Genomic DNA, 250,663 nt, shown 5'->3' with positions numbered 1-250,663 from the left:
CTGAACACACATTCCGTCTTACTTCAACAAAACTGGTCTGATAATCACATAAATCAAAAGTATGTTCTATATAAAACCAATGCACAATAAATTCACATCCACCATACATACTCTTGACACCCGTTTGATGAGTTTGTTGATTTACTCCAGAAATCTAAAAAATGAAAATAGATGCCTGGTGTCCGGGACAAAAAACAACTTATTTTGTGAACGACCAGCCGTTTCATACCGTAGTTGGTTGTTTAGGGATTGCAAATGGTTTTAGGATTTCCTATGAAATACAATTCTTCAATACAATATATAGTTCAGTCCGATTTTGTTACTTCTAAATATTTTTGGCCATCAAATAATCCGGATCTGCTTCTATTGGAAGATAATCGGGAATAGGAGTCTCATAAGGCTCCTCGTTATGATTAATTGGATTCGTGTACCCACTCGAATCTTTGCGAGCAGTTTGTCGAGGCGGCATGCTTTGCCACCTCGAAGATTCTTTATTGGTGTTATTACTATATGGCGGACATCCTATCTGATAAGGCGCCACTCCCAAAGTTTCATATTTGTCATATTCCGGAACTTGTTCCACTGGGTTTTCGTATTGAGGATAATTGGGTTCAGAGGATATTTTTGGATCACAAGACTTGGAATACATCACTGTAGTTGGAATTTGTGGCTTTACATAATCAGAAGAGGCACCGGTAACCACCGCTGCTGATCCGTATTCAAACTTCAGGGGCTCTGGTTCTGCATAAATCTAATAATTAAAATAATTTATTATTAATATTAAGGACCACTTTTAAGGCATAAAATGATTATTACTGCAAAACTATATCAAATAAGAAGAAAATAAAATTTTAAATGCATCCACTCAAAGCCAATACAGTTGTCTGGAATTCTTAATCTCTATAGTATTATCAAATACTTTCCACACCGCGCTCATTATGTTCGTCTAGATTATTATACCTTACACGATGTATGATGAGGTGTGTCAGTCCATCCAGTTTGAACGTGTATCTGCTTGCGTCAATGACGGAAGAATATCTAAAACCAGATTGTTTTGGTTCTGAATTACACCATCAGACCTTATTTGTGTAAAATTTCAACAATGATTATAAAGTAACAATGTACAAATTAGTAGGCAGAAATATATTCACAGGTAAACTAACTTATATAGACGGCCCGCCCACTTAAATTCCTTTAAAACCAGTTCATGTGTGGTAAACATTAATCATCCCATTGTCACGAGATAGCAACCGGATTGGTTGAAACGTTTCGACTTTGTCCATTATGATTGTCTTCCCCTTCTTCCTCTATTTTATAGTCTCTCCTTTCCTTGTGGAACAAGGTCATCTTCATAAAAGATCCCCCCCCCCTTTATGCCTCACCATGGTTCTTCCCTAAGTTGTCATTAGATGTGACCCTTTCCCCTTCCTTATTGTATGTAACTATATAAATCGGTAGATTTAAATTAATAAAAAAAATACAAATACATTTAGGCCTACCGGTTCATCATCTATGGAATATACATTATCACTCAAAGTTTCTTGTACAACAGAATGGTGTCTTTGGAGAGTCTCGCGACGACTATGCCTGAAATAAATAGAATAATTTTCTTTTTGTTTGCTAACAATATGCCTGTATCAATTTGCGTTTCAAAAACCTACCAACTCGTTTTACCATGTCATAGCAATTGTGTCGTTCGAAATGTTTAACTATTTTCCTGGCCTTTTGATGGTTTTGTGAGGGTTATCAGCAAGAAGTGATTCAAAAGATACAGTGAAATATATACTTTTGCTCGTATCATTTGTGGTTGTCACGACAATGTGACCCGTTTTCGCCCACGGACTCAAAAGCACGTGCCTACAGTGCCCCTGTCGCTGGACATTTCAGACCTGTAATCACAAATTCTGTCTTGTATCTGGTTTCCGACTGGTGTTGTAAAACTTCAACTTCTTTGTGATTAACCAATAAAAAATTACAGCCATGAACACTGTGCTGGATGTTTTGACATCCTTATAAATTCACAATTTATGGACTGCGTAAACTCATTGCCGCATTTAGATGAAGAGAGACCCTAGGCTATTCCACCTATGAGGCCTTTATACCTTGCCATCTCTCACCCTCACCCACAGGAAGTGGGGTTGGATGGCCGAATGGTTAGCGCGCGTTATATCATAATGTCTGTCATTGAGTCAGTTGGTGTGGTTTCGATTCCCCGGTTGTACATGACAAGGAGTATGGTCGCCTGTCCAACCTCGTGGGTTTTCCTCCCACCGCTAAAGACCCCTACGCGCAAGCGAAGTATTAAAATAAAAATTGAACCGTATGTTAGTCCCGAAATGACCTAGTTTGTGTAGAGTGGACTCTCTCTCTCTCTCTCTCTCTCTCTCTCTCTCTCTTACATCCACAGGAAACGTGTTTTAAACACAATAAAACTAAGCCAATGAGAGATATTTAAGAAAGGGTTATGATAATGTCCAAAGTAGTATACACTTTGGCCGGGGGCCCCTGGATCTTGGGATCCTAGGGTTCAGTCTGCGAAGCCTATTGGTAAATGCGATACTGCTTCTGCTTAAACTGATTATATATCTACTAACTTGTATTTTCTTTGTCGTTGTATATAGAATATGGCGGCTATAAGGAGAACTATTACAACAAGAATACCGCCCGTAATTCCACCAACCATACCACTTATATTTGGGACATCTTGTGACCTTGACACTTCATCGTTATTGCCCTGTTCTGGAAAAGTATCCATTTTTATTGCGATATTAATACAGTTATCACTATCAATCTTTAAAAATATCCAAAGCCAATCGTTATCACTTGATTAATTCTAGTAAAATTCCAAAGTGCTTGATCCATATGTGTATGCTGAATTGAGCTAACATATAAGACAGTTGCATACCGTTTGATATCGTTTGTAATATTTGCAAAGGGCAACTGAAACGCAGCAATTAACCACTTTTGGGGAAAAACCGAAAGTATAAGGAGAAATCGTCACTGTTCCCTAACCGGCAACACGACCAAAGCCCATCCCATCTACACTTGACAACTACACGATCGTATTTCTTTGAACACATTTGATAGAACTAGAATAAAGGATTTCCACACAGAATTAACCAGGGGTTTTATTCACTGAAAGATATCTGGGATTTTCACTTATTATATAAAATGAACCATGCCCCCTTTAATTAATCTGAACAAAATAAAAGAAATAGAACAATATGCTCATTACCATTAACTATTTGTGTTGGTGAAGTTGTAGGCAGATTTATGGTTTCTTCTGGATAATCGTCAAATGGATAAAAGAAAGGCTCCTTAATATCTCGATCTGAACTAAAATTCATACCTTCAAAAAATTATAATAAAAATATCGTGTACAGACTACAATTTATTTAAACAATATATTGTTTCACAAATCTGCCTTATTCAATTTACTCCCATACATGAGGTGTTCACATTCTAAGGACATCGTCATCCACAAATAAACACAAATAAGTAGACTGACATTGAATTTTAAAAAATAATGAATGGACTGTGAATATTTCATCTGCGTAGACATCAGTGACGTTCGACTGGACATATAAATGTAAAATTTCATCTGTTCACGACGCTATAATAGGGTGCACTCGATATTTTGATAGTCTAGCTTTGGCAATAATTGTAAAAGAATGGAAAAGAGAAGAAACAACAAACAAAAGGCAAACAAAATAACTGGTTGCTGGTCATGTTCTTCATTTTCACTAGCTCAAATATCTCAGTGTGTTTTTAAATAAAGCTAAAAAAACAGGGATATTCCATATAGGATTCAGAATTTGACTTGGCGAACAATCTCCAATACAAAGATGAATTACAAATAGCGGGTCGATTAAGACAAATCAGTAACAATTTAGCATGGATGGAAATTATATTTTAAAAAAAATGAAGCAAACATAAATTATTAGGCATATATACTTACACTTGTTATAGGCACCCTTGTAGGTAGTAAAAGGATAACTAAGTTGTAAATTGGCCGAATAAGCACAACGAAAACCTTTACAGATATCCCTTTAAAATAATAAAAAAACCAAACTGAAATAGTTGTGGTACCCGATATATTATCTGTGAACTGGTATTTCACAGGACGGAAATATCACACCGAACACAACATGCACCATATTTAACAATCAAATTACAGCATGCTAGTCAAATGTCTGCAGATGACATTGATGTTCAAATTTATGGGGAAGACTGATGGTTTATTTGCAGTTATTTTGCAAACTAGAATAACATGTATTTCAAATGACATACCAATCAAATTAATTTGCTAAAATATGCAAAGATAGGATTAATAACTGTACTTGATATCTTTGCATAAGAGGTAAAGTCATTGCATTTCAGAACACTGAACAAAGAAGTTACAGTATGTACACATTGGCGTTCAGGTCACTGTAAAAATTAATGTATATTTCAAGTTTTATCATTATCCATCCACTAGACGTAAAAATTATCTTCCAAACAATCCACCAATCAAAGTGCAGTAGGCTTAAATACTATTGTATGACCGAGCAATTGTATAATGAAGGATCATTCATTCCCATGGTGTTGTTCAAATTTAGGCGAGAGGCTGCAATCACGAACATATATTTCAATTAAACTCTTAACAAAATCTTATTCATAAAGTGACTTACTTGCATCCCTCTCGGGTAGATTCAGGGAAATCATATATCTCTTCTACATCATTTTGAACTGTCGTCGATATATGAATTGTTTGTCCAAATTTACATTCAACTGTAGTATTTTCTTCAAAACGACAGAAAAATACTGTGGAAAAAAATTTAAATGTTACTAATAGAAGAAAAAAAACCCAGAGGATGTCCGACAACTCAACCAAAATGTACAACCATCAGCAGCAAAACGACAGAAAAATACTGTGAATTTTTTTTTAGATGTTACTAATAGAAAAAAACAACCCCCAGAGGATGTTCGACAACTCAACCAAAATGTACAACCGTCAGTAGCAAGATAATATGACTTAGAACTAAGCTGTGTTATATTATGTTCAATGGTTAAATATACTAACATACTAGTATCCGAAAATAAGCCAAAAACATAACTCTGTAGAATGAATAAGACGAACGAACAGGGTCAATGTTCGAAGTGGGTTATATTTGACTTGGAGATAAATCAAACTTCCACGTGTTTCTTTTTTTGTAAGCGATCAATCACAACTTATACCGGATTCGTTATCGACTTTTATGTCATACTCATGCAAAGATATACCAATAATGCAGAATATAAAATTTCATTAGGTAACAAACCTTTTACTTGTTCATGCCAATAGAACACCAGTTTATAGTTTCTTACAGATTCATCATCATCGTCTTCATCATCAACATCATAATCATTATCTTTATTTTTATCGTGTTCGTTATTGTCCTCATCATCTTTATCAGTATCAGTGTCATTATTTTTATTATCATTAATTACACTATCCACCTTGTCTATATTGGTACTATTATGATTTTTGACACTATCATGATTGTTATTATTTACACTATAATTGGTATCATCATTATTATTATCATCCACACTATCGGCACTGTGATCATTACTATCATTATCATCTTTATCATCTTGATCATCATGGACTGTTTCAGATTTAAAGGTAAAACGGCAGAAGTGAGGTTTATTTCTGGCAGCACACAGACATTCTTCAAACCTTAAATAGAACAATATTAAATTAATACGGTGCTAGATGTTTAATTATAAACTGATTAGCTAATCTGCTTAAAATACAGATATATATTTCGTTTCGTTTTTTATACTCTCGGTGGCCTCCATTACGTGAAGGGTGCAGTGCAGACCACTTGGCAAACCTCAGCAGATTCCAGTACCATACATCTAGCCTCGGCTGTATGACAAAGTCCGCCATTGGAACTACTTTCAAGTTCCCTGATTACCAACGGCGTTGCCCATGACGACGCCTTTGAAGAATGTTTTATTATGAAACTGTTCTTCTTTCAAGTTTATCCGATTTTCTTCAATCAAGGACACCTTTGCACTAAATATTCTACACACGCTTCGAACGACGCAATTTTGACAACTCCTTTTTAAAAGCGGCAAGTTTTCCTAATAAGTAAACCGATGCCGCATCGCAATTGTATAGGCGTAGGTACATAACACTTACCGCCATACAGCCGAGGCTAGATGTAGAGTAACGGAATCTGCCTAGGTTTGCCGAGTGCAGTGCAGACAAGTAAAACGAAATCTTTTAACTATAAAACACGAAACGAAATAGGACCTGTGCTTTAATCGTACCGCTGATTTACTGACAACTTTGGCGGCTCAAAATATTCAATAGAATGCTCACGAATATTTGATTTACACGATATACACCACAGTGGCTGTTCGATGTCAAAATTTGTATCCTATGTTTTCTATATTTAAACTTTACCTACCTCTCAAATTTCGTTTCATAATCGTCTTCATCTATCCCATAAACGTCGCCAAAATATAAATCCAATGGAATTGTATTACAAACAGTCGGTTGAAAAGTACAACAAGAATTCTTAAATAAATTTCTCATTTCAGTCACTGAAACACGGAAGTACAACACAAGTTCTTAGCTATGTGAATATATAAAGATAACCTCCTTTACCATTTGGCATAGGTGGTTTTTTTGTAATGTTCAGTAAGAATATACCTAAAATACAGTCATTAGATTTATTTTTAAATAAATATGTAAGATTACCTTGAAATGTAGCATTGCCATTATCAAATTGCCCTTTAACTGGTACAGCAACTGCAGTAAATAAAGTGTTCAATTATATTTCAAATTAAAGTACATATATCAAAGGACACCCCAGCTGTTTCATTTAACCAAAACACGAAATTTTTTCTTTGAATAACTTGGTTGGTTTTCGAGATGGATAGCTTACTGCTTGTACATTAAAATTTTGGTATTCGTCGATTAGGTTACGTAGAGATACATTTATAAAATGACAAACAGCTATGGCTAACGGGTTTTATTAATTTAAATGAAATCAATGTCCATTTTCAAGAAGTAAATTAAGAATCAGTAAAACGAAAACTCCAACTTTATTTTGTGGCAAAATCACATTTAAACCAATTATATCGTTGCCACGGGAAAGATATATAAATATGTTTGTTGCTATGGTGATGCAAATTGAATTTAAATGTGCTTTTTTTTTAAATAAATGAGCTAGAATAACTTTCAAAAAGTAACTTTAAAAAATACTAGAATTATTCAAGATAATTACCTGTAATAAACAGGAACAAGAAAAATATCCACTCCATTTTCATTTTAAATAATCTGTCATTCTTTTAATTCATGTCCTTAAATTCTATTTTCTTTTTCGTTTCCCCTAGAAACTACAATACATAAGATTTATAGTACTGGAGTTAGTAATTAAAGACCATCGATATTTACAAATCCACAAAGAGGTATCACACATGATAACAATATTCACAAGTACGTTAAAAGTGTCTGACATGGTCTTCGGAAATGAAACAAAACTGTTACAATTACCATCCAATGGGTGTTTATGATCAAGGTTTGCCCTACGGCAATGTCTAAAAATATCACGTTGTCTCTTTTTATTAGCTTTTATGTAATAAAATAGGAAGGTACCCTATCCATAACCATTGTAACATATTTATTGCTATTAGAATCGGGTTTGCTAAATTTAAGATAACTCACACAATTTTTTCTTACTTTTGCTGAGAGGTGAATCTTTCTTTAAATTTAAATTTCGGTTGTGCTTTAATCATATTCTTATGATTAGAACAGCCACTTGGTCGTTATTGCACCTTATCTTTCCGTTGTAATAAGACCATGGGCGGTTTTCCTATATTGTGCATTTCTAAAAAAAAAAACCCACTTTCCCCTTGTGACAATACGTGATATTAAGGTCTCGTTGTTCTAGTATCACTGGTGGAAAGTTGATATTATACTACTTATCTCCTGGAGCAAACAGTTCTTTAAATTAATATGTAACAGTTCGTACAACTCCACGGTAGTAGCTAAGATTTAGAACAGCAGGGACAAAGTAACTGGATTTTCAGACAAAATTCTTTTAGTCCTTTGTAACTTAATGAATATAGTAATGGTGGATGTTGTGAACATAGCAGATTATCGAAATTATAATTTTTCAAGAAATGTTCCCAAACATCCCGAGAATCATTAAATGCTGCTCAGAATCTTTAATACAGAATTTCTCACTCCAATAGTAAATTGATATCGCATCCCGCTTATCAACATAATAATATGTTTAATAATTAATTGATATCGCCATCCCGCTTATCGACATAATAATATGTTTAATAATTTTAGAAGTATAACTAGTAATTTCATCCGGGCCAAATACCTGCATATAAAATGTACAGACAATCTTACTTCTGCATTGCTAAGATAAATGAGTTGTCATTCGATATTTCAACTAAACTAAGTTATTAAAATAATTAAAGTAATCGATCATTAAACACATAATAAAGATAATTCATTACTAATTGTAGCGCAAGAGACAATCCTGCGATCATAATGATATTTTTTTTATGCAATATACCTTTTAATGGGTCATAATTGTTGTATTTGTCAAGTTGATAACAATTTCAAATTTTGTTATACAAATGACCGTATATTATATAAAGGAAAGCAGTTTATCACGTTAATGTAGACCTCCTAATCGTATGTTAAGTGAATGAAATATGGAGTGACATCCTGACGTCCCCTCATTAGGTGAAATGCATAAAAACGAATAAAAAAGATACATATTCACAATCATATATTTAAATGGTTATAGCAAAAATAATCTCACCTTTAACTTGGAAAATTCTGATATGAAGTGCGTTTATTGCAGACTCAAACACGAAACCCTTAAGAATATAAAATCAGTGACCCGTAACATAGACAATACCTATACTGTCATACCTCACCGCCTTCCAAATATGACTAAACTCTCCACTACGCATGCGATCTATTCGAAGCTTGAACCATATTTGGATTAGACAATTTGTTTTTTTTTACATAATATTTGCGGAAAATAATTAATTATCACGTTTCGTTTCTACGACTTAAAACAAACACTTATACAGAAGGGTTATGTTATGATTTTAAAATAAACACCATTTTTAACCCTACATTTATTCATTCAAGTAAGGTTTAATACAAGGCGTATCTTTTAAGCCATGCCTTTATTAGAAATGTGCAAATAAATTTCAAACAACAATAAAAGAAATACGTTAACGTTCCACCTAATAAAACAAAGTCTGTTCGATTTTAATCGAGGATGTATTATATAGTGCATGCATGTCTGAAGATGGACATATGCTGAACAATACTCCTATAATTAGTTTTTGCGAAGTCAAAAGTTTATACTTTATAGGTGATCAAGACATGAATTGTAAACCATTTTCACAGCACGGCCATTCAACGATTTAATTTAAGAGATTAAAACATTTGTTTTCTTATCTAACGGATAATCTTTATGATATTTTATAATTCTGCTTTCAGAATATCCGACATAAATAACTATATCATCTCATAAATACTAAATATTCACCTGAGAATGGAGGTTGTAATGTATATGCACTATCGTGGCCCATTTAGTCGTGACCATTCACAACACAAGTACATGTGTATAGCTTGTCTTTACTATATTATACATAGGTCCTGAATCGTGACCTGTCAAAACAATTATATGGTCATAAAAGACTATTTGTATCCCTGGGGCTATCCAATTTTATTCTTAGTGTATATAAAACACCTTTTATTAGTTGAGACACAGTTGCTATATATTGGAATGCGGAAACAAGCCGGATTTGCTGGTTCGTTCCTTCTTGTGGTTCTTTCATTGGTTTAACAGAATTTATTATTTTTATCTGAAACTGTTCATTGTGGCGATAAAACGAATACCCCTGCGTAGATGTAGAAAATTTTGACGCGTCCAGATTCACGCGTACGGTTTCAATTTTAGCTAAGGTAGAGAGGAAGCGCTAAATTTTAGCTGGGAGATATTTATTTATTTAGCAACGCAGTTATACCATGAGCCATTGTCTGTTAATTGATATATTTTCGATTTTTAGAACCGATCACATTTTAATTATAAAGCACCAAGCATCACAAATGACAAAGAAGGGGACCCAGTCTACCTTCTATACTCTTAAAAAAAGTAGGGAATATTCAGAAACTATACAAAACTGCTGAAATGCACTGCTGTTTTTATTAGAGGTAACCAGTGTATGTTAATAACAGGTCAATTGCCTACACATGATCATAAACGGTTCATATGGGCGGCTTATCTGACGGTCCCATTTCACTCGCAAAGAGATACACCGTCAAAAGTGAAAATGGACGTTTTTGATTTTTGTCTTAGTAATGAGTAATTGCTCCACCATTCCTCAGACATTCTGCAATTCGTCGTGGCATGCTCCTGATCAACCGTCCAATCACGATTTGGGGCAATCTGACCCACTCCTCTTGCAGTGCCACGGCCAATTCTTGCAGTGTTGTCGGCTGACGTTGACGTCGACGAACACGTCTCCCGACCAAATTAAACGTAACACACTAAAGCAAAGATACGCTAAACAGTAAATCTTATGCAAGAACCGATAGGAAAGCAAACATGGATAGATAAACCAGCACGCGGCAGTTTTCATCAACCCTTCCTTGAAGTGTCAAATTTGACAATGAACCCCTTCCACCTGTATGGCGCTATTGTATGTCGCATGTGCAGCTCAGTGGTTCTGTTGGGGCGATAAGTTCTTCATCTGTGAACATACTCTCAAAGCATGTCAAATGTCCATGACTATTTATCATATCACAATCTGCATAGGTATTTGCATTTCAATATCCCCTTCGTTTTTTGAAGAGTATATTTGCTACAGGATTACCCTAGATTACCATTCCACCGCCCATAAAACCGTATAGTCCATGCCCGAACCACTTTCTGTGCATGCACATCCACAGCTTTCTCGGGATTTCCTTGTATGTTTGTTTGTGATTTCTGCGTATTGTGTCTTGTCCGTAAATTTGTATTGTGTAATTGTTTGTGGGTGGTGCAGTCCGCCTGCACTTACTATGAAAGATAACAACCAACAATTAGTATACACACCGCCTCCAGCTAAAAAACCCTGTAAAACATCTTTAGACCATCAAGGTCAATGATTATGCCCACGACTGTGCTCATCGTACGATTAACAATGGATAAAGGGGGTTGCACCGTTGATCATAGTTGGGTTGTGTATTCAGTCGTGCGTAGGTATATATCCACATGATGAGAGGTCTCTGCCTAGGCATAGGGCAACATGTTGACCTGACGGAAATTCCCCGCTTTTCTCAATTGCTTATGAACTATGTAAGCAGGCATTTTAATGAAGAAGACTAAAATGACCTAGTGCCGAAATTTTCTCCTCCTTGTGGAATTATTATAAATGATTCCTTTTGGCGAACCAAGAAGAATCACGGTGAAAAATAGACGGTAAGGATTCCAAAATAGCCGTAGAACAGAAGTGCGGGTAAAACGGTATTTTCATATTGTAGCTTAATAGGGACGGTTAGGGGACATCGTCCGATCAGACATCGTTCTTAAAAGAACTATCTGAATATAAGCACATACTACCTACGGCATTCGGGGAAGAATTTATTATGTTCTATCATGGACCTTGTATTATAAGGTCCATGGTTCTATAAGTGTATTGACATTGATTTACAAATTCACATACTACACAGAGGTTTGCATCCATGTCTGTTGACTTTTTGGTCTGGAATCTAAGCATATAGTTTGCATCTACATTTTCTGTCATCAGAAACACCAAGTCCAGGTCAATATTTTTTATCACAACAATAATTGTGATAGGTTAGGACTTTGTGTTTTAAAGATTAGTGTTACAGGAAGAGACATCCTATTGTCTGGGAAACATCCACAGAGTTAACTCCCATTTACTACTTCGAAAAAAATTATTAGAAAATTACCGGTATATCTGAACGCAAACTGAATAAAACATTATCCGCATTGTTCGGATTTCTAGCTGAATTATTGGGTTCCTTACAGTGGCGTATGTAGGCATCTCAGAAGATGCGTGTGTGTGTGTGTGTGAGGGGGGGGGGGAACATGGGTTCTGGGGAGTACCCGAGAATGTGATAAAATCCGAGAAAATTTGAAACAATATCTCTGCCCATTTAGAAGCATACATATGGGTATAGGGGAGTGAGACCAAGGCTTCGCACATTTGTTTATTGGATGTTATTTCGATGAAAGTACGAGTAAAAATGTGCCACGGACAACCCCACCCCACCTCTCCTTTGGACACGCGCCTGCATTGGGATTATTGATAATCCCCGGTGTTTCTATTCCCATTTTTTTAAAAACAAGTACGAACATCCTATAGGCCAGGAACCGAGTAGTCAATCGATGTGCAATTCTCCATTGAACAAACGTGCGAAGTTTCATACATTTGCGGAGTCTTGGGCTTTTTCGAAGAACGTCATCCCAATGAGGAAGAAGGGAAACAACTATACAACATGACGTGCAGCGTTTGTGGCCCTGTTTCTGATCCAAAATGTCCATACCTCTAATCGCTTTTAAGGCCACTAGCAGTTCATTTTACAAAAACAAACTTACTAAACATTCTTATTTTTTTTATATGAATATACTTTTATTTACAAAATAAAAATAAAAATCAGTTTTTCCAAAGTTCTGTCTGGCGCAATATAGCCCGGTTGGTGGTGAAGTGCCATAAAAACACGTTATGTCATTACAATTAGAAAAGGGCAGATAATTAAATAAGCGCCCATAATAATCTGTTTTATTCAGCGTCACAAATTGGATTTTGCAATAATTGAAGCAGATGCATACAGAGGTTTGATGTCAAAAGAGATAAAATAAATTAATTAAGTATAGCTCAGTTTGTAGAACAAAGTTAACACCAGCGATAATTTCAAATTATATAAAAGTTAATATAATTTCATGCACTTTCTGATCAGATGCGCCTTGGAATGGATGCAGAGACCGTCGCCTCATCTGCTCCACCCCTTCTATCTCTCTGCGCGCCAGTGAGTTGACCAAAACCACAACTTGCAGTTATGGGTACTTAAAATTATGTGAAAAAAGAAGTGAAGTTAAATATAAGCTGTTCCAGAAACCATGCCATTATGTCCTAGAATATGACGTTTTGATAATCTGCGAATTTGACAGATATTGACAGACATTAACACGCATTAGTTATTTACAGAGATTCCTAAAAATACAGTTAAACAGGCGAATTTATAGAGATATACACACAGATAGCTTAACATAAACGAATCAAGAAGAGCGCTACTGGAATTAAAAGGCTTGTCGTCACGATGGCAATGCCAGTACCAGTTAAGCCTTTGTCTGTCAACTTCTCTCCATGCTTTGCATCACCAGGAACGGCTTCTGATCCCTTTGGTTTTCTTGCACCATCGCCTTTTGACTCCATTATTTTTGTTCCATCTCTAGCTTCTGACCCTTTTCCAATTTCTACATAAAATCAAACAAAAACAGGACTAAATAAAAAAACTATTTTGTATTTGATCGCTCAATTATAGATTGTGGGATCTGCATTACAGATAACTATATTATGTTTTGTGGTGATGCTTAATATCAGAAAAATAACATTCTATTTTAATTAAAACTAGTAGTCAGTTTCTGGACGTTTATGGTACCAATTAATTTTGGCTGCTCAAAGAGGAAAATGTAATTATAGGGATTGCAGTGTTGGAGGTAGCATGGCAAGTATGCCATTGACTAGACAGGCTTAATATAACTTTAAATATGTATCACAAATTTAAAAATGTGATTTGTTTTTAAAAAATCAATTCGGCAACTCCGCACGTATATAAACCCTAATTAATAGATCCATATCTTCTTAACTCTTGATAAACACAAAACAAATCCTATAACTTCAAATCTATTCTTTCGTATATAATTATTTAACACATAATCTTCACGTGATTATAATAAGATAGCAATTACGGCATGGTGGTGACGTAGACACCACCATAGTTAAGTTTATCAATATGTGTTATCACTAATAATATGATCATGCTTTGGTGAATCTTTTCAGAAAATAAATCAGATAAAATAAATACAACTCTACGTATGTGTATTATCTACCAGTAAGTTTGTAATTATGCATATACCTAATATTTATTCCGGCAATAATTATAGGTAAACTATACACGTATAGGTATATACAGTAATTGCATACTATCTACTGTAATATGTACACGGTCCGAGAGTCGTGTATGAAAAACAATAACTCCCAAAACCAGCTTTGAATACCCCTTTCTTTAAAACATACCAAAGGAGAGAACGGCCTTTGGTGTATGCTTTTATATAATTGTTTTATATTTAATCTGTCCAGTGAACAGTTTAACCCCAAATATCCATGAACCAAAGCAAAATATCATTAATTAAATATATAATCTATATAGTAGAAAATATACGCACGTGCTTTGTTTGCCTTGTGCTCTTTAACACCTGAAAGAGTAAACAAGAAATATACTGATTAACACCAAATTGAGTCCACAATTCTAGAATGTGTTAGTTTTGTGTAATTGTCAAAACTCAAATGCCTAGGATTTGTATGATCAGTTCTGGAAAGATAATGTATAGGAGGCATATTATCACAAACTGTACTAAAATAAAAAAACCTTTCTGAATCATTAGTCAATGAAACAATCTTATGCTCATAGCCATAAGCATAGTCATAACCTGGGAAATGTGGTTTGTCGTAGCTACGAAAGGATGCCGTGAATTATGATGTTGTCCGGAGATGTATCCCGGTACTTACATTGATCAATGAGAGTAAGTTGTTTTATCAACTTGTCGGTGGTATACCCTTCACCAGTGATGTTAAGTTTCTCCATAATTGCCGCTGTGTGATTAGAAAGAACGCTTTCAATGGCGGCTTTAAGATCCCGTGTCAAAGGGTGAGTCGGATCGAACGATTTCAAATGATCAGACAAAGGAATGGGGTATTTTATGTCGCCTACTTCAGGTTGTTCCCTCTTCTTCAATTGGTTGTAACTATCGTCATCAAGGCTGGAACCTACAAAATCATACAGATTTTAATATTACATGCTACAACTTTTCAACCCATTACTGGTGAGTCGCGGTGGCTCGGGTTCGCTGCTAGCGTTGATTCTGTTTCAAAGTTAGATCATAGGTATTTTTTTATAATTGTATCTAAGTACACTGGCTTAATCCACAGATGTCAAAACTTTAAAACAGCCATAGTGGCTCATTGAGTACGACGTTGGCACACATTGGAGGTTCCGTGTTCCTGTGCGCTTCACCTTGGTGCAAGATGGAGGTACAGACAGACAAGGGCAGTGTCTAGTCTTTGTGATGGAACGAAAAAACGAGCGCCCGTGTACACATTGGCGTTCACGTAAAAGACCCCTTGACAGTTGGAATTCAAAATAAGAGTAGATCGTCGAGCCGATGTCCGAGCAAAATGTTCCTCATAGCACCCTCTATGGCGTATGTCCGTCTGCATTAGCTCATTTGGTTAAAGAAAATGCGACGTTTCATTTCATTTCATTTTAACCCTTTACTGAATTGTTTTCAACTGAACAGTGATATACTATAACACATACTTACATAATGCAACATACAGTATAAATTACTCTAAATAATATTGAAATATTATGATTATATGATATAAACAACATATAAATGTAATCAATTCTTTAGGTGGACAATAGCGGGAGACGAGGTATCTCTTCTAATACACAATTAACGTATTAACCGGGGAAATGAATGCAAGGGTTTTTACGGGAACATTTTACAGTACATATTTTCTGCGAGAACATTTATTTTCTTAAAGTGTAAATATGCAAGCCAAATCTTTCCCATATCCCATAAGTAAAAACAATGTACTATATATTTTAATGTAAATAATGTTATTACCCTATCCATGTATCAATGAGCTCATCAGTGTATGTGTCTATGACGAATACAGTGGACGTTGTCGGATTAGAAACTAATTTAATCTTTAAACTGCTGTAATTTAAGTTTTTACTGCACACCGTCATCTTTATTCTTGAAAGTAGGGCTTTTAAATAGATTAGAGAAAATTCAGCTGACTCTTGAATTCAGAGCCGTTTCAAGTAGTATTAAATGCTCAGTAATGGACAATATCAATATCACCTGATCACATACCAAAAATAAACCAAGAGAAAGGTCTCTTACCCAATAGTGGTTTGTTTAAGGTTGTGGACTCATCTTTATTCTGTTGATTTCTCGGCCCAACACCTAAACCTTTACCACGCACAGGTGCTAAATGAGCACATACCATCACATTGTCAACATAGGCTGTCCAGACCTTGCGAGTTCTCGGCTTATCGTAGTCTGTTATAGAATTCATGACATCATTAAACATTTTAACCATGCTATCAGCGTAATCGTAAGAGCCAAACAAATTCCTGTAAGCGAATCTGGAACACATCGCCAATGCCGGGCATCTAAAATTGGAAAGAAATATTGTGTGTTAGATCGTGTAGAACTAGCAGAAGTATAGCAGAGATGTTAAAGAGTAAGAAAGTTATAATCTGTATATCTTTGAGACTTATTAAACATTTACTGCGTTTCCTTATACGGTAACTATTTCGATATAGCGTATTTTGTGAGGTTACTTACTTGGCATCGACTGTAGTTTGGGCGGGTTTGGGCATAGAATATGCAACACCACATACGAGTAACACCAGCCATAAACTGGATCCTGTAATAGCATATATTATGAGATCATACTAAATACCACGAACCCTATGTCCTATTTTTGGTCTTCAGGTCGTAATATATGTTTAAACCCAAGAAAATAGTATGTTAAACCGAAATGTAAAATAATTAATATAGCTCAAGTGTGTGACGTGAAAGACGTTTTGGAACATTAAAGGAGAACTTTCTACATCTCGGATAGTCAATACATATACTTACCACATTTATCTGTGTTCTTGAAGTGGTTTAAAGCCAGTTGGCTTAAATGCCCTTAAAAGGCAAGAAATGGGATATTATAGCATGGAGGATTCACGCAGTTTCCACCCACTTCCTTCCATTTCGGTGATTTAACCATTTAAATTCTCAATGAAAACAAATTCGTATATAAACTCTAAGGCGGATCAAGCTCTGATGGACCACAGGCAGTTTGACCAGCTGGGCCGCTTTCGAAACTGTGTCGTTCAGAATTACCATAATGGGTGGCAGTTTTCTAGTTTTGTCGCTCAAAAAGATGTCTTTCGATTTGCTTCGTAAAACCATCATACTGAGATAAACCTTGAGATCTACCTCTATACTAAAATATGCGACAGTCCACATGTTCTGTGAATCAGTGTTTCGTGAACACTTCCTGCACATATAACCCTTGTAGAAAATATAATTAGTGGCCTTAACGTAAAGAAAAAAAGACACTTTTCGACGAAAAAATCGGCCAAACTTTGATAGGGTAATCGGTTTCTGGGGTAACTTAACAAATACTTCATGTTGGGGGATACACTAAGCAACATTCTGGATAGGTACAAATAAATAATAATTACCTTGCTGTAGATTCATTTTACTTAGTTTGTTCAGAATGTTTCTGTAAAATAATTAACAGACTCAATTTTCAATTTATTAAAGTGATACAGCCGTCTAACTAAACCACTATAATTTCTGAAAAGATTTCTTACCATGCGTCGACAAATCAGGACAAATTATGCGCACTGATAGCTGTTAGGGTAGTTATTGTACTACAAGACAGTCATGTGATAAATAAAACCATGTGACATAATAACCATATTAATTTACACCAGCCTTTACCAGAAACCTCTACAGCAATCGCTCAAAATACAGGTTACTCTTCTAAACATATCTGATGATTGTCGGTTATCACATTGCTTCAACACATGCATACAATTCATGTACACCCCCCCATCCCAAGATATTTTTTTATTTAGCAAAATGTACATAATATTAAGTAAGAATAATCATATGGTGTCACACATATCTATTTAGCACCTAATTATCAGCCTGAAGATGTTGTTACAGTGCAGACAATTTGCTGTTTGATTTTAAGAGCTCGAAAGCCCAAATGAAGAAAATGCATGTTGTAAGTTTATTGTGTCACATTTTAATGACAGTCTCATATATATATAATGAAAATATATTTGCCCGTTGGATTACGTTATTATTTTCTCCAGCATTCAAGTTGTAAACTGAAATTAATGATCCGGAAAAAGTTAGCATTATTACGTCGATTTATTGGAAGAAACTGGCATCAGATTAACTGTAGATTTATCAAAATATAAAAACATAAACATAGTATCTGATATTCCTAAAACCATAATTATAACATGGCATTAATTGTTTTACGGTTGTTGTTGTTAGAAAATCTGTGTCAAGTCCTGTAACTCTAACTTGTGGTGTACCCCAGGGATCAGTTCTTGGACCAATCCTATTTCGTCTTTACAGCAAACCACTGGCACTTGTTAAATCGACTTGATCACACATCACTGCTATGCTGATGATACTCAACTGTTTAACAGACTCCTTCCATCACATACAAGTCAAGTTGCTGCCTGTCAACAATTCGAAAAATGTATAAATGATGTCCAGAAATGGATGGGCGATAATATGTTAAAACTTAATTCTGATAAAACTGAAGCAATTCTTATTGTTCCTCAACCTCGACTTAAAAAAATGTAAAGTACAATCCCTAAACATAAATGAATTTATCATTCCGTTCGCTTCATCTGTTAAGAATCTTGGAATTCACTTAGATACCTCATTAACAATGGAAATACTTGTGCAAAATATTTCATTATCACCTGCCTAATATTGGATCCTTTAGACATCTTACCACAAGGGATGTAGCTGTCACGCTTGTTCGGTGTATGTTGATTTCTAGACTGGACTGCGGCAACAGTCTTTTTATCGGAACCTCCAGGCAACAAATTCAAAGACTTCAACAAATCCAGAATAAATGCGCCAGAATCGTAACGAGAACTAAACAAAGATGATTCCCTCCACTGGCTTAGGATTTCAGAAAGAATCGTATTCAAAATCTTGAGTCTAACCTACCAATCAGTGTCCAAAATGGCTCCAACATATCTACAAGAACTTGTGCGCCCATATGTTTCCCCGCGATGTTTGCGCTCTTCAAAAATGATCACGAATTCTTAATCATAAAATGTTTTGGAGATGTCGAAAAAAGTATGAATCTTTTTAAAATTTGGGGACAAGAGTGCTATGGATCATTTGCGTGCATCTATATATAAGACGGAGTGTAATGGGTGCGGTACCTTCAAAGACATCGCCATAATTACATGTCTTAGATATTAATAACCATCGAGGTCACTGCACGCGAGGCGAAGCCGCTGTGTAGAATTTGGTTCTTTCTGTTACCGAAATAAAACAGAATATGTTTTCTTCAAGTCTATAAGTTCTATTTTATTCCATTCTTTTATGTTGACACGATAAAGGGTTTTGAAAAACTTGATGTGTTACAGAAATATTCGTTAATTTTAATGCCACATCGAAGATTACTTAAATCAGAAAGGTAAGTAGGTGGTCATGTTATTTATAATTTTGTACATTAAAATATGTTAAAATATGTTAATACGTGGAATAAGACCAGTTTCTTCATATAATAGTTTATGGCTTGTCCCCTTTACTGCTTCACATATAGTTGTAAGATTTCTAACTTAGACTTTAGTTCTTCAGTGCATACACCCAAGGCATACATATTTTTCAAAGAATTCCGAGACGAATTCCACTACTTGCAATTGCCAACTATTAGATCAATTGCACTTCTTTTGTCAACCCATAGACCTCGACTATTGTACTAGGGTAGGGTTGCTGTACTCTGTCGGAAGCTTGGGGCGGCTGATACCAGGGGTGACTTACTCGAATGGTTTGAAAATTACTTACTTAATCGAAAGAAAAGTGTTACCCTAGGCATTCTCTCTTCTGGTGCCAAAACCATTCAAGCTGGTGTTTCACAGGGCTCTGTCCCCGCACCAGTTTTCTTTTTAATATACATTAATAACATTGTTAAGAATATAAATTCTAAAGCACATGAACTTTCTAATAAAGGAGATCCTCCATTATATACACTACACAAAAATAAAGGACTGCCATTTCAGATTTTAACAGGGATCGTTTAAAGGGTATTTTATTTAAGTCTGAATTTTCAAAGGAGAAATTGAAGACATGTTTGTAGATACATTTTCAATATTTTTAGCGATAATGCTGCAATGAGTAGGATATCCTCTGTTCAAAACTGCTTTGACGTTTGTCGTATAGAATTGATGCGTTAAGTAAAGAGTGATAGGCTAAATGACTTACATAAGGGACTTGATATTCATTTAGACATACATATTAGTAGTTTACCATTAATTTGATAAGGACCGGAAAAGAAGCTTTTAGATCTTCTTGGGACCGGCTGCTTTTGATGGATCTAGTGTCTTTATGTTACCTGCAACTTCTTTCGGAGTTAGTATAATGTGGTTAGATCCTTTTGAGCTTTGTTCGAGATGAGTAAGATGTGCGTTTGCTTTGTCTAGTTGTGATTGGTTGATGAAAAATTCATTTAAGCAATTGGGGTGAAATCTAGCATTTAATGAAAATCACAACATATGGTCGAAACCATATTATAGATGATATTTATTGCTAAAATGGCCTTTCATTTATAATTTAAACTTTTGGAAGAGCTATTTTCCCGGTTAAATCTACACCAATATTTCTTGGCTTTCAAAAAGAAGAAAATCAACAGAAATAAAACCACTTGAAGGCACAAATTGATTGGAAACGGAAAACTTTACAGTAAGTCTAATTTGTTTAAAATAACACAATTATATTATAGGACAAAAATCACTGTTGATAATGATAAGAGGTTACTCATCGAAACGGCTTGCCTGTGTATAATAAACCAGATGTTGTCCCATATAACATTGTTAGTTTTGTTACGTTCCCAATCGCTAAATGCCACTAAGGGATTATCTAATTTGGTTGTTATCTCCCTGTAACAGTGGTTCACAATAGTGTATAGAGTTATTTTGTTACTGAACCTTGTTTACAAACTTCGGACTGGAATTTAAAGATGATTGTCTACCTGTTTTTGTTTATATAACTCTTAAAGATAAATAATGGTACCATTTCTATGTTCCGCCGCTTTTGATTGTGTTTAACAAAGATTGGACTGGAATGAAATTTTAGAAAGAAACCATCAAATTCACACATCTTTTGCTTGAAGATAACAATTAATTGTTTATTAGTATTTTCAGTGGACAGTTACTAGTTATGTTGATACTAAATTGGTCCAGAAAGCATTACTTCAATGGTTAAGCATGGACAGATACATTTTGCAAGTTCGAGTTACTTTCACCATTAGCTATCTAACCATCTTTTTAATTTGTTAAAACGAAGGAGAAGTTTTATCTGAATGCATTTTATTATTTATTTCTTTTTTTAAAAAAATATTTGATTTTAGTGAACTGTGATAAAAGTATCTCGTAAGTCAACTATTTCTGATTTCGATTGTCCTTTTATATTGCAAATTATAGTATATGAAATTCAATAATCTAATCAAATTTAAAACGATTTTTACTCGAGTGGTTTTACTATTCAAGGCTTAGTACTTTGATTAGTCTATCTTGATATTTATATATGTATGTCATATCTTGACGTGTTGAGAAGAATAAAAAGGATATTAATCAAAGGTGATTTAATATTTGATGTACGGGGATTATATTTTTGCTTGAATAAAATTACATACTATGTGTAATGCTTGTTCATGCGACATATATAAATGTATTGTGATTAAATATCTGGAGAAAAAATTAAAACCACTAACAGATTTCACTGTATCATCAACGCCAACTCGTCGATGGCACCCTCTATACAACTACAACCAACACGTCGAGCATGGCATTCATTCCAGGATCACAATGAAATTATCATTGGCATTCAATGCAGCAGCAACCGACATATCGGTAGCATCCTGTCAAATGTAACCATTAGCAGAAGCCAGTACTACAATATGGTAAACATTTATTCAATAATAAACCGGGAAATACGGAGACAACCCAGTAAGCTAATCCGGCGGCCCTGCTTCTTGGCACGTATAAATATCGGATTAAAAGCACAGCAGTTGACCCATTGATAGACCTATGATCTAATGCACACGTAAGACCACACTAATCACCAAAATTTTCAATTTTATGTTTTTGACCTTACAATAAACCCTTAAAAGTTTGGCCAAATTCAGCCAAAAGACTTGCAGTTTGTTTGCCGGCAGAAAACTTGGAATTTTTTTTTTATGAGGCAAGGGGCAGGGGTAATAATTCCATTAACAATCTTCGAAATGGGACATACCTCATGTCATAATAATAAGTGTCATCCAACAATAATTTTGAACCGAAGGCTAATTACGACAAGTTTCATCCAAATAGGCCAATAACATTATGCAGCTTGCTTGTGACTTGATGGGCCGGGGATCATAATTTCAGGTGGGGGATGCCATTGCGCAAGGAGGAGTCTCGGTTTATTATCATTTTATACTACCTAGGATCCACTGTTCGTTTATAGCAACAAGAAATAACAACTGTAAATATAAATTAATTAAAACACCAAGCAATTAAAACTCGATAGTCATTTTTTTATGTTGGCTTTACACCTTATTCTTTTTGAAAGGGTTTTATAGAATGTCCTTTCATTTCTATTCGCATAAAGTTAAGGCTTGTCTCCAATTCGGTAATGAGCCATTAATAATCCACGTGAAATTATACGGATTAAATAGAAATATAAAAGGATCGACACCATGCATAAAAGATTTGAAAGACAATTTATGCCAAATATAATCCTTTAAATTGTATTTATAACGGTCTAACCCCTGTTCAGATAAACCATAATGAAGGGATTAACGGCACGCCTGACTATAAGCTATGAAATACAAAATCACTAAGGCGCATACGCCATTACATACTTAAGCAAAGATACCACATAATTATACCTTAGATACACAGAGTTTACTTTTTATAGTTGAATAAAAATACAAGCCGAATCACCTGTCTTTGAAATGCTAACAATGTTACTATTATGCATATAATTTTATTTATTACCCGTGTATTCTTTTGAATAGAATTATAGAAATCATTCATATCTAGTGTATAAACTTATGAGCTGATCTGTAAGTATTTTAGTATATCATACAAGGCGTACTTATCGCCCCAATAAAATATATCGTACCGAATTACACGAACCTGGAGAATTTAAAACATCAAACAGACCTTTCAGTGCATTTAGGGTTCGAAAAGGACGGATTAAATATTGTTCATTTACCTAAATTACAAACACTTTATAATGACCATTTATTTTTCTCTCTCTAAAATGAGTGATCAAATTCTAATGCCCCACCACCACCATTCTTAATATAAAGGGACATTAACTCTCTAGTTCAACCACAGAAATGGAAATTAAATGTACTTTTGAAAACCAGGATTAATTTGCTATAAAAATATTCAATAATATCATCTTCGATACATGTACTACATCAATATGGAATAACTGGACGAATAAGTTTTCAGTACAAAAACATACGTTTATTGTCATAACATTTGGCACTATGTATTTTAAATGACTACAATTTAAATATAACATGAGCATTTTCATATATAGTAAATAAATTACAAAAATCATTTTTTAAACCGCCCTTCGACTCGGCCCAACCCCTCATATGTTTAGAGAATACATTTCGTTAATCAGGCCAATATCTACTCGAATCCGTAAAATATTTAAATAAAAATTTATCAACAGAGTCCGGGTCTTAATATCAATATTCTTCGTAGTATTCGCTATCTATCGACTGTTATTTCATCTCATGAATGTAGAATATAGAAAATTATAATAATACATATGTTATTAACAAACAATAAGAATATAAGAACGGCTACAGTACAACACCTTGCTTGACCTTTCCCAGAATAACATTAAAACACATGCGGTGAAAGAAATAACAAATATAGACATTTCCTTTACCGCAGAAAATAATATATCGTGTCGAAAACAACTTCATATCAATATATGTATAGCATTTATGGTCATATTTACATTTTTGTGACCAGATTGATTTCATTGTCCTATAATCCGCGTAAACAAAATACATACAGGTGTAATGACCCCAAATCATGAATTAGCCCTTTCTTATTAGGTATAATACTATGTACAATGTATAAGTAAATTAAGAAATCACATACATATTTCTGACCTGTCTCCGTTTTTGATAGTCAATTTAATGGATATTCCATTTTTAGATTTGCATTTTAAATAAATCATTTTACACAGAATAAATAAAATCTGATTTATCAAAAAACTCAACATATCATCTTCAAATGAGGAGAAAAGGATAGTTTTTATCGCACAGTTTATCCTTAATATTGAAAGTGACTTATTTTCTCTCGAAGTTCTAAAACAATTAATATAGTTATAATATAAATATACTTCCCCAAAACTGAAAATTACGAAGTAAATATCAGTTATATCGCCCATTGTTGGGTTAATCCAAAATTATTATTAGAATACATTATCTTAACATATTGAAATTGACACAAGGGTATGGATTCAGATTTACACATTTACATATGTACACCATCGAACTCCGAATTGTTATTGTCAGGCGATACAATCTGAATTGAACGATTCATATTAAGGTTTGGTCGAAAATCAGTTTTTGCTTCTGTTACTACAGTAAGCATGGGCGTGGCCTTTTTCTTTCCCTTAGCCACACCTGTGCCTTTGCCAAAATTGTGACCTTTGTCTTCCCATAAAGTACTGCCTGTTCTAGTGTTATATGCATAACGCTGATGTTTTTCTGCAAAATCAAACAATTAATAACAATAATACACATAAGAAAATACATATACATAAGAAAATATAAATCATCATTGTAAATAAAATGAACATAAACTTTTGGCTTATATATAACGATGGCATTATATTTAGTCAAGAACCAACGCCATATCGATAATGGTTTCGCAAAACCATAATATTTAAATAATGACACAATAAAAAGAACAGTATAAAAATAAAATAAAAATAGCTTAAGCGCATAAACACTACAAAACTATAAACTTACCAAATCAAGCGAACGGTTAATAATGAAAATATTTTTAATTAATTGAAGCAGTAAAAAAAGGAATGAGCAAATATTGAAAAAAAATGTAACAAGTAATAAATTTAAGGTCTCATTAGTCTAAGGCAATGTTTATTGTTTATCCCAGTATATAATATATATATTTCAATGCTAACCGACACAGGGTTCATTTATTTAAATTCCGAAATATATTAGCAATAATGTGAATCTTGTAAATGAAACACTACATCTCCCGAAATATTCATCAAAAAATTCGATTCAAGGTGACTCTTTATTTCATGAGCGAGAACATAATCTTTTCCATTACTTTCCTCAGGCAATTGGCGGTTAACAATAAATAAAGAAAAATATTTATTTGTATTAGTAAGAAAAAAACATTTTTTAGGAATTATATTTATAATAGAAATTGAGAGAAACCACACGAGACAACCTGTTACGACGTGAAGCGATCACGTAACTCGTTAATTAGTGTGCAGTCCTATTTAATACTGAGGTAGGATATGAGATTTGTGTTTCGATTCAAAGGTGACTCTTTATTTCATGAGCGAGAACATAATCTTTTCCATTACTTTCCCCAGGCGGTTAACAATAAATAAAGAAAAATATTTATTTGTATTAGTAAGAAAAAAAAAAGAAATTTAGGAATTACATTTATAATAGAAATTGAGAGAAACCACACGAGACAACCTGTTACGACGTGAAGCGATCCCGTAACTCGTTAATTAGTGTGCAGTCCTATTTAATACTGAAGTAGGATATGAGATTTGTGTTTTTGTTTTAAATGTGTGTGCATAAAAGTGGAAATGTGACCATCAAATCGATGATAAATATTCATTAATAAATTATATTTTTAATACTTCTTTAATTTTGATCCGACGACTCCGACTTATTTAAACGGTATTGAGCAAGGTGAGGAGGTATCTTTGCTGAGATGTTGGATGAATATTTGGCTATAGAATTTAACTGGTCATTAAGTCGTTTTTCTGCATTGGTTTCACCATCACCATCTTCGACTTCTTGAAATTGCTGCCTGAACTTGCTGAATGGATCTTGTGGCTTTCTGGTAACACTTTTCACCCAATCACTATAAAATGGATCCTTTGAAATGGGATCTCTCCGGTATGGATGGTGGCTAGGAGGATGTTTAGAAGAATCTAAAAGCGCTAATGGTGCACTGGTTTTGGTCTCGACAACACTGATATAAGTAGTTTTATCGATGCCTCCCTTAAGTGAGGATTTATTTTCCTGGGAGTCAAGTGGTAAAGGCCTTCTTCTAGTGAAAAATGGCTTATCTCCACCATAAATCCTTTCTTGGGGAATTTGTAAGAATGACTTATTTGAACCGAAATATCCACTTGATTTGGAATTGTTTTCCGTTCTCACAGAATTTGTTTCACTATTCGAGAGTCCGCTAAATTCATCAAAGTCAAAATTTTGTCGATTTTCACCTTTTGACCCGGAATTTGTTCGCATGTCAGATATGCTTGAGCCAGTTGCATTGTACGTTGAGTACTTAGATACGGGTTCTTCAGTCTCTGAATCAGACCATCCAAATAAATCCGAATCCGCAGAAGATAAATGGGACCTGTCTTTTGTTTTACTGTTTTTTGAAACTGAAATTCGTTAACATTAAAATGAACAAAACGTTTAAATAAATATTACAAATAAAAAAGCGAACTAAATATAACATTTAAAGTAACTGTGCGGATTTCTCAAGGTTTAATCCATGCTAATATGTACTCAGATTGATTATTTAACATTTAATCAAGAACACATATCCAAATAACAATGCTAGATAATCTCTCAGCTTGAATTCAATCGAATTAAAAACAGGCCTATCAATTAGACTACGCGAAACATAAAGATGGCGGTTTATCATTTACAGAGGGACCTGAATAGATCGATGGAATTACAGTTCATCATATCTTTGTAAATACTGAACGGAATTAAAACATTTTTTTTTGACTGATATTCATAGAGATTCAATTTTTACAATATTGCAGTAGTAAGGGATAACTTTAAATCACGCCCAGAGACTTCAAATGGGTTAGTTACTAATAAAATTAATAAATAAATTTAATTAAAATATAAATAAAAATTAAATATCTGAATCTAATTAATTATGATACGTCAAAATTAAAAAAAATAATTACACTAATGGATCGGATAAGGTTGGATCAATTATTCTTAAGGGTTAAACGCGAATCATTATGAACCATTATGAACACACGATTTAATTAAAATATAAATAAAAATTAAATATCTGAATCTAATTAATTATGATACGTCAAAATTAAAAAAAATAATTACACTAATGGATCGGATAAGGTTGGATCAATTATTCTTAAGGGTTAAACGCGAATCATTATGAACCATTATGAACACACGATTTTCTTTTCCAGATGTCGGATCATTAAAAACCCAAAAGCCCGAAAATAACTTCCATACCGTGTATCCTGAAGTAGCCCTGATCCAAATTAATTGTAAGAAAATATTAAAATAAAGCTTTACTAACTATGTTAAAATTAATCAACAACAAAATCGTACCTGCATCAAAACCAACTCCATCATATTCTTTACCACGATGTATAACAGGACCATCTGCTCTTCTACTAATAATATGTGTTTCACCGCCGGGTTGACCATCATCATCAACACCTAGCTTACTTAAATCTATCGTACTAGCTTTCCTTTCATCTACTGGTTGGGGTACAGAAAGTACCCTCTTCTCAATCGGCTTCAGTTTTGGTCGCTTGTGTGATTGTTCAAGAGGTTCTGCGAGGCCGTCTGGTTGTCGTTGTGGATTCTGCACTGGTGTCATCATAGGTGATAACTGAGCAGCCAGAACCGTAGCACTTGTAGATCCTTTAAACGTATTTAACAAAGATAAATTTGATTCATTATAAACAAATATAGCAAGAAACCACAACGGGTGTTAAGTCCATAGATTACAGATTACAGACTATGTATACCCATTGTTCTATTCTTTATTTCTCAATAAACCAAAATGGCAGTAATTCGAAAAGGGGTTATATACACTAACACCACTTTTTCTTGAGAGAATCAAACCAACTTATTTCTATACTTTTATGAAACTATGAGTTACATACATATCATATGGAAGTCGCTATTAAAGCCCTTGAAAAAGGGTTAAATCATCGGAACTGTCATTGCATGGTATCAAAATGTAATATTAAGATGTATGCAAGGTATATATTTATTTCGATCAACTAACCTCTATTGTTTCCACTAATGCTTGGTAAGTAGGTGCTTGATGGAGCTTGAGAAGTTCTCCTCGTGGTTTTGTTTGTTGGGATATCATCTCCGAATTCTGCTGCCGAAAATCCACTAAACTTAGCTTTACCAGATTTTTCCTGAAAAACATTATTACAATTATCTGTATGAAATGTATTTGTCTCATTATGTTATCCTGAGGCGAGAATTTTAACAATTCACGGTATCAGTTATTAAATAAAGAAATGGCCCTGCGCGTGCACTTCTTTTGAATAACATTTTATTATATTCACGAGTAAAAAATGAACAAATATCATTTCAAATGCTTACCGGTTTTTTAACTTCTACATGCTTCTGCCTTGTGTCTAAAAAGAAATAACAATCACTAATATTTAATAATTAAACAGATAAAAAAAATAAATGTTTCTTTGTTAGAATTTAAATTTCTTCGAAAGCACATAAAATAATATGTAGACATTCGTGTATTTTATGAAAACTTTAGAAAACTGTTGTAAATAAGAATTATTTAAAGTATGTTTTACCTTGTGAAACCAAGCTTTCAACAGAATCACCAATCCTAAAAAGAGCACAAACATAAAGAAATTACACAATATAACACGATGTCTTTTATTTACAGAAATAACTTTAGGAATTTTGAAACAAGTTTGTGTTTAAAAAATTTAATTGATTTTACCTTCTCTGTTCTCTTTTCTTCTTTTTATAGCAACAGAACACGAGCAATAGGATGAGAATCACAAGTAGTAGTAAAATTAGAAGAGCGAAGACTATATAACCATCTGTCGAGGATGTAAATGTTTGAGATGACCCAGAGGACTCAGGTGGTGTTGGTATTGAATATACGTTTACAGATTGAATAGGATAATTACTTGTTGGGAGGCCTGGGGTCGGTTCATGTTGATCTGGAACCATTCTTAAAAGCTGTAAACCAAACAAGGATATACTTTAGACACTATTGAACCAATGAAGTCATCAGATTGAACAACAATTATGTAAATCGAGGCTGTTAAGCAAATAAGGAAAAATAAATTAGAGTAACAATAAATAATAAATAAATATTAAACTAAATGAACTCTTTTAATATGTCCTACTGTTTGTGGATTTATGGACATACCAATATTGCAATGTTTGAATTATCTATAGGTGTGTTTTGTCCATATTAGTTATGGAGTACTTACTGTAGCTAGTTCATCGGAATCTACAAAATTCTTTTTGATTTTGAATTGTCCAATATCATTGGGTATTGGTGCTTTAATACCGTACACTAAAGTTTCAGATCTGAAAGAAAAATTAAAATGATAAGGAAGCAAATTATTTTTTACAAGTACTGTGTATCATTAATGTTTTGGTGAAGATTCTCAGCTGCCAACGAGTGATAAATAAACAAGCTCTCCTCAATATCTTTAAGATCGTCTTTTACGCCTGTAAATTATTTTGTTTTCAAGAAGGTTTGCCAGCTAATATATAGCACTAACAATATTGACATACGGCATAACCTTAACTATCAAAGCGGTGATTTGAGTAGTAGGATAACATAGTGAGTACCTTAAGTCTGCTAATAATCGACGCCTAGAAGTTGTTCCATACTCCTGAATTTTCCATGCTTTAGCCACATTCGGCAATGGGTAAATATTTCCTAGGCTATTAGCTAATTCATCTCTGAAAATAATTAAAATAGAAGAATTAGCCACACCAAATACATTTAAAAGATGATATCGACAAAAATGAATCATAACAAAAAACATTGTGAAATCAAACTAATATATTTTTGAAGCAAAGCAAATTGAATATTACTTACTTGAAGGGTTCCAGCTCCTGGACTGTAGATGGTGATTCTAGAGACACAAGGTGACGGTTTGGATTAAATGTATCTATCCTTAATAAACTCAGAACATTAGTTACATTAACGCCATTGTCATAGGAAGCCACAAACCAGAAGAAATATATTTCTTCTGGCTGTAATAGGTCTGGTTTCGTAACTGTAACGCTACCAAATGAATTGATGCTGAAGATTCCCTGACTATTGACGCTTGCAAAAGTTAACGTCCCCGATGTTTGGTCGAGATTTAGATCCGTCGACGTCAGTGTTATGACGGATTCTCCAAGAACTGAACTAGACGATGTTTCTGTTGTAATGTAAACCAAGGGAGCTTCACCTTGTGATTCAATAATGGTATTATCTGACACATCAATCACGGTTACGAATATTTGGATAGAACTGGTCTTCATTGGGTTACCACCGTCTACAGCCTCAATGTCTATGGGCACAAATTTCGTGACTTCATAATCTAGAGGTTCTTTTATTTTCAGAAACATGCCACTGATTTCGAAATATTTCTTAGCAGCGGCATTAGCAGTATCTGCTATCTTCAAATCTACCTCACCATTATTTCCAATATCGTCATCCGTGACAGTGAATCTGGTTACAATTTGGCCAGCAGGAGTATTCTCAACTACAGTAATATCGGTATCTAAAGTTGTTATTTTAGGTGTGTTATCATTTTCATCTAGAACATCTATTGTTACTTGCTTAGTGTACGAGATATTATTATTATCAGATATATCAATCTTCAAGTTATATTTAGGATATTTTTCTCTGTCTAAATCTACAAGAGTGGATATCCTCCCCGTCTTTTTGTCAATTTCGAAACTATTCCCAAAATTACCTCCGTTGATTTTGAACTGCACTGCGTCGGTTGGCGCATGTCCATCACGAGGAGTAACCATATCAACAACACCAGGGGGAAGATTTTCTTGAAATGACATGTTCTGTGCACTAGAACCAGTTATAATGGGTGGATTAATTTGAACGGTTAAAGCCATCGTTGTCGATAGTGGGGGAATGCCCTTGTCTATGGCAGTGATTCTCAATGTGTATTCATTATTTGCTGCCGAAAGACTCGACGAAGTTATAATTTCTCCCGTTGTAACTCCAACTAGGAAAAGGTCGTCAGTATTACCATCTGTGATTTCATATTCGATAGCGGCATTTTCTCCAATATCATCATCAGTTGCTGTAACAGTCAGGACAGTAGTACCTGGAGCATCACCACGATTTACTATCACTTCTGATGTTGGGTTGGGAAATAAGGGGAATTGGTCGTTGACATCGGTAACATTAACAGTCATCGATAATGTCCCTGTCATGGCACTGGTTGTAGCATTATCTACAGCTATTATAACAAGACTGTAACTATCTTTAGTCTCTCTATCTAATTCTGTATTGACGATCAGAGATCCTGTAATTGAATCTAGAATAAATTCAGATGTGGTCGGCTGTAACATGTACATTATTTGTCCATTGATCCCCGTATCTAAGTCAATTGCCTTTACTGTATAAAATGTTTGGCCTTGGGGCATGGTCTCTGCCACACCCACGGTAATAGTACCTGTAAAAGATGGAAACAAGGAGAAATGGTTAGTATTATCGACTGTAGTTATAAATACTCGCTAGAAAAAGAACATTAGAATAAATCCTCCCATTTGATTAAAAAACTAGGTATGAATTTTGATTTTGGATTTCTGTTATTTGATTGATTGCCGAGATTAGAATGTAGCTAACGACAGCTTTGACTTACCTGGGGTAAACTTAGGTGCATTATCATTGACATCTTCAACAAAAATAACAACCAGTGCTTTCCCTTCAAGAACGATGTCTTTAGCAATAACCGGGATATTGTATACACTCTGCCTTCTGTAATCCAATTTCTTGTCCACTATCAACATTCCATCTCTGTTTATTTTGAAATCAGACGAACCAGTTGTAACGCCTAAACTATAGCTCATAATTCCAAATGGCTCTCCATCCAAATCAGTAGCGTTAAATTTAATTAGTTCAAAGGGAGTCACCACACTTTCACTAACACTGAGACTATAAAACGCTTTTGAAAACGTTGGTGCGTGTTCATTGACATTAACTATGTTAACTGTTACTGTTGTGCTAGCGGATAGAGCTGGGTTTTCTTTACTTCGTGCATCAATAATCATAATATATTGGTTAGTGGTTTCAAAGTCCAGATCAGCCCCTATACCAATAGTACCATCGGAGTCCGATATATAGAACTTATTTTCCGTATTGCCACTGCGTATACTGTATTTCAGAGTACCAAAGTTTCCTTCCTTAGCACCAGCTGCTGTAGCACTAACATCGAAGGCAGTGGTACCTGCGACAGTCGTTTCAACAACAGAAACTGTATAGTCAGTTTCATTTGTAGGGAATTGTGGTGGTTTAAATTTGGGACGAACCTCTATAATCACTCGGGTAAAACCAGATCTTGACTGATTTCCACCATCAGTAGCAGCCAGGGTCAGTGAATAAATTCTTCTGACGAAGTAATCAACCTGTTTATTAGTTTCTACTGTATTATTTACAATTTTAAAATAGTTTTCAGGATCTCCATCGGTGATTTGTATCGTGGAAATATCCCCGTTTCTCCCAATATCGGCATCAGTAATCACAAAGGATAACACAGATTTGTTAGCTTCATCGTCGTGGGTTACCTCACTTTTATATGCTTCCTTGTCGAATTTGGGATCATTATCATTTACATCTAAAATATCCACAATCACAACAGCGGAAACACTTTCATTTTGTGCTTCTACGTTTACCGTTAGGTTGTATTGGTCAATATTTTCTCTGTCCAAAAGTTTAGCTAGATATATATCACCACTACTACCATCCATTACAAATGTCTGTTCCTCATTTCCCTGTGTTATGGTATAAGTGAACACTGTGTCAATATCTTTATCTTCTGCTAGAAGTTTGAATACGGGAGCCCCTAAGGCTTTATCCTCTGGAACATTTGATAGAACAAAGCCATCTGTGACGTTCACGATTTCTGGCATAAATTCATTCACATTTCTTACTCCAATAATAACTGTGGTACTTCCTGTTAGCGAAGTTGCCCCCTTGTCCGCAGCTAGTATCTCCAAGGTATACAGAGATGTTGTTTCGGCATCAAGAGCTTTATTGAGAGCAAGGTTTCCGACCTGATCTATAACGAAGTGACTTCCTAAATTCGAACTATCTGTGATGCTGTACACAAGTTCTCCGTTTTCTGCTAAGTCACCATCCACAGCCGGCAGAGATATTATAAAAGTACTATTGGCCAGATTTTCTACAACTTCTATGTAAAGAAAACTTGTTGAAAATGTCGGAACAATATCATTAAAATCTTCTACTAGGATTGTCAGTGACGCATTTGTTACTGAATTTGTATCAGAAGAAGTCGCCCGGATATTATACACAAAGCTTGACTTAGCTTCACGATCAAAACTGTTCACTAAGATTATTTTTCCAGATGACGGATCAAGTAACACATGATTATTATCATTACCGGAGATAAGTTGGTAGTCTATGAAGCCAAACACACAGCAAGCCTTTGCGTTATACAGTTGAACCGCCAAGGCTGTGTTTTCTGATATATTCACTGTTGCTGGAAGATTTGTAAAATTGAATTGAAGTTCAGCAATAATGTTGAACACAATCTTCACTACACGCTTCGGATCTCCTTTATCTTGAATTTCGAGAGTTAGTGTGTATTCAGTTTTAGTAGGTGGACCGATAAGCGTAATGTCCCCTTTGTTCTGATCTACTTTGAAGGTACTTGTAGGGTCACCAGAAAGGGCAATGTATTCAAATTCTGAATTGATGCCTTCATCGGCATCCGTACAATCAATTGTAGCAAGTTTTGCACCAATTTCATGGGGTAATTTTACGACGACGTTTGAAAGAGGTTCACAGATTGGGTTGTTATCATTAACATCCTCTAGAATAACGGTTACAGTTGTCGTCACACTCTTTTGAAATAAAAGGTTTTCTGGGTTATCTCTAGCAATCACAATTATTTCCCATCTTGGTTTATCTTCTCTATCCAAGGAACTTCCGATTCGAAACACCCCTGTTATTGGTTCAATTGTAAACGGTTGAAGTGGATCGACTATGGAGAACGTGACTTCACCATCAAACCCAGCATCTCCATCAGTTGCAGTGAAATTAAAGAGAATGGTACCTGTAAAAGAGAAGGCCGTATTATTAGAATTATTAGACAAAATTACATTCAAATTTATGATTCTGCCCTAATTTATGCATTTGCATTTTCGGTTTAAAATAATGGTCAGACCACAGCAAAGAGCTGACAGTTTAAAAGTCCAGATTTGCATTTTCGGTTCTAATATGATGGTCAGACCACAGCAAAGAGCCGGCAGTTTAAAAGTCCAGATTTGCGATGTCCAAGACTTGCTCAAAATTCCCCCAACGTGTACCAGTTTACGTGCCTGAATTTGAATCCAGTTGCATTAATCGCAATATTAATTCATACCATAACTTATATTATCGGAGTTATTACTATAGCTCTCTCACAAAAATGCTCGATTTTACCTTTTATATACAATTTTATATATTATTCTAAAATACATACTTATGCGAGAACAGTTTCTAATTTATAAGTCGACATAAACACAATTACCATAATGCACAACATACACCTATGTAACACTTGTGCACGGGTATGGCAATGATACATAATTATTCTAGATACATAAAAGTATACATATGTATATCATACTAAAAGCATACCTGGTTCAGTGTCTTCTTTTATGCTTATGCCATCATCAGGCACATTAATAACTGGCGTAAATTCATTTACAGGTATCACATTAATAAGAAGAAAGGCATAACCAGATTGTGTTGGTTCTCCCTTGTCGCTTGCTTTAATGTTTAAAGAAAAAACTGTATTCTGTTCGAAATCCACTTTTTGTTTGACCGAAACTACTCCAGTATCTGCATTGACTTTGAAATATGGGGCTGAAATAATCAAACAATGTTAATCTTATTAGATTGTCTTCTCCTTAAAAAGAAATCACATTGGCTCACTTTAATCATGTTCAATTTCTTTAAATGCCAAATCTCCAAATGTTTCGTTTATACGATACTTCAAGTATTACTTGAAATATTCTGTATACCAATACAGTTTGTAAAATTAGAGTGAGCTAACATCGCCAAAATATAACAGATGCTATTTGGCTTTGTAAATCGGGCATAAAAAAATGATTTACTAACCACCAATTTCTTGCTAAACATTGTGTATATAAAAATGATTTAGAAATTGTCTGAATCGACATCTTGACCATCGACATTTTATTATTTTCTCTTAACCTATATAGATGTATTTACTGACAAGTTTTGAACCCCCCAGCAACGGTGAATAAATTGGCCGAGTAGCAAAGCGTATCCAGATGTTTGGTACTTACAATCTATACTGTATGTAACTTCCCCATTTAATCCGTTTTCGGGATCTGTGGCACTGACCGTTAAAATAACCGTATCAATCTCAGAATCCTCGGAAACATTTCCCTGATAAAACACCTGAAATAAATAAATAGATAAATAAATAAATAAATGAATGAATAAATAAATAAATAAATGAATGAGTAAATAAATAAGTAAATGAATGAGTAAATAAATAAGTAAATGATTGAGTAAATAAATAAATAAATAAATAAATGAATAAGGATACTGCGAGCAACTTTACCTGGTCAAAGGTTGGCGCTACATTATTCTTATCAATAAGTGTAATATTAACTCTTGCAGTATTTGTAGCGGTAATTTTATCAGATGAATATGCATAAACTTCAAATGACACTGAAGGTGCGACTAGCCAGTTCATAATACTCGTCACAAAGATAGCACCTGAAAAACAAAAGTGTGTAACTTTTATCAGAATTTTAATATAGTGTCTCATTCCCCCCCCCCCACAATAGTCTTGTGTACCCATTGTCCCCACTCCGAACCACAAATATTTTCGTTAGACATGTACATGATAGTTTATACTATCTTCTCTTTAAATCATGCAGTATGACAAAATTCCTTTTTTCAACAAATTCATCATTTTGATTACCTGTTTCAGGATCGATATCAAACCAGTCTGGATCAGCTTTTGTCACAAGTCCATACTTTATAGTGGATGCTGGAGTGTTAGGTTCATCGCGATCTGTGGCCGTCAAAGCAAACAATACGTTACCAAGTGGTTCCGTTTCTTGTACAGCTATATAAAAAAAATGGCGATTGCTGTGTATTAAAATGTGTGTTAAGTACCTTCTCAAACAGAAAAAGGTTAGATTCTTTAAGAAGAGATGTTTCATGCAATTCCAAACATGCTGATATAAGGTAAAATGTAACATCGGAATCAAATCCCAGACTTCACACAGAAAACTAACATGCATATATTACGATTAGCTAATCAATTAATAGTAGTTACTAAATTGTTCATGCATAATAATATGAAATAAATTCTGTATGTAGTAACTGTCCATGTATAGAAATAAATTATCAGAACTGTAAGTTACGCTGTAATAATTTCTCATTCAAAAGCCACACAAAACGGTGTATTACAATGCGATGATATGTAGTCTTATAAAATAATACGAAGGCGGCATTTCTCACAATGAAAATAATAATTGTAGTTAAAACCATCTCGAATCCACCACAACCTACACATGTTACTTTATCAAAAAGTTATCCAACACCAAAAATAAAATATTCTACAACCAATACACCAAAGATCATAGATATACATATATAGATAGACATGTGTGACAATTGTATTAAAATAATTTATTATGCGGAATCATAACATGATCATAAATGAATAAATAATGATATTAGTATCTTCCACCAATGTTATGAAATAAGTACCATCCGAAAGACAAAATAAAATGAAATGAAATGAGGTTTAACGTCCTACTGTTCTGCTCCGACTGGGTTAATGAAGACGGACATACCCCATACAGTGTGGGATGATTAAACTTTTGTATGGACAGCGCCGCCATGTCCTTCTCTTGTATCGAATTTCAACTGTCAAGGGTTATTTTACGTGCACGCCAATGTGTACACGGGACCTCGGCGTTTCGTCCCATACGAACGACTATATGTTGTTCCTTGCCAGGTCCTACATCCTGCACTACTGACAAGGGGGAACCACGCCGGAAAAACCCGATGAAATCTCTCGGCCAACGCAGTGATCGAACATGGGGTCCCTAGGATGGCAAGCCAACGGCCTACCAACTGAGCCACCATGGCTCCCCCGAATGACAACCTGCCATTATGAGATTGCAATGATTTAACTGTTTTAAAAGAACGCAGCAATGGAATGATAATATAAATTAAGAAAGGCACCTTCCACCATTGCTATATTCCATGAAATATAAAATGCCATTTATCACAATGGTACATGCCATTTTTTATTGTCCATAATTACTAGATACCCTATATAGTCATTGGTTAGTTTTCAAATCATGTGAAACCTTTAGAATCTGTTATACGTTCATTACTATACTCGTGGGCCGTTATAAGATAATATATATAATATACCCTTAAATAAAATATAATTATATCTTCTGAAAATGAACAGTACATTGATATAAGTAGTTAATGTAAGCAATAAATAAAACTAAAATTAAAAATGTTAAAATTTCTTACCGAAACGATAACCTAAGATTTAAACATTTGTTATGAATATTGATTTTCAAACAAGCAAACGCATAGACTATATCCTTGATATTTGTTGTTTATTTCTTGCAATATTTATGTAGTTTGACTCATCCGCCGGTTTGTCTGTTTTGTTTTGCGCGTAGTGCGGTTTTTACGCAGTTACTATTAATATTTAAATACTGAGATAGAGCAGCATTCGAAATCTCCATAGTTTCAAAGAATTTCAAAGTTAAGCTTAAATTTAACCAAACTACTGATAAACATTGTTGATAAGGACTTCTACAAACTCACTTAACTTTGTCTCATCATATATTTATTACTATTGAATTTTAACAGACAAGAAGCACAAACATCGATGGGGATAAATTAAAAATCCAATGAACGAGATCTAGCAACAGCAAGTTAACTGTGGTATCCGCCTGTGCTTTGTCTTAAACGGTACCTTTTCATGCATATGTATAATATATATATGTATTCGTTTATATTCAAACCAATGTAAAAATGAAAAAAAGACAAAACAAAACAAAAAACAAACAAAACAAAACAACACCCACGGTGTATTGAATTAAACCTGATATAACAGAATACAGATTACGTACTTCCTTGGATTGGGTCAACAGGCCATTCTGGTATATTATCATCAACATCAGTAACAACAACACCAATAATAACAGTAGTAGTAAGAGAGGGTTTTCCGCCATCATAAACATCTATATTTACTTCATAAAATGGTGCCGTTTCGTAATCCACTTGCTTGATTAGTCGAAGTTGTCCAGCATTTATTGTAACCTCGAAAATTTCTTTTATAGCTTGAGTGTTTCCATCTGTAAATTAAGAATTAATTTTATATAAGTTGCATATGATTAAATAGTGCAATTGTTGCACGCCGTTGTTTTTATTAATCAACTGTCTTCGCGGGATCAAGTTATGCTTAATGGGAAAATACGCCAAAATAAAGTCCAATATGGAGCACAAGCCTATACATAATCAAAGGTACTTTTATCGTAAAAAGCCATAAAATAATTCAAATTGATCAACCAAACTTATTATGTCCACTAGTTTGTATTGATTTCATGACATTTTTATGACTTTGTAATTGTTCGAATTAGCTATTTGATTTTTATTCGTTAATATCGAGGTTGAGGCATTATGTAACTTGCATTTTTTTTTTTTATATCTTCTAAATCACTATCCGAATAACACCCCTGATCCTTATTTGAGTTTTTATTCAAAATTTAGCATCTTTAAAGGTCTTAATAAAGGAAGCTAAATAACCGCACAAAAACCAAAATTATACAGTACGTTATTTGATCCTTATTAATGTTTAATTTAGCATCTGGGGGACTTCTTAATAAAAGACCCTGGATAACAGCACATGAATCACAGTAATACAACAGGGCAATCGAAAGCACGGAGAAACGGCACTTACCTGATAATTTAAAGAATATAAGCTTATTTTGACCAGAATCAAGATCAGTGCAAGATAAGGTTGATATATCTTTATTTGTCGGAAGGTCTTCTTGAATCGATTCCAATTTATAATGATTGATACAATCCTGTTGACAAATGAAAGCAATTATAATACCACATACAACTATTTAAAATAAAGAAGCCGCAATACAACTACCAAAATGAGCTGATGACATAGACCTGGTTATTCGTTAATAATTGTAGTTTATATCAATATAAATTATCCAGTCAACTGCAGATACAATTGTTATTTCAGACACTATTCATGGTATATGCTATTATTTAACTTACTGGAAAATTGTCATTGACAATTTATATTATCCAGTCAACTGCAGATAAAATTGTTATTTCAGACATTATTCATGGTATATGCAATTATTATAATAAACTCACTGGAAAATTGTCATTGACATCCAAAACATTAATTGTCATACTTTGTGTTACTGTCCTCGGTGCCTTGGGGTCTAAATCATAGGCTATAATACCAATTGCATACATCTTGTGCTTTTCATAGTCAAGTAATGTGTTGACATAAATATCACAAGTTTCTGAATCAATAACCCATCTTCTGGCACCCGCTGAGTCTGAAAAACAAAATCACGCTATAGCTTATATCTGTCCAGAGAAATCTGAATTTATTCAATTTTATCCAAAGAGTATATATAGAACCATACTTTACCATAGGACCAAAACAGAAATAATAATTTGTCCACTACAGTGAATGAATGATACAATGGTGTGTCGATAAAGCCCAGATACTTTCTCCCTCAAAAAGACAGAGGGGACTCTAACAACCTACACAGACAGGTGATTGGAATGGAGAATACTAGTATGTAACTGAAGACTTGGCAGTACCTCGTCCACCAGTAGTTTACTTATAAGAAAACACACACCATTGATGCCATAGTTGTTCGGGAATAATTGAAATAAGACTACTACGGGGAGTCACGACAGGGCTAAAGCTCCCTGGTAGTATGAAACTGTGTCATTTGACTGTAGGATGATCTTGTCACGATGAGCAGTAACCTGTCCAGACAAAAGAATCCTATTATAGTATGCTTTGGATATGATAAGGTGTAGCGCTCGCAATAATAAAAATAATAATGATATATGTACATACATGGTTTGATAATACCAACACGAGTTTGTCCAGGAAGGGCACCATTTTTGGAGTCTTTATCTTTAACTGAACATTTTGCGATTTTTGTCCCGATGGGTTGATCTTCATATAAATTAATAGAAGTAGGCAGATCCTTGATAACTGGGCTATTGTCATTTACATTAGACACAAAAATTCCAATAAGAACTTTTGTACTAAATGCACTGGCACTATCATCTGTTACAGTGACATGGAGCTAAATTAAACAAAAATTAAATGTTTATATAATTATCATATGAACCAGGTGCCATGGTAGCTCGGTAAGTATGGTTTTCCGTTTTCAGTGGCGCAGGGCGGCTGAGGAGAGACTGGCAAGGAAAAACGTCTAGTCATTTAGGCAGAAAACCGATTACACCATTGACACCACATTAAAGACCCGGCTCTCAAAGCAAAAGTCCCTTCAATGCGCATTGTATGGCATAAACCCAATTAATACTAGATATGCGTACAATCTACGCCCGCTTCCGATTTGGTTCTATTTCAGACCTTGCCATACATCGATACAGCCAAAAAAGGGTTATGAGCTCAGAAACTAATCTTACGGAACAACTGGGCTGCATTCACAAAAGAACAAGCGAAACGAACTCAAGCGTTCTAAAAATATTTAGGATACCCTGCATTGGTCACGATACACAACGTACCAGACCATTTCCACATCTCATTCATTCGATTACTAAAAAGAAAATGTGAAAAGTGGATTTTTTCCCATTGATGGCATTTTGAAAGAAGTCCAATCAATAAAAAGATTAATTATAAAAAAAAACCCATCCCTATCAGTGACTGGTAGTGTTATCGACCTGGCTATTTTGCTGCACTTACGATTAATACTATATAATTATTTTACAAATACAATTGATAATATAAGCCATTATCTAATTAAAAACAAACCAACAAATAACCATGCCACACAAGATACACATTTCTACATTAATAAAAAAGAAGCCAACTCACATTGTATTTAAATGTAAAATCAGCATTGAGAGTCTTAGCCAGCCTAATTTCACCAGTTTGTGTTATTTTAAATTTTTTATAAGTATTTCCCTTGGATTCTAGGAAATACGTTAATTTATCTCCATCGGGGTCAGTGCATCCTAGGTCATACACCATGTGATCCAACGGTTCGGCTTCACTAACATTCAACGTCACACCATTCGATTTACATATTGGAAAATTTTGTGCCGAAACTGAAATTTAAAAAAAAAGATAAATACAAATGTACAAAATGTTCATTTTGTTTATGAATAATTTAAGAATTTGATTGTGTAGACATCTGTAATAGCTAATGTTGATTTTGTTCCCGATTAATTTAAGAATTTGATTACATAAACATCTGTATTTTGATTATATAAACATCTTTATATAATCTCAAGTTTAGATACAATTACCCTTTATGTATGATAGATGTGTAATGTATTCACTTGGTTTACGTTAGTGTTGGATAACAGAAGTTTTACTGCGGTGTTTTCAATTACAAAACATGCTGTTGAGTTCGTGTAAGCGTAAGCGTTCGTGTAAGCGTTGGATATAACACCAAGGGACCACCTTGGACACATTTGCTTGTTATCGTCGAAACTTACGCTTTTGTTATTTAAAATTAAAAATATCAAAATCTACACAAATGGATAATTCCAAAAACGTTTATGTTAAAGCAACACTAAGACTATGCAATCCATAATAATTTGTCTTCATTAATCAGCTTGTAATCAAACGAATTGTTGAATATTCTTGAATAATGTCCATGTGTTGTCACTCTATAACTCACCTACTGTAAAAACAAATGTTATTTTTCCAGCGAACTTAAGAATTTTCAAACGTTGTATCTGAGAAAAGTGGAGGCTTGTAAAATACCAAAAAACGTGACCAGAAGGGCGATTACACGATTTCGAGAATCCACAAAATACAGTCTCGATCTCTTAAAGGAGCATCGGTCTAGCAATAGTTGGGAACGTTGAATTGAAAATTTGTCAACGTTCGACATCCTCGGCAATCGATATAAATAATTTATAGTCAAATCTTAGAGATAGATAGAAATGGTTCTTAACGTCCAACATTTCGATTGCGATTAGGAACTTTAGTGCTCAGTGAGTGTGTGTGTGTGGGGGGGGGGGGACCCCAGAGATAACAATTGAGGTTGGACCCGATGTCAGGTCATTTAATGTATACGTACACGCTAGACCACCGACCTTAAGCCCACTCACTTGGTCGAAACAAGGTAGCGGCACTTATAATCTTCGCTAAAATCTTTTGATGGGCCTCTTTTTAATCTTAGCCAGGATATTATCTTATAGCTTTGATATTTAGATTTCGTTTTCTTGGTTCAATGTTAAATAATAAATCATAGCGTGGAGTAAGCCGTGACAAATTAGATAATGTCAGGAAATGCAAATGGCGATCAGCGACTTTAATATGTGACTCCGAATATTAATGATGTTCATCATTATTACCGGCTTGTACGTGACAAAGAGTTAAGTCGCCGGATCGAACCCCGTGACTATTGAACTCCGGTTCCCCTTAATTCTACGAACTTCTGTGAGTAAGCGAATTATTGAAATAAATATATGATTAATATAGATTAACCCAAAGCCACTTTGTATCATATCTTAATTTGACCACAATATCTAGTCCAAAACCAGCTGGTATATCAACAACAGGTATGATTTGCATATTTAAAATTAAACATTTATATTATATTTCTTTTGTTTGATGATCAATATAATTAGTCAATAATAAATGACATTATTTACCGACTTAGATTTTAAAATGGCTTTCATCTGAATAAAACCAAAAAGGGCAATTCAAAATAATAATAATGAAATACTGAACAATTACTAATTGTCCTTTGCAAAGTATTTTGCATTGAAATTTCTATTTCGAGAGCAATAATTTTTAACGGTTCGAAGCCTCATATACTTGAATATGATGTAATTGTTAATATATATATAGAACTACTTTCAATGACAACAAAGCACCAACACCTGTCATAATGGGAAAATTTCGTTTTACCTTGTTACCAACTAACTAAAGGGTACTGGGTGGTCCAACGCAAAGATCATAAGGTCTGTCATTGAGTCATGTGGCACGGTTTTGATCCTATTCTAGTGTGTGACAAGGAGTATAGTCGCCTGTCTAACACCGTGGGTATTCTCCGGGTCCTCTGGTTTTCTCGCACACTCAAGCGAATTATTGAAATAGAATTGTATCATATCTTAATCTTGAAATGATTGGACATTACTCTCTCTCTCTCTCTCTCTCTCCCTCTGTTATCAACAGTACTCATAATACAATGACGATAGGTCTACTACAACCTAATCATTGATTAAGAAATCAATAATTTTCATTCGGGCTATGATTGATTTTATAATCGTACACGACGCTAATAGAAATTATTTAGATTCTTAATTCACTGGAAATAAAATGAAATCTATATAAATATTTGTAGCGCAAAATAGAAAAAGAACCCGAATGGTGACGATTCATGGTGACGAACCCGAAAAAGTACGCCGTCTTATGTTGTATGAGAAATCCATTGCAATTCTCAAATATAATAATTATTAGATTCACTTATTATTTTGATTTTGTGAATACTCCCCCAATTGGTGGTTTTATGCCTAAAATACTTTTTTTTATAATTTTAGTTGAAAAATCGCATTTTGCGCTTACCATTATAATCATAATAATATTGTTCGGGTTGATAATATATTTCAGATAATCACGGTGAAAATGTGTAATGTTTAAAGAAAACAAATACAAGGGGTCAGATGCATAAAATACACTGGATTCAATACATTACAATTGTATTTAATTACATACACATTATTGTATTTTAATATGTAATAACATATGAAATATAAAAACATAATGTAGTATGTGTACTAACCTTGTGAAACTGTTAATATGACTAGAATAATATCAAAAATAATGTTTTTCTTCATTTTTGTAAATCAGTAATCGAAGCACTTGAATATCATATATCCAATAAACAATAATAATTAGGCACTAAATACGTAAAATATACCGAAACATGGCCGCTAGTACAATGTTAACTCTTACAACTCCTCGTTATATTTAACCATAAACAGATCCAAGCCTGTGATCATTTTTTTCTGCATATATATCAATACAGTGTAAACGACATTCATGGTTACAATATGTTTGAATGCGGCCATTGTGACTTTTGTTGGTAATGAGAAAATAACCTGGATACTATGAAACATCAATACGCAATTCAAACTATATGGGAAGAATACCCGAGAATACACTTATTATTTAAGAACATGACATATGAGATTGTCAAAAAAAGAAAAAAAAAGAAAGCAAAATCACGATAGAAAGCGATATGGATAGAAATATTTCTAAACAAGACAGACAACGTCTATTTGATTTGTTTTTGCTTTAGAAATATTCGTTTGTCTTAAAAAAAAAAGGATATTACATAAATGAATATCAAAAGATTAAAAATATGTGTGGGTGAAGTTTGGTTGGGTTAATGACGACTATATTGACGCCTTTATTAGACCTTCTGTCCGAGGTAGTCAATGAAGAGGAATAAGGGATTAGCCTTGAGTTCATTATTACACATTCCTAGGGATTGAAATCATCATATTTTGTATTTAGTAGTTATAAAAGGTGGAAATCAAAATTATTTCTTGAATTTGAATAAAAAGCAGGTTACCGGTCCTAGTAAACAACCTTCACTTAATAGGGTGGTCCAATGATCTGTCATTGAGTCACCTGTGCCGTCCCATATATCCATCCTCGTGGGATTATCAGTGCCTCGCTGCTTGCTACCACAGCTACGACTATTGTTATCAGTGCCCCGATGCTTCCTACCACAGCGACGACTATTGTTATACAACCATATGTTTTCCCGAAATGAGCTAGTTATTGTCGACTGGACGTTAAATATCTCCCCCCCCCCCGAAGGACCGGAGGAGGCCTTTGAAATCTCCAATCTGTTTCTGCTTTTAAAATTGTGAATATGTAACTTCTATGTGAACTTCAGTTCTTAGTTATAGTTCTAAAGCAGCTTATATATGTATAATTATTTAAATTTATTTGCGAGGACCCACGTTCCTTTAATCCGTTTCTGATTCTATGTTTATAAAATAAAAAAAAAACATATACGAGAGCATACTTGTAAGGTTTCTACACTATTAAATAGTCTTTATCTTTCCTTCGTGTTTTATAATTCACGACTGTGTTGTTTTTTTGGTAAAATCATCCCTGGTTTGATGGAACGCGACAAGTGATTGTGATTCAAGTGTTATTTACGACGATAACAGTGAAGGATTGTATCATAATGCAAAATATCATTAGGAGACTAAATCCAAGATAACTTTTTTCCTCGGGTCAGTTCGTTTGTTACCACAAAAAACAAAACACTACAAAGTGTGGAACCATGTAGCAATCCCCCTTTAAGTTTCCAACTCAGTCAATATAAGTAATCAAACAACAGACATTTAAAACTCTCCGTTACGCTTATACTATTAGTGTGGTTATTAGATTAAATTTGTGAATGATTTAAGAATTTTTGGTGTTCTTACCTGGAGTACCAATTCGCATCAAAACCACCGCCAGAAATATTCTGTTCATTTTCGCTTAAACCACTGATGAAAATCAATTCATATTTGACATCATCGCCGGTAAATAACATGTATCAATCACCAAAAGAAAACAACATTATTGTTATCCATTATTATTTGTTTTCGACAACTGGTGGATTTGGTTTTATATCAGTGAGTTCTACTTCATTGCTTCTGATTGAATTGACCGATAGTCACGGCCATATAGCCTTCACCAAATCTATATATTTATGTTGTATTGTTGCTAGTTTGTAGTGTAAAGTCAATAAAAGGAAAAATATATCTACAAGGGTATTCTTCATAAAGTTCGGGAGGATAAGAAAACTTGAGTAAACCGTTCAGCGGATGAATTACATTCAGATTTTCGTCTCTGCGTTTGATCATTTGAATTGAATCTTTAATATGAGTATTAGTCCATGAATGGTTCCATTCCGTTCAGTATTTATAAAAAATATTCTATTTATCCATGCTGCCACATATGCAAACAAGCCTCCCACCATCTTTTTCTTTCGGGAAATGTAATTAATGGGTCTGTTTATAATCGACTAATCGATTGAATCCAAGTTGATGTTTTCATTTTCTTCTTAATTAAATGATAACCAATCTGACACACTTTAAGTTACTTTGATACGTTCTTTCCGAATAAGAAGAACATCGGAGAGGTAAATTGGCGAGGAGTGCGGGGAGAATTATTACAAGACATAGGCCATAATGTCATTTCGACATAATTATAAGCCAATCAATAATTTCCAAACTAGAGATTAAAATATATGTTTATTGTCATACTTGAAAAATCTTACATTATCAATTTAATAAATATAGTACAAGCGAAATTGTCCCACAACCTATAAACCAATAAATCATTAATAAAAAAGAATATTGCGTGTCTATAACAATGCTACATTTGATGTATGTGTTTTTCTTGTGCATTATTCAGATTATTTGAATCAAAATTCAATAATTGTTTATAAAAAAATGATTACCCACTAACGCAGAGGGTATTATCATATATATCATATATATATATATTGTTTATATTGGATTCCCAACTTATTACTTATATAAACAATGTGTGACCTTTCAATGTTTTAAAGCAATAATCTTGAAACACAATGACCAGAAAAGAAAGAGATAACAATCATTGTTTCTTAATAATGACAGCATACTATATGAACCCGAGAAAACAATGAAATATAGTCATATATACTTCATATACTATAATGTCTGTTATTTATACTAATATTTCATATGAACTGCAAAATAACAGTATAACAATTAGCGAGATATATAAAAGAGTGGTAACACGAACGCATGGACATCTGTAAAATAAATATATACAAAAATGTGTAGCTCAATAAAAATAACAGTAACACATCTTAAGAGATAATCAAAGACAAAGGACTAATACATTATTGAATGAAATAAAAGGCAAATTCAACTTAATAAAGAGTGGACGTTGTAAATGGGAAAGAGAACCCGCCAACTTTAAAATCGTAAAATAAATAGTCCTAGTAAAAAACCAGAAAAGTGTCATTAAAAAAGGTCTGCGATAATAGTAGTCACGGACAAATTATATATATCTCAATAAACTTTCCTGAATGGATATTTAAGTTTAACTGGTATAGAGCCTTGTGTCAGTGCTTTAGGTGTTCACATTTTGTCAAGAAGTTACACAGTCATGTTTAATCGCCAAGAAATATATTCAAACGAAATTACGGAAAGTATCAAAAAAACAAACAAAAAAAACCCCAAAACATTCTTTAATTTTATTTGCTGTTATTCAATTTTGCCTATGAATATTACTGTATGTATCCTGCCTAGGCTGAATAAATTGAATTTGTGGTATTTCTGAAAATCATTGCCCAACTATAAATGTCTAATTGTTAGTTTCAGAAGAAACGATTTTAATTGACCGATTCATATTCAGGTTGGGAAAGAATTCACTTTTCGCTTCACTGACAACCAGTTTGGGTGTGGCCTTTTTCTTCTTCTTTCCACCAAGTACAGATCGGTCAGATTCCGGGTTATTGCTTCTCTCCACCCATAATGTACTGCCTGTTCGTGTATTGTAAGCATAGCGCTGATGTGTATCTGTAAAATAAAAATGTTATTATCAAATTAAAGTTGTATGATGTCGTCAATCTGATTTTATTTATACTGGCCTTCACTACCTGGTGTAGGGAATATACAAGTAAAATGAAATTTTGAAGTATAAAAAAAACAAAACGAAATAGGACTTGTGATTTAATCGGAGTGTTATTGTTATGTCGTATTTATTTGATCAGTTTTGATCTTTTTGACTAAAGAGCAGAACTCAGATCAACGACATGGGATAACAACGTGGGCTACTTATACAAAATCCACGAACGGTATATATAGTTTTCGACCCCACCACTAGGCAATGGATACAATAATTACCACGGTATGATAAAGTAGGAACCAAAAGAAAACGAAGTATTATTAAATATACGTCTGTGGACAGTTTATTACTTACAGTCTGTAGAAGAACAAAGATACGACACAAGCGATCCCAACAACAAACAAAATAGGAAGTTCAATGCAAAAATAAGGAAAACATGATCAGCAGAATCTGAACTCGTTAGGGGATAAAATGTCATCAACAGTGACTTGTGACAAATGGCATGAACGCATAACCGTATCCTTCCTTGAGTGGGACAATAGTCAATGTATAACATAAGGTCAGATCAAATGTATTTACCTGTATCGTAACCAAAAGCATCATATTTATGACCACGTTGTATTTGTGGAACATCTAATCTCCTAGCAATGACAGGTGAGTTGCTACTACTCATACCAGTACCAGTACCATTGTCTATTTCATTATGATCTATGGTGCTTGCTTGCCTCTCCGGTATCGGTTGGGATACCAAAATAGCCCTTTTGTCTATTGGCTTCAGTCTTTGCTGGTTGTGTGATTCCATATTTGATTCTAATGATGGTTCCTGAACTGGAGGCATCATTGGTGAAAACCGAGATTGTAGATTTTTCCCACTTGTAGATGCTAAATATGCCAATAATACATTTCATAACAAACGTATGGAATAAGATAAAACTTTAAGAAAATATGTATAGTTATTGGTCAAATATATATCTGTTAAATCAACAGAAATTGTTCTTAAATTTTGACGATAAAATTTAAAAATATTTCGCAGTTTGCTTCTGCACAGTTTAGTTATAAAAGAAGTGTTCTTAGCCTTGGATTTTTGCATGTAAAATGGTAGGCATCTTTATCACCCAATAACACATTCTACGGAAGATATCGCTTGTGTGATAACTTTCATAATACTGGGCTATATCGCTTTACATGAATTTGATTGGTCAATTAAAAAGGGACTACTTTTTTTTTATTCAAATGGAACTACTTTTTGGATCCAGTAAAATTGTCGAAGAAAAGTTCTCAATTACCATAAACAATTATAATGCTCCCTATAACCTTAAATGAAACACCGGGTCAATACATGTATAGGGGGGGGGGGGTGAGAATGGGTGCGCTTGCGCGCTGTATCACAAGGTCTGTCATTGAGTGAACTGGCGTGGTTTCGATTTCCCGGTTGTACGTGACAAGGAGTAGGGTCGCCTGTTCAACCTCGTGGGTTTTCTCCGGGTCCTCAGGTTTCCCCCCCACTGCTAAGGACCCCTACGCGCAAGCGAATTATTAAAATGAATTTGAACCATATGTTAGTCCAAAACCCCCGCCTCTATAGCAAAGAATTATATTTACTTATTTATGCGCGTAAGAAAGTGTTGGGTGATAAATAAAATCTCCTAGTCGTCTTTTTTGATATCAAAAAAATATCCACACTCGTCGATAAAGTAATAAAAACAAATCGGTAAAGCCTCTTTTTTTATTTTATGGACTTGTTTTGATATCTTTTGATATGAAAAAAGACGAGTAGGAAATTCTCTATGTAACATACAATGCAATATTTAATAGAGCTCATTAGACATAAAAATAAAATGTTTGCGGTCACACACGAACTCCCATCAAGAAGAGAGAACAGAACGCGAGGAGCGACTGGACCCCAGGTGGTGCCAGTACAACGGCGCAAAAACATGTAAACAACAAAGACAAACTACAAATCAACGAGTGCTATCAATAGTGAACAGTCGAACTGTATAAATCTCTTCATTAGCATCCGTATTCCTAAAAAAAGTGAAGCAAAGTGATAAATTAATGACTGTTGTAAAATAGGTTCTATGAAAACGGGAAACCAGATGCATAACTGACGTCTGGGAATTCAACTTACCACCACCCGTGTCTCCATCGAAATCGGGCATCAACAGATTATCTTGAAATTGAGATTGTCGTCTGGTCGTTTTATTAGTTGGTGGTACAGAGGCAAGATCAACATCTGTTGCGCCAGTGAATTTCTTTTTACTAGACCTCTTCTGAAATTCACAGTAAGTCGAATATATTCAAGTTTCATATTACCCAATCTTATCACTAATAATGGAGATTAGATGTCCTGGATAAATGTTTTTGTTTGGAAATCTACAATCTTAATTTCTTTTGAAAACTGTTGCTATGTAAATATATTATACGTTTTCTAATTAGTTATTTGGAAGTTAACATCGTTATGATACGTGTAGATTGTAAAATGATCACAAATCGATAAGAATAAGAGAAACTGCAGAAATATCCAATGTCTTACCGGGAATTTGGTAGCATCTATCTTGCTCGGCCTTTCCGTTTCTTCTGAAATCAAATGAAGGAAACAAGCAAATTATCACCATCTTTATAAAATAAAAATACTCATTAGCTTTTTATTCGGATACACCCAGGACTTAGGGAAATTTGATGTATTATGCAGCCTTCAGAAAATTATGATTTAAGTAACACAATCAAAATGCATATAAACTACAGTATTTTGGGAAAGTTTATCGCCTATGGCCCTTTCCTTCCATCGACAGTGTTAAGAACACAAAATAATTTAATCTTACCTTGAGATACTAAGCTCTGTGTAGATTCGTTTAATCTGTTACGTAAAACAAAAAAGTGATTTCATCTTTATTGATATATCGAGAGTAAAATAACTGAAGAACTAATATGTAGTCATACTAAATTATTATAATTTTCAAAAATATCGATTAAAATGGTTTCTTTACACATATCTCTTATACACTGTTTTTTTTTATATCTGAATAGGTATTGGGGAACAGACATAGCCTATATTAAACCCCTCTCCGATGGATGTTGAGTGGATCAGGTATTAATCAAAACTATGCGAGTGCTCAATTTTCTTGTCCGACACAAACAAATAACAAAAAATATATGGATCATTTACCGATTTACCAACTGAAATCACTTCGCAAACTGTCCAAATATCAAGCCACTATATCGTAGATGTTTAAATACTAGAAAGAAGCATTATCTTATCTTGTAAGCAAATTAAGTTACCTTTTCTGTTGTCGTTTTTTCTTTTTGTAGATACAAAAAATTAGCAAAATAATAAGGAGGATTATTAATAATAGTGCCAGAAGGGCAAAAAACACGTAACCCTCTAAAGATGATGTAAAAGCCTCTGTGGAGTCAGATGATTCCGGTTTTTTGTAGGCATTTACAGACTGAATTAGATAATTAGTGGTGGCTAGTTTTGGATCAGGTATATCTTGGTCAGGATTCTCTCGTAATGTCTGAAAAGATGATAAATGTAGAATTAGATATTGGCGTTACTCATGAACAATTAGAAATAGAGGCGAAAATTGATTACTTACGATTTCTAAATCTCTAGAGGTTTTGAATACTTTCTTTATTTTGAAGTCCGCTATATCATTCGGCACAGGAGCTTCAATTACATAGACCAATGTCTGAGATCTGTAAAACGTGAATGTTTTGAAATGTTTACAGTGTCCATAAGTATTTTTTAATAAATTCTGTAGATTAGTTTTTTTACTTGATTTTATTGTATCTTAAAAAAAATCATACCTTAAAACGTCTAATAATCTGCGCCTTGATGATGTTCCATACTCCTGGATTTTCCATATTTTTACCACATCTGGTAGTGGGTAGAACTTTTGTAAGCTGTTTAGGAATTCTTCCCTAAAATATGTCCAAGTACATAATATCAGCTATGATTTATAGATGTATATACTTACATGCAACGCGGTATTAGATTCAAAGGAAAGCATAACGTAAGGCGCATACTAGAGATGAGATGAAAATATGACTTACTTATATGGTTTTAACTCTGAGTATTCAGATGCAGATTCCAGGGATACTAGATGAAGATCTGGATTGAAAGTGTCAATTCGGAGTAAACCAAGCATATCAGTGGCGTTGTCAGCAGAAGCCAAAAACCAGAAAAAATAGACCTCTTCGGGTTTTAACAGTTCCGCAGTTTTAACTGTAACGGTCCCAGTTGTATCTATGGTGAAAATGTCTTCCTCATTCACACTCAGAAAGGTTAATGGCCCAGAGGTCACGTCCAGCTTCAGATTCTGTGCAGTCAACGTTATGACGAATTCACCGACAGAGGCACTAGATGAAGTCTCGGTTGTCAGATACACAGATGGCGCTTCCCCTTGCGAAGGTATAGTAGACCCACCACTGTCTTGAACATCTATAATAGTAACTGTTACTTGGATAGAACTAGTTTTACTTACATTCCCACGATCTACAGCCTCTATGTTTATAGGTACGAATTTTGTGGCTTCGTAATCTAGAGGTTCCTTTATTTTCAGAAAGACCCCACTGATTTCAAAATGTTTTTTAGCAATGGCATTAGCAGTATCTGCTATCTTCAAATCTACTTCACCATTATTTCCAATATCGTCATCCGTGACAGTGAATCTGGTTACAATTTGGCCAGCAGGAGTATTCTCAACTACAGTAATATCGGTATCTAAAGTTGTTATTTTAGGAGTGTTATCATTTTCATCTAGAACATCTATTGTTACTTGCTTAGTGTACGAGATATTATTATTATCAGATATATCAATCTTCAAGTTATATTTAGGATATTTTTCTCTGTCTAAAATTTCCAGATTGGAAATCATTCCACTCTTTTCATCTACTTGGAAGGTATTACCAATGTTACCCCCACTGATGCTGAACGTTATAAAAGACGTGGGAGAATGACCCGTTTTTAGTTTAACTATACCAACTTCTGAATTAGTGCGGCGATTTTCTAAGATTGTCATGGTCTGTTCACCGGAACCAGTTATAATAGGTGGCTCAATCTGAACACTTAAAGTCATCGTTACCGATAGCGAAGGAATACCTTTGTCTTTGGCAGTTATTACCAATGTGTATTCATTATTTGCTGCAGAAAGACTCGACGAAGTTATAATCTCCCCAGTTGAAACTCCAACTAGGAACAAGTCGTCGGTATTACCATCTGTGATTTCATATTCGATAGCGGCATTTTCTCCAATATCATTATCAGTTGCTGTAACAGTCAGGACAGTAGTACCTGGAGCATCACCACGATTTACTATCACTTCTGATAATTGGTTGGAAAGACTTGGAGTTTGGTCATTAACATCGATGACATTAACGGTCAAAGATAAAGTCCCTGTCAATGCAGAGGTTGTAGCATTATCCACAGCTATGATAACAAGGTCGTAGCTGTCCTCGACCTCACGATCAAGTGCTGTATTGAACGCTAAGGCCCCAGAAACATTTAAATTGAATTTTGCGTCTGATGATAAGAGTCTGTACTCTATTTGCCCGTTAATTCCTGGATCCAAATCTGTTGCCTTTGCCGTATAAAATACAAGTTCTTTAGGCATGCTCTCCAAAACTCTAACAGTGACATTACCTGTAACAACAAACAAATTGTTACATATTGTTAGCATTCATTACTTAATAACAGTCCACCAAAAATCAATAGGAATAATGGCAGATGCCGAGCTTTCTTTTTTAATCAGCTTACCATAATAAAGTTGTAGAAATTTAATGCCCGACCAAAACAAACTCAAACTTTTATATCTTAGTTATGCCGGAATGTCAAGGGAAATGTTATTAGCAATCGCTAATAGCTAAAATTTCTCATTTTGTCATGCTGCTCCGTTATTTGTTTTCATAAGCAGCATAAAAAATGGTTATAAAGAATACAAGAAAGAATAGAATGATATATATTAATTATTATTTTTTTTTAATAGAATACAATATGTGAATTTATGCAGTCGTATACTTACTTGGGTTGAAGGTGGGTGCGTTATTATTTACATCATCAACAGAGATAACAGCAAGTGCTTCACCTTGGAGAATTCCATCATCAGCAATGATGGGTATGTTGTAAACACTTTGCCTCAGATAATCCAATCGTTCACGGACTGTTATTATACCGTCAGTATCAATTGTAAAGTCAGTAGCACCGATTGCATTTCCTAATCTATAGGTGATACTTCCAAATGGTTCTCCATCCAAATCAGTTGCATTCACTCTGCCTACTTCTGAGGAAATCGTCAAATTTTCAGTTGCATGGAAACTATAGAACACCTTACTGAAACTTGGTATATGTTCATTAAAATTTACTATATCAATAGTAAGTGTTGTACTTGCTGAAAGAACTGGGTTTTCTCTACTCTGTGCATCAATTAGAATTATATACTGGTTTTGGCTTTCAAAATCCAGTTCTGCCGCTAAATAGATGGTGCCGTTAAACTCTGAAATGTAAAACTTGTTGCCAGTATTACCATTACGTATACTATATTCCAAATTACCAACATCCCCTTCGATTCCACCATTCGAAGTCGCATCCACGTCAAATATGGCTTTTGCTGGGGACGTGTCCTCTCTTATAGATACTGAGTAGGCAGAATAGTTGAATTTGGGTGGCTTGAATTTAGGAAGAACATTAATAACAACTTGAGTGAAACCAGACCTTGAAGGGTTTCCACCATCGGTTGCTTTCAATTTCAGTGAATACAGCTTAGTGTTGTAGTAGTTGATAAGTGTATTAGTTTGTATCCCAGTAGTACCCACAGTCATAAAATGGTTATTATTATCCCCAGAAATGATTTCTAGTGAGACTATTTCTTTATTTGTACCAATATCGGCATCCGAAATGGAAAAATTTGTAATAAACGTTCCAACGGGATCTTCGTGACTTACTTCCAACGGATACAAATCAAGGTAAAACTTTGGGTCTTGGTCATTTACGTCCAAAACATCAATAACCACCACAGCCGAAACGTTGTCACCCTCCTTTGTTGAAACGCCTATTGTTAAATTGTATTGGTCAACCATTTCCCTATCCAATAATTTTACTAGATATATATCTCCACTGCTACCATCTATCACAAAGCGTTCGTCTTCATTTCCGTCGTAGATTGTGTACTTAAAAATGGTATCAACATCTTCATCTACAGCTCGGATGGTAAATATAGAAGCATTCAATGCTTCATCCTCTGATACATTAGCAAATACAAGACCATCCTTGATATTGAGTATCTGGGGTTTAAATTCATTAACATCTATTACCCGAATAACAATAGTTGTACTCCCACTTCGTGCCGTGGATCCTTTATCCGTTGCAATAATTTCCAATGAATAGTGGGTTGTTTTTTCGGCATTAAGAGATGAATTCAGTGTTAGAGTCCCAGATTCGTCTATTTTAAAGACAGATCCTATGTTCGAACTCGGATTGATACTGTACACAATTTGCCCGTTTTCGTCAAGATCTTCGTCTATAGCGGTGGCGTTTAATATTTCTCCACCGACATTAAACGTTTCCGACAGAGATATATATTGGAAGCCTGTGTTAAATTTGGGGGTAATATCATTCGAATCGATCACATGTATCGTGAGGAAGCCCACTGTTGATGAATTGGTGTCAATCGAAACGGCTTTAATTTCATAAATGAAAATGTCCTCTTTTTCGCGATCATAGCTGTTCATTAAAATTAGCTTTCCAGATGACGAATCTAGGAATACATGGTTCTTCTCGTTGCCTGAAACTAATGTGTATTCTGTGAAGCCAAAAACACAGCAAGCATCAGCATCATACAGTTCATATGCTAAAACAGTATTTTCAGTGATATTTACGGTTGCTGGAAGATTTGTAAAATTGAATTGAAGTTCTGCAATAATGTTATACATAATCATCACGTCACGCGTCCGATTTCCCATATCCTCGATTTTGAGGGTTAATGTGTATTCAGTTTCTGTAGGGTAATCAATAAGCCTGATAATCCCGGACGTTTCGTGGACTTCAAAGGCATTTCGTGGATCCCCTGATTCTTTCAGGTACCTTAGTTGTGCATTTAATCCTTCATCCGCATCTGTACAATTTATGGTAGCAAGCTCTGTACCTAATACGTGAGGTAAAGTTATAACGGTGTGTGAAAGAGGTTCACAGATAGGACTGTTGTCATTGGCATCTTCTATGACAATGGTTACCGGAAATGATGCATCTTTTGGTAAAGATTCGGAGTTGTCTCGCACATTCACGACAATATCCCAGCGGGACATAGTTTCACGATCCAATTTGCTACCTACACGAAGTAATCCAGTCTTTGGTTCAATAGTAAATGGTTCCAATGGATCAACTATAGAAAACGTGACTTCTCCATCAAATCCAGCATCGTCATCAGTTGCGGTAAAATTGAAGAGTACAATACCTGTTAGAAATGATAAGTATACAGAAAATTATAAAAATCAAGAAGCTTGAAAACATACGAAAATTACTAAAAGAAAAGACTTATTTTAAGATATCATAACAATTATAGTTACAGTATGATTGTTCATTGAATAAAAATCAATCAGTGCGGATGGAACATTGGCTACTAACATAATCAGTATACCTGGATGTGTATCTTCTCTAACTATTAAATTACCGGGAGGGCCAGTTATGTTAGGCGTGAATTCATTGACTGGTAACACACTTATAAGTACAAACGCATAACCGGAGAGTGATCCTGGATTTGTACCCATGTCTCTTGCTTCTATACTCAATGAATAAACTGTTTTATTCTCAAAGTCGACCTTTGTCTTAAGAGAAACGATTCCAGATTCTTCGTGAACTTTGAATACTTCAGCTGTAATATATTACATTATTGGATGTTGATATACTTCATTACTAGTCTCATTAAAATTGTTCGTTTATTATTTGTTAATTATGTTAAAATTCACGATATAATACAGTCTACGGTATAGTCTAATTGAACTTCCTGTGATTGTCATGCTACTCATCCAGAACTCAAAGAGAACAGATAAGTTATCAATAAGTGATTAAAAGTGTCGTGTTAACCAAAGAAGTAATAAAATTAGACAGAATTACGGTATATTAAAAACAAAGTCTTTACGACTTTGGTTTATTTTCAAAAAATGAATTTAAAATAATCAAATACCACTTACAGTTTATGAAATATTTTACTCTTCCATTCAGTCCATTTTCGGGGTCAGCTGCATTTACTTCTAATATTGTAGTATCAACTTGTGCATTCTCAGAGACGTTTCCTCTGTAAACGGACTAGATAAAGGAATCGTAAAGAACATAATATAATACGTCTTGAACGATATTTACAGGAATCAAGAGCTGTCAAAATGGGAAATCAACATTAAGTCATTAAATTTACAGGTGCACATTGGTCGGTTTACTCATAGATACAGGTAAAGCTAAGTTGTTTTACACACAGTCATTTAAAAAAAAAAATTAAAAAGTGGAAAAACGCTACTGAGAAAAATATTTACCTCAAAACGCTACTGAGAAAAATATTTACCTCAACGAACCGGGGCTTAACATTGTTTATGTCAATAATGGAAATGTTAACTGTTGTAACGTTTTTATGATCAATGTCAGAAGAATAAGCATATAACTCCAACAACACCCACGGGGCTTCTAACCAGTTCATAGCGCTTATAACAACGATTTTTCCTGTAATTAGACATGCATTAGATGTTAAAACCTTCATAACAAAAATTACAAAAAAATAATTATATGGCCATTTATATAGCTTTAAACCCCACAAAATGTACCCATGCCGCATAATACACCAGTGTATTACACAAAAATTCAATTAAACAAATAGGTTTTCAAGTGTAATTTGAACTAACTGAGTATTGGACTTCTGTGGAAAGACAGGCCACAAAAAAAGAATGTAACTTCCGCTGAGAAACACATTTTTTTCTGATTAATTGATCGTAACTGTCTAGATAGTGCATAATAGATCGCACAGATACTTCGGAGTATTCATTTACTCGCATCCAGACATGTAACCAATGTAGTATTTTCAGTGCTGGAGTGATGATTATGCCTGGTTTTTTTTTGGGGGGGGGATACCTTAATGTGCCAGCAAGTGGGATATTGCAATAGTCAAGTCAAGTTTGGGGTGAAAATAACTTTTTTTTTGCACAGATCATTAATAAAGTTTTAAGGGTTAAACTGAGAGCCAATTAACACCCCAAATACCATGCTGTGAGCCATAGTGACCCACTAGCTCACTATAACAAAGAGCTACCGTCATTGGCTGAGAACGTTCTGGATTTTCCAGCCTGATTTCTTAAGCTAATACTCTTGACAGTTGAAATTGAATAAAGATTAAGGCGCGGTCAAGGGCTAAATTCCCCGCAAAATACATTGCATGGTATATGGTATTTGTCCGTCTTCATTAGCATGGTTGATGCAAAAAAGTAGGACGTTAAACCCCATATCATTTCTACAGCACCATTTGTAATCAATGATTCTATACAAGTTATTTTTAAATGTAATGGTTTATTCTATAAAGAACTCTTTTTCAATATATAATTTCTAACCTGTTTTCGGGTCTATATCGAACCAGTTTGGAACAGGTTCCCTGACAAGCCCATATGTTATAGAATTATTCCCATCACGATCTGTTGCTGTCACGGTAAAAACGGGCGTATCAAGTTTTGTTGTTTCGTTAACAGCTATATAAATAAAATGAAATTTTGTAATTGAGTCGCGTGTGTGGTTTAATGGTCGAGAGGGATACATTAAGTAATATTGATATGGTATATCTATATAATACGCAATGTCTTTCCCGAGACCGTTAAACATCTTAAAATATAGATGCACTTTTCAATGTACTCCAATAATGGTACGCCAACATCAAAGGATGACGCCCGATCTGCATTTAAGGCTGTATAATAAAATATAACTGGAAAAGAAAGATTGGTATTACCATTTCACCTTTTCTTACCAACCTAGGATTGAAAATCAGAAGTATAATTTAGTTACGTGCATTAAGAAAATATATTTGGAACGTGCATACATCCTAGAACATGCAAATTATATATAGCTAATAATATACAGTATCGTGATTTTACAAGCTCATTAGCGCTTATTATTACATATTACTATACGTGATTATAAAGAAATATTATTACTTATACGTGATTACAAAGACATATTATTTTATACGTGATATATAAAGAATATATATATTTTCAGATAAACTATATATGGTAATATAATATAATCATGCTTAAATCACACTGATCAAAATATGCTTACCAACAAAAACACCTAAGATTGGATTATTACTATAAAATATTTGTATTATTCACATTTATAAAATCAAACAATTAATAAACAATTAAACGATAACGGCTCTTATCGTACCAACACACAATTCATTATAACTGTTAGTTAAACAAATTATTTATGAATTATGTTCTATTGGGTTAAAATGGAACAGCCGGGGCCTGCACATACCAATAATTATGTACGTGCCATTTTCCAACACTGGAAGAGGGAGGGAAATGAGGTTTAACGTCCAATCGACACAAAACCGGTCATTTCGAGATTAAATTGTGGTTCAATTTTATCTCAATAATTCGCTTTACAGACTGACAAATTATCCACGATTTCTAAATTTACTATGGATGCCACAACTCGTTGAATTGAACGAGAGATGGCTAAAATAAGCATCGGCATAAGCATGGCGGCTTATAATGCATTCTGGTACACGACAAAACGTCTGTGGTGCGAAATTGGCACGCGCTGCGGTGACAAATAATCGTTTGTGTGTGCAGGCTGTTAGACGACAAATTCAAGTCTCAAGGATACATACATCTTTTCATATTCGGTTCAGGCCATTCTGGTATATTATCATCAATATCAGTAACAACAACACCAATAATAACAGTAGTTGTAAGAGAAGGTATCCCACCATCATAAACATCTATCTTGACTTCATAAAAAGATGTCGTTTCATAATCCACTTTTTTGTCGAGTCGTATTTCCCCAAAATTTAGATTTATAGTGAAATGGCCTGTGGTATTTTCAAAATTATTATCTGTAAATTGGGAAAAGAGGAATAAACCAAATAATCAACCGTGAATCGAAAAAAAGAGGAACATACAGAAGAAAGAGAAAAAAAGAATATTTATATAAAAATTGACCTATGATACTATTAGTTTACCCACATAATGAAACATGGCCCATCTTAACCAGTAGTCACAAAATAAATCCCGTAAACAAATCTTTATTAGTTTCTGGTAACTAATCAATGGCATAGTAGTATCATATTATTTATTACATTAACTATACAAAATACTAGGTGGAATATATTTACCCGAGAATTTATAAAATAAGCGTTTATTTTCCCCTGAATCTTTATCCGAGCACGATAATGTGGTAATCAGGGAATTTACTGCTAGATCCTCACTTATAGCTTCCAGTTTGTAATATTCTATACATTCCTGAAATGAATTGGTTTTATTTATTGGGTCCGTGGGCAAGAAAATTTAGGGAAATTGGCAAGACAGCTGTCATTAGTGGATACTTGTGATATATAATTGGTTCTGTTGTGAGGCTATATCGATATTTCACCTCACTCAATAACATAAAGCATCTTAAGAAAATTGAATAGATTTTAAAAGTAGAGATCCTCGGACTTACCGGATAGTTATCATTTACGTCGGAAATCGCAAAGCTCACGGTATGTGTTATTGTCCTTGGTGCATATGGATCCAGATCATATGCAATGATACCAACTTTATAAGATTGTAAATTTTCATAATCGAACAAAGTGTTCGCAAATATTTCACAGGTGTTTGAATCAATTACCCATCTTTTGGAATCTCGTCTGCCTGCGAAATAAAGGAACGAGATTACATTCAACAGATTGAAAAGCTGAAATAAGTTCAAACTAGCGAAAATCGTACACTATAGCCTATTTGAACCTCTACAATATAACCAGTTTGCTGTACTGGATCGACAAAGCTCTATCCCCCGTACTCCCTACATCGCCACCTCGCCGAAAAAAAGAAAAACAAAAGAAGCGGAAAGTGAAGTGATTAGGCTTGATATGAAGAGTTCCGATCGTGTCCACATGGAATCGATGAATCCACATTACATTTTTCTCTTGTACCGGACTATCGAATGTCGGGGGCCCGCAACGCCCCAATTAGGCACGACACCAGTGACCAGCATAAGGCCTTAAAACAAGAGTTGGAATGATCTTGTACTAGCTCCGTAGCACTTATGAAATCATATACCACACCACCGTCCCATTTAGAGCTATAGGTAGGGTGCACGATATGAATCCCTATTTTGCGAGGAATTCAACAATGTACTTTTACATTTTAATTGATATTGAGAACCGGTTCATACTCACTTATAGACTGGAAGTAAACTCGAGTTTCACCGGCTAATGTCCCATTTACGGAATCTCCGTCTGTAAGAGTACAGTTACCAACGCTTGTACCAAATATTGTATCTTCACTAATTCGTATAACGTTATCAAATCCGGTTATAACGGGAGCATACGAATTATTGTAAGTATACAGCATATTGACCTCTACTGTTACGCCTGGTTCTCCAGGACTATTTGATATAACTGCAACACTCAGCTGAAATAGAGTAGAAGTAGGTTGAAAGAAAATGGAAAATACACCCACGCCCACGACCACAATAATTTTCAGTTTTATCGGCGTTTCTTATAATTTTGAAGTCAATCAGATAATAACTTTAGCCGCCAAAGTGTAGACAAGAATTACCAAACTGTCGCATGGACATGCATAATGTATATAAATGTCAAGTCAGTCGAATGATAACAAGGAATTGTGGACGACGGACGGGTACAAGTGAAATGGTGTTGGGCAAGAGAGACTACAATGTACGACGACACAGAAGTAGATGCTTATCGGTTCCCTCAAAGTCAGGAACGAGATTTGCCACCACAGTAGATTTACATATTTATCATTACAAAATAATTGACAGGTGTCAGCTAAGGTTAGGGTTAAGGTTATGGTTATGGAAAAGGGTTAGTATTCATATCCCGGGGGTATATAATATTTTACCATTTTAAATAAAGAATATGTCAAACTTACATTGAATCGATATGTAAGATCTGAATTGAGTTTCTTGTCTAGCGAAATTTTACCCGCTTGAGATATTGTGAATTTGCTATCTGCGCTATTTGGAATTCCATTATCAGTCAGATTATATTGTAATGTGCCCAATCCATTGCATTTTAAGTCATATATTTCGTCACCGACCATCTTTTCTCCAGTAATATTCATTTGGACATTATTTTGTTGACAGCCAATAGTACCCGAAACTGAAAAAAAATATACAGATGTGGATATTACTACATCATTATTCTTATCATTGTAAGTTTTCAGGTAAAACAAACAATTCTGCCTCTCACAAATCCAGCGACGTGAAGTTAGATTGTGGTTTGTTGTACATTGTTCGATATTCAGAAAATAACGAACAACGAGCTAGTTTGTTGTTCATTATTTACCAGATATTTTGGAATTAGTAATAATGTATAATAAAGGCACTTTTATAGGGAATACGTCGGGAGTGGTTTGGTTTTGGTTTTCTTTTTTTTTGGGGGGGGGGGCTAATTGGTTAATAACTCATCAAAGTCTTCGGAAATAGGTTCTGACAAGCTGTCTTTCTACCCGAACAACGACGAATAACGAATAACGAGTCAGTTTGTTGTTCGGTATTCGCGAATAACGTACAGCGAACTAGTTTGTTGTTAGTTATTCACTAGATATAGAATTGGTACTTTTAGGGGGAATAAGGCGGGAGTGGGTTTTTATTAGTCTAATTGGTTTATAAAACTTCAAAGTCTTGCGAAATAGATACTAACACCATGTCTTTCTACCGGAATAACGAACTGGTTTAAACAATGAGCTGTGTTTAATGTGTATTTGTTGCCTTAAAAAAACCCAAAAAATAACGGGTCCTCCGGTATCCTCCCACTGCTAAAGACCCCTACACGCAATAGAATTATTGAAATAAAATTGGTGTTGAACCATGTGTTACTCTCTCTCTCTCTCTCTCTCTCTCTCTCTCTTAAAAAAGAAAGATAATTATGAATGTCGTTACATTTATATACATATATTTAGGCAATAGAAATAAATATTACGTCCTTATTTAATATTTTCTTTGATTACAAATCAATACTTTCTTATTGTGTAATAATCGATTTTCTGATTACTAGAATTAGTTGTTTTGCTTGATCCAGGTAATATGAAATGTGAAAATTATAACAAACATGTACTCACCCTGTGCAATTGCAATGGTTATTAGTATAACTAGAAAAAGATACTGGAAGATTATCTTGTTCATTTTAAAGTATCACAGAATCCCTATCTAACACCGTATAGTCAACTCGCTGTATTTAGCAAGAACATGTACCAGAAACCTAATTAAAACCTAGTTATTTATTGCTTCACACCATAGTAATTGATTTTCTGTCTCATATAGAAGTCTGTCCTGTATGTTGGTTATACAATGTCCTGTATGTTGGTTATACAATGACGAATATATGAATTGAAATGACACATTCAAGGTGCATTTCAACGTGCCGATTGTGAATTAGTGAACTGACAAGAGCATAAAAGAATATTGTACATATCGAAAATGGAAATACACTGTACAATGTAGGTATAAAAAATAAATAATGATATTGGTGATACGACAGTGTGGAACAATTATTTAAAAAGTTGAAAATACAATATAACTCAAAATGGAAGTCAAAAATATACTATAACGATAAAGATAAAAGCAAGACTATATTATATTTTTACACTAAACTAATAACTCGAAATACTTGAATCCAAGTAAATAATAAAGTATTTGGAGGTCAATACTATAAATAACGCTAGACGAAGTAACGGTCTCAGCAGCAATATTTTTTTCCATAGCATGAAGAAAGTAATTTTCACATTTTTATTCTTAAACACGCATTATGCAGAGTTAAAGCTGCCTATTGCGGGTCTTTCTTTAGGCATGAAATTATTAATTGGACATTAATGAACTTATCCAGACCATAATCAACCCTCGATGCCATCGTTAGCCTGCGATATTTAGTGGATATGAACACATTTTGTGATGGATCAGTTAACGTAAAAATGGATAATCGAGACTGTTTATTATCGTACTAACGTTAGCAAAGACGATCGAGGCTAGCCTAAAATTGAATTTTTAATAGCTCGGTTCAGAGTGAAGCAATCTATAAAACGAGAACTGTGAGCTCTTTATCTAAATCTTACCTAATACCCCTTTAATTATCCCAATTATATCTCTTACGCTAAAGTGTATACCCCAGTGTTCATTTTAAAAAGATATTAAAGAAGATGGTCACTAAATTATGCATTCACTCTTCCCTCAAAGTTGAACTGGAAACATGCCAGAGTGACTTGCGTTAATAAGGGTTCATGATGAAGCATATTCTGCCACTTTTGTAAGATAAAGTTCCATAAACATCATTTCGAAATAAATTAACATAAAATACGTGTTAACAGCAGATACTTGCATGTTATATTAATAATTTTAAAAAATTAGGTAACAATAACAAAATCCCGAGAAACACGTTATTTTGCGTAAATTTCAGAAATATAACCAATGATTTCCTGCATATTTTTTTTATGAAGGATTAGCCGTATTTCAGGTTTATCTGACATGTTTGATAAACGCAAGAGTAATTCAAGCAATTATGGCAATATTTACTGCACCCTTTTAATAATATTTCACATGTCTTTAGTGTTTTACCTTTTTAAACTGTATAGTTCATTTTCAATCCCTATTTTAGAACAGTCTTTTCATAGCAAGACGCCCCAATCATATATGAATATATTAGTATACCTTTTGTGAATTTGAGTTATTGTATGACCTGGCCCAGTTAGTATGTGATGACATAAAGATTTCCATAGTGGGTCTATTCGAATAGATAAAGTTGATGGGTTTTTTTTTTACATGGGTTGAACTGCTTTGTTTCATAAACAAAGGTGTCAAATTCACATTAATGTTCCCGATATATATCTTAACCTTATGGGTGTGCACGTGAAATCATAAGGCCTGTCATTGAGTGAAGTGGCGTGGTTTAGATTCCCCGCATGTATGTGACAAGGAGTAGGGTCGTCTATCCAGCCTCCCACTGCTAAAGACCTCTACGCACAAGCAAGTGGACGTTAACCCCATTTCTCACTTTCTCTATCTTAACGTTTTACAGTGTAGTGCGGTGTTCTATCTTTGTCAACAGTGGGGCGTTAAACGCCATTTCATTTCATTTTATTTCTATCTTTGTCATTGGACAGATTACGCACGTACCGCTATGGAATAATTAAATCAGTATTAATTGTTCAATTTAATTTCTAATATAGGTATGACAAGGCGTGGAGTAATGCCAGTATTTGCTTTAACTGACTCTGTAATAATCATTACCGTATCGGTGACGACTTTCATTCACAAGAATAAACAAATATAAACACGCTTTAGATTTATTTTCTAAAATATAAAACTCATGTCTCCTTTATACACTTCAGTCTAAAGTAGTTTTTATTTAAATTTATTCTCTAGGTATTTACGTATACTTCTATTTTGTAAAGGTCATAAAGCCAGAGTGATAAAATACGATCCCCTTTTCATTATTTTTAATGTTACTTTCTTTTTATTGTCAGTCGTTATGTGGTATTAGAGCGACTTATATCCATGCGTTTAACATACGCCCAGATTATCATATCAATCATGTTGACCTTAGGTATGGCTTTTCAAAAGAGAGTATAATCGACTACTTATCGTATAAATAGATATATAGTCTTCATTGTGCTTCCATACAAAAAAGAATTGGCTTAATCCGGCGGATCCAACATTCTAAGAACATAAGACCTACGAATAGTTTAAAACGGTTTAATGATAACAATATTGATATTTTATCATATGAAATAAGTATAGTTAGGAATGCACCCTAGGTACCACAATTCCGAGTGCAGCTACGTTTAAGAACATTTGCAAAACTGAAGTAAATGCAATGGTTAAAGATAATGACCAACTATCCGATGTCAAGTTGTGCCTGCTCTGTAATCCGCCCTAATCATAATGGCGTAATTATTTGACAAACCCATAACTGCATTGAATTATATTGAACGGTTATTTTCGGTTATGGTTTGATTATATGATAGTGTACGTAGAACCAAAGAACGTTTATTGTCATAAAGGATATACATGTTTCTGTACAGCACACGGAATATATTTATTAAACATAGAAATGATTATTAGTGAAACGATATGATTTTAACCATGAAAAGAACTTCGTTTATGTTTCAAATTATTTTTTGTTTCGTCATTTTAATCTGTAATGGTAAGTATATATTTTTTTTAGTTATTTAAAACAATAATAATATCAGTAAGTTAAATATGGCGCGATGGGTCGGAAGCAAATATTATTATCCACATATGAAACATACATTAAATACATCTAAATCACAACTATAAGACAAAACCGAACAAGCACATTGTAATAGACTTAACAAAAAAGCAATTAATTTTATTAAAACGTTCGTTTATTCGATTATAGACTGTTCTAATACGTTTTGTTTAAAATCTCGGGATGAAATTTGTGATGACGACCAAATGTTCACGATATCGATACCAATGACAATAATTTATCATTGGGGCTTACGGTTTTGACTAATTTAGAAAGTAAATACATTTGTAAACACTTTCTGTTTACAGTCTAATTACTAGTTTTGTTATCAGTTTAAATTTAAAAAAAACCAGAAATCATGGCGATGACCATATTGATGGTACATGAGGTTGGAGGTTTAAACTAATTTCGCCACTTACTGGATAGGCTGGCGGTTCTAGTTTTGTTAGTACACCAATTTCTGTAAAAAAAAAAATTAATTTTCGACTAGTTTTGCAGTAATTCTAGGTTAAAATATCCATGATGTCGATTATCATATTGACAATCCGAAGGGGTTATCATTTTGGCTAATTTCTACAATATAAATAAAAAAGGGTATAAATATAAATGGAAGATAATTGTGTAACCTAATACTAACAATATCGATGGCAATGATGATGATAATATAGGGATGATACTGATGATCGTATTGACTAATTTTGTAATAATTTCTAAATATATAGGGATAATAATGATGATCATATTGAATATTTCTTTAATGATTTCGAAATAGGGATGATACTGGCTATTTTTGTAAAATATTGATAATGATTATCCACACAGTTGAACGTTTACACTTATTTAAAATCTTATTACAAAAACGATTCAGATTAATAATCTAATTTGGCGATGATGTATGTGTAATATTTTTAGTTTAAATAAAACTGTAAAATTGTGACGATGACCTAATATATTCAAACTAGGGATGCTGATTATTATATCGATGATCCAATGAGCTATATGGTCTTTTCTTAATTAACTAAATTATTAAAATAATATTCTTTGATTGGCATTTAGTAATTGAACATATTAACACAAGGTATAGTTTTATGGATACACTTAATACTAAGCGACGCTTCGACGAGGATTCTCTCGTCTTTATCAGAAAATGATACAGGTATAGGCAAATATATACAGAATATGCAACTTAAATAACAATCAAATACAATTAATACATACATTTGATTAGGGAGCCATTTACAGCTAAACTCATACAGAGATTAAAAAGGGGAGATCTTTATCAATAATAGGACCCCCCCCCCTTTTTTAGGTTTAGTTGTAAATGGCCCCCTAATCAAAGGTGTTACGTTTTAATTGTATTTAATTGTTATTTATGTTGCATATTCTGTATATATTTGCCTACTATTCACACACCTGTATCATTTGCTTGAAAAAGACGAGAGTATCCTCGTCGAAACGTCGCTTAGTATTAAACTCAGTAATTGTGTATCCATAAATTTGTACCTTGTGTTATTAAAATAATGGTTGACTGTAGGAACAAGGTTGTGGACATAACGACAATAAACCAAAACAGTCAAACCTTTTCATCATAACGGCCAATACATTTTGTAAAATATATAGTTTTTGCAATATGTAAGCTAATAGTTTTTGCAAATCTATCTTCTATATATATATTTGTGACTGTCGTTTGTCTGTCTGTCTGTCTGTTCGGGGTTGGCGGCTACACTAGGTCTGCCCCGAGTCTGAAATTTGGGGTATAGGGTTAGCTCGGACCGGGGAGTAACATAGGCCAGGTGGCGTTAGTCTACCACTTCCGGTTTCGGAGTTATGACTCCTGAGCGAAGCCGGTCTGTTCGGGGTTGGCGGCTACACTAGGTCTGCCCCGAGTCTGAAATTTGGGGTATAGGGTTAGCTCGGACCGGGGAGTAACATAGGCCAGGTGGAATTAGTCTACCACTTCCGGTTTCGGAGTTATGACTCCCGAGCGAAGCCGGTCTGTTCGGGGTTGGCGGCTACACTAGGTCTGCCCCGAGTCTGAAATTTGGGGTATAGGGGTAGCTCGGACCGGGGAGTAGTATAGGCCAGGTGGCGTTAGTCTACCACTTCCGGTTTCGGAGTTATGACCCCCGAGCGAAGCCGGGTATCCTGATAGTATATTAATATTATGACCGTTCTGACTACATGTTGGCCTTATGACCAAATTATGATTGTTTTGGCGGTACCACGCCCTTTGACTAAATAACTGACCCCCTGATTCAACGCGTTAACCATTCGAATCCCCCAACCACACACACACTTTCTAACGGGAGGCTCCGTCAGATTATATGAAGAAAAGGCAAAGGTGATAATTATATGAACTGATATATATTGGTTGTTTAGCTCCTTAATATTCTGTCTATCAATATGTTTCAGGTTGTTACAGTTTTCTGGTTTGTGAGAGATATGGTCATAATATTGAAATAAGTGAGGCGTCACCCATCGGTTCTGTGGTTTATGACTTAAACTGTACTGACACATCTGGTTCAGGCCTCGAGTATACTATTAAATCTGGAAACAAGTATGGCCATTTCGGCATTACAGATGGCATTATGTCACTTAATAAAATGTTAAATGCAGATGGTCTAACACGGAAAAATCACGTAAGTCAAAAATTTCAATGCTATTTAAATTCGAATTTAACTTGCCTTTTTTAATTACGGTGGGTGATCAGCTAGTTTACAAGTTCTTATGTAAATCAATGCAGAATCATTGCTAATCATTGCTAATAATTATTCCAATTTCCAAATCCTATGCACAGTTACGGTTCTTTTACTGGTTCGGGTTGGTTGGGGGCCGGGGGTAGAAGACCGAGTGCTCTTAGGCGTGCTTTGTAGATCATATGGTCTGCCGTTGTTCCGGGGGTCCCGATCCTGCACGGAGTAGGGTCGCTTACCTAATCCCACTAATTCTATTCGTAGTTTGCCCTCTCTGATAAAGATAATTTAAATATAGGATAGCAGATGTTAGTGTAAAACACACCTAGTTTATGTTTTGTGAACTTCCAATTTAAACATATAAATCATTTTCCTATATATCCCAGCATTTACGTTCGTAACCACTCTATCTGTTAAAAGTTTGATTTTAAAGTTCAATACAATCTCTGTGGCATGATGTTGCAACAGAGGAAAAGTTGAACCATGTCTAAATTCAGGGTAAAACCACCACAGAATGGTGGCGATGGGGGAGGGGGGGGTCGATGTAAACAAATGTTGCAACAGAGGAAAAGTTGAACCATGTCTAAATTCAGGGTAAAACCACCACAGAATGGTGGCGATGGGGGAGGGGGGGGGGTCGATGTAAACAAATCGAGCATGAATTACCTGATGAAATGATTCTTCGTTTTCCTTTGATGCATCAAACTTTAAAGGTAGGCAATAAGTTAAACAAAACGTTGTTCAATGCTTTGACACATAATGTCTCAGTACCGATATTCTTCTCTCGTTGGATAGCGGAGAATGTTTTTTTTTCATTATCTTTCATCTTCCAATTGCGTTTGACACTGTATACTATAAGATTCCACTAAATTAATTTTCTATTGAATTTTGGCATCGTTAGTCGATTCTGCCATAAAACTACTGCAATCACACCCTGAAAGTTGAATTCTGAGAAAACAGAATATATGTGTATTGGCCCTAAACAACAGCTATAAAAAATTGACCTATAATAAATAGATTTCTGTTGTTAATAGTAACATTACGGCATCTTTATCAGGCAGGACCATGGGTGTTTTTTTCAATGAACATATGCGAATAGAAGGTCAGATAAAAAACAGTGTGTTACTGTTATAGTGCAATTATTTAAATTATGCAGCCAACACTTTAATTAATTCATACATCACATCAAGGCTAGATAATTTCAATTCTTTGTTCTCTGATCCTCCTCGTTTATTCAACTATAAACTGAAAAAAGTCGAAAATTCTACAACTAACTTAATTAACTGAAACCAAACTATCTACATTAGTTACATATTTTCTTTATAGTAGTCAAGTCAATTTATGAAAAATGGGTTAACTCCTAAAAAATTGTAAGACAAGATTTTTTGACGGTTGTTTGTAGTGTTGGGTGTACTGAATGACTTAATAAAAGTTTACCAAAATGGGACTACTGGAAAGTCCCGATGTTTGAGATGAATTTTCTTGTCTTCTAATGCATTAGTTAATTTAGAAAAGTTTTTTTGTTGGTTTCTGATAGAGTTGGGCGAATTACTAAAATCAGAGTACCGGAAAGTCCCAAATTTTGAGGGCAAATGCTAAGTTTGTAAAGGTAAAACTTCAGACAAGAATAAAGTAGTCAAATTTTAAACGAAACAAATGAAACCGAGAATTGACCTTAGGTTGTCAGGACCAGTCTTTCATATAGAATGATTTTCATGGATGTCTGATTCTCCCTTGAGCTATTGTCGGGGATAGCATGATCCAGAACCCACATATACGAATAAGCATGACTCTGCACTGTGTCGTTTTAAAATTTGGTTATTCACTCGTTTGAGGATTCAACCAGTAATGTTAACTGGTCCCATACACCATTTTCAGACACTCCCCTACGCCAAAACCTGCGACCGAAAACCCAAATTTACGAATATGCATAACCCATTATCAGTGGTGTTAACTTGTCCCTTATACCATTTTCTGTGTACTTCATCGCGTACTGACATATTTGGTATGCATATGTTTTCAGGCGATAGCCGTTAAAATGGGTAAAGCATGTAGATGTGTAAGGAAGCATTAATGTTTCCAAGTTTTGTTTCTCCACGTGTTCAGTGGGTGTGATATTACATCCAGGATCCATGGCATTGGCAAAAAACTGTTGTCAAAAAGCTTATTAAAGGAGATCCTGTAATAATAACAGAATGTGTATCATAGACCGTTTATGGCGTACTATTACGTCATGTATTTCTGTGGTCGTCATCTTATAGTTGGGATTGATAATGCTGCGCTACAAGCATCGTCCCCAAAGGAACTATGTTCATGAACTATCATGATACTGTTGCTGGGGCAGTTTACAATAACTATAAGACGACAACTACAGAAAGTACAACATAATAATACAACATAAACTGTCAATATGTCGTAATTGTAAGGCCAGGTGTAATTTTTATATTCTACAGACACTTCAGTGTTATGTTCAGATAACCTCAAAATAAATTTATAGGGAATAAAGCCAAAAGTTTAAATATTTTAGTACGTAGATGTGCCGGTCGTCATAGTATGTCATTATAGGGCTATATGACGTCATACTACATTTTGATATCGTATTCATAATATAATAATAGTACATATAGGGACTTAAACCAACCATTTAGGATTTACTTGAACATTTATTGGGTTAATGTCGGCCATCTTGGATTTTACCAAGTTTTGAGATGCTATAAACCACCACACTGATCCGCAGTGAATATTTGCTTGGCCGCGACAATCACTGATAAGGATGACATTGATGCGGCTTAATGAGCTAGAAATATTAACTTTTTTCCTGCCACAAATTAAATTCTAAAACATTTTTTGTATATATTGGAAAAATAAATAAATGCGTTTGACGTATCTGTAGGTAAAAATTATTTCCGATTTAGTGTAAATGGGTATTAAAATTACTAAAATGCAGCATTCTCTCCGAAGCAGTTATGTCTTATGTAAACAATGCACGCGCCATTCAGCCAATGAGTCACACCGCGTGCTGTGACAGCACGTGTTAAGGCAGTCATCTATGACTCGTAATTCTCTGTGAAACAGATTGATAAACCACACCTAAATAAACGTAAAAATACATTAAAACCCTTTCTTGCAAATTTTTGGGTAAAATCATAACTGCCTAAACAAGTTATGACCTTCATACTTATAATGAGCTTAATCAACTGAAACCAAACTATTATCTCATACGTTAAAGTATCATATAATTAATTCCTTGTCGATTAGTGATGTTCGTTTATGCATTGGTGAAATTTACAAGATTTTAAATTGTCTTATATGTATTTTAATTTTTTCTTCTGTGTTTATTTAATGTTTTGTAAAGCGCACGCGGATTTTAAGTTGTCTTATATGTATTTTAGTTTTTCTTTTGTGTGTATTTATGTGCCTTAATAACATAGGCGTATGAGCTTGGGGTGGGGGGGAGCTGGGGGCGGCCACTCCCCCATTTTGGGCACCAAATGCTGGGAAAATTTGGGCACACAATTGTACTTTGTAAAAGTTGTATAAAAAAATATTGTGTTCTTGAATGTGTCCAATTTAACAGCGAATTTATTATTATTATGTAACATACTAAGAACCTAACTACATTTTTTGGGCACCATCCACCCCCCCCCCCAGTCAAAAATTTTCCCGTACGCCTATGCTTAATAATAATATCACATACATTGCTGGGTTGAGTGAATTCCGCCCCATAAAAGATAACTTATTACTTTCATATTGTTGCATAATGATTATACTTATCATTTTAGCTAAAAATCATAGTTCAATCTACTGGTCCAAGTGTGTTCTCAACCACACTCACCATCGCAGTACTAGCTATTAACAGTAATGGTCATCCACCTAGATTTGAATCCATTACTCCTGCGGTCACGCTACCAGAAAATACTGAAGTTGGTACTAAATTGCCCATCAACTGCGTCGTGAAAGACAAAGATTTCACGCCTGTTAATACAGGCATCGTAGCGGCACCCGGATTAACTGAAGTTAGAATTAAGAATTCAGGTAAATGCTAGATATTGCTTTGAAAAAAGAATCCCGCAACATTATTAATTGTTTAGCTATATAGTTCACCTACCCGTTTGCTTAAAGGGCAATTCCCGATTATATTTTGGTGAATAAAACTGTTTAATTCTGTGTTTTCAAACACCTTAAACCCGCCAGTCCGGATAAGCAGTTTTGACGTTCACCTCCAAACGACTCAATATTTTGATCTGAAATTTGGATTGCGCTTAAATTTCATATGTACACGGACTTTTATTTTTGAGACTCTGTTCAAATCTGGGTAGTCCCTTTAAATTACAACCTTATGACTGATGCTCAAGGAAATTTGTGTTAGTCCTAAATTCCAGGTACAAATACCCGTTAGTTGTGGCACATCATAAACAACACAATACTGAATGAATTAAATTCTGCAAAACAATTTATCATTATTAGTAATTGGCCAGGATGCGTTTTATTGCCACATATCCAATAGTTTATTATTCTAAAAGCGAACTTATAAGTTGTCTATAGAAGTTAAGAAAGAAATCAAACTTTTAGAATAGAAAGAAGCCGGTAAAATAATTGGGGCGTATTAATAAACGTAGAGCGGCATGGTCGGGAATTTTTCCTTGATTTAACTTGAAAACAAGAATAGATTAGCATGGCATTAAATTTACTTTCCTGTATTATATATGATGTTTTACAATTAGTGAATACCAATATTATTTTCGTTTGGAATAAGACACTATATTGTAACATTTCCTTTGCTTTATTTCAGAGGCCCTTGAGCATTTCCTTTTGGATAAAATAAAATGTGAATTATACTTGAATGCTGAATTAGATTTTGAAACGCAGGCTACTCATGTAATTATAATTGAAGCTTATGATTTGGATCCAACATTTCCCAAAACAGTGTCAGAAACAGTTACGATTAGTGTTACAGACGTCAATGATAATTCACCGGTAGGTTTTATTACACGTTTAGTTTTTAGTTGATTTCATACTGAGGACAGGCCTATTCGTTCGGATGGGACGAAAAACTGAGGGCCGTGACACATTGGCGTAGAAGTAAAAAACCCTCATTGACAGTTGGAATTCGATGTAAGAGTAGACCGTAGTGCCACTGTCGGTCTTCATTAGCCCAGTTAGGAGCAGAACAATGGGACGTTAAACCCCATTTCGTTTCATTTCATACTGAGAAAGAATAGATATCTTTTCACGGATATATCATTCGACACAAATGGAGGTTGTCCTGTAGTTTGACTTTGGTGATGAAGAGCATTCTGTGAGAAAAAAAAACCACATCAATGTTATAATTTTATAAATTGCAGAAATGCGCAGATTCTACTAGATTAGTTCAAATTCCAGAAGATCAACCTATCGATACCACCATTGCTGTTCTAAATTGTAGTGATATTGATTCCGCATCAAACGGTGTAGTTAATTATAAATTATCTAGTAAGTTGGTCTCTACAATACAAATCTAAAATTAAATGTACCGAACACTTTAACGGTTATTATTATTTGAGGGCAGAAATGCTGACTGGTGTCACAAAACTTTTAACTTAATACTTTTAGCTTTTGTAACCTCTCTAAATGATAATCATCCCTTTTTTTTCAGAATTAACATTATTGGGATACTGTCGAGTAAGAATAATCAAAAACGCTTTTGTGAATTTTAAATAAGCTCGTTTATATTTATTCTGCAGGTAACAATTCAGCTAATGTATTTCAAAGTTTTAAATTAGATGTTCCAGAAATGTCTCATTTGCAACTTCTGAAGCCTTTGGATTATGAAAGCTCCTCCTCCTATAAAGTAAAGGTTGAGATTTATGATTCTGGAAATCCGAGTCTTACCACAACCGTGGAATATAATATAATTGTAACTGATGTGGATGACAATAAACCAACATGGCCTGTTAGTCCAATCCATGCTGGAAGTAAGTTTGCTTTATCATCTCAACAATTTTAGACAAGGAATCCTTTGTCACCTAATGTTTCATTTGTATTGAATGTAGGCCATAGAAATTATACGAATGTTAAAAATAGTTGTGAAAGTTCATGATGTATTGTACAAGAAGTATCTTTAATTGTAAAAAATAACACTCTTTTGTATCTAAATTACTAGGTATTACCGAACTGCAACCATTGGGCTATCTGGTTTATACGGTGAAAGCGGAGGATGCTGATTTACAAAATACTCCTGCATCTTCAATTACATATGGAATGTACCCTAGTGTCCCAAACTGGTTTTCTATCCAATCTGAAACAGGTGATTCTTTTACTTCTTTATTTATTTAATTAATGTTAAAATGGGGAGGAACAAAACCATCATGGAGACTAAAACACTCATACCTCCAAGTGAATACAAAACATGTGGATACTATATTTCCCATTAAAGCGGCATTAGGTAAGATTAGATAAAGAGCTGACAATTCTCGCTATAATAGTTAAAGAAATAGATAATTAGAGATACAATTATAGTCTAATCCCGATTGTCATTACTACATATACCGTTGTTACAATAATAAACAAAGTCTCGTTTATCCATTTTTACAGTAACCGCATCTGCTACAAAACGTATTTTAATCTATTATATATCGCAGGCATCCGATAGCATCGAGAGTGGATAATGGTCTTGGTAAGTTATACATTAAGCAAGAGCTAAATCTGCCTATTGCAGGTCTATCATTAGGCCTGAAATGTTATCTAAATTATTAATTAGACATTAATTAACTTATCCAGACCATAATCAACTCTCGATGTCATCGTTAGCCTGAGATATTTACTGGATTATGATCCAATTTGCTCCTTAACTTTCATTCATGATTAAATTATGAAATGGATAATAGAGACAATGTTTTATCGTACCGACTATAGTAATGATGATCGAGGTTAGACCGAAAATTTAATCGCTAAATTCTCGGTTCAGAGTGGATCAATTTGAATGACGGAAATTTTTAGCAAATTCCATTTACATTATCTAGATTTTAACTATTATAGTGAGAACTGCCAGCTCTTTATGTAATCTCCCATAATGTATCTTTAATTAATGTCTAAGTAATAATTTATATAACATTTCAGTCCCGATAAAAGACCTGCAATAAGCAGATTTAGCTCTTGCATAATGGATTTTTAAGCTAGTTGTGAATATTTCAATTTTTCAGGAGCCATTTATGTAAATTCTGCTATGGATTGGTTGGTTGCCAAATCGGTTAACTTGACTGTATATGCTTATTCATCAGACAAAACTACTGAAACAAGTGATGTTGACGTGACTATAACAATAACTGATGTCAATAATATAGCACCTGCATTCGAAGAGGTAAGTCTTGATCAATAAAGCCGATCTCACAGTTTACAGGTGTACACAATACAGAAATCCTGAGGCATGTTTAGTATGATTATTCGGCAATGACTAAATACTTATATTTGATTATTTTGAAAGATTATTAAAATTGGCATTTGATCATAAAATTGATCATATTTGTTTTCTCCTTTGTGGACTACTTTGACAGCGTTAAAATGTAATATATCGTTAATGATTGAATATCGTTTATGTGCGTTACAAAATCCGACGGGTGCAATAATAAGCTTTCAACCAAGACCCTTGTTACACGTCTATATCCATGGAGTTTTATACTTTGGCAAAACAGTTGAGATAAACAGTTATTATTTCTGTGGCTACTTTTGCAATAGGGACCTTTCGCGCCGGTACGAAAACGAATACGAAAACGAAAACGTCATCAATTCGTGTGTACTTGTGACGTCAATCCGTAATGAGCGTTCGGCCAGTGAAAAACGTTACACGTATGGAGCTGGATTTACGTTGGTATGCAAACGAATATGTTTCTTGTCTCATATATTGAATTTTTCACCATTTTTGGAGCCTTTGTGTATATTGTTGATTGTGTAGCGTTCGTAGAATGTGCTCACAAGGAATATTCTGCTTGATTTGTTGTATATCTGCCGAAAAATCGATTGAAAACTTTGCCTTGACCGAGAAGTTCATGGAGTGGAAATTAACGCCATCTAGTTATTATCGTACGTCGGATTGCGAAACCGCGTGTTAGAGGATACAAAAATGAAAACGTAAACGAACATATGTTCGTTTTGGTGTTCGTTTTCGTACCGATGCGAAAGGTCCCTAATGTTTGTTTACGTATACACAAATAATGTACATGACCAGACATCGGTTTTTCTCCCAACACAATAACCAGACACATTTTTCATGACGATCGCTCATTTAGAATATAGCACGGCACTTCAAATTATAATGTTTGTCTTCGATTATATTATATTGTATCATTATATAAGCATTTTAGAAGTAACAATATATATTAAAGTAGATAAAGTACAAGTATTTCTTTGTTTACGGTAGATAAATGAATAAATAAATTTTTAAAAAAAAAACGTCCAGTTAAAAAATTCTCCATTTTATAAACAGGTTTATTACTATGCGAATCTGACAGAAAATTCTAGTCCAGGAACCACACTGTTTACTGTAAAAGCAACTGACCCAGAAAGCGGAGTAAATGGTGAATTTGAATATTACATTGACTGTAAGTTCACTGATCATGATCATGTTTTTTTTTCTTGTAATGTTGATGATCAATGTATTGCCAATGATTATACCCATTGTTATTTTAATTGAAATGTAAACGTACTAAGGGGAATAACCGGAATAAAAAGAAAAGAGACCATCGCCTACATTTCATAGGTTTTGCGTGAGGAATAAAGCGTAAATGTGAAGACACATGAAATAAAAAGGGGTATAAAGTCCGACTGGGCTAATGAAGACGGACATACAGTGTGCTATGAGGGAAATTTTGCCCGGGCAGCGGCACTATGGTCTACTCTTATATCGAATTCCAACTGCCAAGGGATCTTTTACGTGCATGCCAATGTATACACGGGACCTCGGATTTTCGTCCAATCCGAACGACTAGACAGCTGTCCTTGTCAGACCCTCCGTCCCGCACCACTGACAAGGGGAAACCACGTCAGAAAATCCCTTTGAACTTTTCTCGGCCAATGCAGGGATCGAACACCCGACCTCCAGACTAGCGAGCCAGCGTCTTACCCACTTAGCCACTGTGGTTCCAAATAGGAGTCGTGAAGACAAAAAGTAAGATATAAACAACCGCAGCCTTATTGAACTTTAAGCTTGTTTCAATAGGCAAAGTAAATATACTTAACTAATTTGGAGACATATATTATGTTTTATCGGATTCCTTAAATATATAAATAAAACGTGTTAATTCTTTTCAGCAACGGTATTCGAAGTAAATGCAGTCGGTGTTGTTTCGGTCGCCAGTTCTGTAGACTATGAAGCAGCCCCGTCATATTCCTTTAGCATCGAAGCTAAGGATAAAGGGACGCCGTCACTTTCTGGCCATTCTTTTCTTCTAATTAATATATTGCCTGTAAATGAGCACAGTCCGGTGATCATTGAACCACCTGGTCCAATAGATGTACCAGAAGACATAGCCCCAGGTAAGTAAACATTGAAAAGCAGTTAGTGAAAGTTGAGGTGATTTATACTTTCTGCCCATGCCACTAATACTGTTAATACCGATTTAGTTTGAACAAAAGAGTGTCAAAGCGGATTTGAAAATAAAAAACACTTTCTTGTTAAAGGGGCAAAGAAAAGTCTAGAATATTTGATAAACAGTAATTAATAACTTTACAGCTGTACCCCATAGCTAAGACTTAAAGATACATTATGGGAGATAAGATAAAGAGATGGCAGTTCTCGCTATAATAGTTAAAAACTAGATAGTGTAAAGGTAATTTGCTGAAAATTTCAGTCAAATTGATCCACTATTAGCCGAGAAAGAAGCGGGTGAAATTTTTGCATAGTCTCGGTCATCATTACTAAAATCATTAATATAAACAGCATAGTCTCGATTATCCACTTCTATTGATTTAATTATCACTGGCCGTTAGCGGCATATAGGAATCTAATCCAGTTAACATCGAAGGCTAGCCTTGACATCTAGAGTTTATTACGGTCTGGATAAGTTAATTAATGTCTAATTGATAATTTAGATAACATTTCAGGCCTAAAGAAAGACTTATAATAAGCAGATTTTGCTCTTGCATAATGCATGTTTAATATGGATTTTTCCTTTTTAAAATGTAGAATATACTTTGCTTTTAGGGGTTGCCATATTCAACTTTACCGTGACAGATGGAGACGCAGGTCCAGATGGCGAAGTGACTCTTGCTGTACTAGATCCTTTTGGGCCCTTCATTATTGAACCAAAAACTGGTGTATTAAGTCTAAGAAATTCACTGGACAGAGAAACCAAACCTCAGTGGGAAGTAATTGTAATCGCCAGAGACAAATCTGTAAGTGATTCAAAATCTTCATCAGTGGCAGTTACAATTAACCTTTCGGACGTAAATGATAACAATCCGATCTGTGAACCATTGACCAGCACGTCAGTTATATTTACGGATGCTATTGGCAAAGAGCTGGCAACGATCAGTTGCACGGATGCTGATGAAGGGGGTAGTGCTAATTTTGAATATATTAAAGAATCCGGAGATGACAAGGACGCTTTTGTTGTAGATAAAAGAAGTGGTAAAATCACACTTGACAAACCACCAACACAGACTGATTATACATTAACCATTCGAGTAAATGATGTAAAGCCTCCTTCGCGCCATGTGGATATATTTTTCAGCATAGCTGCGAACTTTCAGTTTAATTTTACAAACCTCCCCATGAGTATCAATATATCGGAAAATACCGAAACGACAAATGACATATATGAGATTGATTCTTGTTGCGTGTCAGGTTTCACCAGATATGAAATTATTTCTGGAAATGATGATAAAAATGTGATCCTTGATCCGTCATCCGGAAAGTTAATCTTGCTCAAAGAATTTGACTATGAAGCCGAAATACAATACACGTTTACTATACAAGCAGAGTCTGCTAGTACAGGTATGAAAATAGACGACACTCTGACCATAAACATTTTAGATGTCAATGATGTTAAACCAAAATTTACCAACAATTTCATATATCAACCTGTATCTGAAAGCCTGGCTACTAGTACAGTTATACTTCAAGTTACAGCGATTGATAAAGAAAAGGGTGCGAATGGTGAAATAACGTATACCATAGAAAGTGGAAATGATGGACCAAAGTTTGACATTGATGGAGATGGTAGTCTAATTCTGGTATCAGCACTTGATGCAGAAACAGTATCCCAATATGTCCTTAAAATCTTAGCTACCGACAACGGGGACGTACCATTGACGGGAACTACTACAGTAGTAATTGAGGTAAAGAACGTAGATGAGTTTCCTCCAGAGTTTTTAAACGTAGATAATGGCATCGCTGTAGCTAATATATCTGAACAAGCAATTTTGGGGGCTGCTGTCTTTACTCTTCGTGCCGAAGACAAGGATGTCAACTCAGTTCTCAAGTATTCCATCTTGCAGGGCAATGAAGACGAGAATTTTGTTATAGATGGAGATAGTGGCGATATATATCTCTCTAAAATATTGGACAGGGAAATGGTAGATCAATACAATCTGACAGTGGAAGTCAAGACTGGTAACGGAGAAAATACTTCAGCTGTAATAGTGGTTAATGTTTTAGACGCAAACGACATAAGCCCAACTTTTTCGCAGCCTTTTTACCAGCTCGAAGTGACCCATGGTACTCCTGCAGATACGGTGATATATACATTTAACATAACCGATGCTGATATAGGGGTTAATGGAATACTGGACTCTCTTACAATTGAAGTTGGGAATAATAATAACGATTTCAAGATAGTTGGAAAAGAAATTCGGACAAATAAAGAAGTAGACTATTACACCACGAAATTACATTCATTAACACTAAAGGCAACGGATGGTGGAGTATTGGCACGGTCTAGCTTCGTACCAGTTGTCATAAAAGTGCTCCGAATAGTTGAGCCCCCTAAGTTTGTCGTCACTGAACATAAAGTAAACGTCAGGGAGGACGAATCTATCAACAGTGCTGTTTATGATCTGCATGCTACACCAGATGGAGGAATAAAGTACAGCATAAAGAGTGGTAATGTAAATAGTGCGTTTTACATATCTGAATCAGATGGTACCATTCACGTAGGTTCAAATCTGGATTTTGAAAAGACAGAACAGTATGTGTTAGATATTGAAGCCGAGAGTAGAGAAAATGTGTCTTTACTAGCGAGTGCTACAGTCACCATCAATATAGTTAATGTTAACGATAATGTTCCAGCCTTTACAAGTACCATATATAAGTTTAATGTTGACGAAGACGCAGTACCGAACGAAAGTATTGGAACAGTGATGGCCACAGATTTAGATAAACCTCCGTATGGGAGCATAACTTTTGGATTCGCAGCTACTTCAGGATCCTCAGATTTTACTATTGGAAACGATGGTGAAATAAAAGTTAACAAAGCATTAGACTATAGAAGACAAAATGCGTATAACATTCCAGTGATTGCTGATGATGGAGTTCGTAAAGGCGAGGCTTTGCTGGTTATATCTGTAAACGATATCAATGATAATACACCAACATTCACACCAGGTTAGTTGTGTTTATTTTGTCTTTAGCTCTAGGATATAAAACATGATAGCATTATTGTTGAAACGGTTTTTTTTAATTGACGACCTATTATGTTTTTCGCTAATCAGTCGACTTCACATTCTAATGCCAACCTTGATTTCTTTTTTCCAGACAATGTGAGCATTGCTGTCGCAGAATCCATGCCAACAGGCCAAGTCTTCTATACAGCAAAGGCTCAAGATTTGGACAGTGGAACCAATGGAGAAATGGAATATAGGCTAGAATTAAGTTCCACCGAGTTCTCTTTAAACCCTATGTCTGGAGCTCTTACCTTCAATACTCCTGTAGATAGAGAGACCAGGGATATCTACAATCTTGTTATAGTAGCTGCAGATAAAGACGTTACTAGTCCCAAGACAGGGACCTTACATTTGAAAGTAGTGGTTACTGATATCAACGACCATGAACCAGTATTTTCTAAGACATCTCAAACGGTTACGATAAACCGCACAGTATCTCCTGGGACTATATTGTATACTGTCACTGCTACCGATAAAGATATTGGGGAGAATGCGGCAATAGACTTTCAGATTAGTAACGGTAATACTGATGATTACTTTTTAATTGATACTTCGTCTGGAGAAATCAAAACCGCATTAAATCTGACAGCAGCAGAAAATGAATACAAGCTGGAGATAACTGTTAAAGACAAAGGTATTCCAATTCGCTCGTCAACTATGATTGTAAATGTGCTGATTATTCCTGTAAATAGTGGGGTAGCCAGTGAACAAAATATGGCAATATATGAAGCAGTAGACATAAATACCAAAGTTGATGACGTAAAACTTAAAAGCGGCCATACTGGAGCAGCTGACTTGAAATACAGTATTATCGGTGGAAACTATAAATCATCTTTTCAAATAGACCCGACTTCTGGAGCTTTATTTACATCAGCCGAACTAGACCGAGAAGAGTACGAGTTGTTCTTTTTGACGATTGATATAACAGATACAAACGAACAATATACTAAGTCAGTCAGCATTACAATTTTAGATGTTAATGACAATAGTCCAAAGATAAAAGCTTTAGATACTAATATTGCTGTAGTTGAGAATACTCCCGCTAACCAAATTATAACCAAATTTCAAATAACTGACGAAGACATTGGTACTAATGGAGAGGCCGATTTAATTTTAGCAGAAACGCCAGCTAAGGCTAAAAAGCATTTTAAAATTGATGGAGATTCCCTTGTTATAAAGGAACCTCTAGATTATGAAACCACAAAATCGATAACTTTCGAAATATTTGCAGTCGATCGTGGAATCCCAAAAGCCACAGGTACGATCCAGGTTACGGTAAATATCATTGATGTTCCAGATGATGTTGTCTTTTTAAATGGCGAAAAAGAGGCTCCCTCGGCGTATATTACCAGAGAAATGTCTTCTAATGTTGAAATAGGCGATGCTGTAACAACGATCACACCAGAAGAGTTTAACATCAGCCTCACAACTGGATCCATCACGTATACCAGCATAAACAATGAAGGAATTTTTGACATTGATAATAATAGCGGAAAAGTCACTGTTCAAAAACCGGATTTGATAGAATCAAATAGAAAATATTTTATTTGGTTGGCTGTTTCTACAGAAAACAACGGCATTGATACAAATAGGCTGGGTTTAATTCGAATTGACACATTTGATCCGAATGAACATATCGTGTCAATGGAGTCGCCTGAGACTGTAGATTCATTAAAAGCCAAAAGGTATCTACAAACATTATTTTATATCTCTCTTCCGAATGATTATTTTTAAAAATGACTCCAACAACCAAAATAAAAGATAAAAAAGCCCATAATTATATCATAACGAGTGTAAATTCTAATTGATTTCAAATTTCAGAGATATTTTGCTGGCGAAATTATTGACTTTCTTCACGGTTAATGATGTTATCTCTCTTTCGAATGATTATTTTTAAAAAAAATGACCCCAACAACCAAAATAAAGGATAAAAAAGCCTATTCCTCATAACGAGTGTAAATTCATTTAACTTGATTTCAAATTTCAGTGATACTTTGCTGGCGAAATTATCTACTTTCTTCACGGTTGATGATGTTCCCAAGATATGGAAGACAGAATCAACATCCTCGGGGTAAGTTCGCCTATCTTTAATTATGGCATGATTTTGCAGCCTTTACCAGAAGCGTTACAAATTGATAATTAGCACATACATTTTTACTATAAACAAGGGAACAAACATGGCGTCTTGTTATTTGGGAGTTAGAGATCTCTCAAAATCTGCTGGTTTAAATCCTCTTGTCAATTTTCTAGAAAGTCGTATGCATATTATTATAGTGAACAATTATTATGTTGGACGTTGGGATGGTAGATAAACGTAATCATATTTATAACTTATAGCTTAACTCGCAAATTTCCGTTTGTGTAATATAATGTAAGAGAAGTTTGTTAGATCATAAACTACCTGTTGTTTCAGTTCACGAATATTGCTGTATGTCATGAAACGTCCAGCATCAACCAAATTAGCGGATACTACTACACCCAGCAGGGTTTTCACAGATATGGATACTATGTTAAGTGTAAGTTTGTATTATTCATATTTGTTTGACAGTATATTTTCATTAAAATGTTTGTTTTAAAGTGTAAAATAGATGACATTTTATCTGTTTCAAAGAACATTTCAAAAGATATGATATTTTGGAATATCAATAACATGTATGTTAGAAGGTAATTCTTGGTGTATATTAAAGAGTTTGTCTATTTAAGGAATACCGCTTAAACCCAAACGAAGATATTCCTAAAGCAGTTCTGGAGCCACCGATAACTGCGGTTGGGCGCTATTCTGAACCCTTGAAGAATGGTGAAGCCGCTGCTTCAAAACAAGAAGAATTTGTCTCCTCTGAAAATGGATTTATAACTTTTGGAATGCTTAGTGTTTTATTGATTATGCTAGCAATTCTGTTAATTGGTTTTCTAATCTACAAGAAAAAGAAGGCACAACAAAAAAGGTACATAACTATACTCTAACATAGTCAAAACGGGATATATATAAAACTTGTATTTATAGCAAAGAAAATATTATCATAATTGAGTAAAAAACAATAAATTTTAATTCTGGGTCATCGTTAAAATTTCAATTTCCCAAAGTGTTTCATTAAAACATCAACATTTTGTTTGAATTTCTCCTTTTTCATAAGCAGAAGTGATTCATCTGAAAATCTCATGCCACCAGGTAAGTACATTATCATTACCCTCACCGGTAAAAAAATTCAATATGGCGTTATGATCCGAAACGTATGGGGTAGAACATAATATACATCTCTTTGCTTTGAGTAAAGAAAATGGTCGATTTCAGTGAATTTTAAATGTTGAATTTGTTTTGTGGGGTTAATGTGATGCCCTCTTTGAAAATGGAACATGTACAGTGTTGAGATGGATACAACGGTTTTGTGATCCATTTATCGGCACAGCAAGCGCTAAACTTAAAATAAACAAGCCCTTCTACTATTTCCAAACAAATAGTTAAACATAGCTAAATCTGCCTATTGCATGTCTTTCTTTCGGCATGAAAGGTTATCAAAATTATTAATTAGACATTAATTAACTTATCCAGTCTATAATCAACTCTCGGTGTCATCGCTAGCCTACGATATTTACTGGATTAGGATCCAGTTTGCTGCTCAACTTTCATTCATGATTTAATCATGAACTGGATAATCGAGACTATGTTTTTTTTATATCGTACTGACTTTAGTAATGATGATCGAGGCTATTACGAAATTTCAATCGCTAAATTCTCGGTTCAGAGTGGATCAATTTGACTGAATTTTCAGTTACATTATCTAGTTTTTAACTATTATAGTGAGAACTGCCAGCTCTTTATCTAATCTCCCATAATGTATCGTTAATGGTAAAAAGCTTGTCCTGACATTAATCGATATGACACACCAGATCAACAAAATTCAATACTTTATTTCAACTTAATTCACAGAGATTTACCTTCCTCAAATCTGAAGGTAGCACTTAAATGTCTGCGTACCATTGTTTGATTTAATCGATTGCTCCTGCAAACATTGAACTATCATTCCAGTAAATACTTTTATATTGGATGCGTATGTTTACTAAACGTATGTATTTGGAAACTAGCTTATATTTTGTGACATATTTTCTTGGTAGGCCTATTATACAGACTAATTTTAAAACAAATTATGTTCATATTTACTTCATATTGTGAAATTTCATGTATTATTTGTGATTCTTCAGAACCAGCTAAGGCCATCAGAAAAATTGAAATCGTCAAACCACCACCTGTAAGTTATTTTGTCGTTAAAACTTTCGAGTAATTCAATTATTATTGTCGGGTTACAATACTAATAATAAGGACGGTAACAGTCATTTTTTTATATTTTAAAAATATGAATTTCTTGATTTTCAGAAATCAAATAAGAAAAAGAAACCATCAAGTGACAACGAAGAATCTCCTGCGAACCGAACAACTAGAAAAACATCTATAGGTCCTGCTGCCACAGCAATGCCGACAACTCATAAAAACAGAAAAAGTAGGTTTGAATATAGAATAGATAGTTTCACCTGGTTGCTTTATAAAAGATGTCAGAGACACAATTAATAGCGTATTATTTACCAGAAACTCCATGGTTTGTGTCAAATTATGAATCACGGGGTCATAAACAGCATTGGTTTTTGCTGGATCAGGATAAAATAAGACTTTATCCTTTTTTCCGCGGACATTCTCCATTCCTTAAGCCTGACTCAGCCACTGCTAAAAAATATCGGGTATTCATCTCGTCGTGTTCTGAAAATAAACATGACTCATCTAAAAATCATGTATTTAAAACTTATGTAATAAATTCGATTTATTATTCGACTATTTTAGCCTCATCACTCCAGGCACCACCTGAAAACGAGCTACCACCAGTACAGACTCCTAAATTAGACAGACCACCACCAGTTATTGCTGAAAAGAAACCTGGCGAAAAAACATCTGTTGTAACGAAAAGAAAGAACGGACCAGTTGTCCATCGAGGCAAAGAGTACGACGGTGTGGCGTATGATGCGGGTATGCATGGTTTTAAAAATAAAATGAAATGGTTAAAGGGGAAATTAGTTCGATTTCCATGTATATAATGAAATAATTACGTCAGTTATGTTTAGGAATCAGTTTTGACTCGTACTGATGTTTTGCAAGCTTATAGTTTCATTTTCAAATCCAGAAATAGTACCTTCAAATCCTGATACCGTCCATGGTGTCTTTAATGTAGGAGTCATATCTGTATATTGTTCCAAGTTCTGCAGCTTTAGAGAAAAAAGCACGATAGTCATATAGATTTGTGCCCCTTTTCAATAAAAATAAAAGCTACCCTCATTTGATGAAGCAGTATTAGTTTAAAAAGAAAATTGTTTTATTTCTTTTCTTAATGTTTTTGTTATATTTTAGATAAACAGCAAAGGTATGCATATAATACTCGAACAGGAAGTACATTATGGATGGAAAAAGAAAATAATTTAGGAAGTGGTAAAGATGTCCATGCAAGTAAAAAGAAACCAACACCTGTACTCACTGTTGTTAGTGAAGCGAGGAATGAGAGTCCTAATTTCGGATTAAATCGGTCCGTAAAAATGACATCCAACAAAAATTAATAGCTAAATATGCCCATCATATATATATGTAGTTCTGGGTCCTGTTTCACTGAATGGTGTAAGTATTATACTCCGGAAGATACCATAAAATGAAATGGGATTTAACATCCCCATCTTCTGCTCCACCCGGGCACGGGTATCGGCATACCATGAGTTGCTACAGTTTCATACTTACGCCGTTTAGTGAAACGCAGATATTTTGTATGTTATCAATAGGCGAAACGTGCCTTTGGTATCTATCGTATTTGTCGCGCATATCAATATCATCGTCTATATTATTAGCTAAAATATTGTCATTGATAAGTAGGGGGGGGGGGGGGTATCCAGAAGAGATAAACTACTATATTTTATTAAAAAAAAATTAGACCATTCGTTAAATCTTCACACACTTTTAGGAAATGTGAGACATTACATAATCGGTCTGTTTTGAAAGTTCGATATTGAACATCAGCACCCCCAAGTTCAAATTTTTCCCTGTAGAAGTAGATTCTGCAAAATCGTTCATTAACTGATGCTTCATAGAATCACAAAACTCTTAAAATATAGTATGATCTATTCCATCGTCCATAGCTTAAGTTATTTGGTGCACTTTATTCTCGCTTACTAGTATGTATATTATTTGTTATATTATTTTGTTGTTTTATTTTTACATTGTTTTTGAGACGTGCTTTGATTCGACCAGTTGAATGTGTTTACACTGTCGATGTTTTAACACCAATTTGAAAATCGGATCAAGTTTCCTTTTTTGATCTTGATATAAGTTGATAAAAGATTGTTTTCATTTTATTCTTGCGCGCGGAGACTATCGTTTTTAGTCAAAATCATTCTGTCATAAATCTACAGTGTCTACCTATCATATATAATTACCACAGGGGCGAATCCAGAACCAAACACCTCCTGCTCAGCTACATAAAATCTTTTTTGTAAAACCACACTTTTTATGAGAAAGTTGTCACGGTCGTGTGCTTTATCCTTTATCGTCAAATGGTGTTATCGGATGGACATTCAAAAATGATATAGGCATATGTGATGTCACAATTAATGCTTTGTATAACTGATTCACAATGTCATCGTATTAATTCATAATAAAAATTGACGCCTCTCTTTCAAAAGCTCAGTATGTATGTATATACGCCAAAATGACGATAGAGACCATGTATTTCTCAAAAAATTTCAAAATACATTTTCCCAGGTACCGGGCAAACCCCTTCCTGCAAAAATTCCTGGATCCGCCCCTATACCAATTCTTAATTTGGCGATCCCATTATCTATAGCAATAAAATTAATAATACTCTAAGTTCAAACCAGGCCATTTAATTTTGTTTAATATAATCTTTTAAAGAAGCTATTAAAACGGTATTTACTGTAAATAAGTGTACATTATTTGCTCTTAACACAATTATGGACCATCTTGCAGATTTGTTATGAAGTGACATTAATATTTAAAAAAATACGTGTTGATATTGTTCAAACTGTATTTGTTTACAGAGCACATTCATGGAACAGTGAATGTTATTTTTAAAAATTAATTTGTTCGTCATAATTTATTTCAACCCATTAGTGCCAAACATTTTTCATGATTAAATATTTGCTTATAAACAATTTGTTTGTGTTACTATTCTCTAGCACTACAAGGGGATCACGTGGCTAAGTGGGTAAGGCGCTGGCTCGCTAGCCTGGAGGTCGGGTGTTCGATCCCTGCATTGGCCGAGAAAGTTAATCCAGATTTCCCGGCGTGGTTCTCCCTTGTCAGTGATGCAGGACGGAGGGCATGACAAGGACAGATGTCTAGTCATTCGGATGGGACGAAAAACCGAGGTCCCGTCGTGCCGCTGTCCGGGCAAAAATTTCCCTCATAGCAAACTGTATGCAATGGAGATGTACGCCTCGAACGTTCGAATTGAGAGAAATTCAGCTGATAGGTGATGTGATGTGAAATTAATTTAGAAAAAAAATATTTTAGCTGTCGTGGTTGGTTTCTTCCTCAGTCGTTCCGGTACATGCTTTTTGAATCGACTTTTTCTGGTTCAATGGATTATCATCGTTCGTGGATTGAGCAACCTAAATTCTGAACGTAGTGTCGAGTATCCTGCATATGTTATGGAAATGCCGGGCCTTTTCAAGATTTTCAGCAGACGGTTGTGTCGTATGTGGCTATTTGAATATTTAAATATCTTGAATATAATTCAGTGGAAAAAATAACCGAAGATCGATTCCTGGATGAAGAAAGTCTGATTCTCTAGAGTGCTTTTCCTATTTAACATTCGTTATTCAAATTTAAAGTGAAACGAGGAGGCTGCATTTATGCAACTTTTAACCCTGATTTCCAAGATAGAAATGCCAGCATTGTTAACAAGAAATATTTTGATGGTAAATAAACGGTCTAGATACGGAGATATCAACCTCGCCATGCAAGTCACATTTTGTCTTTCCTAGTGCACAGTAAGCTGTCTAGAAGAAAACTAAGGCATAATATGTGTCCCCGTTGGTGCTTTCCCTTTAATTATAGACCTATAACGGTAAATCTCTTTGATTTTTAGGGTATATTCTATGACCGGAATAACTTGCGGTCTGAAGGTCGTGGGCGGCTTTGGATATATACAGGGGAATTTGGGGGTTTTCTTCTGAAAGTTTTTCTTTAAACCAGTAACGGGTTATTCTTCCAGGGTAGGTTTTTTTCCATAAGAAAACATGATATTTTAAGGTTTTTCTTACTGGAATTCTGGGATATTATCATTTTACGTACATGTAAACATAGACGGTTTATAAGCAAGATAAAGTCCTCGACTTCGGTTATGCTGGTACCCCCCCCCCCCCCCCTGCCCCGCAACAGAAAAACCTCAGCCTATTTTTTTCAGTCTGTCTTCCTCCAGCATAACCCCAGTCTCGTGCTTTATCCTACACATGATTAATATGTTTAACGCAAAGTGTACTTTAGAACAGCCAACATACAAGTACATATATTGCATCTTTTAATGCCAGTTGCTTAAACTTTAGACTAAAATCGTTTTGGACGGTGTGCAGTATAAAACATTTTTTTTATCAACCCGATGAACAAACATTTCCACAATTTTCACACCAATGTCTCATGAAATATAATAGATGCAAATTATTGTCTTTGCAATTTCAAAATTGAAAGGCTCGTCAAGTCTTTATTATCAGCTAACACATACAATTCTGTGGGCGTATAGACTCTTAAGAGGTCCTTCGTGTTCCTGGATCAACGACCGCGAGTTTTACAACATCTAGCCGTTAATAGAATAATCTGACTTCCCTTTACCGCAGACACGTGAACAATAACTTTATCCATCAGAGGTGATACAGATACCCAAAACAAACATGCTGACCTCCGCGGAAAAGGTATTTGGATAAATTTATAGCTGTTGAAAGCTTTTTGTCAGTTGAGAAACTCACAGGAAACCCCCAAAAATCAAACGTACTAACATAATGGAAGAACATATAAAGGTAAATTAAAAGGTTTGGTGTCAGATGTGAAAGGGGTTCATACGTCCACTAGGTCATTTTGGGACTAACATATGGTTTTATTTTATTTCAATAATTCGCTTGCGCGTTGGGGTCTCTAGCACTGGGATGAAACCGGAGAACCCGGAGAAAACCCACGAGGCTGGACAGGGGCCCTATTCTTGTCACGTACCTATTTTCTATACAGTAATCTGAGAGGGCTAGAACCTGGTCATAGACCGAGCGTACATTATTTATGCTAGTTGAAATTTTGGTCCCTCGTGACGTATTTCATTGCAAATTTTGCGAGTGTCTGTATTTTAAGTTGTTTAATGGTCTCGAGCTTAAGACAGTGCTACTTAATGTCTCTCGCTTTCGACCATTAAACCACACTTATTACCTCTTACGACGCTTTACTATCACTTTCTGTATGTATTATTGCATTTTATTAATCTGTCCTTTAATTATTTACATTTTATACACTATCCTGTGGTTTTAACGTTTCTCATAGTAGGCCTAATGATCTACATCTCTGTTCACGGCCCATTTTATGTCCCGAGTTGACAAAAATTTCAGAACTTTAAATAAATTAAGAAAATTGTGGATAATCTACATTAGACGTACTTTTGTCGACCATGATGGACGCATAGATTATTTTTGTCTTTTTAGAAATGGGGTTTGACGTCTATCCGATACTAACTAGTCCATTTCGGGACTAACATATGGTTCAATTTAATTTCTATTATCCGCTTACGCGTAGGGGTCTTTAGCAGTGGAGGAAACCCTATGCTCCTTGCCATGTACAATTGGGGAGTCGAAACCACGTCACTTGACGCAATGACCGACCCTGTGATCTAACGCGCACACGTAAGACCATTCGGCCACCCAGCTCCCCTGACCGGTAGTCTGTACAAATGGTTGACATTTCGACACGGGTCTCTCTAATCGAACAACAAAACCACACACGCGATAAAAATATCACAGACCATGAGCTCCGCGCACTACATGATCAGCGCTAAAAATAAGGGATTCTTCTCTATCCGATTGTGTCTATGTGCTTACTTATTGTTACTCTCTTAAGCATTAAATTAAAACGTAATTACACTCCAGGTTCTTTATACCATTAGATAGGATCATCAAGACCATTAATGATTTAGCATTCACGATTATTAACCATTTAGATAAATACCTTTTTTTGTAAATGAGAGTCTACTCTATTATACCTATATGGGCGTCACTATCAACATTTATATCAGATACAATAGCTTGAATAATTTATAGGTAATCCTTTACGTATAGTGTGTTCAATGCACCATTATCATACACATTACCTTGAACATAAAGACCAGCTATCCGTGTCAACCGTTTTGACCTAAGGATTGACGCCATTCATTTGATATAGATATATAATGGTACTGCCCATTGAAAAACTAAATTTCATACTTTAAAAAGATTACTATAATAATCTAATGCAATTGAACGGTTAAAGAAAGTGTGTCTTGGCGGATCTGTCTTAAGTGCTGGAGTAACAGTTATATTGGTACAAAAGTATAGGGGCATTGCTATTTTAAATCTAGGTGTAATAACTTAACACTGCAAACAGATAATACAAAACACGGGTCTATTTTATGTATATGCCTTTTATTGAGACCACTTCCTACACAATGCCCAATGATAGACGATCAGAGATCAACCCAAGTTCGTCATAAGAGTTTTTAATATGTGAACATGTAATCAGTTATTTTATTTATTCGCCATTTTAGTCGGTGGCTTTGTAAAATCATTTGATTTGGTAACCATAAAAAGACACGAGGATATTACTGTATATTATTACGAGAGAACTAAGATTATAAAAATGAAGAGACAGATATATTTAGAGTTTATGTTATTGTTTTTCCTTCTTCTATTCCAAGGTAAGATTTTAAAATTATGTTGTTTCAAATTTCAAGTTACATCACGGTATGAAATACATTCACTTTATTGAAAAAACAAACCTAAATGTTTAAATAATTGTTAAGTACAAATCTCTTAACACCGATTTTTAACATTCAACCAATACTTACATATAATATAGTCAGATAACATGGTGAAATAATGTGAAACAATCTAAACCAGCAACAATTATAGTATTATAGGAAAATAATGTACCATTGATAATAGTTCTAAAAAACCTCTCATTTTTGACAAGATTTTCTGCATCGATTTGTGGGTTAGGAAGAACTGAAACAGATGGGGAGGGTGTTGTTACTGATACTGACGCCTGTGTTCGGCATTCGAATACATTTCGGATTTCCATATTCAAATGTTAAATATTTGACATTTCCGTTCAATATAATAGGCATCGTTGGTTTTTGCCTCGTCTCTACGCCTCCACTGTCTTCAATAAAGGCAGAGGGGTTCGGGGTTCGGGGTTCCGGGTTCAAATTTCAAACATTCAGGTATTTGATATTTAAATACTCATACTGGAGATACAAATGACATTTGTTAAGTCGGTTGGATTGTATTAGACACACGTATTCATGTTGTACGTGTTTTCTAATTATTAAAATTTTTGAGTATTGACATTTTCCGGAACACTCTGAAAATCAGTGTTTTAATATTCCAGTAGGCATATTTGGGATCAAGTAAAGACACAACCAACAATCTTATGGATAACATAGTAACCCTAATCCTCGGGCTGAGCCATTTGCGGATTCTTGTTCAGAATTCAAATATTAAAGTAATCGGGAGGAAACGACATTTTTGAATAATGTATCGAGGTCATATTCGTCAACTCATTACGGTCATAAGAATTGGAATCCCGACTCCAAAAAACATTATAAAAATTACAATTATTAGGTTAGTTACAAATGTGTTAAAGTTAGTATTTTGGTCTAACATTTTCAAATGTTATAAAATGGTGTGGTAAATCTTTCATCACCTGTACATAATACCTTGGATATTCCTGTTCATTGTAATTAAATTGGTTTACATTAAATTTCTGGCGAATTTTGAAATTAAACTGAATCGCTTCATCAGTTACAGAAAATTCAAACCTATCGATCTACCTCCTATTTTTATTATCCATCGCCAAAGAACGGTGCAAAAAATGTGATAATCACTATTACTGGACATGATATTTGTTATACCATGGTTATGAGGCTGTATTCCTTATTTCTCATATCATTGTTAGGGGTATATGGAAGCGAGCCCATATCGTCAACCACTTATATGGAGCAGAATTCGCGACTTAATTCTAACTGTTAACATGCGAATGCTAATGTGCTTATTTCAATGCATATAACACCTTACTTGAATATAATAGATCGTTACTTACACGTCATGTAAAGTGATAATGTATGATGTCTTTCTTTAATATTGGAGTTTACAGAAGTATTTCCATTGTTATTACTTTCACAAATTTTGCGATGTAAACGCGATATTCTAGACCCCAATTTGTTAACAGATGGTACTGTTTAAAACTATATGACGGCTGATAGAGGCCATGTGAAATCTGGACCTTTTCGCGACCGGATAATGGCACTGTTTAAAACAATATAAGGGCTGAAAGAAGTCATTTAAAACTGGACCTTTTCGCAACCCGATAATACTTCATTCCGGCCAAGCAAAAGCAAACTTTTATTGATATTACTCAGCAATCTAGCCATACAGCACGAGAGAGAGAGAGAGAGAGAGTGAGAGAGAGAGAGAGAGAGTGAGAGAGAGAGAGAGTTTAACGTCCACTCGATACAAACTATGTCATTTCGGTACTAAAATATGGTTCAATTTTATTTCAATAATTCGCTTGCGCATAGGGGTCTTTAGCCGTGGGAGCAAACCGGAGGACACGGGGAAAACCCACAGCACTAGAACAACTAACTAGAACGATAGTTTGGTCGGAGCTCCTAACCAATAAATAATTTCAGGGCGAAGGACGCAAGTAGATACATACAGACAAAATTGCAAGACCAATGATGGCGCGAAATAAGAAGAACGAAACAAACAAGCGCAATGAGCATATTCGGAAGCTTTTGACCCGGTTCTAGACTAAGCCTTGTGCACACCCTGCCTATTACTACATTACTTAAATAGTGTGTTTAAAACATTCCATTATTTTGATATAGAAATATATAGATACTATGCTAAATTGATCAATGATCTAAAGAGTTCATACAATAATTTAGCCGCAATTACCCCTTTCTACAGGTTATTGGACGCGGTCGTATACAACGACGCCTGATTTTAACATAGAAGTCAGACTTCAGTAGACTTTTACAAGAAAACACTGCTTTGCTCTATACTGACCGCCCCCCCCCCCCAGTTGCGAGGGTCACTATTAGTTAACTGAACAGTCGATCTTTACTTCAACCCCACTCACTTCCGTTGTATCTATGACAGATTACTCTTTCTCTGTGTCCCTTATCCATCAATTAATTCAATGTCAGTTATGGCGAGTTGAAACAAGCGGTTGCCATGCAAGATACACCCATATTTTGCAAGAAATGTATGGGGAAGAGGTAAAATTAATAGGACCCATCCTCTCATACAAGATCTTTTGATCCTTAACATATTTGTTAAGTTTCCTCAGAATGGGATAACAATTGTAGGCACTCCAGACTGTGTTTGCATGGTAAGGGATTTAGAAAAGAAATAAAATTTCACGTCAATGCCGAGTAATTTTATTAGCCGGAAATCGCTCAGAAAGCGTCTTTGACGATCTAGACCCAAGGAGCTTCCGGGGCCTAGGCGGCCCCTTGACCCTCGTCTAAACTTCTAGGATGGTAGCCCCCCAACCAAGAATTGCTTCCGCCGGCCCTGTCACTGATGTACGGACAGTATTATAGTTATACAACATGTTGGTGGTCAAGTACACATAAAACTGTTCGTATATCAGGTCCCTGACGAAACATTAAAATCCTATTTGGAGATAATTTGTTGGGTTTTTTTTCAGAGACTAAAACTGCATCGTGTACTAATGCTAACATCAATGTTGATGGTAGGTCTCCCATTGGTACGATTGTTGGCGACTTAGGATGTACAGGCACGAATTTAAATATAGTCAGCGGAGACACGAATAACATGTTTAGTGTCGATAACCAAGGAAAACTCACAACAAAGCGTTTTCTTTATGAGTCTTTGGATTATAAATATGAGGTGAGTAATATATGTATATACAACTTTCTGCTTTGAACCAAGTCGGACCGGTGACTTTTGTAGTAACTAGTTTATCCAGCAGTTCTGGAAGTTTCTGTTAAATTTGGCTTTGTATACTGACGGGTATAGTACATGATAACATTGGATGTGACGTCTTATATTTTGTAATCTTATAAATGTTAGATATTTGAATTTATCCCCTTCACGATTTACCCGTACCCCCACCCCTCAACATAAATAAACCAAACAATATCCACAAAAACAGGGAACATTGTACATTGTATACACCTTTGAACCTCTGTGCGGCAACACACCCCCCCCCCCTAAAACGAAAACAAGCAAACAACGAAAGAAAAAAGCAAAACAACAACAAACAAAAAATAAAACAGAAAACCACAGATTTATTTTCCTTTGAACCTTTCAGCTGACAATAGACGGTGTTGATAATGTTATCCAAGTTGCTGTTACCTATGTTAATACAGCAGCGCCACTTTTTTCAAACTTGCCAGCGTCAATAGAAGTTGATGAGAACACCCCAATTGGTACACAGATTTATACGTTTAGTTTCTCTGATGCTGACAAAGCAACAGGTGGATTAGGCGGAGTGGCCTATGTCGATTTCTTTAAGCCAGGTAAGCTATTGACATATTTTCTTTCTTTTCCCATTAAAATAATATAATTTATCTACATTTATCCACGTAATAATTAGCGATCTAATAACAATTCAAAGATAAATTAACATTAATCATCTTGATATACTAAAAATTAGAAATACATTTATAGAAATGTAGCACAGAATGTTTTAAAATAGGTGAGTGATTTAAATGTATACAAGATTTCATATCAATAAGCTTTAAAACGAGTCTCACTGATGCTAAACATTGATTAACCAAATGCTTTTCTGACTATTCAAGGGTGGATTTATTGGGTGGGGGCGCACGTGGCATTTCTGGGCTTTTAGTTTTGATAAATTTTACGGCGGAAGCCACCTGTACCCCCTGTTGAACAATTTGCGCCTTGGGCACTAGCAACGTGCGACTACTCCTCCGTACCCCCTCCCCATCCGTGGTCTCTGGATCCGCCCTTGCTATTGGCATGGTGTGTACGTGAATGCTTCTTCCGTTTCTCCCAATGTCTTCTATCTCATTATCATATTTTATCTTTAATTTATCTTCTATTCACCTAAAAGGTTTGAGGATAATATTATATCGCATGTTCACGATCGGTTCACGTGCTGATTGGTCAACTCTTAGACCGGGGGCCCAGGGGGTCAACCTAGCTGAAAAGTGTACCAATTTTCTCCTATATGGTATCAATATATGTATATCTGGTATCCTCAGAATGTAAGTCTGCCGGGTTTCTGGTGGTGGGTGTGGTATTCCACGCCCTAAATGCCATGACCCCCAACTAGGCTAGATTAGCTCCAAAGTGTACCAAATGAAAATCGTAAAGCAGTGTACCGTACATCTTCAGGTATTACAAAAACACTCTGACAGACATTTCTAGTGGTGGGGTACCCCTGACAGAGCTATGTAATTGCCAGACATTTGTAGTGGTGGAGTATCCCTGACAAGAGTTATCTAATATTTAGACCAAAGCTAGGCTAGATTAGCTCAAATCTGTACCACCTAAAACAGCTTTGGAGTTGTTCAGTACCACCACAGGAGTCATAAATGACCACTGCCAGACAGTTTGTGCGGTGGGTTACCCCTAACATACACGCCCCAAAATGCCACGCCCCCAACTAGGCTAACTTCGCAAACACTGTTCCCGTGTTTTAAAAAATTAAATTTTTAGCCAGGATACGTAGAATACTAATACCTAGCACGTATGGAAAAGGCGATAAACTGCGGTACAATTTTTAAATTTTTGGACCACGGGAACAGTGCCGGCTAATTTATCCTAGTTTGAGGGCGTGGCATTTTGGGCGTGTCTATTAGGGGTAACCCACCGCACAAACTGTCTGGCAGTGGTCATTCATGATTCCTCTCGTGGTACTGAACAACTCCAAAGCTGTTTTAGGTGGTACAGATTTGAGCTAATCTAGTCTAGCTTTAGTCTAAATATTAGATAACTCTTGTCAGGGATACTCCACCACTACAAATGTCTGGCAATACATAGCTCTCTCACGTGTACCCCACCACTAGAAATGTCTGTCAGAGTGTTTGAGCTAATCTAGCCTAGCTTTGGTCTAAATATTAGATAACTCTTGTCAGGGATACTCCATCACTACAAATGTCTGGCAATTACATAGCTCTGTCAGGGGTACCCCACCACTAGAAATGTCTGTCAGAGTGTTTTTGTAATACCTAAAGCTGTACGGTACCTTGCTGTGCGATTTTCAGGTGGTACACTTTTGAGCTAATCTTGACTAGTTGGGGGCATGGCATTTTGGGCGTGGAATACCACACCCACCACCAGAAACTCAACAGACTTACATTCTGATGATACCAGATATACATACATTGATACCATATAGGAGAAAATTGGTACAATTTTCAGCTAGGTTATAAACCCCCTGGGCTCCCGCTCTATCTGCGCACTTGCTTTCATCATGTATATCTTCGTTAAAAATGTGATAGACAATTGCCGACAGTTGTTGTGTTTGTATCATTACAAATAAACGACAATAATTGTTTTGGGAAAAATAAACAATCAGTTATGCCGCCCGGAAATAAATTTCATGTGATTTGTTTTGTTAAATATGTCTTTATGACGTGTACATTACTATATGCCCTTGACTCGCTGATTAATTTCCGATCATGTTCAGTTCAGTCTCAATTATTTATTTACACGTTTATTAAACATACATTATGCAAGAGGTCTTTCTTTAAGTCTGAAATGTTTTCTAATTATTATTAATTAGACATTAATTAACTGATCCAGGCCATAATCAACTCTTGATGGTGTTGGATTTATCCGATATTAAATTGGAATGAAATTATTCATTTTAAATCATCTTTTTTCGAACTATTATACCAAGAATGGCTAGCTCTTTACCTAAATCTTGTATCTTTATCTTTAAGGGGCTCTATAGTGCCCAATCTGTTTCACAGAGAATTACGAGTCTAGTAATATTGTCGCGGCCTAGCAAATATTCACTGCGGATCAGTGTGTATAGTGCCATAGTGACAAACGCGTTAATTTCATTGTGTTTGAATTGATGAATCTCAAACAGATTAATTTACTGACAGTTGTCAGTAAATAGCTCGTCAACCCATTAATGTCGGGTCAGTACCGGATTTACATCTAAGGTTCTCAGGATCTAGCGGGATTCCGGTAAATGTGTATAATATTTTGTGATACTAACATAAGCCTTTGTTACACGCAATATGGCCTTAAACACCCAGGCATTATCATCGGCTTTGCTCAATTATGTTTAAAACACACATTCAGCTTTCGCTAGTCACGAGGTAAGAGGTAGGAGGGGGTTACAAGTGGAATAGCCTAGGGCCATACTCATCTCAATCCGTTACTGTGTCGAGTCTACCACATCTCAAAATAGAACCAGATAAATACACAATTTCAAAATGTTTATGACGAACAATTTAACCCATCACACCTTGCTTCATTAAATGACTAATAGTGACAGAAACAAATATTATGACGAACATCAAAGAAATTTTAAAAAGTAAGTAGGGTGGCTGGGGCGACTGTGATAGTTGGCTAAATACGTAGTATTCAAATTCAAATTTGGTTAAATATTAAGATCTAAAGAATAGCAGATTTTTTCAGGAGCCAATGCTGCAAAAAAATGGATAATTGAAAGAGCAACTGGAGCTTTCTATGTGAATACGGTATTCGATGTTTCAGTGAAATCAAAATACACACTGGGAATCCAGGCATATGACATGCATCCTACAACACCCAAAAAATCTGGCAAACAAGTGCTAACAATATCTCTGAAAGATGCTAACACTCACTCACCAGTAAGATATAAATTTTCAGTTTTAAAATGCCCATGAATAAATAAGTATCCCGAAAGTTTTTAGCCCGAATAATATAGATTGATATCGTACATGGCATTAAATAAATTAGTTTATCATTTTGGTCAGAGTTATTAAAAATCGTTGCCAAGGTTATGTTTATTGGTCAGAGTTATTAAAAGTCATTCCCAAACTTATGTTTATGTTTATTAAGGACAATTTTAGCATAGATTATTTTAATCGCAGGGATGCAGCAAATATTCGAAACTGATCAGCCTAAAAGAAAATGTTAGTGTGAACACAACAGTTGATGCCCTAAATTGTACAGACAAAGATAAGGGGGCCAATGCTGCTTTATCTTACAGATTAGCAGGTAAGAATTTAAATTTAATTGTAATTTAAGAAATAATAAGTTAAAGGATTTTGGTTATAAACATTCTCAATTTTGTTTCAGAGAGCAATAGTCAAGATGTTAAAGACACTTTTAAGTTTGAATCAAATCAACTGAAATTAAAATCAGAATTAGATTACGAAACAGCGACTATTTATAATATTGTTGCTGAGGTTTATGATGGGGGACCATTAAAAAGAACCACTACCGTTCAAATAACTGTTAACGTTGAAGATTTTGATGACAATATTCCAGAGTGGCCTGAAACCACATTGTATGGTTGTAAGTATACTATTTTAAACACCATTTAACTTGACATAAAACATGTCGTCGGTTGGATTCTAAAACCGCGTAATAGAAAATCATGATTTTTCAGGAGGAATTAAAAATTTAATAAAACCTCACACCATGAGCAGAGATGTCTAGTTTCTTGACAGTGTCCACAATTTAACGTTTTAAAGTATTACATGCGCCAAACAGTGTGCTATGAGGAAAATTTTGCCCAGACAGCGGCGCTACGCCAAATTAATGTGTTAATAGGACCTCGATTTTTTGTCTCACCCGAACGGCAATACGCTGTCCCTTGCATCACGGACAAGGGGAGAGGGACGCTGGAAATCCCGTTGAACTTTCTTGGCCAACACGAGATTCGAACACGGCATATCAAGGTTAGAGAGCCAATGTCCTACTCACTGGGTCACCGTGGCCTCCATATTACATTGGAAATAAGGTAAGTAGTTGAAGTCTTACTCACCGAGCCCCCCCCCCTCCCCGCGCGCCTACATATTACATTGGAATTAAGGTAAGTGGTTGAAGTAAGGCCGGACAGAAGGAAGGTATGAATTGAAGTGAGGGCGCCGGAACGTCCGAGGGGAGGGAATATGAATGGGGTCCGAGGGTCGTACCCCTAGAAAATTTATGAAAATCAGTGGCAGAAACGATGACATCTATAGATTACTAGAAGACTTTTAGTTTCAGCTTCTTTCTCGTTGTTCCCCGAAAAAATATCTGTCAATATATCTTCAAATATAAATTTTGGTAAAACGAAACTTACTCACTTTCACTTTCGGTTCGAAGCATGGAGACCAACCCCACACATCATGCTCAACAAGCTCAGAGATCAAAACTCATGCGGCTCGAACTGTATGTATGACCCCCCCCCCCCCCCGGCTCCACCCACTGGTGAACCAGCGTGGAGACCAACCCCACACATCATGCTCAACAATCTTAGAGATCAAAACTCATACGGCTCGACCTGTATGTATGAACACCCCGGCTCCACCCACTGGCGAACCAGCACTCAAGTCTCCACTCACTAACCGGAGACGAGCACGAGATGGGATCCCCCCTTACCTAAGCAACCATAGAAATCGTTCCACTACTGATGTCTTTCGTATTGCTCCAGCCACCATAGTGGATCGTTCTAAGGAGTTCCTTTGAGCAGGGTTTGTCATGATTTGATGAAATGAGGCAAAACCTTACCGCATAAAATAACTTGACTAAGGCATTTCCACAAGGCAGGAATCTAGTTTACAGGTCTCCAATAAGACACTTGAAGAAAATAAATTCTCCCAAATTTGTTCTCTTGTGGTTAATAATGAAAATTCTATTCTATTAACTACACCCGTTGATTATCATTGTTCTATCTCAATAATATTCTATGTGATCTTTCAATGTTCTTTTTAAAAGCTGTATCGGAGACCGCACCACTTGGTACAATCATATTGAACGCAACGGCTTCCGATGGCGATTCACCGGGTATTCCGTCTACTATCACTTATGGCATTCAAACAAAAGCTGCCCCAGACTGTCTTTCAATTGATCCGGACACAGGTAATGTAAACGATTTTCAATCACAAAGATTATGGTAGACAACCAATAAATCTCCATTTTTTCACAATTCTTTACATTTTTTCTTATAATTCCACTAATTTGGGTGTGGACGATTATTTTGTTTTCAACTATTTATTTTAAAATTATAATTACGATGCGACAAAAAAATTTCATAACATAATCTAACAGTACATTAAATATTTTTTTCAGGTAGCATTACTCTTTCCAAATCAATAAGTGATTTTGTAAACATTGATTGGATAAGTATGGAAATTTTCGCTTATTCATCTAACCAAGTACTAAGCAAGAGTACTATTATCGTTAACATTACTATTATAGATGAAAACAACATTGTACCACAGTTTAGTCAGGTATAATAGTGTTATTTATTTATTAGACTTTAAAATGGAATTATAACTTTTAGTTTTAAAATGAAGACGGTGTTTGAATATGTTAAATTTGAGGGCCCTTATTATTTTAATTGGTGACATTCGGGCAGTACTTTATTATACTCTTATTGCAGTCATCTTATCAAGTTAGTGTAAATGAATCACAACCTATTGGCTCATCGATTTTAACAGTCAGTGCAACAGATCCAGAATTCGGGGATAATGGAGAAATTGAATATTATTTAACATGTAAGTAAAACTAACTATCACTGTACTCAATTATTAAACATGCGTTATGCAAGACCATTGTAGGTCTTTCTTTGGGGAAGGTTTGGGGGTCACGGTGGGTAAGTGAGTAAGACGCTGGCTCACTAGCCTGGAGGTCGGGTGTTCGATCCCTGCATTGGCCGAGAAAGTTCATCCAGATTTTCCGTCGTGGTTCCCCCTTGTCAGTGATGCAGGATGAAGGGCCTGACAAGGACAGCTGTCTAGTCGTTCGAATGGAACGAAAAACTGAGTCCCGTGTACACGTTGACGTGCACGTAAAAGATCCCTTGACACTTGGATTTCGATATAAGAGTAGGCCGTAGTACCTCATAGCACACTGTATGGCGATGTCCGTCTTCATTAGCCCAGTTCGGAGCAGAACAGTAGGGCGTTAACCCCCATTTCATTTCATTTCTTTCCTTAGGCCTGGAATGTTATCTAAATTATGAAATAGATATTAATTAACTTATCTAAATTATAATCAACTCTCGATGCTATCGCTAGCCTGCGATATGTACTGGATTTGAATACATTTTGTGATGGATGATTTAATGTCAAAATGGATAATCGATTTTAGTAATGATGATCGAGGCTAGGCCTAAAATTCCATTTCTAATATCTCCGTTCAGAATGGAGCAATTTGACTGAAATTTCAGCATATTCTGTTTGTTATAGCGAGAACACCCAGCTCTTTATCCAATCTCCTATAATTCCCCTTGAAGTTATTTTCCCAAATACAAGGGTGTTGACGTAAATGGGGGGGGGGGGGGGGTAAACGGTGGCTCGGTGAGTGTTTGATCCCGAAGTTGGTCGAGAAAGTTCATTGAGATTTGCCAGGGTGGTTCCCCTTGCCATTGGAGTAGGGCGGAGGGCCAGACAAGAGACAACGCACGAACGTACACTTTGGCGTGCACGTAGAAATCCCTTGACAATTGTCATTCGATATAAGAGCAGCGGAGACTATATGACGTACACCCGTCTTAAGTAGCTCAGTAGGTTCTTATGAACAGTAGGACGTAAATTCCCACTGTATTCCATTTCGTTGACGTAAATGTATTAAACGTTGAGATCCTGACAACGATAACCCTTATGTCATCGAAATAAGTTACGGTAAAGTCATCTGATTTTTTCATGGGGTTCATGCCCACTCTAAACACCCTATAGCATTATTTTGTAGTTTAATAAATAATCCACTTTTGATCACTTTTTTCAGCAACTCTTTTTGCTGTAGACCTGAATGGTGTTGTCTTAACAACAGCGTTGCTTGATTTCGAAACGAGCAACGTGCATACATTAACTATATTGGCAAAGGATAAAGGTACACCAACACAGACAGGTTCTGCCGTTCTACTTATTCGTATATTACCAGAAAATGAACATGATCCAATTATTGAAGGACCCATAGCTGCAATTAGTATTGCTGAAGACACACCACCAGGTATATATGATTACTAGTATTTATTCTATATATTGGTTTTATTTATTTTGTCAGGTTTGTCTTTTAATTTATTTTTTTCTAAAGGCGTCCGTACTTATTCAATTAAAAATAGTGGTTGATATGATTCATAGTAACGAAACACTGTCAGCAATTAAATTCTATACGGGCCTTTGATTTTGAAATTTACTCATTTTGGGTTAACAGAGATTGATTATTAATATACATATTTAACACGATCAAATTTTTTGTAGGTGCAGTTTTATCTTACATCAATGCCACGGACCAGGATGGGGGACTTGATGGTGACATCACCTTTTCAATTCAGAACCCATTGGACCCATTTACCATTGAACCAAAGACGGGGTTGTTTCGTGTAGGCAGCGCCTTGGACCGAGAATTTAAAGACACATGGGAAGTAGTTGTTATAGCAGTCGATGATTCAGAGACAGCACCACGAACCACGTCAACAACAGTTACGATTAGTATCACAGATATAAATGATAACACTCCGATATGCGAACCATTGCCTGACATTATTGTTACGTTACCTCATCAAATAGGCCGTCAGTTAGCAACCCTTAAATGTACGGATCTAGATGAAGGCGATAATGCCGAATTAACTTTCGAAATAAGTTCAGGAAACACGAATCCCGTTTTTGGAATTAACGAAATGTCCGGCGTTATAACTCTTGAGAAATCCCTTACCGAAGACAGATACACACTAACCATTGATATCCAAGACAAAGGCAGCACGCAACGTAAAACTAACATTATTTTAACCATTTTGGCCGAGATTTCGTTTACGTTTTCTGCCCTTCCTGCCACTATTAACAATATTACAGAGAATACCCAGCAGGCGCTCAGACTATTTCACGTACAAGCCTGTTGTGTGTTTGGTGCGGTTCAATATGAGATTGTTTCTGGAAATGAAGATAACCGTGTGGCCATAGATCCATCAACTGGAACTGTTATTAGCCTGAAAAGTTTTGATCGCGAGTTCCAAAGTACATACATATATAACATAAAAGCAATTAACTCAAATACCAATACCACAGTTGAGAGTGAATTGACAGTAGAAATAAACGATTTAAATGATGTTACACCCACATTTGACACAAGTTTGCACTTTGTAAATGTGTTTGAAAATGTGTCTATCAGTACATCAATATACGCAGTGACTGCGCTGGATAACGATCTAGACAAAAATGGGGAAATCGTATATAGTATACAGGGTGGAAATAACGGGCCTGCCTTTGAAATAGACAACAATTCCGGAAATCTTATCCTCAAATCAAAATTGGATGCAGATATCATCACTCAATATTCCCTCGTGATCGTGGCAACGGATAAGGGAGATACACCCTTAACGGGAACTACAACGGTTGTTATTAAAGTAAAAACGATTAATGACTTCAAACCAAAAGTTTTAAACGCCGCCGAAAATGGTCTTATATTTACCAATGTAACAGAAAACGAAGCTTTGGGTGCGATTGTGTTTGTGTTCCGAGCCCAGGATCAAGACAATAATACCGATTTTACGTACATGATCTCACAAGGTAACGACGATAAGACCTTTATTATTGATGGCGAAAAGGGCGACATATATCTCAGAAAAATATTAGACAGGGAAACGGTTAATAATTATAATCTAACAGTAGATGTTGATACAGCTGATGGTGACAAGGTTTCGGCAGTTGTAGTTATAGATGTTTTGGATGTTAATGATAATGATCCCAAATTTTCAACAGATGTTCATCAGTACGAGGTTATACACGAAGATCCCATGGACAAAGTAATCGCGACGTTCACCATTACTGATCGTGATATTGGTAGCAATGCAGATATTGCCTCACTTTCAATAACGGACGGAGATTCTTCAGGTCGCTTCAAAATAGTCAACAACGATATTCTAACAAATGTGCAAGTGGATTATAATACCGGAATCGCATATTCCTTAACAATTACAGCAACGGACTCTGGGAATCCAGCGAGATCAAGTTCTATTAGAGTCATCATAAAAGTTCTACCAAAATTCAAGCCACCACGTTTCGCTATGACAGAGTATAATGCACCTCCTTTAAGTGAAGATATTTATCCTGGAAGTGAAGTTTTTGATGTTAATGCCACAGTAGATGGTGCAACAGAGGGGTCTGATGGTACAATGCAATACAGCATAGCATCTGGGAATACGGACAATGCCTTTTATATTTCAGATACAGATGGAAAAATATTCACGGCAACCACTATGGATTTCGAAAAGCTAGAAGCCTACGCTTTAAACATTGAAGCACGTAGTAAAGAGGATTCAACAAAATCAGACACTACATTAGTTAAAATAACAATAAAAAACATCAATGACCATACCCCGACATTCACAAAACCGTTATATACATTTAATATAGATGAAAAAACTGCACCACCGGTAGATGTTGGGCAAGTCAGTGCCAACGATCTCGACAAGATACCTTATGGTAACATCACCTATAGTTTGGGAACTTTCATTGGTTCAACTGATTTCACTATTAATACTAATGGTATGCTACAGACAACAGAAGAACTAGATTTTATGACGCAGAATTTATACAGCATTCCAGTAATGGCCAGTGACGGAGGTGTCATTAAAGGAGAAGCACTAGCAGTTATAGTGGTAAATGATATCAATGATAATGCTCCGGCATTTTCACCAGGTAAATAATTTTATAAATTGTTTTGTTGTATGAGTTAATATGTCTCAGTGCAGAAGCAATAAATAGAGGACATTTGTCGTTTTAGAGTGAATAACATATTTTATTTCATCGAGAAGCAAGAAAACTTATATTTTCACGAATGCGTAGCATGAATGAAAATATAAACGTTTTCTTGCTTAGAGATGAAATAAAATATGTTATTCACGACAAAACGACAAATGTTCTATTTATTTTATGTTTTTACAATCATTTTAGGTATAAACAACATGGACTACTTGCTAGCCAGTGGAATAACACTTTTATTTCACTGATAAAACGCGGTATTCCACTACTGATCATAAAATAAATTATGTTAGTTTGTCACTGTCAAATTACCTATACATGGTATTGAAAATGACCCTGTTAATGTAGTCGCAAAAATAATCGTTTTTATATCTCTCTTTCTCTCTTACAGATAATGTGAACATATCGGTCATTGAATCATTTGGAGTAGGACAAACATTTCATACAGTGAAAGCTACAGATTTAGACACCGGGATTAATGGACAAATAACATATCAAATACAGTCCAGTTTTACAGAGTTTGCTTTAGACCCAGTTTCAGGGGCTTTGACAATCGCCTCTTCATTAGATCGAGAAACTAAGGATAACTTCAACCTCATCATAATAGCTGTAGATAACGCTACGACCGATGCCAAGACCGGGACATTGACAATGACTATAACTGTCACCGATGCAAATGACCATGACCCGGCATTTAACGTCGCAAATATGGATGTAACCATAAACCGCTTTGATTCTCCTGGTGTCTTTGTGTACAAGGCAGTAGCAACTGACGGTGACATCGGGGGCAATTCTGCAGTGGAATATGAAATCAGTAGTGGTAACAACGATGATTTGTTTGTAATTGGGGCTTCCAGTGGTGAAATAAAAACAATTTCGTCAGTAAGAAATGCAAACAATCAATATTCACTAACTATTACGGCGAGAGATAAGGGTTTACCAACTCGCAGCTCATCTATGATGCTTAACATAGAAATAATTCCTTTTAACCTAGGCGTTGTGAGTGATCAAACCATATCCATTAAAGAATCCACGGGTATTGCAGTTGAAGTGGCGATGATCACTCGAAAAACTAATCACGCTAATAGTGCTGATTTAAGGTACAACATTGTCAATGGTAACTACAAATCTAGTTTTAACCTGGATCCCTTGACGGGAAAGTTGACCACTGCAGGGTCATTAGACAGAGAAGAATACCCCTTGTTTATATTAACAATTAATATAAGTGACACTGCCATTCCTTCCTACACCAAAATAGTGACTGTCAATGTTACAGATGTTAATGACAATGCTCCAGTTTTTCATAATGTGGATACTTCTGTCGATATTGTTGAGAACATTCCAGCAGGTTTAATTATAACCAGCTTTACAGTAACAGATGCTGATGAAGGTGTTAATGGTGAGTTTGATTTGACGATAGAAAATACAGAACCAAATGTACAAGAACATTTTGAACTCACTGGAAACACCCTGAGATTGAAGAAACCGCTTGATTATGAAGTATTTAATTCCATTACAGTTAAGGTTGTTTCTACCGACAGGGGAGCAAGCCCTCAACAGAATTATGTTGATATTCTAATAAACGTTATCGATGTCGTTGATGCTAACACTGTAAACAATGGATCTACAGAAAAACCACCCATCTATATCACGAAAGAGATATCATCAAATGTTGAAAAAGACTCAGTGGTGACCAAATTAATTTCAAACGACTTTGGAGTAAGTACTCCTGTTGAAACTGAGAACTATTTTTTACTTGGCGATGACGAAATATTTAATATTCAACAGTCGGGAAATGTAGCTGTGACAAGTGTAGATGGTTTAGATCCCAATAAAAAATTCTTCTTATCTGTGAAGACTTCCATCAAAAACAGTGCGGATGATAAAGATTTATTAGGACTTGTAAGAATTGACACGTTTGATCCTAACAAACACGTGGTTTCATTGGAGTCTCCCAATGCTGTTGCAACTTTAGAAAGTTACAAGTAAGTTGTGTTATTGTATTATTAAATTTTATAAAGTCGATGAAGTGATTTTTGTGTGTTCAATATTTCCTAATTGATGTAAATTAATATCAATCATACTACTTACATATCACTGTTTAGGTGACACTTTTATCTCCTGTTATACTATGATATTTTCATTTTATTGAGTGATTCTTAATACAATTTCAGAGACACTATACTAGACAGCTTAAACAACTTTTATCCAGATGATGAACCAAGAATATGGAAAATACAAAACGTCCCAACCACATCACGACGACGACTCTTAGCTGCAAGGTGAGCTATGATACAAACGTTTTATCTAAACCTTCAGCGAACCATATCGCCCTTCCCATCGCTACTAATACAAACATGACTTAAGAAAACTGACGGTTAATTAATGATTAAAACCCCACAAGGATGATGGTTTATTCACCATTCTTTTGTTTTTTATTTTCATTAGTTCAAGTGTTCTTGTATATGTCATGGATGGAAAGCATCCCAATACCCTGGAAGATATTACATCTGAGAGAACCTTTAAAACAAGTGACTCGATGATGGGTGTAAGTACTTTAATTAGATTTAAAAAAAATACCAGTTAAAGATACATTATGGGACATTCGGTAACGCGTTGGCAGTTCTCACTATAATAGTTAAAAACTAGATAATGTAGAGGCAATTTGCTGAAAATTTCATTCAAATTGATCCACTATGAACCGAGAACTAAGCGACTGAAATTCCCCTAGCCTCCGTTATCATTACTAAAGTCAGTACAATAAACAGCATAGACTCGATTATCCATTTAATCGTTAAATCGAGAAGGAAAGTTATGCAGTAAATCGGCCCACAATCCACTAAAGATCGCAGGCTAGCACTGCCATCTAGAGTTGATTATGGCCTGGATTGGTTAATTAATGTCTAATTAATAATTTAGATAACATTTCAGGCCCAAAGAAAGACCTGCAATAGACAGATTCAGCTCATGCATAATGTATGTTTAAGTTTTGCTACATATTTAAATTGTAAACACGTTAGCCTGTTATGATGCATTGTATTTAAATATTACGTTTACTTTTCAGACTTTAAGAAAAGATCCCGCGAATGATGAACCTATGGACGCGTTAAAAGGAAACGCCAATTATGAAATCATATCAGTGAATGGCCATTCTGAACCACTCCGAAAGTCACCTGATTCGGCTGAAAATGATAGTGACTTTATCTCTTCTTTGGAGGGACAAATTACACTAGGAGTAGTGGGACTTATACTTTTACTTTTCCTTATACTTATTATAGTGTTCATAATTTACAAGAAAAAGAAACGAGACCAACGAAGGTGAGAGCTTTATAATTTTAAACAAATATGAAATCCGGGTAAAGTGATTGACTACGTATATACAGATATTTATTCATCGTCAAGAGAAATATTTTAAGCAATAATCATAAATGTTCGGATTTACAGACATTTCCTATGTTGTGTAATGTCAGAAAATGGATTTATAAATGTGACGACATACAGTATACGATTGTATGCTATTTATATTTGTTTTCAAATATTTGAATTTACTAGATCATTTTTCATTACAGGAAGAATGGATCTTCTGAGAATCTTGTAGGAGGTGTGTATTGTATACACTTTTAGTTTTGCTTCTTAATTATATACAGGCCTTAATATATAGTAAATTCATATTGGCCTTTTTGAAAAAAAAAATCAATGATGTATAGTCGTACATATTTACTATTTATTTGCATACTTACAATCAGCGTGTTACTTCTCTTGTAGATATCAACAGAAATGAAAGATCCCAAGGAATTATCATACCAGTGAGTATATGGGCAATATAAGCTATGTAAAATGCATCTTTATTTTATTTATATCAAATAAAATGACATGACTGAAAGGTGTTTAGAAAGTACTGGAACACTTTCCTTGTCATCAACACAAAGTAGGTTCGAATATCTCGAAAATACTTGTTTCGGAGAAATTCTTGTTGTGAATCCCATAATACTAACAATAGTTTGTTGACAATCGATTTCAGAAAGGACTTGGTAAAGCCGGGCTTAAAAAAGAAAAAGTCGAAACAACAGAATCGCCTACGAGCAGACCTTCTAGAAAAACGTCAAGAGGCCCTGTAGATACAGCTTTACCGAATAATGAGAAATCAAGTAGTAAAAAACGTGAGTTTAAACTTATAAGTAAACCGAAAGAGGTTTTGAGTAGTTATGAATGATACATTGCAATAAGCCCATGCTTTAAATTTCATCTTGGGCAAGAACAAAGTTTCTAAATTTATAGCCGTGTTTGATCGCAGACAATGAGATGACAAATCCTCTGTTTCAAACAAATTTTAAATCCAAATCAGGATTTGCTGATTCGTTACTTTCTCATTTGAATCTGGAAGAAGTATATAGATTCAATCATATGTACCAACATCGTCATATTTCGGTGGAAATCAGACAGAGATGAAGTCTGTGGAGATCAATACTATTTTAATATATACCGCGACCTTTTAAATATAATTGTCAATATCTTTCTATATGTTATTTCTAGGTACCGCGAGTGTTTCACCAGCACGCTTTTCACCAATGTCACCAGCGACACCAGCATCGACTCCTTCAAAATCGGACAGCTTAGATGTCACGAGGGATAATTCACCTAAAAGGAGTAGCCCCAAACCTGCAGAGAGAAGGCCGTTGCCGGCTTTAAAACAAGAGAAACAGCCGAGTACAATTGATCCAAACAAAACTGGAAACGGCAAAGATGATCAAGTCACCCCAGGCATTGCCAAGAGAAAGAATGGACCAATCGTTCACCACGGCAAAGAATATGATGGGGTTGGGTTTGATGGAGGTTCGTATTTTCATGTTCACATTATTTTATCTGTTTGGTTTGAAATGTATTGTTTTAACACAACATTAATCTGTCAATGACTATATAATGTATTTACAATAAATAATAACTGATATATAACATTATATACTGCACAGTTCTATGTTGAAAAGTGTTAGTACAATACAAGCATCTTATTAATAATTTTAATTATGCAAATCCTAGCTGTTGGGTGTGGGGTGGGGGTGGTATTGGGGGGCGATATCATAAGTTTAATAGCCTAGAGTGTCTCTGTATCTAAATCCGTCACTGAGTAGATATACTCAAACATGTAAATTGAAAATAAAAATAAAATGAAATGAAATGGGTTTAATGTCCTACTGTTCGGCTCCGGCTGGGCTAATGAAGACGGGCATACGTCATCCAGTGTGCTATGAGATACATATTGCCCAGACAGCGGAGCTACAGCCTACTCTGATATCAAATTCCAACTGCCAGGTAATATTTTACGTGCACGCCAATATATACACACGACCACGGCTTTTCGTCCCATTCGAACGACTATACGTTGTCCCTTTCTCGGCGAACGCAGGGATCGAACACGGGACATCCAGGTTAGCGAGCCAACGTCTTAATCACCGAGCCACTGTGGCTCTCCAACAAGTATGTAAATCACTTTGAAGACTAGAATCAATAAGGTGAGTTTGACACTTGACTTTAATGGTGTGGTATTGCAGAGGGTGATAATTATAAATGGCTTAAATTTTAAATTACAGACAAACAACAGCGGTATGCATATAACACCAGGACGGGCAGTACCCTATGGGTGGATGAAAAGAATGGTGGAAAGACAGGTGGTCAGAAAAAACCTGGCCAGCCAATTACCGTGGTTAGTGCACCAAAAAGTGAATTTAAACCTGACCTAACTACAAATCGTTCAATTGGAATGATTTCTCAAAAATAATTAATTTGTTCATGCTTTAGTAACATTAATTGATCTTCAAACGCCATCCATATAACATCGGGTGGCCCAGAAAATAAAACGAATACACTATTTAAAAGGAAATAATTGAAAAAGCCCTGTACAAATTGTAGGTCCATTACTCAAATAGTGTTTAAGTGGTACGAAGGTCAAATTATGTTTTAACGGACTTAAAAGTCGCATCACACTTGTTACCCTAGACTACAAATGGCCAGTGTGACCCGTCGTGCGCTAAGCGCGTTTTCCAAACAGAAATCGAATTGCGTATTTCTGTTTAGCTTATTTCTACCCTCTTCAGTTCATTTTCCGTAAATTGTTTCCTGCGTCTTGCATAAACCGTTTCTTAGAGGCTGTTCTATCTAAAATAGTGTACACCTTTTTTTCTGGGCCAACCGATATATTGTTTCACTTCTTTCATTTTCATTATAAAATATACGGTTTTTGAGTCGCTTTATGTATTTAAAACATAACTATATATTTGAAAAATTAAATAAATCAAACTGAATCCAGTTCACAGTTTTATTTTTACCCAAACAAAAATCATACTAGCTTTTGAAGCTGCAGGGATTTTTGTCAGTGGTGCAGAAAGAGGGTCTGGCAAAGAACGGCGTCTGGTTGTCGACTGTTAATACGATCAAAATGTACATCGACATCCGTCTTTCCTCGATTATGATATTAAAGAAATTGATTATTTTATTTTCTTAAAAATGCATACTAAAGATTTAAAAAATCATTGCCAGAAAATTAATGTTTTATTTTTGACTTTGCATCGAAAGTTTAGTTTTAAAGGAAACATTCGTTATGTGAAACGAATTCGTTTATTATTTGGCTTGACATTGAAACTTCCGAATAATGTGTAAAATATATTATCATTTTAGAATAAATTCATCTTTGTTGATTTTACCTTTAACTATTTCGTTTGTGTTATAGTCTATAAATGCTATATTTTCTTAAAAGTGTGTACTTAAATTAAAATAAAATTGTTGCAACTCATTTTAAAAATCGTTGCCAGAAATGAATTAATGTGTTTTATTTAAAATATATTTTTGACTTTGCATCCAAACTATTTGAAATTTATATATATGACAAGTATATACATTTTAAAGTAAAAATTCGGTATGTGAATTGAATAATGTATTGTTTTCAAAACACATCTTTTACTTGACATTAAAACTCCCAAAATGTGTTTTATAATTATATACTATTATTTTAGAACAAATTCATTTCTGGTTGATTTTACCCATTTCGTTTGTGTTATAGACTATAAATGCTTTATTTTTTCTTAAAAATGCATACTTAAGTTAAGATAGTTGCTACACAATTGCCAGAAATGAATATAATGTGTTTTATTTATCATATATTTTTGAATTTACATCCGAACTGTTTGAAATTATTATATATTACAGGTATATTTTCTTACATAATTATTTGAAATGAATATTTTACAAGTATAGTTTCTAACATTTTAAAGGAAACATTCGTTATGTGAAACGAATTAATTATTGTTTTCAAAATATATCTTTTACTTGACATTGAAACTCCCGAAATGTGTTATATATTTATTATTTTAGAATAAATTCATTTCTTGTTGATTTTACCGTTAACTGTTTCGTTTGTTGTTATAGACTATGTAGTATAAATGGAGATTTCTACAAGTGTGTCGTTACTTACATTCGAATATACAAGTTTTATCTTATTGAATAGAAAGATTATGGGCCATAAATATGTGAACAATGCGATCATTATACGTCTTCTGAAAGACGTGTTATAGTGTTGCCAAATTTTAGTCATTTTAGGTCAGGTCAAAAAGTAAATAAAAGTATTATATTGATCAAGCAAATTAATAAATAAACCATAGAACGATATTTGTTTTTTTTTTCTTGTCAACAAGAGATATTAAAATGTTACCATTTGTTATAATTACTATAATATTTAACTCTTTGCTATTAAATAATGGGCATTCTGCACCGGTGCAGAAATGCCCAATACGCCCTAGAGATATGTAAACACGGTTAAAGATAAGAAAGAAACAAATGGGATTTGGCGTTACATAACTCTGACGAGGTTATATCGGGAATAACACATGGTATATTTTCAATTCAATACCGACGTACATGGGCCTCTTTGAAGCGGGATGAAACATGTGTAATATATATAACTAAAGAAAACCAGCAGTGATCTAGATACTCCGTTCTTACAATAGGTGTTCGAGCCCATCAGCTTGGACAAACTGGAATTGCCCGATAAAGTATCTGTCGTCAGCGAGCGCCCAAGGTGCGAAGCACAACGTCGGGGGTATGGGTGCCCCCCCCCCCCCCCCCCTCGAAAATTTTGAAAATTAGACTGCCGCAAGCATTTTTTCTACAATTCAGGCCCATGAAACCAAAGCATCATTCTACACACCAAAGAAAATATCAGGCTGGTGCAAATCATTGTTACTAGTTATTAAAATCATTCGATCAATAAGTAGAAAATTAAACCCCTTTTCAATTCTTTTCACCATCCATCATTAGACATAACAATTGGAATGGATGTGTGCTCTTAAACTAAAGAATATTTTACCTATTGGAAATACATTTTTAGCTCACAAAAATACTTATCGTAGTAGAAGGGGTGAAACGGAACGGGTGAATACGATTTCTGTGAAGTGGATATAATATTCTCGGTTTCAAAAGTAATATTTCATTTTGTAGTTTAAGAGAGAGATGGGATTTAACGTCCACTCAACACAGGCTAGGTCATATAATATGGTTCTATATTATTTGGAGAAATCGCTTGCGCGTAGGGGTCTTTAGCTGTTGGGGGAAACCAGAGGAGCAGGAGAAAACCCACGAGGTTGGACAGACAACCCTATTCCTTGTCACGCACAGGCGCGGAATCGAAGCCACGATACTTGACCTTGTGGCAGACCCTATAATCTAACGCGCACGCGTTAAACCATTCCAACCCTCCCAAGTATAAAAACAACAGCGACAGGCAATCCTTTACCAAGACTACTATGCAGATCAAACATGCGATACCTTTCATTTGGAATGTTCACAAAGGAGAGCGAGAGAGAGAGAGAGAGAGGGTTTAACGTCCACTCGACACAAACTAGGTCATTTCGGGACTAACATATGGTTTAATTTTATTTCAATAATTTGCTTGCGCGTAGGGGTCTTTAGCAGTGGGAGGAAACCGGAGGACCCGGAGAAAACCCACGAGGATGGACAGGCGACCCTACTCCTTGTCACGTACAACCGGGGTGTTCACAAAGGAGTGTATTTTTGTTTGTTTTATGAATCTCTCCGCAAGGATTATACTTTATTACAGATTGAAAGATAAGCGGATATAACTAAATGCTACATTAAATTACAAAAATAAAACATATTTAATCATTTAAAATCGAAAAATACATATACATATAAATTCTCATAGATAAAAAATACAAAAAGTATGAACACGGACGTTTTGTCATTTTCATAAAAAAATAATATATTTAAAATAAAATTAAATGTTAAAAATGACCATTATAACTTCAATATGCAACCCCCCCCAAAACATTACTATCTTCCTCGTACTTATGTATCTGAAGATTTTCATGTAATATTATTATCTATGGAATATTTACAAAAATATAACACAGTCATTATATGTGAAAAAATATTGCTTATTTACATATGAAATGTTATCTATATACAAAACTTAGGTCTATATGGATCATACAGTAGATTCGTAAGAAGCTTGAGTGGCTACAGAGGCTCCTGAATAACCAGATATGCCTGACCTAGAGAGGGAGATATCGCTCATTGCCTGCAAAACAAAATCAAACATTCATGGTTGAGGTAAATTATTGATAGAAGATACACTAACACTAATTAAAAAAAAATCAAAAAATCCAAGGTACATGTACGCGATGATGAAGGGCGTTTATTAGTCTTGTTAAGTTTGTTGCTCGGGGATTATTGTTTTGGATTTTGAAATATTAAATAAAATATATGAGGCAGAGATATGAAAAATAACATTTCAGAGCCAAAATTTAAACAAAAACGTAGATCATATTATATTCCAGTCGGAAGGTGAGAAGAATCGTGTAGACGATTCGACATTAAACAATGTGAACGCAGCGGCATATTAAAATCAAATAGGAGTGATATATAGAAATACATATCTCCACACAGTGTCGGGTCCATATTTTACCTTGCTAGAACTCGTAAGTTGATCTGAAAATCCATTGTTATAATATGCCTTTGGTCGCATTGCAGCCCACGGATCGACTTCAAAATTATCTACATAATCTACCAGTTGTCTGTGCTTAGGAAGAGCTGGTCCCCATTCAACAGATGGCATCGTTAAAAGCCGTAATTTCTGCAATTAAATAAATTATCGAGTATGAACATTTTTACGCCGTTAAAAGTTTTGTATGCTATATATGAAAGAACGGTGGTAGTCAATTAATTTCACAGCCTTTTATAGTAAAACAGCGTGTGCTATTTCAATGCAAATAGTGTTGTCTAAAAATACCTGAGTATATAAAAATAATTCTTATGAAGAATGAACTGGTTTATACGAAAACGTATAGTCTAATTTGTTATCTTCTGCGCCTTTGAGATGACATAACCATAATGCGATGTCATGGGTCCTATGGATTTGTTTTGAAAGATTTACGCCTACAGATAAAGCCAGTGAGATATAACCGATTTTGTGTTTCACCGTCGACTAATTAAGCCACAATTTGAACTTAAATTAGTATATAAGCCGAAACAAACATATGTACGTTTTGAGCTTTGCTCCATCGCTAATCGAAATAGCCGATCTACTAAATTCTTCATTTTACGCTAAATCACTTTTAGAATTGTAAAAAAACCGAATTATTTTCTTTTATCTACATTGTGGATTTACTTACCCCAAGTAAGGTATTGGAATCGATTTCGTTATTTATTTTTATGAACATGAATACAGGAATTGCCATAATAGAACCAAAGGCCATTATCCAACCAATGGCATCCGCCCAACCAGGATAAACATAGTCACCATACGTTGATGCTTCATAATCAACCCACGTGAAGAAAAATATAAACTAAAAAAAAGGAATTAATTAAATATCAGAAACATTAATCAATCAAATCGTTTTATGTATTTTTTATTTCAAATATCTTTTGTTTTCGGGCAGGATCCGTCACTTTTGCTGAATGACATACTTTTCTTGTTTTTCAGAATGTAGTCATACTCGTGGTCACTTTCTGTGTAGTTAATTTGCGCTCTTCTTTGGAACCGCCCTGTTTGTACACATGAAAACGAGACCTATTATAAGTAACACGTGAGTTCCCACCTAGGTGAAAACGTTTCCACCGAGGTGAAAAGGTTTTCACCTAGGTGAGAAATAAAAAAACAAACCTAAAACTAAAAAACAAAACCCAAAACTAATAAATATTTAAAAGTCGTATATGGGCCACCGTAGAAACAGGTGGACCAGCTTGGTTTATTTCAGGGAGCTGCGAAAAAGTGGGTAGAGGGCCTTTCATAATTATTCAAATTATCTCGTTCTTCTTTGGATAACGTTTCATCGCCCTTTTTGAGTATCTTTAGACCGCTTAAAGAAAATATTTATCATGAAAACATTTACATAATTTGTATTTTTAGAATGACAATAAAAAGTGAATTAGCAATATCATAGCATATATTATATGAACATCAATAGTTCTTGCCATTCAAATCCGGTTACATGTATTTAAAAATAATACTATGCATCCATGCATGGCTGGTATCATGTATTGCAATGTTAGACTATCTTTCTACTAATGTCAAATGTTCAATTTATGACGATGATGTTTGTTTTAAATTGGTTTAAACATATACCACTTGGAGATCAAACATAGGAAATGTAACTGCATTCCGACAGTTGACAAGGGCTAACGTTTAGTTCTCGGATAGGATCATACACCGAGGTGTCGAGTAGCCGTCAGTAAAAGAACCCTTAATAGTTGGAAAATTGCCCTTATAGTACATTGGATTATCTTGGTTCTAGATGGATTTACCGGAACATTGTAATTAATGAAACGAGGTTTAACGGCATATTCTTCTGCACGCATCAACACAGCCACTGAAGAGGGATTTCCCAGGTGGGCACAAACATCATATCTGTTGGAGTTGGAGACACAAATATGGCTAATATACCTTTGTTTCATGCACGCCACTATCGTTTCCTTCATCGCAAGAAAGTGAACTGATATGGGACGAAACAGCTTAAAAAACAAGCGAATCTCTGTTCTTCTCCACACAATATACAACAAAGGAAGTGCATGCAATGGTGAAACGCGACTTGACATGATTTAATAATAGATTCCAGTTGTAGATTCAAATACACGGAAAGTTGTCATGATAATTAGACGAGGGTTAATGTATACAATACTTACCAAAATTGTAACCGGGCTTAGGCCGTACCAACATATCTTCCAAAATATATTTGGTCTTTTACCCATCATTAACTCCATATCACTATAAAATCTATCTGCACCTAGAGTCAGAGAACATAGAATAATATCAGTAAACGGGTCATAGTTGTCACATCTTTAAAAGGTAAAATGTCTGTCAAACAAATTTCCCTGATCCCCTGTTTTAGATGTTTAACATTGAATATTATACCAGAAGATAATGAGATCATTGCCATAAAATTTATTGCAAGTTTTAAATAGAGATCCAATTTTGATTAATTCATCTTTGCTTTTTGCATTAGTATTCGTTTTGCATGATCTTTATATTACGCTCTCTGGTATTCAGATTGGAGTCCACACTTACCATAAACAAAAACAACAGCTACCAACTCAAAGAAACCAATTACCATGAGGGTCCAACCTCCAACATAACTATCCATCATTTGCAATAAATACATCCCACCCTTAAAGAAAAAATCAACCCAATCAATGTATAATCTTAATGTATAATGCCTTTTAAATAGCCACATTGTGACATGATGAGTGTCAAATTTGAATTATATAAATTCTTATTTATAATTTTCTAGAACAATATTCTCTTTATCTGCAGATAAAATGAACCTCGGCTTTACAAAGAAGCTTCACAACACAACACACATGTGAAATACTAACTTACGGGACAAGTTAAAGGTAATCCTATTAAAAATAAAGCTGCACAAATAGCAGCTATAATATAAGTTTTTTTTGGTCGTAAATGAGGAAACTGGTCCATCAGACCCGTTAATACTGTTTCTAACATGGCGAACTGAAAATATATAAAGTGTAGAAATTAGATGCTTGTAGAAGAAACAAAAAGTGTCGTATTAAATATTCGAAAACTATAAATACACGTTCATATATCATATCTGTTATTTCTTCCAAATATAAATTCATACATTAAGAAAACAAGCATGCGACATAATTTATCTACAGTTCATAGTGTAATTTTATTCTCAATAAATCTTTGTATTCGAAATGAAAAACCTAGGCACGCTGCTCAAATTGTCGCACTCTGGACAGGGACCGATACTCGTGATACGAGCGACAGGATCTGTGGGATTGGGGTTAAACAATAGGAATGACAAGGGAGATAACTCAAGTACTTACCTGACTATCGAGGCCGAGTAAGATTAACATGAAGAAAAATAATATAGACCAAACTGGCGGAGCAGGTAAACTTGAAACTGCTTCTGGATAGACGATGAAGGCTAACCCAGCTCCTGTTGATAGAACAGGAATAACTCCAATAAAAGTACGACAAATAGCTACTTGTATAAGCTAATTTGGGTTGAGTTGATCTGACGTGTTATTGTTATAAAGTGATAGGCCAAACTCTATATAAGATTAAGAGTTAAAATGATGATTTTAAAGACTGATATTGAGAAGACTTCATTCCGATTCGAGAATTCGGCAGCTCTGGGTATTAATGCAATACCCAGTAATTATAGTCTGGGAAAAAGTTAGTAATATAGCAGTCACTGGGTATAAAACTGTCAGGTAGGCCTGTTATAATTTCCCAAGTGATTCACATTTGAAAGTAGCAGATTGTTTATTTATCGAAAGACCTCCGTCACTCCGAAATATAAGGTGCTTCCCGTTGTTTATATCGGACACACAGCTTTAATAAAGACCCTCAATCTGTCAGTCTTTAATGGAATCATATTACACCGTTTCAACCAGTGGTTATCAACAATATACATAACTAACAATACTTGCATATCAATATTGACATGTTTTGTCTGAATGACGATCGTATATCCTGATTTTTATAACAATTGTAAATATTAGTTTAAAATCTGTTATGGCATGTCTTCGGTTAATTACTCTTTAAACAGCACATCATGCGATCTTTGTTTATCAAAATTTTTATTATGTCCCCTTTCTAGCCAGCATAATGAAACATCAAATACCAACAAAAAGCTGCCTCTTTTATAACTATTTTTATAATGATGGAAGGTAGGTCAATTAAGAGCGGACCATGTGTTACTTACCATCTTTTGCAACTTCACTAACAGGAACATTCATTTCTCCTGCCATAAAGCCAAGGAAGGAAAAGATAACAAAACCGGCAAATATACAGGTCAACGTATCTCCCAAAGAAACTATTAATGTATCCCTTTAAATAACAACATATGATAAAATTTATAAAAACTATTTCTAAAACAAAATCCGAACAAACGATTCATTTCGTGTATCCATGTAAACAAAAATCCTACAGTTATCTCCCTTTGCTTGGTACAGATTAAATGAAATATCAAATGAAGTATTGGTAATTCGTGTGCTGCAGTGTTAAGCACTCTGAAAACTTCTAAATGATTAGTACCATTTGTAAATTGGAATATAAGACGTCCATATGTAAACATTCGATTGTCCCGAATGCCACGACACTGACACGTCATAAGGAAACAAAAATTTGACATTTTACCGACTAAAGCACGACAATGAATCTCAAAACAAACATTTAAAAAATATGACCAATCAGTTGTTTACAAAAAGAATAAATAATACTCCAAATCATGAAGAGCCTCCATAGCACAGAACAGTAACTAACATTACCTGAGAATGTTATTGTGGAACCTGTTATAACTGGATAAAGTCATCAAACCGCCACCAGCAATGCCCATTGAAAAGAATATTTGGTTAGCTGCATCTTTCCATACCTTTAAAACAAAACTCACTTATAATCAAATCTCAATATTGCATAACCGTCTGACTACATTGTCAAGAATCAACCCGTGATCTGGGGGTTAGTATATCAAGACATCAGTTTGAATTATCAATGAAAACGGAATAAGGGTTTGAAGGTAGGTATAGGAAATTAATTTCTAATTTTTTAGAAAACCAGCGAGCTTAGGCAAGCGATCGTAAACCAGAATAGTTTCGGTGGGTGAGGCTGTGACTCATTAGCAAAAAAGCCCCGAGATCGATCCTGCTGTTGGCCAACCTTTTATCCCTTATCAATGATGCAGGGCGGAGAGACTTCCAAGGAACAACGTCTAGTCAGTTTGGATGTGTATAAATTGGTGGGCACGTAAAATAACGCCGCTTTCCGGGCAAATTTTCCCTCATAGCACACTGCATGCCGTATGTCCGTCAGTCCGGGTGGTGCAGAACGGTAGAACGTTAAACACATTTCTATTCATTTCAACCACAATAATGATTACAACCCAAGCAAGACGGTCGATTGAGAAAAAGAACACACATCTTACCCTTGCATCTAGTAATTTTGAAAACTCTGGAACGATGAAATATTTAATACCCTCTATGGCATTAGGTAGTGTTACACCACGAAAGAAAAGGATTAGTAGAACAACGTATGGAAAAATAGCCGTAAAATATACAACCTGAAATAGAATATTCATATTCGTAACCTCAATTCTGTTAAACGGGAAGTCCTATATACATGAGTGAATAATCTTTATTCTAGTTCCAATGCTCTGTGATGAGTTTTTAAAGAAATAAAAAATATCAGATTCCATGTGGGGTTGACCATAAGTGTCTGGATAACCATGTCGATAAACATGACACGCTATAGTGGTGAATGATTGTCAAGTAACTCATACAATTGAATTGAGTTTCGTAAAAGAGGTATTAACACTTACTAGGAAAATTAGCGTATTCAATTTTCAACAAAACTATTTTTAAGATATCATTAAACCTACTTCTCGAAAGCCAAACATTAGCCTTGCTACCTAATCTAAGTTGTACCTTTGCAATTTAGAGTAAAGTATTTTGACACAGCATTCTTATACTCTTTCAAATTGATTTGTCCCCATCTCTGTATAATTTGATTACCCCCAGTACAACTGCCCTACAGTCTAATTCCGGCAATTGAAAATTATGTTTTTACCGACCACGGAAGACATTCATAAGCGCTTTTAACGTGTAAATTATTTTTGAGGTTACAAATAATCAAAATTGGAAATAATTTATAATCCTCCTACATTAAATAAAGACTTGCGTCTTTTTTGAACAAAAACAAAACGGGTATAGTTACCTTTCCAGTAGATTTTATGCCCTTTATTAAACAGAAAAAACAAATAATCCATGCCAGCATGAGATTCAAAACAAGATCCCACTTTGGTGCCCCAAAGTCGTCTATTTTATCAGCAATGTTTAATACCTGCGAACTAGAAAAAGGCATGATCTTATAAATATGATAAAACCCTATTTACCCAAATTAATCTTGCAAATATCACCCGCAGATGTTTCTCGGAACCACAGTCCTAGTCAAATATGCATTACTATAGTTCAGTACAGTTGAAACTATTGATGGAAGAGAAATTACTCCTGTTTCTTAAACCTACGTGCTTAGCCACCATTTACTTGAAAACTAGCTGGAATTATTGATGTTTAAATATATATTTTTGTAGTTATTTTTGTTTTCCAAAGAAGTACACAAAAATCGATCTTCTAAAAGAGCAGTTATGCCAGATTTCCTAGCCTTCTTATTGCATAACAATTTCTCAGTTACCACAGGAAATTATTTCTTGTGTTTCTTTGTTTTTAAATCTCTGATGATATATCGCAAATATATAATTACAACACATATAAGAATATGGACAAACGATACCGGAATTCATTGTTACATTAAAATGATATAACTACCGAGTGTCAGCAAATTCTTATAGACAATATTTTCAGAAACTGTCAACTGTCTTTCTCAATTGGAATCGGAACAGGTCTACACGTTGACGCATTCGAAATATTGAATACAATATCGTAAGGATGTAAAGATTTATATTATGTACTGGCCGAATCCACATTCTCGTTAGTTAATATTTATCAACTAGCACAGTCGCCCCTAACCAGTATTAAGAATTATAGATGAATGCATGCGAAGTCACCACATGAGTAAATGCTAATTCAATTATTGACAACAACTAGGAAACCTTTACTCATCCTTTAATCTTTTTCCTTTGTATTTGTAGTGTCGATATATAGCTTACTTCCAATACTCCTCTGAAGAAGAGATGCGCCTTCTTCCTGTAACATTGGTAAATAACGTGTTATTCCAGATACCAACAAACTCTTGTTTATTATAACAAGTACCATTAGGATAAGCAATGCCATCACACGTCTTTACTAGTGGTAATAACATACTGCAATCTATACAAAAAAAGAAAAATCTTTTAAAAAGAGTGGTTCATCCTAAATACATCTTAGGCATAAAACCATTTTCAGCAGTATAATTAATATTAAACTTGGTTTTATTTTCGTTTGGTTTCCAATTTTTATGTATAAAACTGTCGACCAACACAATTTTGCCATTTCACTATCAAAGTTAAAAAATACTCAATTTTGTAATTTTCACCAAATCATAACTATGCAATTATAACAGTTTTGAGCTGGTTTTATGGTGTCCACGGGACTTTTTCAACGATAAACTTTAGAAATAAGTCACTGGAATGTAGGTAGAATTAAAATAGGACAGCACAGTGAACCTAACTACCATAAAGTTCTAAGCATGAATGGAATACAAAAAAAGACAAACACCTCACCCCTGGTACTCCATGGCTGTGTACATGACATCCACGGAAGTTCACTGGTGAATGATGCAAATAAGTAATATTGTGCCCAAGCTAAAATCATGTTATAATATATACTAGTTAAAGCTGACACTATAACCATAGCCACTCCAACTCCTGTAAGTAAAAACAAACTTTATGGGATTTTGTTACAAAATATACAATAATTGGCATTCATGCGCAAAATATTCAATTAACATTCATGTACGTACTAAAGCACCACATAGACAGCTATGGATATCCTGAACTGCAGGTCCGCTAGGAGGAAAAATATCCAGGATATCTATGAACTCCAGCAGTTACGGAATAGCTTACACGACAATATTTACACTTCTGTGCCCCGGATTCAACAAATCCGAACAACTATGCACACTTTCTTTTGAGATTTCTTTTACAAATGAGAAGATATGGACATACCTTTGAACAACGGAGCAAACCTCCAACAGGTCATTGGGCCACTGCTGCAGTACTGTCCAAGGGCTGATTCCAACAAAAACAAAGGTATTCCTATAATTGCCATCATGATAACAAAAGGAAGCAGAAAAGCTCCTCCACCATTCCTGTAGCAAAGATATGGAAATCTCCACACATTTCCAAGGCCAACAGCATAGCCCAACATGGAGAGGAGAAAATCAAATCGTCCTGTCCAATTACCCCTTTCGACATTTTCATCTTCTCCAAATATCTGTTTACGCTCATCGGTGGTAGTAACGGTAAACAAAGAACCCTGTAAAATATTTTAAAGAGATGGAAATTTAAAACCAAGGATTGAATATGGAATGTAAAAGTAAAACGAAAGCTTTATTTACTATAGGGATACAACACAAGCTAGTTATAAAAATCCTACCAATCAGCTCTAATAATTCACATATTACATAGCAATCTTTGATATTGGGTTACATTTTATCAGTAAATATGTTGGGAGAAGAATAAATGAATGGAATGGGGTTCAACATCTCACTTTTCTGTATCAGTCGGGATTATGAAGGCGGGCATACGCTACAGTGTGCTATGGGGGTAAATTTTACCCCGAAAGCAATTAAATTCTGACTGTCAACGGATCTTTTACACCGAGAAATGGATATAGAATTGGACATTACCAAAGATAAAGGTTTATAAAGTTAAAACAATACATCGGTCATTGTAAGATTAACGTATGGTAATTTACATTAACGTTGATACGTGGTGCTTTAAAAGATGATGTCTTGAATTACGTCTGTATGGGATTGTTCAAATTGTAATTTGGAGTTACATTAGTTTTCGACCCCGGTACTGTCCGATGCATGTCCATTGAAAATTTGTTAAAATTGAGACAGTATTTGTTACAAACTATAGTGTTTGTTATGAAAGCTTGTTTAGCTGGATACAGTATTTGTTATCAACTAGTATTTGTTATAAAATCTTGTTTAGATTAGGACAGTATTTATTATAAGGAGTTTCTAGCTTAAGACGGCATTTGTTATATACTTAAACATACATTATGCAAGAGCTAAATCTGCCAATTGCAGTTCTTTCTTTAGGCCTGAAATGTTATCTAAATTATTAATTAGACATTAATTAACTTATCCAGACCATAATCAACTCTCGATGTTATCGCTAGCCTGCGATATTTACTAGAACCCGATCTGCTGCTCAACGCTCATTGATGATTAAATCAAAAAGTGGATAATCGAGACTATGTTTTTTATCGTACCGACTTTGGTAATGATGATCGAGGCTAGGCCCAAAATCCAATCGCTAAATTATCGGTTCAGAGTGGATCAATTTGTCTGACATTTTCAGCAAATCTCCTTTATATTATCTAGTTTTTAACTATTATAGTGGGAACTGTCATTAATCTCCCATAATGTATTTTTAAGTTTAACGGGGTAACTAATACTGAACTGAGTTACCTGTGACGTGTTTGATGCTTCAAATGCGAGGTTGTCTTTGCCATTAAAGACTCCAGGGTCCCGATTTACTGTTTTTATGGACGTTTCATTTTCAACCGGATCTTTAGGCTCTTTCTTCTTCCAGAAAGATAACAACTTCCCCTTGTTGGCAGTGGTCTGTAAAGCAAAATGTTATATTCTATGCATATACATTTAAGAGAATGTTTGGAATGTGCATGGCTCTGTCATGATGGATCGTTCTTTCGTTATTGGGACAGACAAATCTTGATGAAGACCCCTTTATGAGGAAATCTGAAACGTATATTGGAAGAGTTGTCTTAAGAATTTACAAATTGTACCACGTTAGCGCTGAATTAAGAAATATAATAACACCTTTGTATGTGGGTTAGTTATTTTGGGGCGATTCGCCTATCACCTGTAAAGTGAATACATTAAAATTGTCTTTATCTGCTCGCGGCGCATCAGTGACGAAAACATCCCAATGTCATTAATTAGGTCATATATGTTACTATGAGTTATTTACAAGTAGTATTGTTTATAAAATTATTGATTATTTGATATTGTCTATATGAGCTTATCAATATTGTAGATGCTATTGACTGGGTCTCCGAGGCTTTATCCCAAACCCTCTTCAATAACCACACACCTTATGATCAATTGAGTATTATGCAATATTACTGGGCATCAGTATTAAATGTTTATAATATTAATTCGAGTCTTATATGAATATTTGTACTTACACTTGGATGATTAGTTAAGATCGCTTAAACATAAAGATCGATAATCTGTATATAACAGATTGTTTGTTCATAGTACTTATAAACAATATTCTTTTGTTATTTATATATAGATTTCGTTGTTTTGTTTCCAAATTATCAATGTACTCATTTTTATTATTGGAAGAATACTAGCAGATGTATGCTTATTTTAAACTTAAAGGTGCAAGACCTGTCATTTGGGTCAAAATAAAATGTAGAAGTTGATCAGGCGTGTTATTAATTAACAAAGAGATCTGGCCATATGAATAGTCTTAAACATGATTAATAATTTAAACAAAGTTCAGAAAATTATGCAGGTATAAGTATTAAAATCGTATTAAGCCTGTGTCAACTGTTCGTTCTATTGTAAATACCTGTGATATTGAAAAACACAGTATCAACCTTACGACCTGCTCAATTTTCTCAATCATCAGCACCCGTTGACACACTATAAAAATATCTAGCGTGGGAAAAGTGTTAATTAGCACTTATTGAAGGGTAGGACAAAAGCAAAAACATTTCATTTATACATGATCACGCATGGTTGATTTCTATATCTTTGGGATTTCAAACGAAGCTATAGCGATATATAATATCATTTAAATGGAATGTCGTAATTTCTGAATTCGGAGAATAACCTATCTTTTAATCGAAATCTCGACAATCATTTAATCGAGGTAACCTTTTTTTGATACTTCCGTTTTCATTTATAGTGTCCCCATATCAATCAACTAATGTCTGTCCTCTGTACTGCTTTTGATACCTCTCTCAAAATAAATATTTAAAATGATAAATTGAAAAGATAAACATTTGACTTACCTTGCCTTTACCCGCCATTACGGCGATGTAAAAGCTATATTTGTTATCCTATGACGTTTTTCTTATTCAGGTATATATCTCTCGGATCATATCTTATATTACAGAGGTTGTGAAGGTTGTATTCCCTAATCACGTGACCGGTATTTTACCTGGGGCATGGGTTATTCACCATACTTGCCGATCTTTTCTTTGTACCTGTCGCTATTGGTGGATGCCTTTCGTATTACAACTGTCACTGAGAAACACCTCAACCATGTACGTTAAGCTAAGGTGTATACATTCAATGTTATGACTGAGTGAAACATTATACATGCGATATTCGTCATACACTAAGATCATGATCTGACGGATAATATATATTAACTTACGTTACATACGGGTTAGGTTATGTGGTGGATTGTAGAAAGACCTTAATGCAGATTGTAATACCCTTAAACGTTTATTCAAACTAAAGTAGTAAATTAGTAACCGGCAAAGTAAAGGTTATTAATCATGTGTGTAATTTATTCACTGATGAAGAAGTGAGATGAACCGTGGAGATTTGCCAGGATAAGTTCCCGCAAGTGATCATGTAAACTGAAGTGTGTCCATATAGTCACTGAATAGGTATCTTTCGGCCACGTTTCCTACTAGCAGTAGTAGGAGCCCCTCATTCCGTGCCCCACCCTATCAGGTCAAGGTGCGAACCCCATTCTTTATAAATTTAAGAATAAAGACGTTCTATTGAAACATTATACAGAACCCAATACATTACACTAGTGTCACATTAAAATGTCATTTTCTAAAAAGATATGTTGCACAATGCCCTCCTCTGTACATTTAGTACGCCATTTTGAATTTTAAATGGACTTATATTTTCCATCCCAAGCATGGACATGACATTTATTACGCAATTACCCACTGAACTAGTTGCTCTTCAGTACACCGTGATACAATTGAGTGCATAAGCTCATATCTGTGTACGCTGTGCATTAAGGGGCGGTGGGCAATGGTGAGGGGCGGTGGGCGGTGGGCAATGGTGAGGGGTGGTAGGCGGGGGATGGCACCAATCATCCATTTCAGGGAGGAAGCCTATCAAAGAGTGAAATTAATACTAAGTTTTTGTAAATATCGCTGTTAACTTTGGTGTAAAAGCTGGCCTACTTAATTTGAACAAAGAGTTTATTTCATCTTCTTTTATATATAAAACAAAATGTCGTCCTGACTAATTGGCCCTATACTTGAGTCTTGAGGGCATACGATCGAGGAATTGACCCCGTGTATCAGCAAACCTCGACACGTCCCTATGATAAATAATAATACCATGACAATCAGAAACAATCACAGGATCGTTTAAAACATATAGAGAACTTTAAATTCCGATTTCATTATTTAAATCAAAGTACATGGGATTGTTGAAGATATCGCCTCAGTCAGACACATTATAACCACACATAACACACAACGCGTAAAGCTGTCGTATAAAACTCACGTAGAGACAACAGGGTAATCTAGTTTTAATTACATTGATTGGCCCATGGCTGGATTATATATCAAATACAACTGACTTTAGCTAAAACTTTAATACAATCCTTGAGTGGCATTTAAAGATTGAGCACAATAAAAACACAAACATACAGATGGAATACAAATCAATGGTCTGTTATTAAACACAACATATTATATGCATTGTAAATGCTAAGATTAATCCCCCTTCCACCTTTATTTTAAACACTACGGTTTTTTTTGTTAAATTGTAAAAAAAATTTTTTTGAAACTATTGCCCATACAGTATTTCGACTAAATTCAGTAACAAATTGTCACGACTATTTTCATCCCACACAAATCGCAACAGGCTATAGAGTTAGATCAATAGCAACTTTAGCATGAATAAAATGTAAATGTAAAAATTCCTGCTTTACAGGATACTAGTATTTAACGTTCGTTTAGAATGTACAACCTCTCCATGCCATATCACGTAACTTATGATCTCACTGTGACAACCCAACTCATAGATGATATGTTGCCATCTGAAATTAGAAAAAAACACTTGTTATAATATTTTATTACTTTCTATATGGATTTTTGTGACATGAATGTATTTATACGCAACATGAACTCACTTGCATGTAAGATTATTGATGTATAGCCACAAGACGGACGAAAGTACTTTAAAATGTTAAAAAGTTATATGAAATCAGTTTGTGTCGGCATCCCGTTTATCTTTTCATCGTTTACCGTTAAAGTAGTGCAGCTTTACGGTTGCGCTAATATTTTTGGATATATATACTGACGCACAGGTTTAAAAAAAACTGTTAATAGTTGTAGTTATTTGGAAAGTGGGGATAGATGTTACTATCTGGACAAAGATCTCTCGCTATATAACGGAAGAACCGTATTTCTTCCGACCAAGAAGAAATAACGGCATTCTCCGGCCATCCGTTGCCAATAGCCTAGTCTTTCGGATGAAACGAAAAACCCATGTCCAACTGTGTACACATTGGTGTGTATGTCAAAAAACCCTAGACAGTTGTGAATAGAAGAAGAGTCAAGAGAACGCTGGGACTCTTTGTGTTGTACATTAATCATAGAAGTATGCTTGTCTCAGAAATTAAATCTCATTTTATACTCCCCCCCCCACTTCATTTTTTTACTTACTTTGGAGAATCTATTATAACAAGATTTGCCAGTTTGCCCTTTTCTATAGAACCATGTGTGTCTGATCTACCCAATGAAGCTGCAGAATTTATAGTAGCAGCACAAAGAGCTTCAGACATTGACATCTTCAGGTTAACACATGCTAAATGCATAACGGTTGGCTGAAAATATGGATCCAATCAAAACAGTTATTTATATTACATTTTGGAAACCTTAAATGTATAATTTTAGGAATGCTATTAACCTTCATCATTGAAACTGTTGTCAAAAGAGCACACTGAGGTTTGAATAATGAATGCAGGGCGGAGGATCTGGCAAGGAACAGCGTGTAGTCATGGGCGTGGCCCGGGGAAAATTTCCCTCATAGCACACTGGATGGCGCGAGCCTGTCTTCATTAGCCGAGTAGGACGTTAAACATCTTTTCATTTCATTTCACTTCTCATGGGCGTGTACGCCGCGTTGTGGCAAAATATCCTACATATGGCGTATGCCATTTTCCATTGTCCTGGTTGGTGCAAAAAAATATCACGTTAAGCCATATTTCGTTTCATTTCTTGTCGGATAAAGGTGTGTATTTTTGTTTATCGATCATTAAAATGTAGCTAGGAATAGACAGACACACTTAAATTTAGTTATAATTTATTAATTACCATTGATAAACAATATGCGTTAGGATTAAAATCTGAGCCAAGGGCAACAGGCACGCCCGTGTCGATCATCTGTCTTACAGGAGGTGGTTTTAACCGTAGGATATATGCTGTAGTAGGAAGTATTACTGCTATTGTTTTGGAACGTGCCATAGCCAGTATTCCATTGTCGGATATTTCTTCTAAATGGCTGATAGCTGTAGCGCCAATCTCTGCTCCCATCTGAAAATTCAGCAATTATAATCCTTTAATAGATATAGCTTCTGGTAAAAAAGGATTACGACCACAAAATTTAGGGACTGTTCATTGCGAATGAGACACTTTTTTTGATCAAAGACATTTGGTATTCCTGCTACGTTAGTTGGGCTAGTTAGTCCATTTTTAATTTACAGAATTTTCGAGATAAATGTTGCCCAATGCTCATCCCTACCTCTGCAGAACCAAGTGGATTGAGTTCATCACCATGGAAATTTATATTAAGTCCAATTTGTTTCCCGGCATTTAGAATATCTCGTGACTGTTGAACGTCAAATACCCCCTTTTCACAAAACACATCAATGTTGTCTACACTCAGATTTTGGTCATCAATCTGACTTTTAATAGCAGGTATTTGATTTTCTAGAACATCTTTAGTGGCTTCGGAGGCAGTTTTGTTTCTGGATAAAATAAGACATTAAGTGAACAGTTTTTAAAAGATTAGTGACAGGCCCAGAACGGGTGGAAGGGTGGGATGGGGTATCTGGCTATTGGGCGTACTTTAAAAAATTCAAAAAAATACTTTTCATTAGAAGCCAGCCATATCCAAGCTTTCCTATTTTTATCGATGCTAAGATGCAATCACTTCTGTTGATTGTATTCCGTGGGACATACTCTGTATCGCGTATTTCTGCCGGTTGTGTTTTCTAAATTCTCTGAAGAAATAATACCGACTCCGACACTGATATATTATGATTCATACTCCATTGTATCGTAAAATATGGTTTTTAATAATTGTAAGAATTTTCTGCTTTCACTTACTTGGGAATTGCATGAGCCCCACAGTATGTGCTGGAGATATCAATCCCTCCAAGTTTCTTTCCACGATCTATTACCCGCAACATTTTCATCTCATTTTCCGTATCCAGACCATATCCACTTTTACACTCCACCAAAGTGGTCCCGGCTCTGGCCATCGCTTTCAGTCGGCTTTGAAAGAGTGTATGTAACTTGTCTTCTGTAGCCTCACATGTATGATTTACTGTAAAGTGTATTCCCCCACCAGCATCATGTACTTCCATATACGTTGCTCCAGCTAACTACAAAAAATTAATTACTTAGCCGAAAGAGCGCCAGAAGAATCAGTGGTGGACGCATGATATTTGGTTCGGCTTGTAGGTGAGAGTCCTCCTCCTCCTCCAAGAAATGAAATGGAATGGAGTTAAGTCCTATTTTACGGCTACTTAACCTCCTTTGAGAAACTTTGAGATATTGGGGTCTTAATGGTGATTTGTCCCGCACAAATGATGGACTCGAACATTAAGGCAATTTTTATACCCCACTTGGATCCGCCACTGGGCTGAACAGATTACTAGTCGACAGCTAACATTGGACAAACTGTATTAGAACTGTTTACTGGCGAAAGTTGTATACTCCTCATACAATCCATAACTGTCATTTTGCAAAATTATCGCCACGGTAGTGTTTTGCACAGTTTACTTACCTTCATCTCAAACTCATGAACACGATCTCCTGCCCACACTGGGTGAGTGTGGCCATCAACCAGACCTAAAGAATTAAATTTACCAATTAAGCAAACTATTTGTGGAGATTAAAGTAGTAAAAAATAATTTTTAAAAGCTACTAAAGTGCTAACCTGGTATAACACTCTTGCCTGTTGCTTCAATTACATTCTGAAATGTTTCTTCACGATATTTTTTCATAATGACGTCATCCGTATCTATGTCCACTATAATTCCATCACTGAATAAACAATGTTTAATATAAAGTATGAAACTCATTTAGTAAGTGCCATTTGTAGAATTATTCAGTGAGTATGCACCCACTAACAGATGTTATCAGAAAAGGAGAGACAACGGGAGACAACTCTTCGGGAATTAAATAGTTGCGGACTTTGGAGATGTACTATACTGCTCTGCTCAGAGACTAACTACTATTTCCACTCAATTACATCCCCTAAATAAATCAGTAGGTGTTTTCCATTAGTATGCATATCCGTAACTAGCTCAGAGCAACGGGGGTGGGGGGAAGTGTTCTCAGGGATGCTGTTAGATTGACAGACAATGTATATCTATCGTTTTTATGGTCGACATTTTTTTCACAGGGGGTGGGGGTGGGGAGCGAAACTTTTTGCAGGGGTAGGGAGGGTGCAAGTGCCCCCCAGTTAGTAATTGTTATAGTTTATTAATTACAAACTTGTTTTGATGTTAATTTGTAATTGTAATTGATTTCAAGAACAGGGACTTGTCTTTGTGATTAATTTACAATAAAGGTCACCTTTAATTGAAATTTTATTTTAATAAAAAGCCAAGAGACAAAACAATATCCCGGGTTAATTTCATATATTAATGGCTATATTTGTTGAATGTTTCAAGTTTTGGAATATTTCTAATATAAAAACGGAAAAATATATGTTGGTTCAAAGAGTTTGTGTTGGCATGGATAGATACGCGCAAAAAGAGCTATTGGTGGTGCATCGCTATGATTTTTTTCTTTCGGTAATATTCCAATATAGTTTATTTTAGGAGAATACCGTTATTAATTACCGGATTCAAATCAGGTAAAACATACGTCACAATTATATGTAAATAAACTGACAATGGTATTGATTGAACGTACTTATCAACAACAATACTAAATCCTTGACTAGTAGAAGATTCGAGAACAGCAACACGACTCATATCTATTCCATACAGCATCCGGGAGCCATTGTTTGTTACTTGTACTACTTGTTTTGCTGACTTTATTAGAAGTCTGTAAGCTGGCATTCTGGTGCTCATTTACATCTAATTGAAAACAGATAAATATTTGGTTTAATTTCTCATCAGTGACATTCAACGTAAACAAGTTAAGTTTGGGATGTATAGGTTGTTTTCATTTTGTATAGTTCGCTTTTAAAATTCTAACACATAGAACAAAACAGTTTATTTACAACTCAGGTCATATGCATGAAATGTGGATGACACATTATTCACGGCATCCCTCATTAGACACAGTGGCAGTAGGGCTAATGTAATCACAGATTGCATGATACCGAAGTTATCGTATAGACGTAACCTCTGGGAAATAGCAAAAAAAGAAGCCACCGGGCAAGTAATAAAGTAGAATTAAATTGTAACGTAAGTGAAAAGAAGAAGTGTCGGACACTCTAAAGAAACACATATCCTACATTGTGCATGACAACCATACTTGTAGTCGGCATGACCTTCGGCCAAGTCATGAATTAGCTTAGATTTTATAAGTCTCGTGTTCAACCATGCTGTTGGTCGAGAAAGTTCATGAGGATTTTCCGACGTTGTCAGTCGTTTAGGACAAAGGGCCTGACAAAAGACAACATAAAGTCATTGGGATGGGACAAAAAAAACCCCCGAGGTCCCATGTACACATTGGTGTGCACGTATAAGAACCCTACATAGTTAGAATTCGAAATAAGAGTAGGCTGTACCGCCGCTGTCAGGACACAATTTCCATCTGTACGCTGCATGTCATATGCCCTATTTCATTCCATTACATATGGTGCAACGTAACCTCAGATACGAACTAAACACTGCGACGTGTATCAGATTACAAGTACAGGGCCGTATCTAGCGGGGGTGCAGGGAGTACATTGCACCCCCCAAAAAATAAGGCGCCCCGAGAAATGGCGCCCCCTCAAAAAAATTGACAACCTTTCAATTATAAAATAATACACTTCATTATGACCACACAGTGATTCTCTTAAGGCACTGATGAGTCGGTCGGTTTTAATGGCAACCACACGCCAATAGGTACCTAATTCGTTTGCCCTGATCAAAACTTTCTTATATCACTTATGTGGAGGCTATTGGGCGCCACGCGTTTGGAAAACGCGTTTGTGGCAGCCTAATTTTCAAAATTTTCGGTGGGACACACACACACACACACACACCCACACACACACACACCCACTCACCGCTGCGCGAGCGTGGCACTCGCGGGCTCCCTGCCTTCGCCGGTCGCCGCTCCGCGCTCAGTAACTCGGGCATCATATTGCCCCCACCCCCACCACTCTGCTGCACCCCCACTTTTAAAATCCTACATACGGCCCTGTACAAGTATAATACGTTCACGTTCACCTGTATATAGTTTAAATTATGTGGAACTTACCAACGTGTATCCCAAATTATTCCAAATCTGTTTTACTTGGGACAATCACTCCAGTCCAGAGTAAGGTCTGTATACTTTATTATACAGTTCGTGTTGACAATCTAGTACACAAGCTTACCTCTATCTTGATGAACCGCTAAACTAATTTTACTATAGATATAGATAACTAATCTTTGTGATAAGACATACAGTTAGCGATATACGTAACCCATTTCCTGGTTACAACAGGGGTCGTGAGGAGGTGCATAGATTATTTATCATGAGAATGTTCCTTAAGAAAAGATTTATTTTATTTATTGCGAAAAACTAAGAACTATTTGTTTGCTTTTTTAATCCATTGAAAGTAAGTTCGACTTCGTCTAGAAACACCTCGCGGCTTATAACGGTCACCAACGAACTGTCCACAGGTAGAAGTGAAAAGAGAAGAGAACGCGAGCGACGATTAGACCTGGCATGATGCTACCTAACATTGCGTTTAATTGGCTTGCTTAACAAGTCATGGTGCAAGGGTTGACTTTCATATGACTAAGCTCCCACTGGTAACACTTAGAGGTAATTTCAATGGCCAACTGTTTTTGCGTTTTTCGTTGTTGATTTTTCTGCGTTAGGTGGTTGTTGCTGCAATACCTTGTCTAGCTACAATATTATCCACAGCTACAATTAATACACTAATTGCGGTTTCGCGCAAGTAAAATTAGGTTGTCTGGTTTTGCGTCTACTCGGGGTAGTTTAGGAATAGATGGGATACCTTTCGGAACATATAAATAGATAGCATATCTAGCTATATTCAAATTGGGGTTTTGCGATAGCTGTTTCTCTGTGTCGATAAGGTATATATATTTCAAAACGAGTTTTGGGGGCATTAAAATGACTCCAAAATTTCTTAACACAATTTCATAACAAAGTGGCATACCTCCAGAAGTGAACACTGATGAAAATATTTTGGTAAATACGGTGCTAACAAGATTTCGTAACAGATGGCCATAATTCTACAAGTGATCTTCAAATGTAAAATAAATAGCATTCTTTGAAAAGGACGCTGACGCTGAATTGCAGCTCTTAGTGTGCCAGATGATTCTGAATGACAGAGAAACTTGGCCCAGGAGCGTATGGCAAAATAAAACCTTATAAAAAAATCGTAAACCATAAAGAGAAAACGAACTCTAAAGATATACTTTTATTGTACACATACATACGGATCAAATAATTATTGCTAACGCTTGAAGCATTTATTTTAAAATTTAATGTTTAATGTAGTAGATTTTAGCAAATTCAAACTGAACTGACAATAAAACAAAATCACAATGAATTTTGCGCAAATCATCGTTCAGGCCAATAAAAATACCATTATGTGTCCCTTCAATTTAATACAAAAAAACACAATAACATGTTGTTATACAGAAGTTTAACCAGAGATAATTAGACCATTATTAAGCGCCAACACTATAAATTTATACAATTTTAATTTTATCATAATAAAACCCCTTACAGCAGTTTCCGTGTTACAGCTAGGTTTATTGATAGCAACAATTGTATTATTTGTATCGGATGTCTTCCCGTTTCTAAGGCATATCTTAGTCGTTCCCAGGGCTACAGAGAAGAGTATTTTTGGACCTATTTGGATGCTTTCAGAAATATTTGTATAAAACGTAGCGATTTTTCGTATTATTTCGTTACCGCTGTCAGGCAAATAATTTGATGAGGGGTATATTCCTTTACACGACAATTCGTAAGAATTATTCCAATATTCGCTTTGTAGGCTGAAGCGATCAACAACAAGAATTTTGATATTTTTTTCGCGATTTATGTGAGAACTAGCCAATACATTATCCTTTTCTCAAGTGCCACAAAAACTATTCGTCATGGCATTTTACAAAATGAATTTTCAAATATAGAAAATCTTTAAATTGGAGACGAGGAAAGGACTCTGACTCGTGATAAGTATATCACAGAATTAACATGCTTATTGACAATATATTAAACAATAGCATCACTTGTTTCCAAGCATATATTTTAAATGTTAGAATCTCTTGAACGGACAATCATATAGTTTACTCTTTGGCTGGTAGCAAAAATAATACAGTAAATAAACCATTCCATTAGTGCTTGGGACATACATGTTTTTAAAATGTGTAGTATTCAATTCTATAACAATCATATTCAATCAGAAAGGTGAATGACAGTCTGTTTTACATACATAGACGAGAAGAGACATTTTGTTTTATACGCCACCTCACTCGGTCTTAGTTAACAAAAATACAAAACAAAAAACCACCCCCAAACAAATAAGTTTTCCCAATCCACAAGAGTTTGGTCCACGAATAGCAAATTTTGCGATATTTGGGGGCGTGTGGCCTAATGCTTTGAGAGTTTGCGCCTTTTTGTCACGGGGCCATTAGATTTGGCAGATACTGATGCTGTTGGTGAGAAGACTCTCGTCTCAATTGATTGAGTGGAATGATAGTTATCCATTAAAGGTTTCACTACTCTCCAAATCTGAAATAAATTGATAAAATATGTGATGCTAAATAAAAGCGTTTCGTCATGATGCAGGTCGAAAAATGTTATTAATATATTGTAGGTCACCTTTCAATTTTCCTATAAAATTAACAAATATAAATTCACTCGTATTTAGAATTGACCCACGTCAATTTTTAGTAATGAAATAGGATTATAGTTTTATATCAACTGGACATACGAATTATGAATTCTTATTGAGGGATTCCACACAATTTTGTCTTACCCTCTCTTCCTGCAACAGCTTAGTTGCGGCATCAATATCTGGTGACATATATCTATCCTTTTTCCAAGGTCTATCAAGTAAAAAACGACATGTCTTTATATAAAAACAAATTGGCATCAGTTTCTTACTGAACACAGAAATACGATATGAGACAACTATGCTACCCATTTCATCTTACGTTAATTTTCTAATTATTCATATGCAAAATAAAGTACCCTTAGCTTTTGCTGTTGAAATGTAAACCCTCCGTTATAATGACCAATATCTAGAGCAGCAATATGTCGTTACATGTGACTTCTCCGGTGGGTTTTACTTCATCCAGCAGCATAACATTTGAGTCGTGCTTTAATCTCTGTCTTACAAAATATATGACCAAAATATGACCAATATCTAGAGCATCAATGTGTGAATTAAACCCCGAGTTTTATTTGGGTCGTGCTTTAATCTCTGACTTACAAAATATATGTTTTTAATTTGAAAAACAAAATGCCATACCCTACTACTTGTCTGACTTGTTTATACACCTCTTCCAGTGGAATAGTTGTTTTAAGGGGACGAAGAAATTCAACGGCTTGACAAGCTGCCAATAGTTCTATTGCCAATACTGAAACCATCATTAGAGACATTAGCTACCTTTTAAAACACATTTTCACAAAATGAAATGAATCAAAATTTCAATCTAACTCGCAGCAAAAAAGCAAACTCCGAAGTTGTACAAATGAACTATGGAAGACTATCCCGTTAACAGACTTCAAAAATAGGTATTCTGCCTTTAATTTGGATTTCAATTTTTTAACTTCACTTGACTTTCAATAATAAAACTAGGAAACCCGTATGGTTCTAAATCCGTCTTTATATTATGACAATTTAGTGAAATGTGGTTTGTCAGATAAAATTCCAGAATATACGAAAGAGTTATTCGATGAAGTAGAAAAATGGCAATAAAGCGAGATGAAATTATTTAAAGATATATTTGTATATAAATAAATTGATTTAAGGAACACTACACAAAGAGAATCCATTATAATCGCATTGTACAGTAATATAAGCATATATTTGTATAATAAATTACTTAAGGTACACAGAGAATCTATTATATACGCATGCGACAACATAGAACCCACCTTGTCGTTTATAACAACAAGTCGTAATGGAAACAAAAAGTAATTCTGAATTATAAATGATCGGAAATAAGTGGTATTTTTACGTAGGTGTACACTACCTTGTTCAACGTGTTCCACAACTCGTAGGGCCTTTCTGGCGGCAAAACCACCCATAGACACGTGGTCTTCGGTCCCTGCACTAGTTGTTAAAGAATCAACTGAAGCTGGATGACAGAGAACTTTGTTTTCAGAAACTGAAATGTACATGTAGGGAATGATGCCATCAAGCTGAACAGTGAAATACGTAATTGCTATACATTATTGGTATAATAGCTGTTTTAGATATCAAAATAATCCCTTTCTTGATAGTAATACCGGCAGACGGAATAACTAGAGAATATGTAGGGTTCTTACCAAGAGCAGCAGCCGTACAATGGGCAATCATAAAACCTGAATTAACCCCTCCATCTGGAGTCAGAAAAGCTGGGAGTTCACTAAGAGCTGTAAAAATCAATCGTCAAAACAATAAAAACAAATAACTGTATTCAAAGATACTCTTTACATAATGCATTAGTTAACGTGAATCAACATTAAATGATAAAAATAATTTAAAAAGACATTTACCCGGATTGACCAGTCGTTCTATTCTTCTTTCACTCATATTGGCCAATTCATGTACACCTATAGCTAAGAAATCCAACGCCTAGAATGTAACATGGTATAAGTGCAATCATCGGTGTACTTTGTCTGGAAATGCTTTATCGTTCAATTTAAGGATACAGTGTGCAATATTTAGAGAAAGGGGTAGCTGTCTTGTTATGATTCACAAATAGATAATAAAAATTCATATAGTGAAAGTTTCAATCAAATTACTTTATATAGGGCGAAGTATTGACAAGAAAAAGCTATAATTTTGTTAACATAGATATGTTGGGCATTGTCTATTGTCTAATCCACTCAATATCTAAGTCAACCTATTGTTTAGATAGTTAACTGTGGGCTTGCCATGTGTACATGTCTCTAAAACAATCTATACAGTTTAGATGTAGCATAATTCCTCCTTAAAACAAGACAATACACTAACTAATACAAAATGAAATGGCTACCCTTTTATTGGTAGCAGGAACAAAATACGCCAACCACCAGATTTGCGTGGACGCCAAAGGAGCAGTAACTCAACCCATGTTGAAAACATTAAGATTTTAGAATTTGCACAGTATTTTAAGTCGAAACATTAACTGAATACAGTTTTATCTAAAACTAGCCAAACAAGCCGCAAAAGTTTTAAAGAATGTTTAACAATCTGAAATAAAAACATCATTTTTGGTGACATGGACAATAACTAGGATTCCGCCAGATTTAAAGAAAGGAAATTATATATTTCTGATCTATAGAGCGTTCACAAGGTTTTGGTGACAGGAGCAATAACTTGAATTTCGATTGAGTTCCCCATTAGGACTATTCGAACAACCCACAAGTTTCAAACAAGAAATCTCAAATACCTACATAGCATTTAGAGCAATTGTGGACAGAAGTCGACACTATACAAAAAATGTAGTAAAAATACCTTAGCTGGATATTCCCCATGAAAATTACCACCGGATATTACCTCGCCAGTGTCAGCAAATACCATCTATTGAAGTTAAGTAATTTTAAATAGAGCATTGGTAACGTAAACATAAAAATATACAACACTTATTTATGCTGGTCATATATATAACAAATTACATTGAATTATAATAAAACGTGTAATACATGCATGTAATGTATATGTATTTACAGGGATACAGGATTATCTGTAGCGCTGTTCATCTCCGTGGTCAAAATTCCTCGAACAAATTCTATTGTATCATTTACAATCCCATGTACCTTGAAATATAAATGGTATTGAATACTTAATTATTCATATTCAATTTCCTGGTCACGGCAGCAAAGGTGTGATATGTGACATATATCACGGTGGCATACGCCATGGTTACTATATCATTATATTTGATTAGCTCAGTCGCTTCATTTCAACTATGACATCTTTAGATACCAACCCAGGACCAGATAGATCATCTTCTGACTTGACTAATGCACGATGTGCACCTTATACCCTCTCGTATTTGAGGAGTTCACTTTGTTAACATATTATGTGTGAATTACTATGGAATAAGTGGGCGAAGCATGATACCGATAATCAATATAAGAATAAAAGTAAAAAAACATGTTTACCTGGGGACAACATCGAAGGGTATAGGCATCTTGAACCCTCGTACAGAATCTATGACTTTCTATTAAAGATAAATAAATGAAATATATAAAGATGCCATGTTATGATCTAAAACTGGGCAGTGTAAATCAGGAAACGTTTTACCCAGAGAACACATTACAGAGAATTGATATTTAACATTATAAAATGGATGAATTACCTGCTATCTGGGATGGGTGGGTTTCAGAATGCAAAAGAGAACGCAAATTACGAGCCACTTTTATTTGTCCTTTGTGAGGCCGGACACGTTGAATATCTGAAGAAAAAGTTTTATCACAACGCTGGTTTATATTTAGTAAATCAAAAGCTTTGTTATTATCGGATCATCTGTTAATTTACCACAAAAGCTAGTTTTGTAAAATATATGGATAGAGGTTTCAATTATTCCAATGAAATATTTATGTTATATGGTCATTAAATTGAAGAATATGAATACTTACTGCTATCAAATGCTCTAGTTGTACCCTTCATCACCTCCAATGTCAGTGCTGCAATAACATCAGCTTGGCGAGCAATTGAATCTGCTCTCTCCACGGCTTTATTAAAAAGCAATGTGTTTAAAAGTAACTTCGGATGGAAAATATGACGTTTGTTTGTGCCTAGATATTAGTTATAGTAATGACGGTTTGGCTTTATTTTTCAAGAAATTATTTTGAAGATTCTAAATTATTTTAAATGTGTGAACTACTGTACAAATGATTTGATTAAATGTTTTAATTTACAACCGTACAATCTGGTAATCAAGTAGCTTTCTTAAAGAGTGATAATACGTTATTTAATTAGTTTGTCTACCTTCGGCACCAAGTGACGCAATCATTTGTGTTCCATTAATCAAAGCTAGTCCCTAAAATTATAGAATGCACGAGTGTTAACATTATAGTTCATTCGAAAATATAAATGTCTGCACGAAGGTGGCCATTAACTTGAACATGACTCCTTTTGACGAACAAAAAAGAATTACGGTAAACAATAGAAGGTGGGGCTTCAAAAGGAACTAATTGCACTTACATGTATGCATTAATTGAAAAAAAATATGAGAATGTAATTACTTAATTCCTCTTAGAAGCATTCCCATAATTTTGGCCAGTGTGCATTTGACTTAATCTATATTACTTCATTTTAAATTATTTAAAGTATATCACAGTTGATGTAAAATGTATTATATTAATTATACATTAAGTGTACAATATACCCTAATTTATTACTATGATGTCAATATTAATATTAAACGTACTTCTTTTGGTTTCAGTTTAATCGGTGATAGTTGATGTGATTCCAGAACCTATAAAATATAAAGTGTCCAGGTATTTCGTAAACCAGAAATTTAATTATTAAGGAAGAATTAATTGATAACATGAATGATATTTACATTCCCATATCCGAATATAATTTGTATTATTATGAATGCATAGTGAGTCTATGAACTAGACAAAAGTTGCATATTTTTCAGAAACTTTAATAATGCGACCCTCTACTGTAGCTTTGGGTTTCTTTGGTTTTCTTGAGACATTTAGGTGTGCAATATCTGGCAGGGGTTAATACGGTTGTATTCTACATACGAATCTATTTATTGTTGTTGTTCGATGGCGGTTTTGTACCACGTGGGAGTTAATATGGTTCTTTAAAATAATGTGCAACCAATACGTACATATTTAGCATCTGCCCACCCACTCTTTGGACTCCACATTTTTCCTTCCCCCAGCATGCCAAGCGCTAAATGGGACAACGGCGCTAAATCTCCACTGGCACCAACTGTTCCTTTTTCGGGAACCCAAGGCAGACAGGAAGCTGTAGATAAAATTACAAAGTTCGAACCAAGAAAGTGGATAATCAAATGAATAAATGTGGCATTACAATTATAAATTTGACGTCTTACTTCCGTGGTCTGAAAAGTTATTTTTTGACTAACATTCCAATCGGACGGCATGTAAATCTACAGAACGTACTGTGTTAAGCGTTTCCTTCTTGGAGAGGTCATTGCTATCTTATTATCGAGCATTCAACACAAAGTAAGGCATCAATATTTATAATTAAGATAAAGTCTTTTATTTTAATTCTTGGATTGTGTTAAAACAGCGAGCGATTACTTGAAGCCTTTCCATTATTGCCGTAAGACAATATCTGTTTTTATTTATGACTGGAATCAGATGATATTTTTTATATAAATACAGATTAATCTATAAATTGAGAACAAACACTTATTTTTTCTGTTTGATTATATGTTAATACAATACCACCAGATTTATTTTTTACCATTTAAAGCTGCTATAAGCTGATTTAATGTTTCGACTGATATTCCACTATATCCTTTCGCCAATACATTAATACGAAGAGCCAACAACATCCTTGTTCTTTCTGGGGATAATGGTGGACCAACTCCTGTAGGATTAAAACAAAAGAAACGTTTGTTTGCATCACATGTATTAAAACAAAGAGTAATCCAATATCGATATGTAGTATACTGAGTGCATAAACTGACATTTGAAATTACGATTAGGCTTTGCAAAAACGTCTACATAAAAGTATGAAAAATACTTTAAAAGATTTTCCCAATATTTGTAAAATACTAATTACCTGCAGAATGAGATCTGATAAGATTTTCTTGTAGTTCTCTGTAACACACAAATCAGTTTTTAATTTCTTAAACTGGTTAATAGGCATCCATTTGAAATAATAGTTATATTATAAATACTGATTCTGTTTTTACAACTATTCAGATAGACTCAATAAGTAATGGCTAATTTACACTAAACGACAAAAGACAGAAGAATATTAGAAAATAACAATATTTAATATACTCCGAATAATTCTTCCGATTTTGTTTCTACAGCCATTAAAATAAACTTACACTAACTGATCATCGGGGATGGTAACATTAGCAAATTTACCAAATCCAGTTGTGATACCATAAACAACTACATTATAAATAAACAATAAAATTAAAATGATTATTATTTGTGTTCTTTACAATCAATTTATAAATATAAATATTAAATAAATATCAGAATATAATTAAAAGCTATATAAAAAGTGGCTGTTTAAAATCAATTTATAGTTGTAAATTTCATACTAATATATATTTAATAGAAAATGAGTTATCAACATCATAGACTAATTAAAAACGACTAGAATATAGTTCCTTTTGTTTTTAAGATAGGATACAAGCCTTTTTTAGTTGCAAGTATATCCTCTACAAGCAATCTTGATTTCTTGACATTTTCTTCTGCTTCACTAGTTAGCTAAAAGCAGTTGAGAAAAGTTTTTATTTACTATTCAATGGACATATTTGTTATAATTATTTAATAAAACAAATATCTGAAAACCCTTAAAGTATATACATATACAATTTAATTAAGGTTTATTGCCAATGTTTTTTTTTTATAATTCATCCTATCCCGCGTGCTTTTTCTTGTGACGCACTACCTCATATCTGCAAGGAAGATTTCTAGAGTCAAGTTCAAGTATCAAACAATTTTATTATCTGTTTGATCCAATTGTGGCACTAGTGACAAAGTGCATAACAGATTTAGGTCATTTTCTTTGCATTGCTCTGGCAATTAGTGCTACACTGTCTGTTTGATCTATGTCATCACTGTCCCCATGATAAGAAAGGCCGTTGTTGTATTTTACTTTTAAAATGTAATGTTGTATTTTCCTTTAACAGGGATCACGTGGCTACGTGGGTAAGACGCTGGCTCGCTAGTTTGGAGGTCGGGTGTTCGGTCCCTGCATTGGCAGAGAAAGTTCATCCAGATTTTCCGGCGTGGTTCCCCCTTGTCAGTGATGCAGGACGGAGGGCCAGACAAGGACAGCTGTCTAGTCCTTCGGATGAGACGAAAAACCGAGGTCCCGTGTATACATTGGAATGCACGTAAAAGATCCCTTAGCACATTGTATGGCGTATGCCCGTCTTCATTAGCTCAGCATAGGAGCAGAACGGTAGGACGTTAAACCCCATTTCATTTCATTTAATTTCCTTTAACAAGCGGTTGCCATACAAGATACGCCCACATTTTGGAAGAGATGGACAGAGAAAAAGTTTCCATAAGCTAAAAAAAAAACCCAAAAACGATTTCGGTACAGTCAAGGGCAATAATTTTTCCTACAATCATGTGTCATAATCAAGGAAGTTATGCGCGAATATCGAGAGGAAACGAGATCGTTGGGCTATAAACATATGGTTTAGGTTTCATTAAAATCGGATAAAAATTGTGACCTCTATAGGGTCAATAACCTTGGTATTACATACTTTTACACTATTTGCGTACGAGGATCGGCTATTTTGTCGGGCAGTTTCGGTCCGATTTCACAAAGTTCCACCCCCAACCGCCATTTGGGAGTGACAGGGATATAATGTGAACGGTTTTTAAAATCTGATAATTTTTTTTAGATCTATAGTGGGTCCACGAGCTAAATAATCAGGGGTCATTATCCAGGAGATTACGGATATTATGATATTGAGCCCCAATATCGACCAGGAACTGAGATCTTTGGATTATAAACATACATTGTAACTTTCATCAAAATTGGATAAAAATTGTGACCAATGGATGCCAATATCGACAGGATCTTTGAGTGTCCAGAAACAAAATGTGAACAGACAGACTGACGGACGAACGGACGGTCAGGAGCGACGACATTATACGTCCACATGACAATGTTGGCGTATAAAAATATAATACTTACCTTGACTAAGTATTCAGTTTTACCAATTCTAACGAGATCATCAGTAGTCAGGCTGTTACCATCCAGTGATAGATACTGAAAAATTTAATCATAAATTTATTCTCCATAAACTGGAGATTTGCACTATATCACAACTTATTAACAGTTAAATAATGATTGGAAAACTGGAATTATCTCTTTGATAACGAAGCTAAGGTGGACAAGTATAAAAAAAAACACTTATTTTAGTGTTATATTATAAAATAAGTTTACAGGTTTAACTGTAAATGAGATTGGATGTTTTGGACATTTTCAAAACATATTTTGGCGCAATATTCTGCATAAAATGGCGTTTGAAGGATAATCAAAATACATGAGACGAATTCATTCGATATAGCAATTATCGCTAAAACTTGTCTGATTTCTTTTTTAACGTTCATGGTTTAACACCCTTCATTGAATATTTTAACTTTTCCTTGGAAGAATGTTATTAAATAGAAAACATGTTACCTCTACAGTCTTTGAATATTCTGGCTGGTGTCTTAGAGAGAGTTAAGTTTTGTTCACAACAATTTGACTTCAGGTGACAATAATTATTAACTGTGCTTGTTAAATTTAAACTTTAGAATAACCCTAATTGATTAAAAGCATACATCTTGTTTTTTTTTGTAAATTTGGGAATAAATATATATGGACGGGGGAATAAGGTCATATGATTGTGATAGTTGAATCCTTGTTTATATTTTTTGTACTCAAGCTTTGATTTATTGAAGTCTACAACAATCTTATTACTGTCACTATTATTACGAAAATGGGCAATTCAAGCTATGGAAGGATACACCTTTTCTTCAACATAAACGATTTCTGCTGGTCCTGTCACGGGACTTGACATATCACTCTCCAAAACTAGGGAAGAAAAATGATCAAAAGGTCACGGAATAAATATTGCATCTCAAATTTCTGTTTTACTCGCTTCAGTATTGTTTCGCACAATCGTGTGCTAATTTTGATTCGAATTAATTAACGTGCGACGGAATTAATCATATATTAAGAATTCATATCTTTAATAAATGACCCAATCTTACCGACTGTTAAGAAATCATTATCATCCAGTACGTCTTTAATAAGGTCATCTCGATCCAAAATAGCACCTCCTTTAGCCTTCCGTATTTCAAACACCCTTTCTTTAGCATGACCAACGTTGTTCTTGGCTTTGTAAAATCTTCTCAAGCATTCTTCTCCAAACCAAAATATTTTTTCTGTACCCTTACAAGGAACAGCAAACCAATCACCCCGAATTCTCACCGAAAGTTTCATCATGAAAACTATAATCGAACCCAATGTCTTGTACCTCTTATAAGCTATTTGAGAATCTAGCAGCTGTCCTATTTACGTTTATTTCAAACGCTGATAACGGTGTTTGACCCAAGATTAAGAAGAAGATTCGGTTAACATGTGAAGGAAAAAACGCCAACACGCAGTAGCGGAAGAGATTCGATTATAAAATTACTGGACTTGCCTGAATGTTGTGAATATGGGTATGCCCGTTTTCATTAGCCCAGTTAGTGCAGATCAGTAGAACGCCAAACCCCATTTCATTTCATTTTATTGCTTGAATATTTAATGAAATTCCTTCTGCAATCTCGTGAGAATTGAATTTTGTACGTTTTTCTGGTCAAACTTATCAATTTTCCTCGTCAGATCATTCTATTATTCACTACGGGCGGGTATCTTATCATAAACACAAAAATGGTAAATATTGATTTTAAGCTGTGTTAAACAATTTGGTAACTCGAGTGAGTTCTTCGCAATTGGACTCGGCTGTGGACAGGGAGGTCCGTTATCTCCTTATATATGTTTGCTATGTGTTGAAATTCTGGCTAGTTTAATAAGAAACGATGAAGACATTAAAGGAATTAATTTAGGGAGTAAAAAACAAAAACTCTTACAAAAAGTAGATGCAGATAACAGTGAGTTATTCACAATAGGATGCTGCTGTTATCTGCGTATATATTTTTGCGATGTTTTAAAATTCTGAGCAGTTTATTTTATTCATTAATTAAACATTTGGAACATGACGTGACTTTTAATTTTTTTAATAACCAGAAGCCTTTTATAAAGGTGTCCTCTTGCCAAGATAAATCTAGAAATATCAGATATGCATCCAGTAATGCATAGACGTACGAGCTCGATAAATGTTTGAAAATTTAACTGGCGCAAACGCATTTTCTTGCTATTCCAGCCCGTGAATACAGCAACTCCAATGTGGTCCAATATAGCCTTACCTGAATCCCAAATTCCAAACAACCAATCAGAGAGGAATGGATATTTTCGCCACGATATTTTGAGAAACAGACTGCCGGAAATGCAGCCTGGCAGTATTTCAGACACTGGTCGTCAAGATAAATAAAGCTGACCAGATATTGGCATTACCTTTGCCGAACAGAGAGGGAGGTGCCAAACGAACGGAATGAGTCAGACGTGCTGCCTTTATGTGACAAGTACTATGTCCGTACTATTTTCAAAACTTTAACCCGGTTTCCTGCGGCCAATCTGCGAGTTACCAAACCTTACGACTCGTGTGTGTCCAAAACACGTACAGAAAAAAAGTTAATTCAAAACATTTTCTTGAATTCTACACCAAAGAGTCAACAAAAATCGTCGCCCGAAATGTGGGAAAGATTGCCAGACAGTTAGGGGGCGGCTGTGTTCATGATGTACAAGTATTATGGCAAGAATTAGGAGCCTGGCGACATGATGACATGTTTATTTGGCACTGATACTGATGGCAACAAAATTCCAAATTTATTATATGTATTTAAGTAAGAATCGTTATACAAAGTTAAATAAGAAAAAAAATGTACTCGGTGAAGTTCAAGATTGATAGAAACAATCTAATGGTCTTTTTATCTAAGTTTTTCCCAGTCAACCGTCCTAGTTTAGTTAGGTTTGTGATATCCATGTAGTTTGTCGGTGTGTTTTTGCTTTGTATATATGTTACTAACTTTAATAATCTATCAATTTAAAAAGAAAAAAGGAAACAAAAATTATTGTCAATATTATAACTGTCTATTGCTTCAACAAAATAGGTTTCTTTTTGCTGAATGTATAAAGGTTATTTTTGTTCACAACAGACTAAAAAAAGAAACAGACACGAAAGACAGAGGTGGACTTCCCATATAGGATTTAAATAAAAACAACCATACCCTTTTGTTGAACCGTCGTTCTTGATAGACTAAACACACTCTGACCCTAAGGTCATAGAAAGATTACCAGAAAATAGAAACCGATCTGTATGGAAGGGGTTTTTAATGCTGGACCGTCCGAGACTAATATTGCCGTTATTCTATTGTATGACCATGCATGCAATACTTAGGAGGGGAATTCTGCTCGCACAGCGACGTTTTCGCCGTATCTTTATCGAGTTCCAAATGGCAAGGGTTATGTAATACATTTAATGACTTGTATTTTATAACTTTAAATACGAACAAACATGATATGGATATGGTTATAGGTAGTTTTATTACTGCGTCCATTGTCAATATGTGACTATAGGATTACAGATGATTTATATTTCAGTGACTTGAAGTAATTGTGGATGAACCGCTGTGTTGTGCTATTTGATATTGACTCTACAATTGTCTCTAATTCCTGATCGATGCATAAAGATCGAATTACCCACGGTCTGATCATTTGAGATGCCTATGAATTAGTCATTATAGAATATGCTTGTAAAAAAAGAAACAAATAAGGAAAAACGTTTCACGGAAGTCATTTTGCTGTGTTTTATGCTAATGGGTAATACTTGGCATATCATGCTAGTGATGTCTAGCTTCGTACATGAATCCCAAATAACAAATTGAATCATGACTAACGGGGTAACATGTTCCTTGTTATTCGCCAATTCAATTTTAAAGTCATAACTAAAACAGAAAACTGGGACTTTTCGGAAAATTCAGTTACAACCCGAAACTCGGAATAACGAGCATGTTCTCCTTATTCGTTATTCATTATTGGTGAATAGCGAATAAAGAAAAACTTTTTAACTTCAAACCCTTTTAACATCTAACAAAAACTGAAATCTTGGATTTTTCATAAAATTCAGATAAAACCTAAAACCCTGATCTGCTAAAGCTAATAAAAATATCCAAAAATCCCAACCGAAGAGAGCGAAAAAACGAAACGGACATCATGCAAAGCTATATAAATAAAGTATCTCCACTGACAAGCGAATTCACTTGATTCTTCCCGAACAAGAAAATTCCGGGCGCCAGAAACTAGCTGTGAACACCCATTCAAAAGGATGTGACATCACAATCTATTTGTTTATTCCCATTGAACCTGGTTATTTCTTGTCAAATTTTGAATGGATATTAAGATCTTATTAATTCATTTCTTGTTTTTATATTTGGGGGATAAACCGCTTACTTAGTAGCAGGATCAGAATTGACTTATCTATGAATAGTTCATTATTCAGTAAAACAGGATACACATAAGTTTTATATCAGGAGCATAACTTAAAGATACAGAATAATATACATTGTTGTTATACAGATGTCTAGCCACCTAGCCAGACATGGGATGTCTAGTCCTTAGCTGAAGTCCCCCCCCCCCCCCTGACCTTGTCTCTATTCTGGATCTGCTATGATATTAAGGGTCGTGTAATATACAGAATCAATTTGTCCTTTTTAGTCCAAGTTGCTATATACATACATGGTGTAGTATATCGTAACCTGTACCTGATCTCCATTATGTAACATTTACATTTGGCCAAGAGAGTTTATCTCTCGTAATTAACAAGCCCAATCCCACCCCGTCCAATTCAATTTTAATATTAATTATGATATTTAATATTGTCAGTAAATGTACATCAATTCAAAAACCCTAAAATGACAATATATTAGAATATTGAAACAACATGGTGCTATTATATTGTACAAAGACTCATATACATAACCCGTGCATTATTGTTACAATGGTATATTAAATAACTGGATTTTCAATTTAAAACATAGGGATTTCACATACGAAATATTGATCATGGTCGCATACGATATCATTCATGGCCCACAAGACAAATCTTATCCCACCACAATGTTCTCCAGATAAGTTGTTTGGTTCGCCATCTTTCCAGAATTGAATATCTGAGCCATCTAACCAAGTATAGGGATCAATATAAAGATTTGTTGAACCAACAAACACGGACTGATCTGTACCTGTATATAAAGATTAACAGAGTTTTTACAATTGGTAAATTAAAAAATGTCAAAACCGATGGTCAGGCCAACGTTTCAAAATTCATATTTTGCATGTGGATTAATTGACCAAGATTGTTGTCTACCCATTTTCTACATGTCTCACACTAAAATCAATTCTCAAATATTTCATACAGATTAGGTCGGGTGGTTGATTCTGGAATAACTAATATTATCTATCTTATAGGAGCCTCGACAAAACAGTGCGAACAATTTCTCGTACTTAATTCTGATTTTAGTAGAATAATAACTTATATACACCCACTTGTTAATGTTCCAGTATATTGTCGTTCGGCCACTCTTTTTATACCCACTTAAAGGTACATTGTGGGAGATTAGATAAAGAGCTGGCAGTTCTCACTAGACTAGTTAATAACTAGATAATGTAAAGGGAATTTGCTGAAAATTTCAGTTAAATTGATCTACTCTGAACCGAGATTTTAGCGCTTGAATTTTGGGTCTAGCCTACTAAAGTCTTTACGATAAAAAACATAGTCTCGATTATACATTTTGTTTATTTAATTATCAATAAGCATTAAGCAGCAGATAGGATTCTAATCCAGAAAATATCGCAGGCTAGCGATGCCATCGAGAGTTGATTAAGTTAATTAATGTCTAATTAATAATTAAGATATCATTTCAGACCCAAAGAAAGACCTGAAATGGGCAGATTTATCTCTTGCATAATGTATGTTTAACCAATTTTACTCATTTTCAAGAATTATGTAGAATTAGGGGGTAAAGACCTTAATAATTTTGTTAGCATTTCACAAGATTAGTTCCGGAGTTGTTAAACCCACATTGCCGTACTGCCACCCATTCTACATCAAAATTACAGAACAAATTACTATTTTGGTAAAGGTACATGACTGATATGATTGCTATTAATTGTACTCATACTCAATTTGCAATGTTAGATTCTTGATAGGTTTTCAGAAATAGTTCTTACCGTATGATTTTTGATTTAAAAACATTACCCCGAACTCAATTCTTTCTTGATCACTTTTCAAAATTTGGATCTGTTTTATTGATATTTAGGGATCGTACCTCTTTGTTACATAATGTAACGTGTAGGTTCGAGATCTCTAAAACCTTGTATACGCTGGATAAACCTGCAAGGGCTTTGTGTGAAAAAAAATAAGTTAAATACACACCGTTTATTAAATCAAAAAACATATCCTTCTTTTCATTCGAGTTCATTACTCCCAAGTAGCCACCGTCAACTTCACAGGAATATAGTGCATTTGTCCAAGTCGTACGGTATGTTGACATCTTTGCACATATATTTGATGATGTATTATATGCATAACCTTTATCTATAGGACATACATCTGAAAAGTATTTATTATAATTTAATAATATATTCGCGGCTATAATTATGCTATTTTTTCGGAGTGTTAAACTACCTAAACAAAGGGTGGCCATGCATTATGCGCCCACAATTTGCAAGAGAAGGGCGGAGAACTGGGAAACATACGGTTTCGGCGAAGTTGCAGAAACATACGGTTTCGGCGAAGTTGCAGAAACACGGTTGTTTGATAAGGTTCGTCCTCTCAAACCAAATTTGATGTCTAAAGAGAGAGAGAGAGAGAGAGAGAGAGAGAGAGAGAGAAGTGGGGTTTAACGTCCACTCGACCCAAACTAGGTCATTTCGGGACAAACATATGGTTTAATTTTATTTCAATAATCCGCTTGCGCGTAGGGCTCTTTAGCAGTGGGAGGAAGCCGGAGGACCCGGAGAAAACCCACGAGGTTGAAAAAGCGACCCTACTCCTTGTCACGTACAACCGGGGATTCGAAACCACGCCAGTTGACTCAATGACAGACTTTATGATACAGCGCGCGCGCACGCTAACCATTCAGCCATCCAACCCCCCATAATTTCATCTAAATAGGACAAAACGTTCCACAAACTTGGTACAGATTTCATATTTTGAGTAAAAGTTAAGGGATATAACCTAAGAAATCGATGTCTGATGAACACAAAAAATCGAACTCATCCAAGAGCTGAATCGGACAAGAATTTTCTCCTCTGTCTGGTCCACAAACTTCACACATATTTCACATTTTGTGTAAAAGGTAGGGTTGCCGATGAGAACCAAAAGTGCAGCCTCCAGAAGGTCAATAACCTTGATATCTGTATGACTTGCGTTGGCACTATTTGCGTAAAGGATAGGGGTCATTTTACATTATATACTCTTCAAAAAAAGAAACGCGTAGTGATATTTCGTCGTTGGTATACACTCGCTTTACAATCGCCTCGTTGTAACAGAAACCGCGACTCGTCGCTGAACCAAACTGCTGTGGCCATACCCTATGTGTCTGAACCCATTGAAGTCGGATTTGACGGTGTCGGCCTATTTCAAAACAACAGCTCTAACGGGATGTCTGGCTCGTAATACGGTTTCACGTAGGCGTCTATGACTGTCTGGTCTAAGATCCTCCGCCGTCCAGGAATATACTTTTTGAAGAGTATATTATATTGTCCCACCACATTAATATATATTATCATTACCTGATAAAGACTAACAAAACTTAGTTGAAACGTCTCTCAATAATAAACAGTAATTATATTGCATATAATTGAGACCTATGTATTTATAAGTTGTAATACTGGTAATATTCCATTCAATACATGATCAACAATCTAAGATCTACCATTTTAATATAGTATATATACTAATGGGAAATTCAATTACATAATTTAACATTAAGCAAAGTTTGATCAAGCGTCATAGTGTTGTTACCAGGAAAGAGTGATGGCGGGGGATTGGTTGCCTTTTGTATACAGAAAAATATGTTAATATTACGTTCTGGTAAAACGTATTTTATAGTACAAATAGTGTTTTGGGTAGTTCCTGCTCTTTTTAGAGCTCTAAAGAGCGATGTATGTTATGCCCCCGTCAGACCGGGGTGGCGCCCTTACTGCGCTGCTGCGACCGTACGGCGACCAGAAAATGCACAAGGTCGCCGGCAAACGTGAACACAACACGCGAAAAGGTCCCAAAAAATTAAAAACTTGAAAAAGTCGTGTTCTCATAGCTTTCCAGTTCAGATCGCAGAACCTTGGCGTTTGTTTTGAACATGCTCTGTTTGTAACGAGACAATTATCAAAAGCAATACTACACAAACAAATATCAGTATATATAAATAGTCTCTGAAAATCTTGATAATTATTTATAACCAGATAAGAAATAAACGTAATGTTCTAGTAATAAGTATATAACTCTGTAAACTGTGTGAATTCTTTTAAGTGAAGTTATTGTCCATTATTTCTCATAATCTGATAATATTTATCCTTTGTAATGTAATACCTTAACTATTGCAATATACACATGTACAAGCATGCGACTCCCGTGGTGGCTTAGTAAGTAAAGTCCATTTTCCATGCGCTCGTTTTCGCGCGTTTTCTTTTCGCCGGTTACATAGACACTGTCCCATAACAATTGCAAAACGCGTATATGGAAAACAGGCCTAAGGCGTAGACTCGCTAACCAGAAGATCCCGATTTCCATCTCGATGTTGGCAGAGAAAGTTTCTCTGGAATTTCCAGCGTGGTATCAGTGGCGTATGCCCTTCTTCATTAGCCCGTCTGGGTGGACCGACGAACACGGGGTAATATGTTCGCGTATAAAAACATGGTCAATTTGATGAAATCTTACGCGTTGATGTCTTTTGCGATATTCCTCTACCTATATTTAAACATTTTATGACCGAATCTGAACATATAACCTATGCTAAAAATATCGAATTGGATGGATAAAGTTATCTACCTTCTAGAAGCCAATAATAGCCTAAACCAGTGCTATTTGAAAGCACTTGTCTGGTCCACACTCTGTTTTTGTATAAGAAACAATCCATTGATGTGGTAAATATACTTGATATCCCAAACGATTTACACCAAGGTTTAGCAGCACATAATTCAGCACATTTTTCAGCAGACATCACGTGGATAGATTCCACAAAGTCAAAAATTAGTACATCTTTCAGTTCAATTTTTTTCCATTTAGTATCTTTACATATATCAGCAAAACATAGAATTTTAGCGCATAATAGTATCAAAACCGTTTTTGTTACACCTTTCATGGCGCCAGTCGCGAGATCTTATAGCAAATGAGAATGAACAGCGACTTTCTGCGACTAAGGAAAAGATAACGGTCAATAACTTCTCTTGCCGTCTTCTCAATGCAGCGTGGCATTAAGCTATCAGAATAATTTTACTGACTGAACAGTCCGAGCTATGGGCGGGCGCCAATACAGAGAAATGCGGGATGGACTAGGTGCTAGTGCGCACACCTTATTTTTGAAATCGGAATATTGATTCGTCTTCCTAACAATAGGAACCCCCCTCGAGATTAACACAAATAATTATACAGGCATCATATATAAAAGCATAAAATGTAATACATAATATGGAATTTCAAAGAGCTAGCGATCACGTTATTGGTGCGAAGCACAGGACCTAGAATCGACAATTGAAGGAGATGTTTCCAGTGTGTGCCTATTTTAATCTGATTAAAACACAGATCCTATTTCGTTTCGTTTTTTATAGTTCAAAATTTCGTTTTACTTGTCTTTACTACACTAGGATCTGAAAGAGTTGTTATCACTGACGTGTTCGAAATGTTGTGAGGGATTAGCCAATGAAACGGTGTGTTACGGCGAGCTTTTGGCGTGAGGTGCACGGAACGGGGGGTAATTCTGTAGTAATCCACTAGAAACATCAATGCTGATTGGTTAATCAAATGTCTGACGTCATAGGTCAAAAGCCGCAGGTATGACCTCTGACGCGATCTCCATGTACATGGTTAAATTTTGACACATTTTCGTCATGTGTTAGCGTTTCCGATCCATAAATTAATATTTTCGAAGCTCCTTTTTTAGGCAAGAATAGTATACTAGTAGTATTTCCTTTTGCTTTTAAAGGTTTCTCAAAACAATCATTGAGTTGCCTAACGTGCTAGTTTCTAAATTAGATTTATTGATCTAGCTTTCTGTAATGATTCGTAGAAAAAATTCTTGATTATCCAGGCCTGTCAACCATCCGGAGAACGATCGGTAGACTGGTTAAGAGGGGCTAATTTCAAATCATGGACAGATAAACATATTCTGCACTGAAAAATGCCCGGATGTAACACCTAGAAAAAATCCCTTAGGGTGTCATACCAGACTTCACATAGTCGGGTAATCTTGAGAATTGAGCCTTCGACTTTCGAAAGTAATTCAAGAAAGTACGTACTTGTATGATTTAAAAACTTATAAAATTACACAAGAAAACAAGAATAAAACAATAGTGAAAAAGGCGTCCATGTTTATCAAATCTATACTAATATTTGTGACTGTCGTCTGTCTGTCTGTCTGTCTGTCTGTTCGGGGTTGGCGGCTACATCTGCCCCGAGTCTGAAATTTGGGGTATAGGGGTAGCTCGGACCGGGGAGTAACATAGGCCAGGCGGCGTTAGTCTACCACTTCTGGTTTCGGAGTTATGACCCCCGAGCGAAGCCGGTCTGTTCGGGGTTGGCAGCTACACTAGGTCTGCCCCGAGTCTGAAATTTGGGGTATAGGGGTATCTCGGACCGGGGAGTAACATAGGCCAGGTGGCGTTAGTCTACCACTTCCGGTTTCGGAGTTATGACCCCCGAGCGAAGTCTGTCTGTTCAGGGTTGGCAGCTACACTAGGTCTGCCCCGAGTCTGAAATTTGGGGTATAGGGGTATCTCGGACCGGGGAGTAACATAGGCCAGGTGGCGTTAGTCTACTACTTCCGGTTTCGGAGTTATGACCCCCGAGCGAAGCCGGGTATCCTGCTAGTTACTCTTAATTTGGAGATAAAAAGTTGGAAATAAATATAATACGTATAGTTTAGTTAGAGATTAACTAAATAAAATAATAAATGTTATACGTATGGTAGGCATTACCCTCGATATTGGACGGTCCTTATTTCGTCATCTATATTATGATGTTTATCATGTTCAGAAATTCTGATTGGTTAGCGTAACGGAAAACCCAGAGACAAGCCCCTTTCGTTGAAAAGGTAATATAAGCGGATACAACCTTGCTTTATATCTACTTCTTTAGACAATTATTTAACCTAGATAAGTGACCCACGATGAACACGATAAAAACATGTATACATCACTCTGTCGTGTTTATGTCGATATATAAATAAATATACAGTATGTAAAAGGTATATTTTTGCAATTAACTTTTGATAACCCCGTAATATGTCTCGAGTGTTTCAATTTTGATAAAGTAGCATACATAGATAAACACCCATAGATAAACAAACACAATACTTGATATTTTTATTTTAATCCAATTCGTTCTTTAGTGATTTGTTGCAGTGTTTGGTTCGATCATTAATTAAAGTGACCGAATCAAAATAAACATACGTAAATTATGTACAAAATACGTATTTATTCGTTTCCTTATCCTATAAATATGTATTTGACACATCTTTCGCCGAAATTATTGAAGCAAAACGAAAACACATTTTATAGACATATTTGTTCCGGTTCGTCCAAATGGTGATAATATTACGATCTAGCGGGATATACTGTGTCAATACTATATTAACACAAAAGATATGACACCGACATAGATGTATGTCAAGGTACAAGAAGGTACGTGCTGCACAAAGAGCGTTACATTTCAGTTAGAGTGGAACGTTTATAGTATAACTTGAAATACACATTTTGATGTAAGGTTTGGGATGTTATTCATTGGATTAACTGTGTACCTAATTTACTGTTAAACAGATCGTTCTAGAAAATATGTGGATCTCGCTGACTGGCTTTACTACCACTACTTTTACTAGGGATTTACGTCCGCTTCCACATGGGGTGTTACCGTCTAACAGTACAATTCCTTTGTTGTGTTGAAGAAAATACATTACGACGTAGGAGGATTACAGGTCAGGAAGGTCAAAGGTTATACGTACAGTTAAAGATCCTACATATCAACTGTCTTTCGATTTGAAGCAGGCAGTCAAATGTGTGTTAATAGAAATGTCGTCAACACGACCCATGTTTGATACAAAAAGTAACGACACCAAAAGATACAACAAAAACAGTAAGACTTGTTCAATAATCCATTGAATGGATATACAGTACATATTTGTTAAACATAACTATATTTGGGACACCATGGACCTCTATATGTTTTACGGATATGTATAAATAGCAAGGACATTTGATCTACAAAATAATCTACTAGCTAAAATAACCTGAAATAATATGTTTAACTGTTAGCCTAACTATGTGGTGCGTTTTCTTACGTAACTTTGTAACATGTACTTGTAACTTGATAAATATATAAAGATGACAGCCCAAGTTTTTAGGACTCTATTAAGTATTTATTATTTTATTTGTATTGTACTATACGTGAAATGTCAAATGGAAATATTACAATATTGCAAACCTCGTGTTCTGGCTGAAGAGGGGGACGTAAACATAGCCGCCATCATTGCCATTCATGAAACAGGAAGTAATAACTGTGGAAAGGTTTCAGAAACTGATTTCCAAATCGCAGCAGCCATTCGATGGACAATAAACACACTAAATGGAAATAACAATTCACGGGCATCTTTTATCCCTGGTGTCAAAATAGGTAAGAAAACATCTTTCTTTTTATGATCACACTTTACGTTGTCTTTAAGATCTATACTTTTCATTTAATGTCCCTTGACACATTCTATTCCTTTCCGTATTTTGCTATGAGCTATCATTCGAAGGGACTGATAGCCTAAATGTGTAAGGTTCTTGTTCGTATTTTTATAGTTTTATCCCTTACACATACTTGTGTCATAAATATGGCTGTTGTTTCGCGGCGCTCATAGTTTCGATATACACCGTAATATATCTTCTCAACCGTAACAAACCTCATCATTACAATCAAATAAATCATACGTAATCGCACAATCTTATAATTGTATATTGGAGGATCCCACACAAGGATATCATATAGAAAAGTGTGGTACGGCCAGTCACAAATAGGGGAGTGTACAATCCCTCAAAATAAAACATAAAATTGTCACTTAACGAAAAGCACAACCTATTGGGGAAGGTCGAGGTCGCTCCTTATTAAAAGAATGTCAGCTATTTTATCAAATCACTGTGTGTCGCAAACATGAATCTTGTATGTTAAGGAAAACCAATACACAAATACAATACTTCCTTATATTCCTCTTCCTTATCGGGCAACGCAAGACAACTGCACTTCGAAACTTCCTTTGGCAAACGATCGATTTGTTTTAACAATATCTTTAAATAAACATCATACCTTTCTTGTCTTTACGATACATTTATATATTAAATATTGAAACGTTGAATTTATACTAAAGGGTATCAAATCTACGATGATTGTGGACTTGAAATGTTGTCAAATAAACATCTGACTGATATAATACATGTTAATGAAGCAGAAGATTGTATACAACCACCTACTCCAGCAGTGTCCTCCACCCCTCTTCTAGGTGAGTAGAATATTTCGAATTTTTAAGACACGAGTATAGTATATAAAAAATTACAATATATCTCCATCAACCTACTGGGATGGTAAGAATGTTTGATTCTGAAAAGGATAGATCAATTGGTTTGGAACAATTAACTTTTGCTACCAACAAGTACAATCATTGAATGAATCATAGACATAAGAACTACAACTGTGGTGTTATTATTCGTATCAGACCATCTTGTGAACCTACCCATTGAAATCACCAGGAATGGACAAAACTGGCTATAGGGCAGTCAACAATTACCTGCAGCTTAAAGGACTAACCCCAACACATATACATATATATACCGGCATGGTCTCCACTTTAGGAGCTGGCAGAGAGAGCCTTGACGACAACCCGCGTACTGGAAGGCCATCAACAGCAACCATTCAATCATTACCCGGGTGCATAACATGACGATGGCTGCTTGAAGATTGATCACTGGACAGTTTGTTGTGGGCATCTTTCATGGGAGAGTAAAGCACATTATCGCCAACGAGTAAGAAATGACAAACATTTCTGCAAGATGGGTGCTAAAAGCTTTGACTGCAGATCAGAAACGCGTCAGATTCCTGACTCCCGTGACAATCTGCGCCGTTTTGAAGCAGATCCTTCAAAAATGAAAAAGGCACTAGCCGGTCGTCAGGGTGGCTGAATAAATTTCTCCCTGACCGGCATCCAGGCCTTCCCGAATCGTTGGCAAAAGTGTGTACACCTCGAAGGAGACTATGTATAGAAAAATAAATGGAAACCATCGACTTTGTATAGGTGTTTATAAAACAAAAATCCATACTTAAATTTATAATTAGATATTCCGGCCCAAATGATTTACCGGATGGGGAACGTATGTTGATGAATAGTAATTTTTGTCAGAACAATCCATGATTATTGCAAAAGTATATTATAGCTGTCTGCAAATGCCAGTTTTGACCAAAGGTCTATCTATCGACACTTTCAAATCAAGGCCCCGATCTAAGCCCCCGTCTTCTCGAATCATGGCCAACGTTTATATTTTAGCAGTCTGAACCCTGGAATACCCATGTAACGATACCACCACATTTTAGAAAAATGATGAATATCCTGCTTTGTGTTTATTTTATCGCCACTCAAATATCGTAAAATTTTCATAAAATCCTCATTTTTAATCCTCATATGACATCGATTTGGTTATGATATCGCTGTTCTGAACTTTCAGGGATTATTGGTACATCAATAAGTCAAACTACATCATCAATATCACGGTTATTAGAACATACCAAAATACCAGTAGTCGGAATAGCAGCCACGTTACCAGAACTAAGCAATAAAACGCTTTATCCAAATTTTGTCCGAGCAATACCATCGGATACAATTCAGAGCAAGGTAAGCTTTATAAAATAATAAACACACGAGGAAAACTGGTGTTGTTATCGTTCTTTGCATAGGAATGAAAGTCCACTGTCTGACTATTAGACGTCTTTATATCCCATATAAATAATCTTTCACCAATAGAAGATTAAAGGCTGTTTATTCCATTGGCTTACTCTGTTGAGAAGATTATTGGTGGTGCTGGCTTTCAATCTGGTTAAAACACAGATCCTATTTCGTTCCGTTTTTATAGTTCAAAATTTCGTTTTACTTGTCTTTACTACACTTGGATCTGGAAGAGTTGTTATTTAACTCGTGTTCTGAATGGTGTCAGGGATAAGCCAATGAAACGGTCTGTTACGGCGAGCTGTGGGCAATCCACTAGTAACATCGATGCTGATTGGTTAATCAAATGTCTGACATCATAGGGTCATAAGTCGGTCTTTTGACCCCTGACGTGACCTATCGCTATAACTTGTCAGATCTTCATGTAGTGTAGGCCATCGAAAGTATAAAAAAACGAAACGAAATATAGATCTGTATTTTAATCAGATTGTGCTGGTTTTTGTCTACAGGGGATGTCGAATTTGACAAATTTCAATTTGTCATATCTTGTAAATACTGAACAGAATTGAACCATTTTCGGGCTGATATTCCTTTTAGAGATTCCGCTTTCGCTATATTGTATTTTGCAACGAATTCCCCAATCTTTAAAATGACGTTCACAGACTTTAATGTAAGCCCAAATCTCCGTGATGACTCACGTCCATGGAAGAGTCAGAATGATGTGATCTGTTCTTGGTCAGTTTTTCCCAAAAGTCAAACACTCAAAGTTTTATGGGAATTTTCACACAGATTTGGAATTACGAACATTTACACCTTTCGCCAATTTCTGTTAGAAGCTAACACCAAACACTTCTAAGAAATCTGGCGTGCTCGTGGTTTACTTCTTTCTTTTACTACTACTACTACTACTACTATTCTACTACTACTATTAGTATATAATAACAATAAAAATAATAAAATAATAATAGCCATTTAGTATCGGTTGTACTAAATTTTTCTTGTTTGCATGGTATTAGTTTAAACGTACTGCGCAAGAAGACCCGACAGTTACTGCGTATATGATTGTCAGTGACACTAACTTTCTTTTATCGTTTGTCTTGCAATAATTCAAACGGACAAACTTTCCAAAATTGCGAAAAATTATCCGACAAATCAATAAAAATGTTATTGACTATATGAAGTCCTCAAATGTGAGGTGACATCGGGTGTTCCAGTAACCGTAGGCATTTCAAACAAGTATGATGCCAAGGCAGCACATCATAAATAAAACTAAATATGGCATTTATTTATTATACTTATAGGTGATACTTGATATGGTAAAGAAATTGGACTGGTCATATATAGTTGGAATCCGCACAGATGACAACTATGGCAGGGAAGGTTTCCGGGAATTTAGTAAAATGGCAAAGCAGGCTGGAATATGCATAAGTGACATCCTGATATTACGTAGAGGCGATTCCAACATGATTAATGTTATTGAAACGTTTATCAGAGGTTTAATATCTCAAATAAATGTCACTGTTGGGAATAATTTTGGTGTCGTGTATTTCGGGCATGCATCTGAAGCTAACTCTATTTTCAACACAGTGAGATTGCGGAGTTCTAGGTGGCATAATCCTGGTCGATTCAACAGCATACAGTGGATTATGAGTGATGGAGTAGGTACCAGTCTTTCAGTGGCAGCTGCCCATAAAATACATAGGAATTTACTTTTAAGTGTAGCAAGAACTAATCTGGAGCTTTCAGAAATACGAGATGGATTTTTGGACCTTGTGTCCGTAACTAAATTTCCAAACTTAACAACAGAATGGAAAACTACCATTGAAGAATACGTAAGATCTGTATACAAGTGTGAATTTAGTCCATCAACAACATTAGCCTTATGTACGGATGAACACATAAGTAAAAACTACCACCCATACAGCTACATTTCATCGGCTCTTGACGCAATTTACATTTTAGCAACAGCATTAAAAGCTGCACAAAAACAGTTGTGTCCGAATCAAATTGGCATATGCGTAGCTCTGCGTTCTGCGCTTGATAATAATATCTTGGAAAATTATAAACCATCTATTATAAATTACAGTACAATCGGTAAAAACTTTGTTCCTTCACTATTTTTCACAAGTAGGTCGCTAATTAAGGATTTGAATGGGGATTTCAAAATTAGTGGAGAACCTTTATATGATATCAACATTGCTGAGACAGGACAGGAAGTATTCTCAAAGGTGAGTAAAGTTGGGGGGGAGGGTAACGTCCTAACGTCCACCCGACACAAACTATGTGATTTCGGAACTAACACATGGTTCAGTTTTATTTCAATAATTCGCTTGCGCGTAGGGGCCTTTAGCAGTGGGAGAAAACCGGAGGACCCGGAGAAAACCCACGAGGTTGGACATGCGACCCTACTCCTTGTCACGTACAACCGGAAAATCGAAAACCCGCCAGTTGACTCAATGACAGACCGTATGATACAGCGCGCATGTGCTAACCATTCGGCCTTCCCCAACAAATATAGAAAAAAGGGTGCATCTCGCCACCAGAGAACATCATCATACTTATTTATCTATTGCGCATTTGTCTTTATTTAAGGTTGGTTATTATGAAGATGGCGTATTAAACATGTCTGCTTTGACAAATAAATGGACCTTACCCACACAGTCCAGGTGCAAGACGATCTGTGATAAATGTCTATATAACGAAGATCTATCATATGTTTATATTCCTGGTGATGTACTAATACTTGGATTATTTCCTGTTCATGATCCAGGGAATGGATATGGGTGTGGTGGATACAGAAGTACTGGAACATCATTTGTATCTTTGTTGGCCTTTCTAAGCACCTTGGCAGATTTAAAAACAAAAACTGGCATAAATTTTGGAGGAATCGTACTTGACGACTGTTACAACCCACTGCGAGCTACGAATTTGCTCAATATGGTATTCAGTAGAAAAAAGGTATTGGTCGATAAAATCAGCGGTACTCCCATAGACATAAGCAAGATTATTGCTGTAGTGGGGGCCCAATCGAGCAATCTGGCCGTTAGTATTCTTCCCACATTAAGCAATCTTGCTATCCCATTAATATCTTACAGCGCAACTTCTCCAGACCTAGATGATAGAATAAATTATCCGTATTTTTTGCGGACAGTCCCAAGCGACGCCTTGCAGGTGGAGGCCATTCTTAATGTGGTAAAAAAACTAAACGTATCTCATGTGAGTGTTATTAATGTGAATAACAATTACGGACGAAAGGCTGTCGCACTATTTAAACGTTTAGCTGAGAATAGTGGAATATGTGTAGAAAATTCATTAGAATTGGCGGAGAATGAACTGTCGTGGGAATTGACCAAAACAGTAAATAGTCTGGAAAGCAACCAAGCACGTTACGTAGTTTTCTTTGGACTTAACTCTATTGCCATAAATCTACTAAATGCCATCGGTAACACCCCCGCGCCTGTGATATTTATCGCCAGTGAAACATGGGGAAGAAATGTTAATGTTATTGAAGGAGGGCGAGGGATGCCATCTCGAGGATCTCTTACCCTCAGTGTCCAAACTTCAGCAGTTGCAGACAACACTTTTCGCGAATATTTGGGTAGTTTAAGACAAGAAAACCAATCTTATATCCCATGGATAAATTCATTTTGGCAATCAACATTCCAGTGTAACATTCCTAGTGGTTTTGACAACAGGTACGGGTCGGATTGTTCTTCAAACTTAAAATTGAATGATGCTACAATTACACAGTTTGTGCAGGATCAACGAGTTGTTCAGACTATCAATGCAGTGACGGCTGCTGGAATAGGATACAGGAATGCTATTCAGGATTCTTGCAGTGTTATAGATATTACAAAATGCGCCACCTACATTGACAGTATTAAGTCCGCGTCAGTTTTGTCCACAACTGGGAGATCCTTCGGTATATTTGACCAAGACAGCAATGGTAATTTTGGATTCATTGTGAATAATATACAGAGGCACTCTGACGGGTCTTACGCCTATGTAAAGGTAAGGTTACTCCCCATTTCAATCTAAGTTGATGAATTCCACTTCAAATAATTATAGTAACAAGCCCACCTACATAAAATTTAAAAGCAATTTTTTCCTATATTTGGAATAATTGTGAAGATTATTTAAACAATTGTGGGAGGTGGAGGGGGGGTATCATGTTTTTATGGTATGTCAATGCGATCATATTCCTAAGCTAATGCCACTAAGCTTATGTCACTGAGCTTTATATGTCCCTTAAGCTCAAGACACCATTCACTACATGTATGTAGATAAACATGGAATATTTACCACTGCTTTAATTAAATGTCGAATACACGGCAACACCCTTTATTTTCACGACAGATATTTGTGGCCTTGCCTGACAAAAGGTTTGGGTCTGCATAATTATTTGGAATGAATAGAAATATTAGTTTACTGGGTGATATAATACTGCGGTATTCAAGTGACAATGTCCATACACGTGGAACGGCGTGCGCAGTATATAATTAACATGACATACCTATTATAAATAAATTATTCAGGTCCACGGCTATATGTAATGTATTGGGAGGTACGGAAATTCAGTAAGCATTCAGTATCTACATTCATAAAAATCATCGGTAAATCATCACCCAGGACTAAAATTGAGAAATAATATTTCATTATCATATCACCTATTGCTTTGGATTTATATTTATTGTGTTAAAAACACAAAGCAATTAGTTATTTTATTTTAATATTCAATTTTTGATTTGGTGAAGTTACTAGTCGTCAAAAGGTCCATAGAATCACTTGAAAAATATTGAACAATCTAAATATCTAACTTGAAGCAGGATAGTCCATTCAGACAAATCCAAAATATCAGTTTGAGTCTGTTGTTCTCTACTGCACATGCTATAATTTTATTTTAGGTTGGAAGTTTTGGTACTCCGGGATTGGAATTAGACGTGTCAAATCTCCTGTTTTACGGAGAAATTGGCACTTTTATCCCTGTTCCGGAATCGTCATGTAGGTTTATACCTCATTGTACTGTTTGTTTATGGAAAGATCCTACACGGTCAGTGGTTAACACAATTCCCCCAGATACCACTAAGGAAACCCCTAACAACAACTCTGATAATTCATTGACGCCAGTGGTCGCTGTTCTCGCGGTTTTAGTGACAATACTTATGATTTTTCTTGGTGTCGTCATCTTTCTTATTCTCAGAAACAATGTTTTAAAGAAGGGTGAGTACATCATATTCTTGATTCCCGTTTTACATAGAAGCACTATAAACAATAATAGTTAACTGTATTAAACACAGTATAGAGTATAATGTATATAGAACACTTCGACTCAGCTTTTGTCAGTGATGCAGAACGGAGGGCCTGACAAGGACAGCTGTCTAGTCCTTCAGATGAGACGAAAAACCGAGGTCCCGTGTATACATTGGAATGCACGTAAAAGATCCCTTGGCAGTTGGAATTCGATATAAGAGTAGGCGATAGTGCCGCTGCCTGGGCAAAATTTCCCTCATAGCACACTGTATGGCGTATGCCCGTCTTCATTAGCCCAGCATAGGAGCAGAACAGTAGGACGTTAAACCCCCATTTCATTTCATTTTGACTCGGCTTCTAGTAAAATTAGAAGAATTTCGTAATTTTGCAAGCTTAGTTTCCTGGTAGAGTCCGAGGGACTAAAAAATCAGTAAAAGTTGAAATTCGAAATTTGATGAAACGGAGCACTGCTTGCTTCTCCAACAAAACATATCACTATTCTTTGCGAGCTTCTTCAATATAGTTTGCATGTACTTTTTATTTTCAGGCAAATCTGAATCGACAGCTAGAGAACCCCCTTCCCATATCTATGACACAGCAACAGAATCACTCCAGAGACGACCGAGTCAAGGTATTAGTTTACACGAACTTCCCAGATGTCGTTCTTCTAGCCAAGTTTTACAGGAAAGCAGTGACTCATCTGGCGTAGTTACTAGCCGGGAAAATGATTCGGATGATCAGGGCCCAGACGTTCCCACAACTTATCTCTCATTCGTAAACGGAAACCCCGAGATTATATCGGTTATATCAGGCACCAGCCATTACCAAACTTCAGCTTTCAAACCGGATAGCGACCCTAGCTACCTCCACGCTGTTCAATTGGCATCCCCAGAATACATACCGCCTCGATCAAATGGAATCACCTACCAACAGAGACCACCAATGTCACTGTCAGAGTCGAATTCAAGTCTCAAACCGTCGAGCTCACCTTTCATATCATCATCATCATCAAATGCTCTGTTATTTCAAAATCCAAATATACAATCACATCGTCGATCCTCGCCTAATGCTACATCACCAAATGCTCTGTTGTTTCAAAGTTCTAATATACAATCAAATGTTCGCTCATTGGCCTCGCCAACAATGAACTTGCCATTATCAAATGCTCTGATCGTTAATAATTTAAATTCACAGCCGGAAAGTCACCCTTCGTCCAAAGAGGTAAATAACACCCAATCATTAAGGCCATTGGTCTTTATGGATCCAAACACGAATCAACAGCAGCGTGTACCATACACCAGAACGTTATCATATGTAACTGGAGAACAAATAAACCCCCATCCACAAGCTTGCAGACAAGAAGATTGGGAAAATTATGTTTAGCAAATTCCGTGACTGTATGCGCTTCTTCTGTAATGGAATGTATACGATTTTCGTGAGGTCGCTATGAATTATTTATATAAGTGTCTGGTTTTATGACCTTAAAATATAGAACTGTGTATGGGGAGAATAATTGTTGCGAGTTTGATGTGGCACTGGTTTTGTGACACTTTAAATATAGAACTGAATCCTGGGTGAACAATTGTTGCGCGTTTGATGTGGCACGTACGGGTTTTGTAGAACTGTGTATTGTGTGATGTGGCAAATATTTTACATGGTTCTACACTTTTTTATATACTGAAATTGTTGTTATAGTTGTAATTGCATAAAATTGCAACACATATACCGCTATGGACAAACAATATTGGGATCTTGTTAACAATATCATTATATATTTTGTATATCATAATTTATCTTTGTACAAATGATTAGTTTAAGGAACCATCTTTCAGTGTCAGTTAAGAAATGTTTACAGTTTAATATATTTTTATGAAATATATTTTGCTTCTACGCGCACTTGTCTAAGAGAAAGGCATCCATCGTTTTGTCTGACATAAACAGAAACGCATTAATTAAGCTGTAATACAATGCAGGGGGCATAACTGTTTTTAAGAATATCAGGATGAAGACCAGTGATCCTCTTGCCATTGACGCCACTGTTAATTCGCATGATATTTGATCGAGGCTTAGCCTAGCTTCGCCATTTTTTTAAGTTAAATGATTAAACGGCCGAACCGTTATAATCTATTGAAAATTGGACCCAGACCCAAAGAAAAACCAGCAATAGGCAGGTTTGGCTCTTGCATAATATCTGTTTAACGTATAAAGAAATAAAAAATCTAATATATTATTTTGTTCCTCACAATATGTAAAACTGATGTAATTTTCAAATCAAAAATCAACAATAAAAAAATATAATAATTTATGAAAACGTATATAACATGCATTATAATGTTTCTCGATTATGCTATGTTCCCACTGTCGTGGATGCGTTACGATAGGATTGTCCCAATACAGATCTATATTTCGTTTCTTTTTTATACTTTCGATGGCCTCTACTACATGAAGATCTGACCAGTTGTAGTGTGACCCTATGACGACAAACACTTGATTAACCGACCAGTGTTGATGTTTCTAGTGCAACTCACGCCAAAACCTCGCCGTAACAGACCGTTTCATTGGCTAATCCCTCACATCGTCCAGAACGCGGGTTATATAACAACTCTTCCAGGTCCTAGTGTAGTAAAGACAAGAAACCAAAAATTTTGAACTATAAAAAACGAAACGAAACAAGATCTGTGTTTTAATCAGATTGGAATTGTCCTATTGATTCCAGGACCTGGTACGTGCATATACGTTTGGATACTTTTGGATACGATCAGCACGATTGCTACGACTGACCACGATATATGACAAGACCTGATAGGATCACCACGTAGCGCCATTCGTGATAGTGGGAACCTAGCATTATCAATTAACTATGTTAAATTCGTTATTAAGATTATCAAAAAAGTGCAAATATCTATCATTTGTAACAGAATTTAAGTTGCTCGGCAGCAGGACGGCATTAATGACGTGAACAGCTCCGTTTGTTACCGTGATATCGGGCATCGTAACCATGGCATCATTTACTTCTACACCCTCTGTTACAAAATACATAAATAAACAGGGTTAACTTAACATAGCTCACGAGTAAAGAAGGGCATACAAAAATAGAATTAACAAGAATACGATATTATTATTTTCTTGTGCATCTATATAAAGCTTGAGGGAGCCACGGTGGCTAAGTGAGTAAGACGCTGGCTCCCTAGCCTGGAGTTCCACGGGTTCAATCCCGGTGTTCGCCGAGGGAGTTCATCGGAATTTTCCGGCGTGGTTGCCCCTTGTCAGTGATGCATGGCTGAAAGCCTGACAAAGAAATCTGTGCAGTCGTTTGGATGGGAAGAAAAGCCGAGGTCCCGTGTACACATATAAGAGTTGGCGCCACTGTCCGGGCAAAATTTCCCTCATAGCACGCTGTATTAACCAAGACGGAGCAGAACACAGTAGGACGCTAAACCCCATTTCATTTCTATATAAAGCCGGTAGTATTTACATACAGCTTTTGCATGATAATAAGTTCACATACAGTACAGGTAAAATGAAAATAATTAAAAGTCTGCAAGAAGACGAATTAATTGTTTATATTGCAAAGAAAGCATGTCTCTAAATTTGGGATTAACATCTTACATGTTTTCCTTGCTACATTCCGTACGTTGTACAAACTCTCTTGGCACCCTTACCCGACAAAAACAAAATAAAAAAAAAACCCACTGAAGTTAGAATAATGTATTGTGTTTTTGTAATTACATAATCGAATGTTATTATAGAAAAATCATTTATTATTTTGTTTATAAAATACTCACGACTTGTTATTGTTATATTTATACTCATGTTGCTTATAGTTTGTACTGTTTCACCATTCGTTAAACCAGCACTATAAACAGTACCCTTTAAAGTGTGGTACAATAAAATATCTAAAATACAAAAATAAAACATTTGTTTTCAGTATATAATCGGCCCTTGTCTCATAATATCCAAATGAGTTACGAGATATCCAAACTTGTGTACCGGTATATTATTTGACTTGATTTGAAGTCGGGATTAACATCCGCTTCCACCTAGGGTGATATCGCAGACATGGTATAATTGCTTAACGTCACGTAAACCAATTCCAAACGACGTAATAGCCGCATATTCCTGAAGCAACGGCCCTTCGTTTAATCGGGGGTCTTCCCTAACACTTTGGACAGTGATCTAAGGTATTAAAAACGGTGAAAGTATTGTTCGTCTTCAAACAGTATTGTTTATATTGTAGCCGTTTTTGATAGCCTCACTTATCACGCAATTAGTTTTTCTGCAATATTCTGCTATGCACTGGTTAATTGAGCGTAAAAATTTTCGTGAGTCATGACTTAACGTTATGTAAACATATTTGGAGCTCTCTTTAAACCCGAATGATATTGTTACGCAGTTAGGTATTGGTTGTTAATCAGACTGTTGACCAGTCATAATTTGGAACAAAAATTTGCTTTTATTACGACAGTGTTGAATCGAATTAGTCTAATCAAACGAATTGAGTATGTAATAGTCGTGGTGGTAAGAATCGTAACTTGCGAACTATAATTGTTTCAGGTAACATAAGGATAGCCTTGATTCGCCCCACCTTCCTTCGCATCAAACTCAAAGTATAAATCAACACTAACTTTTGATTAATTTTGGATCATTTAATAATTTATCTAATTCTGCTGATGGCAATTTAAAGAATGCTTCGTCGCTCGGTGCAAATAAGGTGAATGGTCCAGCGCCTGAAATATTTATAAGAAAGACACACATGTATTAGCAGACGTATTCCTAATCATTCTAAAATAGTTTAAATGATAAACCACTTTAATATTCAGCTCAAAGTTGAAAATCAGTTTTAAGGCGGGTTTTTTTTTCTATTTGAAAGTGGCTAAAACTCACTATCAAAAATATTGTTTTACATATAGCATTAATCTGGTGTGTTATTTTGATTAGCGATGGGTCAAATTATATCGGATTTATTTTCAGTTTCGGAATAACAGGCGGGTTTCATAAATTGAGTTCCCTTTCTTGATTAAATTTTCGGCATTGGTTTCATCTGTTAAACCTAATATTTTAAATTTTAAACAGATACCAACTTCATATAACAAATCACCACATTAAATTAAATTAAATCGATTCGTTTATCTAGCCCCTTTAATTTCTGTTTTTGTAAAAAAAAATCAATATCTCGAAAAGGCTCAATCGAATAACATTACGTGTAACTTACCATTTAGGATGTCAGCGAGTCCAGCAACTGAAACAGCTTTAAGTAAAATAGAGAAAGCTGACATAGTTTTAACGAAGTAGGTGATAGTTCCTGCCGGGGGTATCATTACAGATGTTAAAGACTGAATGATGCCATTTGTAGCTATCTGATCTTGAAGATAAAGCGGAGCCCCTGAAGCGGTCGTCACCTGAAAAATATCAATGTAGACAAAAATTGGCATATACAGTGCATAGCAAATTCCTAGGCCATATTATGAGTGTAAAACAACTTGCTGAAATGGACTGATTCCGGGTGTTACTTCGATTAGTGATTGAACAAATTCATGTATAAATGATGTTAAGTTTTACTTCCGGTAGACGACATAGAAACCAGTTTGCGCACTCATTTTAGTCGGAATTGTGACGTTGAACACAAAACTATAAAATATATAACAACCACTTGTGTAGGGTGACCCACCATAAATAAATATCTCCATATATCTCGACAATTACGCCACAATATGTATATATATGCCAAGCCTCAAATCAGTTTCACACAATTATAGTCACTAAATAAACGATCATGTTGTACTTAATAAGCTATGACCATTAATCATGTATAAATAATAGACTGAAAACTGGTTCCAAGAGTCGTCCATAACATCCAGACACTTTTGAGTAAAAGATAGGTTACGTGCCCTTGTTTTGAAATAAGTCTCGCTTAACCAGTCTATCGACCATTCTACGTCTGATTGACAGGTCGGGATAATCAAGACTACTTTTTTACGAAACATAACAGAAAGCTAGAACAAGAAATTGAATTTAGAAATAAGCACGTTAGGTAGCTCAACAATCGTTTTAAGAAGCTTGTAAAAGTTAAATGAAACTACTGCTAGTATCATGTTCCTGTCTAACCCGAGTGATTCAGAGATATTATTTGTACTAAACCAAAAGATGCCGCTCTTAACGGTACAGTTAATGATAAAGCGATTTAAAAAATGAAACGAACGTAATTTCTAAATCTGCTGTAATAACCAAGAAGCTTAATTTTACTGCTATTCAAAATCGTCAACAATAAATTTTTTACGGCTGTAATAGTTAATAGATTTGTAGAGAATTGCACGTGCCATGGCTATTTATAGTATCACACTGTCAGTAAGTTGGTCTCGGCACGGCGAATGTGCACGCTTCAGTGGTAGTCTCGAACTATCAGCGGTGGACTGTATTTCTGTGAGTACATGGGTCATCCTACAACTTGTAGGCAGAAGTTTGAAATAAGACATAGCCTACATTCAACAACGTACTGAAATTAAATAATATCGATACTTTTCATTTTCAAGCAACTCAAAGACATGTCTTTAAAAACTCTTCTAGAAACCGAAACTGCATGTAAGTAATAGTTTTAAAAAGAATAAAATCTTCAAACTTACGGTGTTTTTTTTGTATTTATTAATCCTGATTTTATAGCCAGGTAAAAGAGAGTCTAACAGTTCTTCGTTCTTAAACTGACTTTGAAAATAAGACCCTTTCACAACATGGTATTCTAACAACTCTTTCAGCAATGTATTGTTCGTGAATAGTACCTTTCTTGATTCAGGTGGAAGTTGAAAAAATGCCAAGTCACTAGGACCAAATACCGTGAATGGGCCTAAAAATAACAAGAATAGAACAAAGGGAATATTTCAAAGTAGCAGTAGCCTATAGCTTGATCGTTATAAGATTGAAGTATTGATAATGGTGCATACATTATCTTCAAAAAAAAAAAAAAAAAAAAAAAAAAATTCAATTGACAATCGGACCAAAATAATAAAGAGTTAAAACATGAATGAAAAAAAGTAAGATACATATTAACAGTATACGACTTGACCTACATGGTATAAATTTATTTATATAAGTCATATATTGATATGCGAGTGTCGTTTTGGATATGTACATTTCATTTCGTTTTTCCAGTTTCCTCCCACTGCTAAGGAGTACTACGCGCAAGTGAATGATTGAAATAAAATTGAACCATGTGTTAGTCCCGAAATGCCCTAGTTTGTGTCGAGTGGGCGTTAAACCCCATTTCTCTCTCTCTCTGTTCTCATTTCGTTTTGGTAATGGGTAATACCGAGAGACTAGATAGAACGAGACTATTGTTAGCCTCCATATCGCCATCTTTAATTATGGTTGGCAGTCAACACGAGATGTCACCTTTCTTACAAACGGATAACTTATCTCATTGATTGTTTATGTCCAGTTTACCAGTTCAGGATATGAAACGGCGTGTTAGAAAACGGGAAAGGGAGGGAGGGGGGATTTAAGTGCTACAAACCTTTAGATGATAGAGTATCAGTCAAACCGGCTCTGTAAATAAAACTGGCTAAATCCGATAAACCAATATGTACAGCGAGGTGGGGAATGTCTTGAGTTGCTCTCAGCCTTATTCTAGATCGTTTAACGTGTTGAATGTTTTGGGGTTCTAAAACTATTCTCCAAATATCTACAGGCGAGCTGTGACATAGACAGCTGGATATTATAAGAAAAACAAACAATATGAATGCCACCTTATCTTCATGCATCTTGGCTTTTATGTCAATAAAACATTTGTAGATTAGTTAATATTATAAAAATTGCAAGTTGGCTGTCGATACATAAAAGTTCACGCACGTAAACAAAAGTGAATCACCTGACGTTTTCGTCACATGGAGTAGACTCCATTAACCAGACGCTTTTTTATTTTATTGTGAAAACTTGAAACAGTGTGTGAGAGAGAAATGGGGTTTAACGTCCACTCGACACAAACTAGGTCATTTCGGGACTAACATATGGTTTAATTTTTTTATTTCAATAATTCGCTTGGCGTAGGGAGGACCCGGAGAAAACCCACGAGGTTGGACAGGCGACCCTTCTCCTTGTCACGTACAACCGGGGAATCGAAACCCCGCCAGTTGACTCAATGACAGACCGTATGATAAAGCGCGCGCGTGCTAACCATTCGGCCACCACCCCCCCACTCCCACCTGGAAACAGCTATCACCTCTTGGGAATCTATTCTAGAAGTAGAAGTATTAAGTAGATTGATCTCTGTATGCGTGCAGTGTGTTTGGGCACATACCCTGTAGAGCCCAAACATAGAATGGTCACGGGAAAAAAAATATTACATGGTGGGTTTTAAGACCGGGGATATCAACTAAATACCTTATACATAATTTTTTGATGGGCCACTATTTTTAACCATATTTGGCAATGTTGCATATTTGCAACAGCGGTTTATTGAGGGTACAATTCAGACGAGGTATAACATGGGGAACCCCCAAATCAAGAAAACAGAATTGATGTGAAATAATATTCTTTAATAGAAAGTTGAAAATTGAATGATAGAGATAGAGATAAATGGGGTTTAACGTCCACTCGACACAAAATAGGTCATTTCGGGACTAACATATGGTTTTTAATTCTATTTCAATAATTCGCTTGTGCGTAGGGGTCTTTAGCACAAACTAGGTCATTTCGGGACTAACATATGGTTTTTAATTCTATTTCAATAATTCGCTTGCGCGTAGGGGTCTTTAGCAGTGGGAGGAAACCGAAGGACCCGGAGAAAACCCACGAGGTTAGACAGGCGACCCTACTCCTGTCACGTACAATCGGGGATTCAAAACCACGCCAGTTGACTCAATGACAGGCTGTATGATACAGCACACACATGCTAACCATTCGGCCATCCAACCCCCCTGTGAAATAAACAAAATATGTCAATAACTAAATTCAATCATTCCATTTTGGATATCCCATAAAAGAGTTATTTCTCCTTATTTTGCCTTCACTAAACCCCAATGTTGCATATTTGCAACAACCTTAAAAACGAGTCTAAAGTAAAAATAATTCTATGAAATACGGAACAATTTAGTATTGTAGGTACGCCCTAATATGTACCCATAAAAATAAGATATATGACAAGTTCAGCACTCTCCTGGTATTTGTACAGTAAGGGTCCAAAGATGAGGCAGTGACACAGCGTGACTTAACGTGGGGGCCGCCATATTGAGAGGCCTAGTTCACATAGTGGCTGATAGATGGAAACACTGTATGTTGCAGCTATGCAACACTGGGTTATAAGGGTTGCAATGGATATTACGGAAAAATGTGTTTTCAATTTGAGTTTCTGCACTTACCAACCAGATACATGTTGTATATATGCAACAAGGGGCGCTACAGGGGTAAAATGAAATAAAATGAGGTTTAACGTCACACTATTCTTCTGTATCACCCGGGCTGTTGAAATTGAGCATACACCCCGCCGTGGCAAGGGGAAATCGCGTTTAAAAATATATCGCTTTTAGTGTAAATGGGTACATAAAATATTACGTAGGGATTTTGAAACAGTTTTGGTTAGATATAAAGATCGCTCCTGACTGTAAATTTTTCACGAGAAAGTGTGCATTTGGCCCGTCCTGAGACCAGAAAATGCACAGGGTCGCCGGCAAAAGTGAACACAACGCGAGAAAATGTCACCAAAAATTACAAACTTGAAAAATGTCTCGTTCTTACAGCTTTGCGGGTCAGATCGTAGAACCCTGGCGTTTGTTTTGAAGAGGCTCAAAACAAACACCGTGACACGGCGACCATGGAGACCATAGCACGATATCTGGCGTTTCCACCACGCCAGTTTACCACGCTTATGGCGATTCGATCTTGACGCGCTCTGAAATCATTTTCCGTCGCCGTAGCAGCGCAGTAAGGACGCCATCCCGGTCTGCCAGGGGTGTTAGACAATGCGATATCCCCCAATAATTAATTATCAGCTGGTCTTTGTTCCATCCCGACACCTCTGTGCTTCTCGGCCCCCAAACCACTAATGCTAGGTTCTCACTGTCGTGCGATGCATTACAATAAGATTGTCCTTATTGAGTCCACGATCTGGTATGTGCAGATACGTTTCAATACGATCTACACGATTGGTACGACAGACCGCAATACATGATAAGATCTGATAGAATCATCACGATTACCCCACGATTAAAACCACCATTTCAAACCCAGCGCGAATCGTGATAGTGGGAAGCTAGCATAAACATTTTCTTTAGTAATCGGTGAATGAATCTTGTGATTTTGTAAATGGACCCCATAATGGGTATGTTACATGGAAGAGGAGGGGGGGGGGGAGGGGTCGTCCATTCGACGCAAACTAGGTCATTTCGGGACTAACATTTTTATTTCAATAATTAGTTGCGCGTAGGGTACATTAGTAGTGTCGGGGGGGGGGGGGGGGTCGGTTGTGTTAAAGGCGTTTTTTATTTATGCTAGGTTCGCACTGTCGCGCGATTCGTTACGACAGGATTGTGCCTATTGAATCCACAATCTGATACGTGCAGATACATTCGATGCGGTCAATACGATTGCTACGACTGACCTTAGAATACAACATGATAGGATCACCATGATCCCTATGTTTGAAATTTGCGTTCTGTTGTTATATCTGTGGACATCAAATAATAACAATCATTTGTGATTTAATATTTCGTATATACATCAGGACACCGAACGGCATTTAAATAAATGTTATTATTTGATGGCTACAGAGATAACAATAAAACGCAAATTTCAAACGCATTATATACTTAAATATACTATTCAAAAAAAGTAGGGGATATTTGATTTTGGGGGCATAATACTAAAATATGCAAATGACTACGAAAAAAGTCACTATAGAACCTAACAGAAGAAACATTTCCAGTTACATGTGACGCCCAAACGCACCAATAGCTACCGCATGGAATGCAGGTGATGCTTGGGATCATCATGGGGGTCCAACCCAAGATTTGCACGACTCTGACTTTGAATGTTACAGTCATTGTGGCATTGAATTCCAGGGTGGAAACATCAGTTTAATTGTTTTAGTGACCAGAAAACAAATTTTGATATGCGTCGGCATACCCAAAATGAAAGGTTACGTGTCCTTGGCATGCTACAGATCGGCACAACACAGGCGGTTGTGGCGCGGACGATGAATGTTTCTCAGTCTGTCATAAGCAGGCTATGGTCCAGATACCGTGATACACAATCTGTACAGGACAGACCACGCTCAGGTCGACCAAGGGCGACAACTCAAGCCCAGGATCGATTTATCCGTCCCTTGGCCTTGAGAAATCGTGTCATCACAGCAAATCAGATCAGCGCTCGTCTTCAAACAGACACTGGTGTGAGAGTGAGTGGCCAGACGATTCGGAATCGACTGCATAGGGGCCACCTTCGCGCCCGACGTCCTCGCGTGATCCCTTGTTTGAGAGATCATCACATTCAGGCAAGACGTCGTTGGTGTAGGGATCGTCAACACTGGGATAATCGACGCTGGAGCAATGTGATGTTTTCAGTTGAGTCAAGGTTCACTGTTGATTTTTTGGACAGACGTAGGAGGGTGTGGCGTCGTCGAAACGAGCGCTTCCAAGACGTTAACGTCATCAGACATGATCGATTTGGGGGTGGTTCTGTTATGGTGTGGGAAGGCATCACTGTTGCTGGAAGAACGGCTTTACATGTTGTTGCAGGGAGTGTTACAGGCCAGTACTACCGGGACAACATCTTGGCAGTCCATGTTGTGCCGTTCGCACGACGTCATGGCCGCCGTTTCATCTTCCAGGATGACAACGCAAGATGTCACAGGGCCAGGATCGTTACAGGTTACCTCCAACAACAGAACATCACCACATTACCTTGGCCAGCACTGAGTCCCGACCTCTCCCCCATCGAGCATGTCTGGGACATGCTTGGACAGAGGTTACGTCAACGTCAACAACGTCCTGCCAATGTCCAAGAACTTGCTGCTGCGTTGCAACAGGAATGGGACAATCTGGACCAAAATGACCTTAGACGTCTCATTAGGAGTATGCCACGTCGGATCAATGCTTGTTTGGCAAACAGAGGAGGATTTACCCGTTACTGACTTGGTTGTGATGCTGTGGTAACTTTGCTGTTTGACCCCGGGTATCATTTTACCCTTATAATGGTCAGTCTGTGCCTTACTTAGTCTAACGATCATTTGGAATAAATCGATGAATGTGAACTTCATTTCATTTTGTCATTTGTTTCTTCGTCAGTTTCATTAGGTGACTTTAATAACACTTAAAAATCAAATATCCCCTACTTTTTTTGAATAGTATATATCAGATTCGTCGGTTCACCAGAAACGCGACGGATTACTCCAGCATTGCGAACACGGGAGTGGTAAATAAGAAGGAGGGCCTGTCACGTGTATTTATGTGTTTTTTAAAATTTGGTTATATGTAAATTTTATTTTTTTAATTTCGTTTATCTCATGACATGGTTTTGTCCTTTGGCGTTTTGGCTTGTGGACCTTTTACATAAAAAAGGAATTACATATGTAGACAACGTATTGTGAACATGAGAACATGTATATACAGTACTTATAAAGTCAAGAACCAGACAAAAGTTTTAGCTCGTGACAAAGACGTGGAGTGCCATCTAAAGTGGAAATATGTCATTGTCTCCCTTTGACTCTCTAACCCAATGGTTCTCAACCTTTTTTTGCCAAGGGCACACCTTGGAACACATGAAAAAATAGAGGCACACCTAGCTAAATATATATGAAAGATATTTAAATTTTGCAAAATAAAAACATAGCAAGTCAGACGACAGACAACCGTAGACAGAGACTAGTCATAGACACATAGGATGACTCAAACTAAATCAAGAAAAACACTTAGTGTGCCGTTCAAAATTTCGCGGCACACTTAGGAAGATCCCGCGACACACTGGTTGGAAATCACTGCTCTATAACACAACGACGGATCGGATAATATATTTGGCTAATGAAGACGGGCATATGCTATACAATGTGCCATGAGAGAAATTTTGACCGGACAGCGGTACTGTATATCAGGGTTTTTTTTTTACGGGCACTCCAATGTGTACGCGGAATCTGGGTTTTTCGTCCAAACCGAACGACTAGATGCTGATTTTTGCTAGGCCCTCCGTCCTACACACTGACAATGGAAAAACCTTTCTGCACCACTGACAAGGGAATCCCAGACTGGATAATCTCGAGTAACTTTTTTGGCCAACATCGGGGGCGAACCCGAGAGCTACTGGTTACATACTGAGCTACCGCGGCTTCAATAAAAAATCAAACTATTTTCTGGTTTGAACAACTTTGAAGAATAGGTACAATTTGATTGTTAGGTATGGTTCCTGTCTAGTCGATGGGGCAATGTAGTCAGGGTATTTTTTAAAAGCAAGCCAATGCACTGGGACGTTAAATTATCCATCACAAAATGTATTCAAATCCACTAATTATCGCAAGCTAAAGATGGCATCGAGCTTTGATTATGGTCTAGATAAGTTAATTAATTAATTCAAAAAATTAGATAGCATTTCAGGCCTAAAGACCTGGAAAAGGCAGATTTAGCTCTTACATAATGCATGTTTAATTTTCCTTTATTTCCAATAATAGGTGCAGGCTCACTAACCAGGAGGTCCAGGGTTCGATATCAGTATTGAACGAGAAAATTCCTCGGTATTTTCCGGCGAGGTTTCCCATTGTCAGTGACGTATAACAGATCGCTTGGCAAAGAGCAGCATCTAGTCGCTGGGATGGGACGAAAAACAGAGGTCCCGTGTACACATTGGAATTCGAAACAAGCGTAAGCTGTAGCGCCGCTGTCTGGGCACATGTTCACTCGATGCAAACTGCATGCCGTATGCCTATTAATCCGGATGGGGCAGAAAAGTAGGACGTTAAACCCCATTTCAATATATTTCAAAGATTTTAGCTATATATTTATATTTATCCAAAACAAATCACGTATATTAAATATTTTTGTTTTATTGAATATAAAAAAATGATTTAAGCAAAAAAGATGAATAAACAAAAGCACATATTATAATATAAATTCTTTAGAGCAAACTTTGTTTGTATTTCGTAAGCTTTGTAATAATTATAACAATATGGGATATGTTTTTCTATTGAGACAAATGTGAATATTTGCAGTTTAAAAATGAAATTATGAAAAAATGATTAATAAATTATTTACAATCGAGTACTGCTTTTAAGGTTTTGGATGAAGTACATTTTGTTTTCATAATCTGATGGTGGAATTAAAACTGTGTCGATGACGTGGATGGCTCCATTGGTTACAGAAACATCGGGCATGATAACGTTAGCATTGTTGACTTTAACGCCTCCTGTAATACACAATTTAACAGATTACAAAGAAGAAACGACAATCATGGCAGTATTCATTGTAAACCAAGTCATGACTTTTTCAGAAGTAAGCTAAAGCATATATAACACCTGAGCGAACACCTAATTTTCATATACTGTAGCTGCAAATTTCTCCCATATGAATGTACAAAGCAACCAGATTCGACAAAGCTATGTAATTTTAGAGGTTAGAAACAAACCTTGTGAGATTGAAATTTTAACATCATTTTTGTTAAGTGTTGGAACAGATTCACCATCCATAAGACCAGCACTGTAGACAGTTCCATTTACAACATGATATAACAAGACATCTGAAATAATAAAAACAAAATCTTTAGTAAAATGTATAAATACTAGATGGTATACAAAACCATCTTAACGAATTGTTCTTACAGCCCAGGTACCAGTACTTGCAATGTTATTTTGGTAACCAATCAATTTCGGAATTGAGAGTTTTCAAATGTTGCATTTGAGAAACGGCAGGTTTGTAATTGATGGCCATATAGTGCGTTTAACTCTATGCAAAAACCGAACAGTTTTTTTTTAAGCATTGAGTATACCTTTAGCCGCCAGATCGTCCACAAGATTTCTTAAGTGATCCAGGTCATAAATTTGATAATAATTATCAATAAGGTGTGTATGGATTACAAGTCAGGCTAACGTATGCTTCTACATTGATAGTCAGAAAATGTTAAAAAAAAAAAAAAAAAAAAAAAAAAAAAATATGTACGTGCTAGAAGTTTTTAATGTTCATTCGTAGCAAACTTATTCTGTGTAAACAAGGTGTGTATGGATTACAAGTCAGGCTAACGTATGCTTCTACATTGATAGTCAGAAAATGTTAAAAAAAAAAAAAAAAAAAAAAAAATATGTACGTGCTAGAAGTTTTTAATGTTCATTCGTAGCAAACTTATTCTGTGTAAACAGGTCGATGGCCCCTGTGGCTGTGAATTATTATTTTAACAATAATAGTTAAATTAGCATATAGTTTAAAGAATTTAATGGACTTTTTGTAATTTTGACCAATGATAATCGAAGTACCGGTACTTTAAGAAGACAATAATGTAACTATCTATGACCATGACACTAGAGATCAAACATTCAACCTTTGGCTGCTGAAGGATTCCTATCAGATTTCTTATGATAATCAAGTCAATAGAAGATAACTAATTGCCGATAAGATCAAATCTTCTTCGGGTAAATATACTAAATAAACATGAATATACTACAGATACACGTTATTGATTGTTATTGAAATATAGAGGTCATTGATAGCTTTCAAAATTGATAAATGAAGCCCAGTTCAAATTTTCTATCATATAATGAAAACGCTAAAGTAACATTTTTAAAGATGTTTTTTTTAATAGATATCTAACTCGTAGTATTAAGTGTATATCATTTCTGTAGCTAAGTATAGTTGTTGATCAGCTAGATGAAAAATACAGCTTAATGAGTTCATTAAGATGTTTAAAAGAATTTTAACTTTTATAACTTGTCCTGCTCAAGCCATCTTCAGTATCCGCAGTGATATCGTTCTGTTCCACAGAACTTTGAACTGAACACTTTGTCGTTGAAACAAACGTCAGGTTTGCCGTAGAATAATTTTTACCCTGGTATACTGCCAAATATGAATATTTATGCTGTAGAATGTTGCGCAAAAATTGTTTAACTTACTAGCTAATGCTTTGGGGTCGCTCAATAGCTTCTGAAGAGTTCCCGGTGGAAGTTTACTGAAAGCTTCGTTTGTTGGAGCAAATACTGTAAATGGTCCTGGGCCTAAAATAGAATATATCATGAAAGCAGCCTTATTTCAAAATATGGTAATGAATGAATGCAATGATGTTTACCATTTTTCTGCACCAGCCGGACTAATGAAGACGGACATGTGCCATACGGTGAGCTATGGGGAAAATTTGCCCCGAAAGCAAATGAATTCCAAATGTCAAGGGTTCTTCTTTTACATCCACGCCTACGTGTAGACGTAAAATCACGCTAGACCAACCCCGGGGCTTATTCAATGAGCCTCTCAAAATTTGGGTACCGACTAGATATTAAACAATAGCAATTTTTATTGGAATACTGATTTTAAGAGTTAACAATAACATTACTGAGAAGCTATCACTTACCATTCAGAGTATCAGCCAAACCAGCGACTGAAACGGCCTTCAACAAAGTAGAGAATGCAGCCATTGCCTGTACAAGACCGGTGACGGTTCCTACAGGAGGAAGCATCACGGAATCTAAGGTATGGATGACACCATTTGTAGCATTTTGATCAACAGCGACGATTCGCCTTCCTGAAGCAGTGGCAATCTACAAAAGGAGGCAAGAAGGGGGTTTAAAAACTGAAAACTAAAGCAGTACCCTAATCTAACAAATCGAAATTCAGAAAGTTAAAAGAAATATGACTGTTTTTCTAGTTGTTTGCGTTTGGTGGATTATTGTGAGATCACCCATTACATGCATCATTGGTCAGGCCTTCCTTCTTCTTTATAAATAATGCTGACGAAGAAATTATGTGAAGCTTGTGGAACTTACTTGGTTATTGTTGTATAAATTAATTCGGATTTTTTCATTGGGAAGAAGTGTAGCAGCCAAAAGTTCATTTGAGAGAGCAGAAGAATAGACAGCACCACCAAGAACATGGTATTCCAAGACTTCAGCTAAGAGTGTGTTGTTCTTTAGGAGTTCCTGGACGAGTGCTGGGGGTAACTTGGCAAAGGCGGCGTTGTTTGGGCCGAAGACGGTAAATGGACCTACAAAATAATGATAAACATGTCTAAATACGTAAACTTAAACCAGGTCACTTAAATAATCTACCACTAATTTGTGTTTATTTCTATTGCATTGAGAAGACTTATTTCAAAATCTGTCATTGAATTGTTAATTACAATTTCTATTCCAGCCGTTTTCTAATATAAGCCTTGCCATAATCGATCAAAAATAGAGTAGGTCATTTGAGTGTAAAAGCGTTTTATTTTATGATCAGTAGTGGAATACCGCGTTTTATCAGTGAAATAAAAGTGTTATTCCACTGGCTAGCAGTAGTCCATGTTGTTTTTACCTAAAATGATTGTAAAATCATAAAATAAATAGAACATTTGTCGTTTTGTCGTGAATAACATATTTTATTTCATCTCTAAGCAAGAAAAAGTTTATATTTTCACCCATGCTACGCATTCGTGAAAATATAAGTTTTCTTGCTTCTCGATGAAATAAAATATGTTATTCACTCTAAAACGACAAATATCCTCTATATATAAGTATGAATAAATGTACAGTAAGAAAACAACACCGTTCTGCCTTAATGGTTATAGGTCATATAACAGTATACAACAGTGTTATATAGCAATGTACATGATGTAGGTAACCATATAGAATACAAATAAAATATTAATATTTCTTTGCAGCGAATGTTTTATAATTTTCTCTGCTGATAGGTTTACGATGACAATGACTGGTAGATGTATACTCCATACATGTATATTCTGATTCTAAAAATAGTTTAACCCATCAACGTCTTTAGTCAAGCATTAAGTAGTGTAAAAAAAAATACTTAAGCTACGCCCCCCACCCCCCAAAAGAAAAAACCCTCTGAAAAACATCACACTATTCCGAGACAGTCAAGCGTTGTTTCGAAAAGTGTATTATTACATGAACACTAATGAAGAATGGATATATGTATTTTTTACTGTATTGTCAATAAATTGAACAAACAAATGATAATTGTTACATTGTGTTATTACCGAGGGGCGTTCGTGTATAGGGAGGCAAAACCCCAAAAGTGCCAATAGAAAAGGGTATGCGCACGCCCACGACTCCCACCCTCGATCTGTATATCCGCCTCGGCATTATGTTATATAACCGTCATTAGAAAGACTGGACAGCCATATCTACATGCATTATAAAATACATGTCATGTAGTTATTATATTTGATTATCATGATTCAAGAATAACTCACCTGCTCCTGATAAAGCGTCGGCTAAACCGGCTCTCTTGACAAATGTTACCAATGTTGACAGACCAAGCGATTCGGCCAAAGCTGGAATTTTTTCTGTAGGTGCCTGCAGATTTGAAGGATCAAGCATCAACTTCCACAAAGCTTCTGGCGATGCATTACAGCATGCAACGATTGCCAAACACGCAATAATCTGAACCTTCATAATGTTAACGCTGGTGTTTCTGTAGTGAATGATAGAATACTACACGGAGATTCTATTTATACTAAAATCCCATAATAATGTTTCATAAACGGGAAAGACTCGTGATCAACATGTGACCCCGCCGGTATGTTATACAACCAAAATAAACACGTGTCATTATGGAGGACGCTTAAGATGGAAAAAACTGCAAAAGTTAGCATGAAAATAATAATGCGTTGTACTATTAAGATGCAATTTATTTATCAGAAAAAATGGAAATATCACATTTCCATTGAATAGATAGGCCTTACAGTGACTCGCTTCATTGAACAAGTCAAGGTTATACGTACATAATATGTACCCTCATCGTGCGACTAAATTAGTTATATAGGCTTCACAGGTCATTTTTGGTAGATTGATTTGAAATTTACATGTAACAATAATGTGCAGGCCAACTTGTTTAGATTTGTTTATTCTGCGCTGTGGGGAGAGGGAGGAGTTTGAATAGTCTGTACGCGTGTGCCTTAGATCAGAAGGTCTATGGTTTCGACGCCCAGCTTGTACGTGACAAGCGTAAGGTCGCCTGTTCATCCTGCTGGGTTTTCTCCGGGTCCTCTAGTTTCCTTCCATTGCAAAAGACCCTTGTGAAATAAAAATATAACGTATATTAGTCCCTAAATGGCATGGTTTCTGTCGGGAGCAGTGGCGGCGTCAGGGGGGGGGGCATTTGCCCCCCCCCCCCATTAATCTGGTCTGCCCTCTTTTTGCCCCCCCCCCCCCAATAATTTTAGAAAATAAAAAAAAGTATTTGTGATACGTTTCGGTAATCAATACCTTCTACGGTGAATAATCCCACATCCCAACTCAGTCATAAACTTGCATGTTGTAGAGCATTTCCGACAGTCTATTTTTCAAAATTTTCTTGGCGAGGTCCCCAATGGACTCGCTACTTTGGCGCTCATAAAGGGAATTCGTTGAGGTTCGCAAGTCCGTTCGTTTGACATTTTGTTCTCTAGTCGGATAAACTAGTGATCAGCATTTCCGGCAGTAGGAATCCCTACTTTGACCCTCGTAAGTGGGCTTCGTCGTGATTCGCAAATCCGTTCGTTTGACAATTTACCTCATCGATCAGTGCCTGAAATACTGCCAGTCTGCATTTCCGGCAAACTGTTTTTCAAAATTTTCTGAGGGAGGCCCCCTACCCCTAGTTGAAGCTTGTGCCTTTGCCCCCTTAACCTTGGACTTTGCCCCAGCTTTGCCTCTCCAATCACCGACGGCTGGCGCCGCCACTGGTCGGGAGATCTTTTAGGTACACGTCTGTATATGTACACAGTTCTGGGTTTAGACTTTCTGATCGCAAATTCCAAGACTTTTTCATTGTTATTTGCAACATTATTGTAAACCCGACCCTGGAAAAACTCTTCTGTTTCGCCCCATTCCCTTGCGTAGTACTTTGTTGAATGGTTAATCCAGGGTTGTGTGCACTGATGAATCTTGGTTTTGGTACTATCCGAAAGACTGTGTAAACTTTCTTTTAAGGTGTATTACCTCTTAACTACCACTGCTCTCAGAAATGAAACATATTCACCTATTTTAGATCCCCTTTTCCTTGTGAAGGTGCTCGCAGTCATAGGCGTTGAGAGTGCAAACACAGATATATTTAACTACTTAAAGTATTTCAATAAAATGTTAAAATTGTTGGTTTTGTAGTTGTATATGAATGTTGATAAGTTCATTGTTTATTAATTCGATGTGACTGTCATTGAGTCAACTGGCGTGGTTTCGATCCCCCTGTTGTACGTGACAAGGAGTAGGGTCGCCTGTCCAACCTCGTGGCTTTTCTCCAGGTCCTCTGGTTTCCTCCAACTGCTAAAGAACTCCTATGCGCAAGCGAAATACTGAAATAAAATTGAACCATATGTTAGTCCCGAAATGATCTAGTTTGTCCACCTCTCTCTCTCTCTCTCTCTCATCTTTAGAACCATAATGAATTATTTCAACGTAAAAAATATTGATAACATTTATGACGACGTTGCAATTGGGCTATGAAGATGTACTTTATGACGACTTTATGCACACAGATTGGCAGTGAATATTTGCTAGGTGAAATCACTAAGAGGAACATGTGAGAGGGATGACATGGTGCGGCTTAATGAGCTCGCGATATTAACTTTTTTCCATCTGCAAATTTAATTCTAAAAGATTTTTAAGTATTTGAAAAATAAATAAAGGTGTTTGAAGTATATCTAGATAAAAAATATTTCCTATTTTAGTGTAAATGGGTAAATGAAATGAGTAAAAGGCAACATTCTTCCTGGACCAGTTAATGCAACAACGTCTTATGTATAAATAATACACGCGCCATAGAGCCAATGATGGAGGCCCGTGATGTGACGTCACCTGCAGAAGACATACTTGGACTTATAAAGGTCAGTCATCTAATACAGAGGTAAAAGAAGGCTCTCACAATACCCCTGTAAAACAGATTGAACTTTATCCTGCCAACATCATTATTAATGTTTTGCAATTCACGTCCAGGTTCAAATCTTTATTATTAATATTCTTAACCTCGTCGTTATACCTTTGTTATTATCCTCGTCCTGATTATAACAAATTCGGAGATTTAAATTCAGAATGGCATCGGGGTAAATACGGCTCGTTAATACTTCAATTCGGTAATTTAAAAACAACGCAAGTTCCATTCCATTTCCATTTTGACTTGAGAAGTCCGTGTGCAACTTTAACTTGAGTTGTGTAATTATGTAAATTAGCTAGGCCCATTGTTTTATAACACGTCTTTATCTATCAGTAAACAAATTTATATAAGTATTGATTTGACATTGATTCCATGTTATCAACATATTTATACATGCATAAGCATATTTATAATCTATAAGCGGGGGTTAATTAAGATATATAAGTAGCGGTTTTGTTTATTTGGTTTTCAAATCATGACTTCATATTACTGGACATCTATTTAGCTTATCAGTAAACTTATGAGTGCATAAAGCCAATAATGTACTGTTATAGCTGTTAGTAAATTTATAAGTGCATAAAGCCAATAATGTTATGTACTGTTAAAGCTATTAGTAAATTTATGAGTGCTAAAGCCAATACTGAAGAACTGTTATAGCATAAATCATGTCGCTGAACTACTTATCCATTATAAAATGCAGAAACCCGTACCCGTCTCCTATTTTATTTAGTCGCCTGTTAAAGGTCCCTACGTGCATAAGAGTTACTATGCTAAAATTGTACCGTATGATAACCCTAGTTTGTGTCAAGTGGCCTTAGAAATACCCCCCCCCCCCCCGCCCCTTAAAAACTCGAAATATCCATACAGGTTATTCAAAAGTTTCCCAAAATTAGTTTAAATTGAAGGCTTAAAGGGGCTGAATCCCCATTCTTTGGCACCTAGAAATGGACACAAATGGGCCGCTATACATATAATAATGTAATATAAATGTATTATATAAACTGATTTACATTCAATCGTTTCTGTTTTTACTGTAATTTCTAATCGGGCATGTTGGCGAAATACGAGAAGAGTCCAAATTGAATGGCAATCTTTGGCACCTGGTTATTCTAGTCTACACCGGTGGTGTTTTGCGAAATATGTTTAGCCTCATTCATCGAGTCGCTTCATTAGAAATGGCACTCGAAAGCATTCTGGCACGCATATTTTTTATTTGGTCTTAACTGTTGGATATCAGAAGCCCATCTTTTCAAGGGAAGATAACAACATCAGTGTCGAATTTTAGTTGGGCGAGTCCCATCTATTGTTACCATTACCTCATTTGATACCGATCGCTCCCAGTTCTATTTTGGGTTAGTATACTGAGTTTGGCTGCAGTTATGTCTTCAGAATTCATGGACCACTTTCCACAGTAAGATCTTAGTCTCCCAACTTGATTCACGTGAAAGCCAACAGATTTCCCCACACGAACACTATTATATTTATCCAGGTTCACTACAAGTGACGTGATAATACATGTATGTAGGAATGCTTCTCGAAATGAGCTAAAGCGAAAACTGCTATGTAACATCCACTCGACACAACTAGGCTATTTTATAACTACAGTATGATTCTATTTTATTTCATGAATTCCCTTGCGAATAAGGGCCTTCAGTAGTGGAAGGGAACCGGGCGACCTAGAGAAAACCCACAATGTTGGGCTGGCTACCCTACTCCCTGTCACTTTATAAGGTCCAAATCTAAGGATGTGAGGTACAGCGTGCTATTGTGCCGTTAAAGAGCATTCCTATTTCATTCTAAAGGATAGCTCCTGGGTACAGATAAGCGAAATAAAGATTTATCTGATTTCAGAAAAAATATATATATATAAATAATTATAAGTGAAATGTTGAGCGAGTCAGTAAAATTACCATTCAATTTAATTTAGCAAGAGAATTTGAATCCCCACCAATATCATAGTCTATCATAGTGAGAATGTTGTACGTAGGTACAACGTCGTCTTCCTAAACAACAGTCCTGCTTTCACTGCTTAAGAAGTCTGTCTTGCAGTGGAGTGTTTGATTTTGACTTAAAGTCTTACAATATTTTGGTCCGATATTTTCCCTCTATGCATATATTATTTTCTGGATTGATTTAAAAAAATTACAAGTTACCGGTACATGACTTTGAAAATGTTTTGTTTTTTTTAAAAAATGGGATTTTGACCTACACAATAAATATGAAACAGGAAATGGTCTCAACCAACCACACAAATTACTGATTGGTGTTGAATAATGTGCTTCTACAGTAGTGACATCACAGATAAATCACACACGAATCACGGTAGTGTAAATAGTCCTAAAACACTATATACCAGCCCATAAATCTGACATACATAAAATTAAAGAGCGTTAGGTACTGGGGGGGGGGGTCCACGGAATCAGATAAGCGCCCCCGTGAGACAAAGTTCCCTCAGGCCCAGTCCCAACAAATTAAAATCTCAGTTACGTATCTGTCAACTCTCACAAAACAGGCGGAATTGACAGGCATGCCTAGAGATTCTGTTCCAAACAACTAAATGCTCAGCTACATATTGTACGTTGCTATCTGAAATTTTTTCGCACCTATACAGCGTTCGATTCCATTCTGGCATCATTCTTCCACTCCTCTGTGGTCTAATACTATCTCAGCACTATCAAATTCATTCAAAGTTATAGAGAATTACCACCCAGTTAGTAGTACCACTTCGTGCATGGGTCGATTAATGTTCTATCAACTCTTACAAAACTCTTACAAAACAGGCAGAATTGACAGGCAGATTTCGAGATTCTGTCCCATTGACTCCCATTTTTAGTTCTCTGGTTCACAAGAATTTGCTCCCAGCAATGACCTCAAATGCCAAGGTATTGACCTAAATTTTTCAAAATTTTAGAGCTATCACAGCAGACACGGCCAGCTCTTTCTCTAAATCTTAGGCATCTTTAAGTTTGAAAATGCAAAATAATGCCATACACAAAGGGACTAGTTAGTAGATAATGATTGTTACATGTTACACACACTAATATTGTTCATACCAACAACGATAATAAAAAACACAAAAAAAATGTTAAAAAGTTAATAGCTTTATAACACAAAAAATTCATTAATATTAAGCTTTCTATTATAAGTTAGATTACATTATGCTAAGTATGTAAATTAATGATAAAAGTATTATTTACATCTGTTAAACAGTATATTATAAAATATAACACAGTATGAGAATTTATTTCATATGCCAAAAAATGTACAATGTACAAATGTTAATGACCAATTAACAAAACACTACAGTGAGACAAATTCTTTAAATCTAATATAAATAAAAACACAAAATATACATCAATATATTTCACATACAAAATATTATAGATATTACACTGGTTACAGTATTATTAATAATGAATACTAACCCTATATATATACAAATTATAAAATATTAATCTAATATGGCAAGTGCTATTTTATTGCAGTCTTTGTTGTAATTTTCATAAAATGTAGTGGAATCTATGGCATCTCTCCACTAAACTGAAATATCTCTAGAATTTCCACTTTTGTGGATGCTATTTTACTAGACCTGTTGAAATGATTTATAGTTAATATGGCGGGTGTTGCATGTGTGGCAGCGTATGCTTACTCCCTCTGCCACACCTGATACTACTTCCTACTTCACGATTGAGTATTCTTAATTTGATCATTCCCCATTTAAGAAGTCTATTTATTTCCATTTCTCTCGATTTTGTCTTTCATTTTATGGTAGTTTTCTCTCTGACTGCCTCTTATAATTTATTAAAAAATTAAGGCCACTTGTGGTCTAGTGGATTAAATAAATAGTTATGATCATAATATTGCACCTGATATTAATTTACCTTTATTGGAATGATTTATATATAACAAAACTCTGTGAAAAGGCAAATACCATAAATGAGATTACAAGTTAAAAAATAACACATACTTTCAACAGAGTCAATGACACTATTGTGATATTCAACCTAAAACATGTTATCTTAAAATAAAGAAAAGTTAAAAAAAATGAAACATTAATCCTAAGTAAGAAATTGGGTAAATATTCAGAATTCCAATTCTACAACCAATAACAGGGTTTAGTTTTGTTATTTTTTTCAACAAAAAAATCTACCTCATACTGATCTTTAATTCATTAAATTTGTGAGTTTAAATGTCCAAGCCCATTTACATGGCATTTCATTAAAACCAATTTTAGGAATTAGGATGTCGATGCCACCAGTGCTCCGTTTTTGCCATTTAAATGGTACAGGATATCCTAAAAGTGTGACCTCTGTACTTGTTGTTGGCATTGGTACGCCAAGACTAAGAGTCATACCAGTTGGCCAGTTTAAGTTAATGGCGTACACATTAAGTCCTCCTGTGCTGTCTCTTTTCTCAGTATACCTAAAGCATATAAATTATAAAATACCTGTAAAGACTTTAAGAAATGCTTTTTTATTATGTAAAATTAAACAAAAGAGATCATTATTATAATTATAGCAGTTATAAGATCATTATTCTTAACTTAAGTGTGATATAGAGTCATTATCTATATATATATATATATTTGTGACTGTCGTTTGTCTGTCTGTCTGTTCGGGGTTGGCGGCTACACTAGGTCTGGCCCGAGTCTGAAATTTGGGGTATAGGGGTAGCTCGGACCAGGGAGTAACATAGGCCAGGTGGCGTTAGTCTACCACTTCCGGTTTCAGAGTTATGACCCCCGAGCGAAGCCGGGTATCTGTCTGTTCGGGGTTGGCGGCTACACTAGGTCTGCCCCGAGTCTGAAATTTGGGGTATAGGGGTATAGCTCGGACCGGGGAGTAACATAGGGCAGGTGGCGTTAGTCTACCACTTCCAGTTTCAGAGTTATGACCCCCGAGCGAAGCCGGGTATCTGTCTGTCTGTTTGGGGTTGGCGGCTACACTAGGTCTGCCCCGAGTCTGAAATTTGGGGTAAAGGGGTAGCTCGGACCGGAGAGTAACATAGGCCAGGTGGCGTTAGTCTACCACTTCCGGTTTCGGAGTTATGACCCCCGAGCGAAGCCAGTCTGTTCGGGGTTTGCGGCTACACTAGGTCTGCCCTGAGTCTTAAATTTGGGGTATAGGGGTAGCTCGGACCGGGGAGTAACATAGGCCAGGTGGCGTTAGTCTACCAATTCCGGTTTCGGGGTTATGACCCCCGAGCGAAGCCGGGTATCCTGCTAGTATGATATAAATATAGTAAGTGGTCATTATTCCTACAGACGTTCCCCCACTCCTCCCCCCCCCCAAACTTCCACCAGATAGTGTCAGAATTGATTATTGTCATAAAAGAATACATTATGTAACCTCTAAGAATTAAGTGTCACAGACATACATGTATATGGAAGCTAGCAGACACTTACATGTATATGGAAGCTTATTTACACAGTCACAGCATACATTTATTATTAGAGATTCTCATGTGTTCATAATGTCCAATAAAACAAATTGTCTCAAATCATTTTTAAAACAGACATCTCTCAACAAATTAGTTTTAAAAACTGTTAATGATTTCCCCTATTTAAACCAGCCAAGCATACTCCTTGGTTTAATCAAAGAAAACTTAATATTTATTTATATTTCCCTTTTACAAAACCCCCTTTGAGAAACTGAATATGGAAATATTAGTTACAACATGGTACAGTACTAAAACCGTACTAATTAAAATTTTTGTCTGTCTTGCGAGTCCTTATCTGGACGATAAATCCCACCAATGCACAAAATGTATGGTCTTACCATTATATCGAAACAAAAATAAAACGAAACAGCGACTGCCAGGCAGGATACGCCCACATTTTCGAGAGATGGATAGAGAACAAGCTAAAAATCTGTAGGTTATAAACTTATATTTCAAGTTTCAACAAAATCGGATAAAAATTGTGACCTCTATAGGGTCCACAACCTTGATATACCATATTTTTACGCTATTTTAGAACAAACGGCGGCCATTTTGGTCTGTCAATTTTGGGCCGATTTTCACGAAATTTGAACTCGGCCGTCCTTAGGTATAACAGTGATATAATAATACGGTTTTTTAAATCGGATAAAAATTATGACCTCTATAGGGTCCACTAGCTAAAAACGCGATTTTTCTTACAATCAGGGATCATAATACAGGAAGTTACGGTCCGACATGCACAAATATCGGAAGGAAGCAAGATCTTTGGGTTATAAATTTACATTTCAAGTTTCAACAAAATCGGATAAAAATTGTGACCTCTATAGGGTCCACAACCTTGATATACCATATTTTTACGCTATTTGAGAACGAACGGCGGCCATTTTGTCTGTCAATTTTGGGCCGATTTTCACGAAATTTGAACTCAGTCGTCCTTAGGGTGTAACGGTGATATAATAATACGTTTTTTTAAATCGTATAAAAATTATGACCTCTATAGGGTCCACAAGCTAAAAACGCAATTTTTCGTACAATCAGGGGCCATAATTCAGGAAGTTACGGTCCGATATGTGCGAATATCGAAAGGTCCCGAGATCTTTGGGTTATAAACATACATTTCAAGTTTCAACAAAATCAGATAAAAATTGTGACCTCTATAGGGCCCACAACCTTGATATACCATATTTTTACGCTATTTGAGAACGAACGGTGGCCATTTTGTCTGTCAGTTTTGGGCCGATTTTCACGAAATTCGAACTCAACCGTCCTTAGGGTTTAACGGTGATATAATAATACGTTTTTTTAAATCGGATAAAAATTATGACCTCTATAGGGTCCACAAGTTAAAAACACGATTTTTCGTACAATCAGGGGCCATAATTCAGGAAGTTATGTTCAGATATGTGCGAATATCGAAAGGAACCGAGATCTTTGGGTTATAATCATACATTTCAAGTTTAAAATAAATCGAATAAAAATTGTGACCTCTACAGTGTTCACAAACTTAAAATGTGATTTTTTGTACAATCAGGGGCCATAATCCATGAAGTTACAGTCCGATACATGCCAATATCGAAAGGAACCGAGATCTGAGGGTGATAAACCTATATTTTAAGTTTCATTGAAATCGGATAAAAATTGTGACCTGTAGACTGTTCACAAACAATTGTGGACGGACGTCCGGACGGACGGACAGGGGCGACGACAATATACATGTACGTCCACATGAAAATGTGGGCGTATAAAAATAACGAATTAGATAGACAAGGACAGCATACCAGTCTCCTCAGGTACTCAGAATAATAAAATAGATTGATGCAAAACACATACCACACTCCTTTTGTTAGAGTATCATTTTGGTGTTTCCAAGGATGGGTAGCTCTGATACCCTCTCCATTAACAGTCATCCAGCTACCCATCTGTAATAATCGCTCTTGAAATATTGGTGCTATAGTTCCTTCTTTGGTTGGTCCAATATTCATTAGCATGTTTCCACCACAGCTAACAAGGAAAATCAAAATCGAAATGGTCATGGAATATTCAAATAAAAGTTTCCTTTCAGAAAAAAAAAGGGATTGTTGGAAACAACTCTGCTAATGATAATGTTATTTTGAACAAGGGCCTATGTCATATGATGTACTTGTACATTTAATGCGTTTTGTAAATTGTTAAATGGCGCCATGCACATACATGTATAGGTTCGATGTAAAGTCAAATCTTAATTGGCTTTGATCTATGGTTTCAAGAAGTATTTGAACACATGATAAAACTCCAAATTGTAATTTTGAGATCTTAACATTAGCTAGATGCAAAAAAATATCACTGTTTGAATATCACAGTTTTACGGAATAGTATTTACTTGACTTTTGGTGTTGAAAGCTAAATTCAGTAATTCAATTTTAAACCCTGTATTTGGAAATTATGCAGTTTTGTACAGTAGCCTAAGGTATAGAGTGGACATGATTTATTCTTTGAATTATTAACAACATTGCTACTTTAACCAGACCTTTATGACCTACCTGATTGTACAGAATATACAAGGCAAAAGTTTCTTAATAATAATAATAATAATAATAACATACCTGACAGTTTCAACAAAGGTTTTCAACAATTCTTCTATAGTCAAATAATCAGATAATCTAGCATCTCTACGGTAACCCCATGAATATTTATCAATCGTCATGGCATTTTCAAATTTTCTTTTCTGTACAACACCTAGAAAAACATCAATAAACATATGTAGGCGGGATGGACATACTTGTGAACGAAAAAAATGCTATTATGTCCCATCATATTTCTGTGACGAGAAAATAATTTGATGTGTTTGGCCGAACGGTTTTGGCCAACATAAAATAAGGCTCTTGCTGACAAATAAGTCTTTGGCAACCAAGTAATACTTTGCTGTTAACATTACAAGAACACTGACATTATTATGCTCAATAAAAGAGATTAATATTTGTAACTCAAACTCTGTATCAACAGTAATGGCTAAAACTTTCAAGCTTAAATTTATGAACAATTAATAATGATGTAGATTTAAATATTTACCTGGGTTAAATCTATCTTGACAGGTGAAATATCCACCATGTTTGCAAGTTGCGTCCTTGCCCCATCTGTCGTTTGTAACAACAGTGTCTTTAACAGGACTAGAAAGACAAAATGAATGGTGTAAAATATGGACTATTTAATTACAGACTCTTTTCTTTTACAAAATCAACAGACTGCTATTGTCACAATATAAATATCTAGGATCTTTTCTGTAATTATAAACTATGTTATATATTACTTTTATATTACCTATCAGTGTACAGCCAAGCTAGAAATTCTGTTGAGTTCCAATAAGTGCTGTTGGCTTCCCAGTCACCATCAGACCATATAACTTCAGGCTTATAGGCATTCACAATCTCATACAACTCGGGTAATGTTTTACTCTATAAAGTACAAAATTGATTAGAATCTTGTTGAATCAGAAAAGAAATGATTTTTGTTTAGAACATATAAACAATATATAGATTTGTTTGTAAAGAATCATACAGACTGAAATATTATAAATAAATGAAACAGTTACCATATATCATTATGTATGCATCAGTTGATTAACTTAGATTGTTTTCTAATATTTCTATAAGAAGATTTAACTAAATACTTACTGCTACAAAATCTTGTGTTTTAAATTTAGCAGCTTTGTCTTTCAGATATAAAGGATGAAACCATTCAAACAAAGAATGATACAGTCCAAAATGAATATTGGTATTCTGTCTTATAGCATCAGCCAATTCACCTAGATAGAGAAATATTACTCCATACATGCTGACATAAAGAAATAAATGAAATGGGGTTTAACATCCTACTGTTCTGCTCCGGCTGGGCAAATGAACATGGGCATACGCCATCCAGTGTGCTATGAGGGAAATTTTGCATGGACAGCGGTGCTATGACCTACTTATATATCCAATTCCAACTGCCAACATTCCTTTACGTGCCCACCAATTTGTACAAGTGGGAACTACGCCAGAAAATCCTGATGAACTTTCTTGGCTAATGCAGGAATCGAACATGGGACCTCCAGGTTAGCGAGCCAACGTCTAACTCAGGGAGCTACAAAGGCCCACCAAACATAAAGAAATAACACCAATGTTGCGATGTCCCCACTTTAATTTTTTAATCTTAAGGGGGAAAAAATGATAAGGTGGGTTTTATAGTGTCCAAAATTTATAAGTACCCTAAAATAAATTTGATATGATGATTATCTGATCTGGTAACTTTATACCCTATTGTCGTATGGACTAATACAGGTCATTGGTCTTTACCATAGAACTGTTAAGTAGCAGGTGCTACTTATTGATTTCCATGTTTATTTTTACTTTTAACAAGATGTTTTTTTTTTTTTTAGGGCAATTTATTTATAATAGATACAATCAACGTTTATTGAATTTATATCACATGAAAATTACAAATAGAAATCACGTGCTTGAACTTGTCACAGCTGATCTAATTATTTACAAACAAATTCAGTGGCTGTCTTATAAACAACTGTATACATCAATAAATGTAACATATTTCTTAATATTCTGAATATATATTTATGAAATCATGACGCAGTAATTTTTTTTTCATCAAAAGATAGATTTTCTTCTCTTCGTCAAATGTCTCGTAAACTGAATGTACATGTAAATAGAGCTGGATTAGAGCTCTGCAACCCTTCCTTAGTAGTATTATAGCAATTCAAAGAGCAATTACCAGACACAAATGAAGTTCTATACAGTAATAACAAGAACATAATTACCAACTAAATCTCTTTTTGGGCCAACTTCCATGGAATTCCAATTAAAAGAATGTTTGGATGGCCAGTTGGTAAAACCCTCATGATGTTTGCTGGTTAAAACCACATACCTAAAATAAATAAAAACACTTTAAAAATGATCTTTTAGAGGCATTTAGTAACTGGATAGAGCAATAGACTACAACACATACTTGAAAACATTGAGAGAATACTCTTCGAAACATCGCCTAAATAAATCAGTAATTGTTCTTCCATTATAAGTATGTGTTATAGTTTATAACACTTTTATAAGTAATAATGCTAGTAAGTAGCTCTACATTCTATTTTTATTTAAGATATAAATTTAATACACCATTTCAAAACTAATTTAAAGAGCATGACTGCACAACATGGGAACATTTATATACTGTATTATTTTATTGCCGTAAACATAAAGTTCATGAGCATTGACTGAGACACACTGAAAACATTTATAAATGAATGATTGTTAATCTTGTTTGAGACATAAGCTTACACTTAATCTTGCAAATCTAAATGTAACATCAGATCACTATAATAAATCATGAGGATTATATTGAAAATACATCACTTCAATTCACGCACATGACCATTATACATGTAATTCCCAAAATATTAAGCTATGGGGATGCTTGATTGAACATAATGGAATTGAATTCTGTCAAACCCAAAAATAATGACAATTGAATCACCACAAAGTAGGCCTACAAAGGGGATTTTGGGCTAGAATGCATGTGCTGACTGCATGAGAAAATATCTCAACCAAGCATGACTGCTGAAACATATACGTTGTGCTTAAAGTAGCTAAGTCTCTAACTCAATATCATCCAAAATCTTCAACATTGAAAACACGATTTATTTGTCAAATTAAATCAACATTCATGTTGTGATCTTACCGGAAAAAGATGGGCTTTTGATATCCAATATTTAAGACAAAATAAACATTTTACCATTGGTACACGAATCGTGTACCATAATGCGCTTCAGCCCCAGTTGTAATAGACTCAAGGGACGAGACTAGACACATTTCACCAAATCAAACGGCGTATGTAGACAGGAATAACGAGACGCTAGAAATTTGCACTCGCTTGAGACTGCTGGCTTATTTCGCCAAACATAACTGATTTGAAATTGGAGTAAAAACGGAAACCATTGAATGTAAATCAGTTTATATACATTCATACTACATTATTATATGCGTTGCGACCCACTTTTGTCAATTTCTAGGTCCCAAATGTTAGCGATTTAGCTCCTTTAATTACGTCACGATTATACTCACACCATCTCAGTTGTCAGGACTGACAGAACTGTGACAGGACTAAATTCCATGTCACACGATTGCAAATTTGGAACGTTCGATCTGGACTGAATTGGACTGATAATCGAGCATCCCCTATATCCTCCATTTACTGGCAGTTCGAGATTAAACTGTCAACCATTAATATATATAACTCATTGTAAAATTATAGGAAACACAAATACTCTACTCTAATGTAAATAATATAATTTATTACATAACTTACTCAGCCCCTGAGGCATTGAACAAAGCCGCCCATTGTGCAGGAGAAAAGAACTCAGTAGTGAACATTGGAGCAAAGTCTGCATATGTAAAGTCTGGTCTGTAATTCTCATCCATAAAGAACTGTAATGCCGGTATATGCTGTCCTTTCCAGCTCCACCAAAACCATTCTGAAGAATAACTCGGTACGGAAAATACCCCCCAATGAATGAAAATACCTAGTTTTGCTTCATCATACCATTGCGGTAATGGTCTATTATCTAGAGATTCCCAGTTTGGTGCATAAGCAGTAGTAGAAGCTAACAATCCTAATAACGCTGACAGCAATAAAATCTTCTCCATATCGGACCTAGTTTGTCACCACTGTACCAATGTTTCGCAGTTTCTTTTGAAATGTGTAAGCTAATGTTGTTAATCTGCAGCCAACAACGCTCTAAAAACAAAAATCGAAGTCATGTGATTACAGGAAGCTTGAAATCATGATCACGTGACTAGCATGTGATACCATAGTGAACAACGGAAAAAAACAGTAGTCTCGTATATCAAGGCACACACGAAGGATAACCGGATAACCCAACCCTAAAGGTTCCAGGCCACCATCATATTCATTGATCAGCAGTGAATATTCACATGGCCGCTATATAATCAACGAGGCCCCGTGTTCGATCCCTGCGTTGGCCGAGAAAGTTCATTTGGATCTTGATCCAGCGTGGTCCCCCACTTGTAGGACAGAGGGCCTGGCAAGGTGCAACGTATCATATAGTCGTTTGATTTACTCCCGTTCGTTTGACACTTTCTTCTCTGGTCGGATAAACTGGCGATTTTGCGACAGGCTGTATCTGGTAAGCTCTATTTATCTCGACAATCAGTTTCTGAATTTCAAATGTTAGGGGGCTTCGTTGAGGTTGGCAAGTCCGTTCGTTCGACAATATTTCCTCTCTTGTCGGATAAAATAGTGACCAGGCGACAGGCGGTATCTCATGGTTAGCTCTATTTTTCTCAACAGTCTATTTTTCAAAATTTTCTGGGGAGGTCCCCCATACCCTCCGTCGGGATTCGTTTAACGCTTTCCGTTCTGGTCGGATAAACTAGTGGTCGGATAAACCGGCGGTATCTCGTCAGATCTATTTATCTCGATGGTCAGTGCCAGAAATACTGCTAGACTTCATTTTGCCCTAGCTTTGCCCCCCCCCCCCAACAACAGGCGGCTGGCACCGCCGGTGGAAGGAGGGTTCAAATCGACTGCTCCTCAAGAGAGGGAACAGACAGATGAGCAAACAGAAGCATCAGCCACATGCATGCAGATTTGCCTCACACATACGGAGAAAGTTACCCATATCCTGGAGCTAGCCCCAATGATTACTCTAACCCTAACCTACAATCTTGCCAACAATGACGTGCCCCAACATTATTTACGTCTCAGCTACATTGGGATGGCCTTAACAAATAGATTTAGCCATCTCTGACGGTGTCCCAGAATGTCAAATGCATTCTGAACAACACGGCGTATACGGGATGTGCGGTAGGTGAAATGTTCTTCTGACATGCGGGCCACTATGATAGTAAGTCTGGAGTACTTGTGTAGTAGTATGTGTTTGATAACGACAAGAGGATACCCCCACGCCCCGTAGAAATTCTACTGTTTCTTTTCTTTAATCAGCGGCCTTTCACTATTTTACTTTATAGAACAAAATATATAAAACTAGGATACATATTCTATATAAGGAACTTGCGGCCACTCACTGTTTTACTTATAGAACAAAATATATAAAACTATAGGATACATATTCTATATAAGGAACTTGCACTGGGAAAAAAGGGAACTACAGATCCCATGCGTTGCTATATTTATGCTGGTATGGTACTATTTGACGATTTTCGCATTGAAACACCGGCAATTGGATTCTGGGTACATTTTATGTGATATAGCCCATTGATATTGAAGTACTTTATCTCTAATTATGCCGAATCCGATCTTTGCAAAAATAATTGTACCTTTTCTAATGTCTTGTAGATGTTTCCTTTTTATTCAATCCTTTCCAATTATATTAATATATTATTTAGTGTTATATTTATTGTAATTTTTGCATACATATTTTAAATACTCTTGTTATTCACATCAGCCTTATTATAGTCTGTCAGTCAATAGGGTTGTTTCGGTCAGCCATTATTCTTATTGTGGTTGGATAAAAGAAGCTGAATTCCATTTCCTATTTGGTCTCTGTGTGTGAAAATGTTCTGTGCACACAAGCGCTGATGATGGTTTGTAGAAATATGGGGTGGTGGATGTCCTTGTGTGGTCCGTCAATCTGATTAAAACACAGATCCTATTTCGTTTCGTTTTTTATAGTTTAAAATTTCGTTTTACTTGTCTATACTGCACTAGAATCTGGAAGAGTTGTTATCATTGACGTGTTATGGTGTTATGGATGATGTGAGGGATTAGCCATGGTCTATTACGACGAGCAATCGGCGTGAGGTGCACGGAATTGTCGGTAATCCATAGAAACATCAATGCTGATTGGTTAATCTAAGTCTAACGTCATAGGGTCAAAAGTCGCCCGTATGACCTCTGACGCACCCTCCAAAAACAACTGGTCAGATCTTCATTTAGTGTAGGCCATCGAAAGTATAAAAAAAACAGAACGAAATATAGATCTGTATTTTAATCAGATTGGTGGTCCGTTGGTACGTGGACAGGGGAAAATTGATCATTTGGGTTGAAACAAACTTTTGCCCTCAACAAGTACAATCATTGAATGAATCATAGACATAAGAACTGCATCTGTAGTGTTATTATTGTCTTTGTATCAGACCATCTTATGAACCTACCCATTAAAATCACTAGAAATGGAAAAAACTAGTTATAAGGCAGCCATCAAGTACCTTCAACTGAAAGCACCCATACACAGATACAATCCTCCGGCATGGTCTTCACTTTAGTGGATGACGCCCCTTCCTTTTCTACAGTAAAGAAGTGGGCTGCGGAATTGAAGTAGGGCAGAGAGAGCCTTGACGTTGACCAGCGTTCTCGAAGGCCACCAAAAGCAATCACATGATAAATGGGATGGCTGATGCACCATTGACATATTACCAGTGTTGTGGGCATCTTCCATTCGAGGATTGAGAACATTATCGCCAACAAGTTAGGAATGACAAAAGTGTCTGTAAGACTGGTACCAAAGATCTTGACTACGGATCAGAAAGGCGTTACATTCCATGCGTGTCACTTTCCTAGACTAATTAATTAATGGGACTTTATTATCATTGATTAAAAAAGATGGGGTGGACGTGGCGTATAAATAACGTTTCCGACAAGATAAAAAAAATTATCAATCTCCTTTGTCAAGACTTCCACTATAATGGGTTGTTTTCCTCTTACTAATGATATTGGTAGTTGCATCTCTACATTTAAAACAAGCAATTAAACTGTAAAATATCAACTGACTAATATGTTTACAAAAGCATTTAATAATTTTAAAGTGGATATCAAACAAATAGGCAACCCCGTAAACACGATACAATGGTTCAATTAAATGCATTATTCAATATTTGAAAAGTGTGTTATACATAAAATACATTATACTTGTTAAATTCACCCTATTTTAATCTGTCAATATGTTTTCGGTAAATGGCAAAAGATTGATTTACAAACATGCTTTTAGAGTTTATTTGATTGATAAATTCCTCTTTTGTTAAATGGTATATTAATTTTGTCAGACTGATTGCACGTATATGATTACATTGGACGCCTGTGGTGTTTGACTGGTTAAAACATTGTAGCTTTCTCGATAGGTAATATGAATAGATTAATTTAATCCCCGGTTTCATATAATAAATAATATCATTAATTATGAAACCTTGCGTATTATAATTCTATTTTATTAAAGGGATTATATAATATACATACTACAGCAACCACTTTATTGGGACCATTAGATTTATACACTTTTAAACATACAATTGTGCACCAAAATAAAACAAAAACAAAAACAAATATCGGACAAATACAAGCCACTATTTAGTATTTCAATGAAAAGAAGAGGTGGTTATAGATCTCCAAAAAAAGGTATTCCAATGAAATTCCGGAATTACTTCATATCCCATATTCTAGTTTCTTTTTACCAACTGTATAGGCTTTAAGGATTTTGGACACAAGAATTCCAAACAATTTAATATCATGTTGTAGCTCATCATAATCACATGACTGTATTGGTAGAATACTACTACATAATCGCTGTACTTTCTAAAATAATTAAAATAAAACATTAATCAGTTAACATAGACAAATTTTAATAAATAGCGCTGATCAAATTCTTTTAAAATATTCAAGCCAATTTTCAAAAACTATCCGACAGGAACAGCCATCCTCCGAATGTCCAAAACTAGACGGACCAAGTTCAATCTGATTAAAACACAGATCCAATTTCGTTTCGTTTTTATAGTTCAAAATTTCGATTTTACTTGTCTTTACAGTAGGCCATCGAAAGTATCAAAATCGAAACGAAATATAGATCTATATTTTAATTAGATTGGACCAAGTTACGACAATATACACCAACCTTAGATGTAGGTATATAAAAATAGAAAAGAGAAAGAAAATTGGTTTGACAGTCTCATATATAAAGCATAGCAGTTACTTAAGCCCACGTGAACAATAATAATAATATTGTCAGTTCAACCTAACCACACCCATGACCGTCTTGAGAATATTAGCGCCCCCTGGCAAAGCAATGAACTGGGGCCTCTAAGTCTCATCTTCCAACACATGAAAATATAGGGTCTATTATGAAAAAATTTTCCATGACAACTGGGGTTCAATCTAAAGATCAATTAAATACCAGATGGCCCAGATTTAACATTAATTATGCACAACACGGGAGCCCAGATTTCACATTAATAACATGCACTGTAATTTTAGTTTTCATAATACATATTACCAACAATTAACTTGAATTCATACTGGGATATTCAAATGTATGACCTACCCCTTCATGTGCATACACAAACAGTTGACTTTCACTGAGTTCCGCAAGCACGAAACCATTCTTATGAAGTGTGTTCATTGACGTTGCAATCCTGATTGTAATCTCTAAGAACATCGACAAATCAGTGTTGGAATGTAGGTAATCAGTCAAGCGAACAGCATCTTGGGGTGGATCTATTTTGAATAATTCTGAAGATCGGATATCGTGTACTCCTTTTTGTATCTCTGTTGCTGAAAATAAGTTGGAAACAAATTTTGAATTGCTTTTCCCACTACCGTTTGTATATATATATATATATATATATATATATATATATATATATATAGTTAGACCCATGTTCCTGAAGAAATGACTGCGAGTTTTTACAACATCTGGACGTTGTTAGATTGCTTTACAATTCCGAAACTTACAGCTAAGTTATTTCTATTTACTGCAGGCACCATCCTCGGTATCCCCAGTGGTCTCATTCCGTTCTACTCCACTAACCCCTGGGTTAATCTATGGGGGAGGGGGGGCACGTTTTCAAGTTATCTGCCCTTGATGATTGTGCTATTTTTATCGACCAATCCCATAAATCGTTAATTGCAAAGGAAGTTGGCAAAGGAAGTAACTCTCATCGGGTAAAGTAAGCAAAACCCAAAGAGACAAGGTTAGGAATTAGCCAGAAGGTAGCCTAAATCAGAAAAGTCCAAATTATACTAAATGCGTATATATTAGCAACAAATTATACCGGACAGGTGTTTATATTATAATATATGTAGGTTCAAGAGTTATGTTGAGAATCAAATTGCGAAGTATGAGTTCAATAATAATAAACATAACAGAATGAAATATCATTCAGACAAAGAACGACTAGTAAAAATAATAACAAAAGTCAAACATATAGATGTTATATATATTTGAAATATAAATGAATTAGAAATATATACATTATTTACATAAATCATTCAGTAAATGGACATGGATAGGGTTATCAAACCTTATAAAAACGAATGGGAAACAAAAGCCGTTTCATTAGTAACTGTAAACTGTTTTTGATTGGTTCGTAGACTTTAGCTACAATCAAGGCTAGGGCCGATAATTTGAAATCGTGGAAATCCTATGGATTAACCCCAGATCACTGTGGAAACCGAGGATGTTCGGACACGTGAACAGTAGCGTTCAATAAGAAGTTGTGGCACAAACATGCTCAAATCAAATATAGCGACCTCCAAGGAAATCTTGACATTGAACGAACCCCGAACTCTGCAACTCGATTATCACAGGTAGACATTTTAACTGGAAAGTCCGAGACTTGATATTCTCGATGATCGAGGAATCTGAGTTAAACCAAATTAACAGTACATGTAAAGTTAATATTCACATCAGACCTCTAGAAAAATGATGCCTACAAGTTGCTAAATATTTGTGAATTGATTAGCGTCAGTATTGAATAATAACGATAGCATGACTATAATATTATCTACAGGGTTACACAACCTGACCCAGATCGATGATGCGCATGCTCAGTTCATACTCTTGTGCCGGAGAATTCATTAAGGTTTTTATAAAACGACGGAACAGAGTTACTTACTTTCAGTGCTATCCCTCATACTCTTAGATCGTGTATTGGCACGATTGGTAAGCTGAAATAATTTGTAACTTTATTTTAAAGACAAAATCTAATAATCTATCAATTTTGACAATATATCATTTTCCTATTGGAATAAAACGTCGGTTGTCTTTTCGATTATAATATCAATTAAGGCCATATGTTTAAAAACAAAAACAGCTTGCCTCTGCAACCAGGAGGAAATACAAACAAGAGCTCTTTCCTGATGCGATAAAGACTTTCCCGTGGGCTGTTTGATCTTAGTTGACATACAATGACAATATAAAATGTGTTGTACTCATATGATATTCACATTCTTTCTGCTGCTGGTGCCGTGGTGTTCAAGTGGTTAGGCCAATGGCCCTGGACTATAATAACCCAGGTTCAAAATCGAGCAAAGGCAGAGAAGAACTTTAGGAATCGTTTAAGGCTATTCGTTTGGATGTTACGGTTTGTTTGGTACATAAGGGTTAGGGTAAGAACAAAATCTAAAGACCTGCAGATGCCGATGAAGCAGTCTACATGTAAGGAATAAACTAGATTCAAATTATGTAGTAAGGAAGGGTGGGTGACAATATATTCAAGATGATATTTAAAAAAAAATACCTTTCTTACGACCTGTTTCATCTGTATTGACGATGCAGTATAAATTATCGGATTTAAAGCGGAGTTGATAGGAAGTATAAACACAGCTGTCCAAGCATAGACCTCCCCTGGTATTACGTAACCTCTTAAAGCCATTAGTCCTACAAATATAAAGAAAATGCATTTGCATACTCTACATGTTTAGACATTCTATTGACATACACACATTGTCTATAGTCAAATTGTCTGTCGTTAGATAGTACACAGGTTGGGCTAACTAACAGAACGCATGTATACCCATGTGTTAATCAATTCTTGGTATAATTTAGGAACAATGAGGGGAAGATAACAAATAATATGACATTTAATAATTTATACATACCTAAAACACAAATGGGAAACCAGCAAATGAAGTCGGACATCACGATGAAGGACAGCTTCCTGGCAACGGTCATATCCGATTTTCGTTGGAACTGGAGACGCTGACTGCTTTGTCTGATTTCGTGATAAATTAAACCTTGGCCCAATGCAATTACAACAAAACAAATAAAGTTCCATACAATAAAGATGCCCACTCCGTATTCCCAGCCTGGAGATCTATCTCGTGTTAGAGGCAGGCCAAGACAAACACCAGTTCTTGAGAAAAACTGATCCTTGAAGTATGAAGTCGCAATAAGGGGAAAGAATGCAAAGCATAGACTAAGAATCCAAATTGCTGATACATATAAGGCTGCCGATTTCTTTGTAATCTTCAATTTACTGAATGGAAATTTGATAGCGATCACTCGATCAATTGTTATAAGGCAAAGAAACATTACCGACGCCTCAGATGAAAATGTAGCTATGAATCCTGCTAATTTACAAACATAACTGTTTCTCCACCAAACATCATTCCAGCTGTATGTTCCTCGATACAATACATCGGCACTGGCAATAATTAACATGTATATTCCCATGAAGAAATCAGCAAGACTTAGATTAGCAACTATGATCCCATTGCTTTTCTTGAAGCCTGTAGAGTCAAATATTGCTCTATAGAGTAAAACAAAGAGATTTCCTATCAGAGCAATTAGACCAAGAAACCACATAGAAATCCTTAAAGTTTCATTCTTCATCAGGTCCGAACAAGACGAAAATTCATCCGGTTCTGGCAAACAGTTTTCAGCCAGAACTGATGTTGGTTTCAGACAGCAAAATGTATATCTATCGGTATGGAGATATGACAGATTTGAAAGACCATCGAATATTAAACCACTGAACTGACCAATGTCATTTCTCTGAAGATCTAACATACTTAATCCACCCAATGAGTCAAAAGCCTTATCTTTGATGGAGTAGATACCATTTCCAGAGAGATTCAAAGTTGCAACAGCAGATAAACCACTAAATGTTTCAAACACTATTGTTTCTAAACTCATTCCAGATAGGTCTAAATGTTTCAAATTACTTAATCCTTCAAAAGCCAAGGGCTCTATGGCAGCTAGACCTTTATTACCCAGTAAGTTTAGGAACCGTAAATTTTTAAGATCATAAAATGTATGCTTCCCCAATTTAGTTATAGAATTATAACCGAGATTTAAATGAATAAGATTATACAGATTTTTAAACATTTCTTTTGATATGTACTTGATATTTGTGAACGACAAATCTAAATAACCCAGATTTTCTAGGGATTGAAAATTCGGATCTTGAAAGAAATGTGCATTCTTTAAATCTAAGTATGTGGTATTCGTGTTCAAAACGCTTAAAGTATCGTTGTAGAATTCGGTACATTTTACAATAAGACCATCACAAGTGCATCGAGGAGGACAAGTATTATCACAAAGCAGCTCGTCGTCACCCTCAGGACAATGCTTTATACCATCACACACTTCCTTCCATGGTAGACATATCTTTGTTTCTCTACATTTAAAGTAACCCTCACAAGACCAATCATCTGCAAGAAAACAATAAGTGTTCATTTTTATTTAAACTGAGTTATGCAAGAGCTATATCTGCCTATTGCAGGTTTTTCTTTAGGCATTACATTTTACATAAACTATTAATGAGATATTTATTCACATTACAATACCATAATCAATTCTCGATGCCATCAGGTATCCGCGATATTAAGTAGATCAGAATGGTTCGATCATTTAATGAGAAGCGGGCTAAGCTTCAGAGGCTATAATATCTTCACTCAGAATAATGTAATTTGAATGGAATTTTCAATATATCCATTTTGCATTATCTATTTTTGAACTATTATGGCAAGAATGTCTAGCTCTTTATTTACATTTTAGATAATGTATTTTTAATCAAAGTTTAATTACACGTCGATGAATATATCTTTGATATAGTTTCTAGAAAAAAACAAGTTATGGTTTAAGAGTAATTCCGTTGAATTCTTACCACAGTTTTGTTCATCCTCTTTGTTTGGACAATCTGCTTTATCATTACACACATTCCGTACAGGTAAACAGTAACTCTCTGGACATTTAACATGGTCAAGGGGGCACCCGAAATTAGCTGTAACAAACAAACCAATGAACATAATTCCAAGTAAATCAATAATTTTGTTAACAGATATAACCTTATAACCATGATTACGTTTCTGCCTTTACATTTTCTTCCTCTTAAAATTGATACTCACCACATCCATTAAGATGTGACAGATCTCTGCACCCTGTTTCAACACCAAATACATCATAATCTAAAATACACCTTGTGGTTGCTGGTACAACTATACCACTGTCACATAATAAAAAATTGTTTTTCATGTGGGTGTCTGAAATTTTAAAAGAAAACGGCGATTAGTTTAATTTAAGGATATATGACTTTTTTTTCAATATTGAGATCCTAAATACAATAAGCGCAATACGAGGCGTCATTGTAGGGAATTAAGAACCCCCTGTAAACTACAAAATTGTGAAAGACGAATCTGTTAATAGAAATGTCGATACAAAATGGTTTAGTATTTTACAAAGACATGTTGAAATGAATTCTCGTCGGTCGATGCTGCTCGCTATGTAATACGCCCGTCACAATTTAGTTGTGGCAAACGGAAATTATGGGCCTGTCTTAGATCCGATGTAGCGCTGGTATTTTAGTTTTGTTTCTTTCTTAAAGGCTCAATACCACTCTTGTAGTAACTGAATAATATGTCCCAATCTTTATTCTGGTCAACAAATTGTACTATTTTAGAATATTTCAATTAATTGATGATACAAAGTTCATCTAAACACACCTTATTTAAAAATTTTGAAAAATTCAACATAATGGTTTGAAACGTCTAACGTAAACCTTTTCAAATGAAACTTCGATTTAAAAATATTTTCGAACCCTCTGGACAAGTAAAATAGGATGTAATGGATAATTTACACAACAGGTAGGACACTTAAACATCTAGTACTTAGATAGAGATATTATTTATTTTTTGGAGCTTTTAAGACAGCAAGAGTGTTATTGTCCCTTTAATTAAAGTTGCAAAGTCTATAACCCAATATCATCGACAGTCCTCGACATTGCAAACACAGCATATTGGTCAATTTAAATTTACATTGATGTTGTTATCTTACCATGAAAAGTTGGGCTTCTGATATCTAATATTTAAGACAAAATGAATATTTCAAAATTGGCACACGAATCGTGTGTCAGAATGCTTTCGTGTGCCAGTTGCATGAAGCGACTCGATGAATGATTAGAAATTACTTGAATGTAAATCAGTTTATATACATTCATATTACATTATTATATGCATTGCGAACCATTAGTATCCATTTCTAGGTGCCAAAGAACAGCGATTTATTTCCTTTAAATGCTAAATAATCAATCTGATTACATATTAGGGTGAATTAACTACATGTATTGAGAAATTTGATATTTTGGCACCCCCCCCCCCCCCCACCAAAAAAAAAAAAAAAACCCGCACATACTTCGTTTTAACTTTAACCTCGGGCTTTCTGTGAATCCCCATTTCTTCCCAAGAGCATGGCATAGAAACAACAAATTCCCAACCATGATCAATAATGAAATAACTAGTATTGAGTAGATTTATTTTGTTTGGACATGAAGTGTCTGGAGATTTATAAGTACCTTCTTCGCATTCCAGAGGTCCGATGTAAATTTTTAGGCCTTGCAATACCCGTACTGATTCCATTCTTATAAGTGTCACTGGAAGTAAACCCTTGTCATCTATATAACCATGGTCTTTCATCCATGCATTGTCATCCATTGAAAACCAGGCTGATAATTCCGAGTCACAGTTACACCTCGAAAATAAAACGTTGAAATTGTATTATAATAGTCATGGACACAATATACGGCGTGAGCTTTCATAGTTTAGATCTCATGTTTGTACGTGACCAGGAAAGGGACATCGACCTAACCTCGTGGGTTTATTACGAGTACCCCGATTTCCATTTATTCTGAAGAGCCCCGCGAGCAAGTGAATTATTGAAATAAAAATATACACGGTATGCCTAATTAATGAAATGCAATTTGTCTTTTGGCTTCGCATTCGCATGAAAGCTTAGTGGACATAGTTTATCTAGGGTTTGGAAACTTTTCACGTTGTGTTATTTTAAGAGAAATATAAATATCTATTTACTTGGTTATGTTCTGTGTACACGAATCTTTCAAAATACAAGAACAGGCATCTTTGTCTTTACTGTCACTTGAGAACAGCTGTGTTTGTCCATTAATATCATGCCAATAATTTTCACTGTCATATGCCCATACTAATTGGTGGCAGCCAATATCTAAATACTGGCGACATTGTAAAACCGTATCTTTAAAAACAGCTATAGTCGCTAACGATGCACTGTATTGTATATTTTGATCGAGATCGGTGTATCCAACGTAGTTCAAATCTTCCATGTCATGATGAAATACTGTATTTACTTTATCATCATTAAAAGTACACTCAACTTCAAATGTTTCTGAAATAATGAGTTACAGATCTTCATCTGATGCAGTCAATGGAAATTAAGCGAGGGCCACATAAAATCAAGTAGTCAAACTAGAAATATTAAAGATAACTTGTGCGCGTTTTAGACAGAGAGTTGGTCTTTCTTACTAATATTGTTCAAATAGATAATGAAAACGAATACATCAAAAGTTTCAGTCAAATTACCTTTGCAGTTATGGAAAGAATAACCATAAATTGTCTCCAGAGTCTCAGTGAGTGTGGAACATATTGGCGTTTAACGCATATATGGCGGACATTGTCTAATAAACGCAATATCTAAGCCATCCGATGCTCTAGTGAGCTGATTGTGGGCTAATTTACATAACATCTGAAGGCAGAAAAACGCCTGAAAATAGACAAGTTTGGCCCTTGAAGAAGTAATTTTATTGCCTCACCATTATTGATATACAGTTGATATTTCCCATTTTCAGTAACTCCTAAAGCATTCCAGGATCCACAAGATGTTTGTGATTTACGGGTACATGTTGGTCCTTCATCCTCGCCATAAAGACCCATACAATCAACATAGCCATCACAAACCCTTGTTTTAGATATACATCTACCATCATAACACTGAAATGTCGAATCCTTGCACACATCTGTGAAGTAAAATACAAGGATGGTTACACTTTCTGGAATACTTAACACTACATTGTTATCAAAATCTTTAAGTGGCATTTAGCGATTGGGAAACACATTAACAGAACACAGTTTTTATGGGAAACAATCACTGGTTTATTCTAAAAGCACGACGTTTCAATAAGTATCCTCTTATCGTTATCAAACACAATGATTGTTATCGATAGTTCATCACTATGTCTCGTTAAAGTACTTTTACACTGATGTGTTTATTTATGTATAAAAATCTTCTAATGAACTGCTGAACTAAATATTTCAACGATAAACTTGAAGAAAATGTAGTTTGAAATGTTGCTCTATATAATATATACATACAAGAATTATTTATTATTATCATTACATTCATACATACCACAATTTCTTTCATCAGAACCATCCTTACAGTCTGATTTTAAATTACATCTTTGTTGAAATGGTATACATTCACCAGATGAACACTTCCATTCTATGTCTTCGTAACATGGTCGACGAACTTACAGAAAAAAAATAATCATGTAAATAAAATAGGGTTTAACGTCCTACTTTTCTGCACCAATAGCAACTGAACTGTCATTTATTCTTTTACGTGCACACCAACAACTTCAAGCGGTTCCGTGGCATGCCCCGCCCGTCACCAAGGAATAAACAATAAACATGTAGTTTAATCGATATTCTAAAATAGAAGTGCCTAAAAATATCGAGTCTGTACCCAATCCCTATTTAGTAAACGAGAGAGAGAGAGAGAGAGAGAGAGAGAGAGAGAAATTGGGTTATTCGACCACTCGACACAAACTAGGTCATTTCGGGACTAACATATGGTTTAATTTTATTTCAATAATTCGCTTGCGCGTAGGGGTCTTTAGCAGTGGGAGGAAACCGGAGTACCCGGAGTAAACCCACGAGGTTGGACAGGCAACCCTACTCCTTGTCACGTACAGCAGGGGAATCGAAACCACGCCAGTTGACTCAGTGACAGACCTTATGATACAGAGCGCACGGGCTAACCATTCGGCCATCCAACGCCCTTATTTAGTAAACGTCTTTCTGAATAACATTTTTTATAACTAAAAAATTACAATATTATTATTATAGGTTATGTATTGCTTATGTTTAAAAATATCGACTTAGATTGTGGCGACATGTGGGTTTTCAATGTATGTATCTTCTGAGAACCCCAAAAGAAACCAATCCAAAAACGGATGGATACATTACATGTATGATATTGTTTGTATGGATACATTGCATTCGGTAAAACTATTTAGCCACAGTTCCAAATTATAAATGGATTTAAAGCAGTGTCTTTGGTACAGTTTCCTTTGTACCCCAATATTAATAAAATAATTTGAAAGACATAATTAATTTATATTTACCACAATGTTTTTCATCAGACATATCACGACAATGGAATTTAAAATCACAATAAAATGCCATATTGATGCATTGACCATTATCACATCTATACATGGTACTATCACAATCATCACCTGTTAATATAATACCGTGGTAATTAATAAACAGTCAACTAGAACAATCACCTCATATTATTCATATAGAGTATATATTTTATTTTCATTTAATAATTTTGAAAAGGTTTCATTAGCCTTTTTGTGTATAACAGATGTGAATCAGTGTAGGACGGCATTACAAGACAGTATACTACGTTTTGGGTATGGTGGACACCAGAGGTCCACTCTGAAAGTAAAGTACAATTTCGCTTAATTTCTTTTTCTGCCCCCCCCCTCCGCCCTCCCACAGACTGTACCAACACCCCACCCCACCCCCACCCCACACACCCAGACTTGCAGTGGTCCATTTATAAAAATCTTACCACAGCTGGCTTCATCACTACCATCAACACAATCCCTGTGTTCATCACATTTATAAACTGATGGTATAAATTCACCAGATGATGAACACTGATGATAAACATCTGATGGTCGTAACGCCATGTCATCTCTCTTCAGGGTAAGATTATCTAAACGATGGGAAAAAGAAAATACACAACTATCAATTACTATTAGCCTCTATGCGTCATTTGCAGTTTTTGGAAAATGTTAACTTCTCCACAGCTGAATCCACGCCAATGTACGGCAGATAGTCTCCCATGAAGCGAAAAAGAAATGAAACGTGGGTTTACGCTCTACTGTGCTGTTCCGACTGGGCTAACGAAAAAGAACAGAATACAAGATGGCAATTGGCTGTCACCTAGGGAGCAGAATTTTCAGTCTATCAAATTTATCTTTTGAAATACTGAACAGAATTTAACCATATTTGGACTGAAAAGAGCAAATGGTTGTCATGCAAGATGCACCCACGTTTTGCAACAAGATAAAGGGAAAATCAATAGGGCTCACCTTTTCAGTGTCCTGATGCTTAACATAGAAACTGATTAAAACATCTTAATTAATAATATTCCCCAGTCTACTGTGTATGAACAAAATAACTCACAGTGGATATACATGATAACACCCTCATAATGTAAGAAACATTGAAATCATCCTTGATACTTGACATGCATTTTAAGCATCATCTATATGTGGTTTCTTGGGGGTCCACAACCTTGCGATTACATGCTTTTACACTATTTTCGTAAAGGGGGTGGCCAATTTGACGGGATGCGATTTTCCCAAAATTAAACCTAACTGTTCGGCTACGACTCAACGGTCCTTGAAACTCCGACGGCTAAACATTTCATGTGACCTCTAGAGGTTCTATGGACTACACAACGATTTTTCGTAGAATTAGGGTCAATAATCGAACGGACTCAAGACCTTTAATTAAATAGTTTTATCAGAATTGAATAAAATAGTGACCTCTGGGGTGTACTAACACAAATTAAAAACTCGATTTGCGAACAAACTAAGGTCATATAACCCATGAAGTTATAGTCCAATGCATGCCAACACCAATAGGAGTCGAGATCCTATCTTTTAAGTTTCCTAAAAATCCGATAAAAATTGTGACCACAAACAATTATGTGAAAGGACATAATCTGCAACGGTTCTTGTCTTTTAGACCTAACCTGGTCGACGGGACAGATTGATTTATAATAAAGACTGTTCAATTCTAATGAAGATAAAAACTCACATTCATGAATTGCTTTGTTTTTTTCACATATAAACTGATCGAGTTGGTTATAAGCACAAGCTACATCGTGCCAAGATTTTAGAGATCTGATACTTGCTATAGTCATGAATGAACATAATTCCTGATCAAAACCATCTGGTTGTCTTCTCCCACTTGTTTCATCTTCGTACCTAAAATGATGGGTACAATTATGACAGATTAGGACAATTATTTTAGTTTTATGGTTTTTTTTATAACCCTTTTAAAATACAACAATTTTTGACTTTAAATGAAAAGTTAATTAATGGAGTTAAACGTCCTACTGTTCTGCTCCGACTGGACTAATGAAGACGGACATCCGCCATACAGTGTGCTATGAGGGAAATAAAACAGAACCATAATCAAACAGCTTATTAAGCTGATCCTGAAAACCATGTGATGATTTGGTTAATAATGTAGTGTCGTCTGCAAACATGAAACACGAGGTGATTAAATTCCCTATGATCAACGGGTAAACAGAGAAAGGATTCATAAAATCAACAAAATCGTTGAGTTAGAATAGGAAACTCCCTGTTTAACACCACATTTGGAATATATTTGACTGAAAACTAAATTGAAATACAGACATATTTCTGGTCTCCTTCACCGACTCGTAAATTCGTCAGTGTAAAACAATCGAGAAGAGTTTTCCTAAAGTACACATCAGTGTTATTCCTTGGTAATTATTAGGTTCTTTAAGAATTTAAAAACTTGGTGTTTACTTTGAGGTATTTATCTACTACATACAATTTACGCCGAGAAGTTGGCTGTTGTCATTTCAGAGTTGAGAAGTTGCATACGTATCTTTCGCCAAAACTGTTCTTCTAATTCCGGCCATTTAAAAGACCGAATCCACGGAGTGACGACATAATAAGCCCACACCGAAATGTAGCGGACCCTGATTAACTTACCAGGCAGAATAAGATAAAGGTTTTCCGTCAACCCACAGGAAGGTTCCATTTTGTATTTTCTCTAAACCTGGAGAACAAACAACACAGACATAAATATTAATATCATTTGAGAGCTGTATGTCCAATGAAGCGTCTGCGGAGCCAAATGCCAAGAAAGAAAACAAAAGGTAAGAACCAATAACCAGTCGTAAGTCAAAACAAAACATTATTTACGGCAAATCCAGATCTACTGACCTATATAAGCACTCCGTGTAGAAAATGGGCTGTGCAGCAAAATGGTAGAGTGTAGAAATTCCATTTCTCTGATTCCGTTGATACTGACAAGATGGCCGCCTTGTTTCGCACATAGAGACCTTGCACTTGTCCATGTGATTGGTTTGTTACTGATATCAAATTTATAACAACTGTTTTCAAAGCCACGCCACCCCACGTCACATCCTGTAAGATAAGTGGTTCATTGTAGGCACCCACAGTTAATTCGACGGTATATTGTCGTCTTTCGTCAGTCCCGACTATCCTATAAAAGTTGTACAGGGCGAAGACGGATTTGTTTTCAAATGGCGTAATAAGAAATACCGTATCGAAATTGGTGAACACGATAGAGAACAGAGTTCTTGATATAAGGTTTTAAAACTGCTGTTTAAGGTTTAAGAAAGCGATATATATATGGAAGGGGATCGACGCCACATTAAAAGACATGTAAACACGAGTAGAAGTTTCTATGTCAGCATATGAAAGTGTTGTTTTGATGATTTTTCCATGTTCGATTTTACAAAATAGAAAAGTATTGTCCACTAACGAAAAAACACATGTACAAATGCGCCTTGTAACGTTTGTATTTTCTACATCTGATCTTTCAACTGTTGTAATTTCTACTAGTGCATAATCGACATATGTAACTTCGACATTGGTATTTTCTTCCAATGTAATTTCTCCACATGTCACATCCATCAAGGCGTGGTTCCGATTTTAGCCGAAGCTTGCGTCATAAAAACAAAACCTCCCTTCAAGTAGTCTCGGTCATCCAGACAATATGGCTCCTCCGCGATAGCTCCCTCGACTAACGGGCTTGGATGACCGAGGCTACCCTTCGAGGAAAGTCATTCCTACTACCAGAAAGTTGCATAAAACAATATGTTAGTGTTAACTTCCGTTAAAAATTATTGATGCTCCCCATGCAACTTTCTGGTAGTAGGGATGACCGAGACTACTTGAAGGGAGGTTTTGTTTTTATGACGCAAGCTTCGGCTAAAATCGGAACCACGCCTTGATGGATGTGACATGTGGAGAAATTACATTGGAAGAAAATACCAATGTCGAAGTTACATATGTCGATTATGCACTAGTAGAAATTACAATATGTTAGTGTTAACTTCCGTTAAAAATTATTGATGCTCCCCATGCAACTTTCTGGTAGTAGGAATGACTTTCCTCGAAGGGTAGCCTCGGTCATCCAAGCCCGTTAGTCGAGGGAGCTATCGCGGAGGAGCCATATTGTCTGGATGACCGAGACTACTTGAAGAGAGGTTTTGTTTTTATGACGCAAGCTTCGGCTAAAATCGGAACCACGCCTTGATGGATGTGACATGTGGAGAAATTACATTGGAAGAAAATACCGATGTCGAAGTTACATATGTCGATTATGCACTAGTAGAAATTACAACAGTTGAAAGATCAGATGTAGAAAATACAAACGTTACAAGGCGCATTTGTACATGTGTTTTTTCGTTAGTGGACAATACTTTTCTATTTTGTAAAATCGAACATGGAAAAATCATCAAAACAACACTTTCATATGCTGACATAGTAACTTCTACTCGTGTTTACATGTCTTTTAATGTGGCGTCGATCCCCTTCCATATATATAGGGCAAAGCTCCCGTTGATTTTATTTTACTTGGTGAGAATGTTTAGTGTGTGGTGAACAATGACAAAATCTGAACCATAATGTTTATTTTCAATTTGACAATTTTCGTGGATTTTCAAAGCAATTTCTTCACCCTCGGTGATATTGTTCTTTTGGGCACTAAATGTCCAAAATTTCAGATTGTAAGTTTCCAATGCGTTGATATTGTGACGTTTACGGCTCATGAATCCGATATTTTTCTAAATACAGTATTACTATTTATCGTCATTAATGTATACGGCAGATTACATATTAATTTAGCATAACCTAGGATTTTTTTAACGAATGGTGCTTTCAAGTGCCTTATCCAACCGCATTAAACTATCGCTCGAAAACTATATATTACTTCCCCGTAGGTAGAATGATTATGTGTTCACCCAACTTTGTAGCATCCGTATCGTAACAATTTCAAATGTTAACTTAATATATAATCTGCCAAATCATAAACACATAAACTGGTAATTCTATGAATAAATACAGCATTGATAAACTGGAATCAGAGTTTAATTGGACTTTCGGAGGCTAAGCTGACTCAATATATTGTGGGTTTTAAAATGACAGAATAGGCTACATCAGTAAACTGTTGCTCGTACTTATAACCGTTGGTGAGATACTGAAAATAGTTCATGTTATGTATTTGATATCTGACACATGTAGGATTGTTTTAGTGGATATGGATTTCGTATGGTTTTCTTGTGACAAATGAACAGGAAAAGGAATTCAAATATTTGTGTTCAAAACCTCGATTATCATACTGTAGTAAGCATTGATTTAACCCAAATGCCACTGGGTATAAGAAAATACGGCCAGCAGAATACTATTGAATTAAAATAGCACATGTCTTTCCAATACTTTGAATTGTTAGTTTGTACAGTATTAATTATTCGGGTGGCTTACCTGTGGAATTCTGTGTTGTTGTCTGTAGGGTTATCGTTCTGAGTTCATACTTCAACATGAAGCCAGAACCCACAACACTGAAGTCCGAGTACAACTCCACCTCCATTTTATGCCCGTTAGAATTAATGCTGTACACAGGACGATGGTGTTTACAATATTTTCCCAAAAAAAATCGATTATCATTCAGACCCAGATCATACAGATTTACAAAATCTCCTTCACACTTCTCGTTTCCGATGACGTCAAGTTGAAGGAACGTAGCAACTACATATTGCCCCACCACGCCTTGAATTTTCCAAGAGCAAGAGGAAGAAACATCGTAGAAATCTGGGAAGTTACGACTTGATATGTAACCACAACTTGTCAGACATTTTGCTCCAGTTGAACAGCTGATCTCACCCACGCCACAACCAGCACAATCTGACGAAGTAATACGGAAAATGAAAAGTTAACACACTTAATGGTACAAAGATAGACAAGTATCTGCGCCATATAGGGTTCCCTCCTCCCAAACCTATATGTGTACCTACTTTCATTCGAGGTTAGCCATATCAAAGCTCCATAACTTACCCCCCATATGATTGGTTCTAAAATGAAATTATTTCTGATGATCATGTTCCTCATTCTTGTTGCGTATTTGGGCCCAACCACAAAAACATTAATTTATATTACATTTCAAGCCAGCAATAAGAGCTGCAATATACAAATTTAGCTCTGACACGGTGGACCTTTAAACAGTGTCGAGAAAGCACTTATATTTTTTCATGTGCCAAGAACCATTTATAACTGAGAATATATACTACAGGATAAGAATGGGAAATGTCTTACCCGATTTGCTGATGTTTATTGCGAATCCTCTGGCCCCTGTCTCTGAAAATCGGTAGCTGGATTTCAAATTGATTTCTAGAGTGTTAGACGTAGAAATCAGTCTTGTTATAGGATTTATTTTGAGGGTACCGCCACTTGTCTCGAATATTTTTGGTTCCCGGACATTTCTGTCATACACAGTGAATGAATCAGCAAGATTAGATTTATAACCCCCTACCTATAAGAAGAAATAGTATTTGGTAATTGGGTTAACCCAATGCAACATCATATTCATACACCCGAGAGTATATATCATTCCTGGTATAAACTATAAACCTATCTCACGACCGTGACAAGGAGAAAAATATTCCATTGGTAAAGTGCCCCCAGGCCAATAGATCTTATAGACCTGCGGGCCTAATTCACTCATAGGTCAGGTGTCCATAAAGAGAGAATAAATATTATCATTTATCTTTAAATAAAACTATAGGCGTAGTTTTTCGGTTGTCGGAGGTTTAACGAACACATATTGGTGGACTATGTAGGGCTGCCTTCTTAGCGCTCATCTTTCACCTACATTTGAGGAGTCACGGTAGCTCTGTGAGTAGGACGTTGGTTCGGTAACCTGGAGGTCCCGTGTTCGATCCCTGCTTTGGCCGATAAAGTTCATTGGGATTTTCGACGTGGTTTCCCCTTGTCAGTGGTGTAGGACGGAGGGCTTGGCAAGGGACAACGTATAGTTATTCGGATGGGACGAAAAACCGATATCCCGTGTACATATTGACGTGCACGTAAAAGAATCTTTGGCAGTGGGAATTCGAAATAAGAGTAGGCCATAGCGCCGCTGTTCAGGGAAAATTTCTCTCATAGGACATTGCATGGCGTATGCCCGTCTTCATTCGTCTATATCACCTACTTTTGAACGTAAAATACAATCATGTTAATTTCTTAGCGCAGTATGAACTAAGGTGGATTATTGTTGGGGGTTTTTCCCATTTGCATTTATATATTTTAGGGACAAAGGAATTTTGATCTAAAAGTATTAGGTGTCCAGGTGCATGTAGAAACTGTAATAATATTTGAATGAAGAGTAACGCTTATATTATTTGAATCAAACCCTAAGATGTGCATTATAATTACCTGGGTATTTATCTCTGATACCGCTAGATCAACATCTAATAGATCTATTTGTACATATTGACCTTCAGGGAGGTGAATGATCCAAGTACAGTCAATAGATTCTCCATAGTAAAAAGGATAGCTTGGAGAATATAACTCTCCTAATGATGTAATATTTCCGCCACATTCAGTCATTGGTTTTACATCTAAATACCAAATGAACACAAATGACATAACAAGGCGGGACGATTTACCCAATACTACCCAATACCACCCAATACCACCCTAATACAACCTCAATATCACCACATACTACCCAATATTACAACATAATGATGTAAAATGTGCATATCAATTGAATTTATTCAAAAATAATTAGTTATAGCTCGGGAATTGTACTTTAAAAGCGATTACCGATCTCTGGCTGTTCCATTTGCCTCCCTATATCAACCAAAACAAGCAAAAACTAACCCAATACTACCAAATACTACCACATACTACCCAATATTATCAATTAACAACCTAATATTTTCAAATAGCAGCATATAAGTATAATTACTGCAACGAATATTCTATAATTTGCAGAAAAATGAAATGTTTGCGCAGTTATCTCCCTTTACAACCGATAAAGGGATTTTAGATTATTCAGATTAATCATCTTCTTTTGCATTGCAGTTGGTTTCCAAGTCGACGAAACTAAAATAAGAAAACCAAGTATTATATTGTGTATATTTTTATCTATTATATATAATTATATACTGTATTATTATATAAGATGGCCAGCGGTCTATAAATAACAATTTCAACCCCTCCATGGGTATCGTCAGAAGGCACGTCCTTTAATAAAAAAAATGCATATGTTTATATTTTTTCATGTCAACTATTAATGACCTAGTTTGTGTCGTGTGAAGGGTAAGCGCTTGTTATTATTTTGATTCGCATATGTTTATATTTATTTTTTTCATGTCAACTATTACGTTATTGCATATTTACGTAATGGATGATGGTTATTTAAAAATTAAGGAAATTGCACATGTTTATTACAAATGTGTAATGCTCTACTCGTATATACATTCCACCTGACTTGTCACTTAATCAACGGAAATAAGATTGTTGATTGGCTAATCAAGTTTTGTTGTGCTTAATCATCAAAAAAAAAACCGACAAAGCTGTAAGTGTTTAAGCAGATTAGTGAAAGTAAGGCTTTGTATTTTATTTTCAGGCCGCAAATCACAATGTTGACAAACTGAGAAGTGTCGCAGAAAGAGAGATGCTAATTCACAAATAGAGGCGTGTCGATTTATCCCCTACAATAGTACCAATAAAATTCCCTGTTGACGAAGTAGCTGACAAATTATTGAGGCAGTATACCAAATAAACCAATGTCAATGCAGTAAAATCTACGGGCGATGGGGATTGTCTCTTCAATGCAGTCTCAGGGTGCGAATCTCTTTCAGTAGAGTTGAGATATCGCACTTGTTTGGAGATGGTTCTGAACCAAGCAAACATGGGTACCGCCTGACGATACCCATGGCCATCTTATATAATAATACAGTAGTTAACTATATATAATGATTAAAATATACACAACAAAATACTTGTTTTTCTTATTCTTACTTCGTCCTCCTGGAAACCCACTGCAAAGCAAAAGAGGATGATTAATCTGGAAAGCAATTTATCGGTTGTAAAGGGAGATAACTGCGCAAACATTTCATTTTTCTGCAAATTATCGAACATTCGTTATAGTAATTATACTAATGTGCTGCTATTTGAAAACATTAGGTTGCTAACTGATAAAATTGGGTAGTATGTGGTAGTATTTGGTAGAATTGGGTTAGTTTTTACTTGTTTTGGTTGATATAGGGAGGCAAATGGAACAGCCAGAGATCGGTAATCGCATTTAAAGTACAATTCCCGCGCTATAACTAATTATTTTTTTAAAAAATCAATTGATATGCACATTTTACATCATTACGTTGGAGTCTTAGGTAGTATGTGGTTATATTGTAGTGGTATTGGGGTGGTATTGGGTAGTATTGTGTAAATCGTCCCACCCGCATTGTATAATACTATTTGTAAAATAAAGACCTTCTTTCGGGCCTGGGCAAATACATTGCTAACAGAACACAGTTTTTATGGGATACAATCACTAGTTTATTCTAAAAGCACGACGTTTCGACAAGTATCCTCTTATCGTTATCAAGCACAAATGACAAATGAAGATAAATATATAAGAGTGTGTAATAACTTAACCTTTCTCATGAGATGTAGAGACAGTGAAATTGTGTCACATGGATTAAAACTTAAGGGTCCAGTTAACTCCAATGCTGCAAATAAGATCTTACTTCAAGCTAGTAAATCCCTAGTACGTGAACGCATTCAACATCACCGGAATACTAAGCACCGACTTCTGCAAGATATTGGAGCATCACATCTGAAACTTAATCATCTAGTTACTACAGAGGATTTTAATTCCATCCGCAAGGCTCAGACTTCCACCAACCAAGCCAGCGAAGAAAGAATTAAACACCGACACCTCAAAAAGTATGAACAACTAAAGAAAGATAATGTAACAACCAAGAAAACAGATACAACTATGCTAAAGACTGACTTCCTTACTAAAACAGTTGTCAACCTCAGCAGTAAAGATCTAACCAATGACCAAATCAGTTTACTTTCTAAGGGCCTGAAGTTTGCCCCATCCTGGACACCAAGAAATCATGATGTTTTTATCGCCAACATTGAGAAAGGTCTATGCCAACTAGCACCAGGGGGAAAAGTTGATTTCCTTTTTATTTTTTCGTCATTTGTGCTTGATAACGATAAGAGGATACTTGTCGAAACGTCGTGCTTTTAGAATAAACTAGTGATTGTATCCCATAAAAACTGTGTTCTGTTAATTTGTTCCCCGATCGCTAAATGCCACTTAAAGAATACAATACATTGCTAATGTAATTAATTACTTTTCCATTATTTTGAAATATATTCATTACAGCCCCTTTCTTATTGTTTAGCAATGTAATTAATTGCGATTACCCTATCCACTGATACTAATGATTATTACCTATAACTGCACAATAATCAAAATCCAGTTATTGTGTCATTTGTATAACATATAACGAAGCAAACGTGCTATGCCACAATATGGCACAATCTTTACATAAAAACACAGAAATCAGTGATCTGTCTGAAATCTATTAGAATCTGTCAATAATAAAGCAACCAGCGACATGGAGTATTTTATAAATTATGACAAATCAGGTATCATTTGTGAAAGCTTACTTTCCTCCGTGACGGATACGACGTGAATTAAAAAGGCCATTTATTAAAATCGTAGGTGTAAAATAATAATTATATAAACAGCATTCATATAATACTCAATGATTAAAACATTTGGAAGCAAAGTGTAATTATTGTCTACAGGAAAAAGGAAGGGTGTCAGAAAAGTGTTTGGAAAATAATTGCCAGGAGGCATGAGGAAGTTACGCACTGATATGTAAATTTTCATATGTATTTACTGTCTATTTTCATGTACTGTGGGATAAATAAACAACGAAACCTTGCTTGACTCACCTCTAAGGCACATCCTCTGTAAGTAGGACACACTTCCAACTTTTCTTATCCACCACTGTACGTAGTGTCGGCTGTATCTGTCGCCCAGTAAAAGCTTACATCGTTTATATTTGTATGTATATACAGCAGACCTGCAGGGTAGATACCATTTGGTGCATGCATCTTTGCAATCACCAACCCCTGGCAGTATTTGTGTGCTATTATCCCCGACATTGTCCATGTAGAAATTATGACCATAAAGTTCCTGCCAGCCGATGAATTCACTTGAGGGGTGACATTTGAGATCAAACTCCACTACAAAATACAACAAACAGGGTAAAGTATTGGGCTCAACCAAAAAATACAGTAAAGGTTATTTTTTTTATAGCAAACTGGGTAAAGTATTGGACTATTAAATACAGCAAACTTTATAAAGTATTGGACTCAACTACAAAATACAGCAAACGGGTTAATGATATTGGACTATTAAATACAGCAAACTTGGTAAAGTATTGGACTCAACTACAAAATACAGCAAACGGGATAATGTCATTGGACTACAAAATATAGCAAAATGGGTAAAGTATTGAACACAACTACAAAATACATTGTACAGCAAACGGGATAACGTTTTTGGACTACAAAATATAGCAAACTGAGTAAAGCTTTGAACACAACTACAAAATACAGTAAACGGGATAACATTATTGGACTACAAATTATAGCAAACAAAGTAAAACATTGAACACAAGTACAAACTACAATAAACGGGAAAACGTTATTGAACTACAAAATATAGCAAATTGGGTAAAGTATTGGACTCAACTACAAAATACAGCACTCGGGACAACGTTATTGGATAAAGTATTGATCAACTAAATCCAACAAACTGGGTAAAGTATTGGACTGAACTACGAAATACTGCAGACTGGGTAAAGTAATGAACTGTAACGCTATTTAATACGGTTTCTGTTTCTTATAAATGACGCACATTGCCTCTTTTAGGGCATGCAAAATAGTTGATGCTGCAAAGGTAGAACATAGAATAAACCATTTTTGCAATAACTTCTTCTTTTTGAATGTTGATTATCATCATGATCATGTCTTTTTACACAGAATCGTTCATCATGCTGAAGAATATTCATAAGCAACACCATTTTATACCCATTTTCATTATTGCAGTTTTATTACTAAACTGGTTGATATTGTAAAAGTTGAACGTCGATTGAACCATTTTTGCAATAAACATTTTTGTAATAATGTTTTCTTTTGTCATTATTTTATCATCACCATGATCTTTCTTTTGGTGTGAATCAGTGTTCCGCAACGTTCGGTACCAGAGCTATGCCCATTTTCCGAAAACCTTGGAGAACGCGATAAAGGCTAAAGTATTTAATGGATGTGTATCTCTCCCTCTGCCAAAAACCTTGTAAACGCGATAGAGGATACATTTTTCAACTGATTTATTTTACTTCTGCGGGGAATCATTGAAGTCCTGGAGGATAAACTCTATCGATATTCATAATTCCGCGACTTTCCCTTCCAGAAAACCTTGTGAACGCGACGGGGGCTACAGTTTTTAACTTTGGTGGGAAGCATTGGGTCATAAAAGGAAGAACTCTATCGCTATTCAGCGTTCCGAAACTTTACAGTACAAAGTAACGCCCCACCCCACTCTCTTTATGCCGAAAACCCTGTGAACATTTATAAACATAACATTTTCAAAATTTAGTGAGAAGCATTGGGGTCATGAGAGGATGAATCCTGTCGATATTTAGAGTTTGTGACTTTTCGTTCCGGCGTTATGCCCCTTCTCCGACAGATTTTTTAAAAAAGTATTTTTGAAATAATAAAATTTCAATAGTGAAAGACGGTTGTAACTTTTATAAAATGGGTATGAAAATGATGTTGCTTGTGAACACGTGCATGGTGAATATATCAATAATGATTCTGAGAACCAGCAGGGTGGTGATGAAAATAATGACAAAAGAAGAAATAATTGCAGAAATGCATTTTTATGCGAAAATGGTTATTATTGCAAAAATGGTTCAATAGACGTTGTGCTTTTGCAAAATCGATCATTTTTGCAATAATTTAATTTAATTGCAAAAATAGTTACTACAAAGCAAATTTACCTCGTTTAGGACATCCGATTAATTCAAACTTTAGACATGGTTTCACCCCATAATCTATGATGGAAATTCTGACGAATCTTGCTACAGCAGGGTAAGAAAATCTGAATGTCTGAGGTATTTCTGGAGCCAATAACGTATTAACTTCAAAAACCTACATAACAAAATAAAAAATGAAAAGTAATTTAGAAACTGATATTTTTGTGTGTATTGTATTGTTTGAAGACTGTGATCGGTTAAAATTATATAATTATTATGGTCGGTAGAGTGTCATAAGGACAATATTATGAAAATTTCATACCGTTTTATTATTGTCTTTGTACAACACCAAGGTATCCTCCGTTACGCCATACGATACACTAAACAATTTAAGAATGATGTCATCTCTGTTTTCAACCCATCCTTGTATCACTACACCTTGAATTTCCATTGCAGTGATTAGGTCAACCTTAGTAAATAGAAAGCCAATATTTAGTAATACTGGAGATTATTAAGGCGTAAAGCTGTAACTCTGTATTTTCCAGAGTCTTCGACATGACAAAAACGTATATGAAGTGTAATATGGGCTTCTGGTATTCAATATTCAAGACACTGCATGTGAACAATTTTAAAACCATGGCTATTTGTAATGCAGCCTAGTTCTTGTGACAATAATAATATCTATATTGAAGTCATGTACGTGGCTAAACATAAGTGCAGTGTTAAACCGTACCTCCTATGTAGATTGAACTAATCAGGCGCAAGTGACTGCCATTTAATTTGGACTGTTCGTGTTTTTCGACGAACAAAACTGTCTAGAAATCACAATAAAAGTTTCAACTGCAACTTATCCGAAAAGAAAACTAATCTCTATAGATCATCCTCTTATGACACCATTGCTTCCAAATAATTTGAAAAAAAAATCTGTTAAAACCTATAGCCTATATCGCGTTCACAAGCTTTTCGTGGAAGGAAGATAACTCGGGAACGGAAGATTGACCCAAATGCTTAGCACCAAATCAGAAAAGAATCCGTCAAAAACTATAGCCTATATCGCGTTAACACGGCTTTCGGCAAATCCCATCAATTTGAAAACATAAAGTTGAATATTGATAGAGCTCGTCATCTCATGACCACGATGCTTCATAACCAAATTTGAAAACATTCCGACGAAAACTGTAGCCTCTGTCGCGTTAACAACCCAATTGTTAACGGACGGACTGGCGGACACGGTTACGGACAAGGTGGGGGGGGGGGGGTGTCTATGAAAAAGATTCATACCCATGAATTCGTACTTTCGAAATGATATATTCAAGTTGAGATGTTTCCTATCGATCATTATAACGAAATAAAGAACATAGTTCCAGTGTTCTTTACCGAATTGTCTCAGTTTGAAAGACTACATAGTGAAACGTGTAGGCGACACAGCGAAACGCTATTCTTTTTAAAGGTGCTAAATTTCTAAACTGGATGCAAATCGATCAAAAAGCACATATAATTGTAACATTGGTGTATAAGTCATAGACCGTATACTATACGGTCCATGGTTAAACTATGCCACCTAATTGATTGGTGAGCTTCGACTGCAGCCCTAATAATCTCAAACACGATCATTGAACACTAATCGATACATGTAATTTTAATTAGATGCATCGATTAGTGCTCATATTGGTATATAAAACATTATACAGAGTGATGTAATTTGAGTGAAATTTTCAACATGTTTCCTTTTCATTATCTATTTTTTAACTATTATATCAACAACAGAAAGCTCTTTATCTAAATCTTACATCTTTAAGCCCTGTCTCTCGCTTTTAGGTTTAACACAGCCCAAAACGCCTGAATCAGTATAATTCTATATATTTACTTGGATATATGGTTGCTTATCGCTATGCCATGCGCACCATCCAGTTTCTCTATTTAGACGTCCATGATAAGCATACTCAGTATCAACTATTGAAGAAGCTGTTATCTGAAAATCTTGAACAGTTCCTGATGCTATTCCTAAAGGTCGACCACAACCAGTATCTGTAAAGGCAAAATTTACACGGGTTTTAAATTTGTCTTTTTCGTCCTTCTTTGAGTGGAATAAAGGTTATTTTCACTGACTTAACGTTTGAATTTATACTAAAAGTTTCACTAATGGATGCCTCCCTTGATTAGCATATTCATGTACTAAACAATGTCTTACCTTTGGCGCGTACAACTACCTCGGCTAATTCTAGCATATAGTGGTTTGGTGCAGATCTGGACGGATGGAACATCACTGTATTAACAATGGTAATATAGCGACTGATAATCGGTTGGTGACATTGAAAACGAAATATATCGACTCTATATAGATTATGTGGCCCGTCACAAATATGGGCTCCATTAGAGAAATGGTCCCACTTTCTTAAACCTGTGAAAGCTACTATAGCCCGGGCGTTGTACGGGAGGTATGCTACAAGAGAAAGAATATGTCAGAATAGTAAGTGTTGAAAAAAGTTTGAGTTGTGCTTTGGAAAGAAAAACTGACCATTTGCATTTGTTTAGTCAGTGTTGGTTCGTTGTACGTTTTGTTTAAAACAACTGCACAGATGACACTGAGATATCGTTTACCCAGTCGTTTTCGGCTTCCAAAATTCAGGTCGAAACCAATGTAGTGGCGGGTTTCTTACATTTTCTGCAGGGTAACACTTGACCTGTCTCTGTTTTTGTATACGCCGTACAATCACTATGATTGTTCTACAACTTGAAAACAAGTATGGCGATTATTTAGGGCGTTAATTTTTTTTATTTAATTATTTCTGTAGTTTTTTTAATCGAAGTTCAGCTTTAAGCCTCTTCTCGTGCGACAATTTCCTCTAGCTAAAGCATTGTTGTTGTATATACCTTTGGTATTTAACCTAGTCTGGATGGACTGGTGATTATGACGAGAGACTGACTAACAATCGGGAAATCACTAATCAATTATGTGCTGATATCACTTCACATCAAATGACGAACATTTTGTTGTATTTAACACGTTTATTGCGAATAAACAATTTACTTACGATTCTCTTTATAAATCGTCACAGAATGGACTTCAAAATCGCTTTGTAGATCAACCTGTAACCAAGCTTCTGTTCTTGGTCTTTGTAAAATGGCATTCGGTTTACCTTGATGCGAATAATAAATTTTTAAGGTGTGAATAATACATTTTTAAGAAACTAGAAAAATCTGTCTTAATTTAAAACGCATGTTATACAATTATATATTAATGCCAGAAACCACACTAATATAACTTTTCACTAACATTTAAAAAAATAATTAGTTACCTAGATTTCCATCCACAGCATAATACGCATAAAAGTCATCTCGTTCTGGGGCTGAATCCACCGGTCTGTGCATAGCAACATTATCTGGTTCTCCACTAGTATCTGACATACATGTATAAACACAAGCTCAAATACTTTCTTAAAGATGCATTATGCAAGATTTAGATAAAGAAATGAAAAATATATAATGAAAAATAAATGTATTGAAATGATTCAAATTACTTTATTCTGGGCGAAGTTGTGACTGTTTGAAGATGTGACATAGATTGCTTATATCTTTTAAACCTCGCGGATGTTCAAATCCATTTAAATCTCGATTATCAAATGGTCTGAAAAGTTGATTATAGGTTTGTCACGTAAATAAATATCTAAAACATAATTTATATAAGATTTGGAGCCAGAAACTAGACTGCAATAAGCACATTTAGCTCTTACATACTGCATCTTTAAGTGATTAATAATATAAATCGACAGGGTTAATTATCCACCACATTAACATGGCGATAGAATGTTAATTATTTAATCTGTAAACATGTAAGGTTATGTGGCGTAATATTTATGGAATAGCGTCAACTCACCACAGGTGTCAAGTGGACAAAACCTCCAACCAACAGGTGATAAACACCGTGGTCCTGCTTGAAAGTCCATGAATCTCCTACAATGATTATCTGTAAAAGCTCCTTTGTAAATCGTACTAGTTGCATAAGAATTATTCTCCCATGAATTACAAGTCTCTCCCGTAGTTGTATAATCCACTGTACCTCTGTAGGAGCTCCCCTTGTCTTCTTTAAATATGCATTCTCTTATTTCTGAAATTTTATATTAAAGTACTGTACTTAATGTTTGTACAATAATTCATGTTCAACGTTATTGTATTGAATTTTTTTTAAAGGCATATTGACAATATGTGGAAATATAAAATAATAAAGTACGACCAAAATTGACAGCTTTTGAATTTATCAGCTAAGGGGGAAAACAGCATCAGTTATTTGAAAATGCTATAACAGATGCACCGTTCAGTGTGCAACATAATTCTGATCGATATTATAGTCCGATCCTAATGTAAATCCGTCGATTTTTCGGATAGAAATCATGAAACAAGTTTTATTTTGTAGGTTTTGTTATTTGATGACAAAAAAAAAAACAATGTTGATTTTTTTTTTGAGTAGGTCTTCATAGTAGCCTATGGGACGGCATTATTTGAAAGGCAGACATTTTGCGATAATATTCCATCTTATATTGTGTTTTCAACTTATTTATAATCTTATCGACATATCAACTGTGATTTGGCACTGTATTAGTATTGACAGGGGTCATGACCTATGACTATTTTCAGATTTTTTTTCATCACTTCATGAAGATATTTCCAAGATGGCGACCATTTTTGGCGTGATAATCAGACGATGTGCTGATTTTCATTAAGTAGTAGTGTTTGGCGTCAATATATATGTTTTCGGGGTCGCAGATTCCATTCCTGGCATTTACATCCTTGTAAGATGACCACATGTTCACATACTTAGCATATTTCCATGATGGCGGCCATTTTTGTTTGGAAAATGAGAAGATATGCAGATTTTGATTTAGTTGTAGTGTTTGGTGCCAATATATAGGCCTATGGTTACGGGGGCGCAAAATCCATTTTCTGACATTTACAACCTTGTAAAATGATCATGTTTACATACTTAGCATATTTCCAAGATGACGTCCATTTTAAGCGGGAAAATGAGACGATGTGCAGATTTTGATTAAGTAGTAGTGTTTGGTGTCAATATATATGTTTACGGGGGCGCAAAATCTATTTCTGACATTTCAACCATTAAAAATGATCACATGTTCACATATTTAGCATGTTTCTAATATTGCTGCCACTTGTGGCGGGAAAAATCGGACGGTGTGCTGATTTGGATTAAGTAGTTGTCTTTGGTGTCAATATATATGTTTTCGGGGTCGCAAATTCGATTTCTGCCATATACAACTACGTAAAACGATCGCATGTTCACCAATTTAGCATATTTCCAAGATGGCGGAACGTTTTCTAAACACATTATTATCAGATTTGGTCATAGGTCACGAGATACAAACATGGCTAGCCTTAACCCTAACCAAGAATCTAGTCAACAATCACCTATGACTAGTATGACGAAATCTGCAATCAGTCGTAACTTATAGACTTGACATTGTCACTGGCATTAAAAATAATAAAAGAATCGAAACGGTAATCTACAGGTAATTTGGAAGGAGTTAACCAAAAAGATGATTACCAATAATCAATAATTTAAGGGTATGAATTTTAAATCGTTATAGAATGCAAAAATGATATAGTCCGCCTGCTAGTCTGTAATTGTTATTCATGTATGTATTTTATTGATCTGGACTTAAAGTAGCTTAGTCTCTAACTCAATATCATCCAAAGTCTTCGACATTGAAAACACGAATTATTTGTCAATTTAAATCAACATTGACATTGTGATCTTACCGGGAAAAGATGGGCTTCTGATATCCAACATTTAAGACAAAATAAACATTTTACCATTGGTACACGAATCGTGTACCATATACGCTTCAGCGCCATTTGTAAAAACGAGGCTAGACATTTTCCACAAGTCATGTTAAACACTGACACCATATTCTTATCTGGAGAGCATGCGCAATAAATACTATCGATGTAGACTGGAATAACTAGACGCTAGAGATTAGCATTGGATTGAAACTTCTGGCTTATTTTGCCGAACATAAATGATTTGAAATTAGAGTAAAAACAGAAACGATTGAACGTAAATCAGTTTATATACATTCATATTACATTATTATATGCGTTGTGACTCATTTATGTCAATTTCTAGGTCCCAAATATTAGAGATTTAGCTCCTTTAACTAACAAATTTTGAAGCGATAGATAAATAATTATCAGTATCTGTTGCGTAAAAAAGTATTAATAAGAATAACGGCTGGTAATAATTGCGTAGATAACAAAGTTGTTATCTTCTTTGTTTCCATTGCTTTATAGTGGGTAATGAATAGTAAAATAAATGTTTTTGATTTATTTTAATCGACAAACCTGTGGACTTATAATGACAAAATGTCAGATTATAAAAACTGCCAGTCTCTGGAACAATCAAATCGGTTTCATTCAAAGTCCATAGGTTAGGTGTCAACTTGATAAAATCATATCGTTCAGCTATCTGTTCCATACCTTCTATTTCAGAACATCTCGTTCTATTGTCAGGCTGAAAGATAATATTTAAGATCGATATTTTCAGCCGCGCTTATATGAAAACCAATGAGACTATTATATTAACTTATTCTATTTCCAACCCCACATTTTATCTATGTAAGAACTGGATTAAATTGAATTTAACGCCTTCTCGGCACAATAAGCTACATATAATATACCGTATTGTTTATCTTATTTTCTGTTGCACGCTTCTTTTCCTCTAGCTTGTTGAATTCCAATGGATCGATCTACACGCTACATGGAAACGACAGACATGTAATATAATTCTGAATAGACATGCGTTTCCCCATGCAAATAAAAGATAACTGGGGTTATATGAAAATTGCATATTCAATAATGACTTTCTTGAAATAAAGACGCGATATCTTCGCATTAAGTGAGAATATCGTACACATCAAATCCACCAATTGAAGGGTTATGGGATATTGACATTTCATTAAGTTGAAGGTTGGTAACGTTACGAAGGAATCATGTACCTGCAGTAAATAAAACTGCATCCTTGTTGGTAAAACCATGGAATGGTTTGACAGGTTGCTATTCTTACAACATAAGTGAAACGTAACACCCGTTTCATATTCGCCATACGAAGGGATCCATCCACCTGTGTCGTTGTTATTAATGACGTAGTTACGCAGCGGGAGATTTTTCTCATCGAATGCTGAAACAGTTAAACAGAATTAATTATATGGACGACTGTGGATAACAATGTGCGTGGAAACAGTGGAATCTGACCAGAGAGTTTTTTTTATTTTAAAACATCAGGGAAAATAACTAACACAATGAGTTAATATCAGCAAAGACAATCGATTTTACCTTCTGATAACTTTACGAAAGACTGTGCTAACAAAATGCCATGCAACACTGGTTCAATATCATTTTATTATTAAAATAAATAGCCACCAAAAAGAAGAATCAAAATAACACATATCATTGTTTGTATTAAAAATCAATAGACCAATACCTCGTCACACGAACACAATGACATTGCTACGGCTTCAAAATTCAGCCAGTTCTTTGTGAGCGTAGTAAGAGCGTGGTGGGGTCATAGTAGGGACGTGGAGAGCGGGGTAGGCCCACGACCATGCACCATATTCACGTTGCGAAGTCGAGGCCGAAAAGCGTGTCGAGAATGTATAGGGAGAGCTTATGCCCTCGTCCGACCGGGGTGGCGTCCTTACTGCGCCGCTGCGACCGTACAGCGACCAGAAAAGGAACAAGGTCGCCGACAAACGTGAACACAACGCGCGAAAATGTCCCAAAAAATTACAAACTTGAAAAAAGTCGTATTCTCATACCTTTCCAGTTCAGATCGCAGAACCATGGCGTTTGTTTTGAACATGCTCAAAACAAACGCCGTGACTCGGCGATCATTGGCGACCATGGTGACCACATCCCGATAGCTGGCGTTTCCACCACGCCTATGGCGATCTTAACGCGCTCTAAAACCATTTTCCGTCGTCGTAGCAGCGAAGTAAGGACGCCACCCCGGTCTGACGGGGGTATTATCGGCAACTTGGGACCTGCACCAATGAGATGACTCAATCGGCAATAAATTGACACCGCGCCCACCACGCGCCCACTACGTCCAGTGCGCTCGTTCTTACCCAAGTTCTGTATAATTTTTGCGAGTGAGGTGCGCGTAGCGAGGACTTCGTTATGCGTGAAGGGGGCTTTACGATTAAATTAAGAGGGTGGTCAGATCGTAGTACAGTCTGGTTGGTCTCAGGGAGGGCGTGGCGAGGTATTTTTCAGCGTATTAAGAGAGTTATACGCTGGGAATTAAAAGCTACAAGTCCCCTGCAGCCCGGGCCTTAGCGCCATGGGACCCGGACCATCCTCATTCCTTTTGAGGCTATCGTTGCCGTCAGGGTATCCGGACCCCGGCGTGTAATCGGTGCCTTGACCTAACCTGTATAGCGCGACCGCGGGCTAGCACACCGTTAGTCCCCCCCCCCGACCTTACATCTTAAAGACAAGTTAATTTTATACTATTTGGGCTAGTGAATCATAAACTTTCGTTTATCTGTAAATATTGTCAGTAATGGTAATCAACCGGGGTGTTTATAAAAGAATTGACAAGGCCATCCCTGCGACTTATTAGGGTTATCCTACTTTTCGCGTATTTTGATTGGCTGTTGTACATGAGCTATTTTTAGCCCTGCATCCATGACGTAAAGATGTCAAATTTAAAATGCCGGAGTAAACAAGTTATTATCGCTTCGATTTAAAAGAGGTGAATTGTTCCGATGACAGGAATGATTATATGCTTAATTGTAATCAGTATTGTTTCGAAGACAAAATGTCAGTTCTTGATTGGTGTTTGTCAGTTGGGTCTATATAGTACCACCTCTTATCTCGAAACACGGAGGGTTGAGAGATGATGTTTCTTATCTAGGTTTATATTATAGCGATCAGAGACCCCAGATTAGCGAATCCGTGCCTTGCTCTATGAACTACTATATCCAACAGTGTTGATATACCGCGTGATCTTATCTGATCTGAAAGCACAATAATCTACTTTAGAATACACGTACCAATATCAAACTATTATAACAAACCTGTCGGACATCGATGACCAAGCGTTTTGATGATACAGTAATTCCCATCAGGCCAATAGATGTCATCTTCCGCATCTGGATCATCATCTATTTTAGTACAAACTGTCAACTGGAATGTCTGTTTATGATACGGTCCAAGTAATCGTAGACTTTCAGGCCATTGTTGGATTTGTCCAGTGGTTTCGGCTGTGGTCATATTGACATAACCCATTCTCCACCCGTGGTCAAAGGGCTCGGGACAACCAAACATTGAAGCAGGTATAGAATAGATGCCCATGGGCCACATACTGGACTGCCGAACTGTGTGAATAATAACATAAGGGTTATTGATGTCTTGTTTAAATTTCATAGCGCATTACATTAATTTAAAAACATTTAATTTAATTCAGTGGTTATAATTTGTGTAAGGTCTGTTTTGTATAACGTCAGCGAATGGAAGCTGTGACAGACGAAAATAATGTAAACATTGGAAAGAAGTGGCTATGATATCGAATTGGGGAGTAGTTATGCAAATCAAAACTAGTGAAATTATACCTTGATCAACAAATTGACAGACGAGAAACCTACATTTGTGAATAAATTCATGCAAATTATCAGTTCTCGAAATGCCAAAACATTAAGTGTATTGTATAGGACTACTAGCTGCAGGATTGCAGCGGTGTATTTTCTCGTATTATACGCCTCTACATTCTTAAAGGCTTTGCGCAAGTAAACATAGCTTTATACGCACAATTTCAAACACCTATCATACCAGTTTGAATTGAAAAAATGAAATATATAGTTACCGAATCGTTTCTCTTTATGATAATTCGTACTATATTATCGAAGCGTTGTTATGTGTTTTGATGGGGTTTAACCAGTTCTATCACATGTGTGATACTGGCTGACACCAATATTGTCCTTTAAGTGAGTTATGGGCCCGTGACTTACTAGTAATCAAATCATTACAAAGTTTGCGCACATGAAGTACTTAGAACCACTCACTACTGTGACTGGGGTCAAGGCGAACTACAACATTAGTGGAACCACATAAAGCCCATGGCGCCTTCGGCAACCACAGCAAAACCGTTCACTCGATTGTCGTTTGTCTTACAATATTAGACAGATACCCCAAAATCTATAGGCTAAATGACCTCAGAATCTCTCCTATTATTTTAAAATAGGGAGTGCTTTTGGTTTACGTTTACTCGGATCTAAACACGAATTTGTTTTTAAATTTAGAACTTGTTTTCTGAGTTCGATAGTTTTAACATGTAATTACATCTTTTGTAAAGTGGGAAAATAAACTACTACAATAGTATCCAGTTTGTGTCTGTAGGGAAAACTTCTTTATTTTTATGAAGACGTTTTTGTATACCGTCTTCGTTATTATTTAATAAGCAAAACCGTGTTTGATCCATCGAGTTAACTTTCGTTTACCTTTCTGACAAAACGGTCCATAGAAGTTCCCTATACATTTACAAGTACACGTCTGATGATCAACCAATCCACCATTACTACAATTAATACCTATACATGCTACAAATAAACAATGAAAACACAATAACATTTTGTGTCTTAATATTGTATAGTACATTTAAATAACATCTAATCTTTTGATTGAAACTGGTTTAATAAATATCAACGTATAGCAGGCAAGTTTACGAATTCTGTCTTTGTAGCTTCATTTATTCCGAGTTTTTTTGTAAGCGATTGTGGATTATCGTTCCGTTAACCAGAACCATGAATCTTAAATATCTCCTACAGCAGAATCTTCTATAAAATATCTACTTGTAACTAGAAGGGACCTCGCACGTCTAATATTCGAGTGACATTATTTCAAGGATCGAAATTCTTAGAACAATTTCTTACCTGATGTACGGTTACGTGGCGGAGAAAATATTCCGTTAATATTTGGTAAACCCAGCAGCGAAATAACTATAACTCTACCAACATACACAATATCCATTTTAAAGATCGCAAATTCGAGTAACTTTGGGTTTAAATAGAAAAGCATCAATTATCTGTAGACTCACTGACAATCATTCGAAAATAAAATAATACACAACTTATAGAAAGTAATTAGCCCGCTATTGTATAGCTAATATTATTCTAATGGGCTTGTGTTTACTTTATTTGCCCGTGTGTGTACAATCTGTCAATACAACTGAAACCTCAACAGTAATGTAAAGGTTAATCTATCAATGTTCCTGTATCTGTTCAATTGTTTAATGTTTAAGGTATTGATGATGGTGCAAAATCTAAATAACCTCGTTAATATATATCTAGTTGATTAACTTTCATAATTAATCTTTCTTTTCATCAATTCCATTAGACAGACACAAGCCATTTACTATATTATCCATATTGCCCGCGGGCCTTTCTGGTTTCTTCTAACTATACCGCAAAAAGTATGTCTCTTAGGGACAGGCTTAGTTCTGAATGAAAATTACTCCGTCCTAAAAGATCCCTGAATAGCAAATGGGACATTAATTATTCAAACACTTATAAGTAATGGATAGACTTCAACAAAAGTATGTTGCACAACAGAATCGTGGTTAATTTCCACACACACAATTATGTCTATGTCCCCAAGGACCAACAAATGACATATTATATTAAAGATACATTATGGAAGATCTAGTTAAAGAGCTAGCCATTCTTGCTATGATAGTTAGAACATAGATAATGCAAAATGAATACATAGAAAATTTCATTCAAGTGACTCTACTGCGAGCGATGATATTTGCTTTTGAAGGTTTGACAAAATGTGTGCACTAATCGCAACAACCGTACTGGCTAAGTCTCGCTTCTCCAGTTTTAAAATCTTCCAACGATGGTGAATCGGCCCTCAGAATCTTAAATAAAAGAATACACTATTCCAATCTGATTGAAATACAGATCTATATTTCGTGTTTTTATACTTTGGATAGCCTCTACTACATGAACATCTGACCAGTTGTAGTGGGGGGTCGTGTCAGGGGTAATACGAGTGACTTTTGACACTATGACGCCAGTCATTAGATTAACCAATCAGCGTTGATGTTTCTAGTAGCATACGCACAGGTGTCGTGAATCGCACGCCAAGAGCTCGCTGCAACAGAACAGACCGTTTGATTGGCTAATCTATCACATCAACCAGCACGCGGGTTGTATAACAACTCTTCCAGATCCTAGTGTAGTAAAAACAAGTAAAACAGAATTTTGAACTATAAAAAACGAAATGAAATAGGATCTGTGTTTTGATCAGATTGACACTATCCCACGGGGATCACAATTTCACTTTATTAATCGATATAATCTATAATTCTCAACAGTATTTGGATATGGAAAGTATCAAGACTACCCTGAGAGAAACCCGTGACGTCTGGGAGATCTTATGATTTGCAGCACGTTAACCAACGCCCCGCCCACCCGCGCTTTTATCCAGATCCAGAGTCTCCAATAAATTATACTTCAAAATGCTGCTAACTAGAATATGCTTTATCCACAAGCTTCTAGACATACTAATCAAATCCACACCACAAGTGGCCCTACTACTCATATTGCAACAAATATTAAATCACAATATCATTTATGCTTTTATTGAATAAATAATTCATGAACAAAATAACATTTGTTAAGAAGATCGCCGCAAGTAATCGTTAACAATTCTTATTGCACCCAAAGCTTTATTGACATTTTGGGAGCCACGGTGGCTAGGTGGTTATGACGCTGGCTCGCTAGCCTGGAGGTCGGGTGTTCGATCCCTGCATTGGCCGAGAAAGTTCATCAGGATTTTCCGACGTGGTTTCCCCTTGTCAGTGGTGTAGAACGGAGGGCCTGACAAGGACAGCTGTCAAGTCCTTCGGATGAGACGAAAAACCGAGGTCCCGTGTATATATTGGAATGCACGAAAAAGATCCCCTGGCAGTTGGAATTCGATATAAGAGTAGGCGATAGTGCCGCTGCCCGGGCAAAATTTCCCTCATACCACACTGTATGCCGTATGCCCGTCTTCATTAGCCTGCAGTATAGGAGCAGAACAGTAGGACGTTAAACCCCATTTCATTTCATTTATCGACATTTGATTGCGTTTCTGTGATACTATCCCAGAAACTAAAAGTAACAGTGAATTATCGACATATCTTTATGTGTACACTAAATTCAATATCTAGAAGTGCTGCACATATAGACAAGTAATTCAATTTTAAACAGTTTTTCATTTAAAGCAGTAAATGGCACATATAGACAAGTAATTCAGTTTTAAACAGTTTTTCATTTAAAGCAGTAGATGGCACGTAATTCTATAGACATTGCGGTAAGCTACTATATAAATCTTCATATGCTAGCTGAATGCATAAACGTGATGTAGTGCTGATTATACCTTGTGAGGTTTTCTATGACAATTGCATATCTGTTGTGTGCTCACTGAAGTTCTCTGAAACATTTTATGTTTATATTACGTTCTTTGATATATATTCTGTTTATAGTTCCTTGAAACATGTTATGATTATATTAAAGTTCTTTGGGGGGGGGGGCGGTCAACTGGTGGGGTTTCGATTCCCCAGTTGTACGTGACAAGGAGTAGGGTCGCCTATCCAACCTCGTGTTTCTCCGGGTCCTCCGGTTTTCACCCACTGCTAAAGACCCCTACACGCGCAAGCGAAGTATTGAAATAAAATTGGACCATGTATTAGTCCCGAAATGACCTAGTTTGTGTCGAATGAACGTTAATCTCTCTCTCTCTCTCTCTCTCTCTCTCTCTCTTAAAGCTTAAAGTTCTTTGAAACATGTTTTTTTTTAAAAAACTTCTTTGAAACAGGTTTTGTTTATATTAAAGTTCGTTTAAAGTAGTGGTGCTTTGACTCTGTGAGTAAGACGCTGGATAACTTGTCTGGAGGTCTCGGGTTCGCTCCCGGTGTAGGCTGAGAAAATTTTTCCGAGATTTTCAGTGCCGTTTTCCCTTGACAGTGGTGGAGGACGGCGGGAATAACAAAGATAGAATGGGACGGATGGGACAAAAAACCGAGGTCCCGTGTACACATTGGCATGCATGTAAAAGCACCCCTGACTGTTGGGATTTGATATAAGAGTATAGCGCCACTATCCGGGTAAAATTTCTTTCATGGTAAACTGAATGGCATAAGCTCGTCTTCATTAGCCCAGTCGGTATACGTTAAACTCATTTCAATTCTTTGAAAGCATGTTCTGTTTATATTGAAGATTTTTGAAAGCATGTTATGTTTATCAAAGTTCTTCTTTGAAAGCATGTTATGTTTATACTACATCTCACCCTCCTCCACTGTCTGTATCCGCAATGTTATACAACAATTAAACGAAAACATCCATTTTAGCTCGATTGGTTAGTATATATAATATCTTTGGGGTGATATATATGGATTTCAATTGATTCATAGATGTTTTAGATCAGAGAAAAAACGATAAATATTGAACTGCTAAATTCGATATCTTTAATGTCAAAACTCGCGGAAAACAAACTCAATTTTGTCTGATTATATTGAAGTCTTATTTTCTAATGACTAGGCCCCCCGGGGATCATGATACGTTTTCTTTATTTGTTCAACCCAAGAATATCTCATATTTGCAACTCATGTTATATATCACACAGCTTCAACACTCAATTTCGACTAAATTGAAATAAATGAAACGGGGTTAACGTCCTACAGTTCTGCTCCGACTGGGCTAATGAAGATGGACATACGCCATACAGTGTGCGCTGGGGGAAATTCTACAGCCTACTCTTATATCGAATTCCAACTGTAAAGGTTTCTTTTACGTGCAGCCCAATGTGTACAAGAGACCTAGCGTTTTCATCCCATCCGAATGTCTATACGTTTACCTTTGCCAAGTCCTCTGTCCATCACCACTGACGAGGGGTAACCACGCCGGAAAATCCCGATGAAATGTCTAGGCTAACGCAGGGATCGAATACGAGATCTCCAGGTTAGCGAACCAACGTCTTACTCACGAAACCACCGCGGTTTCCAAGTTGAAGTAATTAAGGACAACAAATTATGATTGCATACACATTTATATACCTACTAATATTTGTCATGGGCTCGCCAATCTAAATCCATACCCCTAGTATATTCTCTATACTTTATAAAGCTATCAAAATGAAATCTAACCCACCCCCTAACAAATTTATTCAGTAAAATGGACCGTTTCAAACGATGGTGTCTTCAAGAAATCTGTTATCTTTGAGAATATCCATACATGCACGATACGATAAAAAAAAAAACGGCAGCCCCCCCCCCCCCCCAGCCTCCGCCCGAGATACGCAAGATACGCACATCAATAGGACTCATCCTCTCATTCAAGATCTTTTGATCCTTAACATATTTGTTAAGTTTCCTCAGAATGGGACAACAATTGCAGCCCATCTGGAGTGCTTACAAAATTCATACATATTTCACATTTTGCATAAAAAGCAGGGGCTACGGCTTTAGAATGTAAGGTCCGATGCGTACCAAAGTCGAACTCATCCAAGAACGTCTGATCCTTAACACATAGTATAGTTTAAGTTTCATCTCATGAATTGGACAAAAATTGTCGCCTCTGGAAGGTCTACAAACTTCATTCATATTTCACATATGCACACCAAAATTGAACTCATTGAAAAGCTAGTGATGCTCGTTTTAAGTTTCATCTAACTCGGATAAAAATTGTGACCTCTAAATGGTCCACAACCTGGGCATTACATGCTTTTATACTATTTGCGTAAAGGGAAGCGGCCTTTTGACTGAAAATTTCAGTCGGATTTTCACGAAATTCGGACTCAACCATAATTATTATGTAACGGAAATACTTGAACGGTTTTGAAACTAAGATAAAAGTGGTGACCCTCTATAGGGATCCACGTCATATTTCGTACAATCAGGGGTCATAATCCAGAAAGTTATGATCCGATACGCGCCAATATCAAAAGGAACCCAAACCTTTAGGATATATCAAATTGGATGAAAATTTAAACCTCTGGGTGGGTCATGCACAACCTGGGTATTACATGCTTTTAAGGGTAGCGGCCATTTTGTCGTTCAGTTTCGGTCCAATTTGTACGAACTTTGCACTCAACCGTAATTATGGTGTAACGGTGATATATTTGAACGGTTTTTACAACCAAATAAAAACTGTGACCTCTAGAGAATCCACAAGCTAAAATGTATATATAGAATTGACGATGCGCCAATACCGAAACCGAGATCTTTCGGTTATAAAATATACATTGTCAGTTTCATCAAAATCGTATAAGGTGTCCACAACCTTGGTATTATTATGCATATATTTGTCCAGTTCAGTATCGCAAGAGATCATCGTCGACTGTTTGCATGGCAAGGGGTTTAGAAAAGAAATAAAATTTCACCTCATTTCTGATTAATTTTATTAGCCGTAAATCGCCCAGAAAGCGTCCCTGACAATCTAGACCAAAAGGGGTTTAAGTGGTCTAGGCGGCTCTGGACCCTCGCCTAAAGTCCTAGGATGATAGCCCCCACCCCAATCCAGAATTGCTTCCGCCGGCCCGTTACGGGCACATGTTATTGTCTCTGTACAGGAATTTCACAAATGTAATTCATGTGATAAATATCACATGGAATGTCATTAAAATATATATCTGTGTCGTTGGTGGTAAATAAAAGTTGTAGACAGTCTTCGTTATTGTTGTCATCTGGTTGATAAGCTGACCAATTCGTAATATTAGCACCATTAAACCATGTCCATTCTTCCTTTCCGTTTGCCTGTATAGCACCAACACTGAATTCATTAACTGAAATATAAACAGAGCGCAGTTCTTTTGTCAGCACTGCTAATGTACACTGAACCAGTATGTTTTTGAAAATGGCGAATAGACTAACACTGGCTACATATTAGTTTTCATGTCTAGAAAAGGGTTAATTATACTTACTAGTTATTCCATATTGCTGATGTAGAAACAACCGTTTTTCTGGTGTATCAGCTACTACGAGATGACCATTGTCTTTTTCACATTCAATCTCGGCGTCTTGAATCTTTAGCGCGTTATCAGTCACCACATTTATACAGAGATTGCTTGGATTATTATAATAGTAGTTAGGTGGACAGGATTCTGAAAGATGGATCGTTATATAACATAATAAAAAAAAATAAACAAAAGATTGTGTTTTAAAAGTAGCAAGCGGACGTTTTATGAATTACATTTTTACCAGAAACTGTCAGTATAATGACAATATTAGAATCCGGTTATGCACCAAATTTTTGCCCTGGTGAAATGGACAAAACGACCAAAAAAATAAAATGTGAGTAATCTGACAAGAGCATAATTGAATAAATCCCAGTGTTTCAATTTGATAGCAGACTCACAGCAATACCATAAGTTGTTATATATATATTAAAGATTTTATATTAAAGATATACACAAAAAAGAAGAACCACTTTCAAGTATCGAATAAAACGTATTTTTACATGTAATCAAAATCGATTTAGTGTAGAGAAGCATGGCTTACCTCTTGGCATATTTACAAAATCTATATATAATACCGAGTCTTAGGTCTCAAAGAGAAACAATAATCGATTAATTACGTTTCTGAATAGATGACAATATATAAGATAGTTGTAATTCTCGCTCTATCAAATATTGCGAAAAGCTAACTTGTAAGTTGTATGTACTTAGTTGTCGAATCGAATTTTTTCTTTCTTGTCTTTTTCATGTCGTGACCTAAACCTCAAAACATCATAAACAAAAAAACGGTTTTAACTATTAGTCACCTGGGGCAATTTAAACCATAATTAAGGTGCGCTACATATTTAAACTCTTAATTAATTTAAAAAAAAATTAAATTACATTTTTGATCCCGAAATATCCTAAAGGATCTTGTGGGCCCAATTGAATAAGTTTCTTTTTCGTGATATAACCTACATAAATACAAATTATAAAAAAGCATGTCCGCGCGTTTTATTCAAAAGATTGTCTTTCTATATGAGCTCAATTGGTGGGAGAAATAGAACATTCGTATGCTTTTACCGCAAATGACAATTGGGTCTTTAGAAAGTGACGACTTTGGCGGTATCTAGCGAAACAACAAAATAAACGAAATAGCACGACATTCGAACTCAACCATCGTTTTTTTTTTGTTTTTTTTTTAATCGGATATAAATTATTGTGACCTCTAGAGGTTCCACACGCTAAAAAAGCGATTTTTCGTACAGCCAGGGCCATAATCCAGGAAGCTACGGTCCGATACATGCCAATTTCGAAAGGAACCGAAATCTTTGGGAGATAGACCTACATTTCAGGTTTCGTCAAAATCAAATAACCAGCGGCTGCCAGGCAGGATACGCCCACATTTTCGAGAGATGGATAGAGAACAAGCTAACAAGAAAGTGATTTTTCCTACAATCAAGGGCCATAATTCAGGAAATTACAATTCGAAATATCGAAAGGAACTGAGATCTTTGTGTTATAAACTTACATTTCAAGTTTCAAAAAAATCGGATAAAAATTATGACCTCTATAGGGTCCACAAGCTAAAAACGTGATTTTTCATACAATCAGGGGACATAATTCAGGAAGTTACAGTCCGATATGCGCGAATATCGAAAGGAACCGAGATCTTTGGGTAATAAACTTACATTTCAATTTTCAACAAAATCGGATAAAAATTGTGACCTCTATAGGGTCCACAACCTTGATATACCATATTTTTACGCTATTTGAGAACGAACGGCGGCCATTTTGCTGTCAATTTTGGTCCGATTTCCACGAAATTCGAACTCAACCTTTCCTTAGGGTGTAACGGTGATATAATAATACGGTTTTTTAAATCGGATAAAAATTATGACCTCTATAGGGTCCACAAGCTAAAAACGCGATTTTTCGTACAATCAGGGGCCATAATTCAGGAAGTTACGGTCCGATATGCGCGAATATCGAAAGGAACTGAGATCTTTGGGTTATAAACTTACATTTCAAGTTTCAAAAAAATCGGATAAAAATTATGACCTCTATAGGGTCCACAAGCTAAAAACGTGATTTTTCGTACAATCAGGGGCCATAATTCAGGAAGTTACAGTCCGATATGCGCGAATATCGAAAGGAACCGAGATCTTTGGGTAATAAACTTACATTTCAATTTTCAACAAAATCGGATAAAAATTGTGACCTCTATAGGGTCCACAACCTTGATATACCATATTTTTACGCTATTTGAGAACGAACGGCCTCCATTTTGCTGTCAATTTTGGGCCGATTTCCACGAAATTCGAACTCAACCTTCCTTAGGGTGTAACGGTGATATAATAATACGTTTTTTTTAAATCGGATAAAAATTATGACCTCTATAGGGTCCACAAGCTAAAAACGCGATTTTTCGTACAATCAGGGGCCATAATTCAGGAAGTTACGGTCCGATATGCGCGAATATCGAAAGGAACTGAGATCTTTGGGTTATAAACTTACATTTAAAGTTTCAAAAAAATCGGATAAAAATTATGACCTCTATAGGGTCCACAAGCTAAAAACGTGATTTTTCGTACAATCAGGGGCCATAATTCAGGAAGTTACAGTCCGATATGCGCGAATATCGAAAGGAACCGAGATCTTTGGGTTATAAACTTACATTTCAATTTTCAACAAAATCGGATAAAAATTGTGACCTCTATAGGGTCCACAACCTTGATATACCATATTTTTACGCTATTTGAGAACGAACGGCGGTCATTTTGCTGTCAATTTTGGGCCGATTTCCACGAAATTCGAACTCAACCTACCTTAGGGTGTAACGGTGATATAATAATACGGTTTTTTAAATCGGATAAAAATTATGACCTCTATAGGGTCCACAAGCTAAAACGCGATTTTTCGTACAATCAGGGGCCATAATTCAGGAAGTTACGGTCCGATATGCGCGAATATAGAAAGGAACTGAGATCTTTGGGTTATAAACTTACATTTCAAGTTTCAAAAAAATCGGATAAAAATTATGACCTCTATAGGGTCCACAAGCTAAAAACGTGATTTTTCGTACAATCAGGGGCCATAATCCATGAAGTTTCGATCCGATACATGCCAATATCGAAAGCAGCCGAGATCTTTTGGGGATAAACCTATATTTCAAGTTTCGTCAAAATCGGATAAGAATTGTGACCTGTAGAGAGTCCACAAACAATTGTGGACGGACGGACAGGGGCGACGGCATAATACGTCCACATGAAAATGTGGACGTATAAAAATTGTGACTTGTAGGTAGAGTGTCCACAAACAAACTGTGGATGGACGGACGTCTGGATGGACAGGGGCGACGACAAGATACGTCCATGTGAAAATGCGGGCGTATAAAAAAAAGTACCGGTAACTTACGAGGAAGGTTCACAAGGACACAATTTGTGTCTCGGACGCATGTAAAATAATATTTGAACGGCGGCCGGACCAACGGACAATATATAACCACAGAATTTACCTTCTAGAGCCCAGTAATAGACCATTCCTTCGTCCACAACATAGTCATATCCCGATTTTACCCGTTCAACATATACATAGCATATATTTTCATTAACATCGTAGCCAAACGAATTACAGTTTGCGTAGCTGGCACAGATTTCAGCACATCCTTTTACAGAAGTTGTAGTGTTCTCAGAAGTATACCCTGCTATTCGCATATCATATATATGTATCAGATTGTATACTCTTGGCTTACAGTCACTGCTTATTTTATCAAAGGACAAAATAACACATAAAACCAATGTGTTTGCCCAAACAAACTTCATTCTTGTATTTCTTAATATTCTGCCATGCTTTTATCAAATGATTGACGTGTAGAAAATATTTTTAAAACACCAGCTACATCCAATTAGCTTATAGTCTTGATTAACAATTTGTTCATTACACTTAGTTTTTTTTCTTTAAATTTAAAAAAAAACCACCCCAAAACACTTTGGTCTTTACTCTGATATGCAACGCTAAGCTAACTTAATTTACTGGTGTTGACTGATCACCTTTATGTACGCGACTCAAGAATGAATATTGACAAGATAACTATATTGACCAATATGTTTGATACGTAGATAGAAGAAAGAACAGACAATGCAGTTCTCCACTGTAAGAATTTACTTATAATTCAATACGCTAGTCCATCAGTGTCGATTTATAAAAGTTAACAGGTGACAGGATTTGCAGACTAATTATTCATTGTTCCCCAAGAGTCACGTGGTATTATTATAGTTAGTAGATCTTGAAAACATTGTTTCATAAACGATTCTGCTTGACGTAGGTATAGTGGTGGAACAACCCCAAGATCTGTTACCATTTCTTGGGGAACAAGGTATGACGAAGCTTTAAAAATGAAATGAAATGGTGTTTAACGTACTGTTCAGCTCCGACGGTTCTAATGAAGATAGGCATACGCCATACAATGTTATGAGGGAATTTTGGAGGAAACCCCCCTCTAGCCATTGCTATGCGAGACTGAAAACTTGAGTTTTGACGAAGTGTGTCCATTCTCATCGTCCAATGAAATTTTTCCCCGAGTACAGTAAAATAAAGGGAATTTTCATGAATGTCGCTTAAGGGGGGTTTGTTAATGCTGATTTCAAAAATTTTTACCCTTGGATGCATCGGGAGCAAACATCGATACTCACATCCATAAATTTGGTCGTCGCTGCAACTCGCTATTGGAACGAAAATTCTTTGACTCAAATCTCCGATATAAATTCTATAAACGAGTACCAATTCTTCATTCGATAATATTTATCCATTTTTGTGAAGAAAATCCATGAATTATTTATTTATCAAAAAAGCACATGCCGTATTTCTACCCAGTTTGTTCAAACACAATACGTAACATGACAGCCCCTCTTTGATCTGGGGTCTTCGGACAATTGATTAAATGTATTAAACGGTGGTGAAAATGTTGTTCGTCGCAAAGACATCTTGATTGAGAAAATTTTGGACCCCTCGTGATCCCTTTAATAGGTTTCAACCAAATTTGTTAGGTATGTTGAATGAGTGGTACTTGTCCAATTTTGATCAACTGAGCAGAAAATGGGGGAGACATTAGCCAAAGCCGTGCATTCAGAAGGAAGGTGGGGTGGCGCCAGACATCCATGTCATTAGTTACTTAAGTAACTGATTCTTATCGGATCCTTCTCCTCTATCCAGGCCACAGCCGATAAGAATCCTTACTACCATTTCACGAAGAGTGAAATCAAAATTAAGTTTGTAGAAATTTGAAATCATCGCGGTTACCGTTATTGTAAAAGGTTTATTTCATCTTATTTTACAAAATTTCTCAGTTGTATGCCCTATACTGGAGTACTGGACTCATTGCAGCAGCGCTTCGATTTTGTAAGGTGGTCTTGATTTTGTAAGGTAGTCACAAATGTTTCACAATTTAGACACCATCTAGTAAACCTACCCACTGAAATCACCAAAAATGGACAAAACTGGTTATAGGACAGCTACCAAGTACCAGCAACTGAAACAACTAAACCCAACACAGATACATGCCCCTTCCTTTTCCACAGTAAAGAAGTGAGTTGCGGAATTTAAGCGTGGCAGAGAGCCTTGACGATGACCCACGTCCTGGAAAGCCACCACCAGCAACCATTCAAGAAAACAATACCCGGCTGCATTAAATGGCGATGGCTTATCGACTACTCGACAAATTGCCAGTGTTATGGGCATCTCTCATGAGAGGGTCGGCACAATATCGCCAACGACTTAGGTATGACAAAAGTTTCTGAAAGATGGGTGCCAAGGCTCTTGGCTCATTAAGTAATTATCCGAAAATCATTTGGATTTGTTTGGGCCATCTTAACGTTTAGTATACAAAACATTTAATATCATGTATTTAGTTGTTCAAGTTATCAAAAATCATTGAAAATACTTGTTTGTCTCAAGATCCTAAACTTTGTGTATACATCTAAAGTAAATCGAAACAATTATAATATAGGCGTAAACACTGTGTATAAATATAAAATCAATCAGATGATTACTGCTATCCATAAGATTTTTCAAAGTGATCAAGGGCCATAACTCTGGCAGTAATTATCGCAAATCGTTGAAATCTATAGGATTCTTCGTCTGATGACCTCAAACACTGTGTACAAATTTAAAGCGGAAATTGCAAATTTTCAAGTTTTTTTTTTAAAATGTATCAAAATAAAGCCTTAAAATAGATGGTATCTATAAACAGTCCTACCTTGTTAAAGAATAATCCTATAATTCGCTATTGCCAGCTGAGAAATTGGCAAAAATATCATTTTTAACTTCAAATTCCAACGTTGGAAAATGGCTGCCCCATGTTGTCAATAGCAAAACAGGGGAGGTAATTGTGTTGTTATTTCCTGTGTCATAGATTTTTAAGGGTGGGAAATAATGCCCATGATGGTATAATAGTGATTTGATAACCTATTGAGCAAAAGACATAGAAATAATTATGTTTTGACTTT

At 35.7% G+C, this 250,663-nt stretch overlaps 15 protein-coding genes and 2 long non-coding RNA genes across 17 annotated transcripts; 3 read left to right on the top strand and 14 right to left on the bottom strand.

Moving 5' to 3' along the window:
• Window positions 1-12,676: 12,676 nt before the first annotated feature.
• On the bottom strand, window positions 12,677-17,694 carry LOC126826784 (uncharacterized). Its single transcript, XM_056102192.1, has 6 exons — window positions 17,561-17,694; window positions 16,668-16,749; window positions 16,221-16,492; window positions 14,818-15,075; window positions 14,475-14,504; window positions 12,677-13,502 (listed from the first exon to the last, which is right to left on the bottom strand). Exons 1-6 carry the CDS (start codon window positions 17,574-17,576, stop codon window positions 13,291-13,293), a joined length of 870 nt encoding a protein of 289 aa, XP_055958167.1. The 5' UTR covers window positions 17,577-17,694; the 3' UTR covers window positions 12,677-13,290.
• A 5,886-nt stretch (window positions 17,695-23,580) lies between these two features.
• On the bottom strand, window positions 23,581-44,562 carry LOC126826785 (protocadherin Fat 4). The gene is made up of 20 exons (XM_050555861.1): window positions 44,401-44,562; window positions 41,475-41,707; window positions 40,485-40,719; window positions 39,758-39,948; window positions 39,324-39,450; window positions 38,494-38,718; window positions 36,303-36,449; window positions 35,937-36,094; window positions 35,656-35,770; window positions 34,982-35,209; window positions 31,983-34,415; window positions 30,203-31,793; window positions 29,950-30,063; window positions 29,583-29,682; window positions 29,081-29,325; window positions 28,929-28,963; window positions 28,717-28,751; window positions 28,388-28,526; window positions 27,700-28,017; window positions 23,581-24,870 (listed from the first exon to the last, which is right to left on the bottom strand). The coding sequence occupies exons 1-20, from the start codon at window positions 44,453-44,455 to the stop codon at window positions 24,635-24,637; spliced, it is 6,960 nt and encodes a 2,319-aa protein (XP_050411818.1). The 5' UTR covers window positions 44,456-44,562; the 3' UTR covers window positions 23,581-24,634.
• Window positions 44,563-46,866: 2,304 nt separating this feature from the next.
• Window positions 46,867-63,770, bottom strand: LOC126826786 (protocadherin Fat 4). The gene is made up of 20 exons (XM_050555862.2): window positions 63,561-63,770; window positions 62,370-62,599; window positions 61,655-61,889; window positions 60,937-61,127; window positions 60,611-60,737; window positions 60,107-60,331; window positions 58,827-58,961; window positions 57,794-57,948; window positions 57,429-57,543; window positions 56,876-57,109; window positions 54,266-56,692; window positions 52,299-53,886; window positions 52,053-52,166; window positions 51,842-51,941; window positions 51,525-51,760; window positions 51,068-51,102; window positions 50,779-50,822; window positions 50,374-50,515; window positions 48,825-49,127; window positions 46,867-48,196 (listed from the first exon to the last, which is right to left on the bottom strand). Exons 1-20 carry the CDS (start codon window positions 63,622-63,624, stop codon window positions 47,982-47,984), a joined length of 6,915 nt encoding a protein of 2,304 aa, XP_050411819.1. The 5' UTR covers window positions 63,625-63,770; the 3' UTR covers window positions 46,867-47,981.
• A 2,717-nt stretch (window positions 63,771-66,487) lies between these two features.
• LOC126826685 (protein dachsous) lies at window positions 66,488-89,223 on the top strand. The gene is made up of 20 exons (XM_050555682.2): window positions 66,488-66,637; window positions 69,116-69,342; window positions 73,179-73,431; window positions 74,189-74,373; window positions 74,742-74,868; window positions 75,120-75,350; window positions 75,539-75,682; window positions 76,578-76,735; window positions 77,858-77,972; window positions 78,682-78,906; window positions 79,574-81,973; window positions 82,124-83,717; window positions 84,020-84,103; window positions 84,446-84,548; window positions 84,736-84,977; window positions 85,170-85,201; window positions 86,233-86,279; window positions 86,405-86,528; window positions 86,864-87,046; window positions 87,425-89,223. Exons 1-20 carry the CDS (start codon window positions 66,565-66,567, stop codon window positions 87,625-87,627), a joined length of 6,750 nt encoding a protein of 2,249 aa, XP_050411639.1. The 5' UTR covers window positions 66,488-66,564; the 3' UTR covers window positions 87,628-89,223.
• Window positions 89,224-92,788: 3,565 nt separating this feature from the next.
• Window positions 92,789-114,875, top strand: LOC126826684 (protocadherin Fat 4). The gene is made up of 20 exons (XM_050555681.2): window positions 92,789-93,002; window positions 96,020-96,222; window positions 96,647-96,854; window positions 99,958-100,151; window positions 100,395-100,521; window positions 100,603-100,821; window positions 102,229-102,372; window positions 102,583-102,743; window positions 102,896-103,010; window positions 104,242-104,466; window positions 104,718-107,153; window positions 107,608-109,201; window positions 109,391-109,498; window positions 109,665-109,764; window positions 110,281-110,534; window positions 110,786-110,817; window positions 110,982-111,022; window positions 111,238-111,376; window positions 111,750-112,049; window positions 112,805-114,875. Exons 1-20 carry the CDS (start codon window positions 92,945-92,947, stop codon window positions 112,990-112,992), a joined length of 6,846 nt encoding a protein of 2,281 aa, XP_050411638.1. The 5' UTR covers window positions 92,789-92,944; the 3' UTR covers window positions 112,993-114,875.
• Window positions 114,876-116,361: 1,486 nt separating this feature from the next.
• LOC126827853 (sodium- and chloride-dependent glycine transporter 1) lies at window positions 116,362-128,660 on the bottom strand. The gene is made up of 16 exons (XM_050557422.2): window positions 128,460-128,660; window positions 126,883-127,038; window positions 125,408-125,717; window positions 124,964-125,107; window positions 124,412-124,571; window positions 123,460-123,592; window positions 122,672-122,806; window positions 122,019-122,122; window positions 121,454-121,578; window positions 120,570-120,682; window positions 120,100-120,228; window positions 119,788-119,887; window positions 119,406-119,506; window positions 117,896-118,069; window positions 117,190-117,357; window positions 116,362-116,802 (listed from the first exon to the last, which is right to left on the bottom strand). Exons 1-16 carry the CDS (start codon window positions 128,475-128,477, stop codon window positions 116,710-116,712), a joined length of 2,163 nt encoding a protein of 720 aa, XP_050413379.1. The 5' UTR covers window positions 128,478-128,660; the 3' UTR covers window positions 116,362-116,709.
• Window positions 128,661-130,164: 1,504 nt separating this feature from the next.
• On the bottom strand, window positions 130,165-136,220 carry LOC126827218 (probable imidazolonepropionase). Its single transcript, XM_050556458.2, has 9 exons — window positions 136,086-136,220; window positions 134,580-134,746; window positions 133,597-133,703; window positions 133,444-133,508; window positions 132,762-133,039; window positions 132,175-132,400; window positions 131,748-131,966; window positions 131,097-131,257; window positions 130,165-130,468 (listed from the first exon to the last, which is right to left on the bottom strand). Exons 2-9 carry the CDS (start codon window positions 134,738-134,740, stop codon window positions 130,357-130,359), a joined length of 1,329 nt encoding a protein of 442 aa, XP_050412415.1. The 5' UTR covers window positions 134,741-134,746; window positions 136,086-136,220; the 3' UTR covers window positions 130,165-130,356.
• A 1,867-nt stretch (window positions 136,221-138,087) lies between these two features.
• LOC126827162 (histidine ammonia-lyase) lies at window positions 138,088-144,567 on the bottom strand. The gene is made up of 15 exons (XM_050556396.2): window positions 144,439-144,567; window positions 143,834-143,973; window positions 143,420-143,467; window positions 142,978-143,029; window positions 142,626-142,721; window positions 142,346-142,441; window positions 142,149-142,207; window positions 141,720-141,800; window positions 141,499-141,564; window positions 140,556-140,634; window positions 140,346-140,432; window positions 140,051-140,185; window positions 139,324-139,432; window positions 138,829-138,898; window positions 138,088-138,581 (listed from the first exon to the last, which is right to left on the bottom strand). Exons 1-15 carry the CDS (start codon window positions 144,527-144,529, stop codon window positions 138,441-138,443), a joined length of 1,350 nt encoding a protein of 449 aa, XP_050412353.1. The 5' UTR covers window positions 144,530-144,567; the 3' UTR covers window positions 138,088-138,440.
• A 784-nt stretch (window positions 144,568-145,351) lies between these two features.
• On the bottom strand, window positions 145,352-148,180 carry LOC126827163 (uncharacterized). Its single transcript, XR_007682592.1, has 5 exons — window positions 147,936-148,180; window positions 147,690-147,756; window positions 147,361-147,391; window positions 146,872-146,946; window positions 145,352-145,424 (listed from the first exon to the last, which is right to left on the bottom strand). It is a non-coding gene; the product is annotated as an uncharacterized LOC126827163 (long non-coding RNA).
• A 3,573-nt stretch (window positions 148,181-151,753) lies between these two features.
• LOC126828787 (uncharacterized) lies at window positions 151,754-159,659 on the bottom strand. The gene is made up of 3 exons (XR_007683237.1): window positions 159,524-159,659; window positions 153,260-153,436; window positions 151,754-152,066 (listed from the first exon to the last, which is right to left on the bottom strand). It is a non-coding gene; the product is annotated as an uncharacterized LOC126828787 (long non-coding RNA).
• On the top strand, window positions 158,665-168,876 carry LOC126828782 (uncharacterized). The gene is made up of 7 exons (XM_050558763.2): window positions 158,665-159,712; window positions 160,446-160,577; window positions 161,794-161,960; window positions 163,313-164,239; window positions 164,604-166,022; window positions 166,916-167,231; window positions 167,809-168,876. Exons 1-7 carry the CDS (start codon window positions 159,424-159,426, stop codon window positions 168,642-168,644), a joined length of 4,086 nt encoding a protein of 1,361 aa, XP_050414720.1. The 5' UTR covers window positions 158,665-159,423; the 3' UTR covers window positions 168,645-168,876.
• A 135-nt stretch (window positions 168,877-169,011) lies between these two features.
• LOC126828784 (transforming growth factor-beta-induced protein ig-h3) lies at window positions 169,012-175,118 on the bottom strand. The gene is made up of 6 exons (XM_050558765.2): window positions 174,766-175,118; window positions 173,882-174,099; window positions 172,474-172,660; window positions 171,887-171,988; window positions 171,047-171,157; window positions 169,012-170,284 (listed from the first exon to the last, which is right to left on the bottom strand). Exons 1-6 carry the CDS (start codon window positions 175,010-175,012, stop codon window positions 170,112-170,114), a joined length of 1,038 nt encoding a protein of 345 aa, XP_050414722.1. The 5' UTR covers window positions 175,013-175,118; the 3' UTR covers window positions 169,012-170,111.
• Window positions 175,119-181,259: 6,141 nt separating this feature from the next.
• LOC126828785 (transforming growth factor-beta-induced protein ig-h3) lies at window positions 181,260-185,921 on the bottom strand. The gene is made up of 6 exons (XM_050558766.2): window positions 185,616-185,921; window positions 184,192-184,409; window positions 183,780-183,966; window positions 183,328-183,429; window positions 181,854-181,964; window positions 181,260-181,634 (listed from the first exon to the last, which is right to left on the bottom strand). Exons 1-6 carry the CDS (start codon window positions 185,815-185,817, stop codon window positions 181,480-181,482), a joined length of 975 nt encoding a protein of 324 aa, XP_050414723.1. The 5' UTR covers window positions 185,818-185,921; the 3' UTR covers window positions 181,260-181,479.
• Window positions 185,922-191,357: 5,436 nt separating this feature from the next.
• On the bottom strand, window positions 191,358-200,497 carry LOC126828783 (alpha-L-fucosidase). Its single transcript, XM_050558764.2, has 8 exons — window positions 200,036-200,497; window positions 198,498-198,604; window positions 197,362-197,492; window positions 197,009-197,142; window positions 196,760-196,857; window positions 196,294-196,426; window positions 195,542-195,712; window positions 191,358-192,694 (listed from the first exon to the last, which is right to left on the bottom strand). Exons 1-8 carry the CDS (start codon window positions 200,371-200,373, stop codon window positions 192,436-192,438), a joined length of 1,371 nt encoding a protein of 456 aa, XP_050414721.1. The 5' UTR covers window positions 200,374-200,497; the 3' UTR covers window positions 191,358-192,435.
• A 3,022-nt stretch (window positions 200,498-203,519) lies between these two features.
• LOC126827164 (G-protein coupled receptor GRL101) lies at window positions 203,520-214,216 on the bottom strand. The gene is made up of 12 exons (XM_050556397.2): window positions 214,132-214,216; window positions 213,135-213,254; window positions 212,539-212,742; window positions 211,784-212,114; window positions 211,270-211,445; window positions 209,828-209,962; window positions 209,587-209,703; window positions 207,578-209,131; window positions 207,217-207,356; window positions 206,593-206,644; window positions 205,020-205,249; window positions 203,520-204,277 (listed from the first exon to the last, which is right to left on the bottom strand). The coding sequence occupies exons 1-12, from the start codon at window positions 214,190-214,192 to the stop codon at window positions 204,128-204,130; spliced, it is 3,270 nt and encodes a 1,089-aa protein (XP_050412354.1). The 5' UTR covers window positions 214,193-214,216; the 3' UTR covers window positions 203,520-204,127.
• Window positions 214,217-214,982: 766 nt separating this feature from the next.
• Window positions 214,983-221,700, bottom strand: LOC126828042 (dorsal-ventral patterning protein tolloid). The gene is made up of 7 exons (XM_050557624.1): window positions 221,527-221,700; window positions 220,408-220,624; window positions 219,580-219,999; window positions 217,012-217,215; window positions 216,778-216,844; window positions 215,849-216,018; window positions 214,983-215,011 (listed from the first exon to the last, which is right to left on the bottom strand). The coding sequence occupies exons 1-7, from the start codon at window positions 221,698-221,700 to the stop codon at window positions 214,983-214,985; spliced, it is 1,281 nt and encodes a 426-aa protein (XP_050413581.1).
• Window positions 221,701-227,484: 5,784 nt separating this feature from the next.
• LOC126828044 (uncharacterized) lies at window positions 227,485-229,489 on the bottom strand (the record flags this gene model as incomplete). Its single annotated transcript, XM_056102262.1, has 3 exons — window positions 227,485-227,637; window positions 229,123-229,196; window positions 229,360-229,489. Coding segments are annotated over 3 exons (357 nt in total), but the record flags the coding sequence as incomplete, so codon positions are not given.
• Window positions 229,490-250,663: the final 21,174 nt, after the last annotated feature.

Source organism: Patella vulgata, chromosome 7, assembly GCF_932274485.2.
Source record: "Patella vulgata chromosome 7, xgPatVulg1.2, whole genome shotgun sequence".
Lineage (NCBI taxonomy): Eukaryota > Metazoa > Mollusca > Gastropoda > Patellidae > Patella > Patella vulgata.
Note: the sequence above shows the minus strand (reverse complement) of the source record. Positions and strands in the feature narration are given on the sequence as shown.

Coding starts and splice junctions, on each gene's coding strand:
- LOC126826685 (XM_050555682.2), top strand. CDS start 66,565: ATGATTTTAACCATGAAAAGAACTTCGTTTATGTTTCAAATTATTTTT. Junction 84,104..84,445: donor ACAGAATCAACATCCTCGGG/GTAAGTTCGCCT, acceptor CTGTTGTTTCAG/TTCACGAATATTGCTGTATG. Junction 86,280..86,404: donor AAATCGTCAAACCACCACCT/GTAAGTTATTTT, acceptor CTTGATTTTCAG/AAATCAAATAAGAAAAAGAA.
- LOC126828783 (XM_050558764.2), bottom strand. CDS start 200,373: ATGGAGAAGATTTTATTGCTGTCAGCGTTATTAGGATTGTTAGCTTCT. Junction 195,713..196,293: donor ACCTTTGTTGAAACTGTCAG/GTATGTTATTAT, acceptor TTTCCTTGTTAG/CTGTGGTGGAAACATGCTAA. Junction 192,695..195,541: donor ACTCTAACAAAAGGAGTGTG/GTATGTGTTTTG, acceptor TATATGCTTTAG/GTATACTGAGAAAAGAGACA.
- LOC126828785 (XM_050558766.2), bottom strand. CDS start 185,817: ATGAAGGTTCAGATTATTGCGTGTTTGGCAATCGTTGCATGCTGTAAT. Junction 184,410..185,615: donor CGACGCTTTATCAGGAGCAG/GTGAGTTATTCT, acceptor ATTATTTTGTAG/GTCCATTTACCGTCTTCGGC. Junction 181,965..183,327: donor CGACCCCAAAGCATTAGCTA/GTAAGTTAAACA, acceptor TTATTATTTCAG/ATGTCTTGTTATATCATGTT.
- LOC126828782 (XM_050558763.2), top strand. CDS start 159,424: ATGACAGCCCAAGTTTTTAGGACTCTATTAAGTATTTATTATTTTATT. Junction 164,240..164,603: donor GACAGGAAGTATTCTCAAAG/GTGAGTAAAGTT, acceptor TCTTTATTTAAG/GTTGGTTATTATGAAGATGG. Junction 166,023..166,915: donor GGTCTTACGCCTATGTAAAG/GTAAGGTTACTC, acceptor ATTTTATTTTAG/GTTGGAAGTTTTGGTACTCC.
- LOC126827162 (XM_050556396.2), bottom strand. CDS start 144,529: ATGTTGTTGGCTCTTCGTATTAATGTATTGGCGAAAGGATATAGTGGA. Junction 143,468..143,833: donor GGTGGGCAGATGCTAAATAT/GTACGTATTGGT, acceptor TATATTTTATAG/GTTCTGGAATCACATCAACT. Junction 142,442..142,625: donor AACTAGAGCATTTGATAGCA/GTAAGTATTCAT, acceptor CTTTTTCTTCAG/ATATTCAACGTGTCCGGCCT.
- LOC126828042 (XM_050557624.1), bottom strand. CDS start 221,700: ATGACTGAATGTGGCGGAAATATTACATCATTAGGAGAGTTATATTCT. Junction 217,216..219,579: donor AACAACACAGAATTCCACAG/GTAAGCCACCCG, acceptor CTTATCTTACAG/GATGTGACGTGGGGTGGCGT. Junction 216,845..217,011: donor TACACGGAGTGCTTATATAG/GTCAGTAGATCT, acceptor TTTGTTCTCCAG/GTTTAGAGAAAATACAAAAT.
- LOC126827853 (XM_050557422.2), bottom strand. Junction 125,718..126,882: donor AAGCATCAAACACGTCACAG/GTAACTCAGTTC, acceptor AATATTTTACAG/GGTTCTTTGTTTACCGTTAC. Junction 122,807..123,459: donor GCATAAAATCTACTGGAAAG/GTAACTATACCC, acceptor ATTCTATTTCAG/GTTGTATATTTTACGGCTAT.
- LOC126826684 (XM_050555681.2), top strand. CDS start 92,945: ATGAAGAGACAGATATATTTAGAGTTTATGTTATTGTTTTTCCTTCTT. Junction 100,152..100,394: donor ATGCTAACACTCACTCACCA/GTAAGATATAAA, acceptor TTTTAATCGCAG/GGATGCAGCAAATATTCGAA. Junction 109,499..109,664: donor CGACGACTCTTAGCTGCAAG/GTGAGCTATGAT, acceptor TATTTTCATTAG/TTCAAGTGTTCTTGTATATG.
- LOC126827164 (XM_050556397.2), bottom strand. CDS start 214,192: ATGGCATTTTATTGTGATTTTAAATTCCATTGTCGTGATATGTCTGAT. Junction 206,645..207,216: donor TGAAACAGGTCGTAAGAAAG/GTATTTTTTTTT, acceptor AAATTATTTCAG/CTTACCAATCGTGCCAATAC. Junction 205,250..206,592: donor TATGAGGGATAGCACTGAAA/GTAAGTAACTCT, acceptor ACTTATTTTCAG/CAACAGAGATACAAAAAGGA.
- LOC126826785 (XM_050555861.1), bottom strand. CDS start 44,455: ATGAAGAAAAACATTATTTTTGATATTATTCTAGTCATATTAACAGTT. Junction 36,450..38,493: donor TGTTGACCCAATCCAAGGAA/GTACGTAATCTG, acceptor TTTTTTATATAG/CTGTACAAGAAACGGAACCA. Junction 29,683..29,949: donor CGATTATTAGCAGACTTAAG/GTACTCACTATG, acceptor TTTTTCTTTCAG/ATCTGAAACTTTAGTGTACG.
- LOC126826786 (XM_050555862.2), bottom strand. CDS start 63,624: ATGAACAAGATAATCTTCCAGTATCTTTTTCTAGTTATACTAATAACC. Junction 58,962..60,106: donor TGAACCGAATATGAAAAGAT/GTATGTATCCTT, acceptor TTATTTATATAG/CTGTTAACGAAACAACAAAA. Junction 50,516..50,778: donor TAGATGCTACCAAATTCCCG/GTAAGACATTGG, acceptor TGTGAATTTCAG/AAGAGGTCTAGTAAAAAGAA.
- LOC126826784 (XM_056102192.1), bottom strand. Junction 16,493..16,667: donor CAAACTACAGTCGATGCCAA/GTAAGTAACCTC, acceptor TTCCAATTTTAG/ATGCCCGGCATTGGCGATGT. Junction 14,505..14,817: donor ACTTACTCTCATTGATCAAT/GTAAGTACCGGG, acceptor TTACTCTTTCAG/GTGTTAAAGAGCACAAGGCA.
- LOC126827218 (XM_050556458.2), bottom strand. CDS start 134,740: ATGAGCACCAGAATGCCAGCTTACAGACTTCTAATAAAGTCAGCAAAA. Junction 133,704..134,579: donor TTTAGTATTGTTGTTGATAA/GTACGTTCAATC, acceptor TTGTTTATTCAG/TGATGGAATTATAGTGGACA. Junction 132,401..132,761: donor GGGGCTCATGCAATTCCCAA/GTAAGTGAAAGC, acceptor TATTTTATCCAG/AAACAAAACTGCCTCCGAAG.
- LOC126828784 (XM_050558765.2), bottom strand. CDS start 175,012: ATGCATGAAGATAAGGTGGCATTCATATTGTTTGTTTTTCTTATAATA. Junction 174,100..174,765: donor TGATACTCTATCATCTAAAG/GTTTGTAGCACT, acceptor TGTTATTTTTAG/GCCCATTCACGGTATTTGGT. Junction 171,989..172,473: donor ACTCGCTGACATCCTAAATG/GTAAGTTACACG, acceptor TAAATATTTCAG/GCGCTGGACCATTCACCTTA.